The 272,090-nt window shown below is 31.9% G+C and overlaps 6 protein-coding genes across 7 annotated transcripts; 2 read left to right on the forward strand and 4 right to left on the reverse strand.

Annotated features, from left to right (window-relative positions):
• The first annotated feature begins 15,566 nt into the window (after nucleotides 1–15,566).
• Nucleotides 15,567–108,078, forward strand: LOC127730412 (adenylate cyclase type 1-like). The gene is made up of 21 exons (XM_052238814.1): nucleotides 15,567–16,984; nucleotides 32,951–33,100; nucleotides 51,385–51,506; nucleotides 53,634–53,745; nucleotides 65,379–65,506; nucleotides 66,416–66,574; nucleotides 67,423–67,564; nucleotides 69,255–69,437; nucleotides 75,935–75,987; nucleotides 76,870–77,011; nucleotides 78,440–78,537; nucleotides 80,430–80,514; nucleotides 82,565–82,660; nucleotides 84,655–84,914; nucleotides 87,259–87,379; nucleotides 87,575–87,694; nucleotides 88,898–89,047; nucleotides 91,877–91,975; nucleotides 98,286–98,406; nucleotides 98,966–99,090; nucleotides 104,058–108,078. The coding sequence occupies exons 1-21, from the start codon at nucleotides 16,376–16,378 to the stop codon at nucleotides 107,022–107,024; spliced, it is 6,042 nt and encodes a 2,013-aa protein (XP_052094774.1). The 5' UTR covers nucleotides 15,567–16,375; the 3' UTR covers nucleotides 107,025–108,078.
• Nucleotides 108,079–108,161: 83 nt separating this feature from the next.
• On the reverse strand, nucleotides 108,162–178,144 carry LOC127727724 (peptidoglycan-recognition protein SC2-like). The gene is made up of 6 exons (XM_052234839.1): nucleotides 178,128–178,144; nucleotides 177,494–177,707; nucleotides 176,492–176,537; nucleotides 176,009–176,212; nucleotides 111,044–111,157; nucleotides 108,162–109,869 (listed from the first exon to the last, which is right to left on the reverse strand). Exons 1-6 carry the CDS (start codon nucleotides 178,142–178,144, stop codon nucleotides 109,664–109,666), a joined length of 801 nt encoding a protein of 266 aa, XP_052090799.1. The 3' UTR covers nucleotides 108,162–109,663.
• Nucleotides 178,145–187,204: 9,060 nt separating this feature from the next.
• On the reverse strand, nucleotides 187,205–193,670 carry LOC127730421 (sulfotransferase 1C2A-like). Its single transcript, XM_052238833.1, has 6 exons — nucleotides 193,576–193,670; nucleotides 193,022–193,191; nucleotides 192,488–192,811; nucleotides 191,147–191,247; nucleotides 189,286–189,454; nucleotides 187,205–187,579 (listed from the first exon to the last, which is right to left on the reverse strand). Exons 1-6 carry the CDS (start codon nucleotides 193,590–193,592, stop codon nucleotides 187,467–187,469), a joined length of 894 nt encoding a protein of 297 aa, XP_052094793.1. The 5' UTR covers nucleotides 193,593–193,670; the 3' UTR covers nucleotides 187,205–187,466.
• Nucleotides 193,671–194,499: 829 nt separating this feature from the next.
• Nucleotides 194,500–207,477, forward strand: LOC127730420 (amine sulfotransferase-like). The gene is made up of 6 exons (XM_052238832.1): nucleotides 194,500–194,599; nucleotides 196,026–196,201; nucleotides 198,026–198,352; nucleotides 199,303–199,400; nucleotides 205,903–206,071; nucleotides 207,238–207,477. Exons 1-6 carry the CDS (start codon nucleotides 194,583–194,585, stop codon nucleotides 207,348–207,350), a joined length of 900 nt encoding a protein of 299 aa, XP_052094792.1. The 5' UTR covers nucleotides 194,500–194,582; the 3' UTR covers nucleotides 207,351–207,477.
• A 6,175-nt stretch (nucleotides 207,478–213,652) lies between these two features.
• Nucleotides 213,653–223,757, reverse strand: LOC127730417 (uncharacterized). 2 transcript variants are annotated; one of them, XM_052238827.1, is made up of 3 exons: nucleotides 223,704–223,757; nucleotides 214,633–215,805; nucleotides 213,653–213,767 (listed from the first exon to the last, which is right to left on the reverse strand). In XM_052238827.1, the coding sequence occupies exons 2-3, from the start codon at nucleotides 215,757–215,759 to the stop codon at nucleotides 213,716–213,718; spliced, it is 1,179 nt and encodes a 392-aa protein (XP_052094787.1). In that variant the 5' UTR covers nucleotides 215,760–215,805; nucleotides 223,704–223,757; the 3' UTR covers nucleotides 213,653–213,715. The 2 variants fall into 2 exon arrangements, with proteins under 2 accessions (XP_052094787.1, XP_052094788.1); XM_052238828.1 differs by lacking the exon at nucleotides 223,704–223,757 and adding an exon at nucleotides 223,460–223,575.
• Nucleotides 223,758–260,993: 37,236 nt separating this feature from the next.
• Nucleotides 260,994–266,818, reverse strand: LOC127730422 (beta-1,4-galactosyltransferase 5-like). Its single transcript, XM_052238834.1, has 5 exons — nucleotides 266,598–266,818; nucleotides 263,523–263,719; nucleotides 262,831–262,953; nucleotides 261,914–262,009; nucleotides 260,994–261,332 (listed from the first exon to the last, which is right to left on the reverse strand). The coding sequence occupies exons 1-5, from the start codon at nucleotides 266,757–266,759 to the stop codon at nucleotides 261,197–261,199; spliced, it is 714 nt and encodes a 237-aa protein (XP_052094794.1). The 5' UTR covers nucleotides 266,760–266,818; the 3' UTR covers nucleotides 260,994–261,196.
• Nucleotides 266,819–272,090: the final 5,272 nt, after the last annotated feature.

Consider the following 272,090-nt stretch of genomic DNA (forward strand, 5'->3'; position numbering starts at 1 on the left):
CATAAAGCCTCAGTATGTGCTGAGGAGGCGTAAAGTAAATACAGATCAATCAATTGATAATCAAGATCATTTGAAATTTGAACACTATGTTATTGACCATTAAGGTAGATCATAAGTATATACTTTTTGAGATAGAATTTTCTTATACTTTGCCAAAAAGGAAGATTTTACTATGCTTTTTTCAAAAATAAAATAAAAAGTATGGGTAACCGTGCTATTTTCCAAGCTATGAGTCGTTGAAAATTCATGTGCAACAATATGTCACATTTCCAAGCGAGATAACCCAATCTGTTTATATTGGACAGTAGATAATTAACGATAACTCTTAACTCCTTCCAATAGATGTCGTTGCATTTACTAATCTTGTTAAATACAACAGAGACGTGTCTCTGATAAAAATTAATTAGCGTCTTCACGGGAGTTATAAATTACGATACTTGAGTTAGTGGTCTTTAAAAGGACTATGATATTGAGATCAAAACCGCGTCGAGATTATAAATGAATGTACGAAGGGGAAATTATTTTGAAAAATTAGGGAAAAAAACCCTAATTTTTGTTAATTGATCTTGAATGACATTTTTTAACAAACAGTCATAAAACGTATCTCATGAGTTTTGATGTTCATATATCTTAAAAAATACCATCTAGTAGGTTATATGACATCCTTGTTACCAAGAATTTAATATTTTCATTTGTCCTTATGCAAAAGATCTGACGACGAAATTGGTACCGAACCGTAGCTTATTGCAGTTTAATCACCATTAGTAATGGAATTATATGGCATTATATCAGCTGTGTTTTTATAAACATATTAATACCAGCAAACACAAGTTTGTCCAGCTTTCTAACAATAGGCTATATATATTCATTCATTTCAGTACAATCATTCATTTATGCCTTGGACAAAAAAGTTTGCTTCAAAATGATGCTATATATGTCTTTGAAGAAATAACTTACAAGCTAGATGTTTTTCATTTTTTAAATGTTTTATGTAAAAACGGCTAAACATATCTCAACCATCTTTAGTTAGGTAAGGCGTAAGCAGACAAAAAGGTTCAATAAATCAAATTTGACAATTGGTGAAAATTAAAGATATAAATTCTAAGACTAAATAATTGAAGAATAAGTCATTCAACAGTTAAAATATATTTTTATTGATATTGATAGGTAGAGCTCTCTCTCTGATTGATAAGTGAAGATTTATCAATTGTAATAACTAAAGACATCATCATGAAGCGAGTTAGGTCGCAAGCGCTTTTATAGTGGTCTCCCTTTTTATGTGTGTTTAGAAGTAATTCTTATTTGAAAGTTTTCTTTCATATTTCAACTTATTTTCACTTATATAAAATTTTCTAACTGCTATCAGTGCGATTTAATACTAACAGTATTTATATCTGATGTCCCTCTGTCCTTATTTTCAACAGTGCAAGAAAGGTAGAAAATTTGCCTGAATTAAGTCACGGATAAAAATTCACAGGACAATAAGGGACGACATCAAAAGTTAATGTAGGATAAACAAACTTAATTCACATAGTTTTTTCACTGACCCCCACCCCCTCTTAACTAAATTTGGGAAAAATTGATTGACCAATACAGATATATGTAAAATCGATGTCAAATAAACAAAACTTGCAGCAATTTTTACCCCCACCCCCAAACTATTTGAATTAAGTTTTTTATCCTACATTGATCTTTTGATGTCGTCCCTAAATCAAAGCTCCTTTAAGCGATTCATAGTTTGTCTTGATAAATAAATCGCCTTTAAAAAAAAGCAATTTACATTGTTCATGAACAATTGATTATAAAAACTTGGGAAAAATTTTTCTTGTTTGAGATTTTTTTCCACACAGCAAGAAAGATCTAAAATTTAAATTAAAAAAAATCAGGGACACAAATTCGTCGGACAAAACTAAATTAATAAATATAAGTTAGTTTTTATGAGTCGTGGCTAATGCACCACAAAAGGTGTTTTGAAATACAAAGAAAACCCAACATATCAACGTAGAAGGGCCTCTTTTGCTGTGCATAAGATTAAAAATTGTCACCAGGTCTTCAGCAATCGGTTTTTTAATATTCATTTACAATAACAACACATTCATCATTATAACAGAAACCAACATTCAATGTGTTGTAAGCGTTACATTTTTTCACACACGAACATTTTGAACAGTGTATTTCTAAAATGACAGAGAGACAACTTACATGTGTTTTGTATTGCACCATTAAGTAATTAAAAAAAACATATATATAGAAAATGACAAATTAAAAGAAGAAATAAAAAAATAAAAGCAGCAAATTAAACTATCTATACATAGATAACACTAATCAATTTACTTCCATGGTCAAACTAAAGAGCGAGGAACACGATTCCCTAAAAAAGAGTGATTTGAAAGATTTTTTTTGCATTAGTTTTCGAGTTCCCAAATTTGTTTTAATAGTTCCACCACATTGATGTAATGTCATTACAGGATGATACTTCCACAACAAACCGTGCATACATTCATTATACATATGTCACCAATTAACACAAGTTGTATTGTATCAGTGGCATCCTGTTGAGCATATATAAGACATCGTAATATTGGAGATAGGAAAGACAATCAAGCGACAGGGTGCCTGCTGATAATTTAATTCATTTGACAATATATCAATTTCGAACTTTTTTAATGTACCACCTTTTCATTTTCTTTAAATATTATCGAAATACAAATGATGGAAAAATGTTTTACGGGTGAAAAAAAAAATTGAATAGCGAATCGTTTATTATTATTTAAATGTAAATGTATACTTTATCATTTATCATTAAATACGTTTCACCAAATATGAAAAAAAAACCTTTATAGTCTCTATTATATGAAATTATACGAACTATGAACTATCATGAACAAGAACCCTTATAGTAAAACTCCATTATGTCCTTTGAACAGATGAGTTATCCCGACGAATACAATTTAATATAATTAAATATAATTTTATTTTGTATTCAATATTTATCGTTTCTATTTGAACATTAAAAAATAGCCGCAGTGAACACTTTGAATTTGAACTTATTATGTATTATTTCATTTATTTAAGAATAACCGGAATTTATTTTACATGGATAACAGTATGATCTCGCTAATGTACGTTATTTTCGTATATTACATTTGTGTTGGTTATTTTTTTTCATAGAGAACTTTTCAAAACGCCGGAGATCTAAGAATTTCTTAATTTAAACTGACTTTTCTGATATCAAAATATAGCTTATTGACAGGAGTATTCAACAGTATGTGTTAATAGTATTTCCTCCGCATATTAAGTGTGCTTCAATTTTTTTAGTAACTGCTGTCTCGTTTCTTTTGACGTAATTGATCGATATTTACTGATGTGAGTAAGGGAATTTAGATAATGAAATTTCAAAAAATCGGAGACCTAACAATGAGATAAGATAAACTGGATTTTTTAATATCACCAGAAAGGTAAATCTATGTAGAATTCGGTCGTATGTGTTAATAAGAATTCAGGTGATTAATAAAAATGATATGAAGAATTAATGAATTTGTTTTCCCATTACTTTCTATGTTAATCGAACATCATTAAAAACATTGCACCCCGGGTGTCGCTGATAAGGGTAATTGGCCATTAGTGTCCTTCATTCTTGGGTATGTGCCTAAATTTGGTTAGATTGTTCATGAAAAAACACATTTGAGTGCAAAAAAAAATTCTATGAGATGGAATTTTGAAATAAATTGTAAGAAGATAGGTTTTATAATATGTTTTAAGAAAATAAAAAGAAAAAATGGTGTCACCGAACTTGTTTCTTGCTACAAGTAAAAATAAAAAATTTCCCTGTCAGTCCAGTATATATTTTTTACTAAAAGAGTTATCTCCCCTTAAATGACTTATTTGAAAAAAATGATTCTTAAAAAACACAAAATTTGATATTTGTTTAAATATTTTGAATAATACAATAAATCACCAAGTTTTCTTTATATAAATAATAAATCTAACCATTATTTAAAATTGCAAATCTGTCTCCCAATTTGCAGATTTGGGCAAATAACTAGACCATTTTTGTACTGAGATTGTACAATCCAAGTTGGCGGTATACCATGAATCTACCTTACATACAGGCCATATTTGATTTTGGAGATTTTGACATTTGTAGTTTTAGAGTTATGCTCTTTAGTTACCTTGATATGTTTATCCCTGTTAGTTCCTAAGTACTGGGACATAATCTATTCCCAGCCTAATGATAATAAAAGTATTGTTGACAAAATGATTTACATTTTAGCACAATGCTTAGACTTGCTACAATTCCCTTTCTTATTTCTTTTTTACTAATTTATATGTTTACTGAAAACTGCCAGTATACTGATTGCCCTTGGAGAAAATGACTTGTATAATAACATTTTATACCGACCATATACCGGTCGGTAAGAGGTTATTATTTCACAGCTGCTGATAATAGATAATTAGGCTGTCATGTGTATATATCTCATGCTGTTCTCACATATTTTATCTCAAGTAGATTACAATTTCACTTTTCTTATGATTCCAACATCAAAATGGACACAGATGCCATATCTACTGCAATAGATTTAAAGTCCCTTCCTCTGCAGATATCACTATAATGGTAATATCTTAGTTATAGCAGTAAAATTGTTAAAGGGGCAAAATTGAAAAAAAATAATAAGGAAGATGTAGTAAGTCTACACAATGCTCTGAAATTTAAAATACAGGTCACGTTTAATTTGAATTTTTGTTTTGCATTAACCGTTAAAGTGTGTGTTTTTTTTCTTCTGCAGCGGTGGTATCTGTAATCACTAAATCATCTAATTCTAGTTTATACTCTACATGTGATTAGTAGTGTTTGTCTAGCCTACGACGATCTGAATGTTAGACATAGGGATGCTAATTGGACGGCGTAATATTTGTTTATGACTTTAAATTTCAGATCTTGATAAATAGATATTGCTGAAAATTATTTTTATGTCAGACCTTTAACTGTTTTTCCCAAATATATATTGCAAAGAGTATAGGGAAATGAAATTCTAATTACAAAATAAAATCAATCTTATAGTTCTATCATACCGGTTTTTGTAACATGGAACATGGTAATAATGTGATAATGATTCTTTCATTAAAGACCAATGAGTTGTTATTAAACAATCCAAGCCTAAAGAGTAAATACGAGAGGTCAGATATTGAATAAGTGCTGCTTGCCCAGACATTTAACCGCTATCGACTTATCACAGTTACATTAGCTTATACAGTATAATAAGTCGTTTATTCAAAAGAGAGAACAGTTGATCTGACGGTTATGAAAGATCCAGCTAATTACTTTTTATTTGGAAACAAACAGACGGGATGGTTTTAGTATAAGTGTATTGATTCAAATGCGATGTAAGTGCAGAACTTTGGTTTCAACATATTTATTCAAACGACCTTTCTTTAATGCGTGGTTATTTTCATTTCTGAGTATTATCTCGTGTTTGAACACCTGATGACATTGTTGCACGTTACCAGGCAAAACGGAGAAGTTTATAGATGTCCGTTTTTGTCTCGCCTTGAAGTAGTCAAAAAGCGAAACATAGGTATGCTGTTTCCGGCGTCGGCGGCGGCGGCGTCGTCAACAATGTATTAGTTTGTGATTAGGTCTAGTTTATGGTGAACCACTAGTGGTAGGTCAATGATATTTGGTATGCAGTTGTATTAGCATTGGCACATCTCATTACCACGGAGATTATTTGGCCCCGCCCCCTCAGTCCAGTCATGGTCTATTGACTTTTAAACTTTGCTTAGTTTACATGTATTAGTTTGTGATTAGGTCAGTTTATGGGGAACCACTAGTGGTAGGTCAGTGATATTTGGTATGCAGTTGTATAAGCATTGGCATATCTTATTTCCATGGAGATTATTTGGCCCCGCCCCCTCAGTCATGCTCTATTGAATTTGAAACTTTTGCTGCGTTTACATGTATTAATTTGTAATTATGTCAGTTTAAGACGAACCACTAATGTTAAGTCAATGATATTTGGTATGCAAATGTATTGGCATTTGCAAGTTTCATTTCCATGGAGATTATATAACCCCACACCCTCATAATGGTTCATTGACTTTGATACTTTTACATAGTTTACAAGTTAATGTTTGTGTTTGTTTAAAGGGAACGACTTATGAGATTTCAGTGGTATTTGGTATACAGTTGTATTAGTATTGGCACATCTCATTTCCATGGAGATTGTTTAGACATGTACCTTCAGTCATGGTTCATTGACTTTGAATATTTGCATAACTTACATATTAATAAAGTATTGCTATTTTACTTTCAACATTTACATTATCAAAATAACAAATAGGCGAGACATATCTCTGTGTTAACAGTTTATACACTATTTTGTTTTATCTTCTCCAATTATTATGGCAAAGGGGAAGTTCAGTCTTTCTGATCAACTATGTTGAAGGAATATATTGGTGGCAATCTCCTGGGGTTTTATTTACCATGCCGATTGAAAGCACACCTTCAGATATTCATCAGAATGCTGATAACAAAATTGGTAATAAATGGCGTTTTCAAAAATGGAAAGTTTGTAGTCCTCGCATTTCAGTATATTTTAGATGATTAATATTTCATATACTAACATACATCAGATCTATATGATAACGAACAAAGTGGGCTTCTATCGAGATTACATACAATAATAACGAACAAAAAAGTGGGCTTCTATCGATATTACTTACATACATCAGGTCTATATAATGAGGAACAAACTTGGGCTTCTATCGAGATTACTTACATACATAAGGTCTATATAATAACGAACAAAGTAGGCTTCTATCGAGATTACTTACATACATCAGGTCTATATAATAACGAACAGAGTGGGCTTCAATCGAGATTACTTACATACATCAGGTCTATATAAGAACGAACAAAGTGGGCTTCTATCGAGATTATTTACATATACATCAGGTTTAAATAATAACGAACAAAGTGGGCTTCCATCGAGATTACTTACATAAAGCAGGTCTATATAATAACGAACAAAGTGGGCTTCTATCGAGATTACATACATACAGCAGGTCTATATAATAACGAACATAATGGGCCTCTATCGAGATGAATTGAAGAAATCTTTTCTTGATACAGTCAAACATTATCATAAATTTATTTGTAATTGCACATTCTAATGCAACATCGTTTGTAACGTTCATTTTGATTGGATAACGTCACCAATTTTCATGGCATCAATTCATAATTGATGCTATGAAAACCTATGCGAAAGCACAGACGACGTATAACAGATTTTAAATGTATGATTTGACGTTGTTTTCTGTCAGTTTCATTAGAATGGAGATAACAATATTGTATTTTAAGCTCCGACGGCATCAATTGGTGATTTGATGGTCGCAAATACCCGCTTACGTTTACGTCGCCAGTAAACTTAATTTGCGACCATCAAATCACCAATTGATGCCGTCGGAGCTAAAAATACAATACAGTTATCTCCTAAATATATGTAGAGTAGAGAATGAAACTGGGAATCTGTCGAAGAGACAACCCGACAAAAAAACATAAAACAGCCCAAGGCCACCAGTGGGTCTTCAACGCAGCGAGAAAATCCCGCAACCGGAAACGGGCTTCAGTTGGCGGCCTCTAAATAATAATGTATACTAGTTCATCGAAATCGACGCCACACTGAACTCCGAAACATACAAATGAACCAAACTAAAAAAAAAAACACAAGTCTAACAAATGCTATAGAGGTTCCTGATTTGGGACAGACGCAAAAATGCGACGGGATTAAACATGTTTTGTAAGATATTACTGTAACCACGATAAATACATCTAATTATATTTAGAAATTTTACTAAACCAAGGGGAAAATAGTAAACGGACAAAAATATGAATGTAAAACGATTGGAGTCGGATACATACCAAAAGAAATGAGCCGAGGTAAGCATCTACTACTATATATCAAAGTCACATTTGTAGTATAATATAGATTTAAGCCACGAACATGAAGGAAAAACATGTAATGGATGAGAGAGTTTGAATCAATCAAATACGTTGAGAAAATGAAACACTGTTTAAAAACTGTTATAAGCCCATACTCTGAAAGAATGTTCAGATGTGTCCACGGCGTAAAGCAACAATCAATCAATATGATCGGTACTATTATCGATCACATGAGATAGACAACTGTATGGTTTCCTTTGACATCCTGAGTAACGAGGTCAGACCTCGTAAGTGTCCGACAGAGGATAGCACTAGCATTATTACCCTATCGACAAACCCACATTTCCTTCACCAATTTTATACCGAAAGTCGTGTGCAAATGAATTAAAATTTCATGATAATTTCAGTCATGGTATGTTCGGTTGAATATAACAATAAAGGCCATCTTAGTCGATGGACATCCAGAATCGTCAACTTGCTACGAGTTCTCTTGGGCTAAAACCACTTCTGCTTAAAAGGCAATCATTATAATGACGACCGCAAAGGGGCGAAGCGACAATTTTCAAACATTCTTCTTCCTAACCTAACCTTGACGAAGCAGTCGAGATAACGTTATACATCTGTTGGTAAAATCGCCATAATAAGAGTATGCTGTAGAAAATCGAATTGCCGTAGATACCTTAAAGCCATATACTGGGGCAGATGCATGCATCGATGTTTCTACTAAGAATATAAGGTGACTATTGAAAAAACCCTAACTTGAATTATCGCGTATATCGTAAGTATAGTGTAATGAGTTATCCATCAGCAGCAATTTCAAGAATATGATTTTAGATATGAAGCAGACCTTGATCTTAAATTTCAGGCTCGCTTGAACCTCCGGTTTCGTGGTATCTTTTGAACAAGCCAAGCTCTTATCAATTGTATCTACATTATATAATCTAGTATAAGTTACCACTTGAACTAATTCAGATTCTCACTGTCAAATTTGTGTTTATTAATAAATTCAAATTATATAACAGATCTAACTGTATCTGTGGTATCTGTCGTAAACGAATATTTTAGTGTTTCTAGATATCCAAGTTTTGATTTCGAGATGTCAAACGACAAGATTCAAAGGATGTTCGTCTCTTCCTGCATGTACAAAGCACCAACTATATATGACATTTTAGCTATTTTTTCTTTCCCCTTCTAACAAGTTTCTCATCTGTTTCCAAAACGCCAACCCGATAATTTTAATACCTTTATATCAATAATTCGCATTTCTTTATAGGGACGGGAATTAAAGATGATAGCTATATTTAAAATGATGAAAATAATATAACTTGACACAGCTGTTACAGATGAGATAAAATTTAATTAATCTGTATATAGAACAAAGTAGTATTCTATAGTCAACGATCACATTAACCATATATGAAAAGAGAATAAAAAATACATATCTGGTAACCATAATATTCTTGCTATTAGTGTTTCAGCAATTAATTCAGAGAGTATTATAGAACACTAATAAGTCCTTTAATCAACGTACTGGCAACTTGAAAAAGTAAGACGCACATGTGCTGTTGAATTTTATAGCAACATATTAGGAATTTGAAATATACATTTTTAATGTACATTTATATGTGACATCTTTCAGATATGCACAAGACATCAGTGTGTCATGCAGATATCAGTCATTGTATAAATATAAAGAAAAAAATGAAGTCATGCATTAATTATAAACATTACACTGACAATGAAACTAATTCTTGAACACAACCAATCAAGAGATCATTTGAGCCTTGAGCACTTTACAGTATTCTAAGTTTGTAAATTATTCATAAATGGAGATATCTTCTGCTTCAGATACAATTTAATACTTATATGTCTAAAATTGTATAATTCTTAATAATGACAAAACTTCATCGATAAATTTTGAAATGTACAATCGTTTTAACATCAGATGCTTACTTTTTTTATTGATGAATGTATTAGGTTTTTTCTGGGTTTTTTTTTAACTTCCTTTGATTTTTTTTTATCAACAGTCAGTGTTTCTTGAAAAAAAACATTGATTTTATATTAAATATTAATTTACCAACACCTTTGTCCCCTTTTCATTTCTTTTTTTTTATTTTTGGGGAGGGGGAAGGGGGTTCTATATATGAACTATAAAATAACATTTGCAATGTTGAAATCTCAACTTAAAACGCTTTTATAGTTCTGATTTCTTGTTTTTATTTATAATAATTAGACAAACAACAACAGTACTCATGATTTTTCTTTTTGATCTTTTCCTATGGAAATTGCCTCAGGGGATTGTACACTTCATTAGTGCAGTTTTTAAGAGTTCACTTTCATAATTAATGATAGATGTTTCTTACCATATGTCTAAACATTAAGCTTAACAGTTTTCTATTAATTGTAGTATGTACATTTGTTTCTAAAAAATATATCGATTCATGCATTTGAACTGGCTGTTACTATAACATCTTTAACAACTTTAACCGAGATCATTTTTTTTTTTGGGACATACAAATAAGATATTTCCCATAAAAATATAACGCGACTAATTTAAAAGTTATCTATAATAATATTATTACTACTTTATTTTCTTGATGTTATTTTCTTTGGTTTCTTCGTATGCAGTGCACATTTCTCAGTTGGTTCGATGTACAGGTGTTATCCATAGAGGTATCGCCTCATATCTAAGAAAAAAAAAACACATTACAATACTTGCCTCTATTTTTGTTGGGCTTCATTTCATAAATCAAATCAAACCAAATAATTTTATTGGTGTAAAATCCAAATATTGGGTTGTTACCAAGACAAACATGACTATATTTACAAACACAGTATATAAATTTAAGCAACATTCATATTATATAAGTATCTCATACATTTAGATATTTTGGAGGAGGTGATACTTTTGCAAATTTGAAATTGAAAGTACAATATTCTTCATGCTAAAATATAACACAACAAATATATAAGAAAAATAGAAAATAATCACAAATTTGTATTACATAATTCTAGTTTTTCTTATCAGCTAGACTATTTCTTAGTACATATAAATCATTAACCCCCTTAGCACTAATTTTAGTTACATACTCATTAGATGTAAACATAAATGTTATTTTTTTCCTCATCAGACATTTTGTTGAAAGATGGAACTATACTCTCTACTTCCTGAAAACGTTTTGGCTTACGTCTTTTCTAAAATTTGACATTTAAAGCAAAATGATATTCATCTTCAACCCCCTTTTTACAGAGGGGCATATTTTTTTTTCCACAGGTAATTTACGGTGTATACCCTGTTCAATATTTAGATTACTATTACTTAATCTTATTTTGATGAAAGTAGACATCACGTATCGGTCTAAATCTATTAGTAAAAAAAAAATCCTAATTTTTTGATTTTCTGTATGTTCTTAGTTTGTTTCCATTAGGGTTCATTTGGTCATTAAAAAGACTGTTTGTCCAGAAATCTTTATATCTTTCAGCTAATTTGTTCCCTACAGCATTAATCAGGCATTTTTTGGTGAAAGTATTTTGATTTTCCCATAAATGATTGAACCCTATTTTTGATTTACGATTTATTAGAAAACACTCAGACACATTGACAGAAGAACAATTAAACCTATTAAACATGTTAAAGTCAATACACATAGCTCATTATCATCAAACAGTGTGAATGATTATACAAAAAGATATACAACATATATGGATCGATATGACATAAATCAAAGAAATACATTAACTTTTCTGATGGACAAGGAGAGTTTTTTGTATAGTTTAGTATTACAATAAGACAGTAAACCTTCAAACTTGATAATGCTCAGGTAAGCTGCGTAGTACACAGGTATGTATGACACAATATTTTCAATTGTACATATATACAAAATATGGAATTCATCTCCAATACCATTTCTACACAAGTTACATGTTCTTTCCTCCCTTGGGATATTGTACCAACGACCAGTTTCTATAGGTAAATGTAAATTAGATGTACGTAGTTTGGTTAACCACGTTCGATTAAACTCACTAAGTCTCAATAAGTGATTTTCCAAACAAAACTGGCCACGGGAGGAGTTTTGTATATCACTATACCATTTTTGTATAAACTGGTCACATAAAATTTGCTTCACAACAATATAATCACAAAATGCAAACTGGTTTTTAAAAATGTAACTCATTCCAACTTCATTAAAAATAGTTTCTGCACATTTAATCCATTTGAAGGTATATTTAGTTTTAATTTGTAAGGATAACATCAGTTGATACAAAATACTACTTAGTTTAGAATCATTCTGTATAAGTCTTGTCCAGAATGATACCGTTCTAAGATTAACTTTAATTTCGAGGGGAAATCTCCCAAGTTCACCTAAAACCATAAAAATTTTGATGGCAAAATGATAAATATCTACATTCAAGACTTGAATTGTCTTTAACTATCATATTAAGTGCCCATATTTCACTGCAATAAAGTAGTATAGGTTTCAAACAACTTTCGAACAGTTTTAAATGTGGATAAATATTAGGTTTATCAGAGAATAAAAGCTTTCTGATGCAAAACATTGCCTTTGAAGCTTTCATATGTGAAAAGTAGACCATTTCTGACGAGTTAAAATTATTGCATCTTGACTGATATTGCATTCCCTACTTTCTCTTTAAAGTTTGGTACGACCCTATATATGATAATGTTTTACTTGTCTTTATGTCGATGCAATACAGAAAGAATTGAAAAAGTTTTTTTTACTGTGTTAATTGTATAATGTGCTTGTTTTTTTCTTGGCATCATTTCAAACGACATTCACGCCATCTTGAAGATAAAACGTAACAACCATCATTGGTTGCTTAATGGTGTAGCGGAAAATAATGCAGTTTGGGTACTCAAGATCAATTATACAATTAATTATTGCTCAGTCATATTTGCTTTTTGGGTACGAAAATAAGAGGCGACACATACCAAAGGGACATTCATACTTGAACTTTTGGACGAGCACTGAAAGTCAAAATTGAAACATTTATTACTAATGCATGAAAAATATTTATTAATTTATTTGCATTTTACACGATTGATATATAATAATTATAGGTATTTGTATGTTATTGTTTAAGGTAGCTGGGGTATCTTCCTCCATCTTGGATTTGAAATAGCAGATGATAATCGGTCTAGATCTTTCAGAATGAAATGTGCAAATTTCGAGAGAAGTATGTAATTCATGTGTAAGAATTTTCATGTTAATATAGCGAAAAATTATGTGTTCTATCATATTGTACGACTGTATTTTACAAAAGAAAAAAGAATATTTTTGTTTGCTTCATTTTTTCAACTTTGCGGAGATAACTCCGATAAAGTAATTTTTTTAATAGAATGTGTTGTGAATTTACCTATTTTATAATGTAGCAAGAAAGCGAGTCCGGTGACCCAATTTTTTCTTTTTCGTATCTGGAAGCATATTATTAGAGCTATCTTCTCATATTGCTTTCCTATTTGCTGCTGACACAGGATGAGTCATGGACATGCTTAATTTCTACTTTCTTTTTGGCTAATTATTATATATTTAATTGATCCAACTTTTTGTGTACTATACATATGTGGATATCTATTTTTCTTTTTTTCTTTTTGGGCTGCTTGTTTGTTATCTATATCAACCACACTTGCAATAAAATGCATTATAATATATATATAGTATTAAAAAAAAAAACATACTATAGATTCTTTATCTACGTATTCTTTAAGAACTTAAATAGTTCTCGTTTAACTTTTTTTTTTTTATCTCATTGTTTGTATTGTATTATGAAAAATTATTGATGTTGTAATGTTTATGCCCTTTGGGGCCCATAATTGGAAATAAAATATCTTATCTTATCTTATTCTATCTTAAAATTCTATGCTGTATTTTCTTTTTATCACACAAAATTGGGTTTTCCATGCATAATCTCTATACAAAATCTGAAAATTTTGCACAACCTGTAGCGTGAAAAAAAAGCCTGGTGACCCATACCTTTTATTAACTTTTTGAAAAAAAGCATGATATGACTACATTTTGACAAATTATTAAAAACATCTATGGATTTTAATTTAGACCCCCATCTACCTAAACTATCATATAATTGTACAATTTAGAAAGTATGAGACAACACAACACGCATGTAAATAATGTGACCAATGTGTATTTTATCATCGGAACACGGTAAATATTTCAAAATTGGGCAGAAAAAAGGTATTCCACGGGATATTCGATACTTGATCAATGAATAGTTTTGCCTTTACTGGTTTGCCTTGCTATATAATCACGGTCGCGTCAAATTCATATTGATTATTAGGCTCAGGTACTTAATGTAGATTAATTGATAATTTTGAATTGATAAGGACAAATTAATGCTTAATTGGTATTTGCTTCGCATCACGCTTATATACTAAATACTTATGAAATAAGAATAAAACTCCCTCGTTTTCCCTAAAAAATCATATCAAACACAAACACTGAAGTGATTTTGATACTTCGAAGCACTCCGTACCTTTAAAGAAAGGTTAAACTTATGTAACAATTTTTAGGCCAATTGTCGAAGGAAAAAAAATGTACTATTTAGCTAGTGAAACCCCATAAGAAATTTCGCAATTGTTAGGGATGGTTGTTGTTTATATCATCGTGCTTTCTGGTCAGGAATTTGGTGAAGGCTATATAAACAATTGGTGGTCTCTTCTTAATTTCATGCATTACTTGTATATACTGCAAGCGAATTATCTGAACAGTACTGAATTTACCGCAGTGGATAACTCTGAAAATTGACTGCAAGACTGAACAGGACTTGATAATCTATTGTTCATATGTTTCAGATGATGTTAAGATCAAAATAATCGGTTAAGACTAAAATTCATATAACTAAAGATATTTCTTTCCTGACTTCATTGTTGCGTATGTCACATAACTTTCCTGATGACCTTACACTGCATTTTAGATATTATCCTTCGTATCAAACCGAAACTCTCAATATCATCATACCGAGGGTCCTTTTGGTGATATAACATGAGCTAGGATAGTACAAATAGTTATAATATAATTTCAATGCAATCAGAAATTGTTTGATGTGGATACATATCGGACTTCGTATTAGATTTGAGGATTGATATATATATGTATTATGAAAACCCGATTTAACGATATTTCAGTCCAAAAGAGTCGTCAAATTTTATATGCAAAACAAAACACAGTCATACCCCTTGAGAATTAATCCATTTATAAGTTACACCAGAAGTCCGTCTAGTAATGGACTTCTGGTTACACACATGGTTTGTGAGAATTTCGAAAACATATATATGCTGTATATTATTTCATTTCGTTAGATACAGAAATCAGAATAGTAATATTCAAGTAATGTAATCATTGCACGCTGTTGATTATAACCGTTAATCAAAATCTTTAACTACGTAGAATTTACTTGGTAAATTGATTTTTCTCTCTATCCAATAAATCTAATATTATTGAACGATTAAAACATTTAGAGTACATTTTACCACAAAGAAATCTTTGTCTACTTTTCCAAAAATAAATCATATCGTCTATATCTCTCACATTATACACACATTTATAAATTATTTTCCTCTGTAACTTGATATATCGTTGTAATGTTGTCCAGAATGGACGTTTATAGACCGTCGTTCATTCTTTTAAATCATTAGACAGATATTAAGGTAAGGAGGAACATTACGTATGTACAAGGAAATCATTCAACCTTTTTTCAATTCCAATAACATTCAGTCACCCGTGTTAAGCGAAGCAGATGCTAATATATGTAATATATAGCAAACATTCAGACAACAATGAACAGAGATACCATCAAAGACTATAGAAAGAATGAAAGAAAGTATAATAGTGTGTAGGCAACAGGTAGATTTACTGTAGAGGGAAACGGATTACAATTTATCATACCGTGTTGATATAAATAGATTTTGAGAAAACAGATGGAGAGCTACACAGTTAGAGGTATAATTGAGTGAATAACGCATAGAAAATAACAGATGCACAAGATTAACCCACCGTGAAACTTCTGAACATCTAACGTGAAATTCTGAAAGGAAATAACAGGTCAAAAGGGGACGTGAGGTGAAGTTTAAATACAAAGAAAAATGAAGTATTGTGTGTACACACGCGACGACGCTATTTTATTATTAAGCAATTGTTAAAGTTTATTTCATTCACAATAGAGAAATGCTTAAGAAGTGTTTAAAATAAATATTTTGGACGGATATGTGAATGGGCTACCATGAATGAAGGATAACGAATTTTGTTGAGAATGATCTTGATGATAGGCACTTGGAGATACACGTGGGAAGTTGTGACATAGTCTTTACAGCGTTATAAAATCGGTTGTTATCTGTCAAATTGTCGCAAAGGATTTAGTTATAATCAAGATCGGGATTAAGATAAACAAAGTTTCAAAAACATGCAGTCCTTGGAAGCCGCAGAACAAAGCAGGACAGAAATAACACCAATGCTTAAAAGGAGGAAGCGCAAAATTGAAAGACTTTTAGGTAAACAGAAGTTTGAAAGTGCTGAATTAGAGAGACTTTATAAAATTTATGTTTATACTTTACAACAATCTGCTGTTGGATACATGCTTGGAGTTTTTATTATTTTAACTGCTTGTTTATCAATCTTAAAATTTGTTTACGTAAAAAATGTGACAATAAGTGGAATATACTTGGGAATTCAGTGTTTAATATTTATAGGAATTTACGTATTATTACAAACTAGATTTACCAAAGAAACCAACTTTCCTGTTATTTGTTATATAATTTTGCCGTTTTTATTTTGTTTTGCAATTCTTTCATTTCCATTTGATCTCGGTCCTGACTTTCCTGGAAGAATCCGGACAGTTTACACAGTAGCAGACGGTGTTTGGGAAGTGATGTTTGTCGTTTTCATGATTTATTCACTAATGCCACTGAGGACATATATTGCAGCAGTTTTGGGAATTATTCTTCCCCTGTGTCATCTAGTTATTTCGGCGGTTATCGTAGAAAAAAAATCTTATTCGTTACTATGGCGACAGGTAAGTTTTATACCTATTTACACAAACATGTGTATCTAATAAAAGAGGGTCTTAACTAAGTTGATAAATCAAAACAAACAAGTAAATTAGTTCCGGTGTTGATTGATACTCTGGTTATCTTGACTTTTCGAATCTTTCTTAACAACTACCTATGATAAGATTAAAACAATATAACGGACAACCAAGTATTATTATAAGGAACTAACATATGTCAGGATAGTCAGCTGATTCGTATACCCAGATCTAAATGACAAGACGTAAAACGATTAAAGTACTATTAGTACTGAAAAAAGTACCCGGTGTATTCAAGTCGATGTTCTTGTCAGTGACATACGATACTTCATTAAATGGCACCCAACCTATGAATAGAAGTTAATTTGCCAAAATTTTTATATAAAACTCGGTTGGTTATCTCATTTATCTAATATAAACTATGCATTAAGCCTAAAGACTGACAATCAGAATACACACTTTCACACAAAGGTTGGTAACCGCAGGCGGCGATGTCTCGTCCGATATGATGACCATTAAACCGTTACATGTCTTTCTTAATGAAAAGTTTTGTTTACATATGGTGTTCGTCAATTCAGGGTAACTGACAGCTTGACCCATACAAATCTGACATAACATTAGAAAATGTATTTCCAGTTTGACAAGACAGTACATAGGATTGTTAATGGTCGTACATTTAAAATGTTACTGCAAAACTTTGGATAGATAAATGTTTGAATATATTTGATCTGTATGATTATATCCGTCTCTGAAACTATTTCGTAATGACTTTTCCGAGAGAGAAAAAGAAAATCCTTCCATACCTGTATAAGGGGACGACCATTTGATATTCTGGGGAACAGACGGATTTTTATGAGGATAGACTATTCACAAAATGATCCACGTAGTCTTTCAATCTATTGCTACACATGATTATTATTTTCCGTGGCATAGCCGCGCGAGTTTTCACTTTTGAACACAATTGTTTTCTGCATTTTGTGCTGCAGAATATCTATTTTCATTCTGTCGTATGCACGGTTGTTTACCTTTTTTATTTTTCTGCTTTAAACAGGCCAAGCTATTCATTTCCTCCTGCCAACCCCCCCCCCCCCCCCCTCCTGAAATTCAAATGTCGTCCCTAAAGCTGATGATTAAACATCGATGTATGTTAAATACATCTAAACACTATAGTATGTATAGAAAAATAATATTTACTTTGAAAACAATGGAATAGCACCTGACTCATTGCGGTATAGACATTTTATATATAGATACTTACCCTACATGTTGTTGTTTGGTGTTTGAACAAGACATGTGTATATTAAAATGTTATGATACTTTATATGTAGGTTATGTGTTTTATATGTCTCTTTTTTGGTCGTCAAGAGTCTTCTAGTCTTCTACTGGAATACTCATATTAATCTTTCTATTATTTATATCCTGACTTCGCTAATTTTCCTAAAACGTATTTTTGAGAAAATAAATATATAGAATCAAGACAAATCAAATTAATTTCAAGTGTCTAACTGATATACTTGCTTTCGATTTCCTATCATTGGTGTAAGAAAAGAGACTCCGAGTGAATTTCATATTGACTGCCTTTACAGTAATGTCGAATTCAAGTCATGAATACAGAAGAAACTACTTTAGATATTCTTCCAGTGTGTGATCTCTGATTCTAGTCGCATTGTTTTACTCCGCCAAACGTCTGCACTTGTGATATGAATCACAGACTGAGGAAATAATGAGAGTGTATATTAATCTTTCTGACTTATTAAGTTTCGTTTTGTTCAGTTGGTAGTTTTTTCTATACATTTACCAAGGCCACAAATTATAATAGAACAATGTTTAAATTGCGGCCATACTTGTTCGCCGGTCGGCATCTGAGTAAGTGACGCAAATTATTTGGTTTCAGTTGATATGGTTGATTCAAAACGATTTATCAATTATATACATGATATATATAAATGTATTTCAAACGTTCAGGTTCTGGTGTAAAACTTTCAAGTTCCCCGCATACATGGCATATTGAACATATTGGTCAATCAATCAGTACCAAACCTATCGTGTAACAGTGTTATCGTCATTTTAAAGAACATTTTTGCAAGGTTGCGTCTCGTCATGATCATTAGTTCGCCAGTTCTGTGCAAAAGGTTCCAAACCAAGTGTTTACGACAGAACAACCATCACAAATTGATTTTAGAATGTGTGATGGTCTTGAAATAAAGATGTTTTTTTTCAAGATTAATGTGGTTGTCCGAAATTTTTCTTGAATTAAGTAATAGTTGAAAAGTTTGAATGACAGTTTATATGACATTAGGTACGCAGATTTCCAAGAAACCTTTGTTCTCTTTGTTTGGTTTCTTTTTGCATGTAATTACTTGTATGTTTCTCTGTCTCTGTTTCTCATTTCTTGAAAAGACAATATTTTTGTTTCTCTGTATAAAAATATTTAATTTGAAATATCTATGTTGATCTGGAAGATATATGTGATCGAATTGAACTATTACATACACTGTCATGTGTAACAACAGCGACACTAGAAAAAAGTTTGTAGTGTAAGACTCCTCATATATATACGGGAGGATTTTGTTATACAAGTACAAGACCAACATATAAAAGAAACAGTACACGTAGGAACCATAAAACTTACAAAAATGAAAGCATAATCAAAGCATTCATTACGCAACTGTTTAATATATGACAGATTTTGTAAATGAAAAGTTTTCACGAGAGTATCAACTGCCAAGTAGCTCCGCACTTCGGTATTATATACTAGTATGAACATACTGATATATTGTTACATTTATATTGAACTTCGCTGTTATAAAACATAGAAAGTAATTTAAAATTAAGAAATTCATCTCCCTCATATAGCTCTGATTCCTGTACGCTGTAGATCCTTCACGGTTATATCTACTCTAACGTTTTTATACGACCGCAAAAATTGAAAATTTTTTGGTCGTATATTGGTATGACGTTGGCGTCGTCGTCGTCGTCGTCGTCGTCGTCGTCGTCGTCGTCGTCGTCGTCGTCGTCGTCGTCTGGCGTCGTCCGGCGTCGTCCGAAGACACATTGGTTTTCGCACTCTAACTTTAGTTTAAGTGAATGGATCTCCATGAAATTTTACCATAAGGTTCAATACCACGAAAGGAAGGTGGGGATTGATTTTGGGGGTTATGGTACCAACAGTTAAGGAATTAGGGGCCAAAAAGGGGCCAAAAATAAGCATTTTTGTAACTTCCAGACAATAACTTGTGTGTAAGTGTATGGATCTCTCTGACATTGTACCACAAGGTTCCATATCACAAAGGGAAGGCTGTAATTGATTTTGGGGGTAATTGCCTCAAAATTTTAGGAATTAGGGGCCAAAAAAGGGGCAAAAAACAAGCATTTTTCTAGTTTCATGACAATAACTTGTGTGTAAGTGTTTGGATATTTCTGAAATTGTACTACAAGGTTCGATATCACAAAGGGAAAGCTGGAATTGAGTTTGGGGGTAATTGCCCTAAACGTTTAGGAATTGGGGGCCAAAAAGGTGCCAAAAATAAGCATTTTTCTAGTTTCCAGACAATAACTTGTGTTCAAGTGTATGGATCCCTCTGAAATTGTACTGCAAGGTACCATACCACAAAGGGAAGGCTTGGATTGAGTTTGGGGGTGATGAATCATAAGGGGGTTCAAAAAATTTGGGGGGGGGATTTTTTTTTTTCTTTTTTTTTCTTTTTTTCCTTTTTTTTTTCTTTTAAAATTTTCCATTTTAAGTTGGTTATTTCTGATTAATATTTAAAAGCAAATAATAATGATATGGTAGGAGATACACACCAAACAGGATGTGTAAATTATTATATAATAAGTATTGTGCAATAGCAAGAAATTTTCAATTGCACAGTATTGCACAATTGCAAGAAATCTTCAATTGCACAGTATTGCACAATAGCAAGAAATCTTCAATTGCACAGTATTGCGCAATAGCAAGAAATATCCAATAGCACAATATTGCGCAATAGCAAGAAATTGTCAATTGTACAGTATTGCACAATAGTAAGAAATATTCAATTGCACAGTATTGTGCAAAAGAAGATACTTCGTATAAATTGCTTATTTCTTGATCAATTTCAATGGGGTTTTATTCTTGAATTCTTGGGGTTCTTTAATATGCTGAATCTAACCGTGTATTAAGTTTTTGGATTTTGGGCCCCGTTTTTAAATTGGTCCACATTGAGGTCCAAAGGGTCCAAAATTTAACTTTGTTTGATTTCATCAAAAATTGAATTATTGGGGTTCTTTGATATGCCGAATCTAACCGTGTATTTAGATTCTTAATTTTTGGTTCCGTTTTCAAATTGGTCTACATTAAGGTCAAAAGGGTCCAAAATTAAAGTTAGTTTGATTTTAACAAAAATTGAATTTTTAGGGTACTTTGATATGCTGAATCTAAACATGTATTTAGATTTTTGATTATGGGCCCAGTTTTCAAGTTGGTCCAAATCGGGGTCCAAAATTAAACTTTATTTGATTTCAACAAAAATTGAATATATGGGGTTCTTTGATATGCTGAATCTAACCATGTATTTAGATTTTTGATTTTTGGGCCCCGTTATCAACTTTGTCCACATTGAGGTCAAAAGGGTCCAAAATTAAACTTTGTTTGATTTCATCAAAAATTGAATTCTTGGGGTTCTTTGATATGCTGAATCTAACCATGTATTTAGATTTTTTATTTGTGGACCCGCTATCAAATTGGTTCATATTGAGGTCAAAAGGGTCCAAAATTAAACTTTGTTTGATTTCATCAAAAATTGAATTATTGGGGTTCTTTGATATGCCAAATCTAACCGTGTATTTAGATTTTTAATTTTGGGTCCCGTTTTTAAATTGGTCTACATTAAGGTCCAAAGGGTCCAAAATTAAACTTAGTTTGATTTTAACAAAAATTGAATTCTTGGGGTTCTTTGATATGCTGAATCTAAACATGTGTTTAGATTTTTGATTATGGGCCCAGGTTTCAAGTTGGTCCAAGTTGGGGTCCAAAATTAAACTTTGTTTGATTTCAACAAAAATTGAATATATGGGGTTCTTTGACATGCTGAATCTAAACATGTATTTAGATTTTAGATTTTTGGCCCAGTTTTCAAGTTGGTCCAAATTGGGGTCCAAAATTAAACTTTGTTTGATTTCAACAAAAATTGAATATATGGGGTTCTTTGATATGCTGAATCTTACCATGTATTTAGATTTTTTATTTGTGGGCCCGCTATCAAATTGGTTCATATTGAGGTCAAAAGGGTCCAAAATTAAACTTTGTTTGATTTCATTAAAAATTTAATTATTGGGGTTCTTTGATATGCCAAATCTAACCGTGTATTTAGATTTTTAATTTTGGGTCCCGTTTTTAAATTGGTCTACATTAAGGTCCAAAGGGTCCAAAATTAAACTTAGTTTGATTTTAACAAAAATTGAATTTTTGGGGTTCTTTGATATGTTGAATCTAAACATGTGTTTAGATTTTTGATTATGGGACCAGTTTTCAAGTTGGTCCAAGTTGGGGTCCAAAATTAAACTTTGTTTGATTTCAACAAAAATTGAATATATGGGGTTCTTTGATATGCTGAATCTAAACATGTATTTAGATTTTAGATTTTTGGCCCAGTTTTCAAGTTGGTCCAAATTGGGGTCCAAAATTAAACTTTGTTTGATTTCAACAAAAATTGAATATATGGGGTTCTTTGATATGCTGAATCTTACCATGTATTTAGATTTTTTATTTTGTGTGCCTGCTATCAAATTGGTTCATATTGAGGTCAAAAGGGTCCAAAATTAAACTTTGTGATTTCATCAAAAATTGAATTATTGGGGTTCTTTGATATGCCAAATCTAACCGTGTATTTAGATTTTTAATTTTGGGTCCCGTTTTTTAAATTGGTCTACATTAAGGTCCAAAGGGTCCAAAATTAAACTTAGTTTGATTTTAACAAAAATTGAATTCTTGGGGTACTTTGATATGCTGAATCTAAACATGTGTTTAGATTTTTGATTATGGGACCAGTTTTCAAGTTTGTCCAAGTTGGGGTCCAAAATTAAACTTTGTTTGATTTCAACAAAAATTGAATATATGGGGTTCTTTGATATGCTGAATCTAACCATGTATTTTGATTTTGGACATTGGACCATAATAGGTAAATTAAAAAAATTCCAGTTCTTAGACCACATTCTTTCTGTGTCAGAAACCTATGCTGTGTCAAATATTTAATCACAATCCAAATTCAGAGCTGTATCAAGCTTGAATGTTGTGTCTATACTTGCCCCAACTGTTCAGGGTTCGACCTCTGCGGTCGTATCAAGCTGCGCCCAGCGAAGCATTTTATTATAAGGTTTGTATTTTCAACCATTTTGACTTTTCGAAATGCTCACCTGTTGCAGTAACACTGGTACTGTTTAATGTTGTAATTATATTCATGGGTCGATAGCGATACCTCTGCTGGTTGACTGTTAGTTTCGGAGGGTATCATCAGCTCGTTAGCCCAGTACTTCGGTATGAAAAAATAGTTAATTTTTATGTCCCCGCCGTAGCGGTGGGGACATTAAGTTTTACCCTTGTCCGTCTGTACGTACGTACGTCCCAAAATTGGTTCCCGTTCTCTAACTTGAGTTTGCCTCAACCAAATGTTATGAAACTTATACACAATGCTTATTACCACAAAACACAGATCAAGTTTGAATTTTGGTGGCGTCACTGAAACCGTTCTAGAGTTATGCCCCTTTATAAATGGAAAAATTGCAAAATTTTTCGTTTCCGTTCTCTAACTTAAGTTTGCCTCAACCAAATGTTATGAAACTTATACACAATGCTTATTACCACAAAACACAGATCAAGTTTGAATTTTGGTGGCTTCACTTTAACCGTTCTAGAGTTATGCCCCTTTATAAATGGAAAAATTGCAAAATTTTTATTTTCTTCTAAATATCAAGTAATTTTTAAAATTTGAGTTATCTTCCTGTGTCCATGATTATAGTTGAATCAACTACAATCAATGCTTTATACAATGCAATGTTTAATTTTGACTTCCACTGATAAAACACAGATCAAGTTGAATTTGGGTAGTGTCACTTTAACCATTATTGAGTTATGCCCCTTTATAAATCGAAAGATTGCATTCTGTAACTTAAGTTTGCCCCAACCAAACATTATGAAACCTATACACAATATTCATTACCACAAAACTAAGATCAAGTACAATTTTTTTGTTTCCGTTTTCTAACTTTAGTTTGTCTCAACCAAATGTTATAAAACTTATACACAACCGTTCTGGAGTTATGCGTGTTTACAAAAAGAAAAATTGCTGAATTTTTCGTTTCCGTTCTCTAACTTTAGTTTGTCTCAACCAAATGTTATAAAACTTATACACAACCGTTCTGGAGTTGTGCGTGTTTACGAATAGAAAAATTGCTGAATTTTTAGTTTCTGTTCTCTACTTAAATTAGCCTCAACCAAATGTTGTGAGACTTACACACAATGCTTATTACCACAAAACTCAGATCTAATTCAAATTTGGATAGCGTCACTTTTACCGTTCTTCAGTTATGTCTCTTTATAACTATATGATATGCAAGCGGGGGCATCATCTGTGTCCACATGTGGACACTATCCACATTTAGTTTAATTGAAATTTGCTGTTATAAAATAAAGGAAATCATTTGAAATTTAGGAATGTGTCTCCTTCTTGTGTAACACAGAATTCTCGTCCATCTTTGGCTATACTTATGGCCTTTTCCGTTACATAATTTTGTTTTTCAACATTTGTACAAGGTTTTGTATCTTCAATTGTTTTACCTTGGATTTCACTGAAATCATATTGATTATCGAAATATACATCTGGTGCAGTAACATTGGTAACGTTTAACATGTTTAATATTATTTGATTATCTTGATAGAACTAAATGCTAGTTGATAATGACAACTCTCGGCCCGCGTGTGCATCCTTGATAACACAGGGTAACGTTATCGTATCTTGTGCAGCAGGTGAACTCGCGTTGTGATCTTGTTCGATGAAAAATATAAACAAATGGAATCTTGAACTTTATCTTGTTTTGGTAGTATTATTAATTCAAGATACTGATTTCCATGATATCTGATTGGTAATTATTGTCCCCAAAAAGGACCAAAGAGGTATTGTTTAAACATATTTTTAATCGGCTCAAAACAGGATAAAAGGCTCGGCAAATGTTTCTATCAGCCTTGTACAAATGGATTTTGTGTTTTGAGACAATGTATAGTGATATATACATGATATGATTATAAATATATATATATATATATATATATTGATTCAGCAGGGTTTGTCGCTCGCGCTATGTGGATGCAGAGGGATGTTTCTATATGTTTGTGGTGCATGGACTTATATTTTAAAGTTATGGGTTGTAATATTTCTTATGTTATGTTGTTACACGACTGTCCCTGGGTAGAAAGGGAGGGAGCGATCACAAACATATTAAACTCCGGCACAGTGTTTTTTGTGCTTGTACCAAGTCAGGAGCCTGTTATTCATGTTTTTTGTCGTTGGTTTCTGTCTGCCATATTTGATTTTTTTTGTTATTGTTTTTTGCATAAATTATGACGTTAATTTTTTTTTAAATAGTTTTATAGTTTGTCTTACCGGGGCCCTTTATAGCTAACTATACGGTATTGGGTTCAAGGCCATACACTGACCTATAATTTTTTAATCCTCGCCCTTTGGTTTCTGGTGTATAGTTGTATCATTGACAATCATACCACATCTCCTTAACTTTGTACTGTAGCTGCAGAGAGCAATACCAAATTACAGTAATGTGCATATAGTTGAGAGCCCCACAAAAACATATATCTATTATGTACATACAAATTAGACAGGAGAGTATTATACATGTGAACATATCTTGCATTGCTCAGATTTTATTTGCTAAATTGATTTGACATCTTATGGCTTTCAACTCGTTTCATCCTGAATGAATAGATATTTTCTGACATTTGAATATGCACACATAAAAATATATGTTGCAATATGGTTTGATTTTGCGATTTAATTCCTTTTCGTTATCCCAATGTTAGCCTTTAATATTCAACAATCTTTTTTCACAATATAAGTTATTGGTTTCGTTCGGCATATTAATTTGTACTCTGGTTAAACCAGCGAGTAAAACTCATGTAACTTAATGGAGGGAATAAAAGATATGCGGTATAAAGGGGGGTGTTTTATCTTTCGGTGAAGGTTATTTGAAAACAATTAAAGCAGTTTATAAAAGGAAAATATCATAGAATTGCATAAATATTTAAATTGAGCATGTCTCCATTTATATGATTAATATCATTAGAACAGTCCCCAAGTCGAGGGTTTTATTCGTATAATTTTCTGTAAAACCATTTTAGATTTTTTGTATTTTTGATATTATAAAATCTGTGAAAAACTAGCCTATTGTCTATATATTTAAATACGAAATATAAGGAGATATCGTTGTTCGAACGTCAATGAAAAGCGATCCAAGGGTGATTGAACTGAATACAACTGTATCTGACCACATGTCTGATGTTGTCGTAATAATTTTTTTAATAAAGCTTACAAAAATGCAGTAATTAGACGAACAAAAGAAAATACTAATGCTATTAATTTTTATTTTGCTCGACATTCCTTATGTTCGTTTTTTTGTTGGTTAAAACATACTGTCGAGGGTTTAGAATGAAGATGAGGACAAGCAATGGTTAGCAGAGTTGTGACTTTAGTGTTATAAATCCGAGTGCATTCCCCACGAAACAATTTGAGAGATATTTTCGACTTTATCTACAGATATTTAGACGATCTGTACTCTGTAGGGAATTCGATTTTCTTAGATATATGCAAATGAAGTTATCAACCAATCTTAACTTGCTCCCCTTAAAATCCTTCCAACGTTAACAGTTATCGCTGTTCTCATTTTACACTTCAATTCAAAAATTTCTTGTAGTTATCTACAAACAAAATGTTTTGACAAACGGAACGACTTTTCCATTTATATCGTTAATTTTCACCTCCTTGATTATTATGTTCCGTTAGCTTTTTATTGATGAGTGTATATTTTTCAGTTGGCTAGATTTCAATGAACGTAATATATTATCATCAATAAAAACGGTTAACAGTGGGCTTTAACACACAATTTACTTTTACAATCTTCACTGCTAACAACGTCTGTAAACTTTCTTTAAGTATTCAAAAGTCTTCGGTTCAAAATCTATCTGAAATTTTCATAGGGGGCCGCTCAAGTCTTGCTTCAGTGATTCCCTATATAATCAACCAATTTTTTCCCACAAAAGGGGGAGGGGGCGGGCAGCTTCCTGCGGACTGTTACCTTGTGGAAGAGGGGCGAAGGATACCGAAGGGACATTCAAACCCATAATTCGAAAAAAAACTGACAACGCCATGGCTAAAAAAGAAAACGACAAACAGACAAACAACAGTACACAAAACAACATAGAAAACCAACGATTGAGCAACACGAACCCCATCAAAAACTGGGGGGGGGGGTCTTAGGTGCTCCGGAAGGGTAAGCAGATCCTGCTCCACATGTGGCGTCCGTCCTGTTACTCATGTTAGTACAAACCCGGTGCTATGTCTAATTCGGTAGGTTACAATCGAGGGAAGGGGACGAGATTGTAGTTACGACAATTGGAACATATCCGTCGTCACCTGTGAAAAAAATATTCCATAACGGTCAATCAACTCGTGATGGCGTCCGTAAAAGTTACGAAAGGATGATTTCAACTTCACCGGTTTAATAGCTACCTTGTATTCAGCAACCCTCTATCAAGGAAATCATAATAGGAAACACAAGCCCTGGAATATCGTATCAACTGGGAGATATATATACTCCTTATGCAGGCGCTGCTGGAAGGTTGCTACATTGAAATGAAAAGTTCACAATTGGGAAGCTGAAATCATCTCTTTTGTCGTAAAGTTTTGTTTTCAACCGACCACAATGGTCAATTTCTAGATGTAAGTCAAGATATGAAGCAGACTTAACTGTATCTGTTGTTCCTTTATCTCAAGTTCGATGGGATAGATGCGTTCATCATAGTCACCAAAGTTTGATTTATTTAGGGAAAGAACATCATCTATATAGCGGAAAGTGAAGTTAAAGGATACTTCGTTTCTTTCTTCATAAGAAGCTCCTGTATGGAGACAGCTAGCCTCATATGAATAAAGGAACAAATCGGCAAGAAGAGGAGCACAGTTGGTTCCCATGGGAATACCGATTGTTTGTTGAAAACCACGTCCTCCAAACGTAAAAATATGTTCAATGTTGTCAACCAAGAAATCAAGCATCTTGATAATGTCAGTTTCAGAGAATTTTTGTCGAGCCTTCGACTTTTGTCGAAAAAGCGAGACATAGCGATCCTACATTCCGTCGGCGTGGTCGGCGTCGTTGGCGTCGTCGACGTCGGCGGCGTCCACAAATATTCACTCTGTGGTTAAAATTTTAATAACTTTCTTAAACTATTCTGGATTTCTACCAAACTTGGACAGAGGCTTGTTTATGATCGTAAGATAGTATCCAGAAGTAAATTTTGTATAAAAAAAACCCTGTTTTCCGTATTTTACTTATAAATGGTCTTAGTTTTTCTGCCAGTTAACATTACATTCACTCTGTGGTTAAAGTTTTTAGAATTTTAATTACTTTCTTAAACTATCCTGGATTTGTACCAAACTTGGACAGAAGCTTGTTTATGATCATAAGATAGTATCCAGAAGTAAATTTTGTAAAAAAAAAATCCTGTTTTTCCGTATTTTACTTATAAATGGACTTAGTTTTTCTGCCAGTTAACATTACATTCATTCTGTGGTTAATGTTTTTAAAATTTTAATAACTTTCTTAAACTATCCAGGAATTTTACCAAACTTGGACAGAAGCTTTTTTATGATCAAAAGCTAGTATCTAGAAGGAAATTTTGTAAAAATTTATTTCCTGTTTTTCCGTATATTACTTATAAATGGACTTCTTCCAGTTAACATTACATACAGTCTGCAGTTATTAGATTCATAAACCATCCTGGATTTTTACCAAACTTGGACAGAAGCTTCTTACAATCAAAAGATAGTATCAAGAGGAAAATTTTTAGTATTTTTTCCCCATTTTTGTTGACATAGCAATCCTACATTCCGTCGTCGTCTGAATTAAGGGATAAATCATCAAACAATGTAAAACTTATCTTCTTTATCATTTGTTCATTCAATAAATTTATGTTTAAACTCTTTTATAAATCTATAGATTTGATTGCATACTGTATTCATTTTTACGAGCATAACTTTTTCCATACATTTCAAACGTTTTATTTCATTAACTGTAAATCTATTATGTGCATTCCCCTATCACACTGAAAACATAGATAACAGCAAAAGTAGGCGAGACACTGGGTTCCGCTGAACCCTTACGAATTTTTTGTTTGAATCAGAGTGACTTTTTACAAGGTTTCGAGAAGCATTTGGAAGCAATATAACGTTGGTTGTAAGGCAACTTATGTAGTTTAGGTACCTAATACAGTGAAGGAAGATCCAGTTCTTCATCTTTGGTTGAAGTTCCAAAGGAAACATAGAGCAGACCTATGATTGTCCAGAGGATTTCCTCCTTGGTAAGTGTCGTGGGGGTATAGCACGTTAAAAATTAATTCTTCTCAGCGTGTCGGTCCAGTACAAAGCAGGGTAATATTTATTTTACATTAACATGTTCCCGTCCTGAATATGCATATTAATTTGCCACTGGACGTTAAGCAGCCATCCATCATCATCAGCATGTAAAATAAATAATTTAAGACAGTATTTCTCTACCTACATTGTTAATGAACTAATCAATTCAATTAAAATGATAGTCTGACGAGTTTTAGACGAAATAAAATTGATGAGGAGACTTCATTTAACTTGTAATATAGGAATGCGGTTCCTTATTATTTAGCTTTCTTGGTCGGTAGTATTCAACTAGCAGTTGTGGCTACGTAAGCTAGCTTAATGGAAAAGCTAGCACGATTCAAGTTATGTGCCGTCCATGATTTCCTTGTTCATGTTAGTCGTCATCCTGTTGGTAAGCTAGACCGTTCAAGTTAGTGGTAATTCTGTTGTAAGCTAGACCGTTCAAGTTAGTGGTAATTCTGTTGTAAGCTAGACCGTTCAAGTTAGTGGTAATTATGTTGTAAACTAGACCGTTCAAGTTAGTGGTAATTCTGTTATAAGCTATAATGTTCAAGTTTGTGGTCATCCTGTTGGTAAGCTTGACTGTTCAAGTTGGTGGTCATTCTGTTGGTAAGCTAGACGGTGCAAGTTTTTATCTTGTGCTTTACTCTACGACATATGGTCTAGATAGTTCAAGGCGGATTTTATTTTGCGCTTGTAAAACTGATTTCACACTCTACTACAGATTGTGTCACTAACAAGTCAGGTTTTGTGGACCATGTGAAGTTCATTTTTTTCTTGGATTTTGGTTTTTGGTAAGTTATGTCTTTGTTATCTCTATATATCGGTATTATACAGAGTTAAGAAGTGATGCGAAAGATACCAATGGGTTATTCAAACTCATAAGTCGAAAACAAAGTCAAATAATTTTTCGGTACGTTTCTTCTTGTTGTACGTTCTTAGATGTATATTTTATAATTCCACTAGTCGAGATTAAAAAGGAACTGTTCACATTAGTATTAAGCCGTCGCATGTTTATGTTCCTGTCCCTAGACTTCATTGGTTGTTTTTAGTTATTCCTTAATTTTTGTCATTTTAGAAATCAAGCGTTGGTGATGGGTATTCGTTAATCTCTGTTAAACTTATTCGAAACTTTTCTAGACTCGGTAGCGATTTATAGCTGACAATAAAGCTTGACATGCATGTGTTGTATTGAAATCAATAACATTTTTCATTCGAATTATCCGGAAATTTCCGATGCACTTCCCCCTTTCCTTCATTTATATAACCCAGACCCGCCATTGATTAGTTTCATACATTTGCTGAATATAATTATTGCCTAAAATAAATTACGGAAACCCCTTTCCTCTGATTCAGTTGCTAGGGAAAATACCATACTTCCTGCATGAGCTAAAAGTTTCATTGTTCATAGGTTCTTAAAACAATCATGCTGTTCATTGAAGAACTTCGTTTAATCGGAAATAACACATCAACATCTCAACATACTCTATAAATTGCTGTCTAAATATTGAAATAACCATTTTCCAATGAAGCCTAAACGTGGTATTAACATGTAGAAATGAATTGAGTGTGATCTAGAAGTTCTAATGGACTATATCGACGTAATGTCGTGTTACATGCCTAAATGTACCTCTGGTTGCCAGAGTCTCGACACATGTTGAAGAGACTAATTGATATTTCATTTCATATACCAATACATTAATGGACATGTCATTCTCAGATATAGGCTAATGCTAAGTAGACATGTAAATTGGCAAAAATATAAATATGAAAACATGCAATATTGTCTGGGTTATGAATATCCCGAGATGATGTATACGCTTTTATGTATAGTGCATCTATAATGTGTAGGGTTTGAATTACGAGACAAACAATTTGATTTATAATGGACTCGTGTATGTGCATGAATCCATTGTCTTTTTTTTTTTATTAAAATTTAGAATTGATGTAGGAATGTTTGGTATATTATATGACAGATATAGAACCTTTTGTATGTAAAAGTATCTTCACATAAAATTATTACCGATAGACCAACTTTATCTTCGTGTAGAACGATATTTATTTAGGCATCCAAGCTTACAATAATATCTAGTTGATTCAGTAAATTAAAATGAAACGAAATATGATATACAGTGTCATTTTTACTTGGAATATATCTCAATCAAATACTGTAGTTCTGAAGAGCACCTGGCAGACATTAATCAGCATATCATAATTAACAAAGTAAGCGTATAACAGCTGCATACCTCGCGTCACACATTTTATTGCTCATATTGTGATAAGCATCACCACACTACTTTATTATCAGAAATAATAATAAAACATCGAAAATCCCACTATGTGAAATTTTATTAAGGAAATATTGGTTGATGGTCTGGTATTTAACGCTCAGTGTGTAATATTACATTTACATTAAGAACAGGAACCAATTTTACAAGAAGTTATACGAGAATTGATCGAAACTAGAAGTTAGAAATATTGACTGTAAATGAAAAGTGTTAACAATAATGCTGAGAAAATCTGAGATTTTGTCAAGCTGCAGTTGTTAAGTGCTATTTAAATTGTTGCAGAATTAATAATTTTATTAATAATTTTCCCCTTACATATTTTGATTTAATCAAACTTAAAATGACGATAGTTATATTTGTATATTTAAGTCGTTAACTTGCTCTAACATCGGTTAAAAGATTTGACTTTAAAGTAGACAAGGTGAGAATAGAAATAAGGACCGGAATGATGATACAATGCCATTGTTATGAAATGGCATTAATAAATGAAATACATGTTTATACATTATCTAAAAAAATACAACATTGTTTAATGCACTTGGTCTGGCTAACCTGATCTTATACATGGATGTATTTATTGTATAATCAGAGTTTAATGCACTTGGTCTGGCCAAGGACGTATAACTAACTAATATACGTCCTTGGTCTGGCTAACCTGATCTTATACATGGATGTATTTATTGTATAATCAGAGTTTAATGCACTTGGTCTGGCTAACCTGATCTTATACATGGATGTATTTATTGTATAATCAGAGTTATTTCAGTTGTTTTATTAAAGAGAGTGGTACCAATACCTACCTCTTTTCTATACACACGATCGATTTTAAATACTAATCATACATTTGAAACATCAGTGACCAGCAAGCTGACCAGTAAGTTACAATTGTTTTGCTGTGGTATAATAAAATATCTGCTTTTATTTGTAAAGAATTCATTACTAAATTCACAAGGTTCTAATGTTGCAGCTCATCTGATTTAATTGAATATTTTTAGATTGGAGCTAACGCTATTCTGTTTCTGTGTGTAAATGTTGCTGGTGTTTTTATTCACAATGTAACGCAGAGGTCACAACGGAAGACGTTCATAGATACTCGGAACTGCATAGCAGCTAGACAAGAAATAGAAGACGAGAACGAAAAGCTGGTAAGTACACTGACTATATCGCCATCAACAACGGGTTCTGATGCCCCACAATGAAGAAAATCAAAGTTGCTAACTGACGATGTAATTGGTTGACGGTTGTAACATCTATGTTGTATTGATTATCATGTTAGCAGTCTCCTAGCTCAAAGGGCTATGTGAGTAATCGCCATCACTTGGCATCCGTCGTCGTCGTAAACTTTTCAGAGACTTCTTCTCTGAAACCGCACTGGATCAATTTCAACCAAACTTTATCTGAATGATCCTTATTTCAACCAAATTTTATTTGATCCTTATGATATGTTGTATAAAGTTTGTATTTTTTTATCCTGCCAAACAACTGGCATGGCTGTCAAGACTTAAGAAAGAACATAAGAGTAAAATGCATTTATTGACTTATTATATCTTGAAAACCATAACAGATAAAGGGTAAACATGCTTGTAATGTCAAGATCTACCTCATACCGATTTCCACCAAGATTATCAGATGACTCTTTATAGAAGTTATTGCCCCTAAATGACGATTTTTGACGATTTTTATTTAGTTTTTGCTTAATATCTTGAAAACTATATTAGATTAGTTATAACTGTAAATTAACAGCAATAACGATCAACAATTCAAGATCTACAAATTGCCCCAATATGACAGAAACCATTGAATGACACTTTAAAGGAGTTATTGCCCTTAAATTACTATTATTCTTACTAATTTACGAGTTTTTTCCCTTTATCTTGAAAACTATAATAGATAGTTGGAGACTGAAAAATGAAAAAAATATCAGTTTGTAATCAAGATCTATAAAAATGCCGTTATGACCGAAACATTTGAATTACTTATTATGGTAGTTAGTGCCCTAAAAAGACAATTTTGACTTTTTTTTTAGTATTAGCCAATTATCTCGTAGACTATGAAGGATATGTAGAAACTGAACCAGCAAAAAAAATTATTAGCAATTATAATAGAAGATGTACAATCATGTTATTATGACAGAAACCATTGGTTGACTTCTTATGGGAGTCACTACTCCGAAATTACACCTCTTTTAACATAATTTTCTAGTTTTTGTCTTTTATGTCGAAAAATATAATAGATAGGTAGAAACTAATATAAACAGCAAAACACATCAGCAATACAAGATCTAAAAAATTGCCATGATGACCAAATCCATTGGATCATGAACCCGTATATGAGTAATTACCATTAAGGATGTAGTCAGGTGACATTAATAAAATCTAGAATTTAAAATTGATACTATACATCAGAAGAGCATTAGGTAAGGAACAAAATAAGCTAAAAAATATTGATAGGTTATGGAACCCTCCTTTTCGAGATATTTGATTTTTTTTTAAAATGGCGGGAAAAGGCTGACTCTAGCTTTACCTAATATTTAGCATTGGCATTATTTCGGTCTCAAATCGTAAGAAAAGAAATCTAGAATCTGCTTAAATTTTGTTAATGATCTTTTATGAGCTATTGAAGTCTCCTATGAAAAGAAAACTTAAAGTGAGTGATATGGGGCAAAATAATTTACTCTTTATCGTAGGAAAAAACCAAAGGAGTCCGAACATTTGACAAATATTCCTAAACTGGATATGACTACATCCTTAAATGACGATTTTTGACTAATTTTCGAGTTTTTCCTATTATTTCATTTTTTGACAGGAAGCAATTCAGGTTCTTAGAAGCCTCTTGTTCATTGGTGAGTTTTGTTCTTAGGCTGGTATGACTCATATGAATAATAAGAGAAAACAAGAGTGATACCCATTTGATACCCATTTGACTGTTTCTTTTCCATTCATTTACAACTTTATAGACTCTAAGTGTCTTGTGTTTCACCAGTTTACCAATATACATGGGGAGAGTTTGAAATTGGTACATGTATACAGTATACAGTTTTGTATTATGATTATTAAAACGCCGGAAGAATATTTTTACATTTTGTAAACCAGAACTTCAAGAAATATCTATCCAGCTTGGCATTACCGCAGTATTATCAAATCTTATGGTATGATTTGGAAATACTTTATATACTGGAATATCAGAAACTTCGTTTGAGGGTTGTTTGAGACTGCATGTATATATATATTTATATACATAATTACTCTAAATATCAGCTCAACAATGTTAAATCTGCAAATTTGCGGAAGCAATTTTTTGTTCTTCCCTCACCGGGATTCGAACTCATGCTATTGGGATATCGAGACAACATTGCCTGCACTGTGTCCAGCGCTCTAGACCCCTCGGCCACCTAGACAGAACTAAAAATTCAACTTTCGGTTGCTTAGTATTACTGTTTCTCGTCAGTAGAATCTAGAGTTGTAACACAGTACATGATATATATATAGGCATGAAGATGGTATTGATTGCAGATTAGCTAAATTATCTGTCGTAAAGGATCGTAAGATGCAGTCACAGAAATAATTATATGATAAGTACGTCTAAACAAGTGACAATTCTACGACAGATCCATGTATTGGATCACCAGTGAAGCTGATAACACATATTATATTCATAATTACTCTAAATATCAGCACAACAATTCCGCAAATTTGTTCTTCCCGCGCTGACATTCGAACTCATGCTATTGGGATATCGAGACAACACCACCTGCACTGTGTCCAGCGCTCTAGACCACTCGGCCACCTAGACTGAACTAAAAACTAAGCTTTCAGTGGCCTAGTGTTACCTTTCCTCGTCAGTAGAATCTAGAGTTGTAACACTGTAACATATATATAGAATGACATATAGAAGCATATTCTTGTTAGATTATATTGTTCGGTTCCTGTCATATTGAAGTTAACCCCACTTTTCCTGTTTTTAATAATTATCAAGTGATTTTATCGTTATTTCACTATTGCATTAGTTGTTATTATAAATTTGTATTGAACAGACTACTTAAGATGCTTATAATATCATGTAATTAGAAAACTGATATGTGTCGTACTCTATATTATTAACTGTCATAGAAGGAACGAGTTATTGTCACCAGAGACTTGGATTTAGTTACTAAGAAAGTCATTTGCTGTCTCCGTTTGTAGCATTGCAAATGCATTAACTTTTAAGAAATAAATATTGGTAAAACCTATATCCATCTTGTCCTTTATTTAAAGAATATTGAATAAAACACAAAAGTAATACACTCTTTGAATAGTATTTTGTAAATAAGAGTGTTCCTTGTAAAACAGTTATATAATAATAGATTATTTATAAGAAAAGTATATTGTCGGTGTATGTGTTCGTTTGTCGGTCAAACAAGGGGAAATAACTGTCTCGTTAACAGTTTCATCAGAAGAAGAGCAAGCAAGAGAAACTATAAAATTAAACAATGGAGAAAAGAAAGCCAAACAAGTAAACAAAATAATTCTGCCAATTGGATTAAATTACATCACACCAACAAAATGCAGGACGGATTTCGGAAAAACGTATGCAGTGCATGTAGGTCACACCAATCTTAAAAATATGTTGATTCACCATACAAAGATGACACAATAGACTTCTCCGAGGCGTTTGATCTTGTAAACTATGTATACCTTTTGGTTGCGAGGCTCAAATTCCTTGACTCCTCCAACCCTTATGAACACAACCCATGTTAAAACACTCAGCGTGTGTAACCGACTATTGCTATTTGGGTTAAGGCAGAGATAAACCAACCAGGGGCTGACTATTATTTTGAAACCAGTCTTAACATGTCTAACAAAGGTGAAAAAAATAAAAAAATAAAAGAAATACAATTTTACAATGTATTAATAATCAATGAATGATAATACAGACGGCATGTATAGTGTAAAATGATGACACAGTTCAGTACATAAAGAACTAAGTGGTATGTCTAAGCATCGAGCTGTGGTTAGCCACAAATTATGTCTAAAAAAACGTTGATCTGCAAAAGTTTTCTTTTGGCTGCAAGAGAAAAGATAGCGATAGTATAGTATAGTGTTAAGATGTATTGTCCTCCGATTAAGATGTATCCTATAGCGATAATACTATATAGTGTTAAGATTGATCCGATAGCGATAATACTATTTATTATACCTCAGTATGTTTTTTCTATATAAAAAAGGATGAAATATTTGTGCTATTTCACTCCACAGACTATTTGCCAATCAATAGTTTCAAAGACTATTACCCCGGTCAATAGTTTTATAAACATATTTCCCGTACTTTTTCATACTAATTTTTCATTGGCGTTCATTATCACTGAACTAGTATATATATTTGTTTAGGGGCCAGCTGAAGGACGCCTCCGGGTGCGGGAATTTCTCGCTGCATTGAAGACCTGTTGGTGACCTTCTGCTGTTGTCCGTTCTATGGTCGGGTTGTTGTCTCTTTGACACATTCCCAATTTCCATTCTCAATTTTAACAATGACGTCATCGACTATTCTGCTTGGATTTGTGCGCTTTGCAACGTTAAACTCTGAAATATCGTAAACGTTATAATATGTATGTATCTGTCGTAATTTCAAATTAATATATTACTTACCAGAAGCAATTGAAAAAGAAAATCTACGAGACATATTTTAAGAACTAAAACATGTAATGTATGGTGTTGGTCTGTCGTCGTCTTCATAATCTGGGATTGCTTTGGTGTACGGTAAAATATTTAAGCTAATGTTTATCATATGCATGGCAATTTTTACACAAGGATTCCTGGTCTTGATTACAGTATATAGATTATTGACAAATACCACACAGGGAAAAAAACCTGATAGTTCATCTTGTACATGTCTATGTGATCATTTTTTTTCTTCAAGTGGTGTATGTAGTCTTTTTAGAAAGTTGTTTTGTTCGGTATAATAAAACACTTAATGACTGGTTATGAGATTAATAGCAAGTTTGTTGTCCCTTTGAAACTAACTATTGCCCTCGGCTTCGCCTCGAGCAATAGTTGGTATCTCAGGGACAATAAACTTGCTATTACTCTCATACCCAGTCAATATGTGTATAATATTGTTACGATGGATCTGATAGCGATAAAATATTATATAGTGTTCAGATGTATCTGATAGCGACAATAGTGATAAGATCGATCCGATACCGATAGTATTGTATTATAGTGTTAAGGTGTATCCGATAGCGATAATATTATATATAGTGTTAATATAGATACGATAGCAATAATAGTATATAGTGTTAAGATGGATCCGATAGCAATAATATTATATAGTGTTGAGATGTAGTGCCTCCGACGATCCCGTGGCGATAATATTATATAGTGTGGAGATGAATCTGATAGCGATACAATATTTTATAGTGTTTAGATGTATCCGATGGCGATAATGTTGTATAGTGTTAAGATGGATCAGATAACGATACTATTATATAGTGTAACGATGGATTCGATAGCGATAATTCATATTGTGTTTAGATGGATCCGATAGCGACAATACTATATATTGTCGAGATGTTGTGGCCTCCGATTTTCCGATAGCGATACTGTTTAATGTATATGGTGTCTGGATGTATCTAATAGCGATACTTTTACAGTATTGTGTTAAGATGGATCCGATAGCGATACTTTTACAGTATTGTGTTAAGATGAATCCGATAGCGATTAAATTATTAAGTGGTAAGATGGTTCCGATAGAAGTAATATTATATAGTGTTAAGATGGTTCCGATAGCGATAATATTGTATAGAGTTACGATGTTTCCGTTCGCGATAATATTGTTTATTCCATATTGGTATTATTTTAGTACGTTTTCTCTTTATGAATTGGATTTTGAATAAAAAAGCATATTCACCTGGAGAAAAGTGATATTCACCGCGCTGAACGCCACGCGCTTTTAACTGTAACGTTATGGTAAAATCTTTGATATACAATTGGTTTTGGTAAATATTTGACATCAAATACATTTTTTTCTCTGGGAAAATGGAATAAAACAATAACTGTCCTTTGTTTCGGTAAATATGTTGTTTAATTGACTTTTGAAAAACTGATATTCACTTTGGCCGTCGGCCTCAGTGAATATCATTTTTTCAAAAGTCAATAAAACCGCATATTTACCTCATCAAAAGACAGTAATTGTATAATACTGTTAAAGTAGATTATAGGTATATATTTCTTGAGATAGAATTTTCTTATACTTTGCCAAAATGAAGATTTTACTATGCTTTTTTCAAAAATATAATAAAAAGTATGGGTCACTGTGCTATTTTCCAAGCTATGAGTCGTTGAAAATTGCCTAAATTTGGTTAGATTGTTCATGAAAAAACACATTTGTGTGCATAAAAAAAATCTATGAGATAGAATTTTGAAATAAATTGTGAGAAGATAGGTTTTATAGTATGTTTTAAGAAAATAAAAATAAAAAGTGGTGTCACCGAAATTGTTTTCTTGCTACAAGTAGAAATAAAAATTTCCCTATCAGTCCAGTATATATTTTTTACTAAAAGAGTTATCTTCCCTGAAATGGCTTATTTGAAAAAATTGATTAAAAAAATACAAAATTTGATATTTGTTTAAATATTTTGACTTTTACAATAAATCACCAATTTTTATTTACGTAAATAAACAGTCTAACCAAGAAATTGTAAATCTGTCTCCAAATTTGCAGATTTAGGCAAATAACTAGACCGGTTTTGTACTGGGATTGTACAATCCAAGATGGCGGTATACCATGAATCTACCTTAAGATGTATTGTCCGACGATCCGATAGCGTTAATATATTATACATCTATTGACTGGTTATGAGGGTAATAGCAAGTTTGTTGACCCTGAGATACCAACTATTGCTCGAGGCGAAGACGAGGGCAGTAGTTAGTATCAAAGGGACAACAAACTTGCTATTACACTCATAACCAGTCATTAAGTGTTTTATTATACCGAACAAAACAACTTTATAAAAAGTTAACATACACCACTTTGAAAAAACACCCAAATAGTCACTTAAAAATGCACAAGATGAACTATTTGGTTCCTTTTGCCCATGTGGTATTTGTAAATATCTTATTTACTGTAATCAAGACCAGGAATCCTTGTGTAATAATTCCCGTGCATATAATAAATGTTAGCTAAAATATATTACCGTATACCAAAGCAATCACAGATAATGAAGACGACGACAGTCCTATACCATACATTTGTTTGGTTTTAGATCTTAAAATATGTAGTTTTTCTTTTTTCTTTTTTATTTGCTTCTGGTAAGTAATATACATGTAAATTTGAAATTACGACGACAGACACATACAAGTTATACCCTTTACGATATTTCAGAGTTGAACGCGTTGCCAAGTGCTCAAATCAAAGCATAATAGTCAATGACGTCATTGTTGTCCAATGAAAAATTAGTGTGAAAAAATCCGGGAAATATGTTGATGAAACTATTAACCAGGGTAATAGTCTTTGAAACTATTGACTGGCAAATAGTCTGTGGAATGAAATAGCACAAATATTTCATTCTTTTTTATTTAGAAAAAACATACTGAGGTATAATAATAATTTATATAGTATTATCATATAGTGTTAAGATGGATGCGATATAGCGATGATATTATATAGTCTATTTTTTGTTGAAAACAATGGGTACCCATTACTTGATATCATTTATAAAGGGACCCGTCTCTCTCTTCTTTTGTTATTTGAGAATAGTTGGTTTAAGTGTTAGATATTTAAATATTTATTTGAATGCGTTTTCTAGCAAGACTCGCTTGATTATGTTTTCTAGACCCGGATAAGTTTAGATTCTTGATCATACGATTGCTGTGCTTTTCCATTGTTAAAGAGTCTATTGGACATAAACGGTGGCATCAAAATGTTTTTTCTAACTTCAGCCGTCAGTTGATGTTTCATTAAAATTTATTCTAAGCCTTTTTTTTTAATTCATATTGAAAATCAAGTTTATACAAAGTGTGTTATGTGACTTAAAGATGAAATCATTTTTGTAACTGTCAAAAATATAACTTTACAATGTAACTGAAATAATCAACAGAATTATCAATCTGTTTGACTTAAATGTTGAATGACATTCACTTATAAAACATGCCATTCATAAGGTATGTCATTTAGCTCAAATGAGAACTTAATTGAGAACAACTGATATAATTATTTTTAAATTTAGCTCCTTAACCACAAACCATTCGTGACATACAATGTATTTTACAGTTTTAATGAAAAATCAGTTTTTTTCTCTAGTATATTAAAAATATTGAAAACAGTATTTTTTAATTTTTACACGTGTTTCAAACAAAGTCCTCATGTGAAAGGTGGTTATCATTTTAAAAATATTGTAAAGGTACTCGATATCATATCAAATGAAAAAAAAATTGCATGGTCGTGTAACATACGACCAGAAAAGAGAAAAGATCTACATGTGTAAGTCACAATACTTTTATTCACCCGAAAGGCAGTACTTTCTTCACCTGGGTCACATCCATAACTTTTATTTGTACCGTTTCTTTAATTTTATAAATATGAGAAGATGGAATATGATTCCCAATGAGACAATTCCCCACCAGAGACCAAAAAACGTAGAAGAAAGTGTAATAATAATCCGTTCATGTTTCGATCGTTTGTGGACAATACATATTACCTGTAACACTAAATAATAATATACGATATCGGATCATTAGAGGACAATTGATCTTAACACTATATAATATTATCGATATCAAATCTATCCTAACAATTTATAATATCAAAGCTTTCGGACCCATCTTAACACTATATACTATCATCGATATCGAATGCATCTTAACATTATATAATGTAATCGCTGTCGGACCCATCTTAATACTACAAATGTATATAATATCATCGATATCGAATCTATCTTAACACTATATAGTATCATCGCTATCGGATCCATCTTAACACTTATCTATTATAATATTATCGATATCGGATCGTCGGAATACAATACATCTCAACACTATAAAATATTTTCGGATCCATCTTTACACTATATATACAACATCTTGTCGTGAACGTAACTCCTTTCGAAATTTACAACCTTTTTTCAATTATGAACTTTGCATTTCTTTGCACTTGCAAATGAAATATAGATATATCTCCCACTTGATACGTACGATATTCATCATGTTCTAGGCCTTCCGGTTCTGGTTATGATTTCCTTGATAGCGGATAAATTTTAACGAGCAATGAACGACTGATTCAAGGTGTCGACATATTGAAGTCATGTCATGCTGCTCAGCTTTGCCTATCAAAAATTGCAATGGCTTTCCGAAATTTTACTAGACAAAAGTGATATTCCAAAGTGGTTCTGAAAGTAATTTTGTTTCAGCAGATATTTGATCCAGTATCGGAAACAAACAACTTTTGAAGGTACCAATCCATTCTTAAGTTGACTTTTATAATGCCTGTCAGGACGGTGTTTGGAATATAAAACTAAAGAGACGTGAGTGTCGATGAGAAAGCTGTTAACTAAAGATCAAAGGATGAGAATACCTGCAGTAGCACTAAACACAAAAATACATTCCAATTAATACTTCAGAATTGATTTTTTTATTGACCTTTCAAACACCTTTATGTATACCTACAATAATAAGAGTACTTACACGCAATCATGTCATATTATGATAAGTATTATTCAAATATTAACAAGTCCAAATGATGAATGAATTTGACCGAATATTTTTCTGTAAAAGGCAATGCTTCAGTCTGAACAATTTTAACAAGTGTTTCTTTGAAAGTAACTGAACCAATCATTTAAATGCATCCTATAATGTTAAATTTGTTTGGTATGCCTTACATGAATTTAATCATGAAACATATTCTGTATGGTTTTAAATCATTCAACTTCAAAATTGAGTCCATTATTTATTGGCAATTTCACTGTATTAATCTGTTACAATAGTAACTAATCTCTAGATCTCCATCTTCAACACCAAATTATGCAAATATGGGACTGATCAAAGCTGAAGAAAATTCTCAATTCAAATAGCAAAATGAAACGGAAAGCGCTTTTACCCGTTAAAACCACATCCACTCGCTCAATCGCACGCGGAGGCATGTACTATCGTACAAATACAAGTGAAATGCACTGCTATTTTAAACCGTTTTTAGCTTACCTGGCCCATGGGGCCAAGTGAGCTTTAGTCATCACTTAGCTTCTGTCGTCGCCGTCAACTTTTTCAAAAATATTCTTCCCATGAATACTAAGTTTAATAATATTTGGCCAAATCTTCATTGGGGTATCTAGTTTAAAAAATGTGTCCGATGTATACCAACATGGCGGGCATAGCTGAACATATAGCACATAGGTGTAAAATGCAAATCTTAAAATAAAATTGAGAATGGAATTTTATCTTGAAAACCGATAACGATAAGGTTCAGAATGATGAGATCTACCTACTGTCTATTTACATCAAAATTGTCAGACGATCTCTTACAGGTGTTACTATCCTTATGAATGACGAATTTTACCAGTTTGACTTCATTTTTGCATTTTATCTCGAAAACTGTAACAGATAGATAAAATCTTTAAAAAACAAAAATGACATAGAGACAAAACTACAAACAAGTCAGATATTGCCGAAATCATCGGGTAACTTCTTATAAGAGTTATTGCCCTTAAATGATGAGTTTTTTTTTACCATTTTTTTTATGTTTTATGGCCTATTATTTTTAAACTATAATAAATATAGTCACTTTGATATAAAAAAAGCAATCTAATTAAAAGAGAGGCAAAGGATTCCAAAGGGACATTTAAACTCGTAATCGAAAATGAACTGACAACGCCATGGCTAAAAATGAAAAAGACAAACAGACAAACAACAGTACACAAAATACAACATAGAAATCCAAAGACTGAGCAACACGAACCCCACCAAAAACTGAGGATGATCTCAGGTGCTCCGGAAGGGAAAGCAGATCCTGCTCACATGTGGCACCCGTCGTATAATATATATATCTCTGATTTCGTCATACTTAATTATGTTCGAGCACGGGAGTAAATATAGATATGAACTTTAATTAGATTGATAAACAAGATCATCCAGACAAGATCAACAAATAAGTCAACAGGGCTGAAATCATCAGTCGTATCCTTGTAGGAGATATGCACTGAAATGACAATTTTTACTACTTATTTGTGTTATTGCCTATTATTTTGAAACTCTTCAGGTGAGAGAAAAACTTAGCATACCAAACATGATCCACAAGGCAAGATCTACAAATAATATAAAAATAAGGAGAAGTGGTATGATTGCCAATGAGACAACTAGCCACCAAAGTTCAAATGAAGTGGTTGCACGCAATTATAGGCAACCATACGGCCTTCAACAATACATACCGTATAGTCGACAATAAAAGGCCGGGCCCGACCTGAAAAATATGAAGCAATTCATATTGCTGAAATCGTAGATCAATCTTTTATAAGAGTTAGTGCTCTTAAATTACAATGTTTATCATTTTTTTGCGTTTTGCCTTTTATCTTTAACAGTTAAATAGTTAGATAGAAATTTTATAAAGAAAAATTAGCCACAAGACAAGATCTACAAATAGGTCAGCATAACGACACTGTAGGTTGTCTTTGCCTTTAAATTACTATTTGTTTTACCCTTTTTTGTAATTACGGCATACAGTATAGAAAACAGAGAGAAACTGTAAACAGAAAAATATATCAGCAATACAAGTTTTACAAAGAAGAGATTTTTGTCATGATTAATATTCTAGTCTACAATGTTAGGGAGTGTCTAAACACTATCTCTATACAGTATATGTCTGCAGTATGTTTTATCGATAAGTATTCAGTGAAAGTTGCGTATAATTTGTCACATCGAAGGACATGGCTGTTACTGTGATGTTCGGTTTAGACAGACATACGTTAAGTCTCGTCCTAAGATATTTACACAGATAGAAGGAATCAGATTAATATTTGCTACGGAAATGTAAATACAATTCAGTTGAAATCTCATAGAATTAGAAAGCAATAAAGCTTTTCTTTTAGTTAATTAATTAACTCTAGTCATTCAATACATCGATCAATTCCTTAACGTGTTGATTTAATATCAGAATTTCCGTCATGAATACAAAAATTGTTTTTAACTCGTTCATTCTGTTGCTGTTAGGTTAAGTAGAGTTAAAGTTAAAGTTAAAAAATAGCATTACCCATCTTCTCTTTTTATTCTTACATAAATTTCAAACAAAAAATCATTGCTATGTTCTGAAATGAAAATAGTATTAACACAGTTGCTTTCATGGCAAACATACAAAGTAATTCGATTTGACGAAAATGTTTCACTAACTTTTTTCAACCAACCGGTCTGACAACCAATGCTTTGCGATTACTGCATGTACTTCATTTGATCTAATTACAATGTTGTGCAAAACAATATCAATGAGAAGTGAAAATTTAGTGATATAATAAAAAAATATAGTGAGATGTCACGTGGTATGATTGCCGATGAATATTCATTTTTTTAAAAGACCAAAGGATAAAGATATGAACAATTACTGGTCACCTTACGGTCATCAATTATATGGATGTAATAAATACGTCAAATAAAACATATCCGTGATCCTCTAGAATACAGCGACAAATACATGATCTCCCGAAGGTACCATCTATTATCCCCTTTTTAGTATCCTTCGTAGTAAGAAGCACCCCTACTTAAAAGAAATATCGATAGGATAGACATGCTCTAATATTTACGTAGCTGTGACGCATGTACTCCATAAACAGGCACTGAAATGCTGCTACATAAAACTGGAAAGTTTACGAAGGGAAAATAAAGTCATTTCTCTTTAAAGTTGCGGTCTCAACGACCAACACTGTCGATATATCTAAGTCAAGGTATGAAGCAGACAATGATGTACCTGCGGTATCTTTACTTTAAAGTTAAGTGGGGAAAATTGGATTAACAAAGTCACAAAACTTTGAATTGCTCCGTGGAAAAAAGGAAGACTTTTAAACGGGGATCACGATAAAACCAAACCACCAATATGTGCAGGTCATACTGTTTTGGTATTAGTGCTTTAACTATTCTGTTTTCAGTGACAGTATTTGTTATTATTATTTTTTTTATTCCGTTCTATGTAAATATACGTTCGATTCTAATTAATTTAGAGAAATAATGAGTTGTGACTTAAAATAATCTACAGATTAATTATAGATATAGAATGTGCATGACCAAGGAAAACATTGCTTTACCGAACACAGTAATTTTGTTTACATATGTATGATTATTTTTTATGAATGATTTATCGTATGAAGCAAACATTTTTTATCCATACACAATAAGTAAAATACATGAAGTTCAATACAGTCATAAAACTTACTGATTGTTGACGATTAGCGTCCATTGGCAAATATTGCATGCATACTACCATAATGGTCAGTAAAGAAACAAAACATGCTAAACAACATTATGTATGTCTTTCTTTATCATCTGTTCTAGATGTGGTTATATAATTTAATTTTGATTTGCCTTTTTTTTATTTACTAGCCTTGATTTTCTTTCACAACTTGCATAAAGCAGATTTAACTTTCGATGTTTATAGCCATATTCTAAATTAAGGGCTTTTAAGAATATTTTATGGCGTTATTAAAACACCTGTCAATTACGAAAAGAGTTACGTCATTCAAGCACACATCCGCAATAGTGTGGTAAGGAGACCGTGTTATTTGTTCAGTCTTCGTCAATTCCGGAGAGTCTGCTAATTGATGTCTGTAACTATAAGCTCGTATATTTTTTTATGAAGGCAAATAGCAGTTACAAATTTTAACTTATATTAAATAGATAGACCAGTCGTACACATGAGCAAAACATTCTTTGTCAATCGAAGTATTGTATAGAGATATCCCAGAACTTCGACGCCTTCAATAAATTCGATTAAAATGTTTCTGATTCAAGTTGCCCTGTAACATATCAAGGAACAATTTACTTGAACTTGATAGGTTAAAACTGCCAAAGAGGTTTTGTGCACTGGTTGCATCGTGGTTTGTTTTGACTGGGAGATAGTGTTTACATGTTCAGCATGTAGCAGACGCTATTTATCTGTTGGCTGATACAAATACATCCTTAACATTTCCTGTGTTAACATATTAGATTGTTATCAGTTATACAACATCTGATTCTGTTCACAGATAAGTACCGAAAAATGCAAAACTATCAAAGTACACATAAACATGCTTCAATATTTAAGTATTTGGAGTTCGATTTACAGTAATGACAATGTACGTAGGTGATCTGCAGGTGATCTGCAGGTTGAAAAAGCTAACAGTATTTGATCGTTAATGTGTAGCTTTATTTATTTTTTTTTTTTAATTTCTCGAATCTTTTTGACAACAACATACTTTATAAACTAAAAATAGTGACAATGCAGGAATAGATAACCTTAGCTGTATTTGGCACAACCTTTCGGAACTTTGGGTCCTCATTGCTCTTCAACTTTGCACTTAATATAGCCTTTTAACGTTTTTGATTCGACCGTTACTGATGAGTCTTTTGTATACGAAACGCGCGTCTGGCGTACAAAATTTGATGCCTGATATATCTTATGATGAGTTTATCTTCGACTACTGAATATATATTCATTTTTGGTCGGGTTGGACGAAGTCGATTGGTAACTTTGGAATCTTTTTCAGCAAATTTTATGAAAGAGAGAGTACAAGTTTTGTGTAATCACCCCCTCCTACAGTTTTCAACTCAGATTCCTGAAACTTCATAGGAAGATATGTTGAAATCGTGCACCTGCTATTATTATTATTGTTTGAACATTTTTTCTCATTTTTCCGGACTTCGGAACATAATCATTTTTCAGCAAAATTAATAAAAGAGGGTACAGGTTTTCAAATTCCCCTTCAGTTTTCAACTCAGATCCTTAAAAAAAGGGGCATTAGCTACGAGATATAAAAAAAAATTAAAATATGATTTTTTTTTCAATCATTAATGAAAGTGAAAAAGTGAAATAATAATTCGCTTTTAGCAGGAAATTTGGTTCAATTTTGTCAAAATAAGCTAAGAAACATTGCTGATGAATTATTCAATTGCAAGTGAATAATTCGACCTCTTTAAATCCGTATTCATGTGACCTTCAATTTAACCCCTTAGCTTGAGATTGGTTACGCATGCATTCGGCTATTAAAAGGAAAAGAATGTCAACATTGAAAGTGAAACAAAGATGAACCATTTGGTTGACTGATTCGATCCACAAAATATCATTTTTATACAGGCAAAAACCATGATAAACATACTTTTCAACTTACAATATGAAATCAAACAGACCTAGAAAAATCCAATTGCCCGTGGTTTCTATCTATTTATATTTATTTTTATGTTTATATCGGGATATATGACCATCGGCAGTCTTCGGAGGTTATCTCGATGGTTAATTAGATGACGTCTAAACAAAAATACACATGAAATGTTGATACATATTATCGAGTCTATGCATTATAAATTGTTTATTTTAGACTTTTTGTAATTTGGATATACGTTTTAGTATGTTATAAATCAAACATGAGAATTTGAGTCAAATCGGTGAACATGAATTTGACATGCCCCTTTAAGACTTCACAGAAATATTGTATTCATTAAGAAGTTGTGCACCTGCTATTATAGAATTGTTTGAAGATTTTTTTTACATTTTCTCGACTTCTACATTTATCATATTATGCAACATATTTCCTTTAAATCTTATGGCCTAACTGTTTCTTTCCAATAAAGAAATGTAAGAGAAAGATATTGAGTGAGTTATATTAGATTTGGAAATGCCATCTTCAATTATCAAAGCTGTGTGCAGCATATTCTTTTCTATGCACATATTCAAAGTTCTATATTTATACGTTGTACTTTCTTTATAGAAATTGCACGTATTATATTCAGTATTTCAGCTGTGATGAAACGTACGATGAAATGGTGAAGATGTTTTTTTTTTCAGTCTTAGTAAATATAGGCGAGATTGATATTTCATATGATTCTCATTAGACTAAAAGTTAATATGTGATACCTATTCCAGTGTGCCCACATGTTTCTGAAATGAACCTTCATTAGACAAGCAGACTTCGAGAAGCCAAATGTATAAAACATTTGAGGCCGTATTACAATATCTGATCAAATCAAACGGGAGTATACATCTGTTCAGATCACGAAATCAAAGTTGTAGAAGAACAAGCTGTAAAGCTAATTTATAGTCCTTCTACATGTTGATCTTGGAATAATTGAACGATTTGCTTTGATTTTCTGCTAATGCAGTTATTATTTCATACTGATTCATGCCTTAATTGATGCTTGTACTTCGCATCTGTATGTATAATTGAACTTAAAACTGAACGTGTTGGAAATGAAAAGTACACTTTAGAAAATAAAAAATAACATACATTTTTGCAGTTCTAATTAACTATTAGAGATATCATGTTCCCTCCAAAAGCATCTTTAACAACAACAAACCGACAAGAGTCACCCACCATTGCAACAACAAGCCGACAAGAATGACCAACCATTACGAACCAACATCACCCCCCCCTGACGTAATAACAACAAAAAACCGACAAGAATGACTCACCATAATGAACCAACACCCCCCTCCCCCCAACAAATTAAACAAGAACCATATAACAATGTATATTCACAAAACTATAATTTTCTTAACTCATATTATTTAATAAAATCTGAAAATAAAGTAAACTATTTTTATATAGCCTTAATTTATTTAAATTGACTTGTCTGTCAAAAGACGAAAGCTTCGTTTAACATTTTGAAAACAGTTGACGTTAATAGCACTGCTTTGAAATGATCTGAAGATAACTAAAACTGAAACTCCGCGATCAGACACACTTTGTTCGAATTTTTTTTTTAACTAAAATCTATTTTTTTTTCAGAAAGAATGATACAATTTATGAATAAGGCTTTTTCATTAAATGCTAGATGTTAAACGATAGAAATGCGATATGTTGATCTGTATAATCATACCCGGCATAACTCGAACTTCCCCATTTAACTGAAACTCATTGTAATCATAGAACACTCAAGTTATATGAGGAAATTTAAAGATATGGAAAATACAGAAAAAAAAACTATTCCATTCAAGTTTTCTTTTGAGGACACTGAATTTATCTCATTTATACTAGTTTTTCTTCTGTTTAAGATTTTATTATTTACAACTTGATGATTTTCTACATTATTTATTTCACTCTTCACGAACGACACCACCGGCAATTGTAAATAAAAAACATCTTTTTATTAATAATATTATGTATGGAATTATAAAATTTACGTCTCTATAGGTTCCTTTTTTGGAAAAGTTAAGCTTCTTTCCAATATAAAGCTAGAAAAGTCATCTTGAATGTTTTTTTATTTATTTCAAACGTTTTTTTATTGCAGTATGTTTTTATTACAATGTATTTTTGGTGATTTTTCTGTATAGATGATAGGAATGACTGGTTTTAAGGCATGTGTTATGAAGTCCAAGAGGCTTAATATCATATACCGGGATGGTTATTAACTTGTTAAAGTGACAAATAAAGGATACTTCATTTAAATTAAAACTTGTGATGAAAAATTCTAGGAAACAACGTTATTATCAGTTATTGTCAAGATTCTTCAGAAATTGATCTCTAGAGGGAAATTTCTTGTGAAAATAGCTATTATTACATAATGATGTATTAGAAAAAATAGTATTTTTGATGAATAAATAATCTTTTGTCAAATTGGATGAAACTCAAAAGTCAATGTTAACGTTAATATTATTAAGAATATGAAGTTTGGGAACAATAGAACAATTGCCGAGGAATGAACAAAATCACTTATTTTAAAAAATATAGATATTGTTTATTGACATTTGTTGTTATGAAATTTTTGAAATCATTTTAAATTAAGGAATGTATCCAACTCATGCATACATAGCTCTGATTTAATACCGGGGTTTGACTTTACTTTTGGGTTTTTTGGTTTTTATCAACTCTCCAATTAGGTTTTGTGATTTTCAATTATTTTGGCCTCGAGCATCACTGAAGGAACATTAATTGTCGAAATGCGCATGAGGTGCAGTAAAATTGGTACCGTTAATGTTGTTATTGCATTCGTCAAAAGGGGACTCCTGTATCTTGATATACGGATTTCTTTTTTTACCAGTTTCGATAAAAAGAAATGCAAATATCCGTCCCTCCTCATTCCCACCATAGGAAATTATGACTTTCAAAATGAAAAGTAAAAGTAGAAAAATGGCTAAATGTTTCAGAAAATGAAGAAACAGTTGGAAACCTTTCTTCATAGGAAGGAATAGGGTCCACGCGGCACTATATTTCAAATTGATCTCTTTACATATAAATCTACTAAATTTCCCTTCAATTATACTTTTTTCATTCCATGTTTTATATTTTCAGGAAAAGCTGCTGCTAAGTGTACTCCCGCAGCACGTTGCCATGGAAATGAAGGACGATCTAACATCACAAAATACTCAGGGACAGTTTCACAAAATCTATATACAACCTCATGAAAATGTTAGGTATGTTTTAAATAGTATCCATGACAATAATTTGGGCTTTAACGTGTTGTATAAAGCTGATGTAGGAATATTTTTAGCTTCTCTACTCTCCATGCCACCAACACAAAAACACAACGCAATAAAAGCGCTGTTTCTTTTCCCCCTCATGTACATGTATTGATTTTGTGTCATGAATTGATAAAATATATATCCTTTTTTTCTAATACAAACCAACAAAACAAAAAGCACAACAACAAATACATGACATCAACAACATAATTACAACACAAAAAAAAAACCCACAAAAGCAAATAAACGTCGATAGCCAATTCGTTTACATATGCTTTGTATTCCGTAAACTGGAGATGAATTTACATTATTAACAGGCCTGAATACAACCTGTCGACTGACCTTTCTGTGGTGACATGTTTGCTCCCGTCAATCTCCTAAGCACTTTACAGTTGTATTATAATTGATTTGCTATTTTTTGCATTGTTCTTGTAGAAGATTGATTAGATGTTAAACTTTTCGACAATCTAAAAAAAAATCTTACAAAACAGCAAAAGTAGTTAAAAGATTTCTTTATTATACTATTTTTATGCGTAAAAAAATATACATTAAGGGTCTATTGTTCAGAGAACATTTAGAAATTTTACATACTCTTTTCTTCATTTAAAACTTTTGCTGAAAGAACTTGGTAAAAATAGCAGTTTGGGAAATATTTTGATTTTAGTATACAAGGTCAAAAGACCATTGTGTCCCGGGTATCTCTGATCTTTTGTCATTTTCATGTTCATACCCGTGGAGCCTATAATTTGTACCGTATGAAATGTATTTTATTACATATGTATTTATCGTTACCTGTGATAAGGAGATGCACTCTGTTAAATATGAAAATTGATATTCAAAGATTGAGCTTATTTGCATATCCAATCGAGTTAGATATATTACAAGCAAATGATCTGTTTTGCATAACCCGTGCTGCATATTTACTACAGTATAAACATAAGAAGATGTGGTATGATTGCTAAGGAGACAACTCTCCTCGAGAGACAATATGGCGTAGAAGTTAACAACTATAGGTCACCGTACGGCCTTCAACAATGATCAAAACCCATATGCATAGCAAGCTACAAAGGCCCCGAAATGACAAATGTAAAACGATTCAAACTAGAAAACTAACGGCCTGATCAATGTACAAAACAATGTACGAAAAAAAAATATGATATACAGCAACAAAAGACAAATATTGAAGTAAAGGCTCTTGACTTGAGACAGGCACATATGGGGTTAAACATGTTTGCTGGCGCCAAATCCTCCCCCTAACCTTGGACAGTGGTGTAACAGTACAACATAAGAACAAACTATTAAAATCAGTTGAAAAGGGCTTAACAAGATCGACACAAAGCATAAAAAACTGACAAAAACTCAAGAGACACAAAGTACAGACCTGAGAGTACTCGCAGTTACTGAAAGCTAGTTCAAAGCCCATAACTACTAATAAAAAAATCTTGTATCTTAAACTAAAATATCAATCAGTACACATTTAACATCCAATGGATTTAGTGTTAAGACGTCATTAACAGTCAGAGAAAAGCATGATTTTGTGCAATGCCAAAATATATAGGTATCGACAGATTGTAGGACCGTGAATGTACTAATGTGCATAACAATAAGATTAAGTTAGCTTTTGATTTATTGATAACGAAATTTATACCGATAAAACATTAGTCAATGATCTAATAATGGTGTTGAATTGGTAAACTTTTAGAATAAGTTTATTTAAAGAATCGATAAGTTTACCCGAATCGTATCTAAATTTACGGGCAGGTTTGGTTGTACTTACCTTATTTTTTTCAGTATATTTTTTGCTGACATAGTTGGATTTACTTACCTTATTTTTTTCAGTATACTTTTTGCTGACATAGTTAGATTTACTTACCTTATTTTTTTCAGTATACTCTTCGCTGACATAGTTAGATTTACTTACCTTATTTTTTTCAGTATACTTTTTGCTGACATAGTTAGATTTACTTACCTTATTTTTTTCAGTATTCTTTTTGCTGACATAGTTGGATTTACTTACCTTATTTTTGTCAGTATTCTTTTCGCTGACATAGTTAGATTTACTTACCTTATTTTTTTCAGTATACTCTTCGCTGACATAGTTGGTTTTACTAACCTGTCATCACACTGCACAGCTCAGGAATTAGTTCGAATTTTAAATGAACTTTTTGGACGTTTCGATTATTTAGCGAAGGTAAATATGCTTAATATTAAGTATTTCAATTATTAAAAAAACACGATTTGTTATAAACCAAGCTGACCAAAATTTTTAATAAAATAATCATAACTAATAAGTATGAAAGTTGAAATATGATTTTGACATCAATTTCTTAGTTTGCACAGTTTATAAATACAGGAATGTAATCTTGACGTTTGTTTTTTCAAATTTGTATAATGAATGAAAATAATGTGAAGAGTGTTAGTTGTAAGTAGAAAATCCATAACTTTTACCATTTGTATTTATTTGCGAAAACATATTACAACGTTTTATTTAAACGTTTTATTTCTCTATGATAATATCTCTGTGAATGCACTGGATCTTTTTGAAGTTAAAACTAAAAAAACTGTCTTACATTGTACATGTTGTAATCTATAGATATATTATTTCAAGCATTTTTTTCAAAGACTTTCCATACATAGTTGTTTATGAAAAATTATGCTACGTCCACCGTACATATAAAAGAGACATAGTTAAACAATTTTCATAAGTTAGCAGAAATGGCATGATTTCATTAAAATACGAATAGACGCATTTCGAATTTGATCAAATGTAAAAGTTCAAACACGTTATAAGACAGTAGTTTAAACACGGTATGCACAGTCAATATACAAATATTATGCAATATTACAGTAAGCTTGATTGAGATAACTAACCCGTTGCATACTATATAATGGATAAAAAATAACAACATTAGACGATTTTTTTAATTTAGGTTGATCTTCATCTTAGCCAAATTCAGTTAAACTAATTTGATTAAATCCAAAAACACAAAAATCCGGACTCGCTCTCCAAGAAAAAAAAACAAACCAAAACATATACAACTATGAACATCGAAAAGATGAAACAAAGGCAAATATACAAAAAAAATACATCTACTTTATAATCTTTAAAAACCCGCCAGCTCGGTCTAATATTTAACCTCAAGTTACTACTTTCAAACTTAGAAACCAAGTTTTTTTTTATACGACAGTTGAGTTTAAATTCAAACCACCGAAAATCGAAACCAGCACCTGGTATTTAATATGTATTCACTTTGTTCTCTACAGAAAGCTGCAATACATTCTCATAAACCAGCTGTATTTCTAATATTGATCAGGGTACGGAAAATATGCACTTTCCATCAAAAATATAGACTCCCTACAGAGAAAGGTTATCATTAAAACCTAGTTAGTAATGATACACATGTGTTAGTACCATGTGGTCGTCATCCGCTCGACATGATTTACTCTTACCATAAAATCACAGTTCTTGATCACATTTATGTATTTGTCTTCATCAATCCTATAATTTATGTGTATCTAGAAATTCAAACTTTCTGGGCTTTTATAGATGATTATGTTGTATGGGTTTTGCTCATTGTTGAAGGCCGTGCGGTGACCTATAGTTGTAAACTTCTATGTCATTTGGTCTCTGGTGGAGAGTTGCCTCATTGGTAATCATACCACGTCTCGAAAAGTTTCGATCATTTATATGTTTATGTCTTTGATACGGTCCCGCTATGGATAGGCTACCACGTGACATTGTATAGTTCAACAATCGAAGTTCATTTGTAGATCGGAAAATTAATAAAAATAAAGACTTGATTGCAATTAAAAAAATCAATAATCATTTAATTACTACGTTAATTATTTAATTTCGTTTTAGTAAATATGGTTTTATAAGTCTCTGCTTATATTTTGTATAGCTATATATTCATATAAAGGAAATTCAGACTTGAAGAAGAGATTGATTTAATAAATAAATTGTCCATCAGTAAATACTTGATGTTTGTTTTTATTGGTATTATATTTTTAAATTTTCGGAAATGATTCATTAACAGGAATGTATGTTAATTAAATTTCAATTCTTTTTGTTTTGTTTTTAATAGTTTAACCTCAAAACATCTTAATCTTTTCAATATGGTGCGATTTCGAAAATTGTGTATTCAGTGGCGGATCCAGGGGAGAAGGGGGGATTCAGGGGATTGGAACCCCCCTATTTTGACGATCAATGCTTTTGAATGGGGACATATGGTTGGAACCCCCCTTTCTCCTGGGTTGGACCCCCTTTTAAAAATTGCTGGGTCCGCCCCTAGTATTCATTGTGTTGACCAGCTATCATACACCCGTCTTGATTTATTTTCATTATATTACACCCTGTTCACACGAAACAACATCGGTTTGCGTTTACAGAAATTTCGGATTAAATGGCCATGAATCCGGAGTCAAAACACTTGAGGTAGGCAGTTTGACATCCGGATTCAACTAGCATTAGATTTTAGCCTATAGAGTGAATATACGTGATGACACAAATGCGTATTGTTATCCAGAGTATCAGTGCGTATGCTTTTCACTTACTATTTCTTGCGCTGCGCAAGAAAACCACATGCATGCAAAGATATTAATTTCACTCGCGGACTATGAATTTTCGCATTTCTTATCTAAATTCAGGACACGGCAGTTAGAGGTGGACATGTGACGTTGAATCATGGTCATCATAAGTTGAGGTATTCTGACCTCTAGCTGTTTCTCTTTTCTTTTTCTTTTTGTTTGAGTGACTGTCCTATTATAAACTTTGAAATTCTTAAAATACTAAGGATTTTCCTCCCAAGGAATAAATTAGATTACCTTAGATGTATTTGGCTAAACCTTTATTTCGAAATTTTGGTTCTTCAATGCTCTTCAACTTTGTACTTTATTCGGCCTTTTTAACATTTTTTTATTCAATGGTCACTGATGAGTCTTCGTAGACGAAATGCGCGTCTGGCGTACAACATTTTAATCCTGGTATCTATACATTTTTATATATCTACATAGGATACATATCTTTTTTTTTATATTAATTGGTTCTTTTGAGAGCATATTCAGGTATTTATAAATCTTCTTCAGAACTAAGTTTTTCCCATAGAATATTTGGATTGATTAAAGTAACTTCAAGAAATCCTTAACATTTGAGATGTTTTTATAGACCGAAACAATTGTCAGTTTATAAGAGGTCCCAATGTAGCTGGTGTGTTGCTCTCAAAACTAAAACACGAAACATTGTTATAAGTTGCATGTCACAGAGTTACACTTCACATGGAAATTGGACTTTCAATTTCTCTATACAACATCTACCGTGAGTACAGACGACAGCTTCAATAATGAGTATAAGAAACATTTGAAGCCATCAAGGAAACAAAATATGAAGATATGACAGACGAAATAAATGCATCCAGATTATTTTAGCAAACTAAGTGCTTAAATTAATATTGCGATTGGTCTGTGCAATTTGCTTTAGACATTCGGTTTGCAGAAACTAAAAATTGCAATAGGATTGGGACTCAGTTGTATGTATATTAAACACGAAGAAAAACTGATGTACACTCCCAAGTAATAAATAGAAGTCAAGCCTTAAAAGTAAATCCATATAGTAGCTGTATACATTTTTCTATTTCCAACTAAAGTACAACATCGCTTTTACTTGACTTGTGTAAGAATCTACACACAATTACATATTTTCAACAAAGGTGTTTTAACATCATCGGTATATTATTCTATTCAGTCAATTATTTCAAATCTAAAGACAAAACAAAATTCAACAACATTTTTTTGGTTACAAGTCAGCGGTTTCGGGTTCACGTGTGTATCTAGGTCAATTATAACGTGGTATTGTGCATTGTCACGATAACATGTAAACTAATTATGTCTGAAGATTTAACCACGTGATATTGTGTATTTTCATCATAGACTTAGGAGAGAACATTCTGGTTTAAATATTTATATTAGATCAGGAAACAGAAAGATAATATTATTATCAAAAGTATTTAATTTAATTAATTTAATAGAAATCAAAGAAATATATACAAAATATATACTGTATTTATGTTTCTGTAGAAACTAACAATAGTTGAAGTCAGAATATTTTCAGAGTTGCAATTAAGAAATAAATATTCTATATGACAAGATACTCTACTTTGGTATTTTTAGTAAGTAAGTAAGTAATCTTTATTTAAAGTCGGGATGCATATACACATAATAACAAAGAACATGAGCTCTTAAGAGCTCTTTAACCGACTGATATTAATAAACAAAACATACATGTAATAACATCAGATTCATAAACAACACAAACATACAGACAGCACATACATGTATTAATCATGTCAATACATAGATAGCACAAGCAAAATAAAAGCTAGGCAAGATATATATTAAAACAAATGTCAAATATCAGCACATAGTAACACATAATATGTGTATCCAAGTAGAACATGCAAAATTAAACACTATAAAGCACGAGCAAAAGACTGCAAGCAGCTACAGCACAGGTAATGCATAAGCAAAGCAAATAAATAATAAATAAAAATAACTGCAAAAAATAAAAAATAAAAACATAAAACAAACAGCAGGCTTCAAGGTCAAGTCATGTGGCAGCAAGGAGTTACATTATTTACAAGAACTGCAGGTACAACTTTCTGAAAAACACCACGTGGAGATAAAATTTTTGAACTGGCCAAAAGTTGATAAACTCTTTGCCTCGGTTGGCAAGGAGTTCCAGAGTCTTGCTGCCTCATAACTAAAGCTTTTCTTACCATACCTTGTTGTTTTTTGCCGTGGTATATCCGCTATGCCTTTGTACCTGAAGTTATATGAATTTTCTTTCATGTTTATTAAATTATGTAGGAATTCTTGACTTGATTTATTAATTATTTTATAAGTCTCTAATGCCATGGTTCTCATTCTTCTGATTTTTAGTGCTGGTAACTTAGACTGTTTAAGGAGTGTATCGTAAGAATTTTTGTAGTCATCATAAATGATATTCATTTGTAAATGAAACATAATAATTAAATCTGAATAAATCCTTGCATCCTACAAAGAAAATGTTGATCAACAATAATCATTATATTTCTACGTTAATTATTTCATATCGTTTTAGTAAGGTTTTATAAGTGATTGTTATTTATTTTTTTGTATTGTAATATATTCATAAAAAAAATTGTTCAGAGAAGAATTCAAGGTCTTTCCACCCGATACAATATATTTTGACGTTAAAAATAATAAAACTCGGTTAGGAATGTAATTTTCAGTGCCAAATGATAGCTTATTGTACGTTGAATTTACAAATACATGGTTTCTAAACATTTTTGTTTGAAATAAGGTAGATAAGTTGTTACTTCCGGTTTTAAAAATGTCAAATTCGATCTCATCTGATAGTTTACTTGACACTGATTAAAAAAATATAAGGTTCTATGTACTTTTACATTAAATGAGTACAAAAAAATGGCTACTTCCGGTTTACAAAAGGTCATTTCCAGTTGATTTCTTCAAGGTCATATGACTTGCAACTTAATGCACAAAGTCCCATAAGTTTATTATGTATAAATTAAATAGTTAAAGCAAAGGCCAAAATCTAGAACGTCAAATCAAACTTTGACCTTGACCCCAATTTCAAGGTCGTGAAACAAGGGTTTCAAATCAAAAGACTCTAGGCCTCTACTATATATTGTTAATGAGTTATATTACCATACTACTAATATTAGATATAAAAAGGGCGTAAACTCCCATTAAATGTCTACATACCCTTTCAACTAAAATTTATGTGTTACGACATGTCGCAACTAACAATTCTGTAAAAAAGTTTTGTCGATATCTTACAAGATTTCTGAAAATTAGTGACAACAAGCCAAAATCAAAATTTTGAACATGACTTTGACCTTTGACCTTGACCTCATTTTCATTTTTATGGACAAAGGACCTCAAATCAACAGACCCTAGGCTTCTATCACTTATGGTTTTTCAGTTACATATACATTTCACTTATGTCAAATACAAAAGGGGAAATAACTCTCATAAGGAATCTCTATACGGCTTTGGTCAAAATTAAACGAAACATCCTGAGGATATAACGAGCAATTTGGAAAAATAAATTTGTCGGTTTCTTGTACGGTTGCGAAGTTTGAAAAATAACAAGAAAAACAGTGTTCTGGGAGATAACTCTTATATGGAAAAGTATTCGGTTACGCAGTGTCAGTTTCAAAAGCGTAATAACTGTTCGATATCATATTCCAAATATCTAAGCAACATCTTGCGAAACAACAAAACAGCAAAAAAAAAAAAATTAGGCGGAAGAAAAAAAAAATAAAATAAAAACCAATTGTTCAGAGAACAATTGAAGGTCTTTCCACTCATAAAGATCTATTTTGAAATATAACTATTAAAATTTGGTTTTAAATATCATACTCAGCGTCTAATGATAGTTTATTGTACACTGATTCCAAAAATACATGGTTTCTATACATTTTTTTTTCAAAATAAGGGAGATAAATTGTTACTTCCGGTTTGAAAGATGTCACTTCCGGTTTTATTTGATAGTTTACTTGATACTGATTCCAAAAAATATATGGTTCAATATACTTTTACATTTCATAAGTACAAAAAATAGCTACTTTCGGTTTACACATGGTCACTTCCGGTTGGCTTTTCCATGGTCAAGTGTCTTGCAACGTAATGCAAAAAGTCCCATGGCTTTATCATGTATACATATGAGGTAAAAGCAAAGGTCAATATCTAGAACGTCAAATTTACCAATGACCTTGAGCTCATTTTCAAGGTCATAAACCAAGGGCTTCAAATCAAAAGACCATAGGTCTTAATTATAAGTGGTTAATGAGTTATATCACTATATGCCTATTTTTTTAAATAAGAGGGGAGAACACTTCAATTTAGTGTTAGTGTACCCTTTCAACCAAAATTTTTGTGTTACGACATGTCACAACTTACAATTTAGTAAAAATATGTTGTCAATATCTTATACCGTTTTTGAAAAGAATTGAAAATAAGCCAAAATCAAAATTTAAAATATGACCTTGACCTCTGACCTTGACCTTATTTTCTTCTTTTTTTTTGGACCAAGGACCTCAAATAAAAAGATCCTAGGTCTCTATCACTTATGGTTTACAAGATAGAAATGCAAATCACTTATATCAAATGCATAAGGGGAAATAACTCTCATATGGAGTGTTTGTATGGCTTCGGTCAAAATTGGACAAATCATGCGAAGGATAAAACGAGCAATTTTATAAAATTAATTTGTCGCTTTTTTATACGGTTACAGAGGAGATGCAGTCACAAGGAAAACAGTGTTCGGGGAGATAACTCCTACAAAGAAAAGTATTCGGTACGCAGGGTGAATTTCAAAGGCGCATAAACTGTTCGATATCATATACCAAACATCTAAGCGACATCTTGCAAAACAAAATTTATACGCAAGAAATGAAAGTGGCGGAAGAAGAAAAAAAAAATAATGATCAGAACAAATACAATAGGTCTTTCCACCGAAAAGTGTAAAGACCTAAAAATAATCAGAACAAAAGCAATAGGTCTTTCCACGGAAAAGTGGAAAGACCCAATTAATTAAGTATTTGAATTTTAAACGGTCGTGAATAAAAATACTTGTGTGTTTTCTATTCACAAAGATTTTAAATCCTTGCAGCTCACAAAAAAACGTAATAATAATTTATAATAATCATAACAAAATTTAATTACTATCATAATGTTAATTATTTATACTATTTTAGTCTTTGCTTTTATTTTGTATAGTAATATATTCATATATAAATTTTCACTTCTTCGTACTATGAACATCAAAATTATTTATTTTGTAAAAACATTTCCTTTCTCTATTTGAACTGTACATGTATACCTAACAACAAAATTATTTTCATTTACCTGCGTTTAAAGTAATTGCAAATGGCTGATATTTTTGTTCAAGTATATTGTTTTTCTTAAATTGTTTAACATTTCACAGCGGTATAACATGTTACTTTTATTCTTCTTCCCTTAGTTTATTTATTTTGTATTAACATTGTATCATAGATCAAATTTATTTGTTCAGTGTATGTTCGCTGGTGTGAATATGTCTTTTGATTGAGTTAAGCCATTTCAATTGATATTTTATAGTGTTTTTTTCTATGTTGAGAGGTTACACTATTGTTTCAGATAAGGGTGAAGGTTTGGTACCGTTAAAACGTTTAAACCCGCTGGAATTGTTTGCACCGGTCCTAAGTCAGGAATCTGATGTTCAGTAGTTGTCGTTTGTTGATGTGGTTCATAAGTGTTTCTCGTTTCTCGTTTTTTTATATAGATTAGACCGTTGGTTTTCCCGTTTGAATGGTTTTACACTAGTAATTTTTGGGGCCCTTTATAGCTTACTGTTCGGTGTATCATAGATCAAATTTATTTGTTCAGTGTATGTTCACTGGTGTTAATATGTCTTTTGATTGAGTTAAGCCATTTCAATTGATATTTTATAGTGTTTTTTTCTATGTTGTGAGGTTACACTATTGTTTCAGATAAGGGTGAAGGTTTGGTACCGTTAAAACGTTTAAACCCGCTGGAATTGTTTGCACCGGTCCTAAGTCAGGAATCTGATGTTCAGTAGTTGTCGTTTGTTGATGTGGTTCATAAGTGTTTCTCGTTTCTCGTTTTTTTATATATATTAGACCGTTGGTTTTCCCGTTTGAATGGTTTTACACTAGTAATTTTTGGGGCCCTTTATAGCTTACTGTTCGGTGTGAGCCAAGGCTCCGTGTTGAAGACCGTACTTTGACCTATAATGGTTTACTTTTATAAATTTTGACTTGGATGGAGAGTTGTCTCATTGGCACTCATACCACATCTTCTTATATCTATATATAGTGGAATGTTAGAATTTAAAAATAGATTCATTTGATAAATAAAATGCCCATCCGTAAATACTTGACGGTTGTGTTTATTGATATTATATATACTCAAAATTGTCGGAAAAAATTACTAACAGGAACGTATAATATTATCAAATTTCAATTCTAATTTTGTTTGTTTGTTTTAATTGTTTAACCTTATAGCATCTACATATTTGTAATATGGTACGGTTTTGAAAATTGTATTCACTGTGTTGACCAACTATCATACACGTCTTGATTCATTCACATTTAAGATCACATTTCAAACGCAAACTATCGGTTTGCGTTCTCAAAAATTCCGAATAAAATGTCAATGAATCCGGAGTCAAAACACTTGAGGTAGGTAGTTTGACATTCGAATTCAACTATTAGATTAATATATGTGATGACGCAAATGCGTATTCTTTTCCTGAGTATCAGTGCGTATGCTTTCTATTTACTATTTCGTGCGCTAAAATACCGCGTGCATGCAATAATATTAATTTCACTCGTGAAAGCGCATTTACGTATTTCTTTTCTAAATTCAGGACACGGCAGTAAGAGCTTGACATGTAACTTTCAAGCACGGTCATCATTACTAACGGTATTCTGACCTCTAGCTGTTTCTCTTTTGTTTCTTTTTTGAGTCACTGTCCTATTATAAACTTTGACCTTTTCGAAAAGCTAAGGATTGTATACCCAAGGAATAGCTTCTTTAACTTTGTAATTTATTTGGCCTTTTAACTTTTTTCATTCGAGCGTCACTGATGCTTTCTTGTAGACTTAACTTGCACACTTGCGTCTGGCGTACATCATTTTAATTCTGGTATCTTTTTATATCTACATACCTTTTTATATAAATTGGTTATCTTAAGAGTATGTACAGGTATGCATAAAACTTCTGAATTAAGATATTCTTCGCCAAGTTTCCCTGTAGAATATTTGAATTGATTTAGGTAAAATCAGGAAATCCTTAAAATTTGAGATGTTTTATGAAACCAAAATAAGTCTCTTTATAAGAGGTTCAAATCAATTGCATGCCACAGGTTTCACCGCACATGGAAATTGGACTTTAAATTTATCTATACAACATCTACCATGTGTCCAGACAGCTTCAATAACGAGTTGAGAATATGAAGGCATCCATGCAGGAAACAAAATATAAGGATGTGATAGATAAAATAAATGCACCAAGAATTCCAGATTATAAAGCAAACTGAGCTCATAAATTTATATTGCGATTGGTTTGTGCAATTTGCATAAGTCATCCGATTTGTAGAAATTGGGATTTGCAAAAGGGTTATCATCGGAAAAATTATGTACATTCCCAAGTAATAAATAAAATAGTCGAGCTTTAAAATGTATATTCAAATAGTAGCTGTAAATACACACTTTCAACTGGCTTCTTCTATTCACAGTCAATTATTTCAATTCAAAAGCAAACACAAATTCAGCAACAATCTTTTGGTGACCCGGCAGTCAGCGGTCTTAGGTTCACGTATTGCTTTTCTTTTTTAAAGAAAGCAACTTGTTTTAAAGAAAACAACTTGTTTTTTTTTTATATTAGACATAGTACCTGATCAAGATCATTCCAGAAAAAAAAACTGTGTTGTGTCTATCAAGTTTTGTGTCGGTACAAATTAAATGGTTGATTGAATGTTTCCTTTCAAAACTCTGACTTCATGGTTATTCAAGAACTGTCTAATGTGCAGATCAAGTTAGGTCAATCTCTATCATTTAGTTTTTACTGTAGCGTTTTGCTCTATTGTCAGTTTCATGATCTGCCCAGTAGTATATACTAGTAAGTTGATGCTTTACTGCATATTCTTTTCTTCTTCATAATACTAAGGCTTATTGCATTTATATATTTGTGTGTATACGCTTCTATAATTGTTTGTGAATGCTCGTTTTGATTTTTGATTTATGCCCCTAATGAATGATTTATATAATTAGCACGTGTTACGAACAACATATTTGGTATCATTATAAGTCGATATAATGACTTGTGTTTCTCTCCTTGGTATCACCCTACAGGAATATGTTACTTTGATGTTGATTTTGTTTACTTGAAACTTCAAATTACAGTTTTTTAACTGATAAATTAAGCTTAGCATTATTCGCATAGTTGTTCATAAACGGAGATTGTTCTTAACTTTAGGCCTGGTTTGGTTTTGTATGCGTCATATGCTTAATGGGTTTTGTCTTTCAAACATTTGGCATATATTTTACCTGATGAAGGTTATTCCGAAAACACTTTTATCAAACTAAGTATTGCGAAATACTTGTTTTTAAAGCATCTATTACTAGGTCGACACTTCACTATTGGCGCTCTGCCCTCTTGTGAATCATGCACATGGATTTAATACTGTTTACTTGATTCTAATACTATAAATGCGTCCTAAACTATATAAAGATTATGTTATTCAGTAAAATAAAGCTTTATCCTGTTTATGTAGTTGATTTTCCACGGGTTTTACTTTCCTGTAAAGACCGGTCCTCTTTTGCCTGCTCCAAAATGATTAGAAGTGCTGGTATCGAACGTACCCGACAAAGTTGTTTTTTCCTAGATTTAAAAATAAGATGTGGTATGATTGCCAATGAGACAACTCTCCAAAAGAGACCAAATGACACAGAAATTAACAACTATAGGTCACCGTACGGCCTTCGACAATGAGTAAAACCCATTCGTGTAACTGTCGTCGGAAGAAAAAAGACATGTTATGGTTTTGTGTGCTCTCCTAAGATTTATGTTTATTTTGATATCCAAACATGCTTTGTGCACATCTAATATAGTATTGGTCAATATTTATTACTATAGTCTTCGGAAACTTTCTAACAATTAGTCATGAAAGAAGATCTTGAACAAAAACATGTTTTATTTAAAGGTACTCCATGTAATGTATCATGATAATTATTTTATTTTAAATAAAATTCGTTCTTTCAGAAAAATAACTGTATGCGAATCAAAATTCTAGGGGATTGTTATTATTGTGTAAGTGGTTTACCAGAAGAAAGACCAGATCATGCCAAATGTGTTGTAGAGATGGGACTTGACATGATAGAGGCTATACAGTAAGTATGATTGTGGTAGTATATATACTATGGTTTTTGAGACTATATTTGATAGAAATATTTCAAATTAATATGGAACTTAAAGACCAGATTATGACATGTTGTAATTGATTTTGGCTTACATAGAAAATATGAGGTTTAAGAGGACTTACGTCATAGCGTTTGGAATTATATATGATAGAAATATACAGTAAATGTGGCTCTTATCATGACCCAGTCCAACCCAATAGAAATACCATAAGTTGTGTACTCCAGGAGTCCTTAATCTTTGATCCATGACACTTAGAAATATTTGTAATGATATAAAAAATTGGAACTCTATCAATGAGTTTTCTACGTTTATATAAACGAGCACATTGTTAAATATATTTTTTTGATGCCTCGGTAGCCGAGTTCAACTACTGTATCAATAGCTTATCAGGGTGTTAGTTCGATCCCAACACGTGGCAGCAGGTTCGTTAGACTCCAATTTGTAATTGACTAGGATTGTAAGTTTTCCCACCGAAGGTCGGTGGTTCTCTCCGGTCACTCCGGTCACTCCGTCTTCCTTCTTCGACAATAAAAACTGGCAGCTGAAAGTGGCGTTAAACTCCAATTAATCAATTTATCAATCAAATATAATTGACAAATGGAGAATCTGTAGTATATTATTAATATTCGATTTAGGTGTTATTTAAGAAGTGTACCCTAATGGTTAAGCTGTTTACGTGCTTATATCATGAAATGTTTTTAAATCTATCCCGTATAGAAATTCAATTTGTTTTGTAAAATCTATTTGGCAAAATATAGCATTGATGTAACCCAGACTCGTTATTTATTTCATTCAATGTTGTAAACTTCAGTTCTCGAGAATTGTACCCTCGGTTAGTTGGACATTTATATGTTAATGCTTTTTTTATTTTATTTTAGCTCTGTATGTGAAACAAGTGATATACAACTGAACATGAGGGTTGGATTACATACAGGTCGAGTTTTATGCGGTGTTCTTGGACTAAAAAAATGGCAATACGATGTATGGAGTAATGACGTGACACTAGCCAATCAAATGGAAAGTGGAGGCATTCCTGGGTAACATTTTAATAAAATAACATGTTAAACACTTATGGGATTGATTTAAGAGAGTACCTTATAGTCTAGTTGTCATAGCATTTTATACTTACAGTAATCTTTAATTGATGATTTAAGATTTGCTCAAATTGTGTACATTTCTTGAACTCATTCTTGATATCTCCTCATGAAATAAAAATGTTATGGAAAAACATTTGTGTTTAATTTTACTTCTAATTAGCTAATTGGAATAGATATAAAAATCTAAGCAGATCATTTGTACGTGGGAAATGTTACAACACACAATTACTGTTCCATGTTTTATCGACATGTTACGTTTTTTACAAGAGAATTTAATGAAACAAAATGAACATTTAACAAACGTGATTGTTGAGTAAAATATACTCATGCAATTTTGCATGTCACGGATGCATATTTCGTTAGTTCTGTTACAGTTAATTACAGACACATTTGAATTGTAATACAAATAAATTTTGTTTGAAAATGTTCCAAAGATATATTTTTAAACAGAATACTGAAGAAGTTGAAAACAGTCAGTTCATTGAACAATTTCTTTTGTGATATTCAATGAGAAATTTGTCTTTCTTTCTTGGTTTGGACTAGTTGAAAATGAGCTTTTTAATTTTTTTAAGCAGAAGCTGTACTCACAATTTTGTACTAAGGAACCTTTTAAGAAACACAATCCTGATCAATTAGTATTTTCAGATGAACTGTAACATATGTGGCCTTGGGCTGTTTTCTGCTCTTTGGTCGGCTTGTTGTCTCTTTGACACATTCCCCGTTTGAATTCTCAATTCTATATGTGTAGTTAATGTAAATGTTTAATGAATATTTCAAACAACTTGTAGACGTGTCCACATTACAAAAGAAACATTAGACAATCTTCAAGGTGAATTTGAAACAGAACCAGGAGATGGCGGAGAAAGAAACCAATTTCTTAAAGAGAAAGGAATAGAAACATATTTGATCAAATCTAATCATCCTCGAAGGGTATATATTATTTATGGATATTATAAAAATAACTTATAAAAACTCTAGAATGTATTGAGATGATGTACTACAAATATACTCACAGGCATTAGAGATAAAAAAAGAACAAAGAATTTATTATTACAAAAGTCATGTAAATCATAATGTCATTTACTGCAATTTTCCTGTTTTTCATAATGTCACAATTAGAACTAATTTTGATTCAATATGTTAATCTCATTGCCTTCACCAATAAGCAGAAAGTCTGTGAATATATATAAAACCTTATTTTACCAAGCAAAAAGAGTTTCTTATGATTTTCTTTTCATCTGTCTTTAATTTATTTATTATTGAACTTTAACATCTTATTTAGATTACACTATTGCTGAAAGCACAAACTAAATCATCAGATTAGATATAAAATTTATTTTCATCTTAAGGCATAGAAAGGCAATTTCTCGTTATATCTTACAGCACCAGAATATGATGCAGTAAATTAAAAACACCAATTCAAACAATATTCTCAACATAATTGGCAGTAAAAATCAATACATTAATTAACCAAATTTAAGATAGGAAATGTGTTGTTAGGCTAAAGATCTGATGTTTACACAGTTTAGCCTTTCAAGTTATTTTATTAGAATTGAGGTATGTTAAAGTCTCCCTAAAATTTATATCAAGCTTTAAAAATCAGCCACTAGGGAATGACTGTAACATGACAGAACGTATTATCTTTGTGCTCCAACAAATCCTTATAGTATATACAACAAAGGTCAAACATTTCTTATCTCCTTTTTCAGGTCTTGAAATTTTTCTTAACTTCAGAAAACATGAATATGATTGATTTTTATTCATTTTTTCGATCTTCTAATTGAGTACATCTAGGCAATTATGTTATTTCTGAAATATTTACTTTAACATCAAAGAGCTCCTGAGATGCAAAATGAACAGTTACTTTGCTTTTACTGTAATCTGTCAGTACAATTAAAAACAAAGTGAATTTGTTTTCTTTGGCGTTCAAAATAATAATATTTATAGGAAATCGGATTATAATTATTGGCAAGACATATTGAACGTATTCCTGCATACTTGCACCATTTGATAAAATTCTAAGAAGAATAAATGAAAGACTTAGAAAATTTAAAAATGTGTTCAAAAAAAAGTTCTTTAATATCTATAATGTTTTACGATAAACTCTTAATTTATTCATTGGTGGCATCAGTGATGTAATACATGTTTTTTACGTGTTTATGAAGATGGTGTTTTTCAATCTATCATCAACCTAAGTCTGATAAATAGAAACCTTGATATTGCCAGTATGAAAGATATCCTGCCATAAAACCTTATGAAAAAAGTTCCGAACAATTGTGACTCAGAATATAAGGATAAGAAAGGTATACTGGAATATAATATAATAGTTAAGTTTTTTTATTTTTATTTCTTTTCATTTTAATGGATTTGAAAATTGGGATATGGGATATACACATGATAACAATCATAAAACATTCTAGGATTCAACCAAAAAGCCAAAAAAGTGAACTATCTGTTTTTTAATGTTCTCAGTCAATCATGACTATAGCACAGCTACAGGTAGTCAAAGGTATTTTATAAATAAGGTTAGCACATGAAAGAAATAAGATTGTGTCATCGTCTTTTAAACGACCTTTGTTCAGTTTATAATTTCACATTAAAATTCTTTTAATTTATTCAGATACCAAGTAAATTCTTAAACAAGTCAGATATGAGTAACATTCGAGCAAAGAAGTTATCATTTAGGAATGTATCCAGTTGCGTGATTCGCCTGATGCAGTCTGTCAAGTTTAATGCTGAAATTCCGTTCTCCAATGTGTTGACACCACAACCTGATGAGTCAAAACAATCTGGGTCCAAGTTTGTAAGTATATGTCTTTTAAAAGTAAGATCTTAAAATTTTTGTGATGTGTGCTGTCAGGAAATCAATGTTCTTTAGTAATGGCATATCATCTCATTTCCTGTAGAACAAGTAAGTGAAAATAAACACTTATTTTGCAATGTCCAGCTAATAATTCAAAAACATCTTATGATTATTTTCAAGATTCTTCGTTTCTAATTGCTTCAAATTCTTCACTCGATTAATTTTTCAGAAAAACTAAAATCTACAAACTTAAGACCCCACGAACATGTAACTTTTGCTCAAAAAACGAAAATTGTTACCCATGAATAAAATTACTTTCACAGTAATTGTTACATTCGCTATTTTATTTCAAAACATACAGTTGGTATCTTAATTGTCACGGACTTCGTTTCCCTGTTTTGTTTTTCACTTGTTCTCTTACTCGTATGAAGTAGAATGTATACACAGTATCTTAAGATAAAAAAAGAACAAAATGTTAAAATTTGAGATGTTATAATGATGTCTTATTAGTCAATTATAAAAGAGAGGCGAAAGATACCAAAGGGACATTCAAACTCATAAGTCGAAAATAAACTGACAACGCCATGACTAAAAAATAAAAAGACCAACAGAAAAACAATAGTACACAAAACACAACATAGAAAACTAAAGACTGATCAACACAAACCCCACCAAAAACCGGGGGTGATCTCAGGTGCTCCGGAAGGGTAAGCAGGTCCTGCTCCACAGGTGGCACCTGTCGTGTTAGTACAAACCCGGTGATAAGTAAAATTCGGTAGGTCACATTCGGGAAAAGGAGACGGGATTGTAGTTACGACATTAGGAACATATCTGCTATCTGTGAAACGGATATTCCGTAACGGTCAACCAACTCGTGATGGCGTCCGTAAAATTTACGAACGGATGATTTCAACTTCACAACTTGGAACTCTTGGTTTAATATCTTCCTTGTGAGCAGCAACCCTCCACCAAGGAAATCATGATAGGAAATACAAGCCCTGGATTATAAATTTTCCATTGATTACTTGCTCGCCTATAATAAACCAGTATTCTTGAAGTTCAGGATCCTACAGAGAAAAAAGTCTTGTCCATATCAAACGAAAGTTCTTATAAATTAATTAATTACTTAATGCTATCCCTGCCGGCCTAACTTGTTCCGCTCAGTTTCGACATACGATTCGAAAAGCTCACACTCCTATAATGTCCATTTATATCCTGAACTTAAGTACTTCTTATAGAATACATGATTGTATAATAATTTTACAAAAAGGGGGATGATACCTAGGGTCGATTAAAAACAATAAGATGACGAATATTAGATACTAGTAACCCTATTACCAAAGTAAAAAATTTAACTAATTTAACTAATCCTTCTCTAGTCGTGTCATCAACATTTAGATTTATAATTAGACTAAACGTGTGTCAGACGTTCAAAATTAGATGCCTGGTATTTATGATGAGTTTATTTAGATACAGTCAGAAGTTTTAGTTTTTCTTAGACATCTATAATTTTGTCGAAGCATCACTGAATGATATTATAAGTTAGGTTCTTCAAGATCAAGAGTGAAATTTAAAATATTTGTATCAATTTTCCTTATTTTACTGATAAAAGGCTTTTTTGACGTTAATATTTAGATTTAGTCTTGGGTTAAAGTTTCCAAATATCAATAACTTTATGGAATTTTATGAACAGGGACAGAATTTTCATCATGACCACAAAATGGCAACTTAAGAATTTTTGTTTTTTTTATTTTAACTTTTCTGTATTTTGCTGATGATTAGAATTATTTTTGTTTAGTAAACATTTAGATACAGTTTATGGTTAAAGTTAACAAAATATCAATAACCTTTCTCAAACCTTCATTTTCAGGAAACTTTGAAAGAAGATTCTTCATACTCAATAAATACCTGACATGTAGATTTAAAATTTTGAATTTTCCACCCATTCTTTCGTTATTTACAAATAAATTGTTTTTTGGCAGTCAACTTTTTAGGTATAGTCTGTTGTGAAAGATTTTGAATAATTTTGCCAAACCTTCATGGAATTTTACAAAACTTTGACTGAAGCTTCTACATAATCAAGAGATTGAACCCTGAGCAAATTTTGAATTATTTTTTAGATAACGATGTTAATACAAAATATTTTCCAATAATTTAAATTCAAGACTTAAACAAGGTCATATTCAGATGTAGATACTCCTTACGGTGCCTTGGTGCCTCCCCTTTTCAAAATCCTTGAATCGCAATTGATATGCTTTTGTCACTATTAATTTAGTAAATCATTTCTGCAACTAATTATTTCAAACATATATACAAATAACTCCTTAAATATATATATATATAATTAACACATATGTTGTATTCCTTGAACATATTTCACTCTATAAGGTCCTATAAAATAGTGTTCTTCTACAAATTCTGAATTATACATTTGTCTCTGTGGTCAGTGGTCTGATTACCATGGTCACAGATAAAAGTTTCATACCCATTCATCTGACTTTCTAATCTCTACCAGCAGGGAGTCTGATAAGAGGTTGTAATATGTTGAATGGATTAATTAACATCAATAAATTGTGCAATTTGATATCTCCTAAATTTTAGGATGAAATTTGGCGTTTGTCCTATAACTGAGTGGGGCAACCGTATACTATGGACACATTCTTGTTGTTTGATGTGTTGGAGCTTTTGATTTTGTCATTTGACAAAGGCCTTTTCAATTTGAATTTTCCTTAGAGTTCGGATTTTTGTTATTTTGATTTTTATACGGTTCGCTTTTACACGAAAAATGAATATGTTTATAATTGTGGACAAATGACCTCTGTCAAATGCTACTTTTAAAGTATTCGATTGAGATAATAAAGGAATATTCAGTTACATGGATTGTGCTATAATGTTATTTAATGTCTGACAGCAGTGATCAGTTTTAAACCTTCTTTAATGTCATTTTATAGTTACAGTTTTTAATACAGTATACCAAATCAAGTCATGCATCAAATTAATATTAGAAAATATCAATAAAATCTGTGATTAGGAAACATAAAAGTTCCATTTTTATGCAGAAAAGTATTTATAATGTTGACTAAGCCTAACAGTCTTATCAATATTGGAACTGGTAAATATACCATGCAACATATGAATTAGGGGAATCAATTTCAGCTGATATGAAACATTAGTTCGATGTAATTACTTGTAATTATAACATTAAAACGTCATGAAATATAAGATGGTTTGATGTTAAATACAGAATTACACATTCGTTTTAAAAGATTACTGAAATATTCAGGTGTAACTTTTATGAATATTACCAATGAGTCAATATGTTAAAAAACATTCAAATCTCTATTGAATTTCTTTTTTCTAAATATTTTTGTTATAAGCATTATACCGTTTTAAGGGCATTTGCCATTATTGCCACCAAGTGATGCCATTTTAGTTACTGACCGATTGATTACCTGAATTCCAAGTGATCAAGTTTATTTTCCTTACTTTAACATTCTTTGGTTGTTTGAAGATAAAGTTAAAGTATGGTGTTGTTTGATTTAATATGAAAAATAGTTTTTTTAATGCGATTTAACTATCCTTTATTACAATATTTAAATTGATTAACGATTTTTTATTTCCTTCCTAAATGATCGACTTATAATTATGTTTTCTGGCGCAGTGATACTACTACATAATTGTTTGCATAACAATATATAAAATCAAAGACGTAATCGGTTATTCGTTTGGGTTTGTTATTTTAAGAGAGATGCTAGTGTTTTCTTATAGTTAAAGTCCTCAAAATATTAAAGTGTTTAATGAATTAAATAATATTTCATTTAGTTACAGCATTATGGTACTTACAGTTTGTTGTAATATCTATTAATTAGAGATTTCAGCATACTTGCGCTAAAATGTTTTGCGATTTACACTTCCACTTTTTAAATTCCGTTTAATGTTTAAAGGGGGGGGGGGGGGGTAATCTTTACTTGTTAAAACACTCGTGATGTTTATTATTATCATTTTAGGCAGCCAATGCTGCACAAGTGTTTACTTCAGATTCAAAGATTATCGCCGTAACAAAATACGTAACAGACCAAAAGACAAACAACAGTACACAAAACAAACAACAAAGAAAACCAAAGACTGAGCAACACGAAACCCACCAAAAACCGGGGGTGATCTCAGGTGCTCCTGAAGGGTAAGCAGATCCTGCTACTCATGTTATACAAACTTGGCGATAAGGAGGAAAAGAGGACGGGATTGTGGTAACAACAATTGGAATATAATTCGGCCAGAATCATGTATACAGAATTAAGCGATATTTTAACAAAGTTACATGTATATACCTTCCAATACTTGTCAAAAGAGCTTCCAACAGATGCTATGAATAAATCATTTGCAAATAAATTACTTATGTCAAAATTTACATCTATGGAAGTTAAAGTCAGATTGGCAACTTACACCACCGACGACACTTTGTGTTAACCTCACATGGAATTAAAGTAAGAGACCACATTCAACTTAAAACTTACCGGAGTTTCACCAAATGGCTAAACAATTTTTTCCCTGAATGTCCGTGGCGAAAAAGGGAGTGTATATTGTACATGAAGACGGACTGTACACGTTCTTTTACGGTAATAACAGTTTGTTTTTGGTGATGTTAACTCGCAAATTTTCAAGAATTGACAAGAGCTCCTCTATTCTGAGACAGTTAATAAAAACTGGAAATTAAAACGTGATTAGAAATTATGAAAGAATTCAGGTTTATGATATCGTGTTACAAAAATACTCTTATCGAAAAGACCACTTGACAAAGTCGAAAGATGTCTGCCAAGAAAATTTGTAAGACAATCGAAATGTTTGCAGTATGATGTTTACGTTGCTTTCTAGTGTGTTTGTTTTATCTTATCTGATATATTCTTAATTTAGTTTTATGGTGCTATGATTTTAACCAATTAATGTAAACCATCATATTTCCGATTTTGTAATTGCATTTATATCATGTTTGGGTTTTAATTATACACACTGTGTTGATTAAATGCTAAACATAATAAAAATGTCCATAGTCATGTAGGCTGTAACTTCAAGGTGTCATTATTTTCTTTGAGTGTAATGCGGTTATAGAAAAAATTCCTCTCATTTCGTTCAGATACTACACAACAGAGCTACTTGATATTAAGTTCAACATCAAATTTGTTTTAGCTACACTGTTTGATACATTGTAATTTCATTCTCATGTCAACTTCCGGTTCACTCAAAACAGTACATCGATGGTAATGTACTACTTGATAATTTTGCACTTATCAAACAAAAGCTCCGAAAATATCCGAATCATTTTAGTTTCAAAATGAAAAACAAAAATATAAGGTGAAGTTATAAGCGCACATTATTTCCTGCAGATGTATCAAAATAACGAAAATTGAAAATATATTTGAACATTGTTTAACTTATTTCATAGCCTTCGTTATTATTCACATGTATACATAAGTCTTTCCCAATCATCAAAAACAGCTGAAGTTATTGAATTAAAAGATCGATTATATAATTTAAGAATTCCTTAACACATGTATCTCCCTCCCGAAAGGCTCTAATTCATTGTCTGGGTGTGGATATTCTTTTGATCCTTTTCGGTTATATCAGCTCTTCAACCCTTTGTGTTGAGTTTTGGAATTGTTTGTACTGTTAATTTTATTTAATAAAGGCATTGACTTTGATATAAGTGAATATTGTTTAGGGTAAGGACCTTAATGGTATTAACTTGGTCAAATATATAGATTCTGACATACCTGCATTAAATAACCAAAAATTTTCATTTAATCATGTATCCATATTATAAAGATTACTTATCATATCTCATTTTTCAAGAAACATATTACCATTGTTGGTCAATTTGGTGACAAGTACTTTACAGACAATATATTCATAATCGTGGATAACAACACTAACTTAGTTTTATTACTTATTTGGGTGTATTGGAATGCCAACCGATGTGAATAAACATTGAACGGTATAATTTTACTGCACCAGATACCAAAATTCGCCAAATACACAAATCAACTAAACTTCAAAATTGTAACTGAAGACAGCCACTGATGAGATTCATGACATCCGTAAAGCAAACACATGAACATGTAAAAGGATTAAATACATAATGTATGTAATCAATCCACTTTTTAATTTTCATCAGTTGAGAATCAAAAGGCACACGAAACATGAACTGGTTATTAACATGCTATGATTTCACAAAAAAAAAAAAACAAACAAAAAACAAACATAAAAAAACACCACAGTAAAAGGATGGTTTGAAGGATACATTCGTAAATTTTAGTTTTATAATACAATTATTACTATGATATTACCACAAAAAGCTGGTTGTGAAATGATTCTTTTTTTTATCAAGATACCGTAAGTTGTATCCTACATTCGCAATAAACTGTATTTCAATACTACAGGATAGTACTATCAGTTAAAGGATATGTGGAATTCCATTGAATACATATTTACATTTATTCCAGACAAAATTTGGTTATTCAGTAACAGACAAACTTCGGAAAGCTTTCAAAGAAAGGTATGTAGGTGTGTTTGTTTCTTGTTAATATTCGACTGACTCGAAAGTAATCAATACAGTATGAGAAAGTGAAGAAGGCATGCTCAGTTGTTGCGTTTTAGCTGAAACATTACCGTTTCTTTGGAGAACAAATTGATCCGGATAAAAGAAATTTGATAAATAAATCTGTATTTCTAATATCATTTAAACATAAATTGTCAGTGCAGCCTTTTATACATGACAATTTGTATGCAGTACAATGATATGTTTTGCAATTTGGTTAAATTATTTCAAAGTAGAAGGAACGCAATTTATATTCTTTTGAACCAACAAACAATTATCAAATGTGATGCGTATAATTCAATTATGAATTTCTGCCACTAAACGTCATACATTATAATTGTCTTATACAAAAGTTGCATGAATCGGGAACAAATATATTAAGTTAGCCTTTTGAGTTATTGTTGTAATCATTTGTGTAATATCTTCATCGTTAGTATTGCAATTACGAACCATGCAACCGAAATCGGGGCAATGAATATGTTTGTTAAAGCTTTCATTTTTCAATTAAATGACTCATATCAGCCTATTTGTAGGTGCCAATTTGATTCAGATAATTTATTTGAATGATTAGGTGAGATGAAGAGAAATCTTTGTATAAAATAACTTTTGTTGATTATCAATACTATTATTATCAAATTCTTATCAAAAGTCTGACATGATGAGGTTGAGCATTTAATATCAAGATTCCTCTTTCTCATTTTTGTTAGTTTCAAACCTTTAGTTCATTCTTTGTTTGATTGTTTTCCCAATCGAAAGAGGAATCTACTAATATCTAATAACGTTAAAAATTAAACATTTGATATCGGACGTAGTATATAAACTTATTTTTCCTGGTTACAGACATTCTAACAAACCACAACCTCAGGACCGTGTTAACAAATACCTGGCATCTGCACTGACAGCACGAAGTGTAGACAGGGAGAAGAGAGATCACGTGAACTTCTTTACTTTACGATTTAAGGAATCGTCAAAAGAACGAAGGGTACATTTAATACTTAGTATAAAATTATGTGAATGGTTTACTTTAATGTTGAAACGGCACTACTTAATAGACAAAACTCATCAAATATATTATTTTAATGTAATACTATAAAACCCATCTGATCTTAAACTAGTGGACATATTTGAATCACTGTTTACTGAAATAGTGCGTGGACAGCCATTTACGATAACGTTTAATACAATTCTGAAAAAGGATGACAACAACAGGAAATAACTGCTCTGAAAAAAAACCACTGTTTTGTCTTTATTCTTATTCAACCGAAAATTTTCTTTTAAACGGAACAAGAATTCATTGCCTCAATATTTACAATAATAAGTGTTTTTCCATTTTTTATCTAATACTACTAAGCAAATATTAACCAAATTTGACTGAAATAGTCTTTTATGAAAGTCCCTCAGTTTTTGCTGATTTAATAATGCATATGCCTACCATAGAAATGATTTTTTAATTTCTATCGATCAATAATGTTCAGTTTTCCCATTTTTGAAGCTGCAACGTCAAACTTGGCTATCTTAATTAAATAAGTATATAAAGACCTTCAACCACAAATCCCTTCTTTATGTTGATTGGGTTGCTCGCCGCAATATAAGAGGAAACAATGGTTTACCGATGTTCAAATCTCGTAAATCGATTTACAATATACAAATCAAGATATCAAAACAAAATTCTGAGGTTATAGCATGGATACCAAAATGAAACGATAAGGGGGGGCGTTGACATGGTAAGTGTCTCCTGATATGCATTTACCATGGCCTTGCGAATTAATACTCAGTTAGAAAACGGCAAAACATTCTCAATGAAGATCTATTAGTCCCTGAGGATATCACCAGCTCAGTAGTCATTTTTTGCGGTACTGACATGATTTTCAACATAACTTTCCTAAGTTGTCTGATTATAAATTTCTAAATTATAAGAAATCAAAGGTCCACCAGGCAAGTTTGACCTTAGATGGATTTAGGTTTTTATCGACGTGCCTTTTTATCGTGTTTCAGAATTTATTTCACAGCCTTCGTTATTATTTACATGTTCTTAGCATTGGCAAGTCCCAAAGACGCCTTTTTCAATCTAAATGAATTGCATAAAAGTCTATTATGGTGCCATTTAACATTATATTTAGATCTTGTTTAGATACGAAAATATGTGCAGATCAAGAATAGATATTATCCATTGATGTACAAGTGAACAACTATGCCATTTCAATTAAGAATATGTCAGATTTACTAGTACAAATTATTTCATAAATTTAAGTTAGGAGAGGGATTTCGGATTTTGTGAGACTATACTATAGTTCAGTGTAATCATTTAGTGATTGTTGAAGTTAAACACTTCTTACAAGAGTATATTTTCGTATGGTTTATCGTTATGGCATATTGGATAATAGTAAATAATGTCATTGTCTTTTTTTAGTACCATGCTGCAGACGACTTTGCTTTTAGTAGTAGCATGATATGTTCCTTAATCATGCTCCTATGTACAGCTGGAATGCAAACAGTTGTACTACCAAGGTAATGATTCTTAAAAATGCTTTGTTAAAAGTTAGTAGCAATAACATTAACCAATCTTATTAAAATTAGTTCTCCGCGCTGGCTCATCATTTTTGTTCGGTTGTTTATATGTCACGCGCGACATATAAACAATCTAACGAAAATGAGGAGCAAGTGCGGATAACTAATTGTAATTATATTGTAACATTAACGGTACCAAATTTATTGTACCAGATGCATATTTCGACAATTAATGTCTCTTCAGTGACGATCGTGGCCAAAATATTTGAAAATTCAAAATAGTACAAATGCTTAAATCAGAATAGTTGTGAAGGAGTAATACCACCATTATTTTCCCCTATTAGTCTTTGTCCCGCGCAACGCGTTGCGAGGGATATGGAAATACCGGGTGCCCGTTCGTCCGTCTGTGCATCTGTCCGTCCGGTCTTATTAGCACTCTCAGGTGTACAGTTCTTGCCAGATTTTTATGAAACTTATATCATAGATTTATATCAGCAATGTCTTGGACGAGTTTGAAAATCAGTGCGGATCAGTTATTTTTAAAAGAGTTGTGCTGCCCTTGGAAACATTAATTATATGGAAAATTGCATCGTTAGCGCTCTCATGTGTACAATTCTTGCCAGATTTTTATGAAACTTATATCATAGGTTTATATTAGCTATGTCTTGGATGAGTTTGAAAATCAGTGCCGATCAATTATTTCTTAAAGAGTTATGTCCCTTGTTAAATTGGCATTTAAAAAAAAATGTGCAGAATTTATCGTTGTTTTGAATAAAGAAATACTTAGCATGAGTAAAGTTTTATCCTATCCATTACTACAGTAAAAATTTCACATAACGGTTCAGTGCATACAAGATAATTACCCTCACAAGAAGTTAACCAATCAAATGTTCACCCCTTTTTTCCTTAGCTTTAGTAACCATGGCACCTCAAGTTTCCAAAATATTTTATAGAAACACCAAAGAAAAAAAATGGTGCTTTGAAACACACAAGATAGATGCTTATGACTCAGAAATTTTCATCTGCAATGATACAGGGTTAATATCCTACAACTGTCAAATTTAATATTTTTCTCGACCCTTTTTTGTATGAAACCAGATGTGACGTTCTATGTCCATGTTTTGGTAATTTTACACATATGAACAAAGAAAGGAATTACGAAGTTGAGTATTGGCAAAAGTTATGATGAATCTAAGTAAGGCCATCTATATAAGGAAGTAAAGTTTTGAACATTATATGAATAGCGCAATGACCACATCAATGATGTTTCGTGCCAAGTTCCAACCTTTGGGATGATGATACCCTTGCTATTGTAACGTCCACCAACAGTGACATCGACTGAGTTGTTATAAGAAACTTATCGAAGATACTTGGTTTATGATTTGGTACGCAATACAATAGAACAGTTATATGGGTGCTTCACAAACACACATTAAAATAAATACATTATTACCACTTACACCTGTGTTAACGATATCTTCATTGTATTCTCATCATATTGTTTTCAATATCTTTTGATTTTCACAATGAATGAATTTCAAATTATTATCTTTTCGTCTAATAATGTGTCATTATTCAGTATTGGTTCATGTATCTTTATCACTATGAGTTTATTTTTTGTACAGAAAAATAATGAATGATTGCTTGGTTTTCAAGGAGAGATTTTAAGTCCCCATTGAATGAACTCCACCAGGGACAATTGCTATTTATTTACTCAATGGGACATTTCACCTTCCAAGAAATTAAATACCCTGACTGAAAATCTACTAAATCTCCTGCAAGGCTTTTTCCCCTTATAATAAATGAGCTCATACATTTTTATTCTCAAAATTTATACAAAAAGAATTCATTCAAATTTGCAAAAAAAATCTGTTATTTTCTTTTCTTTACAGGACCATTTTGCTTCTAATGCTTTTCCTGGCCTCATTTGTGTGGATATCGCTTATCTTGATGTTACTTCTCAGTGTTAAACTCAAGGTCAGTTAATATGATATAAGGTTTACGATTACGACGGATATTTTATTCTTAGAAAAAAATAATAATCATTCATTTAGCATAAAGGATAAAATGACTACAAATGAATGCTCTTTCTAATATGAACAGCAAATAATTAAATAGAGGAGTACGTACAATAACTGTTTAGATTTCATTATAAATAACATTCATAATTTTATTGGCTTTTTGTACAAATTATAATTGAATTAAGCCTTATCTAAGAAATGTAAGATGTTAAAAAGTAACAACAATATACATCACCTTGTTTAAACATTTAATAAGCCAATAGGAAAAATGCAGAGAAACTCATGAAATTGTTTTGCTTTGTAACGACATAAAACTAGATGGGAAAAGTTATATTCCTGAAATAGCTTAAGACTCTTATATACTGTGGTAAATCGTAATTGACAACAGCATAGTGTTTATGGAAATTCTTATGAACTTTCACAGATTTTCTATTGAATTTGATACTTTCTCATGTAGGAACCGCTTTTTATCTATTGAAACAAGGATATTTATAACTGAATGTGATGGTAAACAGAAAGGTAGAGAATCATATAAAGAATTGATATCCCCTAATATATTCAATTTCTACTGCACTAATCAAATTTTTAGATAAAATTGTATGAAAAATTTCAGATTCTAACCATTAATCTTCTTCCATTAGATAAACATTTACTTCTTACAACATAAATAATTTCTTCAATCGATCTGTCTGACATTTCTCTCAATATCACGTCATCTTTCGCTCAGAATTCTGTTATCACATTTAAATTAACACTGAACTGACTTTGATTTTCCGCAAGATAACATCTCTTTTTCAATTAAATATCAAGTAAATTTTTGTTATCACTATGGTACTGCATATCATCAAAATGATTCGTTCCCTGTGAGTTGTATGCACCAAGCACAACGTGAAGTTAACTAACATTCACGAAGTTAGAAAACATCTATTACTATTAGCGCTTTAGGTAGTATCCAAACAACTTTTCGATCAATTACACTGATACTTTATTTTCCTTTCATTAAATGGTGTTTTAAGTATTAACGGTGTAATCATGGAAACAATCAAACGGATCAAAATACATATGCTGAAGAAAAAAAAGTTTTGAGAAAGCAGCATCAATTTGAGTAGTATTTAAACTTTATTATTTTGCAGGGTTTAAAAGAAATTAAAAAATAAATGTAATTTTTTAATATCTTAAAAGGTCCTTCAACGCATTGGCTTGTTTCCGTGTTTATACGGCTTGATAAAAATCCTCAAAGTAGATAATTTTGATGGCACAGAATTGAGACAGTCATAAAAGTTAACAAGTACCGATGGTTCTAATTTTATAATGTCTGAGAGTTTCTTTCGCATTTTCTCAAGAACTACAAATCGTAGTTTCTTGGTATTTGGTCTTAAACTTTTTATTAGTCATCTGTATCGTGTTTAAGACAAATTTTTAAATAAATCACTTTTATTCTTCTGATTTGCCGCATAGATGTATGCTCATTACATTGATATACATATGAGTTTGTTGCATTTCGGTATCAAGCTTCAAATTTGTAAATTTTACAGTGTCACACATTTTCAGATCCCTCACGTATTCATTTTCTTTTTACCGGGTTTTCTTCAAATTGTTGGAAATACATCAGATTTATTTTTCATTTTACTCATTAACTAGAATTCATAGTTACTTGATAATTAGTACTATGTTTACTATTGTCAAGTCAACACCATGTGCTCATCTGTTTTCTTGTGTCAGCTTATACATTGTTTGGAAAATGCATATCCTTAAAGTCCAAATAGAGAGCAGATATAAAAGTTAATGAGCAGTTAGTCTCAGTAAATATTCCATTTGCGTATCTCGAATCGATACTAGTATTTCAAATGAAAATTACACCAGCATATGGTGTTCATAGTGTATGAGAAGTTTGCTTGATAGTTAAGCCACCTTAAAAAACTATGATTTTTAAATACAAATGATATAATCTGTATAAAAAAAACTCGTCATATTGAAGTACTTGTGATGTATTGCGAAATTTTCAGTGTGCACCGTTTGATATTCGTAAATCTTCAGGATTGAGATTGTTTGTCATGATCACCACAATAGCCCTTATCTATGCTACATCTCAAGTGAATATTGTAAGTATTGTTAATTATTAAGGACATACGGATGAAACGCTGATCGTTTAATGTACTTATATACATTGAATGTGTGTAACCGTCATATTTGTTTGGCAATACCAAGAATTCACGATCTGAGTTAATCTGTTTTCCAACATAACTGTACAAATCTTCTTGACCGGCCTAGAAGTCAGATTTTCATTTAATTTATCTTAGCCGTCACCCGAAATTTTCGTAAATAGATATAAGAACATGTGGTATGAGTGCCAATGAGACAACTCTCCATCCATGTCACAATTTGTAAAAGTAAACCATTATAGGTCAAAGTACGGCCTTCAACACGGAGCCTTGGCTCACACCGAACAGCAAGCTATAAAGGGCCCAAAAAATTACTAGTGTTAAACAATTCAAACAGGGAAAACAACGGTCTAATCTATATAAAAAACGAGAAACGAGAAACACTTATGAACTACATCAACAAACGACAACCACTGAACATCAGGTTCCTGACTTAGGTCAGGTGCAAACAAATGCAGCGGGTTAAAACGTTTTAATAGGCGCCAACCTTCACCCTAACCTGAAACAGTAGTGTAACATCACAACAAAGAAAGACACACTATAAGATATCAATTGAAATGGCTTAACTCAATAAAAATACATAACAAAAACAAGTGAACATACACTGAACGAATAAATTTGATCTATGACACAATGTAAAAACAAAATTAAAAGAAAATGGTTGAGATGTAAAACAATATCAGAAAGACAACCATAACCTTGGACAAAATGCCGCCAAATAAAATAGCGTACACAGGTAAAAAAAAAATTCTGTTGTAAGGTATACATCGAGTACGGAAATATTTATTACAAAAAAAAATTTTGTTGGTCATAGTACGAGAACAGAAGTGAAAATTTATCGTCATGCCTAACACTTATCAAAGGTGGTATATATTAAAAAAAGTGAGACGAGAATGTACTAAACTGTACCAGTTTGTAGTTAAATTACCAATAGCTTATAATGAATGTACTCGGCTCGATCTGATCCATAATAACAACACCAAGAACCATACTTCATCGATACTGAACCATACTTGAAATTAACTTTGATCAGACTAAGTCAAAAACAAGATAATTGTTACATGTTTTGAGTTCAGTATAATTCAAGTTCAAGTCATGTATAAGTAATAACGTAGCCCTTTGAAAATAAAGTAGCCTATTCAGACGTCCTGTCTTAATGTGTCAGGATGACACGAATTCCTGCATCACTAACTAAATTCCTTTAGTTTTTGACCAAAAAGGTAAATGTTGGCTTTCTGCACACCACTGGAAGTTCTTTTGAATTCTATGTGAAATACTGAAGGACATTTTATTATTCTGGATCTATAACTTATCCAAATGCAACTTAATTTACATTTAATGTAATTGCACAAGTAGACGAGTACATATCGATCAGATTTGCGTTTCCTATTTTCTGATTAACTTAGGATGGTCTTTTGTGATCAATTTTGAATAAAATTAGATATGAAGAAATGCGATCGAAACTATTTGTAAACGTTTGGAAAAATTCAGGACAACAGTAGTTTACCGATGTTCAAATCTCTAAAATGCATTATGAAGACACAAATCAAGGTGTAATACAAAATCGGAGGAAATCGAATGAACATTAAAAATAGCGAGACCGTATGTGTCGACGGGGTAAGAGTCTTCTACTAAGCATGCACCAACGGCAATGAGAATCCACAATCAGTTATAATATAATCGTTAATTTTATCAGTAAATCTACAGATCAGACCACTATTCACCCTGAGAAAAATATCCTACTTGGTAATGCTAATGCTCAAGATGTTATTGACCATGTGTCATACATATACCTATTGTAGTTTCATTAAATGAACCTAGTTGTGAAACTGAAAATATTCCTTTTCGTTTAGTATAATGCTATTTGAGAGAATAATGTCATATATATTAATATATAAAATATGTAAATTGTTAACTCTTTTCTCTTTTTACAGCTATGTTGTAAAGATTCTGCTTTCTACAAAACGCTTACAAATGCTAGTATGACATATATTTCCTCTGATGAACACTTGAAATGTCCACTTCCACAATACATCTATCTGAGTGGCATTATGGGATATATATGCGTTTCCGTTTTCCTAAAGCTTGCAGCTGGAGTAAAAGTGTTCATGATGGCAATCATTGCTGCGGTGTATATTGTTGTTATGGAGTTTACGCATGTATCTGTGTTGAGTGCGTTTGACAACGTTTACAGGTATAAAACATTAAAAAGACAAGGTATCTCAGAATCATTATTACTTACTGTACATATAACGGTATATTGAATCTTGAAAAGAAAGATTAAAACGATTCATTTAACAAAACATCTGTTTCTCATCATTTGGTACACCTGAGTATTAGGAACAGTCAACAACATTTTCCTATAAAATGGCGTACAACATAGTATTGATCATTTGATAAAAACCCAAAGAAATTCAATAGATATCACAGGGATATTTAAACTCATAAGTCGAAAAAGAACTGACAAACGCCATGGCAAAAAACCCAAAACGACAAAACGACAAACAACAGTCTATAGAATACAACATAGGTAATCAAAGACTGCACAACACAAACCCTACCAAAAATCGGGGATGATCAACAGTTTATCATGAAAACACACTCACTACATAAAATCTTTAAATGGTTCATATTCATGTCTTTATTCGTCCACAAAAAAATGTGTTTCCATTTGAGACTCTCATTACCGGCCTTATTAGAATGGGAATTTACATGTATCGATGCTTTATGAATTTTATAATGTTTCATGGAAAGACACAATAAATTTGCTAATCCGCTATTATGTGGGGTCTAATACTTAGATAAGTTTTACCATTTGGTTTTACCATAATTATTACGACAGGTGACCTTTCAATTAGATTTTAGTAACTGTGAGTACTCTTATTTCGGTGTTTTGTGTCTATTGTTTTTATGTTAGTTGTTTTTGTGCCTCGTATCGACTTTTTGAGTTAGCCAATTGCAACTGATTCTCACAGTTTGTTCTTATATTGTGTGTAACACCACTGTCCCAGGTTAGGGGAGGGTTGAGCGCTCACAAACATGTTTAACTCCGTCACACTCTTTATGTGCCTATTCCAAATAAGGATCCTGTAGTTCAGTGGTTGTTGTAGGTTCATATAAAAATAAGAAGATGTGGTATGATTGTCAACGAGACAGCTCTCCACCAGAGACCAAATGACACATAAGTTAGCAACTATAGTTTTTCTACTTGAATTGTTTCACATTTTCCATGTCGGGTCCTTTTATAGCCGACTATACGGTATGGATTTTTCTCATTGTTGAAGGCAGTACTGTTGCCTATAACTGCTTACATCCACTTTATTTGAACTTTGATGGATAGTTGTCTCATTGTCAATCATACTACATCTCCTTATTTTTATATAAGTTTAACAGAAACTGCCGATCGTTCAGGAGCAGATGAATTCATTATCGGCTGTTTGTGTGGTTTGTGGTTATCAATCCATATAATGTATTGTAGACTGTATTTTTTTCTTTGTTTGATTTATTGTTTTTGGTTTGCCCATAGGTATCTTTCTGTCTGAAAATCCCTTACCGGCAAAGCCTCAGGAAACTTTAGGTTTGCAGTTTCTATGAAAGTTCACTTAATTTTTTCTGCACTACTCAATACTTCAAACTATTGATTAGATATTTGGTATATAGTTATATCATAAGACAGTACAGAGTTCTATTTTGGCGATTTTAGCGGAGGTTGTGACTAAACATATTTTTCCACACTTTTTTCTGTAATGCCTCTTCAATTGATTAGAAACTTTACAGAAAAACTCAAAAGGTGCCATGTATAATCATATAAAGCCATATTATATAATGTAATAGATAGAGTTTAAGTATCTTACTATATGAGCGACTTTGTGTGTATAGTCATACCAGAAAAGTAAGGGATAAACTTTGAGATCGGGATGACGAGTATTGCGGAATGTGTTGGATATAAGATTTACTTGAAAATACAGGGATGCGTTAAGCTTGCAGTTATTGAAATTGTTTGCATCTTTAAATAAATATTCTGACTTGAATAATGGTAAAATGCAAATTACATTGGAACAAATTTTTCCATGTGACAACTTAAAATTCACTTACAATTCAATACTTATCCTTTATACTTGTAAACTCATCCAAGTTTCTGATGGTAGATGGCATTGTATTGCATAATCAATAACCTACGAATGTTTGTGTTATATTATATTTCATAAAAATGATACTCATTGAAATAAATATGGTAAATGTATCCATGTATTCCAAAGAGTGTTGAACAGATTTGAAAATGTTATTATGTTTCTTATTTGAAAATAAAATCCAATTTTGTAAACTAAATACCTTAAGGAAACACAATTTGAACTTCAATGTGTTTGTTTATATTTTTAAACACGTATATTTTAGTCAGATCATTTAGGTTGTATCAGTATTTTCAACCTCTCTATTTAGCATCATTGGTCCATATTTAGAAAGTCTATTTTTGCATTATATAATTTACAAAAACTAAACTCGAATCAAAGGACATAATATTTCACTTGTAATTGTAGACCAGTTATTCCAACTCATGTTATTGGTGCAGTTGTATTGATTGTTTTCATGGTAACCTTGTACCTGCAGGGTCGACAACAAGAATGGACTTCTCGATTAGACTTTTTATGGAAAACACAGGTATGAACTCTTTCAATAAATCTTGCTACACATTTTTTTTATATTTGCAATATGTTGCATTCAAAGAGTGCAGATGATAAAAAAGTTAAATTGTTTAAAATTTCGAAAGATACAACCTTCTCCTCTGAACTGTCTTGTAAATTAGTTTACATGTATTACTTTATTTGATGACCTATAATGCATTTCAATTAACAGGCAACTGAAGAAAAGATAGAGATGACAGACCTACAGACCAACAACAGACAAATCTTGTGTAATCTACTCCCTGCCCATGTTGCTGCTCATTTCATTGATCTACAGGCAAGAAGTAATCTGGTAAGTTCAGACAGATGATTACGTATAAAATAAGGAATTGACTACGTGAATATTTAAAAAATAAAGATTTTCCATTGAACGCAATCTCATGCCTTCGACAACATCGTTACGAAATACCTGTTATATTTTTAGCAATACCTGTACATTCTTTCTATAAACAAATATAAGCTTATCTTATCTAGTAGTGAACAATTATTCATTTTAACAAATTTTCAGTTTAAGTTCACAAATAGTTAGAAGCATCGGTTTTTTTCATATTAGACTTTTTAACTAATGACAAAGAGGATACTTTAAATGTGCTTTTTATACGCCCGTTTACGGGACGTATTATGGTATACCGTTGACCGTCTGTCCTTCCGTCTGTCCGTCCGTCCGTCCGTCTGTCCGTCCGTTCGTCTGTCCGTCCGTCCGTCGTCAACATGTCGGACATTAATTCAAAAACGCTTTAACCAATATGCATGAAACTTTGGTGAATTGTTTATATCTATTGACGTGAGCTCCCTTTCGTTTTTTATAAATTTCAGATTTACCATTTCCGAGTTTTGGGGTTTTATTCATTAAAAAAGGGGGATTTTCCAGTTTTCATGACATGAACGACTTTATAATGTAAGACGTTTGTTGACCTCTGAATGTTTAATTTGGGGTTTTTGGTTTCGGTAGCCACATACCCCATTTCATTTTATTGATATGAAAAATAAAAGAGCGAGGAGTGAACATAGGTGCTTCAAAGTGTTCAAGTTGGAATACCTAAATTTGTTTTAAAATACCTACCATTACATTTATGTCTGAATAGTTGAATCAAACGAATAAATGTTTTGCTATATAAAAAGTTGATGGGCGTTATTTGTTTATTAACTCTTTTTATTATTTTTCTAAACCTCATGTGAACTGACAAACTCTGGCATTAAGGTCAAATCGAGTAGATTTTTTTGTCTATTCGACTTATGTCTTTGTCCCTTTGATATCCCATACCTCTTTTATACTATAAGATACATTTATTTTCTCATATGCTAGAATAATTGTTTTCACACATCTATACTAATTGAATGTTAAACACGGCTACCAATATTTTAGTTCACATGCAAGCAGAGTGTTGAATTTTTTCTATCACCTAAACAAAACTGTCAGTAGATTTTCAATAAACAATACATGTAATACTTCAAAATCTCCAGGTTGTCGGAGTAATTAAGTTCTATGTTTCAGGATGATCTCTACAGTCAGCATTACAGCAAAGTTGGTGTGTTTTTCGCCTCGATTCCAAACTTTTCTGATTTCTATATTGAACTTGATGCCAATAATCAAGGAGTGGAATGTTTACGTGTTTTAAATGAAATTATTGTCGATTTTGACGAGGTAAAGTATTGATTCTTTAAAATTAAACATAATTAATACAAGGGAGCAGTTTTAATTAAAGGGGTTGAAATCTTGTAAATCCTCCTAAAACAGTGAACTCTTTTATTTAAACTTGATAGAATCTGTATTATTATTTAAAAAAATAGTTTGGGTTATATATATATATATATATATATATATATATATATATCCAACGCAATGATAGGTCTGAACGTTGTTTTCAATTTAGACTTGTAAATATATATATATATATAAACAAGTCTAAATTGAAAACAACGTTCAAACCTATGATTGCGTTGGATAAAAAACCGCAATTTTTATACGTGTGCTTGCAAAACAAATTTCTTGTTGGTGGGGTCTAAATACAGCACAAACAATATTTTCCAAAAGACCAAAAAAGTGAAAAAGTATATTTTAACAAAACGCATTTGACTAACAGGTCGAACAACAAATGTTCTTAAACCCTGCTGACTGCCATTGGCGATTGCCAAATAAACGGATCACCGATGTAATAAATGGATCTTAATTATAAATTTAATACTAAACAGAAAACAATAAACTTGCGGAAAAGATGATATACCGCAAACAAAAGGTGCAAAGGTTTTTGTACACCATATCCGGATTTCGACAATTAATGTCTCTTCAGTGATGTCAGGAATCGAAACGGTATTTCGAAAGCCATACAATTTACCTCAATTTAGGATAGACTCTTGAATTTTGAGGAGTCAAAATAGGATGAACGGATCATATAAACCCGAAGGCAAATATAAAACAAGCCCAAACGAAAAATTATAAACAAGTCTAAATTGAAAACAACGTTCAAACCTATGATTGCGTTGGATAAAAACCGCATTTTTTATACGTGTGCATGCAAAACAAATTTCTTGTTAGAGGGGTCAAACAAACAACATTTTCCAAAAGACCAAAAAAGTGAAAAAGTATATTTTAACAAAACGCATTTGAATACCATGTCGAACAACAAATATATATATATATATGTGTGAATGTATATATATAGCAAAACATGGACCTTGTTATTTTCATACAAAATGGAAAGAGGAGTGGATAAACCTTTTGTTAATTCTAGATTTATCTCTAATGTTATGTTAAAAATTGTTTGTATATTCTCCTGTTTTCACTTTTACTTATAGTGTTATCTATTCTTCATATAAATACATCTACATTGCTTCCATTCCGAAATGTCTTGGTTTTTTTTGTTCATCAAATGCAATGGGCATCTTGATCTGATGCAATCTTAACAGACTGTCTTTCATTCAATTTAAGACATATCCACTGCCGTAACTTATGTACTTTTCAATTAAGTCTGTTTAGTCTCTCAGCAGAATGCAGTTACTGTTATATACAATGATCATGTGCAAAACAATTAATACTGAATTGCTTGAAAGTAATCGAACAGTAATAGGTTGACTGCAATCTAAATGTCTTAAGATAACTAGATTTTGAACGCATATATCCCGTGAAACAAAATAAATAATACCACATATACAGTTAAGCCTGGTTCATATCTTGATCTGTAATTTTACCGATTGTGTCCTATTCCCCATGGTGACATTTTTATTGAATGTGGATTTGCATGAAGGGTAATGCATGAATAACATAAGGTTTACCCTGTCGACATTCCTTTTGTTTCCTCATTTTTTGTTGTATGCCCTCGCCGCTAGGCGAAGGGGGCATTAAGTGTTACCCTAGTCCGTCCTGTCCATCCGTCGCGTACGTCCCCAAAATTAGTTTCCGTTCTCCAACTTTAGTTTACCTTAACCAAATGTTAAAAAACATACACAATTCTTATTACCACAAAACACAGATCAAGTTCGAAATTGGATGGCGTCACTTTCACCTTTCATGAGTTATGCCCCTTTATGAACATTAAAATTGCTGAATTTTTCGTTTCCGTTTTCCAACTTTAGTTTGCCTCAACCAAATGTTATGAAACTTATACACAATGCTTATTACCACAAAACACAAACCAAGTTAAATATTAGGTGGCGTCACTTTAACCGTTCTTGAGTTATGCTCCTTTACAAAAACAAAAAACGAACAACATCCCTAATTACTCTTTGTTATTGAACAATGAGAGAACTTAAACCTGCAAGCAATTTCTAATGACAACATGAAGAAATACATGTCATTAACTTTAAAAGAAAAGAAAATGTCAATAACTAGTACATTGACTCATGCATATTTACAAGCTGGGCATCTGTGGCCCATAGACACATTTTCCATTTATTTCACTGTATTTGTGTTTTCTTAATCGATTTACGAGATTTTAACATCGATTAACTACTGTTGCCTTAATTAACATTTTCAAATTGACACTGAGGTCGTTGGAGAACAAAACTTTTTGATAAAAAGAGATGATTTCAGTTTCCAAATTGTGAACTCCCCATTTCTCTGTGGCAATGTATCAGTGTCTGAAAATGGAGAATATATCTCCAAGATGATACGATATTCATTCAAGAGCTTCCGTTTCCTATCATTATTTCCTTGATAGAGGTTTGCTTCTTACAAGGAAATTATTATTCAAAGGGTTCCACGTGATAAAGTTGATAAAAGATTTTCAGAACATGTAAACAGCAGTATCAGCAGGACAACCTACAAAGAGTCACATGACCAAAATCATCAGTTGACTCGTACGTTATTATGATCTACTTATTGTTGCGTTTTTGCAGAAACCGGTTGGAAACTTTCTGATTACATTGAGTTAATTTTAGTCAAAAATGTTAGCTTTGTCATACAGGCTTCTGGGAGCCTCTAGTCTTTTTTTAATTTTGAAAGTAAGTGCATGCAACTTTGTTTGTTATATTTTAGGCTCTTAACGAACCACGATTCCGTGCAATTGACAAGATTAAGACAATTGGAAGCACATACATGGGAGCAGTTGGTCTTATGCCAGAAATGAAAATTCAGGTATATTACTGAACTACTTAAAACCAATTGTTAGATAGTATCGCCACTGTTCATGTCTTAATATTTTGTCTTTAACTTCTGAGCTAACTGTACTTAACTTGGGTTAATAGGTCTTTCAGACAATGTTTATCATAACTACTGAATGGCGTTTTTCGCCCTGTAATGGTCATCAAGACGTTTTACTAGTTAAGCGGGAAATAATATACTGCACGAATTGGTTATATTTGTTGTAAAAACGACACAACAATATGTATGGGGTTATGGAAATTTAAACTTTTCGGATCGCTATCATACTATTTGATGCTTATAGCAATTATGCATTAAATACTTAAAAGAACATTTTAGGGTTAGTTTATCAGGTGAAAGAACGTTACAGTATGGTCACTTATATTGTTTTCAATAATAATGTTCCTGCATGCAGGCGACCCGGAATGTCGAACTGTTATCAGGCTTAAAAAGCGAGAAATAAGACACTAATTTTATCTATCCTAAAAAATTACAGAATATAAGTCAAGGTTATACAATATTTTAAAGAGGTTGAGAACTTTTGATAATTAAACCATTACGTAACTTTTTCATGAGTGTGCGTTTTATATTCGAAGGAGATTATCAAAATCGGACGTTGCAACATTTTCCAACTCATTAATTGCCAATTAACTATTTATTATGTTTTCTTATTGTATTTAACAATGAGTAATGGCAGAGAACTTTTTATGTGAAAATAAATGAAATTCTACCTTCAAAATAATCCTGAAAAAAATATACTTTCAATATAGAAGGGCGTCAAATATAAAGGATACTTTTACAATGAAGGAAAACGCTTCTTACATATGTTCTATGTAAAGCTTTCAGACAATAATTTTTTTAACATGAAACATTTGTTTATTTGTATCGATTGCCAATGTCATTCTTAACTCACATTGTCGTCAGTAAGTTAGCTTTATAATTTTCGTCTGAATAATCAATTAATTACTTTAAAACGGATGTAGAAAGTGATCAAAGATACCAAGTTTCTTATTTAGTAGACAAGCCGCGTATTTCGACTAATTAAGATGTCACTCTTTTCAAAAGAGTTTGAAGGTCAAATAAATAACGCTGTTATGAGCAATGAAAACCGAATTTTCCAATAGATGGTCATTAAAATCAGAAAAAAATCTATCAATGTCATTAGGTAAGAAAAAACATAGTATTTCGATGATTTTAACAATTTAGGAACAATAAAAGATATCACTTATGAAATGGTGATTTAAAAGGTGCATGATATCAATTGCAACAATATTTACCAAAACTTATAAAACATTTGTTCATTGGATCTTATGTTAATTTTGATGTATTTTTATTGAGTAAATTTATTTAACAGGTAGCCGGTTTTTTTTTGTGATATTTGTAATTACCGTTATGACAAAAGCAACTTTATTAACTTTTAATAACTGAATAACCCATATTTCAGTCAGTACTTGAATCTCGTATATCCCAGTGAACTTGAAATTAAGGATACTACTGATACAAAAATGGCCTGCTTCATACCTTGATCTTTTCCTCAATATTGACACAGATGGACGACTTCACACTAAAATCTATGACAAACGGGACGATTTCAACTTCCCAATTATCAATTTCCCATTTCTCAGCTGCTCTGTCGTATGGTGTTTACATATCTCAATTGATACGTTATGCTCGTGCATGTTCACACTATACTGACTTCATTTACAGGAGTGTGCTCCTTACGCAGAAACTGCTCCAACAGAGTTATGAGGATGAAACATTAAAAATGACACTCCGTAAATTTTATGGACACCATCACGAATTGGTTGATCTATACGATGTGTCTGTGTCTAAACTAACTAATGACATTTTTACCACGTCTTAGATTGTGGTTTAACATCTATGCCGTCTGTCTGCTAAGTGCCGAACGTGACCTATTCCCGAATATGACTGTGAATTTGCATTGGTATACAACGTGTCTCGGTATTTTGTACAATCAACATTCATGTAATTATTTTTGATGTTTCTGTTATGGTTTCGGTTGAATAATGTGTTATGTCTTATCGTTTGTTGTCCAAATAATTATAAAACTGCCCTCCAATACCATCATTGTCATATTCCCGAATATGACTGTTATACCGAGTGTGAATTTGCATTGCTATACGACGTGTCTCGGTATTTTGTACATCCAACATTCATGTATTATTTTTGATGTTTCTGTTATGGTTTCGGTTGGATAATCTGTTATGTCTTATCGTTTGTAGTCCAAATAATTATAGAATTGCCTTTCCATAACATCATTGTCATGAAAATTGTTTGGACGAGTATTGTGAAAATAATTGTATTTAGTTCGAGATTGCATGTTAGTTACGTAAGTGCGTCACTTTTTGTGATTTCCTGTGGTTTCTGTCGTTGATTGAATATGTTCGTTGTTGTTCTGCGGTTTGCATGTTGTGTCGACTATTATATTATGTGTTTGTGCTATATTTCTGTCACGTAGTGTTGTCATTTTAGCGATATTTTTTAACATTGTCATAAAGCGGGAGGATTGGCTAGCCATTAAACCATGTTCAACCCACCATTTTTTCCTAAAAATGTCCTGTACCAAGTCAGGAATATGGCAGTTATATCAAATAGTTCGTCTCTATGTATGTTGGCGTTTGTCTTTGTTGCACTTCAGTGTTCCTGTTGTTCCTTTGTTTTCCTCTTATAGTTGATGAAGAATAAGAATAAGAATAAGAATACTTATTGAATCCAATTAAAGGGCCCGTTTCCGAGCATATACATATATATATATAGTATTAATTATACAGTACTTTTTAAGATATATTACATTAAAAATAAATGATTAAATAACTATACTCCATACCAGATGGTGTTTGAAATTAAATAAAATAGAATATTAACCCTCTCTAATACATAAAAAAACTACATCACTACTACATGTATATTTAGTTAGTTACTGGAATGCAAATTTTCTCTTATTTCAAAACAAGTACTTATAAATCTTGACACTGAGATATTCACATTTTCAGACTCACATGACATTAACCAAATAAATTGTTCATACTTTGAAATATAAGGGAAGTTTTTACATTGAATGCATGCTTCATTAAGAATAAAATTCCGTTCCTTTTTATATGTAGTGCATTCCATTAATAATGAAACTCGTCTTCAATCTGCATATTTTTACACTGCCAACAAAATCTTTTATCTTTATCGATTTTTTTATATCTACCTTTCTCAATAGCTAACTGATGAGCACTGATTCTAAACTGAGTTAAGCTTTTTCGATACTGAAATTTATTAACTTGACATAAATATGCTTCCCTTTTAAAGATGTTTTTAAATTCAAAATAAGTACGCAGTTTTCCTTTTTTAACATTTGCATTATCTTCTATAGTATTTTTCAAGTAAATCCTATATCTACTAATCAAAATATTTTTAACCTTTTCAATGTCAAAACTTTCCATATCAACATCAATACATCTTAAAATATATCCAATATTAGAATACCAAGATGACTTATTACATTTGTGAGTGTCAATACTTGTGAATAGGGCTTGTTTTAACAAATGATCCTTTTCTAAACCATTAATTCTTTGTAAACATTTAAGAATAGAACAAATAATTTCAATATGCAATGGAGTACGACCTAACTCTGATGTTTCCCTCGGTTTTAGTTTGTTTCCACTCAATCGATTTATGACTTTTGAACACCGGTATACTAATGTTGCCTTTATTAAGCCAGATTAAACATATTCTAAATTTTAGAACAAAGGCACATGTAGGCTGTTATTTGCATCTCACTATGTGGAGTTATTTGTATTTTCTATTAAAAAAAACTATATGATAAATTATCTAGGCAGTTTATGTTGTTACAAGAAAGGAATTATGTTCCATAAGAATGACATTTTCCTGGGCAGTATAATTTAGAAATATATCAGATTTACCTACTTATTGGTCATCACTGTAGAATGGAGACGATGATTATGATAATAATAATAGTATATAGAAACAATGTGGACATCTGGAAAAGTTTTCGAATTCAATGTGAGAGAGAGAGGGACATGCAAACTCATTAGTCTAAATATAAACTAACAACGCCGTGGTAAAAAAGAAAAAGACCAAAATACCAACAACAGTACACAAAACACAAACTAAAGACTGAGCAACTCGAATCCCACCAATAACCGGGGTGATCTCGGAGCGGTAAGCAGATCTTGCTCCACATGTGGCACCCTTGGGTTACACAGGGGAACCTTCAGCTTTTCATTAGTGCATACGCTACCAAAAGAATCATTCATATATAGACTTTATTCAACATTACGATTTATACGAAGTACTTTGTCAGTAAAATAACTTTAATTTTCATAGAGGCTAAAAATGACAATATCCAAATTTAGTAGCATTTCGATATGTACTTCACCATAAAATCCAAGAATTCAGATTGTGCCAAATGTCGGCTACACTATGACAACCCCAATGAAAATGTTCTATAGATTCTGGCTTTTACTTGCAAAATGAACATAAATAACAGTTTACAAGGTTCATTTTAAGGAGGAGAGCGTTTGTACTAAAAAAAAAATAATGAATGATGTTCACGTAAATAAACAACAGAGAAAGCTGTACTTTACGTTCACTGAAAAATCATACATCTGATTGCAGATGACATCAATTATGTCTTGTTACGTTGTTTCGTCTTGGAATGCTTTTAACATCTGTTTGATATTATATCCTCCACTAGTTCTATGATAACCAACATACTACAGTGACATTTACATCAAGTATGATCTAATTATGAGCATAACTCATGAAACGATACATTCGTAAAAGTAAGCCATATCATACTTTTAATTGTACAAGGTAAGCAGAAATGAATATATCAGAGCATCTTTGATAGCAGCTGAACCAAGGAGAACCAGCATGGTGGCACTCTTTATTTTATGTTTTTCGTTGTATCTTCGGAAACCGTATTGTCCAAAACACATTTTAAGACTTTTTCTGTCGAATAAAACGGTATTGGGTTTCCTAAATATTGAAGGTCATATTTTGATATATATTGCTTATATTCACGTGATTTAGACTTTGATGGATAGTTGTTGCATTAGCAATCATATCACATCTCCTTATTTTTGAAATGTTCACATAAATAAATCACAGAGAAAGCTGAAAAATCATACATCTAATTGCAGATGACATCACTAAGGTCTTGTTGCGTTGTTTTATTATCACATTTTAAGACTTTCACTGTGAAAAAAAAAACATCTTGCCTCATTCCCAGTTTAGTTGGCTCTGGTTTCCGAATTTTTATTTCCCTTTGTACGTAAACAAATACGTTTAATGCATAAAAAGATGTGCTGTGAAAATTGTAGTAAACAGTATCAGTTTTGAAAATTTAGCAAAGATATAAGTCTTATCATCAAAGATACAAGGCGAACGTTTCGTCTTCACAAGACTCGTCATAAGTGCTCGAATCAAAACATTACAAAAGTCAGTACCAACTTTTTTTTATTAGCTGAAAGATATGCAGATGACCAGTCAGTTTTACTTGAATCATGTTTAGGGTGTTTTATGGTTCTAGATGTATTCAATCAAGATGGAAGTCAAATGTATAGATATATTGTGGCCATGTTCTCAGAAACGTGTAACTATGTGTCCTTTAAGTGCCAGATTTTTCAAACAGGATGTTCGTTTGTCAGAATTACATTGAGCGGTTACACTACTTTGTAAGATGTTAAAATGAACTAGCATTCGATTTCATGAGCCGTTTTCGCCTTTCATTTATAAAAAAAAAGAAAATGAAACATCCAGGTTTTGTTCATGTTAGTGTAAAATAAGTTTTGAATTACTGTATGAGACAATCAACGAATAAACATTGTTTGGATTATAATGGATGAAAGGGTAACACCTAAATATTTATCTTGTCTTGCAAGAGAATTATTTAATAGACCCGGTTTGAAATAATGTCTGATGACACTGGTTATCTACCCAAACTGGAAGTAATCTATCTAATATGACTCGTTTTCATACCAATAGCCTGAAACTGACCCTTTAACAATTAACATCTGTTTTGCTGAGCTGAGGACTTTCAGATTTTCTTTAATTTGTTGAAAACAAGCATTACTAGAACGTTTTATGATACGTAACAGTTATCTTCCTTGACAAGACAATTTTAGCCTCATTTCTGTTGGTTAAACATTCGAAATGGTTTTGGAAGCCTTCTTACCCTTCTTAGAACAATATTTTACCTTGTTTATAAAACATACATTTTTGTTAAATAAGATTGTACATTGTTGACAAAAGGAAATATTTATCGTTTTAGGCTGACAGTGAGGTATCAATGAGTAGTTACATGGAAATGCTGATAGAATTTATATTTACCATGAAGGAAAAGTTACGTGTAATTAATGAAAATTCCTACAACAGCTTTGCTCTTAAAGTCGGTACGTATAGTATATATATATAGTGTTAGGGGAAATCAAATCACTCGTGACAGTATGTTTCTAAATAAGTACAATTGGAAGGTTTTTTTTATGGAAAGTAGAATAGTCAAATTTTATACTGGAAGATTTTAATTTTATATCGCCGATAAGTGGTTATATTAATGTATCATTAATTTATTCTTCAGTCATTATCAATTAGTATAGTATTTTAACATGATGTTATTTTCTTGTTGCAATCACTTTAGAGCTTGTCATTTTTCTATAGAGAAAGCTCCTACATATTTAGAAATGGTTTCTTTGACATTTTCATATTTTTATGCATTTTGACAAGTCAACTAAAAGTATGCAAAATTTTTCTAGCAAATAAATATTTGTCAGTGTTCTAAATTTGAACTGCTTTTATAATGTTTACACAGCTGATGACTAATTTAGCCTTCAAAGACAGTTTATAGGAACATCAAGATTAAAACGATTACGAATGCATTTAGATCCATTACGTGTTATACACTGAAAGAATATGTTTAACCATGTAAAGCAATAATTGATTGATATTTGTTAGGTGCTAATATTGGTCCTGTGGTAGCGGGAGTAATAGGAGCCAGAAAACCACAGTATGATATCTGGGGAAATACAGTCAATGTTGCAAGTAGAATGGAAAGTACTGGAAAACCAGACATTATTCAGGTAAACACATCTTCACTGATAGATGCTCTTTTGCTTTTTTTGTAGAATAAATATCCTTAGAAGATGTTAAAACATGTTTGGCTTGTTTAAAGATGTATGACACAGCATATGCGGTGTTTTTGTAATCTCTACGCTTAAATGGAAGTCTTAGATAACAAAACAGTCAATCGATGTTGATATAATGCTTTAAATCTAAGGTTCAAGATCACGCAAAATTCTTTGTTGTCCCTTTTTGTTCACCTGGGCCTATCAGGCCTATGTGAGCTATTGCCATCAATTGGTGTCCGTCGTCGTCACATTAAACTGTTTTAAAAATCTGCTCCTCTGAAACTCAAAGACCAATTTCAACCAACCATGGCCGCCATGGCTTATATAGAACTTAAGGATTAAATGTATTAACGTTCTTATATTTGAAAAACTATAATAGCTACAGAAAATCTGGCAGATGACAAAAATGCCCCAAATTTCAAGGTCTACCTACTTCCTGTATACAACAAAATAATCAGATGACTCCTTAAGAAATTATTCCCCTTCAAAGAAGATTTTTGGCTATTTTTCAAGTTTTTGCCTATTTACTCAAAAACTAAACTAGATATGAAGAAACTGTTAAGGGCAAAAGTGATCAGCAATACAACATCTGAACAAATTGCTAATTGCCAAAACCATTGGATGACTTCTTAAGGAGTTATTGCCCATAAATGACGATCTTTGACTGATTTTAGTGTCTTTGTCGTTATCTCAAATACCATAACAGACAGGTAGAAACTGTAAACAACAAAAAGAATAAAAAATATAAGATCTACATCAACACCAACACCAAACAATAGAAACAATAGGACGACCCCGTAAGGAGTTTAAGTCCTAAACAACAATCGTTTTACAAAATTGCATGTCCATTTTATATTTTTAAAAAGATCTCCTCTAAGCTCCTAAGCTAATTTCAGGCAAAACTTAGGTACTGACATGATTTATAACAACCTATCTTAAATTATCCGTTATAAATGTAGAAAATATTGCGAAAGTAAGAGACCAACTTGCTCAGGCAAAGTTGACCTTAGATGGATTTAATTATTATTTCTGGGTCAACTTTGGTCATATAGCTCTTCAACTGTTTCGGTTGTTATACATCCTTGGTTTTAACATATATTCGGCTTTGAGCGTCCCTGATGAAATTAAATACAGAAAAGCGCATCGGACGCATGCAATTTATAAAAAGTAAAATAACAAAAATACCGAACTCTAAGGAAAATTCAAAACGGAAAGTCCTTTATCAAATGGCAAAATCAAAAGCTTTAACACATCAAACGAATGGAAAACAACTGTCATATTCCTGACTTGGTACAGGCATTTCCTTATGTAGAAAATGGTGGATTAAACCTGGTTTTATAGCTAGCCAAACCTCTCACTTGTATGACAGTCACATAAAATTCCATTATCTTGACAACAATATGTGAACAAAACAAACTGACATATAAAGTGTTCGTTTCATTTTTTTTTCAATTAAACTTGGGTGAATGATCCTGATCAAACGACTCGTAAATGAGTAAGTGCCGATTTTTGACAAGTTTTCCAGGTTTTGCCAATTATCCTGAAAAATAATAAAACAGAGGGAGAAACTGATGATGGCAAAACTTATCAACGATATAAGACCTTAAAAAAATATCAAAATGACCGACCAGTAGATCAATCCTTAAGGAGTAATAGTCCTTACATGACGAATTTAGACATTTTTTTTATGATTTTGCCAATTATCTTTTATAAGAACGATAACAGTTAGATAATACTGTAAACAGCAAATATGATCAGCAATTCAGGATATTGAAAAACGAAATCAGTATTACCAAAAACATTGGATAAATTCTTATAAGTAATTATTTTTTTTTATCTATTTTTTTATAATTTTGTAAGCTATCTTGAAAATTATAATAAATAAGTAGAAACTGTAAATATCAAAAATGATCAGTTATATAAGATCATCAAACATGCAGATATGGCCGAAACCATTGGATGGCTCTTTGAGGAGTAGTTGTCATGTGATGACAATTTTGACTCATTTTTGTGTTTTTTTGTAAAAAAGATTGGTACAAACTATATATGAATAAAAATATGTGATCGCAATAAAGCTAAACATTAATATCAGAATGGCATATGTTTATCAAGTGAGCTATTGGGTTCTTAGGAGCCTCTGAGAAATAGAATATTTTGAATGGCCTTTGTCGTGAGGTTACTTATTAAAGATTAATTCGGTTGTTATGTATGTCAAATATTTTTGTTTTTTGCGTGAACCCGCTGAGGGGTTCACGCTTATATATTGGCGAGTTTTGGAAGTGTCTATGGGCCACTCGATATCCTCGGAATCACGGTTCTCGGGACATCTCGAAAATTTTCCATAATTTATATGGGTAGTTATTTATGTCTTTGATACGATCCCTCTATGGATAGGCTACAACGTGACATTGTATATTTCAACAATCCGACAAACGGTTCATTTGTAGATTTGAAAGTAAAACAATAAAGACTAGGTTGCATTCTAAAAATCATTTATATGTTAGAACCTATTTGCCTTTTGACAAAACATATATGTTTTTAATAATGTGAATGTTTATTAAATATCGAGTATAATGATAACGCAATTATATAATTCATGCTTTGAGACGGTTCCTGTACGCGTTGTGTGTGTTGTATTTAATAAACATGGGAATAGTTTATTGATATACAATGACCCAGAATAAACTGATTATTTCTGAACGTTTATCATTTGGTATTTAGTATTTCAATCATAGCATGAGAAAATGTCGGAAAGAATAAAGAAAATAAAAAAAAACGATATTTCTGTTAAAAATATTTACCTAAGGTCGGAAACACAGTGGTCGGAAAGCAGAAAGATAATCAAACAAAAGGATTTTTCTGTAAAAAAATATCTTATTTCATAAATAGATACTATTCGACTAAGAGAATATTCATTGTTCAGGTAAAACTGAGACTGAATTTATTCCTAATAATTATAGAATATAATTAAAATTGTAATGTACACGTGCATTATGTCTCACAGGTTTGATCAGTCATTACATTTATGAAAATTATATGTAACGTATGAGCACCAATGAGCAGGGATGCGTACCCAAAGTTAGCTAAATATCTAAATTTTAAACGGTCGTGAATGAAAAAATACTTACGTGGTTTCAATTCACAAGGATTTTAAATTCTTGCATCTCACAAAAAACGTAATTAATATTTTACAATAATCATAACAAAATTTAATTACTATTATAATGTTAATTATTTTTTTTTTATTTTATTAGTTCAACCTTAGAGCATCTAAATATTTGTAATATGGTACGGTTTTGAAAATTGTATTCATTGTGTTGGTCAGCTATCCTACACGTCTTGGTTCATTCACATTACACACCCTGTTCACACGCACACTATCGGTTTGCGTTCACCAAAATATTCCGGATAAAATGTCAATGAATCCGGAGTCAAAACACTTGAGGTAGGTAGTTTGAAATCCGAATTCAACTATTCGATTAATATATGTGATGACGCAAATTCGTATTCTTATCCAGAGTATCAGTGCGTATGCTTTCTATTTACTATTTCTTGTGCAAAAATACCACGTTCATGCATAAATATTAATTTCACTCGCGAATGCGAATTTTCGCTTTTCTTATCTAAATTCAGGACACGGCAATAAGAGCTTGCCATGTGACTTTCAAGCACGGTCATCATTGCTCACGGTATTCTGACCTCTAGCTGTTTCTCTTTTGTTTTCTTTTTCGAGTCACTGTCCTTTTATAAACTTTGACATTTTCGAAATGCCAAGGATTTTCTACCCAAGGAATAGATTACTTAACTTCGTACTTTATTTGGCCTGTTTAGCTATTTTTATTCGAGCGTTACTAGTGATTCTTTGTAGACTTAACTCGCGTCTGGCGTACAACATGTTAATCCTGGTATTTTTTTTTATATCTACATGTCTTTCTATATAAATTGGTTCTTTTGAGAGTTTGTTCAGGTATTCATAAAACTTCTGAAAATAAGATATTCTTCAAAACCTAGTTTCCCTGTGAAATATTTGGATTGATTTAAGTAAAATCAGGAAATCCTTAAAATTTGAGATGTTTTATGAGGCCAAAATAAGTCTCTATATAAGAGGTCCAAATGAAGCTGGTGTGTTATATTCTCAAGAAAAATATACGAAACCTTCATATAAGTTGCATGCCACAGGGTTTCACTTCACATGGAAAATGGACTTTAAATTTATCTGTACAACATCTACCACGAGTACAGACAACTTCAATAACGAGTTGAGAATATGAAGGCATCCATGCAGGAAACAAAATATAAAGATGTGATAGATAGAATAAATGCATCCAGATTATAAAGCAAACTGAGTGCTTAAATTAATATTGCGATTGGTTTGTGCAATTTGCATTTTACATCCGGTTTGTAGAAACTGGGATTTGCAATAGGATTATAAAAAAATGATGTACAATCCCAAGTAATAACTGAAATAGTCGAGCTTAAAAATGTATATTCAAAGAGTAGCTGTATATACACTTTTCTATTCACACCTATCCGACATTGCTTTCAACTGACTTGTGCAAGAATGTACACACTATTACATATTTTTAATAAAGGTAGTTGAACTTCATCATTATCTCCTTCTATTCACAGTCAATTATTTCAATTCAAAAGCAAACAAAAATTCTGCAACAATCTTTTGGTGACTAGTCAGCGGTCTTAAGTTCTCGTATTGCTTTTCTTTTTTTAAAGAAAGCAACTTGTTTTTAATTTCCCGGTGTTTTATGTGTTATGATATGTTAATGAATCTTTTGAGTTGATATAACATTGAGATTCTAAACAGAAATTGTCAAAATAATCAAATCTTTCATCATGAAATGTATTCTTTGAATCATGTCCCTAAAGAACTTTAAAACTAAATATGTGTTTTATCCTTATTTCAGGTGACGGAAGAAGTTTATAATCTCTTGAAATTAAAGTACGTGTTTCAGTGTCGAGGGAAAATAAAAGTGAAAGGAAAAGGTGAAATGTTAACATATTTCTTACTTGGACGAAAAACTGGAAATGTCGTTCAAAGTCCATCATCAGCTGGTTCATTTAACAGCTCCCTTACTCTGCCTAGCTCTCCGGGATCACCAGCCAGTTCATCAACCTATAATAGACCTTTACCTGAATTGCCAGGCCAGCCAAGGCCACCATCTGCTGAGTCATCACAAAGTCACCATCAACAGTCTGGAACTAACAGAAGCAGGGACGGGGTAACTAGAAATCCTAGTGCAGTTAGCTTGTCGTCGCAAGACAGCACAACTGCAAAAGATTTTGGTCGAAATGACTCATTCAGGTCTAATTCAAGATTACCACCTTGCTATGCTGCACTTGTAAGTGAAAGACAATCTACTATTGATAGTACGAAAGGTTTACCAACACCACCTGGAAGTTTGAATCGGAAAAGAAGAAATAGTACTGATAGTCCACGAGCTATTACACGAAAAACTAGTAGTAATGCTCTTTCACATTGCATATCTGGGCATATTTCAGAAGCTGAATCAACATATACACGAATGGACTCTCCTGAACTGCCTGCTGTTCATTTTATGAATGTCAAGTCGCCTACTAGCCCACCTGTACAAAACTCAATGTTTCAAAATTTGCAGAAATCGGACTCGAACACTGGTATTACTCGAGAAGATAATTATTCTGAGGTGCCAGGTTATGAAATGCCTTACTTTCAGCAAAAAACAAAATCTACTGAGAACGAACGCGAAGTTGCCAAAATAGAACAGTTACAAACGGCAAAGCCTCGGTCGTTAAACAAACAGTCTAAAATCCCACAACGAGTTGGTGTGTCAAGCCCTCCTCGTCCAAATAAACCACCTCCGGAAAAGTTTTCGTCACATGAAGAAAGTCGAAATGACAGTATGTCTTTGGCCAGACAATCACAAAATACGCCGCAATATGCCCAGATTCAACCTATTCGAAAAGCTAAGTTTGAAGTAGCGAAGCCGTTTGTGAGTTGTCCACCAATGACAAAACCTTGTCAAGTTGTTAATCCAACAGTTCCTATAATTCGACCAACACCATTAGTCTTAACGGGCGCCGCGCCACCATTACATCATAAAATTAGAGCTGCGCCATACCAAAGACCACAAGGAGACTATGACTCTGCAGTACATGCCATAACTGTTGATGCAGGAAATCAAACAGAAACATCAGACATTTCACCAGAAAGAAAAGTGAAAATGAATGACATACTAAAAGAATTGGGAAACGTAATCAGGCCAGATGAACCAAATCGTCCAAAATTAACTCGACAAAAACAAAAAAAAGAACGACCAATCTCTGGAAGTGAGGATGTGTTTGTGACTGCAACATATAGAGAACCAATAACCGCCAATGTAGCAAAAACACCATCACCGTTGACTAGTCCGCACATGTCTCCTTCAAGCACCAACCAGCAATTGAGCAAACATTTCGTAGAGCAAATATCTAATCCGTCATCACCTGTTAAACATCATACAAATGAACGTCGGGTTTCTGAGAGTTCACGGGGAAGCAGTTGTTCATCCAGATCAACTCTAACTCCTACATCTGCCTTAGTCGTAAGCATTGATGGAAGATCTATGTGTATAATGCCAAGTTCAAATTCGCCGGAACAAGAACAACCACCACCTTTACCACTTCGGAGGGTACCGTCGGATATAACAAAAGAACGCACTGTTGAAGTCAAACCGTACAGCGAAGTTCGCAGGAGCAATTCAAGTCCAAGATTACGTCCAGTCCCTTTTACGTCGCCAAAAAAGCAGCGGAAAGACATACTTGCTGCACTTCCCCATTCAGATGATGACAAGGAATCTACCAGCTCAAAACCCATGAGTGATCAGTCTTCTGTACTATTGCTACAACCGATTGAACTAAAACTCGCTCGACCAGCATTAGTAAAGCAATTATCTAGTCCGGATGAAAATAATGAACTGTATACAAGAGCGTTTTTAGCAGATTTCACACCATCGCATCTTAATCGAAACTTGTCAAGATCAAGTGATGTTTTGTACGGAATCCCGAAGTGCCCCGCAACTCCGAAATTCCCAGTGCTTACAACTGCAGCTTCGTCATCACTTACTGAACTACTTCAAGAACTGGCAAGTGAACATCCTAATGCGAAACTTGAATCTTATCTTAGCCAGCAGTATCCTGAACGCCCAAGAAAGAACATTCATGAAAATCGACATGGTGATCGAAATACAAGGAAAAGTTTTCCCCATGGGAAACCACCGGTATGTAATGAAACGGTTAAACAGCGAATAGCCACACGCAACCAAGCAATTGCAAAACGGAAACAGGAACCTTGTCCGAAAGATGTTTCATCACCTGAACATAGCGACGGCAGCGAGTTTGGAAAATCACCACCACAGCCAAATCCTTTTCAAGTAAAAAGAAGAGGAAACTTTACAATGCCACCTCGTTATTGTAGAAGCTTAGATTATATTCCAAGTGATAGGGAAGAAGGGGTTTCGTCAGCTACGTCGTCTACTTATGGAAGTCCTAAAATGAGTCGTGCATATGCGGAGGTTCTTCCACTATTTTCGAAGAAAATCGAACAGTACCTTGCCGGTAGAAATGCTCTCGGAATTGATAGTCTGAGTATTTCTTCAATAGCTAGCAGTAGTGAAATGTCTAGAAGTGACCCAAACATTAATATGGATTCGGGGTCAGCCGCATATGAATCTGAATATGACAATTACCGACCAGGTATGGCAAGTGATGAAGATGTTTTATATGTCCCTGATCCAATTAGTGACACTGAAATCGATTATTTCGACGATATTAACATTGATAATATAACTGTGAGCGATTCGTTTAGTTTAGACATGCCTCTTGCAAAACTGACTAAAAAAATTACGGATGTGTAGATGCGTATAAACGTTTAAAAAAATATTTTTTTTGAAGTGTAAAGACGAGTATTAAGTGTTGATTGTGTGTATTATTTAGATGTTAAAACTTGATTGTTGGGAAGATTATATATTCAAAAATCATTACACAATTATGACAATGAAGTGTCCACTAACTGTAGTTTTGTACGAAAAAAACATGAATGTCGCTGCAATGAAACTATTAAAAATAAGAACATTGAAAATAATACGATGTTTTTATAGAATGTAATACTATTTTTATAGCATTTGATGTAGTTACTTTTAAGGTGCTATGTGTTTGGATTGTTTTTAAATTGTTAAATTAAAGCGCTATATCTTTTTTTATTTGATGACAGACATATTAATTTTTGTTATTTATTTTCTTCTCATTACAATTACTATCTGACAATATGATGATAATTACTTTTAATACAAGAAACTGTAAACATCAAGTATGCACATGTTATTTTTTACAAAAGCATCTACATTTTAGTGATATTATTTTGCTATAACTTTTTGCTATAAATCAAGGTGCATAATCAAGTAATATTTATGTTTTCAAAATGACTATTTATTTATATAAGCAATACAATATGTGTTCAATAACAATTGTGCATTTGTCTTTTCAAAAAGCCAGTATCGTTTCTTTCTATTTTATGTAAAACTTTCTTCTCTTGACATCAGTTTTTGATTTGGGGTTAAATTTGAAAGAATTTTTTTGATCTAAAATGCCTTCTTACTTTGACATGCTATTGATAATTTAAGGATATGCAGGTATGAGCAAAGTGTATTCTCCCTTCAATTTTTACATTAAGTGTGTCATATTTAAATACTCTTTGAATTGCACGAGTATTTCTTTGTATAAATTCCTCTGTTACCTTATGATGTTAGATATTATGACTGCATAGCCTCTTAATAGATTAGCTAATGTGTTTACCTTATACGGCAATTTTATTTTTTCTGTCTTTAGTAAATTTAACTGATCTAATAGAAAACTATCTGCATCTGTACACAATTGTTAAAAAAAGTCCTCATTGAGGAAATTATCCTCACATTATTGTTATAATGTAGCTTTCTCATTATTGGAGCAACAGTTAGAAAGAAGGATATTTATGTTAAGTAGCATCAGTTGTTACATGTGAGGTATTTTCATCACTTTTTGAATTCTGATCAGATGAAAAAACATGCAGTCAGATTCAGACTTTGATTCTGATTGGTCAATGTTCATAAATCTTCTCCTTGAATTTATTGAAACATAAGGAGTGAGAAACAAGGGTTTATTTCCCATAAGCGCGTTCCTTACCAAAATAAAGGTGAATAAACTCTGAATTAAACAAACGATACTGTCTCTTCTGCCCTTAACACATTATTTCATATTAATTAGTCTTATAAAAATGAAATACTCAATATTTCTCATACTAAAGAATAAAATCACAAGCGAAATAATGTCCCGACTGAACCGACTGATATTGCATACATATAATGCTTTTTAATAATAATATAAAAATAAGGAGATGTGGTATGATTACCAATGAAACAACTATCCACCAAAGTTCAAATAAAATGGATCTAAGTAATTATAGGCAACCGTACAGCCTTCAACAATGAGAAAACCCATACCGTATAGTCGGCTATAAAGGGCCCCGACATGAAAAATGTGAAACAATTCAAACGAGAAAAACTAACGGCCTAATTCATAACTAAATAATTTACGAAAAAAAATAATAAAACAGACATAAACCAACAACAACCACTGGACTGCAGGCTCCTGACTTGGAACAAGCACGTAAAGAATGAGTCTATTCTGATAATTCAATTTGAAACATGTACCATCGCCTATTATAAATACATTATAACTCTGATACTTTCAATAAGTATAAATTGTGTAAAAGTTAATTCGATTGTGTTTTTATCTATTGAAAGTTTTTTTTCAACTTCTGAAGGATATCCATTATGTATGGGATCTAGCAAAAAAAGTAGAATTGTTTATGTATTGGAGCACTCAGGTAAATTGTAAATAGAATACTGTCCAATTGATTATTTCAACTTTATTTTGGCATTGCTCAAGGTTATGCGTTTCTCACGATCAGACTGTTCATGATGTCTTCACACTAAATACGTTGGATGTTTACTGATTGATACTTTAGTCTGGGAGAACTTATTTATTAGTTGTAATTGGCTTTGAACTAGCTTTCAGTAACTGCGAGTATTTTTATGACGGTGCTTTTTGTCTATTGTTTTTGTGACTCGTACCGATCTTTTGAGTTACGCCAATTGCAACTGATTTTTACTGTTTTTTTCTTGTGTTGTGTTGTTACACCACTGTCCCCGATTTGGGGAAGCTTGTGTGCTCACAAAAATGTTAAGCCCAGTCAGAATCTTTATGTGCCTGTAGATCAATGTTTGTCGTTGGATCATGTCTGTCGTATTTGTTATGCGTAAATTGTTTTGTTATAAATTAGGCTGATAGTTTTCTCGTTTGAATTGAATTTATTTGATGTCAAAAAGTCGTGATGTGCAATTTTATAAAGAACTGAGTAGAGAGATACAAGCATAGGTTAGACCGACGTACAACTTGTTTTAAATTCAATTCAGTTATTAAAGTCTCTATATATTAAATCATTGCATTTCTTTATTAATCAGTGGTTATAATGAGGCCATGCTTGAATTAAATCATACAATTTCTGTCCGGGACAAGCTGTTTGTCCGACATCTCTGTGACCTTTCAGGATATAGCTGGCTGTGATTTTACCTTTGTTGACTCCGCAATGTATAAGACTCTTTATTGCATTAAGAGCAGCGTCATTTGGAACATGGTCTTGAAAGTTACCAATGACACAGATACCTGTAGTGAAAATGTAGTCGTAATTTATTTCAAATATGTCATTGCGCCATGCAGTTCCTTGCAAGTCAAATTAAAATTAACACACCGTACTTTGTATATTGTGTTTTATAGTTGTTTCATTCAAAAGGGTAATATTGTGAATGCATCCCAGACCAAGAAGTCTATTTTTGTAGAGGGTTCCAAAGGGGTTAATTGTCATAGAGATGGAAATCTAAATGGCTGTAAACAACACAACTTTATTATCAATTGTACTTGAATATTAACTGTTGTTCAATCAGTGATATTTAGAAAAAAGTATGACACAGGTTCATGAAAACAAGTCAAATTGATATTGAGATTTAGATTGAATGAAACAATTATAAAACACCATATATAAGTTAACTGCAGTAAAATCCAAATATCCAATATAGAAAAAGTACGTGACACGCACTCAGTCCTACTGGTATTTTGGGTCGATACTAAATTTGATAATACTGAAAAAAAATATCATGTTTAACCTATTTAGGAGCACCACTCGGGATTATTTTGGAAGGGAGTTTCCTATATATACGAAGCTGCCTTTAAAAAGGGGAGTCCGGGGATGTCAAAATCTGCAAAATATTGAACCATCAAGAGAAAACTGCTTTTCTATGGAATTGTATGAAGCACTGGATCGTGTTTTAAGTTAGGTCAAAAGGCAGAAGAAAACAGATGTCAACTGTTTAAGGGAGGGCTGTCAATGAATCTGGAAAGTCCAAGAGTTGTAATGTCAAAGTAAAAAGATGTACAATGAAGAGGTGTTATTTAGAAATTAATATGTCGCTTCTACCTACAATAACAGAGCGCTAAATATCCATATCTTTACCAAAAATGTTTCCCTTTTTCTATGAAATTTCATAATTCTATAATAGTGGCAGTCATATTTGAGTAAAATCCAAATTAAGATAGGTCTGACTTCACAGATGAATCATTTTTCTACAATCATACTTTTGGTCCATAGTACGTTTTTTTATATTGATTTTGTGAAGGTTTTAGCCTTATGCTCTACTATTCGTAATAAAGGTCATGTTGACTGCTCTGATTATATATTTTTGTACATCGGAAGATGTATATATATATTTTTTAAGTACGATTAAAACTTCTCGTACTAAATATATGGAATATACCGATTACTTTATTTATCAAATACATTTACCTAGGCCATCATGGTTATGATTTAAAGTGTGAGCTCCTACAGCATCCCATCCCCTGGCTTCATAAACATTACCATCTTCCCCAACCACAAAACTGTAACCAATATCACTCCAGTCTGTTAAAAAATATATCTTAAACATTTTTATCTTTTGTCATAAAAACCTAAAATATCCAATGTTATCCCAATCCTACTATTGAAGACATGCAAAGAGACGGGGGTCTTGAAACATTATGATCAGCTATAACAAAACTTCTTGGATTATTATCCCAGCGTATAAAACACATTGTTATCTTAAAGCACGACAAAAACTATCCAATACAAGTAAAGAAGAAATGTTGATTGATTGATCCCGGGAAAAATATTACTCGATGTTCAAAATGACAGCTTTTTGATGGTATATAAATATAACCCTGCACGGTATTATATATACATATATACCCTAATACGATATATATGGGGTCAGTAAATTCCATATGGGGTGAGAGCGAAAAACGATATGATGGCTTTAGACAAGTGCATGGCCTATCCCAAGTGATCAAGTCTTCAATATTAAGAACTTTCTTCCATTGGTCTATACAAAAACAAATGCCAACTATAACAACTTGTTAGCTTTTAATGTGTTTTCTGCATTTATTTCAATCGTTCATCATCAATTTCTTCGTCTGTTGAAACCTTTCAGATTTTTCCTCAACACCATGATGTTTTTACAAAGGGACGTAACACCACTACTAACCGTGTATTGAAATAAGCCCCGCCTACTAACCCCATATAAAATATACACGGTCTCCACGCGATTGCTTTTAAATCCTAGAAATGTATAGGAGGTAAGATAAAGGTATTTCAAATCCCATCTTTTATGGTAATATTATAGGTTTACAAAGCACAAACATGTCGTCATTCACCTCTTAAACTAACCAAACCTTTAAACAGACTTATTCAGAAGAGATACTGTTGTCAGGTCATTAAGGATGGCATTTTTTGGAATTAATATTGATTCACTCATAGGGTCTTTGCATCGGAAATAAACATATGTATTCTAAAACCAGTTGTTGGCATGGTACGGGTTATGTTCTTCTCGTATATTTTATGATGGTATGATACTAAACCCCTAACGGGAGGGATTGTTCTTAATTTTCATATGATGAAGACATACTCTTTCAATCAGTTTAATGGAGGTCTGGAGCTGGCATGTCAGTAGCTGCTAGTAGGCCTTTGTTAATTTATGTTGATCATTGTCATTTTGCTAAGTTTCTTCTGTTACCTATTCTAACATCGGACTTCTTTTAAACTGAGTTTTACTGTGCGTATTGCTGTTTATTTGTTTATTCTACATTGGCTAGAGGTATAGGAGGAGGGTTGAGATCTCACAAAACATGTTTAACCCCGCCGCATTTTTGCGCCTGTCCCAAGTCAGGAACCTCTGGCCTTTGTTAGTCTTGTATGTTTTTTTCTTAATTTTGGTTCATTCATATGTTTCGGAGTTTAGTGTTACGTCCATTTTCTCTGAACTAGTATACATTTTTGTTTAGGGGCCAGCTAAAGCCTGCCTCCAGGTGCGGGATTTTCTCGCTGTGCTGAAGACCCATTGGTGACCTTGAGCTGTTTTCTGCTCTTTGGTCGAGTTGTTGTCTCTTTGACACATTCCCCGTTTCCATTCTCAACTTTATAGACCGTTATATGCTGATCAAGATTGTTAACGTTCAAGATTATCCTGACTACGAGCCAAATATTCGTTACTCTTTCTCCAAACTTCTACATGTTTGATGGAAAGGCGACAAATGCGAACTTTAGAAGACTTTGGTTAACCATGTCGGTGATTGGACTCACGACCTTTTGCGCTCGAAGCGAACACGCTACCACTAGAAATCGAGGCTGTTAATGAAAAAAGAGCAAATATCATAACATTAAAATTCTCTTCCAGGGGAATCTTTCTGAAATCTATTTAGAATACAAGTTTAAACGTTGTGATTGTATTTACCTAGATGACGGCTTACTTGGTAAGATGCCACGGATTGCAAGATGATAATAATACAGTAATAGATTGATGTTATTTCAACCAATGCAAGTAAAGCAAAAAGGAAGGGCTACTAGTATTTATTTAACTGGACAATGGTATTCTCGCCAATGTGCAGGACAGAAGTTCTTAATTATATTAGGCCCAAGACCACAATTAATGATCCCGCTTTTCGTTGTCCACGAATATAGTTCCTTTTAATTAGAGTGTATTTTTTCTTAATTTTTTTTCTTTCCCTTCCTCACTCATTTCTTAGTTTTTTTTGGGTGGAAATAAAAGAAGAGAGGTGAAATAATCTTTTGGATGTTGTATTTTAACTGATTTTGATATGGAAAGAGTGATTAGGCTAGGTGCAAAAAGGTGATATTTACAGTTTTCGGAACATCTCTTGACTTGTCCATAGGGGTATGGATGTGTATTGGCTAAATTTGTAAGAGTCATTGGTTCAATCTTTCTGAATTTTGGATATATTTTTGGACTAGTACTATACATTATACACACAAAAGATTTGACAAAAATGCAAGGTGCAATTTTTTTAATGAAACAAAACGTTATAAAGAACTAATAGGGGAATTTAATTGTGGTCTGTGGCCTAAGAGGTGAATTCAGGAAATATTGAATTTGTACTTTGACAACTTCCCTGAATGATCTATTGGTATTAATTTGTCAAACTACATGAGAATAAATGATTTCCACTTTTATTTGATAGAAATTTTGTAAAAAAGTGACATTTCAGCCTACATGCCCAAAATTGAACTTTTTCAGTTGTTTCAATATTTTTACAAAAGTAGCATGCTTACTTTCTCTCTGACAGATTTTTCTGGTTTTCTATTTGTGTTTGTGGTATCTAATGTAGATGTTTAACTCATTTTTGAACACTGAACACAAAAAAAAGTAGATAAAAATCAGAATAAGAGTGCAAAATGTGCTGCTTTAATGGTCTTAGTCTAACCGTCAGTATGAAGCAAGTGAAAAATGAGGTTCTATGCACATACAAGTTGAATTCCTTTTAGCAGATTTCACTGAATCTGTATCAAAAGCACTTATTACTGGTTGTTTGACCTTGTCTGTTTCACAGGCTTCCTTTATTTTCTTTTGTTTGATAGCTAGTGGTTAAAATATTGGCCTTTTGAGGCTGAAATTTCATGCCGGTTTTAAAAAGTAAAGTAAATAACTTTGCATCAAATCATACTGTCTACATATATAGTTGAAAGTGACAGTCATGTTACATCCAGGCTCCATGTTTTATCATATCTAAACAAAGATTTAAGCAAAAAGAAGCATATCTCTATCTACCATATCATTTATTTGCTTTTTAATATGCAAATGTGGGGAACGACCTAAATTGACAACCTGTTTTTTTAAGCTTGACATTGCTGAAGACCATTTTATTCACATGTGTTATGCTATTTGAAACTTATATTTCCATTAAAAGTACATTTATAACATGTAAAAGGTGTTTTTATAACTTAACAACTTCAGAAAATTGTGGTAAGTGAAAAATATTACATTTCATATAAGGCCTCGATTCATTTGAAAACGTCTATTTTTTGGCACAGGCTCATATAAAATTTACTTCTGGCCATTTTTTATAAGTCTGAAACATGAAGTATGCTATCTGTTGCTTTTAATAGGTGATAACTTATACATAGAAACATTAAAAAATGTAAGTTTTGGTATATTTTGGTTTTTAGAAGCCCAAATTTGATAGTTGAAATTGTTCTAATTCAACGCCACAATTCAGCACCCAAAGTTCAGATATAAAAAATGCCACATTTTTTATAATTGGTATCATATGGCTTTGAAACTTTGTAAACTGTTTTATAATACACTAAGCTTAAATCATGCCAAGTTTTATTAGAATTGGTCAAGTTTTAGATCCCTAATAGGTGAATTCAGGAAATATTGAATTTGTACTTTGACAACTTCCCTGAATGATCTATTGGTATTAATTTGTCAAACTACATGAGAATAAATGATTTCCACTTTTATTTGATAGAAATTTTGTAAAAAAGTGACATTTCAGCCTACATGCCCAAAATTGAACTTTTTCAGTTGTTTCAATATTTTTACAAAAGTAGCATGCTTACTTTCTCTCTGACAGATTTTTCTGGTTTTCTATTTGTGTTTGTGGTATCTAATGTAGATGTTTAACTCATTTTTGAACACTGAACACAAAAAAAAGTAGATAAAAATCAGAATAAGAGTGCAAAATGTGCTGCTTTAATGGTCTTAGTCTAACCGTCAGTATGAAGCAAGTGAAAAATGAGGTTCTATGCACATACAAGTTGAATTCCTTTTAGCAGATTTCACTGAATCTGTATCAAAAGCACTTATTACTGGTTGTTTGACCTTGTCTGTTTCACAGGCTTCCTTTATTTTCTTTTGTTTGATAGCTAGTGGTTAAAATATTGGCCTTTTGAGGCTGAAATTTCATGCCGGTTTTAAAAAGTAAAGTAAATAACTTTGCATCAAATCATACTGTCTACATATATAGTTGAAAGTGACAGTCATGTTACATCCAGGCTCCATGTTTTATCATATCTAAACAAAGATTTGAGCAAAAAGAAGCATATCTCTATCTACCATATCATTTATTTGCTTTTTAATATGCAAATGTGGGGAACGACCTAAATTGACAACCTGTTTTTTTAAGCTTGACATTGCTGAAGACCATTTTATTCACATATGTTATGCTATTTGAAACTTATATTTCCATTAAAAGTACATTTATAACATGTAAAAGGTGTTTTTATAACTTAACAACTTCAGAAAATTGTGGTAAGTGAAAAATATTACATTTCATATAAGGCCTCGATTCATTTGAAAACGTCTATTTTTTGGCACAGGCTCATATAAAATTTACTTCTGGCCATTTTTTATAAGTCTGAAACATGAAGTATGCTATCTGTTGCTTTTAATAGGTGATAACTTATACATAGAAACATTAAAAAATGTAAGTTTTGGTATATTTTGGTTTTTAGAAGCCCAAATTTGATAGTTGAAATTGTTCTAATTCAACGCCACAATTCAGCACCCAAAGTTCAGATATAAAAAATGCCACATTTTTTATAATTGGTATCATATGGCTTTGAAACTTTGTAAACTGTTTTATAATACACTAAGCTTAAATCATGCCAAGTTTTATTAGAATTGGTCAAGTTTTAGATCCCTAATAGGCCCAAGACCACAATTAATGATCCCGCTTTTCGTTGTCCACGAATATAGTTCCTTTTAATTAGAGTGTATTTTTTCTTAATTTTTTTTCTTTCCCTTCCTCACTCATTTCTTAGTTTTTTTTGGGTGGAAATAAAAGAAGAGAGGTGAAATAATCTTTTGGATGTTGTATTTTAACTGATTTTGATATGGAAAGAGTGATTAGGCTAGGTGCAAAAAGGTGATATTTACAGTTTTCGGAACATCTCTTGACTTGTCCATAGGGGTATGGATGTGTATTGGCTAAATTTGTAAGAGTCATTGGTTCAATCTTTCTGAATTTTGGATATATTTTTGGACTAGTACTATACATTATACACACAAAAGATTTGACAAAAATGCAAGGTGCAATTTTTTTAATGAAACAAAACGTTATAAAGAACTAATAGGGGAATTTAATTGTGGTCTGTGGCCTAAGAGGTGAATTCAGGAAATATTGAATTTGTACTTTGACAACTTCCCTGAATGATCTATTGGTATTAATTTGTCAAACTACATGAGAATAAATGATTTCCACTTTTATTTGATAGAAATTTTGTAAAAAAGTGACATTTCAGCCTACATGCCCAAAATTGAACTTTTTCAGTTGTTTCAATATTTTTACAAAAGTAGCATGCTTACTTTCTCTCTGACAGATTTTTCTGGTTTTCTATTTGTGTTTGTGGTATCTAATGTAGATGTTTAACTCATTTTTGAACACTGAACACAAAAAAAAGTAGATAAAAATCAGAATAAGAGTGCAAAATGTGCTGCTTTAATGGTCTTAGTCTAACCGTCAGTATGAAGCAAGTGAAAAATGAGGTTCTATGCACATACAAGTTGAATTCCTTTTAGCAGATTTCACTGAATCTGTATCAAAAGCACTTATTACTGGTTGTTTGACCTTGTCTGTTTCACAGGCTTCCTTTATTTTCTTTTGTTTGATAGCTAGTGGTTAAAATATTGGCCTTTTGAGGCTGAAATTTCATGCCGGTTTTAAAAAGTAAAGTAAATAACTTTGCATCAAATCATACTGTCTACATATATAGTTGAAAGTGACAGTCATGTTACATCCAGGCTCCATGTTTTATCATATCTAAACAAAGATTTGAGCAAAAAGAAGCATATCTCTATCTACCATATCATTTATTTGCTTTTTAATATGCAAATGTGGGGAACGACCTAAATTGACAACCTGTTTTTTTAAGCTTGACATTGCTGAAGACCATTTTATTCACATGTGTTATGCTATTTGAAACTTATATTTCCATTAAAAGTACATTTATAACATGTAAAAGGTGTTTTTATAACTTAACAACTTCAGAAAATTGTGGTAAGTGAAAAATATTACATTTCATATAAGGCCTCGATTCATTTGAAAACGTCTATTTTTTGGCACAGGCTCATATAAAATTTACTTCTGGCCATTTTTTATAAGTCTGAAACATGAAGTATGCTATCTGTTGCTTTTAATAGGTGATAACTTATACATAGAAACATTAAAAAATGTAAGTTTTGGTATATTTTGGTTTTTAGAAGCCCAAATTTGATAGTTGAAATTGTTCTAATTCAACGCCACAATTCAGCACCCAAAGTTCAGATATAAAAAATGCCACATTTTTTATAATTGGTATCATATGGCTTTGAAACTTTGTAAACTGTTTTATAATACACTAAGCTTAAATCATGCCAAGTTTTATTAGAATTGGTCAAGTTTTAGATCCCTAATAGGCCCAAGACCACAATTAATGATCCCGCTTTTCGTTGTCCACGAATATAGTTCCTTTTAATTAGAGTGTATTTTTTCTTAATTTTTTTTCTTTCCCTTCCTCACTCATTTCTTAGTTTTTTTTGGGTGGAAATAAAAGAAGAGAGGTGAAATAATCTTTTGGATGTTGTATTTTAACTGATTTTGATATGGAAAGAGTGATTAGGCTAGGTGCAAAAAGGTGATATTTACAGTTTTCGGAACATCTCTTGACTTGTCCATAGGGGTATGGATGTGTATTGGCTAAATTTGTAAGAGTCATTGGTTCAATCTTTCTGAATTTTGGATATATTTTTGGACTAGTACTATACATTATACACACAAAAGATTTGACAAAAATGCAAGGTGCAATTTTTTTAATGAAACAAAACGTTATAAAGAACTAATAGGGGAATTTAATTGTGGTCTGTGGCCTAAGAGGTGAATTCAGGAAATATTGAATTTGTACTTTGACAACTTCCCTGAATGATCTATTGGTATTAATTTGTCAAACTACATGAGAATAAATGATTTCCACTTTTATTTGATAGAAATTTTGTAAAAAAGTGACATTTCAGCCTACATGCCCAAAATTGAACTTTTTCAGTTGTTTCAATATTTTTACAAAAGTAGCATGCTTACTTTCTCTCTGACAGATTTTTCTGGTTTTCTATTTGTGTTTGTGGTATCTAATGTAGATGTTTAACTCATTTTTGAACACTGAACACAAAAACAAGTAGATAAAAATCAGAATAAGAGTGCAAAATGTGCTGCTTTAATGGTCTTAGTCTAACCGTCAGTATGAAGCAAGTGAAAAATGAGGTTCTATGCACATACAAGTTGAATTCCTTTTAGCAGATTTCACTGAATCTGTATCAAAAGCACTTATTACTGGTTGTTTGACCTTGTCTGTTTCACAGGCTTCCTTTATTTTCTTTTGTTTGATAGCTAGTGGTTAAAATATTGGCCTTTTGAGGCTGAAATTTCATGCCGGTTTTAAAAAGTAAAGTAAATAACTTTGCATCAAATCATACTGTCTACATATATAGTTGAAAGTGACAGTCATGTTACATCCAGGCTCCATGTTTTATCATATCTAAACAAAGATTTGAGCAAAAAGAAGCATATCTCTATCTACCATATCATTTATTTGCTTTTTAATATGCAAATGTGGGGAACGACCTAAATTGACAACCTGTTTTTTTAAGCTTGACATTGCTGAAGACCATTTTATTCACATGTGTTATGCTATTTGAAACTTATATTTCCATTAAAAGTACATTTATAACATGTAAAAGGTGTTTTTATAACTTAACAACTTCAGAAAATTGTGGTAAGTGAAAAATATTACATTTCATATAAGGCCTCGATTCATTTGAAAACGTCTATTTTTTGGCACAGGCTCATATAAAATTTACTTCTGGCCATTTTTTATAAGTCTGAAACATGAAGTATGCTATCTGTTGCTTTTAATAGGTGATAACTTATACATAGAAACATTAAAAAATGTAAGTTTTGGTATATTTTGGTTTTTAGAAGCCCAAATTTGATAGTTGAAATTGTTCTAATTCAACGCCACAATTCAGCACCCAAAGTTCAGATATAAAAAATGCCACATTTTTTATAATTGGTATCATATGGCTTTGAAACTTTGTAAACTGTTTTATAATACACTAAGCTTAAATCATGCCAAGTTTTATTAGAATTGGTCAAGTTTTAGATCCCTAATAGGCCCAAGACCACAATTAATGATCCCGCTTTTCGTTGTCCACGAATATAGTTCCTTTTAATTAGAGTGTATTTTTTCTTAATTTTTTTTCTTTCCCTTCCTCACTCATTTCTTAGTTTTTTTTGGGTGGAAATAAAAGAAGAGAGGTGAAATAATCTTTTGGATGTTGTATTTTAACTGATTTTGATATGGAAAGAGTGATTAGGCTAGGTGCAAAAAGGTGATATTTACAGTTTTCGGAACATCTCTTGACTTGTCCATAGGGGTATGGATGTGTATTGGCTAAATTTGTAAGAGTCATTGGTTCAATCTTTCTGAATTTTGGATATATTTTTGGACTAGTACTATACATTATACACACAAAAGATTTGACAAAAATGCAAGGTGCAATTTTTTTAATGAAACAAAACGTTATAAAGAACTAATAGGGGAATTTAATTGTGGTCTGTGGCCTAAGAGGTGAATTCAGGAAATATTGAATTTGTACTTTGACAACTTCCCTGAATGATCTATTGGTATTAATTTGTCAAACTACATGAGAATAAATGATTTCCACTTTTATTTGATAGAAATTTTGTAAAAAAGTGACATTTCAGCCTACATGCCCAAAATTGAACTTTTTCAGTTGTTTCAATATTTTTACAAAAGTAGCATGCTTACTTTCTCTCTGACAGATTTTTCTGGTTTTCTATTTGTGTTTGTGGTATCTAATGTAGATGTTTAACTCATTTTTGAACACTGAACACAAAAAAAAGTAGATAAAAATCAGAATAAGAGTGCAAAATGTGCTGCTTTAATGGTCTTAGTCTAACCGTCAGTATGAAGCAAGTGAAAAATGAGGTTCTATGCACATACAAGTTGAATTCCTTTTAGCAGATTTCACTGAATCTGTATCAAAAGCACTTATTACTGGTTGTTTGACCTTGTCTGTTTCACAGGCTTCCTTTATTTTCTTTTGTTTGATAGCTAGTGGTTAAAATATTGGCCTTTTGAGGCTGAAATTTCATGCCGGTTTTAAAAAGTAAAGTAAATAACTTTGCATCAAATCATACTGTCTACATATATAGTTGAAAGTGACAGTCATGTTACATCCAGGCTCCATGTTTTATCATATCTAAACAAAGATTTGAGCAAAAAGAAGCATATCTCTATCTACCATATCATTTATTTGCTTTTTAATATGCAAATGTGGGGAACGACCTAAATTGACAACCTGTTTTTTTAAGCTTGACATTGCTGAAGACCATTTTATTCACATGTGTTATGCTATTTGAAACTTATATTTCCATTAAAAGTACATTTATAACATGTAAAAGGTGTTTTTATAACTTAACAACTTCAGAAAATTGTGGTAAGTGAAAAATATTACATTTCATATAAGGCCTCGATTCATTTGAAAACGTCTATTTTTTGGCACAGGCTCATATAAAATTTACTTCTGGCCATTTTTTATAAGTCTGAAACATGAAGTATGCTATCTGTTGCTTTTAATAGGTGATAACTTATACATAGAAACATTAAAAAATGTAAGTTTTGGTATATTTTGGTTTTTAGAAGCCCAAATTTGATAGTTGAAATTGTTCTAATTCAACGCCACAATTCAGCACCCAAAGTTCAGATATAAAAAATGCCACATTTTTTATAATTGGTATCATATGGCTTTGAAACTTTGTAAACTGTTTTATAATACACTAAGCTTAAATCATGCCAAGTTTTATTAGAATTGGTCAAGTTTTAGATCCCTAATAGGCCCAAGACCACAATTAATGATCCCGCTTTTCGTTGTCCACGAATATAGTTCCTTTTAATTAGAGTGTATTTTTTCTTAATTTTTTTTCTTTCCCTTCCTCACTCATTTCTTAGTTTTTTTTGGGTGGAAATAAAAGAAGAGAGGTGAAATAATCTTTTGGATGTTGTATTTTAACTGATTTTGATATGGAAAGAGTGATTAGGCTAGGTGCAAAAAGGTGATATTTACAGTTTTCGGAACATCTCTTGACTTGTCCATAGGGGTATGGATGTGTATTGGCTAAATTTGTAAGAGTCATTGGTTCAATCTTTCTGAATTTTGGATATATTTTTGGACTAGTACTATACATTATACACACAAAAGATTTGACAAAAATGCAAGGTGCAATTTTTTTAATGAAACAAAACGTTATAAAGAACTAATAGGGGAATTTAATTGTGGTCTGTGGCCTAAGAGGTGAATTCAGGAAATATTGAATTTGTACTTTGACAACTTCCCTGAATGATCTATTGGTATTAATTTGTCAAACTACATGAGAATAAATGATTTCCACTTTTATTTGATAGAAATTTTGTAAAAAAGTGACATTTCAGCCTACATGCCCAAAATTGAACTTTTTCAGTTGTTTCAATATTTTTACAAAAGTAGCATGCTTACTTTCTCTCTGACAGATTTTTCTGGTTTTCTATTTGTGTTTGTGGTATCTAATGTAGATGTTTAACTCATTTTTGAACACTGAACACAAAAAAAAGTAGATAAAAATCAGAATAAGAGTGCAAAATGTGCTGCTTTAATGGTCTTAGTCTAACCGTCAGTATGAAGCAAGTGAAAAATGAGGTTCTATGCACATACAAGTTGAATTCCTTTTAGCAGATTTCACTGAATCTGTATCAAAAGCACTTATTACTGGTTGTTTGACCTTGTCTGTTTCACAGGCTTCCTTTATTTTCTTTTGTTTGATAGCTAGTGGTTAAAATATTGGCCTTTTGAGGCTGAAATTTCATGCCGGTTTTAAAAAGTAAAGTAAATAACTTTGCATCAAATCATACTGTCTACATATATAGTTGAAAGTGACAGTCATGTTACATCCAGGCTCCATGTTTTATCATATCTAAACAAAGATTTGAGCAAAAAGAAGCATATCTCTATCTACCATATCATTTATTTGCTTTTTAATATGCAAATGTGGGGAACGACCTAAATTGACAACCTGTTTTTTTAAGCTTGACATTGCTGAAGACCATTTTATTCACATGTGTTATGCTATTTGAAACTTATATTTCCATTAAAAGTACATTTATAACATGTAAAAGGTGTTTTTATAACTTAACAACTTCAGAAAATTGTGGTAAGTGAAAAATATTACATTTCATATAAGGCCTCGATTCATTTGAAAACGTCTATTTTTTGGCACAGGCTCATATAAAATTTACTTCTGGCCATTTTTTATAAGTCTGAAACATGAAGTATGCTATCTGTTGCTTTTAATAGGTGATAACTTATACATAGAAACATTAAAAAATGTAAGTTTTGGTATATTTTGGTTTTTAGAAGCCCAAATTTGATAGTTGAAATTGTTCTAATTCAACGCCACAATTCAGCACCCAAAGTTCAGATATAAAAAATGCCACATTTTTTATAATTGGTATCATATGGCTTTGAAACTTTGTAAACTGTTTTATAATACACTAAGCTTAAATCATGCCAAGTTTTATTAGAATTGGTCAAGTTTTAGATCCCTAATAGGCCCAAGACCACAATTAATGATCCCGCTTTTCGTTGTCCACGAATATAGTTCCTTTTAATTAGAGTGTATTTTTTCTTAATTTTTTTTCTTTCCCTTCCTCACTCATTTCTTAGTTTTTTTTGGGTGGAAATAAAAGAAGAGAGGTGAAATAATCTTTTGGATGTTGTATTTTAACTGATTTTGATATGGAAAGAGTGATTAGGCTAGGTGCAAAAAGGTGATATTTACAGTTTTCGGAACATCTCTTGACTTGTCCATAGGGGTATGGATGTGTATTGGCTAAATTTGTAAGAGTCATTGGTTCAATCTTTCTGAATTTTGGATATATTTTTGGACTAGTACTATACATTATACACACAAAAGATTTGACAAAAATGCAAGGTGCAATTTTTTTAATGAAACAAAACGTTATAAAGAACTAATAGGGGAATTTAATTGTGGTCTGTGGCCTAAGAGGTGAATTCAGGAAATATTGAATTTGTACTTTGACAACTTCCCTGAATGATCTATTGGTATTAATTTGTCAAACTACATGAGAATAAATGATTTCCACTTTTATTTGATAGAAATTTTGTAAAAAAGTGACATTTCAGCCTACATGCCCAAAATTGAACTTTTTCAGTTGTTTCAATATTTTTACAAAAGTAGCATGCTTACTTTCTCTCTGACAGATTTTTCTGGTTTTCTATTTGTGTTTGTGGTATCTAATGTAGATGTTTAACTCATTTTTGAACACTGAACACAAAAAAAAGTAGATAAAAATCAGAATAAGAGTGCAAAATGTGCTGCTTTAATGGTCTTAGTCTAACCGTCAGTATGAAGCAAGTGAAAAATGAGGTTCTATGCACATACAAGTTGAATTCCTTTTAGCAGATTTCACTGAATCTGTATCAAAAGCACTTATTACTGGTTGTTTGACCTTGTCTGTTTCACAGGCTTCCTTTATTTTCTTTTGTTTGATAGCTAGTGGTTAAAATATTGGCCTTTTGAGGCTGAAATTTCATGCCGGTTTTAAAAAGTAAAGTAAATAACTTTGCATCAAATCATACTGTCTACATATATAGTTGAAAGTGACAGTCATGTTACATCCAGGCTCCATGTTTTATCATATCTAAACAAAGATTTGAGCAAAAAGAAGCATATCTCTATCTACCATATCATTTATTTGCTTTTTAATATGCAAATGTGGGGAACGACCTAAATTGACAACCTGTTTTTTTAAGCTTGACATTGCTGAAGACCATTTTATTCACATGTGTTATGCTATTTGAAACTTATATTTCCATTAAAAGTACATTTATAACATGTAAAAGGTGTTTTTATAACTTAACAACTTCAGAAAATTGTGGTAAGTGAAAAATATTACATTTCATATAAGGCCTCGATTCATTTGAAAACGTCTATTTTTTGGCACAGGCTCATATAAAATTTACTTCTGGCCATTTTTTATAAGTCTGAAACATGAGTTATGCTATCTGTTGCTTTTAATAGGTGATAACTTATACATAGAAACATTAAAAAATGTAAGTTTTGGTATATTTTGGTTTTTAGAAGCCCAAATTTGATAGTTGAAATTGTTCTAATTCAACGCCACAATTCAGCACCCAAAGTTCAGATATAAAAAATGCCACATTTTTTATAATTGGTATCATATGGCTTTGAAACTTTGTAAACTGTTTTATAATACACTAAGCTTAAATCATGCCAAGTTTTATTAGAATTGGTCAAGTTTTAGATCCCTAATAGGCCCAAGACCACAATTAATGATCCCGCTTTTCGTTGTCCACGAATATAGTTCCTTTTAATTAGAGTGTATTTTTTCTTAATTTTTTTTCTTTCCCTTCCTCACTCATTTCTTAGTTTTTTTTGGGTGGAAATAAAAGAAGAGAGGTGAAATAATCTTTTGGATGTTGTATTTTAACTGATTTTGATATGGAAAGAGTGATTAGGCTAGGTGCAAAAAGGTGATATTTACAGTTTTCGGAACATCTCTTGACTTGTCCATAGGGGTATGGATGTGTATTGGCTAAATTTGTAAGAGTCATTGGTTCAATCTTTCTGAATTTTGGATATATTTTTGGACTAGTACTATACATTATACACACAAAAGATTTGACAAAAATGCAAGGTGCAATTTTTTTAATGAAACAAAACGTTATAAAGAACTAATAGGGGAATTTAATTGTGGTCTGTGGCCTAAGAGGTGAATTCAGGAAATATTGAATTTGTACTTTGACAACTTCCCTGAATGATCTATTGGTATTAATTTGTCAAACTACATGAGAATAAATGATTTCCACTTTTATTTGATAGAAATTTTGTAAAAAAGTGACATTTCAGCCTACATGCCCAAAATTGAACTTTTTCAGTTGTTTCAATATTTTTACAAAAGTAGCATGCTTACTTTCTCTCTGACAGATTTTTCTGGTTTTCTATTTGTGTTTGTGGTATCTAATGTAGATGTTTAACTCATTTTTGAACACTGAACACAAAAAAAAGTAGATAAAAATCAGAATAAGAGTGCAAAATGTGCTGCTTTAATGGTCTTAGTCTAACCGTCAGTATGAAGCAAGTGAAAAATGAGGTTCTATGCACATACAAGTTGAATTCCTTTTAGCAGATTTCACTGAATCTGTATCAAAAGCACTTATTACTGGTTGTTTGACCTTGTCTGTTTCACAGGCTTCCTTTATTTTCTTTTGTTTGATAGCTAGTGGTTAAAATATTGGCCTTTTGAGGCTGAAATTTCATGCCGGTTTTAAAAAGTAAAGTAAATAACTTTGCATCAAATCATACTGTCTACATATATAGTTGAAAGTGACAGTCATGTTACATCCAGGCTCCATGTTTTATCATATCTAAACAAAGATTTGAGCAAAAAGAAGCATATCTCTATCTACCATATCATTTATTTGCTTTTTAATATGCAAATGTGGGGAACGACCTAAATTGACAACCTGTTTTTTTAAGCTTGACATTGCTGAAGACCATTTTATTCACATGTGTTATGCTATTTGAAACTTATATTTCCATTAAAAGTACATTTATAACATGTAAAAGGTGTTTTTATAACTTAACAACTTCAGAAAATTGTGGTAAGTGAAAAATATTACATTTCATATAAGGCCTCGATTCATTTGAAAACGTCTATTTTTTGGCACAGGCTCATATAAAATTTACTTCTGGCCATTTTTTATAAGTCTGAAACATGAAGTATGCTATCTGTTGCTTTTAATAGGTGATAACTTATACATAGAAACATTAAAAAATGTAAGTTTTGGTATATTTTGGTTTTTAGAAGCCCAAATTTGATAGTTGAAATTGTTCTAATTCAACGCCACAATTCAGCACCCAAAGTTCAGATATAAAAAATGCCACATTTTTTATAATTGGTATCATATGGCTTTGAAACTTTGTAAACTGTTTTATAATACACTAAGCTTAAATCATGCCAAGTTTTATTAGAATTGGTCAAGTTTTAGATCCCTAATAGGCCCAAGACCACAATTAATGATCCCGCTTTTCGTTGTCCACGAATATAGTTCCTTTTAATTAGAGTGTATTTTTTCTTAATTTTTTTTCTTTCCCTTCCTCACTCATTTCTTAGTTTTTTTTGGGTGGAAATAAAAGAAGAGAGGTGAAATAATCTTTTGGATGTTGTATTTTAACTGATTTTGATATGGAAAGAGTGATTAGGCTAGGTGCAAAAAGGTGATATTTACAGTTTTCGGAACATCTCTTGACTTGTCCATAGGGGTATGGATGTGTATTGGCTAAATTTGTAAGAGTCATTGGTTCAATCTTTCTGAATTTTGGATATATTTTTGGACTAGTACTATACATTATACACACAAAAGATTTGACAAAAATGCAAGGTGCAATTTTTTTAATGAAACAAAACGTTATAAAGAACTAATAGGGGAATTTAATTGTGGTCTGTGGCCTAAGAGGTGAATTCAGGAAATATTGAATTTGTACTTTGACAACTTCCCTGAATGATCTATTGGTATTAATTTGTCAAACTACATGAGAATAAATGATTTCCACTTTTATTTGATAGAAATTTTGTAAAAAAGTGACATTTCAGCCTACATGCCCAAAATTGAACTTTTTCAGTTGTTTCAATATTTTTACAAAAGTAGCATGCTTACTTTCTCTCTGACAGATTTTTCTGGTTTTCTATTTGTGTTTGTGGTATCTAATGTAGATGTTTAACTCATTTTTGAACACTGAACACAAAAACAAGTAGATAAAAATCAGAATAAGAGTGCAAAATGTGCTGCTTTAATGGTCTTAGTCTAACCGTCAGTATGAAGCAAGTGAAAAATGAGGTTCTATGCACATACAAGTTGAATTCCTTTTAGCAGATTTCACTGAATCTGTATCAAAAGCACTTATTACTGGTTGTTTGACCTTGTCTGTTTCACAGGCTTCCTTTATTTTCTTTTGTTTGATAGCTAGTGGTTAAAATATTGGCCTTTTGAGGCTGAAATTTCATGCCGGTTTTAAAAAGTAAAGTAAATAACTTTGCATCAAATCATACTGTCTACATATATAGTTGAAAGTGACAGTCATGTTACATCCAGGCTCCATGTTTTATCATATCTAAACAAAGATTTGAGCAAAAAGAAGCATATCTCTATCTACCATATCATTTATTTGCTTTTTAATATGCAAATGTGGGGAACGACCTAAATTGACAACCTGTTTTTTTAAGCTTGACATTGCTGAAGACCATTTTATTCACATGTGTTATGCTATTTGAAACTTATATTTCCATTAAAAGTACATTTATAACATGTAAAAGGTGTTTTTATAACTTAACAACTTCAGAAAATTGTGGTAAGTGAAAAATATTACATTTCATATAAGGCCTCGATTCATTTGAAAACGTCTATTTTTTGGCACAGGCTCATATAAAATTTACTTCTGGCCATTTTTTATAAGTCTGAAACATGAAGTATGCTATCTGTTGCTTTTAATAGGTGATAACTTATACATAGAAACATTAAAAAATGTAAGTTTTGGTATATTTTGGTTTTTAGAAGCCCAAATTTGATAGTTGAAATTGTTCTAATTCAACGCCACAATTCAGCACCCAAAGTTCAGATATAAAAAATGCCACATTTTTTATAATTGGTATCATATGGCTTTGAAACTTTGTAAACTGTTTTATAATACACTAAGCTTAAATCATGCCAAGTTTTATTAGAATTGGTCAAGTTTTAGATCCCTAATAGGCCCAAGACCACAATTAATGATCCCGCTTTTCGTTGTCCACGAATATAGTTCCTTTTAATTAGAGTGTATTTTTTCTTAATTTTTTTTCTTTCCCTTCCTCACTCATTTCTTAGTTTTTTTTGGGTGGAAATAAAAGAAGAGAGGTGAAATAATCTTTTGGATGTTGTATTTTAACTGATTTTGATATGGAAAGAGTGATTAGGCTAGGTGCAAAAAGGTGATATTTACAGTTTTCGGAACATCTCTTGACTTGTCCATAGGGGTATGGATGTGTATTGGCTAAATTTGTAAGAGTCATTGGTTCAATCTTTCTGAATTTTGGATATATTTTTGGACTAGTACTATACATTATACACACAAAAGATTTGACAAAAATGCAAGGTGCAATTTTTTTAATGAAACAAAACGTTATAAAGAACTAATAGGGGAATTTAATTGTGGTCTGTGGCCTAAGAGGTGAATTCAGGAAATATTGAATTTGTACTTTGACAACTTCCCTGAATGATCTATTGGTATTAATTTGTCAAACTACATGAGAATAAATGATTTCCACTTTTATTTGATAGAAATTTTGTAAAAAAGTGACATTTCAGCCTACATGCCCAAAATTGAACTTTTTCAGTTGTTTCAATATTTTTACAAAAGTAGCATGCTTACTTTCTCTCTGACAGATTTTTCTGGTTTTCTATTTGTGTTTGTGGTATCTAATGTAGATGTTTAACTCATTTTTGAACACTGAACACAAAAAAAAGTAGATAAAAATCAGAATAAGAGTGCAAAATGTGCTGCTTTAATGGTCTTAGTCTAACCGTCAGTATGAAGCAAGTGAAAAATGAGGTTCTATGCACATACAAGTTGAATTCCTTTTAGCAGATTTCACTGAATCTGTATCAAAAGCACTTATTACTGGTTGTTTGACCTTGTCTGTTTCACAGGCTTCCTTTATTTTCTTTTGTTTGATAGCTAGTGGTTAAAATATTGGCCTTTTGAGGCTGAAATTTCATGCCGGTTTTAAAAAGTAAAGTAAATAACTTTGCATCAAATCATACTGTCTACATATATAGTTGAAAGTGACAGTCATGTTACATCCAGGCTCCATGTTTTATCATATCTAAACAAAGATTTGAGCAAAAAGAAGCATATCTCTATCTACCATATCATTTATTTGCTTTTTAATATGCAAATGTGGGGAACGACCTAAATTGACAACCTGTTTTTTTAAGCTTGACATTGCTGAAGACCATTTTATTCACATGTGTTATGCTATTTGAAACTTATATTTCCATTAAAAGTACATTTATAACATGTAAAAGGTGTTTTTATAACTTAACAACTTCAGAAAATTGTGGTAAGTGAAAAATATTACATTTCATATAAGGCCTCGATTCATTTGAAAACGTCTATTTTTTGGCACAGGCTCATATAAAATTTACTTCTGGCCATTTTTTATAAGTCTGAAACATGAAGTATGCTATCTGTTGCTTTTAATAGGTGATAACTTATACATAGAAACATTAAAAAATGTAAGTTTTGGTATATTTTGGTTTTTAGAAGCCCAAATTTGATAGTTGAAATTGTTCTAATTCAACGCCACAATTCAGCACCCAAAGTTCAGATATAAAAAATGCCACATTTTTTATAATTGGTATCATATGGCTTTGAAACTTTGTAAACTGTTTTATAATACACTAAGCTTAAATCATGCCAAGTTTTATTAGAATTGGTCAAGTTTTAGATCCCTAATAGGCCCAAGACCACAATTAATGATCCCGCTTTTCGTTGTCCACGAATATAGTTCCTTTTAATTAGAGTGTATTTTTTCTTAATTTTTTTTCTTTCCCTTCCTCACTCATTTCTTAGTTTTTTTTGGGTGGAAATAAAAGAAGAGAGGTGAAATAATCTTTTGGATGTTGTATTTTAACTGATTTTGATATGGAAAGAGTGATTAGGCTAGGTGCAAAAAGGTGATATTTACAGTTTTCGGAACATCTCTTGACTTGTCCATAGGGGTATGGATGTGTATTGGCTAAATTTGTAAGAGTCATTGGTTCAATCTTTCTGAATTTTGGATATATTTTTGGACTAGTACTATACATTATACACACAAAAGATTTGACAAAAATGCAAGGTGCAATTTTTTTAATGAAACAAAACGTTATAAAGAACTAATAGGGGAATTTAATTGTGGTCTGTGGCCTAAGAGGTGAATTCAGGAAATATTGAATTTGTACTTTGACAACTTCCCTGAATGATCTATTGGTATTAATTTGTCAAACTACATGAGAATAAATGATTTCCACTTTTATTTGATAGAAATCTTGTAAAAAAGTGACATTTCAGCCTACATGCCCAAAATTGAACTTTTTCAGTTGTTTCAATATTTTTACAAAAGTAGCATGCTTACTTTCTCTCTGACAGATTTTTCTGGTTTTCTATTTGTGTTTGTGGTATCTAATGTAGATGTTTAACTCATTTTTGAACACTGAACACAAAAAAAAGTAGATAAAAATCAGAATAAGAGTGCAAAATGTGCTGCTTTAATGGTCTTAGTCTAACCGTCAGTATGAAGCAAGTGAAAAATGAGGTTCTATGCACATACAAGTTGAATTCCTTTTAGCAGATTTCACTGAATCTGTATCAAAAGCACTTATTACTGGTTGTTTGACCTTGTCTGTTTCACAGGCTTCCTTTATTTTCTTTTGTTTGATAGCTAGTGGTTAAAATATTGGCCTTTTGAGGCTGAAATTTCATGCCGGTTTTAAAAAGTAAAGTAAATAACTTTGCATCAAATCATACTGTCTACATATATAGTTGAAAGTGACAGTCATGTTACATCCAGGCTCCATGTTTTATCATATCTAAACAAAGATTTGAGCAAAAAGAAGCATATCTCTATCTACCATATCATTTATTTGCTTTTTAATATGCAAATGTGGGGAACGACCTAAATTGACAACCTGTTTTTTTAAGCTTGACATTGCTGAAGACCATTTTATTCACATGTGTTATGCTATTTGAAACTTATATTTCCATTAAAAGTACATTTATAACATGTAAAAGGTGTTTTTATAACTTAACAACTTCAGAAAATTGTGGTAAGTGAAAAATATTACATTTCATATAAGGCCTCGATTCATTTGAAAACGTCTATTTTTTGGCACAGGCTCATATAAAATTTACTTCTGGCCATTTTTTATAAGTCTGAAACATGAAGTATGCTATCTGTTGCTTTTAATAGGTGATAACTTATACATAGAAACATTAAAAAATGTAAGTTTTGGTATATTTTGGTTTTTAGAAGCCCAAATTTGATAGTTGAAATTGTTCTAATTCAACGCCACAATTCAGCACCCAAAGTTCAGATATAAAAAATGCCACATTTTTTATAATTGGTATCATATGGCTTTGAAACTTTGTAAACTGTTTTATAATACACTAAGCTTAAATCATGCCAAGTTTTATTAGAATTGGTCAAGTTTTAGATCCCTAATAGGCCCAAGACCACAATTAATGATCCCGCTTTTCGTTGTCCACGAATATAGTTCCTTTTAATTAGAGTGTATTTTTTCTTAATTTTTTTTCTTTCCCTTCCTCACTCATTTCTTAGTTTTTTTTGGGTGGAAATAAAAGAAGAGAGGTGAAATAATCTTTTGGATGTTGTATTTTAACTGATTTTGATATGGAAAGAGTGATTAGGCTAGGTGCAAAAAGGTGATATTTACAGTTTTCGGAACATCTCTTGACTTGTCCATAGGGGTATGGATGTGTATTGGCTAAATTTGTAAGAGTCATTGGTTCAATCTTTCTGAATTTTGGATATATTTTTGGACTAGTACTATACATTATACACACAAAAGATTTGACAAAAATGCAAGGTGCAATTTTTTTAATGAAACAAAACGTTATAAAGAACTAATAGGGGAATTTAATTGTGGTCTGTGGCCTAAGAGGTGAATTCAGGAAATATTGAATTTGTACTTTGACAACTTCCCTGAATGATCTATTGGTATTAATTTGTCAAACTACATGAGAATAAATGATTTCCACTTTTATTTGATAGAAATTTTGTAAAAAAGTGACATTTCAGCCTACATGCCCAAAATTGAACTTTTTCAGTTGTTTCAATATTTTTACAAAAGTAGCATGCTTACTTTCTCTCTGACAGATTTTTCTGGTTTTCTATTTGTGTTTGTGGTATCTAATGTAGATGTTTAACTCATTTTTGAACACTGAACACAAAAAAAAGTAGATAAAAATCAGAATAAGAGTGCAAAATGTGCTGCTTTAATGGTCTTAGTCTAACCGTCAGTATGAAGCAAGTGAAAAATGAGGTTCTATGCACATACAAGTTGAATTCCTTTTAGCAGATTTCACTGAATCTGTATCAAAAGCACTTATTACTGGTTGTTTGACCTTGTCTGTTTCACAGGCTTCCTTTATTTTCTTTTGTTTGATAGCTAGTGGTTAAAATATTGGCCTTTTGAGGCTGAAATTTCATGCCGGTTTTAAAAAGTAAAGTAAATAACTTTGCATCAAATCATACTGTCTACATATATAGTTGAAAGTGACAGTCATGTTACATCCAGGCTCCATGTTTTATCATATCTAAACAAAGATTTGAGCAAAAAGAAGCATATCTCTATCTACCATATCATTTATTTGCTTTTTAATATGCAAATGTGGGGAACGACCTAAATTGACAACCTGTTTTTTTAAGCTTGACATTGCTGAAGACCATTTTATTCACATGTGTTATGCTATTTGAAACTTATATTTCCATTAAAAGTACATTTATAACATGTAAAAGGTGTTTTTATAACTTAACAACTTCAGAAAATTGTGGTAAGTGAAAAATATTACATTTCATATAAGGCCTCGATTCATTTGAAAACGTCTATTTTTTGGCACAGGCTCATATAAAATTTACTTCTGGCCATTTTTTATAAGTCTGAAACATGAGTTATGCTATCTGTTGCTTTTAATAGGTGATAACTTATACATAGAAACATTAAAAAATGTAAGTTTTGGTATATTTTGGTTTTTAGAAGCCCAAATTTGATAGTTGAAATTGTTCTAATTCAACGCCACAATTCAGCACCCAAAGTTCAGATATAAAAAATGCCACATTTTTTATAATTGGTATCATATGGCTTTGAAACTTTGTAAACTGTTTTATAATACACTAAGCTTAAATCATGCCAAGTTTTATTAGAATTGGTCAAGTTTTAGATCCCTAATAGGCCCAAGACCACAATTAATGATCCCGCTTTTCGTTGTCCACGAATATAGTTCCTTTTAATTAGAGTGTATTTTTTCTTAATTTTTTTTCTTTCCCTTCCTCACTCATTTCTTAGTTTTTTTTGGGTGGAAATAAAAGAAGAGAGGTGAAATAATCTTTTGGATGTTGTATTTTAACTGATTTTGATATGGAAAGAGTGATTAGGCTAGGTGCAAAAAGGTGATATTTACAGTTTTCGGAACATCTCTTGACTTGTCCATAGGGGTATGGATGTGTATTGGCTAAATTTGTAAGAGTCATTGGTTCAATCTTTCTGAATTTTGGATATATTTTTGGACTAGTACTATACATTATACACACAAAAGATTTGACAAAAATGCAAGGTGCAATTTTTTTAATGAAACAAAACGTTATAAAGAACTAATAGGGGAATTTAATTGTGGTCTGTGGCCTAAGAGGTGAATTCAGGAAATATTGAATTTGTACTTTGACAACTTCCCTGAATGATCTATTGGTATTAATTTGTCAAACTACATGAGAATAAATGATTTCCACTTTTATTTGATAGAAATTTTGTAAAAAAGTGACATTTCAGCCTACATGCCCAAAATTGAACTTTTTCAGTTGTTTCAATATTTTTACAAAAGTAGCATGCTTACTTTCTCTCTGACAGATTTTTCTGGTTTTCTATTTGTGTTTGTGGTATCTAATGTAGATGTTTAACTCATTTTTGAACACTGAACACAAAAAAAAGTAGATAAAAATCAGAATAAGAGTGCAAAATGTGCTGCTTTAATGGTCTTAGTCTAACCGTCAGTATGAAGCAAGTGAAAAATGAGGTTCTATGCACATACAAGTTGAATTCCTTTTAGCAGATTTCACTGAATCTGTATCAAAAGCACTTATTACTGGTTGTTTGACCTTGTCTGTTTCACAGGCTTCCTTTATTTTCTTTTGTTTGATAGCTAGTGGTTAAAATATTGGCCTTTTGAGGCTGAAATTTCATGCCGGTTTTAAAAAGTAAAGTAAATAACTTTGCATCAAATCATACTGTCTACATATATAGTTGAAAGTGACAGTCATGTTACATCCAGGCTCCATGTTTTATCATATCTAAACAAAGATTTGAGCAAAAAGAAGCATATCTCTATCTACCATATCATTTATTTGCTTTTTAATATGCAAATGTGGGGAACGACCTAAATTGACAACCTGTTTTTTTAAGCTTGACATTGCTGAAGACCATTTTATTCACATGTGTTATGCTATTTGAAACTTATATTTCCATTAAAAGTACATTTATAACATGTAAAAGGTGTTTTTATAACTTAACAACTTCAGAAAATTGTGGTAAGTGAAAAATATTACATTTCATATAAGGCCTCGATTCATTTGAAAACGTCTATTTTTTGGCACAGGCTCATATAAAATTTACTTCTGGCCATTTTTTATAAGTCTGAAACATGAGTTATGCTATCTGTTGCTTTTAATAGGTGATAACTTATACATAGAAACATTAAAAAATGTAAGTTTTGGTATATTTTGGTTTTTAGAAGCCCAAATTTGATAGTTGAAATTGTTCTAATTCAACGCCACAATTCAGCACCCAAAGTTCAGATATAAAAAATGCCACATTTTTTATAATTGGTATCATATGGCTTTGAAACTTTGTAAACTGTTTTATAATACACTAAGCTTAAATCATGCCAAGTTTTATTAGAATTGGTCAAGTTTTAGATCCCTAATAGGCCCAAGACCACAATTAATGATCCCGCTTTTCGTTGTCCACGAATATAGTTCCTTTTAATTAGAGTGTATTTTTTCTTAATTTTTTTTCTTTCCCTTCCTCACTCATTTCTTAGTTTTTTTTGGGTGGAAATAAAAGAAGAGAGGTGAAATAATCTTTTGGATGTTGTATTTTAACTGATTTTGATATGGAAAGAGTGATTAGGCTAGGTGCAAAAAGGTGATATTTACAGTTTTCGGAACATCTCTTGACTTGTCCATAGGGGTATGGATGTGTATTGGCTAAATTTGTAAGAGTCATTGGTTCAATCTTTCTGAATTTTGGATATATTTTTGGACTAGTACTATACATTATACACACAAAAGATTTGACAAAAATGCAAGGTGCAATTTTTTTAATGAAACAAAACGTTATAAAGAACTAATAGGGGAATTTAATTGTGGTCTGTGGCCTAAGAGGTGAATTCAGGAAATATTGAATTTGTACTTTGACAACTTCCCTGAATGATCTATTGGTATTAATTTGTCAAACTACATGAGAATAAATGATTTCCACTTTTATTTGATAGAAATTTTGTAAAAAAGTGACATTTCAGCCTACATGCCCAAAATTGAACTTTTTCAGTTGTTTCAATATTTTTACAAAAGTAGCATGCTTACTTTCTCTCTGACAGATTTTTCTGGTTTTCTATTTGTGTTTGTGGTATCTAATGTAGATGTTTAACTCATTTTTGAACACTGAACACAAAAAAAAGTAGATAAAAATCAGAATAAGAGTGCAAAATGTGCTGCTTTAATGGTCTTAGTCTAACCGTCAGTATGAAGCAAGTGAAAAATGAGGTTCTATGCACATACAAGTTGAATTCCTTTTAGCAGATTTCACTGAATCTGTATCAAAAGCACTTATTACTGGTTGTTTGACCTTGTCTGTTTCACAGGCTTCCTTTATTTTCTTTTGTTTGATAGCTAGTGGTTAAAATATTGGCCTTTTGAGGCTGAAATTTCATGCCGGTTTTAAAAAGTAAAGTAAATAACTTTGCATCAAATCATACTGTCTACATATAAAGTTGAAAGTGACAGTCATGTTACATCCAGGCTCCATGTTTTATCATATCTAAACAAAGATTTGAGCAAAAAGAAGCATATCTCTATCTACCATATCATTTATTTGCTTTTTAATATGCAAATGTGGGGAACGACCTAAATTGACAACCTGTTTTTTTAAGCTTGACATTGCTGAAGACCATTTTATTCACATGTGTTATGCTATTTGAAACTTATATTTCCATTAAAAGTACATTTATAACATGTAAAAGGTGTTTTTATAACTTAACAACTTCAGAAAATTGTGGTAAGTGAAAAATATTACATTTCATATAAGGCCTCGATTCATTTGAAAACGTCTATTTTTTGGCACAGGCTCATATAAAATTTACTTCTGGCCATTTTTTATAAGTCTGAAACATGAAGTATGCTATCTGTTGCTTTTAATAGGTGATAACTTATACATAGAAACATTAAAAAATGTAAGTTTTGGTATATTTTGGTTTTTAGAAGCCCAAATTTGATAGTTGAAATTGTTCTAATTCAACGCCACAATTCAGCACCCAAAGTTCAGATATAAAAAATGCCACATTTTTTATAATTGGTATCATATGGCTTTGAAACTTTGTAAACTGTTTTATAATACACTAAGCTTAAATCATGCCAAGTTTTATTAGAATTGGTCAAGTTTTAGATCCCTAATAGGCCCAAGACCACAATTAATGATCCCGCTTTTCGTTGTCCACGAATATAGTTCCTTTTAATTAGAGTGTATTTTTTCTTAATTTTTTTTCTTTCCCTTCCTCACTCATTTCTTAGTTTTTTTTGGGTGGAAATAAAAGAAGAGAGGTGAAATAATCTTTTGGATGTTGTATTTTAACTGATTTTGATATGGAAAGAGTGATTAGGCTAGGTGCAAAAAGGTGATATTTACAGTTTTCGGAACATCTCTTGACTTGTCCATAGGGGTATGGATGTGTATTGGCTAAATTTGTAAGAGTCATTGGTTCAATCTTTCTGAATTTTGGATATATTTTTGGACTAGTACTATACATTATACACACAAAAGATTTGACAAAAATGCAAGGTGCAATTTTTTTAATGAAACAAAACGTTATAAAGAACTAATAGGGGAATTTAATTGTGGTCTGTGGCCTAAGAGGTGAATTCAGGAAATATTGAATTTGTACTTTGACAACTTCCCTGAATGATCTATTGGTATTAATTTGTCAAACTACATGAGAATAAATGATTTCCACTTTTATTTGATAGAAATTTTGTAAAAAAGTGACATTTCAGCCTACATGCCCAAAATTGAACTTTTTCAGTTGTTTCAATATTTTTACAAAAGTAGCATGCTTACTTTCTCTCTGACAGATTTTTCTGGTTTTCTATTTGTGTTTGTGGTATCTAATGTAGATGTTTAACTCATTTTTGAACACTGAACACAAAAAAAAGTAGATAAAAATCAGAATAAGAGTGCAAAATGTGCTGCTTTAATGGTCTTAGTCTAACCGTCAGTATGAAGCAAGTGAAAAATGAGGTTCTATGCACATACAAGTTGAATTCCTTTTAGCAGATTTCACTGAATCTGTATCAAAAGCACTTATTACTGGTTGTTTGACCTTGTCTGTTTCACAGGCTTCCTTTATTTTCTTTTGTTTGATAGCTAGTGGTTAAAATATTGGCCTTTTGAGGCTGAAATTTCATGCCGGTTTTAAAAAGTAAAGTAAATAACTTTGCATCAAATCATACTGTCTACATATATAGTTGAAAGTGACAGTCATGTTACATCCAGGCTCCATGTTTTATCATATCTAAACAAAGATTTGAGCAAAAAGAAGCATATCTCTATCTACCATATCATTTATTTGCTTTTTAATATGCAAATGTGGGGAACGACCTAAATTGACAACCTGTTTTTTTAAGCTTGACATTGCTGAAGACCATTTTATTCACATGTGTTATGCTATTTGAAACTTATATTTCCATTAAAAGTACATTTATAACATGTAAAAGGTGTTTTTATAACTTAACAACTTCAGAAAATTGTGGTAAGTGAAAAATATTACATTTCATATAAGGCCTCGATTCATTTGAAAACGTCTATTTTTTGGCACAGGCTCATATAAAATTTACTTCTGGCCATTTTTTATAAGTCTGAAACATGAGTTATGCTATCTGTTGCTTTTAATAGGTGATAACTTATACATAGAAACATTAAAAAATGTAAGTTTTGGTATATTTTGGTTTTTAGAAGCCCAAATTTGATAGTTGAAATTGTTCTAATTCAACGCCACAATTCAGCACCCAAAGTTCAGATATAAAAAATGCCACATTTTTTATAATTGGTATCATATGGCTTTGAAACTTTGTAAACTGTTTTATAATACACTAAGCTTAAATCATGCCAAGTTTTATTAGAATTGGTCAAGTTTTAGATCCCTAATAGGCCCAAGACCACAATTAATGATCCCGCTTTTCGTTGTCCACGAATATAGTTCCTTTTAATTAGAGTGTATTTTTTCTTAATTTTTTTTCTTTCCCTTCCTCACTCATTTCTTAGTTTTTTTTGGGTGGAAATAAAAGAAGAGAGGTGAAATAATCTTTTGGATGTTGTATTTTAACTGATTTTGATATGGAAAGAGTGATTAGGCTAGGTGCAAAAAGGTGATATTTACAGTTTTCGGAACATCTCTTGACTTGTCCATAGGGGTATGGATGTGTATTGGCTAAATTTGTAAGAGTCATTGGTTCAATCTTTCTGAATTTTGGATATATTTTTGGACTAGTACTATACATTATACACACAAAAGATTTGACAAAAATGCAAGGTGCAATTTTTTTAATGAAACAAAACGTTATAAAGAACTAATAGGGGAATTTAATTGTGGTCTGTGGCCTAAGAGGTGAATTCAGGAAATATTGAATTTGTACTTTGACAACTTCCCTGAATGATCTATTGGTATTAATTTGTCAAACTACATGAGAATAAATGATTTCCACTTTTATTTGATAGAAATTTTGTAAAAAAGTGACATTTCAGCCTACATGCCCAAAATTGAACTTTTTCAGTTGTTTCAATATTTTTACAAAAGTAGCATGCTTACTTTCTCTCTGACAGATTTTTCTGGTTTTCTATTTGTGTTTGTGGTATCTAATGTAGATGTTTAACTCATTTTTGAACACTGAACACAAAAAAAAGTAGATAAAAATCAGAATAAGAGTGCAAAATGTGCTGCTTTAATGGTCTTAGTCTAACCGTCAGTATGAAGCAAGTGAAAAATGAGGTTCTATGCACATACAAGTTGAATTCCTTTTAGCAGATTTCACTGAATCTGTATCAAAAGCACTTATTACTGGTTGTTTGACCTTGTCTGTTTCACAGGCTTCCTTTATTTTCTTTTGTTTGATAGCTAGTGGTTAAAATATTGGCCTTTTGAGGCTGAAATTTCATGCCGGTTTTAAAAAGTAAAGTAAATAACTTTGCATCAAATCATACTGTCTACATATAAAGTTGAAAGTGACAGTCATGTTACATCCAGGCTCCATGTTTTATCATATCTAAACAAAGATTTGAGCAAAAAGAAGCATATCTCTATCTACCATATCATTTATTTGCTTTTTAATATGCAAATGTGGGGAACGACCTAAATTGACAACCTGTTTTTTTAAGCTTGACATTGCTGAAGACCATTTTATTCACATGTGTTATGCTATTTGAAACTTATATTTCCATTAAAAGTACATTTATAACATGTAAAAGGTGTTTTTATAACTTAACAACTTCAGAAAATTGTGGTAAGTGAAAAATATTACATTTCATATAAGGCCTCGATTCATTTGAAAACGTCTATTTTTTGGCACAGGCTCATATAAAATTTACTTCTGGCCATTTTTTATAAGTCTGAAACATGAAGTATGCTATCTGTTGCTTTTAATAGGTGATAACTTATACATAGAAACATTAAAAAATGTAAGTTTTGGTATATTTTGGTTTTTAGAAGCCCAAATTTGATAGTTGAAATTGTTCTAATTCAACGCCACAATTCAGCACCCAAAGTTCAGATATAAAAAATGCCACATTTTTTATAATTGGTATCATATGGCTTTGAAACTTTGTAAACTGTTTTATAATACACTAAGCTTAAATCATGCCAAGTTTTATTAGAATTGGTCAAGTTTTAGATCCCTAATAGGCCCAAGACCACAATTAATGATCCCGCTTTTCGTTGTCCACGAATATAGTTCCTTTTAATTAGAGTGTATTTTTTCTTAATTTTTTTTCTTTCCCTTCCTCACTCATTTCTTAGTTTTTTTTGGGTGGAAATAAAAGAAGAGAGGTGAAATAATCTTTTGGATGTTGTATTTTAACTGATTTTGATATGGAAAGAGTGATTAGGCTAGGTGCAAAAAGGTGATATTTACAGTTTTCGGAACATCTCTTGACTTGTCCATAGGGGTATGGATGTGTATTGGCTAAATTTGTAAGAGTCATTGGTTCAATCTTTCTGAATTTTGGATATATTTTTGGACTAGTACTATACATTATACACACAAAAGATTTGACAAAAATGCAAGGTGCAATTTTTTTAATGAAACAAAACGTTATAAAGAACTAATAGGGGAATTTAATTGTGGTCTGTGGCCTAAGAGGTGAATTCAGGAAATATTGAATTTGTACTTTGACAACTTCCCTGAATGATCTATTGGTATTAATTTGTCAAACTACATGAGAATAAATGATTTCCACTTTTATTTGATAGAAATCTTGTAAAAAAGTGACATTTCAGCCTACATGCCCAAAATTGAACTTTTTCAGTTGTTTCAATATTTTTACAAAAGTAGCATGCTTACTTTCTCTCTGACAGATTTTTCTGGTTTTCTATTTGTGTTTGTGGTATCTAATGTAGATGTTTAACTCATTTTTGAACACTGAACACAAAAAAAAGTAGATAAAAATCAGAATAAGAGTGCAAAATGTGCTGCTTTAATGGTCTTAGTCTAACCGTCAGTATGAAGCAAGTGAAAAATGAGGTTCTATGCACATACAAGTTGAATTCCTTTTAGCAGATTTCACTGAATCTGTATCAAAAGCACTTATTACTGGTTGTTTGACCTTGTCTGTTTCACAGGCTTCCTTTATTTTCTTTTGTTTGATAGCTAGTGGTTAAAATATTGGCCTTTTGAGGCTGAAATTTCATGCCGGTTTTAAAAAGTAAAGTAAATAACTTTGCATCAAATCATACTGTCTACATATATAGTTGAAAGTGACAGTCATGTTACATCCAGGCTCCATGTTTTATCATATCTAAACAAAGATTTGAGCAAAAAGAAGCATATCTCTATCTACCATATCATTTATTTGCTTTTTAATATGCAAATGTGGGGAACGACCTAAATTGACAACCTGTTTTTTTAAGCTTGACATTGCTGAAGACCATTTTATTCACATGTGTTATGCTATTTGAAACTTATATTTCCATTAAAAGTACATTTATAACATGTAAAAGGTGTTTTTATAACTTAACAACTTCAGAAAATTGTGGTAAGTGAAAAATATTACATTTCATATAAGGCCTCGATTCATTTGAAAACGTCTATTTTTTGGCACAGGCTCATATAAAATTTACTTCTGGCCATTTTTTATAAGTCTGAAACATGAAGTATGCTATCTGTTGCTTTTAATAGGTGATAACTTATACATAGAAACATTAAAAAATGTAAGTTTTGGTATATTTTGGTTTTTAGAAGCCCAAATTTGATAGTTGAAATTGTTCTAATTCAACGCCACAATTCAGCACCCAAAGTTCAGATATAAAAAATGCCACATTTTTTATAATTGGTATCATATGGCTTTGAAACTTTGTAAACTGTTTTATAATACACTAAGCTTAAATCATGCCAAGTTTTATTAGAATTGGTCAAGTTTTAGATCCCTAATAGGCCCAAGACCACAATTAATGATCCCGCTTTTCGTTGTCCACGAATATAGTTCCTTTTAATTAGAGTGTATTTTTTCTTAATTTTTTTTCTTTCCCTTCCTCACTCATTTCTTAGTTTTTTTTGGGTGGAAATAAAAGAAGAGAGGTGAAATAATCTTTTGGATGTTGTATTTTAACTGATTTTGATATGGAAAGAGTGATTAGGCTAGGTGCAAAAAGGTGATATTTACAGTTTTCGGAACATCTCTTGACTTGTCCATAGGGGTATGGATGTGTATTGGCTAAATTTGTAAGAGTCATTGGTTCAATCTTTCTGAATTTTGGATATATTTTTGGACTAGTACTATACATTATACACACAAAAGATTTGACAAAAATGCAAGGTGCAATTTTTTTAATGAAACAAAACGTTATAAAGAACTAATAGGGGAATTTAATTGTGGTCTGTGGCCTAAGAGGTGAATTCAGGAAATATTGAATTTGTACTTTGACAACTTCCCTGAATGATCTATTGGTATTAATTTGTCAAACTACATGAGAATAAATGATTTCCACTTTTATTTGATAGAAATTTTGTAAAAAAGTGACATTTCAGCCTACATGCCCAAAATTGAACTTTTTCAGTTGTTTCAATATTTTTACAAAAGTAGCATGCTTACTTTCTCTCTGACAGATTTTTCTGGTTTTCTATTTGTGTTTGTGGTATCTAATGTAGATGTTTAACTCATTTTTGAACACTGAACACAAAAAAAAGTAGATAAAAATCAGAATAAGAGTGCAAAATGTGCTGCTTTAATGGTCTTAGTCTAACCGTCAGTATGAAGCAAGTGAAAAATGAGGTTCTATGCACATACAAGTTGAATTCCTTTTAGCAGATTTCACTGAATCTGTATCAAAAGCACTTATTACTGGTTGTTTGACCTTGTCTGTTTCACAGGCTTCCTTTATTTTCTTTTGTTTGATAGCTAGTGGTTAAAATATTGGCCTTTTGAGGCTGAAATTTCATGCCGGTTTTAAAAAGTAAAGTAAATAACTTTGCATCAAATCATACTGTCTACATATATAGTTGAAAGTGACAGTCATGTTACATCCAGGCTCCATGTTTTATCATATCTAAACAAAGATTTGAGCAAAAAGAAGCATATCTCTATCTACCATATCATTTATTTGCTTTTTAATATGCAAATGTGGGGAACGACCTAAATTGACAACCTGTTTTTTTAAGCTTGACATTGCTGAAGACCATTTTATTCACATGTGTTATGCTATTTGAAACTTATATTTCCATTAAAAGTACATTTATAACATGTAAAAGGTGTTTTTATAACTTAACAACTTCAGAAAATTGTGGTAAGTGAAAAATATTACATTTCATATAAGGCCTCGATTCATTTGAAAACGTCTATTTTTTGGCACAGGCTCATATAAAATTTACTTCTGGCCATTTTTTATAAGTCTGAAACATGAAGTATGCTATCTGTTGCTTTTAATAGGTGATAACTTATACATAGAAACATTAAAAAATGTAAGTTTTGGTATATTTTGGTTTTTAGAAGCCCAAATTTGATAGTTGAAATTGTTCTAATTCAACGCCACAATTCAGCACCCAAAGTTCAGATATAAAAAATGCCACATTTTTTATAATTGGTATCATATGGCTTTGAAACTTTGTAAACTGTTTTATAATACACTAAGCTTAAATCATGCCAAGTTTTATTAGAATTGGTCAAGTTTTAGATCCCTAATAGGCCCAAGACCACAATTAATGATCCCGCTTTTCGTTGTCCACGAATATAGTTCCTTTTAATTAGAGTGTATTTTTTCTTAATTTTTTTTCTTTCCCTTCCTCACTCATTTCTTAGTTTTTTTTGGGTGGAAATAAAAGAAGAGAGGTGAAATAATCTTTTGGATGTTGTATTTTAACTGATTTTGATATGGAAAGAGTGATTAGGCTAGGTGCAAAAAGGTGATATTTACAGTTTTCGGAACATCTCTTGACTTGTCCATAGGGGTATGGATGTGTATTGGCTAAATTTGTAAGAGTCATTGGTTCAATCTTTCTGAATTTTGGATATATTTTTGGACTAGTACTATACATTATACACACAAAAGATTTGACAAAAATGCAAGGTGCAATTTTTTTAATGAAACAAAACGTTATAAAGAACTAATAGGGGAATTTAATTGTGGTCTGTGGCCTAAGAGGTGAATTCAGGAAATATTGAATTTGTACTTTGACAACTTCCCTGAATGATCTATTGGTATTAATTTGTCAAACTACATGAGAATAAATGATTTCCACTTTTATTTGATAGAAATCTTGTAAAAAAGTGACATTTCAGCCTACATGCCCAAAATTGAACTTTTTCAGTTGTTTCAATATTTTTACAAAAGTAGCATGCTTACTTTCTCTCTGACAGATTTTTCTGGTTTTCTATTTGTGTTTGTGGTATCTAATGTAGATGTTTAACTCATTTTTGAACACTGAACACAAAAAAAAGTAGATAAAAATCAGAATAAGAGTGCAAAATGTGCTGCTTTAATGGTCTTAGTCTAACCGTCAGTATGAAGCAAGTGAAAAATGAGGTTCTATGCACATACAAGTTGAATTCCTTTTAGCAGATTTCACTGAATCTGTATCAAAAGCACTTATTACTGGTTGTTTGACCTTGTCTGTTTCACAGGCTTCCTTTATTTTCTTTTGTTTGATAGCTAGTGGTTAAAATATTGGCCTTTTGAGGCTGAAATTTCATGCCGGTTTTAAAAAGTAAAGTAAATAACTTTGCATCAAATCATACTGTCTACATATATAGTTGAAAGTGACAGTCATGTTACATCCAGGCTCCATGTTTTATCATATCTAAACAAAGATTTGAGCAAAAAGAAGCATATCTCTATCTACCATATCATTTATTTGCTTTTTAATATGCAAATGTGGGGAACGACCTAAATTGACAACCTGTTTTTTTAAGCTTGACATTGCTGAAGACCATTTTATTCACATGTGTTATGCTATTTGAAACTTATATTTCCATTAAAAGTACATTTATAACATGTAAAAGGTGTTTTTATAACTTAACAACTTCAGAAAATTGTGGTAAGTGAAAAATATTACATTTCATATAAGGCCTCGATTCATTTGAAAACGTCTATTTTTTGGCACAGGCTCATATAAAATTTACTTCTGGCCATTTTTTATAAGTCTGAAACATGAAGTATGCTATCTGTTGCTTTTAATAGGTGATAACTTATACATAGAAACATTAAAAAATGTAAGTTTTGGTATATTTTGGTTTTTAGAAGCCCAAATTTGATAGTTGAAATTGTTCTAATTCAACGCCACAATTCAGCACCCAAAGTTCAGATATAAAAAATGCCACATTTTTTATAATTGGTATCATATGGCTTTGAAACTTTGTAAACTGTTTTATAATACACTAAGCTTAAATCATGCCAAGTTTTATTAGAATTGGTCAAGTTTTAGATCCCTAATAGGTGAATTCAGGAAATATTGAATTTGTACTTTGACAACTTCCCTGAATGATCTATTGGTATTAATTTGTCAAACTACATGAGAATAAATGATTTCCACTTTTATTTGATAGAAATTTTGTAAAAAAGTGACATTTCAGCCTACATGCCCAAAATTGAACTTTTTCAGTTGTTTCAATATTTTTACAAAAGTAGCATGCTTACTTTCTCTCTGACAGATTTTTCTGGTTTTCTATTTGTGTTTGTGGTATCTAATGTAGATGTTTAACTCATTTTTGAACACTGAACACAAAAAAAAGTAGATAAAAATCAGAATAAGAGTGCAAAATGTGCTGCTTTAATGGTCTTAGTCTAACCGTCAGTATGAAGCAAGTGAAAAATGAGGTTCTATGCACATACAAGTTGAATTCCTTTTAGCAGATTTCACTGAATCTGTATCAAAAGCACTTATTACTGGTTGTTTGACCTTGTCTGTTTCACAGGCTTCCTTTATTTTCTTTTGTTTGATAGCTAGTGGTTAAAATATTGGCCTTTTGAGGCTGAAATTTCATGCCGGTTTTAAAAAGTAAAGTAAATAACTTTGCATCAAATCATACTGTCTACATATATAGTTGAAAGTGACAGTCATGTTACATCCAGGCTCCATGTTTTATCATATCTAAACAAAGATTTGAGCAAAAAGAAGCATATCTCTATCTACCATATCATTTATTTGCTTTTTAATATGCAAATGTGGGGAACGACCTAAATTGACAACCTGTTTTTTTAAGCTTGACATTGCTGAAGACCATTTTATTCACATGTGTTATGCTATTTGAAACTTATATTTCCATTAAAAGTACATTTATAACATGTAAAAGGTGTTTTTATAACTTAACAACTTCAGAAAATTGTGGTAAGTGAAAAATATTACATTTCATATAAGGCCTCGATTCATTTGAAAACGTCTATTTTTTGGCACAGGCTCATATAAAATTTACTTCTGGCCATTTTTTATAAGTCTGAAACATGAAGTATGCTATCTGTTGCTTTTAATAGGTGATAACTTATACATAGAAACATTAAAAAATGTAAGTTTTGGTATATTTTGGTTTTTAGAAGCCCAAATTTGATAGTTGAAATTGTTCTAATTCAACGCCACAATTCAGCACCCAAAGTTCAGATATAAAAAATGCCACATTTTTTATAATTGGTATCATATGGCTTTGAAACTTTGTAAACTGTTTTATAATACACTAAGCTTAAATCATGCCAAGTTTTATTAGAATTGGTCAAGTTTTAGATCCCTAATAGGCCCAAGACCACAATTAATGATCCCGCTTTTCGTTGTCCACGAATATAGTTCCTTTTAATTAGAGTGTATTTTTTCTTAATTTTTTTTCTTTCCCTTCCTCACTCATTTCTTAGTTTTTTTTGGGTGGAAATAAAAGAAGAGAGGTGAAATAATCTTTTGGATGTTGTATTTTAACTGATTTTGATATGGAAAGAGTGATTAGGCTAGGTGCAAAAAGGTGATATTTACAGTTTTCGGAACATCTCTTGACTTGTCCATAGGGGTATGGATGTGTATTGGCTAAATTTGTAAGAGTCATTGGTTCAATCTTTCTGAATTTTGGATATATTTTTGGACTAGTACTATACATTATACACACAAAAGATTTGACAAAAATGCAAGGTGCAATTTTTTTAATGAAACAAAACGTTATAAAGAACTAATAGGGGAATTTAATTGTGGTCTGTGGCCTAAGAGGTGAATTCAGGAAATATTGAATTTGTACTTTGACAACTTCCCTGAATGATCTATTGGTATTAATTTGTCAAACTACATGAGAATAAATGATTTCCACTTTTATTTGATAGAAATTTTGTAAAAAAGTGACATTTCAGCCTACATGCCCAAAATTGAACTTTTTCAGTTGTTTCAATATTTTTACAAAAGTAGCATGCTTACTTTCTCTCTGACAGATTTTTCTGGTTTTCTATTTGTGTTTGTGGTATCTAATGTAGATGTTTAACTCATTTTTGAACACTGAACACAAAAAAAAGTAGATAAAAATCAGAATAAGAGTGCAAAATGTGCTGCTTTAATGGTCTTAGTCTAACCGTCAGTATGAAGCAAGTGAAAAATGAGGTTCTATGCACATACAAGTTGAATTCCTTTTAGCAGATTTCACTGAATCTGTATCAAAAGCACTTATTACTGGTTGTTTGACCTTGTCTGTTTCACAGGCTTCCTTTATTTTCTTTTGTTTGATAGCTAGTGGTTAAAATATTGGCCTTTTGAGGCTGAAATTTCATGCCGGTTTTAAAAAGTAAAGTAAATAACTTTGCATCAAATCATACTGTCTACATATATAGTTGAAAGTGACAGTCATGTTACATCCAGGCTCCATGTTTTATCATATCTAAACAAAGATTTGAGCAAAAAGAAGCATATCTCTATCTACCATATCATTTATTTGCTTTTTAATATGCAAATGTGGGGAACGACCTAAATTGACAACCTGTTTTTTTAAGCTTGACATTGCTGAAGACCATTTTATTCACATGTGTTATGCTATTTGAAACTTATATTTCCATTAAAAGTACATTTATAACATGTAAAAGGTGTTTTTATAACTTAACAACTTCAGAAAATTGTGGTAAGTGAAAAATATTACATTTCATATAAGGCCTCGATTCATTTGAAAACGTCTATTTTTTGGCACAGGCTCATATAAAATTTACTTCTGGCCATTTTTTATAAGTCTGAAACATGAAGTATGCTATCTGTTGCTTTTAATAGGTGATAACTTATACATAGAAACATTAAAAAATGTAAGTTTTGGTATATTTTGGTTTTTAGAAGCCCAAATTTGATAGTTGAAATTGTTCTAATTCAACGCCACAATTCAGCACCCAAAGTTCAGATATAAAAAATGCCACATTTTTTATAATTGGTATCATATGGCTTTGAAACTTTGTAAACTGTTTTATAATACACTAAGCTTAAATCATGCCAAGTTTTATTAGAATTGGTCAAGTTTTAGATCCCTAATAGGCCCAAGACCACAATTAATGATCCCGCTTTTCGTTGTCCACGAATATAGTTCCTTTTAATTAGAGTGTATTTTTTCTTAATTTTTTTTCTTTCCCTTCCTCACTCATTTCTTAGTTTTTTTTGGGTGGAAATAAAAGAAGAGAGGTGAAATAATCTTTTGGATGTTGTATTTTAACTGATTTTGATATGGAAAGAGTGATTAGGCTAGGTGCAAAAAGGTGATATTTACAGTTTTCGGAACATCTCTTGACTTGTCCATAGGGGTATGGATGTGTATTGGCTAAATTTGTAAGAGTCATTGGTTCAATCTTTCTGAATTTTGGATATATTTTTGGACTAGTACTATACATTATACACACAAAAGATTTGACAAAAATGCAAGGTGCAATTTTTTTAATGAAACAAAACGTTATAAAGAACTAATAGGGGAATTTAATTGTGGTCTGTGGCCTAAGAGGTGAATTCAGGAAATATTGAATTTGTACTTTGACAACTTCCCTGAATGATCTATTGGTATTAATTTGTCAAACTACATGAGAATAAATGATTTCCACTTTTATTTGATAGAAATTTTGTAAAAAAGTGACATTTCAGCCTACATGCCCAAAATTGAACTTTTTCAGTTGTTTCAATATTTTTACAAAAGTAGCATGCTTACTTTCTCTCTGACAGATTTTTCTGGTTTTCTATTTGTGTTTGTGGTATCTAATGTAGATGTTTAACTCATTTTTGAACACTGAACACAAAAAAAAGTAGATAAAAATCAGAATAAGAGTGCAAAATGTGCTGCTTTAATGGTCTTAGTCTAACCGTCAGTATGAAGCAAGTGAAAAATGAGGTTCTATGCACATACAAGTTGAATTCCTTTTAGCAGATTTCACTGAATCTGTATCAAAAGCACTTATTACTGGTTGTTTGACCTTGTCTGTTTCACAGGCTTCCTTTATTTTCTTTTGTTTGATAGCTAGTGGTTAAAATATTGGCCTTTTGAGGCTGAAATTTCATGCCGGTTTTAAAAAGTAAAGTAAATAACTTTGCATCAAATCATACTGTCTACATATATAGTTGAAAGTGACAGTCATGTTACATCCAGGCTCCATGTTTTATCATATCTAAACAAAGATTTGAGCAAAAAGAAGCATATCTCTATCTACCATATCATTTATTTGCTTTTTAATATGCAAATGTGGGGAACGACCTAAATTGACAACCTGTTTTTTTAAGCTTGACATTGCTGAAGACCATTTTATTCACATGTGTTATGCTATTTGAAACTTATATTTCCATTAAAAGTACATTTATAACATGTAAAAGGTGTTTTTATAACTTAACAACTTCAGAAAATTGTGGTAAGTGAAAAATATTACATTTCATATAAGGCCTCGATTCATTTGAAAACGTCTATTTTTTGGCACAGGCTCATATAAAATTTACTTCTGGCCATTTTTTATAAGTCTGAAACATGAAGTATGCTATCTGTTGCTTTTAATAGGTGATAACTTATACATAGAAACATTAAAAAATGTAAGTTTTGGTATATTTTGGTTTTTAGAAGCCCAAATTTGATAGTTGAAATTGTTCTAATTCAACGCCACAATTCAGCACCCAAAGTTCAGATATAAAAAATGCCACATTTTTTATAATTGGTATCATATGGCTTTGAAACTTTGTAAACTGTTTTATAATACACTAAGCTTAAATCATGCCAAGTTTTATTAGAATTGGTCAAGTTTTAGATCCCTAATAGGCCCAAGACCACAATTAATGATCCCGCTTTTCGTTGTCCACGAATATAGTTCCTTTTAATTAGAGTGTATTTTTTCTTAATTTTTTTTCTTTCCCTTCCTCACTCATTTCTTAGTTTTTTTTGGGTGGAAATAAAAGAAGAGAGGTGAAATAATCTTTTGGATGTTGTATTTTAACTGATTTTGATATGGAAAGAGTGATTAGGCTAGGTGCAAAAAGGTGATATTTACAGTTTTCGGAACATCTCTTGACTTGTCCATAGGGGTATGGATGTGTATTGGCTAAATTTGTAAGAGTCATTGGTTCAATCTTTCTGAATTTTGGATATATTTTTGGACTAGTACTATACATTATACACACAAAAGATTTGACAAAAATGCAAGGTGCAATTTTTTTAATGAAACAAAACGTTATAAAGAACTAATAGGGGAATTTAATTGTGGTCTGTGGCCTAAGAGGTGAATTCAGGAAATATTGAATTTGTACTTTGACAACTTCCCTGAATGATCTATTGGTATTAATTTGTCAAACTACATGAGAATAAATGATTTCCACTTTTATTTGATAGAAATTTTGTAAAAAAGTGACATTTCAGCCTACATGCCCAAAATTGAACTTTTTCAGTTGTTTCAATATTTTTACAAAAGTAGCATGCTTACTTTCTCTCTGACAGATTTTTCTGGTTTTCTATTTGTGTTTGTGGTATCTAATGTAGATGTTTAACTCATTTTTGAACACTGAACACAAAAAAAAGTAGATAAAAATCAGAATAAGAGTGCAAAATGTGCTGCTTTAATGGTCTTAGTCTAACCGTCAGTATGAAGCAAGTGAAAAATGAGGTTCTATGCACATACAAGTTGAATTCCTTTTAGCAGATTTCACTGAATCTGTATCAAAAGCACTTATTACTGGTTGTTTGACCTTGTCTGTTTCACAGGCTTCCTTTATTTTCTTTTGTTTGATAGCTAGTGGTTAAAATATTGGCCTTTTGAGGCTGAAATTTCATGCCGGTTTTAAAAAGTAAAGTAAATAACTTTGCATCAAATCATACTGTCTACATATATAGTTGAAAGTGACAGTCATGTTACATCCAGGCTCCATGTTTTATCATATCTAAACAAAGATTTGAGCAAAAAGAAGCATATCTCTATCTACCATATCATTTATTTGCTTTTTAATATGCAAATGTGGGGAACGACCTAAATTGACAACCTGTTTTTTTAAGCTTGACATTGCTGAAGACCATTTTATTCACATGTGTTATGCTATTTGAAACTTATATTTCCATTAAAAGTACATTTATAACATGTAAAAGGTGTTTTTATAACTTAACAACTTCAGAAAATTGTGGTAAGTGAAAAATATTACATTTCATATAAGGCCTCGATTCATTTGAAAACGTCTATTTTTTGGCACAGGCTCATATAAAATTTACTTCTGGCCATTTTTTATAAGTCTGAAACATGAAGTATGCTATCTGTTGCTTTTAATAGGTGATAACTTATACATAGAAACATTAAAAAATGTAAGTTTTGGTATATTTTGGTTTTTAGAAGCCCAAATTTGATAGTTGAAATTGTTCTAATTCAACGCCACAATTCAGCACCCAAAGTTCAGATATAAAAAATGCCACATTTTTTATAATTGGTATCATATGGCTTTGAAACTTTGTAAACTGTTTTATAATACACTAAGCTTAAATCATGCCAAGTTTTATTAGAATTGGTCAAGTTTTAGATCCCTAATAGGCCCAAGACCACAATTAATGATCCCGCTTTTCGTTGTCCACGGATATAGTTCCTTTTAATTAGAGTGTATTTTTTCTTAATTTTTTTTCTTTCCCTTCCTCACTCATTTCTTAGTTTTTTTTGGGTGGAAATAAAAGAAGAGAGGTGAAATAATCTTTTGGATGTTGTATTTTAACTGATTTTGATATGGAAAGAGTGATTAGGCTAGGTGCAAAAAGGTGATATTTACAGTTTTCGGAACATCTCTTGACTTGTCCATAGGGGTATGGATGTGTATTGGCTAAATTTGTAAGAGTCATTGGTTCAATCTTTCTGAATTTTGGATATATTTTTGGACTAGTACTATACATTATACACACAAAAGATTTGACAAAAATGCAAGGTGCAATTTTTTTAATGAAACAAAACGTTATAAAGAACTAATAGGGGAATTTAATTGTGGTCTGTGGCCTAAGAGGTGAATTCAGGAAATATTGAATTTGTACTTTGACAACTTCCCTGAATGATCTATTGGTATTAATTTGTCAAACTACATGAGAATAAATGATTTCCACTTTTATTTGATAGAAATTTTGTAAAAAAGTGACATTTCAGCCTACATGCCCAAAATTGAACTTTTTCAGTTGTTTCAATATTTTTACAAAAGTAGCATGCTTACTTTCTCTCTGACAGATTTTTCTGGTTTTCTATTTGTGTTTGTGGTATCTAATGTAGATGTTTAACTCATTTTTGAACACTGAACACAAAAAAAAGTAGATAAAAATCAGAATAAGAGTGCAAAATGTGCTGCTTTAATGGTCTTAGTCTAACCGTCAGTATGAAGCAAGTGAAAAATGAGGTTCTATGCACATACAAGTTGAATTCCTTTTAGCAGATTTCACTGAATCTGTATCAAAAGCACTTATTACTGGTTGTTTGACCTTGTCTGTTTCACAGGCTTCCTTTATTTTCTTTTGTTTGATAGCTAGTGGTTAAAATATTGGCCTTTTGAGGCTGAAATTTCATGCCGGTTTTAAAAAGTAAAGTAAATAACTTTGCATCAAATCATACTGTCTACATATATAGTTGAAAGTGACAGTCATGTTACATCCAGGCTCCATGTTTTATCATATCTAAACAAAGATTTGAGCAAAAAGAAGCATATCTCTATCTACCATATCATTTATTTGCTTTTTAATATGCAAATGTGGGGAACGACCTAAATTGACAACCTGTTTTTTTAAGCTTGACATTGCTGAAGACCATTTTATTCACATGTGTTATGCTATTTGAAACTTATATTTCCATTAAAAGTACATTTATAACATGTAAAAGGTGTTTTTATAACTTAACAACTTCAGAAAATTGTGGTAAGTGAAAAATATTACATTTCATATAAGGCCTCGATTCATTTGAAAACGTCTATTTTTTGGCACAGGCTCATATAAAATTTACTTCTGGCCATTTTTTATAAGTCTGAAACATGAAGTATGCTATCTGTTGCTTTTAATAGGTGATAACTTATACATAGAAACATTAAAAAATGTAAGTTTTGGTATATTTTGGTTTTTAGAAGCCCAAATTTGATAGTTGAAATTGTTCTAATTCAACGCCACAATTCAGCACCCAAAGTTCAGATATAAAAAATGCCACATTTTTTATAATTGGTATCATATGGCTTTGAAACTTTGTAAACTGTTTTATAATACACTAAGCTTAAATCATGCCAAGTTTTATTAGAATTGGTCAAGTTTTAGATCCCTAATAGGCCCAAGACCACAATTAATGATCCCGCTTTTCGTTGTCCACGAATATAGTTCCTTTTAATTAGAGTGTATTTTTTCTTAATTTTTTTTCTTTCCCTTCCTCACTCATTTCTTAGTTTTTTTTTGGTGGAAATAAAAGAAGAGAGGTGAAATAATCTTTTGGATGTTGTATTTTAACTGATTTTGATATGGAAAGAGTGATTAGGCTAGGTGCAAAAAGGTGATATTTACAGTTTTCGGAACATCTCTTGACTTGTCCATAGGGGTATGGATGTGTATTGGCTAAATTTGTAAGAGTCATTGGTTCAATCTTTCTGAATTTTGGATATATTTTTGGACTAGTACTATACATTATACACACAAAAGATTTGACAAAAATGCAAGGTGCAATTTTTTTAATGAAACAAAACGTTATAAAGAACTAATAGGGGAATTTAATTGTGGTCTGTGGCCTAAGAGGTGAATTCAGGAAATATTGAATTTGTACTTTGACAACTTCCCTGAATGATCTATTGGTATTAATTTGTCAAACTACATGAGAATAAATGATTTCCACTTTTATTTGATAGAAATTTTGTAAAAAAGTGACATTTCAGCCTACATGCCCAAAATTGAACTTTTTCAGTTGTTTCAATATTTTTACAAAAGTAGCATGCTTACTTTCTCTCTGACAGATTTTTCTGGTTTTCTATTTGTGTTTGTGGTATCTAATGTAGATGTTTAACTCATTTTTGAACACTGAACACAAAAAAAAGTAGATAAAAATCAGAATAAGAGTGCAAAATGTGCTGCTTTAATGGTCTTAGTCTAACCGTCAGTATGAAGCAAGTGAAAAATGAGGTTCTATGCACATACAAGTTGAATTCCTTTTAGCAGATTTCACTGAATCTGTATCAAAAGCACTTATTACTGGTTGTTTGACCTTGTCTGTTTCACAGGCTTCCTTTATTTTCTTTTGTTTGATAGCTAGTGGTTAAAATATTGGCCTTTTGAGGCTGAAATTTCATGCCGGTTTTAAAAAGTAAAGTAAATAACTTTGCATCAAATCATACTGTCTACATATATAGTTGAAAGTGACAGTCATGTTACATCCAGGCTCCATGTTTTATCATATCTAAACAAAGATTTGAGCAAAAAGAAGCATATCTCTATCTACCATATCATTTATTTGCTTTTTAATATGCAAATGTGGGGAACGACCTAAATTGACAACCTGTTTTTTTAAGCTTGATATTGCTGAAGACCATTTTATTCACATGTGTTATGCTATTTGAAACTTATATTTCCATTAAAAGTACATTTATAACATGTAAAAGGTGTTTTTATAACTTAACAACTTCAGAAAATTGTGGTAAGTGAAAAATATTACATTTCATATAAGGCCTCGATTCATTTGAAAACGTCTATTTTTTGGCACAGGCTCATATAAAATTTACTTCTGGCCATTTTTTATAAGTCTGAAACATGAAGTATGCTATCTGTTGCTTTTAATAGGTGATAACTTATACATAGAAACATTAAAAAATGTAAGTTTTGGTATATTTTGGTTTTTAGAAGCCCAAATTTGATAGTCGAAATTGTTCTAATTCAACGCCACAATTCAGCACCCAAAGTTCAGATATAAAAAATGCCACATTTTTTATAATTGGTATCATATGGCTTTGAAACTTTGTAAACTGTTTTATAATACACTAAGCTTAAATCATGCCAAGTTTTATTAGAATTGGTCAAGTTTTAGATCCCTAATAGGCCCAAGACCACAATTAATGATCCCGCTTTTCGTTGTCCACGAATATAGTTCCTTTTAATTAGAGTGTATTTTTTCTTAATTTTTTTTCTTTCCCTTCCTCACTCATTTCTTAGTTTTTTTTGGGTGGAAATAAAAGAAGAGAGGTGAAATAATCTTTTGGATGTTGTATTTTAACTGATTTTGATATGGAAAGAGTGATTAGGCTAGGTGCAAAAAGGTGATATTTACAGTTTTCGGAACATCTCTTGACTTGTCCATAGGGGTATGGATGTGCATTGGCTAAATTTGTAAGAGTCATTGGTTCAATCTTTCTGAATTTTGGATATATTTTTGGACTAGTACTATACATTATACACACAAAAGATTTGACAAAAATGCAAGGTGCAATTTTTTTAATGAAACAAAACGTTATAAAGAACTAATAGGGGAATTTAATTGTGGTCTGTGGCCTAAGAGGTGAATTCAGGAAATATTGAATTTGTACTTTGACAACTTCCCTGAATGATCTATTGGTATTAATTTGTCAAACTACATGAGAATAAATGATTTCCACTTTTATTTGATAGAAATTTTGTAAAAAAGTGACATTTCAGCCTACATGCCCAAAATTGAACTTTTTCAGTTGTTTCAATATTTTTACAAAAGTAGCATGCTTACTTTCTCTCTGACAGATTTTTCTGGTTTTCTATTTGTGTTTGTGGTATCTAATGTAGATGTTTAACTCATTTTTGAACACTGAACACAAAAAAAAGTAGATAAAAATCAGAATAAGAGTGCAAAATGTGCTGCTTTAATGGTCTTAGTCTAACCGTCAGTATGAAGCAAGTGAAAAATGAGGTTCTATGCACATACAAGTTGAATTCCTTTTAGCAGATTTCACTGAATCTGTATCAAAAGCACTTATTACTGGTTGTTTGACCTTGTCTGTTTCACAGGCTTCCTTTATTTTCTTTTGTTTGATAGCTAGTGGTTAAAATATTGGCCTTTTGAGGTTGAAATTTCATGCCGGTTTTAAAAAGTAAAGTAAATAACTTTGCATCAAATCATACTGTCTACATATATAGTTGAAAGTGACAGTCATGTTACATCCAGGCTCCATGTTTTATCATATCTAAACAAAGATTTGAGCAAAAAGAAGCATATCTCTATCTACCATATCATTTATTTGCTTTTTAATATGCAAATGTGGGGAACGACCTAAATTGACAACCTGTTTTTTTAAGCTTGACATTGCTGAAGACCATTTTATTCACATGTGTTATGCTATTTGAAACTTATATTTCCATTAAAAGTACATTTATAACATGTAAAAGGTGTTTTTATAACTTAACAACTTCAGAAAATTGTGGTAAGTGAAAAATATTACATTTCATATAAGGCCTCGATTCATTTGAAAACGTCTATTTTTTGGCACAGGCTCATATAAAATTTACTTCTGGCCATTTTTTATAAGTCTGAAACATGAAGTATGCTATCTGTTGCTTTTAATAGGTGATAACTTATACATAGAAACATTAAAAAATGTAAGTTTTGGTATATTTTGGTTTTTAGAAGCCCAAATTTGATAGTTGAAATTGTTCTAATTCAACGCCACAATTCAGCACCCAAAGTTCAGATATAAAAAATGCCACATTTTTTATAATTGGTATCATATGGCTTTGAAACTTTGTAAACTGTTTTATAATACACTAAGCTTAAATCATGCCAAGTTTTATTAGAATTGGTCAAGTTTTAGATCCCTAATAGGCCCAAGACCACAATTAATGATCCCGCTTTTCGTTGTCCACGGATATAGTTCCTTTTAATTAGAGTGTATTTTTTCTTAATTTTTTTTCTTTCCCTTCCTCACTCATTTCTTAGTTTTTTTTGGGTGGAAATAAAAGAAGAGAGGTGAAATAATCTTTTGGATGTTGTATTTTAACTGATTTTGATATGGAAAGAGTGATTAGGCTAGGTGCAAAAAGGTGATATTTACAGTTTTCGGAACATCTCTTGACTTGTCCATAGGGGTATGGATGTGTATTGGCTAAATTTGTAAGAGTCATTGGTTCAATCTTTCTGAATTTTGGATATATTTTTGGACTAGTACTATACATTATACACACAAAAGATTTGACAAAAATGCAAGGTGCAATTTTTTTAATGAAACAAAACGTTATAAAGAACTAATAGGGGAATTTAATTGTGGTCTGTGGCCTAAGAGGTGAATTCAGGAAATATTGAATTTGTACTTTGACAACTTCCCTGAATGATCTATTGGTATTAATTTGTCAAACTACATGAGAATAAATGATTTCCACTTTTATTTGATAGAAATTTTGTAAAAAAGTGACATTTCAGCCTACATGCCCAAAATTGAACTTTTTCAGTTGTTTCAATATTTTTACAAAAGTAGCATGCTTACTTTCTCTCTGACAGATTTTTCTGGTTTTCTATTTGTGTTTGTGGTATCTAATGTAGATGTTTAACTCATTTTTGAACACTGAACACAAAAAAAAGTAGATAAAAATCAGAATAAGAGTGCAAAATGTGCTGCTTTAATGGTCTTAGTCTAACCGTCAGTATGAAGCAAGTGAAAAATGAGGTTCTATGCACATACAAGTTGAATTCCTTTTAGCAGATTTCACTGAATCTGTATCAAAAGCACTTATTACTGGTTGTTTGACCTTGTCTGTTTCACAGGCTTCCTTTATTTTCTTTTGTTTGATAGCTAGTGGTTAAAATATTGGCCTTTTGAGGCTGAAATTTCATGCCGGTTTTAAAAAGTAAAGTAAATAACTTTGCATCAAATCATACTGTCTACATATATAGTTGAAAGTGACAGTCATGTTACATCCAGGCTCCATGTTTTATCATATCTAAACAAAGATTTGAGCAAAAAGAAGCATATCTCTATCTACCATATCATTTATTTGCTTTTTAATATGCAAATGTGGGGAACGACCTAAATTGACAACCTGTTTTTTTAAGCTTGACATTGCTGAAGACCATTTTATTCACATGTGTTATGCTATTTGAAACTTATATTTCCATTAAAAGTACATTTATAACATGTAAAAGGTGTTTTTATAACTTAACAACTTCAGAAAATTGTGGTAAGTGAAAAATATTACATTTCATATAAGGCCTCGATTCATTTGAAAACGTCTATTTTTTGGCACAGGCTCATATAAAATTTACTTCTGGCCATTTTTTATAAGTCTGAAACATGAAGTATGCTATCTGTTGCTTTTAATAGGTGATAACTTATACATAGAAACATTAAAAAATGTAAGTTTTGGTATATTTTGGTTTTTAGAAGCCCAAATTTGATAGTTGAAATTGTTCTAATTCAACGCCACAATTCAGCACCCAAAGTTCAGATATAAAAAATGCCACATTTTTTATAATTGGTATCATATGGCTTTGAAACTTTGTAAACTGTTTTATAATACACTAAGCTTAAATCATGCCAAGTTTTATTAGAATTGGTCAAGTTTTAGATCCCTAATAGGCCCAAGACCACAATTAATGATCCCGCTTTTCGTTGTCCACGAATATAGTTCCTTTTAATTAGAGTGTATTTTTTCTTAATTTTTTTTCTTTCCCTTCCTCACTCATTTCTTAGTTTTTTTTGGGTGGAAATAAAAGAAGAGAGGTGAAATAATCTTTTGGATGTTGTATTTTAACTGATTTTGATATGGAAAGAGTGATTAGGCTAGGTGCAAAAAGGTGATATTTACAGTTTTCGGAACATCTCTTGACTTGTCCATAGGGGTATGGATGTGTATTGGCTAAATTTGTAAGAGTCATTGGTTCAATCTTTCTGAATTTTGGATATATTTTTGGACTAGTACTATACATTATACACACAAAAGATTTGACAAAAATGCAAGGTGCAATTTTTTTAATGAAACAAAACGTTATAAAGAACTAATAGGGGAATTTAATTGTGGTCTGTGGCCTAAGAGGTGAATTCAGGAAATATTGAATTTGTACTTTGACAACTTCCCTGAATGATCTATTGGTATTAATTTGTCAAACTACATGAGAATAAATGATTTCCACTTTTATTTGATAGAAATTTTGTAAAAAAGTGACATTTCAGCCTACATGCCCAAAATTGAACTTTTTCAGTTGTTTCAATATTTTTACAAAAGTAGCATGCTTACTTTCTCTCTGACAGATTTTTCTGGTTTTCTATTTGTGTTTGTGGTATCTAATGTAGATGTTTAACTCATTTTTGAACACTGAACACAAAAAAAAGTAGATAAAAATCAGAATAAGAGTGCAAAATGTGCTGCTTTAATGGTCTTAGTCTAACCGTCAGTATGAAGCAAGTGAAAAATGAGGTTCTATGCACATACAAGTTGAATTCCTTTTAGCAGATTTCACTGAATCTGTATCAAAAGCACTTATTACTGGTTGTTTGACCTTGTCTGTTTCACAGGCTTCCTTTATTTTCTTTTGTTTGATAGCTAGTGGTTAAAATATTGGCCTTTTGAGGCTGAAATTTCATGCCGGTTTTAAAAAGTAAAGTAAATAACTTTGCATCAAATCATACTGTCTACATATATAGTTGAAAGTGACAGTCATGTTACATCCAGGCTCCATGTTTTATCATATCTAAACAAAGATTTGAGCAAAAAGAAGCATATCTCTATCTACCATATCATTTATTTGCTTTTTAATATGCAAATGTGGGGAACGACCTAAATTGACAACCTGTTTTTTTAAGCTTGACATTGCTGAAGACCATTTTATTCACATGTGTTATGCTATTTGAAACTTATATTTCCATTAAAAGTACATTTATAACATGTAAAAGGTGTTTTTATAACTTAACAACTTCAGAAAATTGTGGTAAGTGAAAAATATTACATTTCATATAAGGCCTCGATTCATTTGAAAACGTCTATTTTTTGGCACAGGCTCATATAAAATTTACTTCTGGCCATTTTTTATAAGTCTGAAACATGAAGTATGCTATCTGTTGCTTTTAATAGGTGATAACTTATACATAGAAACATTAAAAAATGTAAGTTTTGGTATATTTTGGTTTTTAGAAGCCCAAATTTGATAGTTGAAATTGTTCTAATTCAACGCCACAATTCAGCACCCAAAGTTCAGATATAAAAAATGCCACATTTTTTATAATTGGTATCATATGGCTTTGAAACTTTGTAAACTGTTTTATAATACACTAAGCTTAAATCATGCCAAGTTTTATTAGAATTGGTCAAGTTTTAGATCCCTAATAGGCCCAAGACCACAATTAATGATCCCGCTTTTCGTTGTCCACGAATATAGTTCCTTTTAATTAGAGTGTATTTTTTCTTAATTTTTTTTCTTTCCCTTCCTCACTCATTTCTTAGTTTTTTTTGGGTGGAAATAAAAGAAGAGAGGTGAAATAATCTTTTGGATGTTGTATTTTAACTGATTTTGATATGGAAAGAGTGATTAGGCTAGGTGCAAAAAGGTGATATTTACAGTTTTCGGAACATCTCTTGACTTGTCCATAGGGGTATGGATGTGTATTGGCTAAATTTGAAAGAGTCATTGGTTCAATCTTTCTGAATTTTGGATATATTTTTGGACTAGTACTATACATTATACACACAAAAGATTTGACAAAAATGCAAGGTGCAATTTTTTTAATGAAACAAAACGTTATAAAGAACTAATAGGGGAATTTAATTGTGGTCTGTGGCCTAAGAGGTGAATTCAGGAAATATTGAATTTGTACTTTGACAACTTCCCTGAATGATCTATTGGTATTAATTTGTCAAACTACATGAGAATAAATGATTTCCACTTTTATTTGATAGAAATTTTGTAAAAAAGTGACATTTCAGCCTACATGCCCAAAATTGAACTTTTTCAGTTGTTTCAATATTTTTACAAAAGTAGCATGCTTACTTTCTCTCTGACAGATTTTTCTGGTTTTCTATTTGTGTTTGTGGTATCTAATGTAGATGTTTAACTCATTTTTGAACACTGAACACAAAAAAAAGTAGATAAAAATCAGAATAAGAGTGCAAAATGTGCTGCTTTAATGGTCTTAGTCTAACCGTCAGTATGAAGCAAGTGAAAAATGAGGTTCTATGCACATACAAGTTGAATTCCTTTTAGCAGATTTCACTGAATCTGTATCAAAAGCACTTATTACTGGTTGTTTGACCTTGTCTGTTTCACAGGCTTCCTTTATTTTCTTTTGTTTGATAGCTAGTGGTTAAAATATTGGCCTTTTGAGGCTGAAATTTCATGCCGGTTTTAAAAAGTAAAGTAAATAACTTTGCATCAAATCATACTGTCTACATATATAGTTGAAAGTGACAGTCATGTTACATCCAGGCTCCATGTTTTATCATATCTAAACAAAGATTTGAGCAAAAAGAAGCATATCTCTATCTACCATATCATTTATTTGCTTTTTAATATGCAAATGTGGGGAACGACCTAAATTGACAACCTGTTTTTTTAAGCTTGACATTGCTGAAGACCATTTTATTCACATGTGTTATGCTATTTGAAACTTATATTTCCATTAAAAGTACATTTATAACATGTAAAAGGTGTTTTTATAACTTAACAACTTCAGAAAATTGTGGTAAGTGAAAAATATTACATTTCATATAAGGCCTCGATTCATTTGAAAACGTCTATTTTTTTGCACAGGCTCATATAAAATTTACTTCTGGCCACTTTTTATAAGTCTGAAACATGAAGTATGCTATCTGTTGCTTTTAATAGGTGATAACTTATACATAGAAACATTAAAAAATGTAAGTTTTGGTATATTTTGGTTTTTAGAAGCCCAAATTTGATAGTTGAAATTGTTCTAATTCAACGCCACAATTCAGCACCCAAAGTTCAGATATAAAAAATGCCACATTTTTTATAATTGGTATCATATGGCTTTGAAACTTTGTAAACTGTTTTATAATACACTAAGCTTAAATCATGCCAAGTTTTATTAGAATTGGTCAAGTTTTAGATCCCTAATAGGCCCAAGACCACAATTAATGATCCCGCTTTTCGTTGTCCACGAATATAGTTCCTTTTAATTAGAGTGTATTTTTTCTTAATTTTTTTTCTTTCCCTTCCTCACTCATTTCTTAGTTTTTTTTGGGTGGAAATAAAAGAAGAGAGGTGAAATAATCTTTTGGATGTTGTATTTTAACTGATTTTGATATGGAAAGAGTGATTAGGCTAGGTGCAAAAAGGTGATATTTACAGTTTTCGGAACATCTCTTGACTTGTCCATAGGGGTATGGATGTGTATTGGCTAAATTTGTAAGAGTCATTGGTTCAATCTTTCTGAATTTTGGATATATTTTTGGACTAGTACTATACATTATACACACAAAAGATTTGACAAAAATGCAAGGTGCAATTTTTTTAATGAAACAAAACGTTATAAAGAACTAATAGGGGAATTTAATTGTGGTCTGTGGCCTAAGAGGTGAATTCAGGAAATATTGAATTTGTACTTTGACAACTTCCCTGAATGATCTATTGGTATTAATTTGTCAAACTACATGAGAATAAATGATTTCCACTTTTATTTGATAGAAATTTTGTAAAAAAGTGACATTTCAGCCTACATGCCCAAAATTGAACTTTTTCAGTTGTTTCAATATTTTTACAAAAGTAGCATGCTTACTTTCTCTCTGACAGATTTTTCTGGTTTTCTATTTGTGTTTGTGGTATCTAATGTAGATGTTTAACTCATTTTTGAACACTGAACACAAAAAAAAGTAGATAAAAATCAGAATAAGAGTGCAAAATGTGCTGCTTTAATGGTCTTAGTCTAACCGTCAGTATGAAGCAAGTGAAAAATGAGGTTCTATGCACATACAAGTTGAATTCCTTTTAGCAGATTTCACTGAATCTGTATCAAAAGCACTTATTACTGGTTGTTTGACCTTGTCTGTTTCACAGGCTTCCTTTATTTTCTTTTGTTTGATAGCTAGTGGTTAAAATATTGGCCTTTTGAGGCTGAAATTTCATGCCGGTTTTAAAAAGTAAAGTAAATAACTTTGCATCAAATCATACTGTCTACATATATAGTTGAAAGTGACAGTCATGTTACATCCAGGCTCCATGTTTTATCATATCTAAACAAAGATTTGAGCAAAAAGAAGCATATCTCTATCTACCATATCATTTATTTGCTTTTTAATATGCAAATGTGGGGAACGACCTAAATTGACAACCTGTTTTTTTAAGCTTGACATTGCTGAAGACCATTTTATTCACATGTGTTATGCTATTTGAAACTTATATTTCCATTAAAAGTACATTTATAACATGTAAAAGGTGTTTTTATAACTTAACAACTTCAGAAAATTGTGGTAAGTGAAAAATATTACATTTCATATAAGGCCTCGATTCATTTGAAAACGTCTATTTTTTTGCACAGGCTCATATAAAATTTACTTCTGGCCATTTTTTATAAGTCTGAAACATGAAGTATGCTATCTGTTGCTTTTAATAGGTGATAACTTATACATAGAAACATTAAAAAATGTAAGTTTTGGTATATTTTGGTTTTTAGAAGCCCAAATTTGATAGTTGAAATTGTTCTAATTCAACGCCACAATTCAGCACCCAAAGTTCAGATATAAAAAATGCCACATTTTTTATAATTGGTATCATATGGCTTTGAAACTTTGTAAACTGTTTTATAATACACTAAGCTTAAATCATGCCAAGTTTTATTAGAATTGGTCAAGTTTTAGATCCCTAATAGGCCCAAGACCACAATTAATGATCCCGCTTTTCGTTGTCCACGAATATAGTTCCTTTTAATTAGAGTGTATTTTTTCTTAATTTTTTTTCTTTCCCTTCCTCACTCATTTCTTAGTTTTTTTTGGGTGGAAATAAAAGAAGAGAGGTGAAATAATCTTTTGGATGTTGTATTTTAACTGATTTTGATATGGAAAGAGTGATTAGGCTAGGTGCAAAAAGGTGATATTTACAGTTTTCGGAACATCTCTTGACTTGTCCATAGGGGTATGGATGTGTATTGGCTAAATTTGTAAGAGTCATTGGTTCAATCTTTCTGAATTTTGGATATATTTTTGGACTAGTACTATACATTATACACACAAAAGATTTGACAAAAATGCAAGGTGCAATTTTTTTAATGAAACAAAACGTTATAAAGAACTAATAGGGGAATTTAATTGTGGTCTGTGGCCTAAGAGGTGAATTCAGGAAATATTGAATTTGTACTTTGACAACTTCCCTGAATGATCTATTGGTATTAATTTGTCAAACTACATGAGAATAAATGATTTCCACTTTTATTTGATAGAAATTTTGTAAAAAAGTGACATTTCAGCCTACATGCCCAAAATTGAACTTTTTCAGTTGTTTCAATATTTTTACAAAAGTAGCATGCTTACTTTCTCTCTGACAGATTTTTCTGGTTTTCTATTTGTGTTTGTGGTATCTAATGTAGATGTTTAACTCATTTTTGAACACTGAACACAAAAAAAAGTAGATAAAAATCAGAATAAGAGTGCAAAATGTGCTGCTTTAATGGTCTTAGTCTAACCGTCAGTATGAAGCAAGTGAAAAATGAGGTTCTATGCACATACAAGTTGAATTCCTTTTAGCAGATTTCACTGAATCTGTATCAAAAGCACTTATTACTGGTTGTTTGACCTTGTCTGTTTCACAGGCTTCCTTTATTTTCTTTTGTTTGATAGCTAGTGGTTAAAATATTGGCCTTTTGAGGCTGAAATTTCATGCCGGTTTTAAAAAGTAAAGTAAATAACTTTGCATCAAATCATACTGTCTACATATATAGTTGAAAGTGACAGTCATGTTACATCCAGGCTCCATGTTTTATCATATCTAAACAAAGATTTGAGCAAAAAGAAGCATATCTCTATCTACCATATCATTTATTTGCTTTTTAATATGCAAATGTGGGGAACGACCTAAATTGACAATCTGTTTTTTTAAGCTTGACATTGCTGAAGACCATTTTATTCACATGTGTTATGCTATTTGAAACTTATATTTCCATTAAAAGTACATTTATAACATGTAAAAGGTGTTTTTATAACTTAACAACTTCAGAAAATTGTGGTAAGTGAAAAATATTACATTTCATATAAGGCCTCGATTCATTTGAAAACGTCTATTTTTTGGCACAGGCTCATATAAAATTTACTTCTGGCCATTTTTTATAAGTCTGAAACATGAAGTATGCTATCTGTTGCTTTTAATAGGTGATAACTTATACATAGAAACATTAAAAAATGTAAGTTTTGGTATATTTTGGTTTTTAGAAGCCCAAATTTGATAGTTGAAATTGTTCTAATTCAACGCCACAATTCAGCACCCAAAGTTCAGATATAAAAAATGCCACATTTTTTATAATTGGTATCATATGGCTTTGAAACTTTGTAAACTGTTTTATAATACACTAAGCTTAAATCATGCCAAGTTTTATTAGAATTGGTCAAGTTTTAGATCCCTAATAGGCCCAAGACCACAATTAATGATCCCGCTTTTCGTTGTCCACGAATATAGTTCCTTTTAATTAGAGTGTATTTTTTCTTAATTTTTTTTCTTTCCCTTCCTCACTCATTTCTTAGTTTTTTTTGGGTGGAAATAAAAGAAGAGAGGTGAAATAATCTTTTGGATGTTGTATTTTAACTGATTTTGATATGGAAAGAGTGATTAGGCTAGGTGCAAAAAGGTGATATTTACAGTTTTCGGAACATCTCTTGACTTGTCCATAGGGGTATGGATGTGTATTGGCTAAATTTGTAAGAGTCATTGGTTCAATCTTTCTGAATTTTGGATATATTTTTGGACTAGTACTATACATTATACACACAAAAGATTTGACAAAAATGCAAGGTGCAATTTTTTTAATGAAACAAAACGTTATAAAGAACTAATAGGGGAATTTAATTGTGGTCTGTGGCCTAAGAGGTGAATTCAGGAAATATTGAATTTGTACTTTGACAACTTCCCTGAATGATCTATTGGTATTAATTTGTCAAACTACATGAGAATAAATGATTTCCACTTTTATTTGATAGAAATTTTGTAAAAAAGTGACATTTCAGCCTACATGCCCAAAATTGAACTTTTTCAGTTGTTTCAATATTTTTACAAAAGTAGCATGCTTACTTTCTCTCTGACAGATTTTTCTGGTTTTCTATTTGTGTTTGTGGTATCTAATGTAGATGTTTAACTCATTTTTGAACACTGAACACAAAAAAAAGTAGATAAAAATCAGAATAAGAGTGCAAAATGTGCTGCTTTAATGGTCTTAGTCTAACCGTCAGTATGAAGCAAGTGAAAAATGAGGTTCTATGCACATACAAGTTGAATTCCTTTTAGCAGATTTCACTGAATCTGTATCAAAAGCACTTATTACTGGTTGTTTGACCTTGTCTGTTTCACAGGCTTCCTTTATTTTCTTTTGTTTGATAGCTAGTGGTTAAAATATTGGCCTTTTGAGGATGAAATTTCATGCCGGTTTTAAAAAGTAAAGTAAATAACTTTGCATCAAATCATACTGTCTACATATATAGTTGAAAGTGACAGTCATGTTACATCCAGGCTCCATGTTTTATCATATCTAAACAAAGATTTGAGCAAAAAGAAGCATATCTCTATCTACCATATCATTTATTTGCTTTTTAATATGCAAATGTGGGGAACGACCTAAATTGACAATCTGTTTTTTTAAGCTTGACATTGCTGAAGACCATTTTATTCACATGTGTTATGCTATTTGAAACTTATATTTCCATTAAAAGTACATTTATAACATGTAAAAGGTGTTTTTATAACTTAACAACTTCAGAAAATTGTGGTAAGTGAAAAATATTACATTTCATATAAGGCCTCGATTCATTTGAAAACGTCTATTTTTTGGCACAGGCTCATATAAAATTTACTTCTGGCCATTTTTTATAAGTCTGAAACATGAAGTATGCTATCTGTTGCTTTTAATAGGTGATAACTTATACATAGAAACATTAAAAAATGTAAGTTTTGGTATATTTTGGTTTTTAGAAGCCCAAATTTGATAGTTGAAATTGTTCTAATTCAACGCCACAATTCAGCACCCAAAGTTCAGATATAAAAAATGCCACATTTTTTATAATTGGTATCATATGGCTTTGAAACTTTGTAAACTGTTTTATAATACACTAAGCTTAAATCATGCCAAGTTTTATTAGAATTGGTCAAGTTTTAGATCCCTAATAGGTGAATTCAGGAAATATTGAATTTGTACTTTGACAACTTCCCTGAATGATCTATTGGTATTAATTTGTCAAACTACATGAGAATAAATGATTTCCACTTTTATTTGATAGAAATTTTGTAAAAAAGTGACATTTCAGCCTACATGCCCAAAATTGAACTTTTTCAGTTGTTTCAATATTTTACAAAAGTAGCATGCTTACTTTCTCTCTGACAGATTTTTCTGGTTTTCTATTTGTGTTTGTGGTATCTAATGTAGATGTTTAACTCATTTTTGAACACTGAACACAAAAAAAAGTAGATAAAAATCAGAATAAGAGTGCAAAATGTGCTGCTTTAATGGTCTTAGTCTAACCGTCAGTATGAAGCAAGTGAAAAATGAGGTTCTATGCACATACAAGTTGAATTCCTTTTAGCAGATTTCACTGAATCTGTATCAAAAGCACTTATTACTGGTTGTTTGACCTTGTCTGTTTCACAGGCTTCCTTTATTTTCTTTTGTTTGATAGCTAGTGGTTAAAATATTGGCCTTTTGAGGCTGAAATTTCATGCCGGTTTTAAAAAGTAAAGTAAATAACTTTGCATCAAATCATACTGTCTACATATATAGTTGAAAGTGACAGTCATGTTACATCCAGGCTCCATGTTTTATCATATCTAAACAAAGATTTGAGCAAAAAGAAGCATATCTCTATCTACCATATCATTTATTTGCTTTTTAATATGCAAATGTGGGGAACGACCTAAATTGACAACCTGTTTTTTTAAGCTTGACATTGCTGAAGACCATTTTATTCACATGTGTTATGCTATTTGAAACTTATATTTCCATTAAAAGTACATTTATAACATGTAAAAGGTGTTTTTATAACTTAACAACTTCAGAAAATTGTGGTAAGTGAAAAATATTACATTTCATATAAGGCCTCGATTCATTTGAAAACGTCTATTTTTTGGCACAGGCTCATATAAAATTTACTTCTGGCCATTTTTTATAAGTCTGAAACATGAAGTATGCTATCTGTTGCTTTTAATAGGTGATAACTTATACATAGAAACATTAAAAAATGTAAGTTTTGGTATATTTTGGTTTTTAGAAGCCCAAATTTGATAGTTGAAATTGTTCTAATTCAACGCCACAATTCAGCACCCAAAGTTCAGATATAAAAAATGCCACATTTTTTATAATTGGTATCATATGGCTTTGAAACTTTGTAAACTGTTTTATAATACACTAAGCTTAAATCATGCCAAGTTTTATTAGAATTGGTCAAGTTTTAGATCCCTAATAGGCCCAAGACCACAATTAATGATCCCGCTTTTCGTTGTCCACGAATATAGTTCCTTTTAATTAGAGTGTATTTTTTCTTAATTTTTTTTCTTTCCCTTCCTCACTCATTTCTTAGTTTTTTTTGGGTGGAAATAAAAGAAGAGAGGTGAAATAATCTTTTGGATGTTGTATTTTAACTGATTTTGATATGGAAAGAGTGATTAGGCTAGGTGCAAAAAGGTGATATTTACAGTTTTCGGAACATCTCTTGACTTGTCCATAGGGGTATGGATGTGTATTGGCTAAATTTGTAAGAGTCATTGGTTCAATCTTTCTGAATTTTGGATATATTTTTGGACTAGTACTATACATTATACACACAAAAGATTTGACAAAAATGCAAGGTGCAATTTTTTTAATGAAACAAAACGTTATAAAGAACTAATAGGGGAATTTAATTGTGGTCTGTGGCCTAAGAGGTGAATTCAGGAAATATTGAATTTGTACTTTGACAACTTCCCTGAATGATCTATTGGTATTAATTTGTCAAACTACATGAGAATAAATGATTTCCACTTTTATTTGATAGAAATTTTGTAAAAAAGTGACATTTCAGCCTACATGCCCAAAATTGAACTTTTTCAGTTGTTTCAATATTTTTACAAAAGTAGCATGCTTACTTTCTCTCTGACAGATTTTTCTGGTTTTCTATTTGTGTTTGTGGTATCTAATGTAGATGTTTAACTCATTTTTGAACACTGAACACAAAAAAAAGTAGATAAAAATCAGAATAAGAGTGCAAAATGTGCTGCTTTAATGGTCTTAGTCTAACCGTCAGTATGAAGCAAGTGAAAAATGAGGTTCTATGCACATACAAGTTGAATTCCTTTTAGCAGATTTCACTGAATCTGTATCAAAAGCACTTATTACTGGTTGTTTGACCTTGTCTGTTTCACAGGCTTCCTTTATTTTCTTTTGTTTGATAGCTAGTGGTTAAAATATTGGCCTTTTGAGGCTGAAATTTCATGCCGGTTTTAAAAAGTAAAGTAAATAACTTTGCATCAAATCATACTGTCTACATATATAGTTGAAAGTGACAGTCATGTTACATCCAGGCTCCATGTTTTATCATATCTAAACAAAGATTTGAGCAAAAAGAAGCATATCTCTATCTACCATATCATTTATTTGCTTTTTAATATGCAAATGTGGGGAACGACCTAAATTGACAACCTGTTTTTTTAAGCTTGACATTGCTGAAGACCATTTTATTCACATGTGTTATGCTATTTGAAACTTATATTTCCATTAAAAGTACATTTATAACATGTAAAAGGTGTTTTTATAACTTAACAACTTCAGAAAATTGTGGTAAGTGAAAAATATTACATTTCATATAAGGCCTCGATTCATTTGAAAACGTCTATTTTTTGGCACAGGCTCATATAAAATTTACTTCTGGCCATTTTTTATAAGTCTGAAACATGAAGTATGCTATCTGTTGCTTTTAATAGGTGATAACTTATACATAGAAACATTAAAAAATGTAAGTTTTGGTATATTTTGGTTTTTAGAAGCCCAAATTTGATAGTTGAAATTGTTCTAATTCAACGCCACAATTCAGCACCCAAAGTTCAGATATAAAAAATGCCACATTTTTTATAATTGGTATCATATGGCTTTGAAACTTTGTAAACTGTTTTATAATACACTAAGCTTAAATCATGCCAAGTTTTATTAGAATTGGTCAAGTTTTAGATCCCTAATAGGTGAATTCAGGAAATATTGAATTTGTACTTTGACAACTTCCCTGAATGATCTATTGGTATTAATTTGTCAAACTACATGAGAATAAATGATTTCCACTTTTATTTGATAGAAATTTTGTAAAAAAGTGACATTTCAGCCTACATGCCCAAAATTGAACTTTTTCAGTTGTTTCAATATTTTACAAAAGTAGCATGCTTACTTTCTCTCTGACAGATTTTTCTGGTTTTCTATTTGTGTTTGTGGTATCTAATGTAGATGTTTAACTCATTTTTGAACACTGAACACAAAAAAAAGTAGATAAAAATCAGAATAAGAGTGCAAAATGTGCTGCTTTAATGGTCTTAGTCTAACCGTCAGTATGAAGCAAGTGAAAAATGAGGTTCTATGCACATACAAGTTGAATTCCTTTTAGCAGATTTCACTGAATCTGTATCAAAAGCACTTATTACTGGTTGTTTGACCTTGTCTGTTTCACAGGCTTCCTTTATTTTCTTTTGTTTGATAGCTAGTGGTTAAAATATTGGCCTTTTGAGGCTGAAATTTCATGCCGGTTTTAAAAAGTAAAGTAAATAACTTTGCATCAAATCATACTGTCTACATATATAGTTGAAAGTGACAGTCATGTTACATCCAGGCTCCATGTTTTATCATATCTAAACAAAGATTTGAGCAAAAAGAAGCATATCTCTATCTACCATATCATTTATTTGCTTTTTAATATGCAAATGTGGGGAACGACCTAAATTGACAACCTGTTTTTTTAAGCTTGACATTGCTGAAGACCATTTTATTCACATGTGTTATGCTATTTGAAACTTATATTTCCATTAAAAGTACATTTATAACATGTAAAAGGTGTTTTTATAACTTAACAACTTCAGAAAATTGTGGTAAGTGAAAAATATTACATTTCATATAAGGCCTCGATTCATTTGAAAACGTCTATTTTTTGGCACAGGCTCATATAAAATTTACTTCTGGCCATTTTTTATAAGTCTGAAACATGAAGTATGCTATCTGTTGCTTTTAATAGGTGATAACTTATACATAGAAACATTAAAAAATGTAAGTTTTGGTATATTTTGGTTTTTAGAAGCCCAAATTTGATAGTTGAAATTGTTCTAATTCAACGCCACAATTCAGCACCCAAAGTTCAGATATAAAAAATGCCACATTTTTTATAATTGGTATCATATGGCTTTGAAACTTTGTAAACTGTTTTATAATACACTAAGCTTAAATCATGCCAAGTTTTATTAGAATTGGTCAAGTTTTAGATCCCTAATAGGCCCAAGACCACAATTAATGATCCCGCTTTTCGTTGTCCACGAATATAGTTCCTTTTAATTAGAGTGTATTTTTTCTTAATTTTTTTTCTTTCCCTTCCTCACTCATTTCTTAGTTTTTTTTGGGTGGAAATAAAAGAAGAGAGGTGAAATAATCTTTTGGATGTTGTATTTTAACTGATTTTGATATGGAAAGAGTGATTAGGCTAGGTGCAAAAAGGTGATATTTACAGTTTTCGGAACATCTCTTGACTTGTCCATAGGGGTATGGATGTGTATTGGCTAAATTTGTAAGAGTCATTGGTTCAATCTTTCTGAATTTTGGATATATTTTTGGACTAGTACTATACATTATACACACAAAAGATTTGATAAAAATGCAAGGTGCAATTTTTTTAATGAAACAAAACGTTATAAAGAACTAATAGGGGAATTTAATTGTGGTCTGTGGCCTAAGAGGTGAATTCAGGAAATATTGAATTTGTACTTTGACAACTTCCCTGAATGATCTATTGGTATTAATTTGTCAAACTACATGAGAATAAATGATTTCCACTTTTATTTGATAGAAATTTTGTAAAAAAGTGACATTTCAGCCTACATGCCCAAAATTGAACTTTTTCAGTTGTTTCAATATTTTTACAAAAGTAGCATGCTTACTTTCTCTCTGACAGATTTTTCTGGTTTTCTATTTGTGTTTGTGGTATCTAATGTAGATGTTTAACTCATTTTTGAACACTGAACACAAAAAAAAGTAGATAAAAATCAGAATAAGAGTGCAAAATGTGCTGCTTTAATGGTCTTAGTCTAACCGTCAGTATGAAGCAAGTGAAAAATGAGGTTCTATGCACATAAAAGTTGAATTCCTTTTAGCAGATTTCACTGAATCTGTATCAAAAGCACTTATTACTGGTTGTTTGACCTTGTCTGTTTCACAGGCTTCCTTTATTTTCTTTTGTTTGATAGCTAGTGGTTAAAATATTGGCCTTTTGAGGCTGAAATTTCATGCCGGTTTTAAAAAGTAAAGTAAATAACTTTGCATCAAATCATACTGTCTACATATATAGTTGAAAGTGACAGTCATGTTACATCCAGGCTCCATGTTTTATCATATCTAAACAAAGATTTGAGCAAAAAGAAGCATATCTCTATCTACCATATCATTTATTTGCTTTTTAATATGCAAATGTGGGGAACGACCTAAATTGACAATCTGTTTTTTTAAGCTTGACATTGCTGAAGACCATTTTATTCACATGTGTTATGCTATTTGAAACTTATATTTCCATTAAAAGTACATTTATAACATGTAAAAGGTGTTTTTATAACTTAACAACTTCAGAAAATTGTGGTAAGTGAAAAATATTACATTTCATATAAGGCCTCGATTCATTTGAAAACGTCTATTTTTTGGCACAGGCTCATATAAAATTTACTTCTGGCCATTTTTTATAAGTCTGAAACATGAAGTATGCTATCTGTTGCTTTTAATAGGTGATAACTTATACATAGAAACATTAAAAAATGTAAGTTTTGGTATATTTTGGTTTTTAGAAGCCCAAATTTGATAGTTGAAATTGTTCTAATTCAACGCCACAATTCAGCACCCAAAGTTCAGATATAAAAAATGCCACATTTTTTATAATTGGTATCATATGGCTTTGAAACTTTGTAAACTGTTTTATAATACACTAAGCTTAAATCATGCCAAGTTTTATTAGAATTGGTCAAGTTTTAGATCCCTAATAGGCCCAAGACCACAATTAATGATCCCGCTTTTCGTTGTCCACGGATATAGTTCCTTTTAATTAGAGTGTATTTTTTCTTAATTTTTTTTCTTTCCCTTCCTCACTCATTTCTTAGTTTTTTTTGGGTGGAAATAAAAGAAGAGAGGTGAAATAATCTTTTGGATGTTGTATTTTAACTGATTTTGATATGGAAAGAGTGATTAGGCTAGGTGCAAAAAGGTGATATTTACAGTTTTCGGAACATCTCTTGACTTGTCCATAGGGGTATGGATGTGTATTGGCTAAATTTGTAAGAGTCATTGGTTCAATCTTTCTGAATTTTGGATATATTTTTGGACTAGTACTATACATTATACACACAAAAGATTTGACAAAAATGCAAGGTGCAATTTTTTTAATGAAACAAAACGTTATAAAGAACTAATAGGGGAATTTAATTGTGGTCTGTGGCCTATTATTTAAAGTACCGAAAAATTAACATTAATTTAAAAATGAACCATTCTTGCATGCTGACCTACTTAATAATGTGCGCCTACAGACAATTATAAGAACTTAATGTAACAACAGTTCTTTTGCTCTATACATAATGACAAAACCTATTGATAAATGTCGCTATAGACACCCGTGTATTCGCGAAAACTGCATGTTGTCCTCTGAATGTCTTTTGGATATTTTTGTCGTTTGGTTGCTGTTTCATTGATGTATAATCAACATCTATTATATTTATCAACAAATATTTACACCATTATTTCGGTCTTGCCTTTTTCGAATCATTATTTTAAAGTTTGAGATAACCACATTACCAGTTCAACCATGATACATGTAAATGTTAATGTAAAAATAAGAAGATGCGGTGTGATTGCCAATGAGAAAAGTCTCCGACGGAGACCAGAATGACGCAGAAGCGAACAACTAAAGGTCACCGTACGGCCTTCAACAATGAGCAAATTCTATAAACAATAAACGAAAAGCAAATATTATATACAGCAATAAACGACAACCACTGAGTTACAGGCTGCTGGCTTTGGACAGGCAAATACAGTATGTTTCGGGGTTAAACATGTTTGTGGGCGTCCAACCCTCCCTCTAACCTGAAACAGTGGTGTAACGGCACAACATGAAAACAAACTATAAAAATCAGTTCAAACGGGCTTAACTCATCAGATCGATACAAGGCATACAAAGTACAGATCTCCAAAAGACTAAAAAACAATTGTATAGTATTTATTGATTTGTTCATAAATTGCACTAAGTGTAGGTGTCACCCTTCGGGTTTTGTCTGTTCGTTCATTTTACGATTTCTTCTACGTTTGGAGCAATTTCAGCTTACAATGTGGTTTGGACAATTGTCTATTACAGAACGATCTCTTCAATTTTTACATGTGCAGTCGTAAGTTACTATAATATGATAATAATTTGATGAATAAAAGACATTTATTATTGATTAAAGACATACAGGTCGATGGTAAAAAATAACTAGTTTACATAACCAATGGCAACATATCATCACACCGGCATGTAAAGATATAGCAACTCGAAATGAACTAGAAACCAATGCTGCACTAATTGAAGAAGGTAGTCGGTTTGTTTTTCAGGATATACTCATCGCATTGATCATGACACGTAGGAATTTTGGAGTAAGTTGTACTCAGAATTTAATCTAAAGAACGAGGAAAGGAGAACTATGAAAGCTATCATTTGGTTACTTTATATAAAAAATGATTCAAATTAAATGTACAGGTACTCACGATGACCGTCCATGTGGTAATTTTGGTAAGCCTTGACTTTAGCAATACATGCTGACTGCGTATGACATCCACCTGAGGCGCCGTGGTGGATGTACACGTGATTTGGGACTTTCGTTAGAAGAGAGTGTGCGTGTGTTGGACTACGAGCACCCCATCCAGCACGTGAGATAATGTTCGGACAGCCAGACGAAGATGATTGATGGGCTGCAACAAAAAAATATCTTCTACACTCTCATAAAAAACAAACATGGAAATGATTCTGCCATTTACTTTTAAAACATATAAATATAGTTAACAATGACATTATTTTTATATACATTTAATTTTTGAAAGAAGGTGTAAATACATTGCAATGATGAAAGTGTATATTTGTCACTTTACCGATCATGCAAATTAAATTATTCATATCCAATCGTTAGAAGGAACACAATAAGGTATTAACAACTGTTTTTGTTCTGAAGCTTATTTTAGACTATGACTTACTCTGACAAGTTTTGAAATTCAGCCAATTGATTGCAGCCCAAGCATCCTAAAATATTGAATAAAATTTAAGTTTACAGGTGTTCTTAAATCATCGGCTACTCGTGTATTTTCTACAATGCATCTATGGTAAACATGCAAACAAAAATTATTCTTGTAGGTTATGCCGCTACACAATTCCTATCATTAGTTTGTTTTCATTTGCATTCAAGTAAAACAATTTTTGAAGATAAAATCGAGGTCTTCTTTAACTTCAGCATGTGAACATCACATCTGAGTAAATGAAAAAATAGGAAAATTCCGTCGTATTACAATGGCAATCGGATACGCATACGAAAACATGCTGATAGAAAAAAAAACAATGGTTTTGATGGCAACTTGGAACACATATCCTTATGTATCTGTGGTAAGGATAGCCGCCACATGTAGTAGAGTGTGATTATGAGTATCATCTCGCATATGAGTTAATGTATTCTTTACTGGATGCATTGCAGATAATGTATTTAGACATAAGTGATTGGTGTTACTTATAAGATAACTTGAGAATACAGTATCATAATCTAAAATCGCAAATTATCGGTGTAGATTTTTAATAAATTTGGCAAGTTTTGTTACCATAATGCAATTTTATTTTTAACTTCTCCTTTTATTTTAAAAGTACAGAAAATCATTTTATTTATTTATAAGTTCAAAAGCAATATACTGGAGTAAATCTACTATTCTAATATATTAACTGTAAATCTATCGATTCTTTTATGTTGCAAGAAAACAAGTGCGTCTTTTTTTTTCTTTTTTTTTAGCTGAGCGTAATTATCATAGTAATGCACATTGCTTACAAAATATCAAAATACACGAAAACAAGGCAAAACATAATTTGTAACATTTACTATTGTTATTTTATTTTGGAAATACAAAATAATTAATCTGCTTTTTTAGATAAGCACAATCAATAATCTATCAATTGTTTTTTTATTTCTTCAATTTACGGTAATACGTTGAACTTACATGTCCATTATAGTCAATATTAGCCCATGTATATCCATTAGCTGTTTGTCTACCTCCTTTATCTGTGTGACATTCACCAGCAGGGATTGTTCCCATAATTCGATGCGTTGTTCCTGCTCCAGATCGAACATGCAAAGAGTCTGTTGCACACCCACACTGGGCTGCAGACGCATCATTTGTGAGGAAACAAGTAACGAGAACTGCTATGAAAATCCTTGAAAATAGATATAATTGAATAAGAGTAAACATTGAATTTTTAACCAATGTTTAATCAATCCATTTTTTAGTAATACATTACGTTTATTTTTTTGGAGAAAAAAAATTTCTGAACTATTGATTTGTTTTTAACTTACAAAGTAACATGTTTGAACCTACAGATTATTACATGATTACAAATCCAACTCTCAATTCTTATTTTTGTTACAGTTTCCAAATATTGGTACGTACATGACAAATAAGGAATACAATGTATTGTCCGTGCTTCTCAAATTTTCTTGATAGATAACAGATAAAGCATTTATATATCACGAAAAACGTGTAAAGATTGAAGATAAAACGAAAGACAACTTATGACTGTGACCTGTATAAACTTAACATTGACATTATTTTGACTTGATTTGTTGCTGTTTGTTACCTCTTGAGAACTTGCATATACTTTATTTTTCTTTGTCACTGTTTATGTATAAATGTTAGTTCATTAGTTCTAGATCTCTTCTTATAGATTATAGGAACGCTAAAGGTAACATATATTAAAACATATCATAAAGCTTCAGGATTTTCTCTTTCGATCTGTTTTACATTTTGTTATATCGGGCCTTTGATATTATAGCTTACTATACGGCAAAGCATGATTTGTGCTCTTAGTTGAAGGGCGTACGGTGATCCGTAATTGTTCGAGTCTTTCCTTTGGTCTTTACGGATAGTTGTCTCATAAATAGTTATACCACATCTCCTCATTGTTATATTTTTTCGACGACATAAGTATGATTTGCTGTGCTATTTTTTATAAACTTCAAAGAAAAATGGCAAATGAGTTGATATTCGATCCCGCACACGTTGCTGTAGTTTGCGTTTATTTTGCATCAATATGATTTTTCAATGAAGAGAAAGACGACTGGTCGGCTCGGAGTCAGAATAATGTGTCCGGTTAGAATGGCATATCTTCCTGCAGACTGTTACCTTTTGACCGCGCTGAGGTACGTCCATTATTCATTTTTCATTATTCAAAATTCAATAATGAATAATGAAATAGTTCATTATTCACTATTCAACGTTAAGTGATGAATAATGAATAATGAAATAGTTTATATTTCAGTATTCAAGTTGAAAAGTGAATAATGAAATAGAAAATTTATTTTTTGACTGTGACACTATATCCCGTATTTCTGAATTCTTCATTTTGGTGATATTTAACAAATATTCAATTAATTTAAGAAAAAGTAAATCAAAACACTCGTTGAAATTTTAATCGTTATTAATTTATTTAGTTTCGGAGGATAAACTAGTGGGTTTCCCCAACTATTTTTAACAGAAATTCCTTATTTTAATGTATGGACGACATGAATACCAAAACATATATTAAAATTAAAATACTATTTGTATTATTTTTTTATTTCCACTGGATCTTTGTGCTATTCTTCATCCCCTGATTATAGATATAACTTGTCGATTGTGCCGCAATGCCCATTAGAGGGGTTACGGAGGACCTAAATGCCAAAATAAGCGTGAAAATTAAGAAATAGCCAATTTTGAATAATGAAATGGATATTTTGAATAATGGAATGGACTGCTGCGACCCTTTAACCTCTAATTACAGATATACCTTATACGTCATTCGAAAGCTTATTAAGAGAGGAACAAAAGGTATATAGTCAATATGTTCCGCAACGCCTATTAGAGGAGTTACGGAGGACCTAAATGTCGAAATACGCGTGAACATTAAGAAATAGCTTATTTTGAATAATGGAATGGACTGCCGCGACCCTTTAGCCCCTAATTACAGATAAATCTTATACACCATTCAAAAGCTTATCAATAGAGGAACAAAATGGTTATAATCAATATGTGCCGCAATGCCCATTAGAGGGATTACGGAGGACCTAAATGCCAAAATACGCGTGAAAATTAAGAAATAGCCAATTTTGAATAATGGAATGGATATTTTGAATAATGGAATGGACTGCTGCGACCCTTTAACCTCTAATTACAGATATACCGTATACGTCATTCGAAAGCTTATTAATAGAGGAACAAAAGGAATATAGTCAATATGTTCTGCAACGCCTATTAGAGGAGTTACGGAGGACCTAAATGTCGAAATACGCAGGAACATTAAGAAATAGCCTATATTAATGTTATAACCAATAAAAACAATCTTTAAAGATTTTACTACTATGGTAAATTTATAACCTTAAAAGATAAGTTTGTTGATATGATGAATTAGTTTACATTAATCGTATCTAATTTTACGGGCTTTATAAACAACATCGTCATAACAATTAGGGTGTGATATTCCACTTTTAATAAGAACTCTACAGAATACAGACAGACTTTTAAACTAAATATTCAAGTTGTATCTATGAAAGAATTTAGAAAAGGTTTTAATTAATTTTTGGTAACGAAATCCCTGACTTAATAATCTATTAGTTAATAACATGAATTACGTTCATTGAAATCTAAAACATGACTACATACATGTACAAAGTGAACATATTGTGAAATATACACACCGTAAGAAGGGGCGAAAGGAAAACCACCATCCTAAAGGCGAAATTAACAATTGGGAAAGAAGAAAAATCGTCTCTTTTGTCGTAAATTTTTGTATAGAGTTTCCCGTGTTGAACTGGAATATCCGAATCTTTAACCCATTTCTCTGACGTCATTCTATTGTTCTTACAGTGGATTATTTTTCAAGAATCCACTGACTACTTCGTTAACTTAAGATAACTTATTTTATAACTTTAAACTTTTAACTTACGATTTTTTATCCTCTCAAAAACGAGTGGCATATGAAGGGTTCGAACTCGCGCGTATTTTCTTCATAATCAGTAGAGTCTTCAGTCTATGCATGAAACCACTATACCACGAGTGCTCAAATAAATCAAGATTTAAATAACACTCTTAAAGCGCACAACTGTCAATACATGTCAATAAACTGTATTTCTATCTCAGAGATAATTCGCTTTTGTTATCTAACAAAATATATATACTATGTCTGGATTTGTTCATGTTCTTTTCAAATTTATTTATATCACGTCAACATTGAACGGACTCTAATTTGAGTAAAGTGTGATATATAAGCTACGACCGTAAAACTACTTCTTTGACTGTAAAACCAGAAACAAAATCATCGCCTTTACATGAAAATGAAGTATATAATACCTCTAAGATTAAAACTATTTTTATCGAGAAAAAATTACAATGAAAAAATTTCATTCCGGATACACGGTTCGAACTTTGCACTGTTAATATCACCGTTATGACATTCGTTACCAACGACTAGACGATCACAGCTATGAACAGCTTGATGGTAAGTTTATGAAATCAAGATAATTATTCATTGTACATCCGTAGCAAGAGCAATATGATGGGGATTCAGAATGCGTACCTCAGATAAAACTAGTTTATTTACCGGTGAACGATATATGCCAAATGAAATTATAACGTTAAAATAATCGTTACTTAATGAAACGGAAACAGTTTAAACAGATTTGAATATAATTGTTCAATTTAAATCGTAAGCACAATCGTAATTTTAATACTTTAGGAGAGCAACATGAATTTGAGCATTATGAAATGGCAGATTTATGGCATCTACCTTATCAATATTTTTTTGACTAAGAACGGCTTAACGGTGTTTAGTCTTCAATTAAACAAAATATGTTGCTAAATATTATATATATAAATTTTGAAGGTTCTAAATTTTGGTAATTAAAATTTTTTAACTTTTCAAAACAAGATAAATAAATTCTGTATATTAATATATGTCTTTTTGAATAAATTAAATATACCAAAATCTATTCAATATAAATAATTTGTAATGATTAAACATTAAATGAAATATGTATATACAAAACTAAAATCTGGTGTTAAAAAGGGGAGCTAACACCCCATTTAAGTTATCTTAAACTTATTTTAACTTGTCAAATGTCTAATTATAGATGCGAACCGTGTGGATATAATCATTTCCAGCTATTATAGAATAAAAAAGACAAAATACTAAACTATTTTTATGAAATATCGTTGATTCATTGTCAAAACGTAAAACAGACAGTCGTTTTAATAGAAATGGGTTAAGCTAGAGAATTGATAAGAAGTAGTGGATTCGGAAACGATAATCAACTTGCGACTAAAGTCGCTCGTTGATTATCGTTTACGAATCCACTACTTCTTATCAATTCTCTACTACAGATAAAGAAAAATATTGTTGTTTGTATTAGATTTATTAAATCTAATTACCTTTCGGTGAATTCGATCAGTAAAATTCGAAAATTATGGATTATATAAAGCAAAAATATCACCCATCAGAAGCGGAATTAGGGGGGGGGGGGGGGGGGCTGGGGGCCCGTCCCCTCTTTTTGTTGGAAAAATTTGGTTGATTATAAAGGGAATCACTGAAGCATGACTGGAGTGGGCTCCCTCTTAGGCAGTCAGTGGGCCCCAACTTTCTGGATCCGCCACTGCCAATCACTGTAAATGTTTTAAATTTATCAATTAAATGTAATTCAAACGGATCTTTACTGAGTTTGGCCATAAACTGTGATTCATAACAGTACAACAACAAGTCTTAAAGGGGCGCAGTTGTGTCCATCGGAATACCTACATAATGTCGGTAACCTTTATTGCCGAAACGTACATATGTGTTGTCAAGAAGACAGTTTAAAGCTTTAATCATCTCATCACATCATTCCAGTAAGCATATATAATAATAGAAAAGCAAAGAATATGGGTATCCATCCATGACACAAAATCAGTACATGCATAGCAAAAAAAACCGAACACATTAAAAACAAAGGAACAATGCTTTCATTGATGTTCTTCATCCTTAAATCATAGTGAGGCCTTCAACACGGAGTAGCATATTTCCCGTTTTCATTACAAAAGAACCGTTGTATGATTTGAAGCAATTAAATCTGCTACCATATGGTAATATAGTGTATAGAGTCGAAAATATCATAACTGTCAACCGAATTAAACGGGCCATCAAAAGCACGTAATTTATCCAAAACATCCAAATAGTTTATGATACTCCAAAAAAAGTTAATTGCATTACTTTCATATGCTTTATTACAAAAATTAATAACAAGTTTTGTAACAGAAGTAAGGGGACAAATTAACAGCCAACAACGATTAGAAGTAGAACATTTACTAGAATCCGAGAGGGAACAAAATATGAACGTTTTTTGTTTTGTTTTTTTGTGTGTAGTTTAGGATGTCAATACATAGTAGGGACTTTCAAATTTCAGATGAGTCCTCTAGCTGTGCGGTGGTAGTGACATAGTTATTTACCATTTGACTATGTATGGAGTGTAAGGTCTTGAATTTGAATGAGTAATTTCATTCTTAAGGACTTCCGTGACGTATTTACGTCATACCACCACCACATCGTTGGCTGCTTTGTCGGCAGGTACGAACACAAAATGCTTTGCGATTACTTAAATTTTGTTTTTAGTCCTAGAATTGGAAATATTACTTACTTTTGTTTATTTCTTAATTACTTTCAAAATGTGATATGCGGATATCTACAATATTTAGACATTTTAATATTGAAATATGAATCAAGTGACTTTTTGTCAGATTTCTCTTGTTTACACCAATTTTTACAATAGGATGAAAAAGAATCTTTAATGACCTGACGACACACTTTCCAATTTATTTTCGACGGAAAACAAAATTTTATCTTTTTATCCCGAATGTTTATAACTTATAGGAGCAATAATTTCTATACTGACGTCTTATGTAACTGACGCATAATTAAAAATTAAACTTGTACTGGAGGGGGGGGGCTGGGGGCCCGTCCCCTCTTTTTGTTGGAAAAATTTGGTTGATTATAAAGGGAATCACTGAAGCATGACTGGAGTGGGCTCCCTCTTAGGCAGTCAGTGGGCCCCAACTTTCTGGATCCGCCACTGCCAATCACTGTAAATGTTTTAAATTTATCAATTAAATGTAATTCAAACGGATCTTTACTGAGTTTGGCCATAAACTGTGATTCATAACAGTACAACAACAAGTCTTAAAGGGGCGCAGTTGTGTCCATCGGAATACCTACATAATGTCGGTAACCTTTATTGCCGAAACGTACATATGTGTTGTCAAGAAGACAGTTTAAAGCTTTAATCATCTCATCACATCATTCCAGTAAGCATATATAATAATAGAAAAGCAAAGAATATGGGTATCCATCCATGACACAAAATCAGTACATGCATAGCAAAAAAAACCGAACACATTAAAAACAAAGGAACAATGCTTTCATTGATGTTCTTCATCCCTAAATCATAGTGAGGCCTTCAACACGGAGTAGCATATTTCCCGTTTTCATTACAAAAGAACCGTTGTATGATTTGAAGCAATTAAATCTGCTACCATATGGTAATATAGTGTATAGAGTCGAAAATATCATAACTGTCAACCGAATTAAACGGGCCATCAAAAGCACGTAATTTATCCAAAACATCCAAATAGTTTATGATACTCCAAAAAAAGTTAATTGCATTACTTTCATATGCTTTATTACAAAAATTAATAACAAGTTTTGTAACAGAAGTAAGGGGACAAATTAACAGCCAACAACGATTAGAAGTAGAACATTTACTAGAATCCGAGAGGGAACAAAATATGAACGTTTTTTGTTTTGTTTTTTTTTGTGTGTAGTTTAGGATGTCAATACATAGTAGGGACTTTCAAATTTCAGATGAGTCCTCTAGCTGTGCGGTGGTAGTGACATGGTTATTTACCATTTGACTATGTATGGAGTGTAAGGTCTTGAATTTGAATGAGTAATTTCATTCTTAAGGACTTCCGTGACGTATTTACGTCATACCACCACCACATCGTTGGCTGCTTTGTCGGCAGGTACGAACACAAAATGCTTTGCGATTACTTAAATTTTGTTTTTAGTCCTAGAATTGGAAATATTACTTACTTTTGTTTATTTCTTAATTACTTTCAAAATGTGATATGCGGATATCTACAATATTTAGACATTTTAATATTGAAATATGAATCAAGTGACTTTTTGTCAGATTTCTCTTGTTTACACCAATTTTTACAATAGGATGAAAAAGAATCTTTAATGACCTGACGACACACTTTCCAATTTATTTTCGACGGAAAACAAAATTTTATCTTTTTATCCCGAATGTTTATAACTTATAGGAGCAATAATTTCTATACTGACGTCTTATGTAACTGACGCATAATTAAAAATTAAACGTGTACTGGATTTTTGTATACGTATAAGAAATCATAGGTGGTTCTTAATTGTCAAAATATGGAGGTATAATGTTTTGAACGGTAGAGTCATTAAAAATACTAGAAAAAATAATGTAAATGTATTTTATTCTAAGAAAATACCTTTTATGATCTTTGTTTATTCGAGGGAATAGTCTATGGTGACAAACAGCTGTAATGATACGTGAAAACATGTATATTGGACTAAAACATGATTTTTTTTCAAACTCGTTATAAATATTATGTAATTTACTAATTGGCATATGAACCAGTTTGCACAATAATTGGTGTCTACCATTGTTTTTAAATATATTATATATATATACAAGTCTAAATTGAAAACAACGTTCAAACCTATGATTGCGTTGGATAAAAACCGCAATTTTTTTAAGTGTGCATGCAAAACAAATTTCTTGGTAGAGGGGTCTAAATATTTCGACTCAAAATTCAAGAGTCTATCCTAAATTGAGGTAAATTATATGGCCTTCCAAGTACCGTTTCGATCCCTAGCACCACTAAAGAGACATTAATTGTCGAAATCCGGATATGGTGTACAAATTTTTGCACCTCATGTTTGTGGTTTACCATCTTTTCCGCAAGTTTATTGTTTTCTGTTTGGTATTAAATTAATATTAAGATCCATTTTGTTACATCTGGTGATCAATTTATTTGGCAATCGCCAATGACAGTCAGTAGGGTTTAAGAACATATGTTGTTCTACCTGCTAGTCAAATGCATTTTGTTAAAATATACTTTTTCACTCATTTGGTCTTTTGGAAAATGTTGTTCGTGCTGTATTTAGACCCCTCTACCAAGAAATTTGTTTTGCATGCACACGTATAAAAATTGCGGTTTTTATCCAACGCAATCATAGGTTTGAACGTTGTTTTCAATTTTGACTTATTTATATATATATATATATATATATATATATATATATATATATAAAATGACTGAATAATAGCCAACGATAAATCTTACGGGGCGATGGATCATATAAATGTGATACAGTACACTACAAAATATAATATATAACCAGTCTAAAAGGGTACAACATCACCAAAAAAATGACAATAAACGAACAAATGTAACTATAAATATTTCGGATAACAGATATCCTTCATCAGTATGAGCACGATGTAAAATGAATCAGATAAATCTATTCTGATTATTAAACTATAGCAATCTTGAATTCTATACAATAAAAAAAGTGAAACAGTTTCACCCGAACATCATATGTAGAGACGCTAATAAATTTTTAAAATTTCCAAAAAACGACTCAAAGACATGCCTAAAATGAAAATAGTAATTATTATAATAGTATGAACTGGCACAACTCTAAAATTCCAAAATGACGTCAGTTAAGATGTTACAACAACTGCGTGTAAATACATTCCCAAAAAAACAGCACTGATCGATATAAGCTGGTAAAATATGACAAACAGAGGCTGCGTATTTATCATTCCAAATAAATAGCAGTTTTATAATGAAAAGAAAAAATAATAGTAAATTTGGGCTAAGTTTAAAAAATTGGACGTGGATGCGTACTTGTACATCCCTACCAAATGAAAAGAACCCTGGTATTTAAACTAGTAAAATTCCAAAATATCCAAAAGAATCCTTAAAACTGTAAGAGTCAAGTAAGGAAGCCGGAGTAACTGGAAACAAATGATGTCAGGAAAATGAGTGATGGTAGGGAAAATGAGTGACTCATTCTATGTTTTTTTCATTTATGCCCTCTGGGGAAACTGTCCTTATCTTTCTTATACAAAACCTTTCCCGAGCAAGTCTTTCGGCCCTTGACCAACCCTCGTTGTGGTCTATGATTGTGATTGTAAGGTTTTTGAAATCAGCTTGGGCGTGCCCAGGTGATCTCAAATGACGACTTACGGGGAGGTCGGGCTTGCAGGTGTAGTCACTTCGATGACCATTCTTCATCATGAATGGTCATCGAAGTGACTACACCTGCAAGCCCGACCTCCCCGTAAGTCGTCATTTGAGATCATGTTCTATATCACTCAGAGTATAGACAACCGTTCTTACCACATACCATGTTCTTAACTTAAACGCTATGAATCTAGACAACAGTTCTTACCATACACCATGTTCTACATCGCTCAGAGTGTAGACAAGTCGAATATAAAAATCAAAACAAGTGTATGTCTTAACTTTAAAATAAGTAACTTTGCAATAATGAAATACAATAGACATTGATTAAAACCATAAATACACTTGTACACATGAAATGCACAAAAATATGTTAACACGTAAATTGCGTTATTTATTATATCTAATAAAATGATATATATAAAAAAAAACATGTAAATAATTGAGAGAAAAAATATCAAACATACATTCAAAAGGTACATAACTTAACACACACCAGTATGGACTGATAAAGTACATATAGCTGCAATTTATTTTCAAATATTGAGATCGGTTGCAGATTTGATCGAAAATTATTGATGTATTATGGCAAACTAGTCCTGTAAAAGTCCACTTACATCATAGCAATTTATCATTGCTCAAACGTGAACATTAGATTGGAACTTTTCATTTCATCATCATACAATGCATCAAAACACTCATTTTGCGACACCGTAAACCAGTTCTTCCAGTCTCCTACCTGACCTGCAAGTAATTTTGAAATTAATTCACCTATACATTTGCTCAAAGATATGCATAAATCTGAAAATACTTGAATCTCGGCGGTTTTCTACACACCAATTTATTCATTTTCAATAGTAAATATATATGTATTACTATACAATTAAGATTACTTATAGTCTCTATTTGTACATTCTGTCGATACTAATATTTTAAAATTAGCCATGAACTAGGTTTAAGTTACTACGAGTTGATTGATACTTTGTGGTTTGCTTTAAGAGTGGAGGGGCTTTTTGTAAAAACAATGTGTGTACTACGTGCCGATCAGATGAGTAAAAAAAAGATGCGGAAGGTACCAAGGTGACATTCAAAACTCGTCAGTCGAAGAGAAACTGACAACGCCATTGCAAAAAAAAAAAACACGACGGAAAGAAAAAACAAGTCCACAAAACATTACATAGAAAATTAAAGACTAAGCAACACAAACCCCTTCCACAAACCAGAGGTAATCAAGTTTTTCATGTCAGGGTCTTTATAGCTTACTAAACGGTACTGGTTTTGCTTATATGTGAAGGCCGTAAGATGAATTATAATTGTGATGGATAGTTGTCATATTGGCAACACCGCCACATCTCCTTATTTCATAGAGACAAACAACAACGAACGACATGTAGTTCAGATAAGTGCGTGACTTTGTACGGGCAGAACATGTTGGGGTTACACTAGTTTTACATGCGCAAGGACCCTTCACCTTTGCCTGTCTAGACGTTAAGCCGTAGTTATACTCACAGTATAATTACCAAAAAGGATGACCAATAACTTGAAAAAGGAAATAAAAAAAGTCACATAATTTTGAAAGCAGCGTCAAAATGTGCTCGATATTACAGGAAGCTAGATAAGACATCTGTTAGTTGGTCAAGAAAAAAATAATCAGAAACAACACTGATAGGGTCCATGGAGTCTTGACATAAAATTTAATTGAAATCAGTAGTATTTGTGAGAGGCCAGTAAGTATTTTAAATTGTGATAGCAACGGAAGAAAGATAACTTTTACTGAATTAGTGAGTCTGCCATTAACACACCCCTTGCTGTTGAAAGATATCAGTATTTTTATGTGTTTTAGCTCTATTAACAACATTATAATAAATGGTAGATTGAGAAATACCCTCTAATATTTATCTTTTACGTACAACATCATACTTTTTATAGGGTGTGTATGTGTCACACAAGAATAATAAATCAATGATAACTGCATATATAATTATACTCGTTCATATTAGATGCATTGTTATATCGGATGTGACCTTGAGAGGTCATACCGGTTTTATGTTGCCTCAGAAATTTCCTAGCTCTTTTGACTGATAACCGAATGTATTTCGTATAAATACACGGATATTATCGAGTGCAAAATAACATTCCTTATCGCTTGTTATAATTCATTTCTTCAATGAATACTCATGAAAATATTTTTCAAAAACATAGATATAAATGATATGAACATGTTTTGTCGTGAGAAATATATATATATATCAGTAACAAATCATGAATACCGAAAATTTGTGTTAAAGCATGCGGAAGAATATCTCGAGAGATGATCTGCTATATATATAACTGAACTTTCAGGTATAGAGATATGATTTTTTTTCGGAGACCATCCACCAGAACTTGCGGTCATCCGATGTTCAGTTCTTCAGTACTTTGATTTTTATTATATATTATATATTAAATACCTTTTCGAAATAGGGTTGACTTTCTGTTCTTATCCAATAAAGCTGTATAATCTAATTTGTTGTTCTTCAGCTTATCAAAACTGCATTGATCTGCAACTTCCATGGCAAATTCGTTTTTACATGGCACGTTCAAAAATTCAGCCGTTTTCAATACATTTCCTGTTATATCCTGGAAAAAAGGTCAAATTTTTGAATGATTGTTTTCTTTTGTTTGGGTATTGACAAAAATGTTACTTTCTGTATGTCTGTCAGTCAATATTTTAAAATAACAATTGTCCATCCCTTTGTTTGAAGAAAATTTGAACTTCTAGTAAATTATATGATTTATAGTGTTACATGTAGCAGATTTAATGTGGTTCTATATGAATTCTTATTGTCCTAAGGTTTTAATAATGTATTTTTTCAATTTTTCTATCATTTTTATAGACAAAAGCTGACAATATAAAACTAATTAAAAAAGTCTGAACATCTAATTCAATTCTTTAAGACATAATAGGCTTGTTATTTCATTTTTGTTTTGTATATTTGTTAAGATCAGATAAATATCATTCTTTATATTGACTGCGTAGGTTAAGGTACACAGATATATTTTTTTCTGAGACAAGTTCCTGTGTGGATGATGAATAAATGACAGGGAATTCAACCTCACCGTAATAATTATTATATTGTAGTGATATAATCATTTGTTATCAGTATAATCTGGTTTGTTGTTATATTTTATATTAATATTTGTAAAACAGATCTAATCAGACCCGAAGAAATATGTTTGAGCAGCTTACTGAACATGTCAGAAAATTGACAGAAAGACTGAGCAAAAAAATGATGACTACGCTTTTCAGTTTGGGATCAAAACAAAATGTGTGTTCATATTTCCTCCACAATCATGATGATGCAGAATGAATATTATTTATACAATTGGTTCGTATAATTTAGATAGAACTGTGTTAAACTGTTATTGAATAGAACTGTTAAAATCTGTTCTTGAATAGAACTGTTAAAATCTGTTCTTGAATAGAACTGTTAAAATCTGTTCTTGAATAGAACTGTTAAAATCTGTTCTTGAATAGAACTGTTAAAATCTGTTCTTGAATAGAACTGTTAAAATCTGTTCTTAAATAGAACTGTTAAAATCTGTTCTTGAATAGAACTGTTAAAATCTGTTCTTGAATAGAACTGTTAAAATCTGTTCTTGAATAGAACTGTTAAAATCTGTTCTTGAATAGAACTGTTAAAATCTGTTCTTAAATAGAACTGTTAAAATCTGTTCTTAAATAGAACTGTTAAAATCTGTTCTTATTAATTAAACTCATCAAAGATACCAGGTTTTAAAAAATATTACGCCAGACGCACGTTTCGTCTACAAAATACACATCAGTGACGCTCGAATCAAAAAAGTTAAAAAGGCCAAATAAAGTACGAAGTTGAGGACCAAAAATTCCGAAAGGTGTTGCTAAATACACCAAAGGTAGTCTATTTCTGTCCAAAACTGTTCTAGGGCAGAACTGTCAGGATTTATTCTAGGGCAGAACTGCCAAAAATAACTTTTCCAGGGTAGAACTGCCAGAATAAATTCCAGGGTATAACTACTATCGTGGATTTTAAACAACTATAAAATGCAAACCGGGATAAACTGACATTATTTCAAAACATAGGTACTTTTATATGGAAATGGTAATAAACTTATTAATTTCAATTTAGTCTGAAGGGTTACCGGGCAATTCTATCTGACTAGGATAATTATTTACTTCTTAAATTTTACCCGTTATATGGCAAAATAGTTTCCGTGTAGTTATTTAAAAACAACTAGTAACACCAACTTGAAACATGACAATACTTAACCTAGAATGTTTATCTGTTTTACCTGTTTCATCTCTTCATAATATAATGGCAATATGTTCTTCTTAATATTTATTTCTGTTTCCCAATCTTTACTGAACTCAAACCATCCACCAAACATTTTCACTATAAACAGAGCACATAAAATGTTAAAGCAAACACCGATTTGCTTTTATTCAGTTTTCTCAGACAGAGCGGGAGGATAGAAAATCTAAATGAAAAATCAATATTGGAAAGGAAACCTTTGTACAATAAAACGATCTGAATTGCTGATGTAGGTATGATGTTTAAATTAAATTTTTCAGCACATTAGAAATATTCCGTATTTATACAAGTATACAAACATGACTCAATGCCAAAACCCGGATATATAAAGTTGACCCTTGACCCTTTAAAAGCCCTGCAACTACTCTTTGAGGGGTCCGTATGGTGTTCTGCTGCATGGCAAAATTTCTGCTCCTATCCAACATACCCTCGTTTCAAGTGGTAGTCGAAAGCAGAACTTACCTATTGTGTTAATTTCAATTTAGTCTCGATGAAACAGACGAAAACTATTTTAAAACGATATTAAAACAAAGGCGTTCATTGAAAAGCGAAAGATTCAATTAAAAATTTACCAAATCAATTGTGTACACTAATTTTGAACAAAGACTATATTGCATTTCATAACTCAGAAAAAAAATATGAGGAAAATCCCTGAAACAATTCCGGTAGATTCTATCTGGAAAACAATGTTGCTAAAATGACTTCAGTAAAAAAAAAAACATAGAAGAACCCAGGATTAATTCCATAATGTGAACTGAACAGGCTTATTGTGAATGAAAGCATTGTCTGATGATGTGAAAACTTCCATTCATACTTTAAGCAGACGTATAAGTGTTTTCATAGAGGGTTGTCCTTGTGGGGTATGCTTTCACGTTCTGTTGGAATTGAGACGTTAAATCCGATGCCTCGTGTAGGGAGAGTGGTACACTCTCTGCATTTAAAGAATCCTTGCAAAAACTCTTTGAGAGGTCGGTAGGTGGCCTGTTGCAAGGCAAATTTCCTGTACCTATCCAAGATATTCTCTTTTTAGTGACATTCTATTTCTCACTCTTCATCACGGTCGACCCCCTTTGTAATACCATTCTATTAGATTAATTGTTAACGTGTTCTAGTCCTGAATATGCTTGCAATATTTGTCACTGGATGTAAGTCCAACAACGATAAAAAATCAAACATACATTCTTCAAATGAAATTAAGAATTATGTTAAAATGTATAAACTACTTTTAATGTGTGATTAAAATCAACAAATGGGCAGTAACCATTCATGTGTTGCCCCCAGTTGAAAAATGTAATAGCTCTACAGTAATAATTTAACTTACATTTACCGGTAAATATTTGATCAATAAACTCATTCCATGTAGTACCCTCTTTCATAATTCCCTTTCCTTTTAAATGATTATACATTGACACGTGAAGGTCCTTCGGATTTCTTTGAACGTATACTATCTTTCCTGTTCCGTTTCGCAACTGTTCGGGGAGGTATTTGTACGGTAAATGTGTTATAAGTAGCCTTCTGGAAGGAGCACTATTAATTTTGTCTAATGTGCTAGCTGCTTCAAGCATATTTTCAATTGTATTGTACTGGTTGTATTGTACAGAACCGGAGAGCAGCATCGATAGTATCTCGTGAGTCCAGTGTGTGCCTGCAAATATACAGCTGACTTTTTATTTGGTGAAGTGAATGCAGAATGAATAATTATTTGAACGAAAGAAACTGATATAACTCTTTGAAATATAGATTTAAAATATCATTTGATATGAACAGAAACAAAGGTTTTAATTGTTCTTAAAGCCAATGGTTGAGCTAGAGTTGTTATTCTTTATATGTGTTATACATGCTAAGGAACACTCACCAGCTTTTGGAAAGGAACACAGGAATACGTCTGACTCACGACACTCCATATCTCTTATCTGTTGAAATTTTTTCTCGGGTTCTGGGTAAAGCCCTGGGAAAGGGATCCAGATTAAACCATCATACATAAATGGACCACCAATAAGCTCCATTTTCTTGTTGGTGTCAAGTCTTAAAAACAAAATTAACATCTACTTACTGCTAATACAAACTAAAATATAGCACAGTAAAAACTGAAAACATACTTATTATTACCCATTTGTTTCAGTCATTAAATTAGTTTTGCAACTGTGAAATTGGTCGTTGCAAGTAGTCCAAATAAAACTAAGAGTTAATGCTGATATAGATATCAAATAAATCACACTGTTAACGATAGATCATTCTTCGTGTACTTTGTGATCGCATATCAAGAAAAATGAAATCATCGGACACTATCTATTTTGTCTACTTATGTCAGATTCATTAAAGCATTTATCTTATACTAAGTAATACAAAATTAAAGCTATAAGGAAAGAGAAAAATCTCGTATAAATAGAACTATAGAAAAAAACTTACTTGTTTGCACTTTCCATCTCTAAACATTTATGGTATTCAACAGAAACATGTTAGTGTATTTATATTCTACATAGAAATACCTATGAATGTTACACATGACGTGTACAATTTAAAAGTTCAGAAGGTGGAATGAAATGCGAAGAGTTTATATAGGTTAATAACAAACGATGCTAACCTGATTTTTAGTATCAATGATTAATCGTTTGTGTATATCTATAAAAAAACAGATTTAACATTACAGACTGACAGGGTTACACATTTTATTTCGTCATGCATGTACTTATAATGAATTTACTTTAGATGACAGATGTCTATGTTATGTTATTAATAATAACATATACGCACAAAGCTTAATTCGATTTTATACTATAAATCGATTATTGGATGACGAAATAAAATATGTTACCCTGTCAGTCTGTAATGTTAATATAAAAATAAAAAGATGTGGTATGAATGCCAATGAGACAACTCTCCACAAGAGACCAAATGACATAGAAATTAACAACTATAGGTCATCGTACGGCCTTCAACAATGAGCAAAACCCATACCGCAGAGTCGGCTATAAAAGGCCCCGAAATGACAAATGTAAAACAATTCAAACGAGAAAACTAACGGTCTAATTTGTGTACAAAATAATGAACGCAAAACAAATATGATACACAGAAACAAACGACAACCACTGAATTACAGGCTCCTGACTTATTTTTTTTGTTATATAAATATACACAAAAGATTAAATCATTGATACTATACAATCAGGTCCTATAGGACGCATCTCATTCCATCATCTCATAATTCATTATAAGTACATGCATGACGAAATAAGATCATTGATACTAAAAAATCAGGTTAGCATCGTTTGTTATGAACCTATATAAACTCTTCCCATTTCATTCCACCTTCTGAACTTTTAAATTGTACACGTCATGTGTAACACTCATAGGTATTTCTATGTAGAATATAAATACACTAACATGTTTCTGTTGAATACCATAAATGTTTAGAGATGGAAAGTGCAAACAAGTAAGTTTTTTTCTATGTTCTATTTATACGAGATTTTTCTCTTTCCTTATAGCTTTAATTTTGTATTACTTAGTATAAGAAGAATGCTTTAATGAATCTGACATAAGTAGAAAAAATAGATAGTGTCCAATGATTTCATTTTTCTTATACATGTATATGAAATCACAATGTACATGTAGAATCTATCGTCAATTGATTATCGTTAACAGTGTGATTTATTTGATATATATTTCAGCAGTAACATTTAATCTGATTTGGACTACTTGCAACGACCAATTTCACCTTTGCAAAATTGATTTAATGACTGAAACAGATGGTTAATGATAAGTATTTTTTTACCGTTTTTACTATGCTCTATTTTATTTTGTATAAGCAGTAAGTACATGTAACATAAATCAAGACCCGAAAATATACGAAAAAAATAATGAGATTAGCAAGGATATGTGCTTTTCATTCCGCTATCGGTCATCTTAAAAAATAATTAACATTTTGTCAGTCATTCGACATAAGTTGAAATAAATTGATCATAATAAGTTTTTAACTTTTAGTTTACTTGAAGAATTTACTTTTCTGTAAATAATGTCCATATCTCGATCTTCACATGGGTTTATTCTAAAAATAAATAAGCAGCCAGGAAGGATACACCACATAATAAACTAAATGCAGAAAACAGTTTGACGCCATTTTCAAAATAAAAATCTTGTTGAGTTTTTCACTCCCTCAGGCAAAGTTGACCTTAAATGAATTTGGTTATTTATGTTATGTCCTTCTATGTCATATAGCTGTTAATCATTCTTCTTATTAACATCCCCTGGTTTTCAAATGTTTAAGCTTAATCGTTCCTGAAGAAGGTAAATTGAGAAAAGGTGTTTCGGACACACGAATTTTACAAAGTGTTATTTTCATCAATTATCAAGCAAACTTCATATCAGTGTAGAGTGCTTTTATTTTGAACTTGCATTCACAAATGACTAATAATTAAATGTCTCCTCAAAATCCTAAAATAAATAAGCTACATGAAGACAAAACAAATATCGCACAACGTTGGCCTCATTTGATAACCATGGTTCATAAGGTTGAACGACAATTTGTTATGATATAATTTTAAAGGCAAAACATTCTTGATTCATTTACAAAGGTAGAACAAGTTTTAAACGTTAGTGCATATTTTAATTGCTGAAATTAACGTTTTCTACCAGACTGTTTAAGATAAGTTGTATTCACAAAACTTGTGTTTATCAATTATTGTTGTTCATTGCAGCGCCTCCGCCATCGACGACGAGGGTTTTTTTTAACGACCTTGACTACCCATGAGGGTCTTGCACGGTCGGCCCTGGCTTCCGCCTTTTTGGGCACTTCAATGTAAATAGGTTAGCATTTGATTATTTAGCAAAAATTATTAAACATATATCAAATTTCATTTCAGAGATATGAAAAGCCTTGGAGAAAAAATTAGAAAAATGGGAGGGCCATTTATGTATGATAATGTGATGTGGCCACCTTTTCCGGGATTGTGTCCTGATTCAGAAAAAAAATTCAAAGAAAAACAAGACATGGAATGTCGTGATACTGATGTCTTTATTTGCTCCTTTCCAAAAGCAGGTAATATAAGTAAATACATATATGTATACTAAACCTCAAAAGTTAAGGATCATCAAGACACATTCCCACTGCAATAAGGTAACCAACACAATCTATCTCTTAAAAAACACAGCTGGAAACATTTTAATCTTTGACTTAACTCGTTGCAAAAGTCTATGAAGTCGATACTGTTATAACATTGACGGTACCAATGTTTACTGCACCAGATACGCATTTCCACAATTCATGTCACTTTAGTGATGCTGGAGGCCAACATATTTGAAAATCCAAAATCTAATACAAACGTTGAGTAAGAGCTGATAATACCAAAATGGCAAAAAGTAAAACCAAACCCCGACAACGAGTAACTTGATATGTATGAGAGAGATACATAATTTTAAAATGGCAAATTTCAATAAACCAATACCAGTATTTTCAAACGGTAGTGATCCTTAAATTATTTTGCACAGTCCAAATGAAGAGAGATTGGGTATACGTTAAGACACGAACCAAATAACAAAATACAATTAGAAAAGAGATCTAAAGGTCAACAATAGTCAAATATCGATATATCAAATATATATCAAGAGCTATCTTGTATGTTCAAACAATTTGTCAAAATATGGCACGTAAACGAAAAAAAATCTCATACAATTAATATGTAACGAGCTTTTTTATCCATGCAGATATCAGAATTTTCGGGAAAAAACCTATTTTTTATCAACAAACTTATAAGTCTCTCTATCGAGATACGGCGTTATTTCATAAATCTAAACTACGACAATTTTTGTTTATGATAGGATCAAAGTTCAATCGATAGATCCGTGTTAGAGTCAATGATCAAGCAAAGTTAGTTGATCAATGTATAAACTCGTCAATAGGTAGATTTTATTCCCAGAAAGAATTCTGTTATTAGTCTTACTTAATTATCTGAATCAAATTAATCGCATGCAAATGGTCAGGTATTTATGCAGAGAACAGAACTTGTTATCTTTGCAAGAATTCCATAGAGGATGAGTTTCACTACATGTATCTATTCATATGTAACAATTCAAGAATATAGTCAAACTAAGAAAAAAGCTCGTTCCCACATATTACAGCTGAAATCAAACATAATTTTATGTAAACTAAAGGACATGTCAATGTACAGCTGTATAAAAATGTTGCTATGATTTTTTTTAAATATATATAACAAGTTATTGTAATCTCAATGATTAATGGACTTTTTTTCTGCTAACAATGCATTCTTCAAATTGCATTATTTTTTGTTTTGGTGTTTTTTGTGTATAGTATTTGTCTCTTTGTCACCAATGCAAATATTGTTTTTTTTATGTTTATAGAATTTTCTGTACACTGAGAGTATTTGAGGCTTATAAAGTTTCTTGTCTTGTCTTCATCAAAAGCCCTAACACAATCGAAAACGGTTTAGTGAAATACTTTAATCTCGACAATTTTTTCTATAGAATACTAGACTTCCATCTACAAAACCCTTAATGACAACCTCATATAATGATACCGTATTGAGGAATGGTCACAGTCACTAAAATTAAGCATTAATCTACAGCCATTCAGTCGTACACTACATGTTGATCTCCATATTTGTTTTAGTACGTTTGCTAGAATGTGTTCCTTTTAAATATCATTTTTGGTGTGTGTTGTGTAATTGGATCGCTGTTGATGTATATATGAAGACGAAGAGAAAGTGATTGCCTTCACGAAAACGAGTAATGGTACAGATATATAACAAAGTCAAGATCGTTTTGGATACTTTGTTGATTTTAGCAGCTATATCATATTCAGAAAAAGTTAGACTGACTTATTCACTAATTTGAGATTTTTTTGTAGGAACAAACTGGACACATGAAGTTTTATCCATGTTAATTTCTCAGTCGACAAGCTACAACTTATGGGTTGAACAAAAAGGCCTTTTAGAAATCTGCGACCCATTAGATATTTTAACTAAGATTCCATCACCAAGACTTTTCATGACACATATGCCATATCGATACCTCCCTAGTCAGCTTCAGAACGGAAAAGGAAAGATAGTGTATGTTCAGAGAAATCCTAAAGATCTCTTCGTTTCCTTGTATAATTTTGAAAAGGGGAAATCAGCTATTGGAAAACATTTGTCGTGGGAGGAATTTTTTGAAAAGAAGGTTATTAAAGACGAAGGTTTGTACACACGACTTATATAACATAATAATTCAACTTCATTCACCACAAATGTCAGAAATTTGTTTCTGAATGTAGTGAAATAAAAAAGCGAAATACTGGAGAGTACTTTAATTTACACCAATGGACATTATTTACAGTAACAATACGAAAGTGTATATGATTTTAACGTTAACTGTGTCCATTCCAAATATGTCAGCTAAATTACTGCAGATCGAATACAGGGCTTTTTAAGAACTTAACACTGTAAAACTAAAATACAGACTTTTACGTAAGGCTTTGAATTAATTACTATTTCAATGAATTCTAGGTACGAAATCGAAAATGGCAGAAGATTAAAATACACATGGCAAATTGCTTTTATTTGCAAACAATTTATTATAAATTGATATACTAAGTAAAACTTTGCCATTTTCAACTGATTTTTAAATTTTTGTCTTTATGTGTTTACACCACTGTCTCAGGAAAGAGGAGGTTTGAGCACCAACAAAAAAGTTTAATCCGGCCAGATTCTTTATATGCTTGTCTGTAATCCAGTAGTTGTCGTTGTTTGCTGTCTGTCATATTTGGGTTTCGTTCATTTTTATAGAATATTTGAAGCCGTTAGTTTTCTTTTGTAAACTTTTTTTTCACTTTTTGTCATACCGAGGCCTTTTATAGCTTAATATGGAGTATTAGTTTGTTCATGGTTGAAGACTGTACAGTGACCTGGAATTATTCAAATCTTTGTCTTTTGGTCTATTACTTTCAATACTGAACCAAGGATATTTTCATTGATAGAAAAAAATATCCGAGTATAAACGCTGAAAGCAAACGATATGGGCCTATAAAGTCTTATATTATAGGACTTATTTGCAATCATACCACATCTCCTTTTCTAAATCAAATTCTTTTAATTTGTTAAAAAAAAGGTAAAAACTATTAAAATTATCATGTTTATTTCTGTGAAGGGGTACTTTACGGCGGATGGTATCAGCATACTAAAGAATGGGAAAAGCAACTAGGTCATAATAACATCTTACAGTTGTATTATGAAGACATGAAAAAGGTAGGAAATGGCTTTGATATATCACGGATAGTTATATTTATCACAGTGCAACACTTATAGAAGAAGAAGAAGAAGAAGAAGAATATTTTATTTCCAATTATGGGCCACATAGGGCATACACATTACAACATCAATAATTTTCACAATACAATACAAGCAATGAGATAAAAAAACAAAAAACAAAATAAAGAACAATTTAAGTTCTTAAAGTATTATATAGATAAAGAACCCATAATTCTAAATATATAATGCATTATAATGCAAGTGTGGTTGATATAGATAACAAACAAACAGCCAAAAATAGACATAAATATATATATATATATATATATATATATATATATATATATATATATATATAGAATCATGTGCAAAACAGTGTAGGCGAGACCATTGATTGGCGCGCTAAAATATCCCATTGACTGGGTCAGATTAGGTGAACGTTCGTCTGTAACGCCCACAACTCACGACGTATTTATTATAAACATTTAAACTGTGGGGTTGCCAAAGGGTTTCAGTATATATACGAACTACAGTGCACAGTATATTATATACATATTTTATTTGCGATCATAAAATGTACGAAGTCGTCCATTACTATGTAAATTGGGTCGATTAAAAAAAAAGCTGAAAATGTTTCTGTTGCCAAGGGTTTTTCACAAGTATAGTAGTTAGCAGAAAAGTTCACCAAACTATACATTTTACCTATTCAAAAACGTAAATGCAAATTCCACAAGGCTTGATCCAAATAGCCTTTTTATTGTCTAATAACTTGCAAGTACGAAAAAGACAGGACAGAAGTATATTTTGTCTATATGTTTTGTGTACGCACACTTTTTAAAGTTGATCATGCATTCGTTCTAAAATAAAATTTTGACCAGATAAAAGTTAAAAGATGACATATAATTGGACATGCAACCGCAATTGTTAAATCGCTTTGACGTCCGAAAAAAAAGATAATAATCAACACATGCATTGTAACTTTTAAAGCCAGTTAAATCCTTTTTTTGTTGTTGAAAGAACGTGCGATGTCATAAAAATTGATTATCAAAACATAACGAAAACACAAGTAAAGAACGTTTACACTGAAATGCAGTCAAGTTTAGCGATTGATAATTCATTGATAACATTCTGGCGTATCACAAACAAACAACTTGTAACGTCTCACTTCATTGGCCGAAAGATTTAAATACAACAACAATTGTTGTGTGCACGTGAATTGACACAGGTGACCGACAATGGAATGTACTACGTTACTACGAACGTAAAAAACAATGATTTTTGGTCGAAATAATTAAATAAGTATTTTGTGAATTTCAAATAGTGGGGTCGAAATATTATACTAATAATTTGTGTTAAGTAATATTCTTTATGCATGCAGCACTTGTACCGCACTATGAAAAATATAAGAATAAAATAAAATACATGTGCCGCTTTTATACGGATGAATGTATGAACCACTTTAATTTCTTTCATATTGACGCTAGGTTATTATCCTGACAATGTCGTAGTTACTTATAATAAGGATCTCATAATACTGATCCATTTCAAATTTATGATGGGTTGCACATTCCTCTTTTATTGTTTTCATGCTATAAAACGAAAATAAAGAAGCTAAGCGTTTGGTCTTCAGAAATGACGTGTCATAAACGAGCAAATTGTCCCCGAAAGATCGTACCATGTGTGCACGTGAATATAGATGTACTATGCAATGTACTATCATGGTCACCACGAAATTCAAATGAATTCAGTGAAGGCATGTTGGTGTAAAAAGGTTTGAAATGTTTCATCGGCGAAGATTTTATTTTTGCATGTGTGGAACTAAAAAATAAATAAATACTTGTGAGAAATGTCGTAGTTTATAAGGAACTATATAAATGTACTGTTTTCGATTTTGATTGGTTGAAAATTTATCCTTTAATTTCATACCGTAAGAATAGAGCTTTGCATAACATTGTTGAACAATCCGCCAAAGTAACGTGTGGCATGCGTGCGTATTAAAATGAAATACAAAATCATACATGTATGATAAACTTATAAACGAAATATTAAGAAATTAAGGATGACTACTGTAAAAGTATGTACAAAAATGGAGTCACCTTTTATCAATACATTTAGTGAATAACCACACTGTTTAAAACTGATTGTTTTCTATGCAACTATTTAAATATTTACAATATATAATTTTCAACCGAGGATAGCAAAACAGTTAATTATAAATTAAGAAAGTATATCGCTGGAGTTTATAAAGTACATTTCCTTCCACTGTGCCATGGTTTGCCATCTCCATTTTTTCTCTAAACAAAGCATGGCTGGTTACATGTTCTGAATTTACTTAGAATTTCGGGATTTTTTTTTCAAAATCAAGTAAACTAAATCAGAAAAAAAATCACACTATCCTAAAACTTATGAAAGAATATGAATAATGAACATGACAGTTTATAACACAAACCCATTTACTATAAAAATCGAGCAATATCTTAAGTATGTAATTTGGTTATTTTTGTAGTTAAGTACGGTTACATTTCAAGTACAACGTTAATTCATCAAGTCCATTGAATAAAAGATAAGGCAGGGTGAGCAACTTGACAAAAAAAAGGCAGGATGACGATTTATGTAAAAAATCAGGATAAACGAATAAATATAGTCAGGACCTAACAGACTGTAAAATAGAAAGACAGGACAGAGATAACAACTAAAAAAAATGCAGGACAAAATGTTTCATCCAAGTCCTTCACCCCCAATCAAAATAAAATGGAAGCTCCCTTAATCCAGGACCAATTGAGAGGAGACAGTTGAATTAAATATTTCGACGTGACTGTTAAGATTAAAGTTTAAAATTTTACATGCACATGTATAAAAACTAGAATTGCCATGCGATAATCAAGAACACAATCATGTTCGGGAATACGACGATGGAAGTTTTTAACGACCTTGACCGGCTACGTGAATACTGATCAGTCCATTCAGATTTATAGTACGCGTGTTCTATTTTCGCAGGTGTGAGGTCGAAGGTTTGAATTGACCAATGAAAACGATCGTTCCTTAACGAGTTAATCTAATAAAGTTTGTTTGTACGACTTTGCCCCCAGCAGAGCTATAGAAAAACAGTACATTAACGGGTGTTACACGGACACTTTATAGATGATACACGGACACTTTTTAGTTGTTACACGGACACTTTTTATGAATAGAATCACTCGTGCATGATCAGTGAGTTCATGGGCACTTTAAATTTTGATTAGATTTGAACTTTTTGTTTCACCGACATATTTCCTGTCTGTTTAAAATATTTACGTTGGCATCAAATAACTGTATTTTTTTCAAACAATTCCAGTATATTACTATTCATATCAGTACACTACGGAATTGACCATTTAACTTCAAAAGGGGGGTTATGTTTTTTTCCACAAAAAAAATATTCTGATTCCCAATTTTATGAGAAAAAATATAGTGTGGTCAAGCAGATGACAAAATAATGTTCTGATTCCTGATTTTCCGAGTACAGTATATTAAAGTGCTAATTTCGAAAAAAATATTTGGTGATATCGTTGAAAAGGTAATTAATTTTCTTCCTCAGAAAAAAAAAAACATACCCCTTTTGAAGCTAAATGGTCGGTCCGTAAATGTATTTTTTCAATATATGGACATGAATAGTATTCTGGACAATGCTGAAAGTAAAGAAATGCTGGTACCGACGTTTATATTTCAATATAAAAGACAGTAAATATATAAACATAAAAAAATCAAATCTAATCAAAAGATGAAATCCCTATCAACTCACCAATGCACGATTGATCCTATAAATAATAAGTGTCCGTGTAATACACGCCCAAATAGGCAGCAAATCTTGAAGAAAATCTTTCAACTTATGTCACCAATTTTGGACGGTAAGCTGCGATTGGATCATAATTGTGACACGTGTTTAATCCTGATCAATACTATTAGAGACCTACAAGCATGAAAATTTAAAAAAAAACCAAAATATATGCCTATATATATCTAATAACAAGCCAAAATCTATTTTTTCATAACATTTCATTCACTAATGAAATAAGAACTTCGTTCTTTTTATACATTTATACTGTTATTGAAATCATATATATTGAATTCATATATTTGGGAGCAAACGGACGATTTTAATTATTTTTTTAAGGGGGAATGGGGAATGGAATGGCACATCCTGCATTTTTTCAACAAAAAAAAGGATCAAGCCTGTTATTTTAAATGTTTAACCCCCCCCCCCCCCCCTTGTCGTTTTTCCCCAAATAAAAATCAAATGTTAGCTTGCTTACCTCTTAAATCTTTTTCCTACATTACTTACTTGCGAAGTTGCATTTAAAAAAGTCTCAAATGTGTACGACATTCATCTTTTACTTGATATGTTTCTTTTTTATAAAATTATTAGATTTTTGAATTTCTTGAGAAAAAAAAACTCTCGGCTGAAGGAAAGTGAAAAAAAAAGTTTGTTTAAACTGTAACTTACATTAACTTGTATATGGTCATTTAAGTCTCTAATCTGTTTAATTTTGCTACCTCTTCTAAATGCAAAATGTACTACTACTTTCTTGAAACGTCGTACAAGTCAGATACAAAACAAAGGTAACAAAAAACAGGCCGGAAACAAACTGCCGTATAGTTTTTCTGCACTTGTAGTCAGGTCAAGGTCCTCGGCTATCGCCTCGGACCTTGACCTGACTACTCGTGCAGAAAAACTATCCGGCAACGCTTGTTACCGGCCTGTTTCTTTGTTACCTTTGTATTGTATCTAATACTTGACTGATTATGTTGCACGACCTTTCGCTAAGCTTGACCGCAGTTCAGTGTAAGTATTCAATATAAATCAAAACACAAAGGTTATTCCTGATTAGTTTTTCGAATTATTTTATTTAGGCGTTGAGACCCTTTGGTGACCTCACAGTTTAAATGTCTATAATAAACACGTCGTGAGTTTTGGGCGTTACAGACGAACGTTCACCTAATTTGACCCAGTCAATGGGATATTTTTGCGCGCCAATCAATGGTCTCGGCTACACTGTTATGCACATGATTCTATATATAGCACATAATTAGTTTAGATGAACATATAATCAACAAGCCACAAAAAAAGAAGTTAAGGATGTCTATACGGGCCATCCTGTGTCAGCAGCAAATAGGAAAGCATTATGGTTTCCTAAAGGCAGCTGACACCAGGGGTGATACCTAATGGACCATAGGCATGTCAAATATGTGTAAATGTCTCGCTCCTACCTGTATCAAAAGCAAACAAGGTAGCATCATAGATAACTCGAATGCAGTTGATACCAGGGGACGATGCCTTAAGGATATAAGAGAACATTTGAATAAATTATGTATTCTATAAATATATGAAAAATATTTTCTTTGGAATGCTTTTATAATACAGTTTTAAATACTCCTTTCAAACATTGTCCCTTTGTAGATCACTTCATCAATGATCATGGATTTAATTTCAAAATAAAAAAAAAAAAATAGACACACAGTTTTCTTGTCATTTAAGCAAATACGCGACCCTAGATCGATCCAAAATATTTACTTCATGGATAAAAGTAAGAGTGTATTAGTCCCAATTTTTAGCATATATAATAATTCATTTCATACTTATGATATTTTTTGACAAAAGAAACAACAAAACAACCTGTTATTATTTTAGATTTTTTTTTTCAAGATGGTCATTTATCCAGTGTTTTACAAATGTATAGCGACTGTCCTAGTTGTAATCAAGAAAGCAAGAACCTGTCTGAAAGGGGCATTAGCTGTAAAATTCATGTTCACCGATTTAAATCAAATTTTATGGATACTATGCTAAAATGTACATTTTTAAATCCAATTTACAAAACGTCCAAAAGAAACAATGCCTAGAGTCGTTATAATGTTTCATTATGTCGTACGGATTTTAAACTGGACACTATTAATTAAACCCCAGACTGTCCTCTGAAGGCTGTCGATGGCCATATCACCTGATATAAACACAAATATGAATATAAATAGACAGACAAGCACGACAATCGTCCAATGATAATTTGCCTAGGTCTGTTTGATTTCGTGTCACATATAATATAAAAACATGTAAATCATCGTTTTACCTGTATAAGAAGGATTTTTCTTCGTGGGCCTAATCTTTCAAGAAATGATTCTTCCTGTAGGCTCCCTTGTTTTACTTTTCAATTCTTCTATTAATAACTGAGCATGCCTAGCCCGTACATAACTCATCTCCGAGAGCTTAGGATTGATTTAAAGGACGCATGAATACGAATTCAAATGAGGTTAATTTATTGACTCAGCGATGTTTTTTGACTTATAATGACCAAATTTAATAAAACTGACTGCTAATAAATAATTATTATTTCAATATTCCCCATTTATAAATGTTTGAAGCAAAACAAAAAATAAAATTTAAATGTTTTGTCTATATCGTGGCTAATTGCCCTTTACTATTTTATGTTTACTATTACCTGGATCTCATCATTATCATTATATTTAGGATTTAGTTGGAAACATTTTCAAAATAGCAGATTTCCTTGAAACATCCTGTTCGAAAGAACTAGCAGAAACCATAGCTGAAAAGTGCAGTTTTGACAATTTGAAAGCCAATAGAATAGACCCAACATCATTTATGACAGAAGGTGGTCAATCAACACTTTATAGAAAGGGTAATTATTATTTGCACTTCTTAGTCAGAGGCAAAAACATTTTACTATTAAAATGTCAATTGTTCGTGAACAATACAGAGGTCTTTCCTTTTCAAAATGTAAAGTATATATTTAGATAGACGTAGAATGCATTGAAAAGCTTGAAAACACACATAAAACCCTTGAAATAGGGTCAAAAGACAAAATTTGCTATCTGAGACATGAATTTGACCTTTGACCATGTGACTTTTGTCACGGTCATTGGTCCCTAGTGTCATTTCAAACGACTCCATGGGTCTAGGACCTTTGGTTTAAGAGTTCAGAAACCGTTAACGGGAGTTGTGCCCTTTACGGAAAGTCAAATCTCTTCGGCCTTAATGACCTTAACATTTTCCACTATTCAAGACTTCTGTAAGTATAATGGTTTCTGAGATTATCTCCTAAGAAAGTTTATGGTGAGAGGCCAAAGTTAACTTTAGAATTTGACCTTGATGCATGTTCAAGGTCACATGAATTGATGATCATTGGTGAAGATGTCTACGACTTACGGCTTCTGAGTTTTAGTGTTCAACGTTTCAAAGGGGCATAACCCTATCAAGGAGTCTTTGAATCTTTTCCATCCGAATGTAACAAAGTACCAGGGTGAGTTCTTGAACAAATTTCAGCTTTCGATTTTTGTCTACCAATTACGATTACGATGTTCATCCACTAACAAGGTTTTATGCTTTCGGGAAGATAACTCCAGACCGACAAAATTTCACGACCCACAAGGTGAGTTCCGGATAGGTATTTGTGACACCGATACAAAGTGTGAACATGAAAGCGACTTGTCTTACGGTTAAGGCTGCTAACTTTGTCAAAGTTTGGCGGAAAAAAAATAAAATTCAGAAGAAATACAGTAAGGTCTTTCCCTTTTGGAAAATGAAAGACCTTAGTTACTAAATATTTTTGCAATTTATTGATTCTTGCATCTTTAGCCTTAAATAAATCCATGTAATGTTATTGGTCAAATAGTAGTATACATATGAATAATTGGTAATACATCTGCAAATGGAAATGAGTTTGTGAATAATGTATGATAAAAAATTGATCGTAAACAATATTGCAGATAATTGAATTGTATAAACTGAATTAAGCACATAACAACGTGATCAACACTTATGATAATGATTATAATTATATTACAGGTCAAGTTGGTGATTGGAAGAACTGGTTCACAGTTTCCCAAAATGAAATCTTTGACAGAAATTACAGGGATGTCATGAAAGGCACGACGCTAAATTTCATCAATGACTTATGATTATTACTAGTTATGTTCTATTAGATAACATGTTCACAATTATTAGACCAGTAGCCACTAGAAATTATTCAGATGTACATGTCGTATTGAATCATTCCATGTTGAATAAACTACTTTGACATCTAAAGGCTGGTTTTTTTTTTCAACAATACAATATAATAAGTAAAAATACAAGGTTCGAAATTATTTGGAATCCAGAACATGATGATGACGATGACGATGACGATGACGACGACGACGACGATGACGATGACGATGATGGTGGTTGTTTCATTGGCAATCATACTACATCGCCTTATTTTACATTATTCTGACTTCAAGCCAACCAGTATTTGTTCTTAATCATAAATGCCGAGTGCTTAGCGCAGAAGCAACACATACCATTTTTTAAAGTTTGGTTTGACCCGGCCTGGGATCGAACCCACGGTCTCCTACACTCGAGGGAATCACGCTACCAAGAAACAACCGAGGTGGTTCAAAAGCAACGAAACAAGAGGCATACATTCAATAAACAAGTATAGAAACATGAAAAGAAGCTGCATACATTTCAAATCTTTAAAGACCAGGAGTGATACAAATGCTCCGGAAGATTAGGTATATTTTGCTTAGCAGGATACCAATCCAAATGAATCTCAATAAAAGTCGATAATTTGTCAAATTTGGTACAAGGAAATGAAGCACGTTAGTAGTGAAGCAAAACATTGTACATGTTGGACCAATAACTTTTCCAAATTGTTTCTGTGGTTTGGAATAACTTGGTCATTTTCAGCATTTTATGCCTAAAGTCAGTTATGAATGTTGACGAATAAATTAGTTAACGTTTGAAATAAACGCCAAAGAGATGATTCGGGTCATATGTTGGGTAAATCATATTCAAAGAGGTTTAAAGAAAGCCTCGTAATACATCCATGAACTGCAGTAGATCAACATTGGATTCAATGATCCATTGAAACATTGCCATTTTTTTTATCTATTTTGTTATTGTCATAAGAAACTTCTGTGGACTTTTGACAGGCACATCAACATGAGGTGGGACATGATGTTTATTTTTTGCAGGTTAAGTATTTTAAGCTTGCTTTCAGTACAAATGTAACTGTAAGAATTGTTATAACGGTAATACAGTTGTGTTTTTTTAGATTTATTTATCATACTTTTATTTCAAAGGGAAGTGCTTTTCCTGTACTGCCGATTTTACTTAACATGTTCATTTTTGTACGTTTTGACTGATCGAAAATAAAAAGACGGGAGGGTTGAGATCCAAAAAAACTAACTAGTTTAAAAACGTTTTCAGGTGCCTGTCCAAAGTCAGGAACCTCGTAAGTACTTGTATATTTTATCTTAACGTTTTCTCTAGTTGGAGAATCAGGTGTTGATAACAGATTGTTCATGTTAAATTTATTCACAACTTTTATAGACTATGGACGATTTTGCGCCTGATATATTGATGTATGGACACCTGCAATTTTTTGAAGACTGTATGTTGCCTTATTGATGTGTTTCTTGTATACTTGTTTGTTTAGGGGCCCGCTGAAGGACGCCTCCGGGTGCGGGAGTCTCTCGCTGCATTGAAGACCCATTGGTGGCCTTCGGCTGTTGTCTGCTCTATGGTCGGGTTGTTGTCTCTTTGACACATTCCCCATTTCCATTCTCAATTTTATTTGATAGTTTTTCGACTGCTATTTCATTGATGTATACCCTGCATTTCTTTTAATTAAAAAGAGGGACATTTTCTATGCATTATGCATAATATTACTGTAAAAAGTTGATGTGAAATATTTATGTACCGTCAGAAATATGATAATTATTTTTCATTTGTCTACCTTGCATAAAAAATAAAACGTATATACAATAAACTTTGATCCGGATGGATATCCACGTCTGGCCGTGCTGTCATACAAATTTCGAGCACGATTATCGAACTCAGACTCAGAAATCAACCAATCAAAATACTGTATTTTTGTACTCCGAGCACTGAGTACAGTTTTATGACCGAAAGCCCTGATCACGTCTTGGTACAATTTTTATAATTAGGTCTACAGTTATGTTATGGTCTACGTTATGGTAATTCATATCAGCCTAATCACTTCTCAATGAAATAAGTTACTGCTTTTGATATTTACGTGTCCAAACATATGCACACTTGTACTTTAATGCAATTAATCAGTACATCTTTTACATAATAGACCTGTTTTGAACCGTTCCACCTTGTAATACGATGTCATTTCCTGGAGCATGATTTAGGACTTACACATATTTTCTAATACATTGGTGACACATTCTTTTCTAGGTCACAATCCACCTTTTCACTTGTTACAATGTATGACATATACTAGTATATTTCATACGCTCTTTTATATGTGTAGGGTGAGCCTTGTGTTACACTAAGTTATTCAGTTGCACATCGTAGATTTAGATCTATCAAATTATTAGGCATTTCATATGTATATATATATATATATATATATATATATATCAGAAAATGAAATATACACAAAACAACATAAATAATCAAAATACATACGGGGGGGAGGGGGGGGGGGGGGGGGGCAACGTACAGCTTTCTACAGTAGACTGGTGTATATACACTATGCTGAGTTCGATATTGTCCAGAGTTTAGAAATATTGTACATAGATTTAATCAACATCATCAAAGATCTGTCATCAAATAAAATTATCTCAACCCTCCCCCTTTTTAATGAATTTATCTGAGAAAAGATAAATAGAAAATACTAAGGAAAACACAATGAACAAAAACAAAAAAAAAAGACGTGCAAAATTATTTAAACTATTATTATACAGAAATCGAAATTTGAGAAGCAATGACTTCACTAAAAACCGGAATGAACTCGTGTATTCGGATGAAGATTTATTAGTTACTACAGCGTAACATAAACGGATCACAAGTAAGCGGAGGAAGACAGTTTCAAATACGAGGGGCGCAACAAATAGTAGGCAATGTGACTTTTCTACATGTTCTCTATTCTTCGCAGTATAATTGTTCGTACTGTTTACTCCGCCTAACAGGTCATTATGATTAAAGAAACTTATGTTATGTACTGTAGTGGTGATAGTGCCAATACGAACAATCTATAGCTATAAGCAAGTCCGTAGAAAACGTTATCATGTAAGTGAACACAATGCATTAAAACCGGTTTATGACAATCATAATAAAAATTTCATTATGATAAAAAAAATGGTTAAACTGATGAAATGAAGTGTATTTTAATAATGATTTTTTTTACATTTAGAGATTAACAAATATGTGCATGTCGATGAACCACTAGCTCATCGAGGATGAATAATACTATTATTTTACATAAAATATCTTCTGTTTAAAATAGTTCATTAATATTTTGTCGATATTCTAACAAACATATAAAAAATAACTTTAGCCTAACACATTGAAGGAGACGTTTAAATCTGTCTGAGTTTTATCGTTCCCCCTTTTGACTTTATATAGCAGTGATTACTTAATTTACATACTTATGACATCTTTACTAGTATTGACAAATGTGAAAAAGGTTACATTCCACCTTCTGAATTTCTTTCAATTATGACAGATTGTATAGATGTTCCGGTTTTTATATGCGGTACATACAATAAAGATGAATGTATTTTTTTTATATTATTAAACGAACTCTTATGATTGAAGAAATTATCCTTAATATGCTGCTAGTTTTTATCTTCTTTTTTTATTGCTTTTGCTAGAGTTGCAAGCGCGGTAGTAAGCATCATGAAACAATAACATTTCAATTTAAAAGTAAGGCAGACTGATCTGGTTGACATTAAACCTATAATAGTACCGAGACGAACATATGTAAAATAATAATGTAGGTAGTATTTTACTGCTATTTGTTAACTTTTTGCATTCTAGAAAGGAGTACTCGTTTTTACTCTCATCCCCAGAAACCGAAAATATACGTTGACATTTGCGCGAGAAACATACCCAGGAACTTCAATTAATTGATTAAGAATTTTTAAATTTTCCCTAAATATCGTCCTATGTTTAGGGGTGAAGATTGCACAATCAGCAAGTGGCAATTGTTTATTTACATTTATACATTTACTCGCGTGATCATCATAAGGGCGCTTAATGATTGGATGCAGCCAGTTACAACTGTGACCGATGGAAATCATTACCATGTGGATCCGAAATTCTATCATAATCCGCAAAGGGTGGAGAGGAGGGGACTGGATCGTAACCCTTGGATAGCAAAGATGCCGTTTCAAGTATTATAGACTCAATAATACTATTGAAAATAAACTTACAGCAGGTGTCTACACATTGTAGCAGCTTCAAAACACTTCCCAAAATATAACTCTTTGAGTGTTTTGAAATTTTGAAGTTTTGAAGTTTCAGAATACACTAGAGTGTTTTGAACCTTAGGTTCCTAAACTATCTTCTAGTACCAAAACACGCACCAGTGATTGATTCCAAATTGCTTGAGAGAATTTTTTTTTATTTCTGCGTTTTTTTTCAATATATAAAGGGACATAACTCCAGAACGATAGAAGTGACGCCACCCAAATTCAAACTTGATCTATGTTTCGTAGTAATAGGCATTGTGTATAAATTTCATAACACTTGGTGGGGGCAAACTAAAGTTAGAGAACGGAAACCAATTTGGGACGTACGGACGGACAAGGGTAACACTTAATGCCACCTCCGGTGACGACGGTGGCATAAAAAAACAACAAACCGAATGACGACTGTTCTACGACCTGATTAAACAACCAAAAAGGATAAAAAAAACTTCAAAAATCTCTCCGAATACAGAAATTATAATGCAATAAGTTGAGTGGTTGCAAAAAAAATACCCTTCCCCAAAAATATTAAATTAATTTAAATTGAAAAATTTTATAATACCATTATATGACTGAACTGAACCTGTAAAATCTTTAATGATCTTTCGGGAAAAACAACATAAATTTTGTATATTATTGGGCATATTGCACAAATAAGAATTAAACATAAATGATTCTATTCGATATTTGTTTATTTTTAGTATTCACTTTGCAATCTAAGACTCTTTCATCTTGCAATAGAATTAAAACATTTTACTTTTCTACACTTTACACAATTCAAGTATTCCCAATTCCAAACTAAATGACAAATTGAAAGAGTTGGTCCTGCTTTGTTTCATAAAAAAGAATGTCCAACGTAGAAACAAGTATCTTATCTTCGGGACGGATAACTCGTGCTTTTTAAAAAAAACACTCTGTTTCAAACAAAAAAAAAACATCTAAAACTGACATTATCAAGATGCCTGATTTCTTGATTGACAACATACGGTATTTATTACGTTTGGAGGACGTGCTTTCCAACAAACAATCGGCATTCACAACGGAACCAACTATGCCTCTCTTCTTGCTGACTTGTTCCTTTATTCGTATGAGTCTGACTTCATACAAGAGCTTCTTATAAAGAATGAAAAGAAGCTAGCATTATCCTTTAACTTCACTTTCCGTTATACAGATGATGACATCTCACTAAATAATTGATAGTTTGGTGACTATGTTGAACGCATTTATATTATCCCAACGAACTTGAAATAAAGGATACATAAGATACAGTTAAGTCTGCCTCATATCTTGACTTACATCTAGAAATTAGCAATGAAGGTCGGCTGAGAACAAAATTTTACTACAAAAGAGATGATTTCAGCTTTCCAATTCTAAACTTTTCATTCCAAAGTAGCAACATTCAAACAGCGCCTGCATATGGAGTATACATCTCCCAGTTGATACAATATTCCAGGACTTGCGTTTCCTATCATTATTACCTTGATAGAGAGTAGTTGTTCATAAGGAAGTCTTATATTAAACCAAGAGTTCCAAGTGGTGAAGTTAAAATCATCCCTTCGAAACTTTTACGGACGCCATCACGAGTTGGTTGACCATTATGGAATATCTGTTTCACAGATGACGACGGATCTGAAAAGTTTACAGTCAAATCGTAATTGCTGACAAAGGCGCACACAATTTAAGCGAATAAGTTGCAATCTTATTCTAATGAACCGCGATACTTACGATTAGCTTACCATCCAGTCATTAAAACGGAAAAAGTGTAATACATACATACGGAAATAAAGGCATTTATTGTTACCTATGTGTCTGATAGTATATTATATCATTTTTTTTTCTTCTAAATATCGAATTGATCTAGGAAGATGAGGATCCTCTCTCATTTAAGAATTGTGCACGAAATTGAATAAAACGAACAAATTATGAGTTTTTTACATTAGATGTCAGTTTGGCTTTGTGGTATAACCATGGAACACGAAAACATATTAGAAACACTTCCATCTTCATTATACCGTCCCTTGGCCTTTATGGTAGCTGGTCAATTTTCATTCATGACCTCTTTATTTGATCAAACCAATCTTTGGTCGTTGTCTTGAACTTTTTAAAGCTGACCTGAAACAGACACGTTTAGTGAATTTCTAAAGACAGTATGCTATACATGTAACGACATTTATAGAGTAAAACATGTAAAATGTATAAACACTTATTTTCTTCTTTGATGTATGGTCACCCCAAAAAAAAAAACAATGCTATCATTTTTATTAACTGCTATAGTTTTCTTACCCTCTATTAGTTTTGTCGTAAAGTTTTGTTTTCAACCGACCATCATTGTCAATTTCTAGATGTCAGTCAATTTATGAGACGGACTTAACTGTATCTGTTGTATCCTTTATCTCAAGTTCGAAGGGATAGATGTCTTCAAAATAGTCACCAAACTTTGAATTATTTAATGAGAGGACATCATCTATATAGCGGAAAGTGAAGCTAAAAGGATAATGCTAAGTTCTTTTCTTTCTTCCTAAGAAGCTCTTGTATGACGTCAGACTAATATAAATAACGGAACAAGTCGGCAAGAAGAGGAGCACAGTTGGTTCCCATGGGAATTGTCGATTGTTTGTTTGTTGAAAGACACGTCCTTAAAACGTACAAATATGTTGTCAATTCAAAATTATGGACATTCGAAATAAAACACAAACTTGATTTCCTCACACAATTTTAAGTGCAGCAGTTTTTTCTTTTACAAATTTTAAGATAAAAAATACTATCACTATGCCAGATAACACTATAAATCTGTGAATCTTGGGATAAAACAAATAAAATTAAGGCGCGTCCTTATCATTTGTCCGCAATTTTTTTAGCAATAAACAATGAACTAGGTAAGTACATGTACCTGTCAGTCATAAATTACAATGAAAAGAAATAATAAAGCATTGCTTTTTGCATAAAAAAAGACAGCAAACACATTTTATATCATTACCTATGACTGTTGTCCTTTTTAACAACCTTATTTGTTGAAGAATATTTTGGAAGCCACAATACATCATTTGGCCAGTGCATTGTTTGGTTTAGTTTCAAAGGTTCTGTCAATCCACTCAATTTGTAAGGGGAAAAGTTCCATCCAGCCATCAAATTTCTTATAGTATTTTCGGCTTTCCTGTCAGAAAACCACTGCCATTCCATAACAATTCCTCTGACTGACCTCAGTTTTTGCCTCATGAACTGTTTAGCACCTAATAATACCCGATGTTCATGTCCCTCTACATCCATTTTGATGAGGATATTTTTCATAAAGGCTAAGTGAGGTAGACTTAGCAAATCGTCTAGTTTTACTGCTTCTATCGCATCTGTACGCCCATTGTCAAAATAATTCTTGAACTTTGTTTCCATTTTTGAGGAAATACCGTCTGCATTTACATGGCCTAAGCCGAAGTCACCTTTAACTCCATGTTTGAAATCAACTTTTCCATGTAAATCAGACAAAGCATTATAAATAATTGCAACTCTATTAGAAAAATGTCCATATTCAACGGATGCACAGATGTGTTGTATATTTTCCTTTGCGGCATCTATTGCTATGACCTGCCTACCAAACAAGGCTGCCGATAACGTATATATTCCAACATTTGCTCCAATATCAATTAAAGTCAGCTGTGGATCCTTCCGTAACATTGACATAACAGCATCTACATTCTCAGATTCAAAAGAACGCCGTTGTTTAATTGTGCCGGATATTGCATCATACTCAGGGTTGTGAACAAATAGATTAACTGAACCGGCCTCAGAATGAACTTGAGTCAAATAGAAATCTTGATCATTAAAATATTTCTTAGATAGGTTGCATATGTTTGAAAACTGCCATCCACCTCCTGTGAAAGTATAAACAGATAGTGGCTCTTCATTGTCTTGTGACAAAAGTTTATTGTTCGGAGTTAAATTTGAGATTTTTATTTTATGACGCATCTTACCGAAGAATGTTGTTTTCCTGTATTGTTTCTTTTCCTTTTCTGAGCTCAAGTTGATCCCGGCAAAGCCAATAACTGTGAACAGTGTGTAAAACAGGATTACGGCTAGTATAAAGACACATGTTTTCTTTTTCCTGAGCATGAGTTCTTCGTATTATAAGATACATATGCAGAAATGTACTCTACGTCTAAAAAAGAAATAATAGATTTGAACATGGTGGATAACGATCGTAAAGGTAATATATATATATATATATATATATATATATGTTTAATCTTAACTTGTGTTTTTATTACTCAAGATGGAAAATAATATACCATATGTCCCTGCACTCTCAGTTTATAAGATACACGTAAACTAGCGCTTGTTTCATAATGACGATTTTTTAACAGATTTATTAGAAACTACTTCAGTACGGTAACAAGGAAGAAAGGACAATTAGTGAAATTGTTATAATGAGTATATCTTTCTGATCAACTGATTTACCAAAATGCAGTTGGCTGGGCACATGGTTAGTACTTTAAAATAATGGGAACTGCATGCTATTATCGCTTTTGTCATAGATTCTTTTTTTTTTATCATCGGTTTTCATTTTAAGAAAAGATCTCGACTAGAATCTTTTTGTCACTTTAATTCCAGTTCATTCGGATTTTGATATTTTTAACTACTCACTGAAAAAAGACGTCATTAATATGTCTGAAAATGGCTTGTCTATAATTTTGGTTGAGCAAAGCAGTGTACATTGCGTCTTGCCAGACTTGGTTTTTCTGTAGGGTAAAACCGGGGATGTTCGGACAGAGGGGGAAGTTCGGACAGTTTTGTTTCAGTTCTCCCGTCTGATTCGGCATATTTTGTAGCCCATGACATCACATTTGAAGAACAGCCAATGAAAATAGGCTGATTTTGAGTCCAAATTCTCGGGGAATACCCTTATGATTTTTCATTGGTTCAAATTTGAAAAAGTTTTTTCGGCGGCAAAATTTAACTGTAAACACTAAAACCGGAACTACAAAAACGTTAGATCAGTGAATTACTTTGGGAGAATTTTACACATCTTTATTATCTGTATCCTTTCCAAAAACTGTTTTCTATGGTTTTAATGTTCTTCTAATGCCGTTTGTTACTTTTCTATCGGGTTTTAAATGCTTTTTCACAGTGATTTTGTCCCTTTTAATGTGTCCGAACATCCCCATTCCTATCTTCTATTAAAGAGGGGATATTCGGACACATTTTTTCGTAAAGAAATGAATCCAATGACAATTGAGCCAATTTGAAAGTTGTTAAAATTAAATTTCTAGGCGAAATTGCCGCATTGTATCACCCTCTTTCACATTTGTTTTACAAATTCTATTATTTCTGTGGAATTAACACTCTCTTATATTTTCAGTTATAAACAATTTACACATAATAAACTTAACACTCTCCTTAAAAAACTTTTTCAGTTATAAACAATTTACACATAATTTAACGAAAGCATATTATTGTTGGAAATAGTGTCCCCTAGAAATAGACAATTAAACTGCAATATTTTCCTTTACCGAAAACACAGATCATTAAGTTACCATGTCCTTTCTGAAGCTACTGAATTTACGTAATATTGGCACCTTTTCTGTAGTAAAGCAAATGAAAATAGTTTTCACTAGAAAAGAACTTATAACAATGTTAGAAAATGAATGGTTTTTCGATCACCCTAAATTATATCTGCTCGGCCAAGATCTTATCACTCATTGTGAAACATGCAAACATTGCAGTCTACATGAATACGTTTTATGGGAATTGTATCAATCTGAGTATGACAAGGAATCGGAGATTCGATGTGTAGTTTTATTGTGTAAATCTATTTTCAAAAAGATAGATTTCGAAAATGCAAAAATTTGCAAGGATATCATAAAAATGCAAAATTGTGTAGATGAAATTACTGATGACCAACACAACTTTTGATAGTAGGTACCTCTATCCAAGGCTTATGTTCACATTTTCTCTGTGTAAGATAATTGAAGTTAGAATTAAACTGCTTTATCAAAATATGAATTATTTACTTTTTAACAGGTATTAAGTTTCTGATATTGGCGTAGCTCACCATGGTTAGACAACCGAGTTAGTGATCGGAGGCAATTGCCTCGGTAAAAAAAACTTATAGACTTTAATGTCTCTTATGATATTTGAAACCAATTAAAATAAGAAATACATCATTCAACTTGCGCATAAAATACCAGTAATGTTTATGTTGTTCTCAAGTTTTATTCTCGCTATTTCAATTTTATAGTTTTTCACTAGCAGGGAACTTTAAATATCTAAAGGAGACATATATAGTTTTATATATGTCTTTTAAATCATGCAGATATAAAAACACAAACACAAATACTGTTTACATGTGTTATGAAGGCTTAATAATAACATTACTGTTTCCGTTAGAACTTCGGCCTGGTGTCACGATCATCATATGAATAAGTCAAACCATGCATGAAAATGTAAACTGCATGTAAGCTCTTTAGTTCAATTTAAAGACCTCCTAAGAAATATCAAGGCGAAACGCAATAAATACCAGTGCCGTGCCACACTTTACATGCGTTTGAATGTCCCCTCGGTATTATCTTTGGCCTCTCTTTTACATGTGTATGGAGATTTTTGCTGTTCAATATGTCCGTCGTTTTGTGCTGATAATCTATTTGTTGATTCATGACCATTGAATTAATAATAAATTGATCATCACAAAATTATAAAAAAAACCAACTCATTCGTTCCTACAGCCACCGATATCAGAGTGTACGACGGCTTGGAAAAAGTATCAGCAGATTTGGTATTTGAGCTGGTTTTAAGTTACTGCTGGCAAGCCATGAAACTTGTGAGTAGTTATCATGTGATATTTATACCTTTGAGTATGGTATAGTTATAATGGTTAAACTCATACAGTCGATCTGTCTCATAAAAAATACCCCCATACATCTCCTTTTATTCGTAAAGAATTACAAATCTTGGAAGTTCACCGAAATGCATCTATTTTAAAAAGGGGTTAATGTTTTAGAGAAAATGTATGTACTCATCTGAACATCGCAAATGACTTAGGTACCTAGGTTCCAGTAATAAAGTTATAAATCTGAAGTATAACTTAGCGTAAGGCATATTACCATAATTATAATGAAATATAATGAAACATCAGCTATTATTCTTAAAAGTTTATTTTGGTTGTAATCTGTCTGTCTGTCTGTCTGTCTGTCTGTCTGTCTGTCTGTCTGTCTGTCATTTAATCAATCATGCAATCAATCACTATCTGTCCGTCTGTCAATTAATTAATCAATCAATCAATCTATCAATGAGTTAACCTTGACACTTTTAAGATATCAGAATGCCCCATAAGGGAAAGGGGATTTACGGACAATATGATGTTGAGGCACTAAAAAATGCAGTTGATGCAGTCAAAAGTGGAATGTCAATTAGAAAGACAGCAACACGCTATTGTGTTCCCAAATCAAGTTTGAACGACAGAACAACTGGGAAGAAACCAATAGCACTAGAATTTGGTAGAAAGCCAACCATACCAATTGAAATTGAAGATAGAATGGTGGAGGTAGTCTTGACATTATCAGAAAAGGGCTTTGGAATAACGAAGAGACAGATGTTGGCACGCGTTGGGACTCTAGTCAGACAAAAGGATCTAAAAACTCCTTTTAAGAATGGTATTTCTGGAAAGGACTAATGGAAAGGATTTAAAACTAGACATCTGGCAGTTGTAATCAGAAAACCAGAGAAACTTTCAACGGTAAGATCAAGGATGCTGAATGCAACTGTTGTTGGTAACTATTTCAAGGAACTACAGACTGTAACACAAGAACTTCCCCTACATCAATCTGGAATATGGATGAAACTGGGATCAATCTGGAACATCAGCCTGCTGGAGTATTAGCGCGGAGGGGTGCTAAATCAGTTCCTGGTCGTGTAGGAAATACACGTGAAAACATAACCCTCCTTCCTTGTGTCAATGCCGCAGGGGAAAAAATGCCAACATTCATTGTAGCAAAAGGCAAAACACCGCGTTCTCTGAGATCATATAACATGCATGAAGGACCAGAAAACGCCGAGTGGCGTTTCCAGCAAAAAGCATCGATGGATGATGAGCTGGGTAAGGATTGGTTTAATAACCTGTTTCTAAAACACTGTGGTCCCCAGCGACCACAGGTTCTAATTTTCGATTCGCATCACTCGCACGAGACATTGGGACTGTTAGAAGCAGCCCTTGACAACAGAATAGAGATACTTGAATTTCCACCCGATACCAAACACTTCTTATGTCCTCTTGACCGCACAATGTTTGGTCCTTTAATGAAGGAATATGGGTACTTATGTACCGAATACATGTCATCTGACCCCAACAACATTGTCAACAAGGAATCAGCCCCTAAAATAATTAAACAGGCATATGAGAAAGTCTTTTCAAGAGTCAACATAATAGCGGGGTTTGAATCAACAGGAATTTACAACTGGAATCAATTAGCCATTCCCAAAGAAGCTTTCAGCCCTTCAGATGCATTTGACAGGAACAACAATGGCCAATCAAAGAATGATGAACACCATCTTCGATGGGTTTTGACTAGCGTGCAAATTGTTTCGAACAACTCTAGTCCAGTTGTTACACTGACCCCAGATGTGACGCCCATTGCTCCACCAGACAATATTCAACAAAACTTAGAAGTTGTGGTTGAAATACACAAATCAACGGTCCCAAGCTTCGTGCTAACAGTGGCTGAAAATCAGGGCTCGGCAAATGACTACACAGTCGATTTCGAAAGCCCTAATGATTCAATTTTGAACACTTCAAATGATCCCATGATATCACAAAGCTTGTCTGATTTAGATGCTGCAAATATTTTGGCAGCACTCAATGATGGTCACATGGAAATAACTGCAGGAGAAACCGTGGAATCTTCACTTAATCAAGACATCACTGGTTGGTCTTCTCAATGGAATTCAGAGCTGGAGAATATTTTTAAGTTGCCGCCTATAATTCCAAAACCGCCTAAGAAAAACTGTAAACGGTTAATTTCCCATAGACTGTTAACGAGACCACCAATACTGAATGAAAAACGAAATGCAAAGCAGGAAAAGGACGATAAGTGTAAGAAATTGAAAGCAAAGAAGGATGAGACGTGTAACAACTTAAAAGTAAAGAAGGAGAAAAAGAAATTGTTTAAAAGTAACATACTTGAACTAATGACTTTTACAAATATATTTTTGTAATAAAGACTGTTCTAACAACATTAATTTTAATCAAATGATTCACATAACCAGATCGTAATAGTGTCATCTATATGAATGACGACAAACAATACTGGAGATGTATAAATACTAAATAGACACGCTAGATTTATTAAACTTAAACCTTCTCTAGTTTTGTTGCTTAATTCTATGATATGTACTAGATAATATTTGTATTAATGATAATATTAATTGTTTTGATGTTCTGAAAGATACTACTACAGTTTAGTAGTGCCAAAAGAGAAAAATATAGTTCAATGGTTCGTTGTCAAGAACTTGTGCTGAGAAAAATGTTCACTTCTAAGTATTTAACTGTACACCTACCTTAATTACTGTCATTATACTTTGAACAATGGATGAAGAGATTCCTATATTACAAAATTTGTTCTGAGGGGAAAATTTAAAACTTGGGATGCGTTTGAATCGAAACTTAAACAATATAAAAACACAAATTTTATATAGTTATACAATGGTTTGTGATGGCTGCTTGGAGTGGTTTCACCAAAAATGCGTCGGACTAAAACATGCTCCAAAAACTGCTTACTGGATTTGTAGAAACTGTCAATGTAAATCAAAATTTAAATAAATGGGGAATGTGTCCATGGGACACAGATGATGCCCCCGCTTTCACATCATATAAAGTTATAAAGGGTTATAACTGAAGAACGGTAAAAGTGACACTACCCAAATTTGTACTTGATCTGAGTTTTGTAGGGATAAGTATTGTGTATAAGTTTCATAAAATTTGGTTGAGGCAAACTAAAGTTAGAGAACGGAAACCAACTTCGGGACGTATGGACGGACGGACGGACGGACGTACAGACGGACAAGGGTAAAACTTAATGCCCCCTCCGCTACGGCGGGGGCATAAAAATTGTATGCAATATAGTAAATGTTAAATTAAAGGTTTTATTTTAATACATATTACTAGTCCCATCGTACATTGCAGTCTTTCCTGTAACAATAACGCATTGTAACCGTAGATACAAATATCATTGTTACATTCGTAATTAATCAATTCCATACCCATCCCTGCATTCCGGCAATTAGTCTCCAATGTAACAATATTTTTTTTTATTATTGTTACATTTCCATGTAACCGTAGCCAGTGCCTACAAACTAAAGTAAAAACTGACGAAATGCATCAACAATACCAATATTTCACGTAAAAATGTCAAAAAACACCTTAGTATATTCAATATAATATAGTTAAGTTGCCTGGATAACTGATATACACTACTGACACCACGTTCAAAAACTATAAATAAGCATATTAAGATCGTTAAAATTCCTAACATTCTATAATCCAACGTGCTGACATAGCCATGTCGTTATCGTCCGAACTTAACCGAAACAATGTCCGAACATACCCGAAACTGTCCGAAGTTCCCCATAGGTGGTTTTACCCGTGGATTTGCATTCCCTTTATTGGTGATCAGGGATATTTTTAACAAAGATGAATAAATCATAACTACAATATGCCCACTAATATGTGACAAAAAAATTATACATTTGGACAACGGAAATGCACTTTCGGAGCCTGTTTCTATAAAGGTGTCCGAACATCCCCGGAAAACAATAAACTTGCGGAAAAGATGGTATACCGCAAACATGAGGTGCACAAATTTGTACACCATATCCGGAATTCAACAATTAATGTCTCTTCAGTGATGTTATGAATCGAAACGGTATTTGGAGGGCCATATAATTTACCTCAATTTAGGATAGACTCTTGAATTTTGAAGAGTCGAAATAGGATGAACGGATTATTAAACCCGAAGGCAAATATATAAGAATAAGAATGAAGTACCACACCCACCACCAATATTCCAACTCCTACGTTAATAAAAGACGTTCAAACAATCATTATGACAAACTATAATGATCAACACATCGTCCTCATAGCTGACAAAATAACAAAAAAATCATACGGCTCTCTGGACCTACCTGCATCAGAAAAGTCACATCATGCGGTCAGTTTTAACCAGAATTACGTGCGCAAATAATTAATAAATCAAACAATTTCTTGATATTTACTTGTTGTTAAGTCAATTCTCTTCAGGTATTATACGAGTAGTAAATCCAGTACTGTTCAGCGGCTTTTCAGTCGATTCAGTAGGATGTTGTTTTGTACATTTCAGTGATAACTACTGAATAGTCTGAACCTAGACTGGACCTATCTCACTTGACTATTAGCGAATTGTCTGATCAGTGCTGAATATACAGCAGTGGATAAGTCTGAAAATTGACTTAAAGATTAAACATGACTTTAATTATTTATTGTTCATTCTTTTAAAAACTTTTCAGACCAATTACGACCATTTCGTTTCAACATTTTACATCAAAACAGATTGTTTAAGATGTATAAATGTATTGTATTATGTACCAATTTTGAAACACCTTTTCCTTTTGAAGATTTGTGAAACAAAAATACTGATGACAAAACTAATTTAGCACAACCTATGTTTAAAAGATAAGTTATGAAGACTATATTGAAATGATACATAAATATCGGCTAGAGAATGCACTTATTTACATATAACGGTAATTTTTGCACACATTTAATCAATAGTAAGATGTTTTCTTACCTAAACCTCGAATAAATAGTGTTGTTTACCATTTTTTGCTGGCATCCATAGTTTTACCATAACACGCCTTCAATATTCTTTAATCAAACTTAAAGTAACATTCAAGTAATAGCCCGTGTCGGGTATGTAAATTATCTATCACTGGTACAGAATCGATACAGGTAACTTTAATATAAATTTATACATGTATCTGTAAATTATTTTACTAGAATTTTAAAACGATAAAATACAAGCAAATACCTACCAATTTTCAGCTTGATAGCCTTTCGATTATGACATTTTTTTTAATGTGTCACTAACCTCTCTTTTACTAGAGAAATTTAAGTACGAAATTATTTCAGTATATATCTATTGTTTTTGTTTTGAATAAATATAACAATAAATTCATCAAGCGTTTAAGATAAGCTTACAAATGAACAATACGAACCAGCTATTTAAACAACTGCCCAATCAAACATATTTTCACTTATTTTTTATGATATGAAAAAGGAAAGTTGTACTCACATATTGTGAAAAATGAAAAATAATATCCATTATTAATTGATATTGCTTTTTATGGTTCTATATTTAGTCCTTTTTGTTGTTTCGGTCTAATAATACGTTGCAAAAATAATATGTCGTATTACACTATAAGTATGGTAGCGTCTTGTTTGACAAATAAAAATTGTTGTTGTTGTTGTTGTTGGTATCTCATGTCTGTGTAAGTTTTACCATATACATATGGTATCTAATGTCTCTGTTAGTTTTACACTATACATGTAAGTATGATATCTTTTGTGTCAATTAGTTTTACACTAAAAGTATGCATTAGTATCTTAAATTTATGTAAGTTTTACACTTTAGTTATGGTATCTCATGTCTTTGTAAGTTTTACGCTATTAGTATGGTATCTTGTATTTGTAGGTTTTACACTATAATTATGGTACCTCGTGTCTTTGTAAGTTTTACACTATGATATGAAAATAAGAAGATGTAGTATGATTGCCAATTAGACAACTCTCCACCAGAGACCAAATGACATAGAAGTTAACAACTATTATAGGTCACCTTACGGTCTTCAACAATGAGCAAAATCCATACCATATTGTCAGCTATAAAAGGCCCCGAAATGACAAATGTAAAACAATACATACGAGAAAACTAACGGTCTGATTTATGTATAAAACAATGAACGAAAAACAAATATGATATACAGCAACAAACGCCAACCACTGAATTGCAGGCTCCTGACTTGTGACAGGCACATACAGAATGTAGCTGGGTAAAACATGTTTGCGGGCGCCCAGCCCTTCCCTAACCTGGGAGAGTGATGTTGCAGCACAACATATGAACAAACTTTAAAAATCAGTTAAAAATGGCTTAACTCATTAGATCGATACAAAGCAGAAAACAAGTAACAAAAAGACAGACCGGACGTGGCAAGGTATTTATTCATCCCCAGAAAAAAAAAGACACTAAGCACAGATCTGAGAGTACTCGCACTTGCTGACAGCTAGTTCAAAGCCAATAACAACTAATAAGAAAAAGCATATATCTATGACTAAAGTATCAATCAGTACACATCCAACATCAGATGGATTGAGTGTAAAGACGTCATTACCTTGTGCAATGTCAAAATACCTGCATCGACAGATTTTAGAACCATAAAGGTGCATATTTATATGAATATAACAATAGTATTAGATTAATTTTAATTAACTGCTAACAAAATCAATATTTATACCAATAAAAACAGTATTTAAAGATCTAATCATAGTGTTGAAATGGTAACCTTTTATAATAAGTTTATTTAAAGGATCGATAAGTTTACCTGGATCGTATCTAAATTTCCGGGCTCGGTAAATAAAATCTCCGTAAAAATTAGGATAAATTATCCCGTTTGAAATAAGGTACAGACAAACATCAAAACCAAATCTTTGTATCTATGGAAGAAATTAGTAAAGGTTTTAAGCAATTTGTGGTGTGTGCCTGACTTAATTATTTACCAATAATACATAGATTACGTTCATTGAAATCAAAAACGTCACTACAGACACGGGTATAGCGACCGAGTTGTGATATATAAACACCGTAAGATGATGCCAAAGGAACATCACCATCCAAAAATGGAATATTTACAATGGGGTAAGAAAAGTCGTCTCTTTTGTCGTAAATTTTTGTGTAGAGTTTCCGTTGTAAAACTGAAATAACTTAATCTAGGAAAGGACAGTTATTACCGTTTATATTTGAGTTATTTAAAGTAAGTTCCTTTGGGTAAATTTCGGCAGTATATTTAAAAAATTCTTGATCATTTAACGAACAAATATCATCACGATAACGATAAGTGTTGTTGAATTTATCAATTAAATGCAATTTAGGCGTGTCTTTACTGAATTTGGCCATAAAATGTGATTCATAACAATACAAGAACAAGTCTGCTATTAAAGGGGCGCAATTGGTGCCAATTGGAATACCTACAATCTGTCGAAACACTTTATTGCCGAAATGTACAAAAATGTTATCTAGGAGAAAATTAACTGCTTCAATCATCTCATCATACCCCCAGTAAGTATATCTAGCATATTTACCTTTCTCATTAGAGGAAAAGGCTTTAAATGAGTAACAGCAAATAAATTTGCAATCAGATTTTTCAAACGACCATTTGATCAAATAGGAAAACTTTTGTTTGATAAGATTGTGTGGAAGTGTACATAAAAAGTGTTAAAAGTCTAAACAGTCAGCAGAATCAAAAGGACCATCAAAAGCATGTAATTCATTTAAAACATCCAAAGAATTTTTTACACTCTGAAAATGTTAATTCCACTATTTCCATATGTTTTATTACAATTAGTTAATGATACGTTCTTTGATAGTAGTTAAGGAACTAGTTAAAAGCACTGAATTATTAGTTGTACATGTAGAACACTTACAATGCCGAGATGAAACGATCTTTTATGGGGTTTTTGTGTAGTTTAGGTAACCAATACATAGTGGGGATCTTCAAATGTTCAGAAGAGGCCTTAAGCTGTGATGTGGTTATGACTTTTTGTGGAGCGTACTGACCTGAATGTTGAAAAATTTATGATTTCATTCTTTTGAAGAACTTCCATGTAGTATTTACGTCATACAATGTACTACCACCACATTGTTGGCTGCTTTGTCGGCCGGTACAAATACAGAACGCTTTGCTAGTACTTGAAATGTAAATGTATATAGTGTTTCTTATTCTAGAAATAGGCGTATTATGTACTCTTTTATTCATTTCTAATTTTTTTCAAAATGTGATGTTCGAATACCCACAACATTTATTTAGATAAGTTTATCAGACTTTCCGGTTTACACCAATTTTTACAATACAATGAAAGAGCGTCTTTTATGACCTGACGACACTGTTTCCAATCTAGTTTAGATGGAGGACGATATTTTTATTTTTTTTTCAAAAAGTTTTTACCCTCTCGGTCTCGAACGATATTGAGGTCCCCCGTAATAACATGGCCATAGGTTGTGTCACTCCTTGAAAATATCATGTAATTTACTAATTCGTATTTTACCAAGTTTACATAATAATTGATGCCTACCATTGTTTTTAAATATAGATAGGAGATGTCAAGTGTATGCTTTATACCAGTCTGATGTTTAATTCGTTGATTTCGATTTCGTTTGCCATGAGACCTATTATTACGTTGTCCTTTATCAACAATATTCATGATATCAATAGAAGACATTTTTAGATATGTTACCTTGTCCCATTATATTGTCAATCAGACCAGGGGATGATGTCTGCAGTCGTTTAATCCAAGACATTTCGATAATGTTACAGGAATCTTCAAATTGTTTATGGGATTGTCCTTGTTGTTTCTGGATCGTTTCGAGTGGTTAGAATTTTATAAATTTGATATTGCGTGTGTGTTCTAAATGTTGGTAATTTATACTTTTGAATTTCTTAGGTTTTCGGAAGCGGTATAGAAGTTCCTGTGTTCGTCTAAAACATTTCCGTCCTGTTTGTCCTACATATTTTATACTACACTTTGTTCAAGTAACCAGGTAAATGAGGCTTTGAGTTTTTTATGTAATCTCACAGGAAAAGGAGAGCGAAAAAGCCCTCCCGTTCACTGGACCTAACAGTATTACTAGAAGATAATCTAGAGCAGGTTAGGTATTTTCTGGCATTGCACGGGAATACTTGTGGATATCCACATGCATTTTTATTTAATAATCTAGCTGCAGGGGCATTGTCACCTTTGACACAAGGTAAAAAGTGCTTAAATTCAGAAGGTGAATTTCGATTGACGGTGGCTGAATTTATATTATGGCTTCGTTTTTTTTGAGATTTTAAATATCCCTGAAGCAGTGGTGTATTTAGCTTTCTTGCCATTAAATTTTCTAAAAATCATGATATTTAAAGGGTGATGAGAAAATTAAACGGAGCCGACAGTTATGACATTGAAAGAAGATTACAATAACGGAATATATAAACAATTTATAAAGAATTCTGATAAAAACTATGATGAACAGCCCGACAGAATGACGTTAGTAAGACAAAACAGACATATAGCAAACACCGGCCCGAGAACTCAGTTATTTTGTAGTGCATAAGTATGGTATCTTGTCTTTGTAAGTTTTACACTATAAGTATTGGTATCGCATGTATTTGTACGTTTTTCACAATAAGCAGTCTATCTCATGTCTTTTAAAGTTTTACACTATACGTATGCTATCATTTGCCTTTATAAAAATAAGAAGGTGCGGTAGTATTGCCAATGAGACAACTTTCCATCAGAGATCAAATGACGTAGAAGTTATGCAATGACAGTTTTTTTACATTAAAAAACTTTGTTTATTTCATGTTCTAAATACGGAGGGATCTGAGTCTTGTATTCATCAACATAAGAACTTTTATGAATTGGAGGAACTATTGCAATAAACCATAAAGCAATCAACATTTGGATACAACTGGACCTTTGTTTCTATGTAAGTCTGATGCACCAGTTGCACCTGTTATTTCAACACTCCCGTAAAATTGGCTCTGTCGTCCATTGGTTTATACTCTCGGTACTGTAACATGTACTCTTAATTCGGTTGAAGATGGACAACATTTTATTATTAGTTGTCCAGTATACAATGATTATAGAGAGATAATTTTCAAAAAGATAAACCGCATTTGTCACAACTTTTCAAATCTCACAAATGAAGAAAAATGTGTTTGGTTATTTACTAATGAAAATTTGTCTGTACTAAAATATTTAGGGAATTATATTATTAAAAGTCGGAATGTAAGACGAAATGTGAATTAATATACTTAATAATAATGATTATTGTGACTGATTTTATGGTTCTGGTTTTGTCTGGAATAAGATTTACATCATTTATCAGAAAGAGATAAAATAATGTATGTAGGTTAATAGTTATATATATGAACACTTAATATTTCATTTCATTGTGAAAACGCATTACAAAACCATAGCGTTATGTTTTGTGTATGTGAAGGTCATACTGTCCAATTTTAACAAGTTATTTATACATTGTACTCACGTCGCCAGAGTCCTCGGGTGGGGGATAAATTCTTTCAATCCAAGAGTGGATTTGTGGCAGATTTTCTCCCTACCTTTGCTATTCTTTGTCATTTATTCAACTTTTAGTTCATGTAATTTCTTATTAATTATGTATTATAATTTCATATTGATTATGAACTTTGATATCAAAAGGTTTATTTACAAAATGTATTTTTTTGCATTTGATGAGACAAGCGCAGACTGTGGCCTGTGTTTATTTCTAATATGTTTATGGTATCTGTCTGTCAACACCAACACCACCAAAAAACCGGGGGTGATCTCAGGTGCTACGGAAGAGTAAGTAGAGACTGCTCCACATGTGACAGAAAAGTCCGTTATTAGTTTTGAAACACCAGCCACCATCGATGGATGCAATAAGAATCATTTTGGGTAAACTTTAATTTGTAAAATAAATATTTTACTTTGTTTTTATCAATATCATTCTATTAAGAGGTGTTTACATATTTAGTCTTGACATAAATCCAGACATACAACTGCTTCCTTTCTTTATGTATTAGCTGATATTGCAAGCTATTTAATCCTTCGACCTTCCATGTTCGTCCACTTTTTTGAAGAACTTTAAACCTGCAGTAAGAAAAGCGACACGAAGGCAGTCATTTATATAATATAAAAAGTCTAAGATAATTTGCTGGAAACCAGCGAGAATCAGATTTCAAAAGTTTGTAAAATTATTTGTAGAGAGTAATTTAACTTAAAATCATTCTAAAATCAAACTTTTGTATGTAAAACTCATTTATTGTGTTTCGAATATTGATTATTGAATAGATGAACCAAAACTTATCGACATGTCTACAAAACTGTTAAGATTCATTATTGCTTTGATAGCAAATCATTGATATGTAAATTTGGCATGGCACAAGGAATATAATGTTGTTTATTGACATTTCATTAAGTCAGAATAATTTTATGTGTTTTAGTTTTTGATTTTTCCATTTGATAGGAGAATTTCCGTTTTGAATTTTCCTTGGAGTTCGGTATTTTTGTTGTTTTTCTTTTTAATCTATGTATCAATCCAACTGTATCTTAACTTTCTCCCAGGATCTACAGAAGTATGTTGCTCGAAGTACCGATCATTTCAATTATTTTCTTTCTTTGTATTGCATTTTTCTGTTACAGCATAGAGGGAGGTTTAGTGCTCACAATCATGTCCAATCGCTCATTACTTAACTTTCCTGTCCAAGTAGTCAGCCAAAATAAATTATCAATAGACCAATTAAAAGATTACTCGAGTTGTAAATATGTGCTAAATTGGATAGTCTATGAAAAGGTATATACTATGAAATTAAGAGCTCGGGGCAAGCCCCTCGCTCTAAATTTCATAGTATATACCTTTCCATAGACTAACCTAGACATAGATTACGTTCATTGAAATCCAAAACGTCACTACAGACACGGGTATAGCGACCGAGTTGTGATATATAAACACCGTAAGATGATGCCAAAGGAACATCACCATCCAAAAATGGAAAATTTACAATCGGGTAAGAAAAGTTGTCTCTTTTGTCGTAAATTTTTGTGTAGAGTTTCCGTTGTAAAACTGAAATATCTAAATCTAGGAAAGGACAGTTATTACCGTTTATATTTGAGTTATTTAAAGTAAGTTCCTTTAAGTAAATTTCGGCAGTATATTTAGAAAATTCTTGATCATTTAACGAACAAATATCATCACGATAACGATAAGTGTTGTTGAATTAAATGGAATTTAGGCGTGTCTTTACTGAATTTGGTCATAAACTGTGATTCATAACAATACAAGAACAATTCTGCTATTAAAGGGGCGCAATTGGTGCCAATTGAAATACCTACAATCTGTCGGTACACTTTATTGCCGAAACGTACAAAAATGTTATCAAGGAGAAAATTAACTGCTTCAATCATCTCATCATACCCCCAGTAAGTATATCTAGCATATTTACCTTTCTCATTAGAGGAGAAGGCTTTAAATGAGTAACAGCAAATAAATTTGCAATCAGATTTTTCAAACGACCATTTGATCAAATAGGAAAACTTTTGTTTGATAAGATTGTGTGGAAGTGTACATAAAAAGTGTTAAAAGTCAAAACAGTCAGCAGAATCAAAATGAACCATCAAAAGCACGTAATTCATTTAAAACATCCAATGAATTTTTAACACTCTGAAAATGTTAATTCCACTATTTCCATATGTTTTATTACAATTAGTTAATGATACGTTCTTTGATAGTAGTTAAGGAACTAGTTAAAAACACTGAAAGATTAGTTGTAGAACACTTACATTGCCGAGATGAAACAATCTTTTATGGGGTTTTTGTGTAGTTTAGGTAACTAATACATAGTGGGGATCTTCAAATGTTCGAAGAGGCCTTAAGCTGTGATGTGGTTATGACTTTTTGTGGAGCGTACTGACCTGAATGTTGAAAAATTTATGATTTCATTCTTTTGAAGAACTTCCATGTAGTATTTACGTCATACAAAGTACTACCACCACATTGTTGGCTACTTTGTCGGCCGGTACAAATACAGAACGCTTTGCTAGTACTTGAAGTGTAAATTTATATAGTGTTTCTTATTCTAGAAATAGGCGTATTATGTACTCTTTTATTCATTTCTAATTTTTTTCAAAATGTGATATTCGAATACCCACAACATTTATTTAGATAAGTTTATCAGACTTTCCGGTTTACACCAATTTTTAAAATACAACGAAAGAGCGTCTTTTATGACCTGACGACACTGTTTCCAATCTATTTTAGATGGAGGACGATATTTTGGTCTTTTTTTTAAAAAGTTTTCAACCTCTCGGTATCGAACGATATTGAGGTCCCCCGTAATAACATGGCCATAGGTTGTGTCACTCCTTGAAAATATCATGTAATTTACTAATTCGTATTTTACCAAGTTTACATAATAATTGATGCCTACCATTGTTTTTAAATATAGATAGATGTCAAGTGTATGCTTTATACCAGTCGGATGTTTAATTCGTTGATTTCGATTGATACGTTTGCCGTGAGACCTATTATTACGTTGTCTTTTATCAACAATATTCATGATATCAATAGATTAAGACATTTTTAGATATGTTACCTTGTCCCATTATATTGTCAATCAGACCAGGGGATGATGTCTGCAGTCGTTTAATCCAAGACATTTCGATAATGTTACAGGAATCTTCAAATTGTTTATGGGAATGTCCTTGTTGTTTCTGGATCGTTTCGAGTGGTTAGAATTTTATAAATTTGATATTGCGTGTGTGTTTTCCTAAATGTTGGTAATTTATACTTTTGAATTTCTTAGGTTTTCGGAAGCGGTATAGATGTTCCTATATTCGTCTAAAAAATTTCCGTCCTGTTTTTCCTACATATTGTATACTACACTTTGTTCAAGTAACCAGGTAAATGAGGCTTTGAGTTGTTCATGTAATGTCACAGGAAAAGGAGAGCGAAAAAGCTCTCCCGTTCACTGCTGAACTAACAGTATTACTAGAAGATAATCTAGAGCAGGTTAGGTATTTTCTGGCATTGCACGGGAATACTTGTGGATATCCACATGCATTTTTATTTAATAATCTAGCTGCAGCGGCATTGTCACCTTTGACACAAGGTAAAAAGTGCTAAATTCAGAAGGTAAATTTCGATTGACGATGGCTGAATTCATATTAGGACTTCGTTTTTTTGAGATTTTGAACATCCCTGAAGCAGTGGTGTATTAAGCTTTCTTGCCATTAAATTTTCTAAAAATCATGATATTTAAAGGATAATGAGAAAATTAAACGGAGCCGACAGTTATGACATTGAAAGAAGATAACAATAACGGAATATATAAACAATTTATAAAGAATTCTGATAAAAACTATGATGAACAGCCCGACAGAATGACGTTAGTAAGACAAAACAGACATATAGCAAACACCGGCCCGAGAACTCAGTTATTTTGTAGTGCATAAGTATGGTATCTTGTCTTTGTAAGTTTTACACTATAAGTATTGGTATCGCATGTATATGTACGTTTTTCACAATAAGTAGTTTATCTCATGTCTTTTAAAGTTTTACACTATACGTATGCTATCATTTGCCTTTATAAAAATAAGAAGATGCGGTAGTATTGCCAATGAGACAACTCTCCATCAGAGATCAAATGACGTAGAAGTTATGCAATGGCAATTTTTGTTTTTTACATTAAAAACTTTGTTTATTTCATGTTCTAAATACGGAGGGCTCTGAGTCTTGTATTCATCTACATAAGAACTTTTATGAATTGGAGGAACTATTGCAATAAACCATAAAGCAATCAACATTTGGATACAACTGGACCTTTGTTTCTATGTAAGTCTGATGCACCAGTTGCACCTGTTATTTCAACACTCCCGTAAAATTGGCTCTGTCGTCCATTGGTTTATACTCTCGGTACTGTAACATGTACTCTTAATTCGGTTGAAGATGGACAACATTTTATTATTAGTTGTCCAGTATACAATGATTATAGAGAGATAATTTTCAAAAAGATAAACCGCATTTGTCACAACTTTTCAAATCTCACAAATGAAGAAAAATGTGTTTGGTTATTTACTAATGAAAATTTGTCTGTACTAAAATATTTAGGGAATTATATTATTAAAAGTCGGAATGTAAGACGAAATGTGAATTAATATACTTAATAATAATGATTATTGTGACTGATTTTATGGTTCTGGTTTTGTCTGGAATAAGATTTACATCATTTATCAGAAAGAGATAAAATAATGTATGTAGGTTAATAGTTATATATATGAACACTTAATATTTCATTTCATTGTGAAAACGCATTACAAAACCATAGCGTTATGTTTTGTGTATGTGAAGGTCATACTGTCCAATTTTAACAAGTTATTTATACATTGTACTCACGTCGCCAGAGTCCTCGGGTGGGGGATAAATTCTTTCAATCCAAGAGTGGATTTGTGGCAGATTTTCTCCCTACCTTTGCTATTCTTTGTCATTTATTCAACTTTTAGTTCATGTAATTTCTTATTAATTATGTATTATAATTTCATATTGATTATGAACTTTGATATCAAAAGGTTTATTTACAAAATGTATTTTTTGCATTTGATGAGACAAGCGCAGACTGTGGCCTGTGTTTATTTCTTATATGTTTATGGTATCTGTCTGTCAACACCAACCCCACCAAAAAACCGGGGGTGATCTCAGGTGCTACGGAAGAGTAAGTAGAGACTGCTCCACATGTGACAGAAAAGTCCGTTATTAGTTTTGAAACACCAGCCACCATCGATGGATGCAATAAGAATCATTTTGGGTAAACTTTAATTTGTAAAATAAATATTTTACTTTGTTTTATCAATATCATTCTATTAAGAGGTGTTAACATATTTTGTCTTGACATAAATCCAGACATACAACTGCTTCCTTTCTTTATGTATTAGCTGATATTGCAAGCTATTCAATCCTTCGACCTTCCATGTTCGTCCACTTTTTTGAAGAACTTTAAACCTGCAGTTAGAAAAGCGACACGAAGGCAGTCATTTATATAATATAAAAAGTCTAAGATAATTTGCTGGAAACCAGCGAGAATCAGATTTCAAAAGTTTGTAAAATTATTTGTAGAGAGTAATTTAACTTAAAATCATTCTAAAATCAGATTTTTGTATGTAAAACTCATTTATTGTGTTTCGAATATTGATTATTGAATAGATGAACCAAAACTTATCGACATGTCTACAAAACTGTTAAGATTCATTATTGCTTTGATAGCAAATCATTGATATGTAAATTTGGCATGGCACAAGGAATATAATGTTGTTTATTGACATTTCATTAAGTCAGAATAGTTTTATGTGTTTTAGTTTTTGATTTTTCCATTTGATAGGAGAATTTCCGTTTTGAATTTTCCTTGGAGTTCGGTATTTTTGTTGTTTTTCTTTTTAATCTATGTATCAATCCAACTGTATCTTAACTTTCTCCCAGGATCTACAGAAGTATGTTGCTCGAAGTACCGATCATTTCAATTATTTTCTTTCTTTGTATTGCATTTTTCTGTTACAGCATAGAGGGAGGTTTAGTGCTCACAATCATGTCCAATCGCTCATTACTTAACTTTCCTGTCCAAAGTTAGACACCATATGGTGAGATGTTTGTCGTTGTAATTTTTTGTATTTTCTTCTTGTGTCATCTAATTGAATTTGAATTTATTTCACAATATACATACATATATATAAGTACCTCTGCTTTGATGGTTCTGCCTTTATATGTTCAACATCACCACAGTGAGAAAATTTGAATAACGGTCTGCGGATTAAAAATCCGACATTGTTCAATCTGAATATAAAAGTATAAAAAATGGACAGACTACCTTTTTACTAAAGTACGACGATCTGAAGTTCAAGGACATTTTCACTAGCATTGCAGAGAGGCAACAGTTTGGAATGAAATGTGTATAAATATGAAAGGGCATATTTAACTGAATAAAGAAATCCGTGTAAGAGTAAAATATTGGGGGAAACATGGACTTGATATTGAATAAGCGATCAGTTCGATAGTTTGTATCAAGACAAAAATATTAATTATGTTGTTTGTTTTAGCAATATATGACATAGACGTATTTCGATTAAGGTCAAGAAACTGTAAATGGGCTATGTCACAGTGTTTGGTAAACTTTTGCATATAAATTGGGCTCGTTGAAATATAGCTGAAAATCGAAAAAATAATACCTTTATCTCTTATTTTCTGAAATATTACTGATTGAATTCTTTCAAAGTAGGTGAACATTTGTATAGGAAGCACATGAAATCAACGAAAAACGTTCATAAATTTACCTTCAAATCATAAAATTTTCAATTTTTACTACATAGATTTTCTTAAATAACTATATGTTGTTGATACATAAATTTCCGTTTTATAAAAGATATTAAATAATCATATGGTCACCGACTTAGTTTTTTGTGTATTAACCAATCCGTTACCTTGTAGGTAGTGAAAAACGTCAAAACCGACGTTTTACGGTCTATAACGCGATGACGTTACGGTTATTTCGACGTTTTTTTGGTATTTTTTCACCTAGTACACAACTTTGATTTATGTATACCGTAAAAACGAAGTCGGTGACCCTGTTATTATTTTACACCAACGGAAATTTTTGTACCAACAACATATAGTTTTTTAAGAAAACTCTATGGAGTAAATTTAAGAAAGTTTTTCACCGATTTCATGTGCTTTCTATACAAATCGGCACCTATTTTAAAAAGAATTCAATCGTTAATATTTAAGAAAAAAAAAAGAGATAAAGGCATTATTTTTCGATTTTCAGATACAGTTCAACGATCCAAAGGTGAATGCAAAATTTGAAGAAAATCTGTGACATAGTCCATTAACTTTAACTTGGCCTTAAGTGGAGTGTAAACTAACAGCAACCCAACCACATAATTTTTCAAAAAAGACATCTCAAGAACCCTTAGATATAACTGTTATCAACGCTGTACATACACAATAGATAGAGCGAGATCTAAATTACCTATAGACTAAAAAAAATCTAATTTCCATATCAAAGTCCAAGTAAAAAATATGACAATCTTAAAAACAGACATTAGCAATAAGTATACCTGGATATATCATCCGAAGTGTGTATTAAATGCGTTAATGTATCTTTGCATTGCTGTGCAAGTATAAAAAGTATGTATATCTCTATGATGTAAGCCCATCATAGCATTACAAGTATAACAACTCTTGTCGAAATCGAAGTGAGAAATAATAACGCAACAAAGCCTTTATCACTGCATATGTCTGACCTTAGGAAAAAGGTGAAACTATGAAAGAGAGGCGTAAGATACCAAAAGGACATTAAAACTCATAAGTCGAAAGTTACTGACAACGCAATGGATAAAAAAGAAAAGACTCACAGCAGACAACAGTACACAAAACACAACATAGAAAACTAAAGACTGAGCAACAAGAACCCCTCCAAAAACTGGGGGTGATCTCAGGTGCTCCGGAAGTGAGCAAAGCCTGTTACACATGTGGCACGCGTCGTGTTGCTCATGTTAGTACAAACCCGGTGATAGTTCTAATTCGGTAGGTCACATTCGGGGAAAAAGGGACGGGTTTGCATATCCATTGTCATCAGTGAAACGGATATTCTATAACGGTCAACAAACTCGTGATGGCGTCCGTAAAATTTACGAAAGGATGATTTCAACTTACTTCATCAATTTGAACTCTTGGTTTAATAGCTTCCTTGTGAGCAGCAACCCTCTATCAAGGAAATCATGATAGAAAATACAAGCCCTGGAATATCATATCAACTGGGAGATATTTATTCCGTATGCAGGTGCTGCTGAAATGTTGCTACATAGAAATGGAAAGTACTCAAATGGGAAGCTAAAATCATATCTTTTGTCGTAAAGTTTTGTTTTCTACCGACCCTCATTGTCAATTTCTAGAAGAAAATCAAGATATGAGGCAGACTGAACTGTATCTTTTGTATCCTTTATCTCAAGTTCGATGGGACTTTCATTCACCAAATTTTGAATAATTTAGTGAAGGAACATCATCTATATAGCGGAAAGTGAAGTAAAGGATACTGCTGATTTCTTTTCTTCATTCCTAAGAAGTTACGTCCTCCAAACGTAACAAATATGTTGTCATAACTTATTTCAATTTGTTATGGCGAAAAAGACATTTAAAGCTTCTCTGTCTCGAGAAATTTCCGATCACATCATAGTATGAAAGTTACTCAATACTTAATTGCATTAACAAATTATTCTCTTGTACTTGTCTGGAATATATACCTTGTTCTGAAATCCTCATCCTCTGCACCCCATCCAAAGAAAGCATTTGAAAAACCATTACACATCTTGTACTGGTCTATTGATACCGAAGAGATACCACCATAAAATTCGTGATAAACCAAGCTAAACAATATAAGAAAGAATTATGTAGCAAACATATTCTATATAGTATCTAAAGTTAACGACTAAAATGCCCACTACCAAAACACTGCATCTACAACATGATGCTTCTTATCTTTTAACCTTTTTTTGCATTCTCTTTTCATAGAAAAATCATAATTTTCGACCCTGAATATAGCTTACAAGACAAATAAAATAAGAAGATCACATTCCGTTCCTTCATTAATGTATTTAAATTAACATTAACATGTACTTAATCTTAAGTTTTTTTCAACCAAAACTTTCAGTAAATATAATATAATAACCTATAATTTTTTCTCTCGAGTTTACCAGCTAAATGGTAAGCTACTTTATCATTACAGAAATACAAATTTCTGTCGTCTTCTGGTAGGATATCGACGTCATGGATTACGATGCAATCATACGAATACATATCATCCTGCATTGCATGCTCATATCCAATATTTGATAACATTCCTCTGTTAAACGGGTAGTCATCTGCCTAAAATCATAAAGGAATAAATGTAATGGATGAATTTTATTATTATGCAAATGTGTTTTTTTTTTTATGATATTACTTTTATTGTCTTAAATTCCTTTTGACACTTCAGTAGAACACATACATTGTACAACTAAATATGGTAAATCTCTTAATTTAGATTTAAAGACCCCCGCTTATGTAATGTCTGTACGTTTGACTACGACTGCATGCATGAACAAGCATCTGCTCGTGAAAATCACAATAAAATTATGGCAAACCATGTTCAGAGAACAATTAAAGTTCATTAACCCCAAAACAGAAACAAAGTTACAGAAGTATACAATAAGATCTTAGCTTATAGAATTTTACTGATAAAATGCCTCAGTACCAGCTAAATGCCAGCAAAAAATGGTATGTTTTTTCGGCCTTAGTGTAAATATCACATATACTTCTTGCAAGTAGAAATCCAAAGTTCTAAAAGTTTTGTTCTAAATAATTTTTCAGAACATGGGGTAATAGAAAACCACTTTATTGAACCTACAATGTATTGGCTACCTTAATTACTAAATCCCGCTTTCTATCAGCTTCGGGGAAGTACACAACTACTAAATAGTCTGTTCTACTCACGAGTGCACTAACTATCATTACCAATATTGCAATAATGTCTATCAAAACACATGAGTCAATTGTTTTTGAATGTAAAAAATTCTTGAGTTTTTGAGTATAAAAAAATCGCGAAGTCTTAAATAAACTGTTAACAAAGAGATATGTCGCGCCTATTTGTTATTTTGATAATGCAAATGTTGAAATTAAAATAGCAATACTTTAACATGTATGTTATGCAAATATTCAAAGTCAATGAATCATGACTGAAGGTACAGGGCTAAACAATCTCCATGGAAATGAGATGTGCCAATGCTAATACAACTGCAAACAAAATACCATTGACTTTTCATAAGTCGGTCCCTTTAAACAAACCTAAACACAAGCATTAACTTGTAAACTATGTAAAAGTTTCAAAGTCAATGAACCATAATTAGGGGGTGGGGTTATATAAATTCAAATGGAAATGAAACTTGCAAATGCCAATACATTTGCATAACGAATATCATTGACTTAACATTAGTGGTTCATCTTAAACTGACCTAATCACAAACTAATACATGTAAACTAAGCAAAAGTTTCAAAGTCAAAAGACCATGACTGAGGGGTAGGGACCAAATATTTTCCATGGAAATGAGATGTGCTAATGCTTATACAACTGCATACTAAATATAATTGACCTACCACTAACGGTTCCCCCTAAACTGACCTAATCACAAACTAATGCATGAATAGTAACCAAAAGTTTCAAAGTCAATAGACCATGAATGAGGGGGCGGGGCCAAATAATCTCCATGGAAATGAGATATGCCAATGCTTAAACAACTGCATACCAAATATCATTGACCTACCACTATTGGTTCCCCATAAACTGACCTAATCACAAATTAATACATGTAAACTAAGCAAAGTTTCAAAGTCAATAGACCTTGACTGAGGTGCGGGACCAAATAATCTCCAAGGTAATGAGATGTGCCAATGCTAATACAACTGCATACCAAATATCATTGACCTACCACTAGTGGTTCACCATGAACTAGACCTAATCACAAACTAATACATTGTTGACGCTGCCTCCGCTGCCGCCGCAATTACGTTTGTGCTAAAAGACTATAAGGACTTCATCAAAAGGGGTTTGCTACTTAGACAAAAAATGCTGCAACAGAGTTATGAGGAAAAACGATTGAAATCGACACTACATAAGTTTTACGGTCACCATCACGAATTAGTTGACAGTTACGAGGTGTATGCGTCTCAATTCATTAGCGACATGTTTTCGCGATCCTACATCTTTAGAAATTATAATAGTTGCCTGATCATTAAATTTGCAGATTGTGTCCTATTACCATTTGTGACATTTGGACTGAGTCTGGATTTGCATAGCGGATGATGCATGCATAGCAGGAGACGCTCACTCTGTCGATGCACCCTCTCGCTCCGTTTGGAGTTCCTGAGATTCCCTTAGCTTTGTTTTGTAGTTTCTGATTGGATTTATGAGACTTGAACATCCGTAAACTATTGTTGTCTTTAATCTAGTTCACATCTTGAACCGGTTTCACTTTTAAAATTAACAATACGATTTACCTGCTCTACAAGATATATTCCAAATTCTTGTTTTTGGCGATATATTCGTGGCAGAACATTGTTAAAGAAAATTTTAAGTTGTTGTTCCCGATTTCTGTATGGAACAATAATTGCAATTTTTTGATACGGCCGACAACTTGGTATATGATGACCTTTTCTCATAAAGAAAAAAACACGGGCTAGATCCTCATATGGAACAACAGTTTTATTTATCATCTCTCTTCCGTCTGTAAAAATAAAATCCAAATTAATTGTTACAAACAAATACCGAGAAATGTTATTTACTTTTAATCAAATTAAAAGATATTTAAGAAAAGTGTACAACACGTAGAAATGAAAAAAGACGTATATAAGAGTCCTTAGAAAACAACCAACCAGCAAATATAATAGGTACCTGATCGTCTAATATTAACGTTACTGCACACTGGAATCAGAGTCTAAAGATTTGTGCAACGACACTCATAAAAGATAATTACATACCGATAAGACGAAATATTATTAACAGATCATTTGGCTCAGCTGATAATTTTTTCAAAATGGAATAAAGAAATCTAAAAAATCTTCAGTGTTCATATACACAAGAACTTTTGAATTTTAATCCGTAATCTTGAAGGTTAAAGTACAAATTGAACTCTATCATCAACACGGTAGTGCGTACCTAAACATCCAAAACTTCCAAAATATAATATAATATGCAATAAAAAATGTTTATAGGAGCACTAAGTAATTTCAGATTGCATTATAACTTTATTATATATATATCTCAAACAACATTCCTAAAAAATCTGGTTAAACCCTTATTTCAAGTATTTCCAAGAATTTGACAGTGAAAACATCTATAGACAATTAATAGAACATCAGTAACTGTTTCCCGACTTAATCTATAAAACAAGCTATAGGAAATTTCTGTTTTGGGGTTTATATAACTTCTTTACCAAATGTCTCAATTTTGAAGCTCACCTTACGATCCAGGAATTTGAAATCCATTGGAAAAAGATAGTAAAATGTGTAGGGGTTACATATTTTGCCTTAGCCTTAGAAAAGGTCAACTACGCACTCTTGCAAAAGTTTTTGGTTTACATTACTAAGTATTCATTGTGTTTGTTTGTTTTGTCTTTTGCCTATGCGCTGAGAACTTTGCATTTTCACAATACTTGACATTGGACTATATAGAATGGATCAGACTGCTTATTTAAAGTAGAAAGTAAGAAAAAAACTGGCTAGAATGCTACCTATCAACATTATGTAATTATCTGTTACCATATAGGGACTTACACAATCCAATGGGAGGCCATTTACAAGAATTTGCTTTTTCTGGAATAGTTATTTGGTCTTTCATTAGTTCTATTAAATCTAAATCTTCATGTTCATGATTCTGATGTGTTGATTGAATTACATAATTCCCAGGGACTTTAAACGTTTTATCCATTCTATTAAATTGGAATACATTTTTATAAAAATGAAAACTCATTATATAAGCTAAAACAACAGACATGGAAAATCCACTGAGCAGGAAACAAAAGGCTTGTTTGAACCTGGAATCCATAACTCTGTAAATAAAACGAAAGAAATGAGTTAGGTGGTGACAAATCAATCATTGTTTTCTATACTTTTCTAACTTATAACACAAACTCGACTAGATCACATTTTGAATTATATCTCATATGAACCGTATTGGTTGTCGTCGTGTTTTCTCGTTTTTTAGTAAACTATTAAGAATTATATCTTGCATTCACTTCTTTTCTTGAGTGTGGAAAAATACGTACATCAAAGGAGTAAAACATATTTGACTTTGAAAAAAATCATCTTGATTGATTGTCGGATAGAACACTTTTAATGTTAAGACATTTATACGGAAAATGTTGGCATCCTCTCAATTTAAAAGGGACATTATAATATGATCATCATACATCACAATTTTCAAATATTAAGCGCGACAAGAAAGGGGGATGGATAGACTATTCATGACAGTAGAATGCAAAATGTACATTTTCTAATTTAGATTAATAATATGCAAGAGCAATGAACTAACTGATGAATTCAATGCCGATTACAGTATTTATAGAAATAAAAAGAGGTGGTACAGGTATGATTGCAAATGAGACAATCATCCACCAGAGACAAAATGACATAGATTTAAGAAACTATAGGTCACCGTAGGTAAAATAATAAAAATACCGAACTTCGAGGAAAATTCAAAACAGAAAGTCCCTAATCAAATGGCAAAATCAAAAGCTCAAACACATCATAAAATAAAATATTTATCTAAAAAATACTTATCCTGGTTTAATTTATTGGAGTAAAATCAGTAATTTAAAGGAATAAAACAACTACGTCTAAACTTCAAGGTTAGTATATGAATTCGAAAGTCCAAGGTCACTTGCAAAAGCTCGAAAATACTTACATTAACTGAACGAACATAATTATCAGTAATGACTGTTCATGACATTTTTTTAAACAGAAGAACAAATAAATTAAATCAACAAGAAGGTGTAAAATGTTAAGCAATATCCAGGATAAATTTCAAGTAATTTCAACATTTCTTGTAAGAAGTGGAACAAAACAGCAGTGACCCAGAACAAATGTTTGTCAAGAGTTGATACAAATATCCGACAAAACAGGATGGATTGTTTTATCTGTACCTTTTTTACCCACTTTTACATAGGCATATTTTTATATCAATAAAATAATAAATTAGTAAATGTAAAGTTTTTTTATTTGATATTGATGAAGTTCTCCTCCGTCTAAGAGAGAGGGAGGTACGGGCTGGTAAAGGGATATATTCAAGCAACGTTTTTGCTTGTGCTGTTCAGTTGATTTATATGGTATAATTTGTTTCTTTAATATATCCAGAAAGATCATTTCAAATACAACGTTAAAACCATGTCTACAACGTAGATATTCTGTTACGACAGTAAGATCATCTTGTCCGGCTATTTGGGTGTCGTACTAATGGGATGTCACACAAACGGGACGCCGGATTAATTGGGGCGACATTAAATGGGGAATGTAACAGATTTTGGTAACAATTTGCCTAGAAATTTCGCCCGCTAGCTATAACTGAAAGTCGGAAAAAGGATTTATTTAACTGATATACTTGCTTTAATCTTATTGAATGAAAATCCGTAAAATACGTTTAGCTCAACAGTTGTGTAAAATATACATAAAATCTATCAAATATTTTATAAAAAATTAACTTTAAAAACTCTTCACCAATAACATATATTTTTTGCAAAAATGGAAATGTTGCAAGATAACATTCCATTTAAATCATGTAAAATATCCATAGGGTCACCGTCTTCGTTTTTGTGGTATATATAAGTGGTGTTCTTCGTGAAAAAAATACTACAAAACGTAGAAAAAAATGTAACGTCTTCGCGAGGTAATCATTTTCAACTTTTAAAAGTCAAAGTTTTTTTATGATTGTATACACCAGACGCGCTTTTCGTGTGCAAAAGACTCAATAATGGCGCCCGGATAGAAACAGTTGGAAGGCCAAATCAAATATGAAGTTGTAGATTTAAAAAAAAAAACCAACAATTCAGATAAGATGTGCTAAAACGGCTAAGGCAATCTATAACTGAGGTAGAAAAACCTTAGAGTTTCCAAAGATTCAACATTTTATATGCAGTAAATTTACAGAAAATGATCATTTCTTATTAGCACGGTCTTCCAGTCTGCTGTTTCTTCTGTTGATTAAAAGTTTAATGCTTGCCATCCATGTTTCTGGGAGAATGAGCAAATAAAACGTTTAACGTCGATCTTATAGTCTCAGGCCGTATTCACATTTTGCTAAACTCGGTGTAGTATTAGTGTCTTCAACACGTAAGACGATTTGGACAACCGCGGTGTAGAAATATAACGAAAGTTCGCGACCGAGTTTCATTTTTCAGTTGGGTACATAGTTTTATATTAAGGTATGTAGGATTTTTTTTCAGAGACAAGTGCCTGTGTGCTAAAATGATAGTATTTCAACTGTGAGATAATTCGGTCCATTAAACTAATAAAACCGGTATTCATTTGAGAACAAATTTAATGTGAAACCTGTGTTTTACAGTACGCAACTGGTCTGAACCGCAATCTTAGTCAAATAGTGTATTGCTGACATAAGTTGTTAAAAATAAATGGGAAGTGAATTTAAAGCTGGGTGTATTTTTAGATATCTATTTCAGACTACGAAGTCATACCGTATAAGCAATTGTTTCATATATTCTATGTCAAGGACTGTTGTTTAATAATGTCAAGAATAAGATTACATAAAAATATGAAATCACATACCTTTTATATTTTTTGTTTTTGTTTTTTTGTAAAAAAAAACATACTTACACCCATGTATGTCATATTAAAGGTTTTACTATTCTTGTCAAGGACGTACACTGGTTTAGATTTTTCTGACTTGTATTATAAGACATTTAAATTAAAAATTAGTGAAAATATGGAGAATAGTGAAAGTATAATTTAGTTGCATTTTTCAAGAGTTAAATTGACGCGTATAAAATTATAGAACATGTGCAAATTAGCCAGAAGAGTTTATGATGTAAGCAAACATTCTATTCAGAATAGTATACTAGTAAAAACACTTGAGGAATGTCCAGATTACGCAATTCCCATTACACATGATACTATTAAGTGTATTGGGGAGATTAAGATTTTAAATAAGAATAATGAAGCGATATCCGAGCAAAAAGATAATAAGCCAGGAAATGTCAAAGAATATCAACAGATTCCAGGACTGTTGCTGAAGTATATGTTTATTTACTTTACAGGTTTCCCTTTATTTGTCTGTGTGCTTTTATGTTCCTTTTGTATCTTGACGTGACTCGGCATTTGTGCATTCATCTATCGGGTTTTTTTTACTTTAGGTTTTCCTGGTGCAGATAGGTCTATTTGTGCTATTCGGATGTAAGAAGCGTTTACAGTGTTGTTTTCATCCTGTTAACTCTTGTATCTATATTTTGCAATATATCAACTTTACCAGCCTATGTAACATACATTTCCCAACTCATTCGGTATTTAAGAGCTTGCAGCTGCTACTCAGACTTTATAAAACAACACCAGTGTCTGAGCAGAAAGCTGATGAACCAGGGTTATGTCAAAGAACATCTCGTCCTTTTTCTAATTAAAAGTTCATCGGAAGATACCAAGACCTTGTTGATAAATATTGCGTATCAACTTCACAAATAATACATGGTGGTCTTGAAGTATAGATTCTAGGAACTGAAGTGTTATGGTGTTTTTTCTTTGTTGACATTGTTGACATACTTTTTGTTTTTATAGTGATTAAGATTATAACACAATGTTGACTGCTGTAACCCTATTTTTCATATTTTTACCTATTATGTCTGTTTGTTTTGCTCACACATTGTTGTCAATATAATGGAATTCTTTGCGACTGTCATACAAGTGAGAGGTTTAACAAGCTTTAAAACCAGGTTTCATCCACCATTTTCTACATAAGGAAATGCCTGTACCAAGTCAGGATTATGACAGTTGTTTTCCATTCGTTTAATGTGTTTGACCTTTTGATTTTGCCATTTTATTAGGGAATTTTCCTTGGAGTTCGGTATTTTTGTTATTTTAACTATCACCTAATTTGTACTCTATCTGGAAAGTGTATACTAGTCAGCTTTACCATCAGCTACAATAACTTTTTTGTTGGCGTTTTTGTCAGATATTTTTGTATGTGTCTTTGAATTTTTTAGTCAGTTGTGTTGTATATCTGAGATGTAAATTTACACAGTTTTGGCTGTTGGATCTAAATTATTGTCACATTAAATAATTATGTCTGTTTGGGTTGCTCATCCAAATTTGTAAATTAAATGGAACTACAAATAACTGTCATACAAGTGGGAGGTTAAGCTTGTTTCTAGGTTTAACCACCATTTTCTCTGGAAAATGCCTGTACTCAGTCAGGAATTTGTTCTCAATTCGTTCCGTTGGTTGACGTTTGATTTTGTTCAGGTTTTATTGACTTCCTCTTTTTTTTAAATTCCTTGTAGTATTTTTGTTAATATTTTATTTCAAAGATGTAAGATTTAAGTATATAATAATTTCTCTGGGTACTATATTAACATGTTTATTCAGTTGGTGTACTATTTATGTATTCCAACTGAACAGGCCTTTGTGTTTTCATTTTAAAGGTTAGTAGAATTTACTCATTTTTATCCAATAAAGTTTGAACGACTTAATCATTTAAACGAAGAAAATATTTTTGGTTTAAAGTTTATTTTCAACTTTAATTTTTTTTTATGCTTTTATTTTTCTTTACCTTGAGAAAAGTGAAAACATACGTTTTCTATTCTATGCTAAATATAAACTGATAGCGGGTAATATCATTGATTTAATTTACAAAAATATGTAAGTTTTTTATGTATTTTATGCATAGTTATCAACATATAGTATAAATATAAAATTCACCTTTCGCATATGATTATAGGTTTTGGCAAATTTTGATAATCACGATGGTCGTGATGGTATTTATCGCCATTTCGTTCGCTACGGTATGTACTGTAAGCGTCACATGAGTTTATTTTTAAATCATATTTGTCAGTTACTATTTCAGTCAAATAAAGTAAATATTTATCTTAAAAATAAATTCTATCTTTAATTGTCGTATAAGTTTCCCCATTTATACCCTCAATCACGTTAATATATGGTCAGTGGAAAATGTTGGCTGCATGTAAACAGGTCAGGTCAATCCGACATAAAATGACCGTTCGAGACCATCATGGGTAGTCAAGGTCGATAAACACCCCCGTCTAAGTAGACATAACATGGTAGAGTCTTTGTCGTGTACTAAAGCTACTACTCTATACTTTCAAGCCGTACATATTGTTATATTTTAATACATTTTTACAATCAAATTGTCTTTTAACAGTTGCAATGGTATTGTCTTTTATTGCCTTTTCAGTCGTAAAAAAATCTCATATAATCAAATTAATAAATTTTGAAAATTTGAAATTATTAAAATCTAAAGTTTCAACTCCCTCAGGCAAAGTTGACCTTAGATGGATTTGGCTATTTTTTAGGTCCTATTTGGTAATATAGCTCTTCAACTGTTTCAGTTCGTATACATCCTTGGCTTTAAAAATTTGGCTTTTAGCGTTCCTGATGAAGGTAAATCCAGAAAAGCGCTTCGGACGCATGAAATTTATAACGTGTTGTTTTCATTTTTTCTCTAAGTTATAATACTTGTAGCTCATTACACTTTTCTGTGTATACCCTTCAAGCTAAGTCGACTTACCTGCATTGCCTGATCCAAAAGGAGAATTCAGAAGCGTTACGATATCAAACAGTACAAAGAACAAATTGGTGATTCAAAGGTGCGTATGAAGTAATTTTAGACGTTATTACTATATACAAAATTGAGAATGGAAACGGGAAATGCGTCAAAGAGACAACAACCAGACCAAAGAACAGAAAACAGCCCAAGGCCACCAATGGGTTCTCAACACAGCGAGAAAATCCCGCACCTAGAGGCGAGCTTTTGCTGGCCCCTAAACAATAATGTTTACTAGTTCAGCGAAAATGGACGTCACACTAAATTTCGAAAATAAATGAACCAAAATTAAAAAAAAAACATACAAGACTGACAAAGGCCGAGGTTCCTGACTTGGGACAGGCGCGAAAATGTGGCGGGGTTAAACATGTTTTATGAGATCTCAATCCCCCTTCTATAAATCTAGCCAATGTGGAATAAACAAACACACAGCAAAACGCACAGTAAAATGCAGATTAAAAGAAGTCCGAGTCGATGTTAAATAAGGTAACAGAAGAAACTAAGCAAAATTACAATAATCAACATAAATTAACAAAGGACTACTATCAGTTACTGACTTGCCACTCCAGACCTCAATTAAAATAATTGAAAGATTAAGTCTTCATCATATGAAAATCAAGCACAATCCCTCCCATTAGGGTTTAGTATCATACTATCATAGAATATACGATATAAGAACATAACCCGTATCATGCCAACAACTGGTTTTAGAATAGATGTGTTTATTTCCGATGCAAAGACCCTATGAGTGAATCAATATTAATTCAAAAAATGCCATCTTTAATGACCTGACAACAGTATCGTAACTATATCCCTTCTGAATAAGCCTGTGTAAAGGTTTGGTTAGATTAGAGGTGAATGACAACATTTTTATACGACCGCAAAATATTTTGCGTCCGTATTATGTTATGGCGATATCTGTGTCGGCGTCCGAAGACATTTTGGTTACCAAACAATAACTTGAGTATAAGTGTATGGATCTCTATAAGATTTTACCAAAAAACGCTGCCTCCCTGGTGCTCGAGTCGGCCACAATAGATCACAAGGTCACACATAAAAAGAGAGTTAAAGGGTCTATAAAGTGTTAGGTTCGACGTCCAGTGTTTACTGTCGGACCAAAATATGTTACAGAAAGGGAAATCGTATACTTGTGATTATATATATATATATATAAATATATATATAAACAAGTCTATATATATATATATATATATATTCAAGAGTAAATCCCAAATTGAGGTAAATTATATGGCCTTCCAAATACCGTTTCGATTCCTAACATCACTGAAGAGACATTAATTGTCGAAATCCGGATATGGTGTACAAATTTTTGCACCTCATGTTTGCGGTATACCATCTTTTCCGCAAGTTTTTTTTTTCTATTTGGTATTAGATTAAAATTAAGATCCATTTTGTTACATCTGTGATCCGTTTATTTGGCAATCGTCATGGCAGTCAGCAGGGTTTAAGAACATCCGTTGTTCGACTTGCTAGTCAAATGCGTTTTGTTAAAATATACTTTTTCACTTTTTGGTCTTTTGGAAAATGTTGTTTGTGCTGTATTTAGACCCCTCTACCAAGAAATTTGTTTTGCATGCACACGTATAAAAATTGCGGTTTTTATCCAACGCAATCATAGGTTTGAACGTTGTTTTCAATTTAGACTTGTTTATATTTTTTCGTTTGGGCTTGTATTATATTTGCCTTCGGGTTTATATGATCCGTTCATCCTATTTCGACTCTTCAAAATTCAAGAGTCAATCCCAAATTGAGGTAAATTATATGGCCTTCCAAATACCGTTTCGATTCCTAACATCACTGAAGAGACATTAATTGTCGGAATCCGGATATGGTGTACAAATTTTTGCACCTCATGTTTGCGGTATACCATCTTTTCCGCAAGTTTTTTGTTTTCTATTTGGTATTAGATTAAAATTAAGATCCATTTTGTTACATCTGTGTTCCGTTTATTTGGCAATCGCCATGGCAGTCAGCAGGGTTTAAGAACATCCGTTGTTCGACCTGCTAGTCAAATGCGTTTTGTTAAAATATACTTTTTCATTTTTTGGTCTTTTGGAAAATGTTGTTTGTGCTGTATTTAGACCCCTCTACCAAGAAATTTGTTTTGCATGCATACGTATAAAAATTGCGGTTTTTATCCAACGCAATCATAGGTTTGAACGTTGTTTTCAATTTAGACTTGTTTATATTTTTTCGTTTGGGCTTGTATTATATTTGCCTTCGGGTTTATATGATCCGTTCATCCTATTTCGACTCTTCAAAATTCAAGAGTCAATCCCAAATTGAGGTAAATTATATGGCCTTCCAAATACCGTTTCGATTCCTAACATCACTGAAGAGACATTAATTGTCGAATACCGGATATGGTGTACAAATTTTTGCACCTCATGTTTCCGGTATACCATCTTTTCCGCAAGTTTTTTGTTTTCTATTTGGTATTAGATTAAAATTAAGATCCATTTTGTTACATCTGTGATCCGTTTATTTGGCAATCGCCATGGCAGTCAGCAGGGTTTAAGAACATCCTTTGTTCGACCTGCTAGTCAAATGCGTTTTGTTAAAATATACTTTTTCACTTTTTGGTCTTTTGAAAAATGTTGTTTGTACTGTATTTAGACCCCTCTACCAAGAAATTTGTATTGCATGCATATATATATATATAAACAAATCTAAATTGAAAACAACGTTCAAACCTATGATTGCGTTGGATAAAAACCGCAATTTTTATACGCATGCACACGTTTGTAAAGATGGATTTCGACTTTTAAATGTATAAGTAGATCATTAGAATAGTTTAGTTTGAGTTTATTGTCAAACCAGGTAACTCAAAAATGCAAATATTCCAATTTGGTGCTAATATCTTAAGTGCGCAAATTAAATCCAAACGTAACAATTGTCAATCTTTATTTTAACAAACAATCTCTGCACGAATCTTTCGTGTAGTCTTAATTTTATGTTAATAGCAGATAGCAATTTAGCGAACTGACGTGGATATTTTGTTAGTTATCCAATAAACAAATATAAGGAGCATTTGCCGAAATGATACAGAGAAAATATGGAGGCCGTACGTGAAACAAAACTTCCTGACATACACAAGTCTAATTTGTTTTAGTAAACACACCATGAAATAACAGACAAAATAACAAATTTCAATTCTTATATTACAGGTATTTCCAACATTGGACATCGCACTAATATCTACCCCTTATTCTCCATAATTTCAAGAAACTATACAGACATAAGGTTACTATAAAAAGGGGGAAGGCCGGCATTACAATACCACTAAAGGATGGTTGGGATTGTTTTGGGGGGTATTGTCTTACCGGTTTTGTAATTAGGGGCCTTAAAAAGGTCAGTTTTACTGGTTCGCAGACAATAACTTTAATATTAGTGTATGGATCTGTATGAAATTTTACCACAAGGTTCCATACCACAATAGGAGGTCTGGGATTGATTTTGGGGGTTATTGTCGTAGCTTTTTTTGTAATTAGGGGCCAGAAAGGGACCAAAAAAAAAAGAATTTGCTTGGTTTTAAGACAATAACTTGAGTATACGTGTATATATCTTTATTAAATTTTGAAAGATAGTATTGATTTTGGGGGTCATTGTCCAAACCGTTTAATACTTAGGGGCCGAAAAGGGCCAAAAAAACTAAGATTTTCTGATTTCTGGACAATTACTTGAGTATTAGTCTATGGATTGCTATTTACTTGTGCCACAAGGTGTTATACCATAACATAAAGTTTGGGATTGATTTAAGGGGTTATGACCGTAACGGTTTAGTTAAAAGGGGTCAAAAACAATACTTTTGTAATACTTTGTATAAATTGCTTATTTCTTTTAGCAATTTCAATGGGGTTTAATTCAAAGTCTTGAATTCTTGGGGTTCTTTAATATGCTGAATCTAATTGGGTATTTAGAATGTGGATTTTGGGTCCGGTTTTTGAATTGATCCATATTAACTTAGGTCCAAAGGGTATAAAATTAAACTTTGTTTGATTTAATCAAAAATTGAATCATTGGCGTTATTTGATATGTCGAATTTAACCGTGTTCATAGATTTCTATTTTTGGGGCCTGTTTTCAAATTGGTCAATATTAAGGTCCAAAGGGTCCAAAAAACTAAACTTTTTTTGTTTAAAACAATAAACTGAGTTTGTAGAGATGAGATGATTGTGTCCAAATTTTGGTATTACCACTCCAGGACAGGATCGATGAAGTTAATTGAAATTTTGTTTATTTTAACATTTTTATAGCTAGCTAGAAAATTTAATAATAAAATGAATGAAGGAAAGTTTGTGATGTATTAATTCCTTACTTACACACCAGCTAATGCGTGTATTTATTTGATTATTTTGCAATTCTTTGTTTGTTATATTTCAATGTATTTCATGAGGGCCTCATGGAAGATTAGTTTTACAGCTAACTGTGTAACCCTCTTTAAATAAAGAATTATTATTACATGTTTTATTATTTATGATTATTTTTCTTTAAAACTACACACAATTTGTATTTACATATTTACATTTGTAATTAAAGGGCATTAGCTATGACATATAAAAAAAAAAAAAAAAAATATGATTTTTTTTTTTTTTTTTTTCAATCATTAATGAAAGTGAAATAGTGAAATAATATTTCGCTTTTAGAAGCTAGTTTGGTTCAATTTGTCAAAATAAGCTAAGAAAACTCGCTGATGAATTTTTCACTTGCAAGTGAATAATTCGACCTTATTGAATCCGTATTCATGTGACCTTTTATTTAACTTTAGCTAGAGATGGGTTACGCATGAACAAGGCATGTTCAGCTATTAATGGGAAAATAATGTCAAGATTGAAAGTAAAACAAGGGTTAATCATTTGGTTGACTCATTCGATCAAAAAAACCTATTTATTTATATCTATATTTATGTTTATATCGGGCTATATGACCGTCGGCAGTCTTCGGAGGTCACCTCGATGGTTAATTAACTGCCGTCTAGATTAGAATACATACGAAGTACGGATGCATATTATCGAGTCCATGTATTGTAAATTGTTCATTTTAGACCTTTTGTAAGTTTGATATACGTTTTAGTGTGTTATAAATCAAATATGGGAATTTGAGTCAAATAGGTGTACATGAATTTGACAGCTAATGTACCTTTAACTAAATATTGACATTCATGAATATGGATAAGTGTTGTGTATTTACTATTAATTCATTCATGCAGTAATTACCACCTATTATCAAGAAAACAAACTATGTGGTATTCATCAGCTAACACACTTATAATTGGAGTGACAAATGTATCAGCGTGGCTGATAAGCTGATTTTAAATCCATCATCATTTTGATGTCATTCTTGTAGTTAAATGTAGGACTGTATTAATGAGAAATGGTATTTTAGAAGTTTTTTTTTCACTTTTTGTGGAAAATTTTTTTTGAAGAACTTCGTGGTAGCTTTGTTTGTTATTCTGTATAAATTAATATTCAGAATGCTTTATATGTATGCGTTTTGTTAAATTATACTTTTTCACATTTTTGGTCTTTTGGAAAATGTTGTTTGTGCTGTACTTAAACCCCTCTACCAAGAAATTTGTTTTGCTTTCACACAGTATAAAAATTGCGGTGTTTATCCAACGCAATCATAGGTTTGAACGTTGTTTTAAATTTAGACTTGTTTATATTTTTTCGTTTGGGCTTGTATTGTATTTGCCTTCGGGTTTATATGATCCGTTCTTCCTATTTTGACTCTTTCAAAATTCAAGAGTTTATCCTAAATTGAGGTAAATTATATGGCCTTCCAAATACAGTTTCGATTCCTAACATCACTGAAGAGACATTAATTGTCGAAATCAGGATATGGTGTACAAATTTTTGCACCTCATGTTTGCGGTATACCATCTTTTCCGCAAGTTTATTGTTTTCTGTTTGGTAAAAAATTAGTAATATGATCTATTTTGTTACATCTTGTGATCCGTTTATTTGGCAATCGCCAACGGCAGTCAGCAGGGTTTAACAACATCAGTTGTTTGACCTGCTTGTTAAATGCGTTTTGTTAAAAGATACTATTTCACTCATTTGGTCTTTTGGAAAATGTTGTTTGTGCTGTATTTAGACCCCTCTACCAAGAAATTTGTTTTGCATGCACTTTTATATATTTAGGTTTATATAATAACATTAAAAATTCACAGTACCAAAAATGAAAAATATATTGGTCAAGTGAAATACCTTCTGATAAGTCATAACACCAGAGTAGGTGTGTATGAATAACAATATTTTTTTCTAAAATCCCTTGACGACGGACTTCAATTGTGGATCTTTTTTTATCATAACTTTAAAAAAAAAACATTTTTGTTTGTGCTATCTCGGATCATTAGTCTTCAACCTCTGAAAATTTTTAGTCTGCCTTTCCACGAAATATTTGATTTCAATTGTTTTGGCCAACCCTTCTCTTCACGTAAGTACTGTCGAGCAGTGAGCCAGAATCCCAGGCTGACAATTCAGTTTCTCTCCATGATAGACTCTCTAACTCCCGTCATCATAGAGCAGCAGAATAAAACCGAATAATTTATTCGGGTGAAATATTACACAACTGTTGCCAATAATGTGGGCGCTCAAGCCAATGTAGGTTACTGCATTGCAAAATTAATATATGTGGGCGATAGTTTCCACAATTAATTTCCTTTTATGTATATTCCCTCTCCAACAATAACACTTATAACTGTTCCGGCCCATATGAGTTCTTGGACCATACGCGTATAATCATAATATATGCGTATATACTCATATGGTCCGGGTATCTTGAAATTTACTTATTATGTAAGTTGCATAAGGTTTTGTCGACGTATATTTGTTCCGCCTAACAGAAGTTCCCCTGGAGACTTAGTAATAAACAATGCAATAATATCTAGAAGAGAGAGGAACGAAAGATACCAGAGGGACAGTCAAACTGTTCCTGTTTGAACAAATATTCTATACCCTTTATTTCTTAAGGAATACATACTGTAATGTTTGTTCTAGTGGAAATAATATCTTTGAATATTTCTTTCACCTGGAACTTACAACATTAAGGAACTTCTATTTTGTGACAGTATGACCCTTCAAGCTTAACAAAAATTAATAGTTTTTAAAAATTAAATTTTGATTTATTTAACATGTTTAATCGTTTGCATCGTTGTTACATGATTAATCAAATAAAGTGACTTTAACTCATAAGTTAAAATTACAGTAAATACATTTTTACATGGTCATCATCGAATTTTTCTTACGAAACACAATATATCGTCTTCGACTTCGGAAAATAACTTAAAAAGTATCAAAAAGAACCGTTAAACAAGAAGTCAACCGGTATTGTACATATGTTAATTCACACAGGTTTACCCTATCAAAGTACATGTATATTATCCCCACACCCTTTAAATAATATTTTTATTATAGTTTAAATTTACCAACCAAAAAAAAAGGAAATTGTCTACAGTTTTTTGTTTTTTTTTGTTTGACTTAATTGAAGTTTAAAATTATTGTCTCTCATCAAGTCTACTTTTAAAAGGTCTCCAATATTAGGATACCTTGGAATGCATTTCACAAATGAATTACTAGACTATGTTTGAGTTTCTTTAGGAGTATTGTCAACAGACTTTGACTCCATACTGGGGGAGCTATACAGATTAGATTCTGCTTTTGGTGCATCCATTTTGTTGGAAAGTCTTCTCCGAAAATAAAAATAAAAATTTATTGACACATTTTGATATAATCATCAATACCTCTCTCTCTCTCTCTCTCTCTCTCTCTCTCTCTCTCTCTCTCTCTCTCTCAATTTATTCCGGCATTTATGTGTGTGCATGCAAATGCGATGTTGCGTCAATAGTAGATACGCCATCAAATTATGAGTCATGAAAAATGGGTTGAAAACAAACACAAGTGTTATGCATGTAGGCCTCAATTATACAATTAGTTGTTGATTGTAGAATGAAATTGCATAAACCTTTGCCTAAATATAGTTAAACTGGGATCATCCTTAAGTAATTTACATTGTTTTTATACAAAACCAAGTAATCAATTTCAATGGAACATGAATAGGACCACACGAAGAAGTACAAACATACAGGTGCTCAGAAACCATCTCGCATATTAAAATCACATCATGCAGAAATCCACCTATTGTGTTCCTCTGCTAATTCTTAGTTTTTGCTGCTATCCAAAAGCAAAGTTGCGGAACATATTTTAACAGAATCAAATGGTAATCCATACAAATAATGCCTCCTCCATGACAGTCTTGAACATTAAAACCAAATATTGAATAAACAATACTGCAAATGGTTTGTGTTTGGTACTGATCATATTCAGGATAGCTCTCGCTGTGGAACACAGTTTTTCATAGAACCCTATGAAATAACCCAAAGAAAACTCTTTAACATCAAAACATACTATCCACACGTATCTATGTCCACACTTGTAATTTAATGTGATCTAAGATCAACTCGAATAAAACATATCGTATTTGAATTGATTGGTCATTAAAAAATATGCATTGCAAAAAGACAAATGAATTAGTAATTTGTAAAGAAAAATAATTCGCACAAAATATGAAACTAAAGCCTCATACCTGTAACAGCTTCCACTCACTATGACTAGTGTATATCTTTAGCAAACGTTCATGTACATGTGAGTTCAATTTCAAATTGAGAACATCTGCTTCGCATCTCAATATGTTTATTATAGATTAAATTAAAGTTTTCGCAGGTTAAACATCTTGTATTAATGTTTTATCAATACATTTATACATAAGTATAGAACATTAAAACTTTCAAACGCCAACTTCATGACACCACACCACATTATCAATACATTTATACATAGGTATAGAACGGTAAAACTTTCAAAAGCCAACTCCATCACACCACACCACATTATCAATACATTTATACATAGGTATAGAACAGTAAAACTTTCAAACGCCAACTCCATCACACCACACCACATTTTCAATATTAATCATGTTAACTAGGATAGAAACGATTGTAGTAGTTAGTTTATAATTAATAAAATGTTGAACTCTAATGGACAACATTTTTGTTAAAAAATAATATGTATCCTTGCTTAAAGTTTGACGAATAAGCAGCAAATAACTTTACTTGGGCAAATACTAATAGCAGCGGAATTCGAAGAAGTTTTAAAAATCTTCTATGTTCATACTGCGCTTGTAATATATTGTTAAAGAAAACATTAATTTAAACTTTTCATTGTGTTTAAAGTTCAAAATTCCAATTTAATGTTATATTATTTGTGTTTGAAAAAAATTAATACCAATTAGATTTATTTTTCAGGTAGATTAATACTAAATTAATTTTTAGGAAATAGAAAAAATATATAGAGATTTACTGTGATACTAGAAGCTTTTTTAGAGACATTCAAATGGTGAACTTGTGGAATAGCCAGTTGATTAAAAACTGGAATATAAAAGTAGAAAGAATTAATTAATTTTATCTATTTGATTGAAAGCATAATTTGTTCAAGTCATTTGATTCATTTGCAAATTAATTGATGTTTTGTGAATTGTTATTATTCTAATTTTTTTTCAATTCAATGTTTTATTTAATATTATGATAAACAAAAGAAGATAGGTTCGTTCCAATTGAACAAATGAACTTTGTGTTTATATTTTATTTAAAGAACGATTTAAGAAACCTTTAATGGTAGGATACAAAATCCTAAAAACACAAAGTCTAATAATCACTTGACCTCTGTGTTGTCCTTCGCCCTTATCCAATCTCTTACCAAATCAAGCTGAGTAAACAAATCACACAAGATAACACCACACAAAAAATATATAAAACATGTAACAATTTTGTAATTTGTCGGTCATACCTTTTATGTTTGTGAATAACGGTGATGTATGCAAAAAATCATATACCCTGTGAACCTATTTTATCTCACAACTATTATTTGCAATGTTTGTATGTTATTTCAATATACAATATGTTTCAACAGACAAATGTATAGTATGAAAGCTTCGGACATATAGTCTCAGTGTTAGGTGCATAAGATGTAATACTATATATAGTGTTCTACAATAGACCAAAAAATGACGAATATAAAAATAAGGAGATGAGGTATGATTGCCAATGAGACAACTATCCACCAAAGTTCAAATAAAGTGAATGTAAGCAATTATAGGCAACCGTACGGCCTTCAACAATGAGAAAAACCCATACCGTAAAGTCGGCTATAACAGGCCCCGTCATGAAAAATATGAAACAATTCAATTGAAAAAACTAACAGCCTTATTTATAACAAAACAATTAACGACAAACAAATATGACAGACATGAACCAACAACAACCCAATCCTAGAAAGTTGGAACCTTTTGGAAAAAAAGAGTTTTGGTAGAGGAGCATTCACAAGGACACGAAAAAAAAGAGGAGGAAAATATAAGGGGACATTCAAAACTCATAATTTGGAAAGTAACTGACAATACGCCATGGCTAAGAAAGAAATATTACGAAAAGACAATCAAGTCAAAAAAACACTCCATAGATAACTAAAATTAAAAGACTAGAATACCCTGCCTCACTAACTACTAGTGGTTAAACCTTACTTGAAAATGGTATTTGATGTTTCCAACCAGGCACGTAGCATCTAGGAGTAAAAGTAAGCCATTTATTATTATTTACCTATAATGTCTGTTTGGGTTGCTCACTTAAAATATTTTGTCAATATGACGAAACTATAAACAACTGTCATGCAAGAGGGTAGTTAGCTATCAAACCAGGTTTAACCCACCATTTCCTTCGGAAAATGTCTGTACCAAGTCAGGAATATGACAGTTGTTCTTCACTCGTTCCATTGATTCTGTCAGTTTTAATGAACTTCCCCTTTCTGAATTTGCCTTGGAGTTCGGTATTTTTGGTATACCTTTTATTAATCAATTAACTGATTTGGACGGCAGGCTTACCCTTTCAGCCCTTAAGTTTGGTTCGTATTTCCTAATCTTTTGTCTTCTTTGTGTTGACTATAGTATTGGGGACCGTTGTTCTTTTTTTTCTGGTCATGTTATTTTCTGTCTTTCATCGACTTAGTGTTTTTTATATTGCCCCTTGGTATCGATTTACCTTATTTTCTTGATATCATTTTTCCAAAGACCACGATTGGACCAGGAAACAACAAAACCAACAATCACAAGATTTGCGAACAATTTCAGGTTGATCTGGATAAATGATTATTCAGGAATATAATTGAGAATGGAAATGGGGAATGTGTCAAAGAGACAACAACTCGACCAAAGAACAAGGCCACCAATGGGTCTTCAACACAGCGAGAAAGTCCCGCACCCGGAGGCGGGCTTTAGGTAGCCACTAAACAAACATGTGTACTAGTTCAGTGAAAATGGACATCACACTAAACTCCGAAACATATAAATGACCTAAAATTAAAAAAAACATACAAGACTAACAAAGGCCAGAGGCTCGTGACTTGGGACAGGAGCAAACATGCGGCGGGGTTAAACATGTTTTGTGAGATCTCAACCCTCCCCCTATACCTCTAGCCAATGTAGAATAAATAAACACAAAGCAATACGCACAGTTAAACTCAGTTTAAAAGAAGAATGCATGGTTCAACAGTACAAAATAAAGTTTCATGCCGCACATGCCAATGTGTCTGTACCAAATAACTAGTTGTCTTTGTCTATATCACAATTTTCTTTTTCTTCCTCAAAAACAAAATAATTAAATAAATGTCAAATCAAGTTTTGTAATTGATTAAATACATTGTGCGGTTATGCAGTTGTTCCCATGCATTCTACTGGCTGCCGAATCAAATTGCTCATAAACAGTGATATATTAACAAAACAAGCGCCTGTTGTCACACAGCAACAACCGTGTTGACATCTACATGCAGGACAATGACTATGACTGCAATCCAGGGCGTAAACAATGGACAGGAATTAAAATTATGATTTGACATAATGTACATATGAATGCGTTACCAGCTTACAAATATTTGCTCAGGCGTACGACGAGGAAAACTTGAGTCGAGACAGCTTATAATAATAAGAGAGCAAAAATAATCCATTTAATGATATAATAGAAAAAAATTGATATGGGGTATCCATCCAAAGCAAAGAAACAGCGCTTTTATTGCTGTCTTAGAATCAACTTGGTTACGGATCCCAGACACGTCACACGTTACATAACTATGTATTTTTATGTGGTTTCTTAGTTCGTACAAATTAAACACTCAAATAGGAGGAAAACATGTTTATGCGATATGAATATGAACCCTGTTATGTACTTGACAGACACGCTGAGCCGTTTTTTTTTAACGCAATAGAGAAAACAGTCCACAGGAAGACCTGTCATTCTACCCAGGTACATTAAACTGACTCTGAGCCTACTAGTCTTTTGTCTATCTCCTTTGTGTCTAGCGGGGAAGAAGCAATTAAAAATTTTAATTTGTTTTTGGTTTAATCCGACTGGGTATAGAGCCCAAGACCTCTAGCACTCAAGGAGAGCACTCTAACATAACACCACCGAGGCTATTCAATACGTATTGAAATATTGAACGTTTTACCTCAGTATTCTCTCCTTAAGTATGAAACCCTCGTGTCTTCAATCTTTTAACCTTTTTTAAATTGTGTTTTTTTTCAAATAAATATAGACAAAATTCTATTTTCTAGCTAGGAGAGTTAAAACAAGCTGTTTTTTTTATCAGATGGCAGAATTTTGGGCGACTGTTTGACCTTTGAATAAACAATAAGTTTCATGACGGTCCAATGATTATGTCAAAAACTTTCTTAGCACTACAAAAAGATTAGTATTTGATGTAAGGTGATTAATAGATGCATAAGATAAAAATATTTTGATTATCGCTATTTTTTATGATTTTCACTGATCTTTCTGGAAAAAAGCGCTTTTTATCACAAAATAGACCATTAAATTTTAAAGTGCGTTCTGAAAGTCTTCCATGTTTTTATACATTGTGTTATTATTCAGAAGACATTATATGCAAAAAATACTGAAATATTGAAAATTTAGTTAGGTCCTCGACCTTTGATCTTGATTTAACAGAATTGCACCTACGAATATTTGACCACAGGGCAAAAAAGATATAACAGATGGTATGCTTTCGAATAGTATATGATTTATTCGTATGTAAGCTGTGTGCATTAAAATAAACTTTTATGGATAATGTCACTCGCCTATATATTTCCACTAATAAAAACAACAGAAACATTCATATCTGTTATTATTTTTGAAACACCAGCCTCCACCACAATCCTTATGTGTAAATCTTTTTAAAGTAAATATTTTGTTTTGTTTTTATCGATATCATTCTATTAAGATGTGTTGTAAAAAAACATTTATACTATCACATATTTAGTTTTGACATAAATCCAGACATACAACTGCTTCCTTTCTTTTTTTATTAGCTGATATTGCAAGCTATTCAAACCTTCAAACTTCCATGTTCGTCCAACTTTTCGATACACTTTAAACCTGAAGTTAAAAACGTGTCATGAAGGCAGTCATTTATATAATAAGATAATCAATTTGCCGGATACCACCGAGAATCTTGATTTATCTTAAAATCGTTCTTTTCATCATTTGTTTTTGTATAGAAAAATCATTTCTTGTGTTTATAATGTTGATTATTGAATAGATGATCAAGAACTTAATGACATTGCTACAAATGTTAAGTTCCATTACTGCTTTGATATAAAAATCATATGTTTTGGGACATGGCACAAGGTCATAATTTTGTTTGTTACATTTATTTCATTCAGAATAATTTATTCTACTTATCAATCAACATGGATCTTATAACTTTCTTCCAGGAACTGTTTATAGAAGTATGTTGCTCTAAGTACCGATCATTTCATTTATTTTCTTTCGTTGCATTGTTTTTTTCTATTTCAGCATAGAGAGAGGTGCAAATCACAATCATGTTCAATCGCTTATTACTTTACTTTCCTGTCCAAAGTTGGGATCATATGATGAGATGTTTGTCGTTGTATATTTGTGTTTTGTTTTTCTTGTGTCATCTAATTTGATTTGAATTTATATCACAAACTAAATACCTCTGCTTTGCTGGTTCTGCCTTTATATGTTCAACATCACCACAGTGAGAAAACTTTTCTAACGGTCTGCTGATATGAAATCCGGCATTGTTCAATCTGAATATAAAAGTATAAAAATGACAGATTACTCTTTTACTATAGTACGACTATCACAAACAAAAAAAATCACTGGCATTTCTCTGCGTCAACAGTTTAAATCTGAAATGTGTATTAATGAGGAAAGGGGGCATAATACACAGAATAAAGAAATCCGGCTTAGGCAAAATATTAGGGAAATATAGACTTTTTATAGAATAAGCGATCAGTACGAATGTTTGTTTAAAAAAAAATAAGTATGTGTTTATTTTTAACGATATCTGACTTAGACATAGTTTTTATTAATTATATATATATATATATATGTATAAGAAGATTCGTAGTATCTCAGAAAACATTTCACTAGCATTGCTCTACGTTTATAGTTTTAAAGTGAAATGTGTATAAATATACGAGGCATATTTAACAGAGTAAAACATAAAGAAATCCAGGTAAAGGCAAAATATTTGGGGAAATATCGACTTAATACAGAATAAGCGATCAGTACGGTTGTTTGTATCATGAAAAACATATTAACTATGTGTTTTGTTTAGCGATATCTGACATAGACATTTTTTTTATTAATATATATAAAAATAAAAGAAGATTCGCAGTATAAATCACTGAGACAGCAACACAACCAAACACGTTTTCAAATAAGACAACTCAATATCCCCTAAAAAAATAACAGTCATCAACGTGGTGAAAAGGAAATTTTTTGTCTCCTAAATTTTGTTTTTATTTGCACCATAGTAAACTTTGAAAGTTGACTAACGCTTAATTGTTTTTCGAAATAACTATATCATTTCATTTACAAATCATTCTCGTGTACTTTTCTGTACCTTCTTTTGAAATCGTCATCCTCTGCTCCCCATCCAAAGAAAGCATTAGAAAAACCATTACACATCTTATACTGTTTTGTTGATACCGAAGAGATACCACCAAAAAATCCGGGATAAATCATGCTAAAGAATATAAGAAAGAGATATTTGTCAACAATGTTCTATGTAGTATATTAAGTTAATGACTATCAATTAACAAAAATATCCACTGCCCAAACACTGTCTCACCGACAAGAGTTCTATTTGTAAAATCAATTGAGAGAGGAAGACCCTGTGTAGTTTATGTATTTTAGTAGCATGTATCTTTAAGTTAGCTGAACTTTCTTGTATTTTGAACATAAAATTTATTTCACACATTAAGCACTGATATTATTAATTCATTGTATTAACGAGTGATGCTTCTAATCTTTTATCCTTTATTTTAGGCAATCTCTTTTCCGTTCCTTCATAAATGTATTTAAATCAGCATTAAAACAGAGGCGAAAGATACCAAAGGGATATTTAAACTCATCAGTCGAAAACAAACTGACAATGCCATGAAAAAAAACGAAAAACGACGAAAAGACGAACAACAGTACACATAAAGACATAGAAAACTAAAAACTGAGCAACACGATCCCCATCAAAAACCGTAACATGTTCTGAGTCCTGTCTTTTCCAAACCACTCTGTTAGTAAAATTAATATAATAACCTATAATTTTTTCTCTCCATTTTACCAGCTAAATGGTAAGCTACTTTATCATTACAGAAATACAAATTTCTGTCGTCTTCTGGCAGCAGATCGACGTCATGGATTACAATGCAATCATACGAATACATATCATCCTGCATTGCATGCTCATATCCAATATTTGATAACATTCCTCTGTTAAACGGGTAGTCATCTGCCTAAAATCATACAGGAATGAATAGTGGATGAATTTTATTATCATGCAAAAAGTAAAATAACAAAAATACCGAACTCCGAGGAAAATTCAAAACGGAAAGTCCGTAATCAAATGGCAAAATCATCCTGCATTGCATGCTCATATACAATATTTGATAACATTCCTCTGTTAAACGGGTAGTCATCTGCCTAAAATCATACAGGAATGAATAGTGGATGAATTTTATTATCATGCAAAAAGTAAAATAACAAAAATACCGAACTCCGAGGAAAATTCAAAACGGAAAGTCCGTAATCAAATGGCAAAATCAAAAGCTCAAACACATCAAACGAATGGATAACATCTGTAATATTCCTGACTTCGTACAGACATTTTCTTATGTAGAAAATGGTGGATTAAACCTGGTATACCTAAACCTGGTAAAATGATATTTTTATGATAATACTTGTATGTCTTAAATTCATTTTGATAGTTCAGCAATAACACAAACAAATAAATCTGACATATCACTTAATCTAAATTTAAAAACTCTTGCTTATGTTATGTCTGTACGTTTGACTACGATTGCATGAATGTATAATCATCTGCTCGTGAAAAAGCCAAGATCAGATAACAATTGAAGTTCATTAACCTAAAACAAGAAATAAAGTTACAGAAATCTATAATAAGATATAAACTTGAAAGACTTTTAACAATGCATATGCCTTAGTACCAGCTTGAAACGACAACAAAATGTGTTTGTTTGACGTTAGTGTAAATATTAGATCGACTTCTTGCGAGAAGAAATCCAAAATTCTGAAACTATTGTTTTGATTTGGGACTTTCCTTTTTGAATATTCCTCGGAGATCAGTATTTTTGTGATTTTACTTTTTGAACAATTTTTCGGAAAATGAGGTAATAGAAAACCACTAAATTGAACTTCAATGTCTTGGTTACCTAAATTACACAAAACTCCTTATAAATCCCGCTTTCTATCAGCTTCTGGCAAGTAACCTACTATTAAATGGTCTGTCCTACTCACTAGTAAACTTATTACCATTACCAATCCTACAATAAAATCTATTAAAACAAGCGTCAATTGTTTTTGAATGTAAAAGAATTCTGGTGATGTCTTAGAAATACTGAGTTCTATTGATCAAGTAGCTAATTCAATGGGCTTGTGATTATTCGAATCAAGAATGTTTTCTTTAGTTATTTAAGGTATATTAATCGTCGTTCCTGGACATGCATAGACAGATAAAGACTATGAATTTCCTGTTTGACAATATGTTTGTTCGCTATGGGAAGAATGTATATAGTATAAATTATCGGATTTCCAATGGGCACTCACTATGCCAATCTCATTGCAGTTCCTTTTCTACACTGTTATCAATTTTCCTTCATGTAAAACTTTAGAAAGCGAAAAGATGTATGTAAAACCGGCCAAACACATCACAACTTATTAATGTAACAAGTCAGGCATCTGAAATATGTGTGTACGTATGTATTTTCAGAATAGAGACAACTCGGATGTTAGTGGTCGATATGACGTGTTGTACTGTGTAGGTTTTTTGCGAATGCTGTTATAACTTTTTTATGTATGATGTAATTTCCCCATAAGGTTATGTACATATCTAAAGTAAGGAAACATTGTCTGTTGATTTGTTATTGTAGTTAAGTGAGATTTGAAATGATAATTTACCAGCATTATTTCACAATTTACCATATGGAGTATATCTCCCATTTGAAACGATATTCCAGAGTTTGAATTTCCTATCATGATTTCCTTGATAGACGCTTGCTGCTCACAAGGAAGCTATTTAACTAATAGTTCCAAGTGGTGAAATTGGAATCATCACTTCAAATATTTTACGGACGCCATCACTAGTTGCTTGACCGTTATGGAATGACCACAGATATGTTTCAATTTTCGTAAACACAATTCCGTCCTCTTTTCTTCGAATGTGACCTACCGAATTAGACGTTTAATCGCATTTGAACTTACATGAGCAAAATGACGGGTATCACATGTGGAGCAAGTTCTGTCATCCTTCCGGAGAAGCTGAGATCACCCCAGTTTTCAGTGGGGTCTTGCTGCTCAGTCTTTAGTCTTCTATGTTGTGTTTTGTATACTGCTGTTTGTCTTTTGGTCGTTTTTCGTTTTTTGCCATGGCGTTGTCAGTTTGTTTTCGACTAATGAGTTTTGTTATCTTTTCTTCTCTATTTTACCAACAGTATTTCACAACTTACATTCATATAGATAGCATACCTGATGGCTTGATTAGGACTAGGTGTTAACTCATATGATTCTTTTGAGTATGAACGTATTATTCCAAAGCTGATTACCCACATTTCAGTAAGTGCTTTCGTCTCATTTATCCCAGTGAACCTGAGATTAAGGATACTACTTAAACTAGAAATGTCTGCATCATATTCCTATCTTTTTCTCGATATCGACACATATGGACGAATTCAAACTAAAATCTATGACAAACGTGATGATTTCAATTTTCCAATTGTCACCTTCTTCCCAATCGTATGGCGTTTTCATTTCCCAATTACGCACGTGCATGTTCAGACTACAAGGACTTCATCATCAGGGGTGTGCGTCTAGACAATAACTGCTCAAACAGAGTTGAAAGAAAAAACGACTAAATTTACCGATTGTGTCCTATTCCCAATTGTTACACTTTGACTGAGAGTGGACTTGCATGGCGGAAGATGCATGCATAGCTGGGGACACTCAGCCTGTCGATGCACCCGCTCACTCCTTTTCGAGTTCATGAGATTTGCTCAGTTTTTGTTTAATCTTCTGTGTGGATTAATGAGACATGGACATCGGTAGTCTACTATTATCTAGTCCATATCTTATACTTTTTAAGTTGACAATATAATTTACCTGCTCTACAAGATATATTCCAAATTCTTGTTTTTGGCGATATATTCGTGGCAGAACATTGTTAAAGAAGATTTTAAGTTGCTGTTCTCTATTTCTGTATGGAACAATAATTGCTACTTTTTGATACGGTCGACAACTTGGTATATGATGACCTTTTCTCATAAAGAAAAAAGTACGTGCTAGATCCTCATATGGGATAACAGCTTTGTTTAAAACCTCTCTTCCGTCTGTAAATATAAAATCAAAATCTATTGATATCAATAAATACCGAGACATATTATAAACATTTAATCAAATTTACAAGATATTTAAGAAAAAGAGTACAACTCGTAGAAATGAAAATAGATGTATATAAGAGTCTGCAGAAAACAATAAACCATCAAAAGTATCGGATTGTCTAGTATTGACGATACTACACGAACAGATATGTTTGTTATAACAGTCTTTAAGGGGTACTAGCTGTCAAATTCATGTTCACATATTTGATTCAAATTCTCATATTTCATTTATAACAATGTAAAACATTTATCCATATTATAAAAAGTCTAAAATAAACAATTTACAGGGCATGAGCTTGAGAATATGTAACATCGTTTCGTGTATATTTAAGTCTAGACGCCATCTAATTAACTATCGAGTTGACCTCCGGAGACCTCCGATGGTTATATAAGCGATATAAACATAAATATAGATATAAATAGAAACGAACTCGTGCATTTGGATTTTTCTAGGTCTGTTAAATACCATATTATATATCAAAAATATATGTTAACCATCGTTTTTACCTGTATAAGAATGATATATTGTGGATCGAATCAGTCAATCAAATGATTTACCTTTGTTTCACTTTCAATGTTGACATTCTTTTCCTTTAAATAACTCATCACGCACAATGCATGCGTTATCTATCTCTAGCTAAGGGGTTAAATTGAAGTTCACATGAATACGGATTCAATGAGGTCGAATTATTCACTTGCAAGTGAATAATTCATCATCAATGTTTCTAAGCTTATTTTGGCAAATTTGAACCATACTGGCCGCTAAAAGCGACATTTAATCGTATCGACAAATTCTTGGCACAACTAATTGCTTTTGTCAATATACTTTTTTTTCAAAATGCTGAAAATCTTCAGTGCTCATATACACAAGAAATTTAGAATTTTAATCCGTAGTCTTGAAAGTATAACAACAAATTAAACTTCATCTTGAACGCGGTAGTGCATACTTATACATCTCAAACTGCAAAATGTAATATTATTTGCAAGAAAAAATGTTGATAGGAGCACTTAGAAATTTCAGATTGCTTTATAACTTTATTATATATATCTCAAACTACATTCCTGACCAATCTGGTTAGTCCCTTATTTCTAGAATCTTCAAGATTTTGACAGTGAAAACATCTCTTGACAATAAATAGAACAACTCTTTCCGGAAAATTTTGAAATTCGTATATCTCAAAAACAAGCTCAAGGAAATTTATGTTTTGGCGTTTATATGACTTCTTTGCCAAGTGTTTTTCAATTCACGTTGAAACTCACCTTACACGCAAGAATTTGAAATCCATTGGAGAAAAATAATAGGATGTGTAGGCGTTACACATTTATCATTGGAAAAGGTCCAATACGCACTCTTCCCACAGTTGTTGTTTTACATTACTAAGTACAGTGAAGATCACTTCTAACCTCTCATCAAATCTGTCCGGAGAACTGTTGTTCTAGGACAGTAGGTAGAACTGTCATCCTGACACCTTTTAGACAGTTCTAGCTAGAACAGTTCTAACCTAAAACTGATTTGGTCAGTTCTACCTAGAACTGATTTAGACAGTTCTACCTAGAACTGATTTAGACAGTTCTACCTAGAACTGTTCCTGACAGTTCTACCCTAGAACAGTTTTAGACAGTTCTACCTAGAACTGACCAAGTCTTTGGTTAGTTCTACGACTAGAACAGTTCTACGGCTAGAACAGTTCTACGACTAGAACAGTTCTACGATTAGAACTGATTTGGTCAGTTCTACGGCTAGAATTGATTTAGTCACAGTTTTAAGAACTCTTTGTCTTAAATACAAATAAGTTAAAAGAATATAATATATATTGAAAAATTCTCGTCACAGCACTGTTTTAACATTTCTCGTTACGGAAAATGTCCATAACCGTTTCCTTGGTCGCTTTTATAGCGGAAATTTTGTTACGATGGATGTCGATGGAGGAGAGTGGCAAAACAAATAATTTTATGAAATATTTGTACTTACAGGTAAAGAAAATACCGAACTTCATTATTTAGAGTTTATAATGAACGACTGGCGATGTTCTGACGGGAAAGGGGTGACACGTTTTTTTGTGGATGGAACATTCTTTTTGACAATAAGCTTGTTACCGTTTTGATCGAGGTCACAGTTTGTTTACATTCTTCATAATTATTTTATTTTTTAATCCTTTCTTGTGTAGAGTTAGTTATTTTATCAGGTCTGAGATTACTATAACAATGATATACTATGTGTTATAGTAATGTTAAATTAGCTGATCACAGTTCACAGGAAATACAACAAAAGTGTTCACGAAAAACAATAGTTTAACACCACCTTCATCACTGTTTACGAAAAACGACGATTTAAATATCTCATCACGGAAAACGTTGATAAAATTTAAAGACTTATATCACAACTCCCTCTGTGTCGAATAAAATACTGGAAATCTTCACATACAATTTTCCACTTTGGCGAAGATTAAATATTCGCTGTCTCAAATACATTGAAATTCTGTTAACTTTGACAGGAGGCATTTTGCGTGTGGCTTTATCAACGATAATTATAGTACTGAATGGTGACCAGTGAGATGCCCTAACTGCAGTGACGTCATTTAGAACTGTTCTACAATCCTGACAGGTTTGGTCAGTTCTACGGCTAGAACAGTTTTAGACAGTTCTGCTGACAGTTCTATGGTTAGAACTGATTTATTCAGTTCTGCTGACAGTTCTACGGTTAGAACTGATTTGGACAGTTCTACCTAGAACAAGTTTAGACAGTTCTACCCTAGAACTGATCCTGACAGTTCTACCTAGAACTGATTTGGTCAGTTCTACCTAGAACTGATTCTGACAGTTCTACTTAGAACAGTTCTAGGGTAGAACTGTTATAGGTAGAACTGTTCTAGGACAGTTTAGAACAGTTCTATGACAGATTATTCTGACAGTTCTAATGAGAGGTTAGAAGTGATCTCCACTGTACTTATTATGTTTGTTTGTTTGTTGTTTCGCTTATGCGCTTAGAACTTTGCACTTTCAAAACCCTTAACTTTGGACTGTAAAGAATTATCAGACTGCTTTTTTAAAGTAGAAAGCAACACAAAACTAGCTTGAATGCAACCTTTTAGCATTATTTAATTGGTTTTACCACATAAGGACTTACACAAACCAATGGGAGGCCATTTACAAGAATTTTCTTTTTCTTGTATCGATATTTGGTCTTTCAGTAGTTCTTTCAAATCCAAATCTTCATGTTCAGGATTCTGATATGTTGATTGAATTACAAAACGTCCAGGAACTTGAACCGTTTTATCTTTTCGATTAAATTCCAATACATTTTTATAGAAATGAACATTTATTATATAAACTGTAACAACACACATTGAAAATCCACTGAGCAGAAAACAAAAGGCTTGTTTGAACCTTGAACTCATGATTCTACAAAGAAAACGAAAGAAATTTGTTAGGTGGTGACAAATAATTTTTTCTTTACTTTAATTACTAAAATCACGAATTCGACTAGATTACCTTATAAAGGATATCTCATTCGAATCGTATTAGTTGTCGTCGTGCTTTCTCGTTGTCGGTAAATTATTCATAATCTTGAATTCACTTCTTTTTCTTGAGTGAGGAAAAATACGTACATCGAAGGAAAAAAACTTATTTGACTTTAAAAAAAATTCTCTTGATTGTTATTGATATTTATACGGCAAAGGCCAGCCTCGACCGAACCAAAAATGTCTCCTGTCAATGCAAAAACGACATTATAATAAAAGGACCTCACATTGTAATTTTTGGATGGATAGGCTATTCATGCAAGCACAATACAAAATGTACATTGTCTAATGTTGATCACTAATATGTATAAGCAAATAACTACCTGATGAATTGAATGCCGATAAGAGTATAATATATATGTAGTAGAGAATTGATAAGAAGTAGTGGATTCGTAAACGATAATCAACGAGCGACTTTAGTCGCAAGTTGATTATCGTTTCCGAATCCACTACTTCTTATCAATTATCTAGCTTAACCCATTTCTAGTAAAACAACTGTCTGTTTTATGTTTTGACAATGAATCAACGGAATTTCATAAAAATATTTTCGTATTTTGTCTTTTTTATTCTATAATAGCTAGAAATGATTATATCCACACGGTTCACGTCTATATTTAAGTTAACATAAGTTTAATATAACTTAAATGGGTTGTTAGCTCCCCTTTTTATTACCAGATTTCATACTTGTATATTTATATTTCATTTAATGTTTTGTTATTACAAAGTATTTAAAATAATATATATTTTGGTGTTTATGATTTATTCAAAAAGACATATATAAATATACAGAATATATTTATCTTTTTTTTGAATAGTTAAAATATTCTACTTACCAAAATTTAAAAAACTTTGAAATTTACCAATATAGTATTTAGCAATCTGTGATTGTTTACAATTGATTAAGGATTGCCTACAATTTAACCGTACTAAGTCAAATACATATATTTAGCGTAGTTGCCACAATACTACAATTTCATGATGCTCCAGTTAATGATGCTTTCCGAAATAAATAAAATAATTGCTTAAGGTCTTTTTTGAACAATTATACATGAATTTTGTTTAAACTGTTTCCCTTTCATTAAGTTTAAATTATTTTAACGTTATTACATTTGGCATCTATCGTAAACCAGTCAATAAACTAGTATTATCTGTGGTACGCATTCCGAATCTCGAGCAGAATTGCTCTTGCTACAGATGTACAATGTGTAATTATGTCAATTTTTCATTCATGTCCAGTGTACAAAGTAGTACCGATATTGTCGACATCACAAAGTAGACAATGTCGTCACGATATAGACGATGTCGTAACGATGTTGTCAACATCGCGATGTCGGCAATGTTAACGATATAGACAGAAAAGGGGGACGATGTAGACGATGTCGTCACGATGGTGTCAACATCGCGATATTGTTGATGTCAACGATGCAAACAGGAAGAAAAACGACGAAGACGATGTCATCACGATTTGTCAACATCACGATGTCGGCGATGTCAACGATGTAGTCAATGAAGTCACGATGATGTCAACATAGCTTATATATCACACTTTATTCAGATTAGAGTCCGTTCAATGTTGACGTGATGTATATTTGGACCATTTATAATCAAACAAAGAAAAACTTTTGATAGTACGATATCATTATAAGACTCAAACCATAAGTAAGCATTTGCTATGCTGAAAAGGAAATTCCTTG

This window comes from Mytilus californianus, unplaced genomic scaffold (genome assembly GCF_021869535.1).
Source record: "Mytilus californianus isolate M0D057914Y unplaced genomic scaffold, xbMytCali1.0.p SCAF_2, whole genome shotgun sequence".
Classification (NCBI taxonomy): Eukaryota; Metazoa; Mollusca; class Bivalvia; order Mytilida; family Mytilidae; genus Mytilus; species Mytilus californianus.

Excerpts from the sequence above, each read along its gene's own strand:
- LOC127730412 (XM_052238814.1), top strand. The coding sequence starts at position 16,376 with ATGCAGTCCTTGGAAGCCGCAGAACAAAGCAGGACAGAAATAACACCA. Across the intron at positions 51,507-53,633 it reads CAACCTCATGAAAATGTTAG|TATACTCTTCGCTGACATAG; the intron begins GTATGTTTTAAA and ends TATTTTTTTCAG. Across the intron at positions 99,091-104,057 it reads GAAAACCAGACATTATTCAG|GTGACGGAAGAAGTTTATAA; the intron begins GTAAACACATCT and ends TCCTTATTTCAG.
- LOC127727724 (XM_052234839.1), bottom strand. Across the intron at positions 176,538-177,493 it reads ATATTGACTATAATGGACAT|GATGCTTGGGCTGCAATCAA; the intron begins GTAAGTTCAACG and ends TCAATATTTTAG. Across the intron at positions 176,213-176,491 it reads GAATTTCAAAACTTGTCAGA|CCCATCAATCATCTTCGTCT; the intron begins GTAAGTCATAGT and ends TTTTTGTTGCAG.
- LOC127730421 (XM_052238833.1), bottom strand. Across the intron at positions 189,455-191,146 it reads ATTATGAAGAGATGAAACAG|GATATAACAGGAAATGTATT; the intron begins GTAAAACAGATA and ends CCTTTTTTCCAG. Across the intron at positions 187,580-189,285 it reads GTCAACCCTATTTCGAAAAG|GTCAGGTAGGAGACTGGAAG; the intron begins GTATTTAATATA and ends AATTACTTGCAG.
- LOC127730420 (XM_052238832.1), top strand. Across the intron at positions 198,353-199,302 it reads GAAGGTTATTAAAGACGAAG|GGGTACTTTACGGCGGATGG; the intron begins GTTTGTACACAC and ends ATTTCTGTGAAG. Across the intron at positions 206,072-207,237 it reads ATCAACACTTTATAGAAAGG|GTCAAGTTGGTGATTGGAAG; the intron begins GTAATTATTATT and ends ATTATATTACAG.
- LOC127730417 (XM_052238827.1), bottom strand. The coding sequence starts at position 215,759 with ATGCTCAGGAAAAAGAAAACATGTGTCTTTATACTAGCCGTAATCCTG. Across the intron at positions 213,768-214,632 it reads AAAAAGGACAACAGTCATAG|GTCAGCTTTAAAAAGTTCAA; the intron begins GTAATGATATAA and ends TGTCTGTTTCAG.
- LOC127730422 (XM_052238834.1), bottom strand. The coding sequence starts at position 266,759 with ATGAGAAAAGGTCATCATATACCAAGTTGTCGACCGTATCAAAAAGTA. Across the intron at positions 262,954-263,522 it reads ATGGAGAGAAAAAATTATAG|CATGATTTATCCCGGATTTT; the intron begins GTTATTATATTA and ends TATATTCTTTAG. Across the intron at positions 261,333-261,913 it reads GCAGAACCAGCAAAGCAGAG|GTTTAAAGTGTATCGAAAAG; the intron begins GTATTTAGTTTG and ends TTTTAACTTCAG.